The following is a 210,641-nucleotide window of genomic DNA, read 5'->3' as shown; positions in this document are numbered from 1 at the left end:
GGAGGCTGCGGGGGCAGCGGCGCGAGCGGCCGGGCTTGGGGGGGGTGCCGAGCCCGGCCCGGAAGCCCGAGCAGCTGGAGTGCTGGGTACCTAGGCCCCTCACTCTGGACTCCACAGTCTCCGGGCCGCCTGACCTCCGCACGGTTATATGGGATGGAAGCGGGACCCTCGGGAGCAGGTAAGGGCCCCCGGGAGTGGGGGACGGTGCGTGCCCCAAGGACCAGGGGAATTCCCGCGTGAAGAGCAGGATTTCCGAGTGAGGGAAGGTTTCCAGAGTGAGGAGAGGGGGCTCTTATGGGATGGGGGCCCAGTTTGGAGGTAGCTGTGTGCAGTTCCGGGGGAAACCTTGTAAAGGAAGCCCTGAGACTGGGGCCGTTTATCAAAGGAGGCTCTATGCACTCCTAGGGGTGGGAAGTAATCTGGGAGAAAGGCCTGAATGCACGTTAGGACTCTCGGAGATCCCGGGAGGCCTAGGGAGAGGCCCGGCAGGTGGCAGGGGGCGGGCTCCAGGTGTCCAGGAGAGGAGGGGGTCACACAGATGGGCCCAATGCTGCTGCATGCGGGGGCGGGGGCTCAACCAGGCTGGGCTGGGCTACTGTCTCTTGGGAGAAGGCGCCAGAGCTGGGCTATGAGCTCCGCCCCAGCCGGGCCTGACGTGGGGGCGAGGGTCAGGGGGCGGTGGGTGGGGATCCAGTCCCGGGATTCCCCCCCTTGAGTCTGGGGAGCTGAAGCGGAGGCGCCTGAGCATGCGCGGAGGTGGGAGCTTCTAGGGGCTGCCCGAAGTGGTGGGGGCGTGGCTGCCCGAAGCCCCTCCACCCCCCACCCCGCCTGATTTGGCTTGGGAAAAGGAGCCTGCTGAAGGAATGCTTTCTAAGGTTAAGCTGGCAGAGTGCAAATGAAAATTATCCCCTTCCCCATCTTTGGGGCTCTTACACTTGATTCCGGAAACCCTCAGTCACAATTTGCCAAGAACGGGTTGAAGGAAACTGCCAAAGTGCAGCCTTATGCCACTGAGATGAGGAAAGACTAGGACCAAGGGCGAGTCTGGGGCCGAGTCCTCCCTGAAAGAGAAGACTTAGGAAAGGTGTCCCCTTACTGAGAGACCAAGGTAGACCAGGTTTACCTGGAAGGGGTTGTCTGCCTGGTTTCCTTGTTTGCGGTCCAATACTTTGTAGACATGGGCTCTTTTAATCCAAAGATAATGATTTTTCCATTGAAATGTCTCCTCAGGTGATATCCTAATGTTTTTCTATACTTTAATATTTTTGTGACTTCTGTTCCCCACTGGGTATTTTTTCTTTTTCCTCTCTCTGCTCCCCAGAAACTGTAAAGACCATGACATTAGACCCAAGGTTGCCAAGCTTACCTTTTGTTTGGGGGAGGGAGAGTCCCAGGTGGTAGCCTTAACTCCCCTTTATTTACAAGCAATCAGGAGGAAAGATGAAAACAGGAGAAACTGGGGTAAGGTTGCCTCAAGAACACGAGAGTCTCCAGGATGGGCTGTGGGGTAGTGGGACCTCCTGTGTCCTAGGTCTTCTTACCCTTTGATCAGAGGAGCATTCTGGATCTGGGAATCCTTTAGGTCTTATCTCACTACCACCTTCCAATTGCTCTAGGGGTGGAAATAGACTTTCTGTTCAGGACATGAATTTCATTTCTGGTGGAAGAATCATTCTCGCTTATACCAGATCCTAACCTCCTCAAGGAAATCACTCCTACAGACTTATTCAAGTCATCTATTTAGTGATCTGCAAGTATTTCATGACTACTTTCCCCAAAACAAAAACAACCTGGTAAAGCCTGTGTAGGTAGGTCTTCAAGTAGAGTGCAGGGAGCAACTGACTTCAGAAAGCTACTGCCTCCTTCCCTCAGGTTTCTTTCTCCATTCTAGGAACTCTCCTGGTTTTCTAGGCTGGAGACTATTTGTGGCAACCTGTGTACTAGAGTAGGAGTAGGTCACAGAGGTCCAGATGTATTGCTGGGAGCTGGCACTCATATCAGACAGCTAATGATTTCATCCTGATGAATTCCTAATGGACACTGGGGTGATGAAGAAATGGACTTTTTTGTTTGTTACAAGAGATAAGCCTCTTCTAGGGAAGGGACTAGAGCCTGGTATCTGGAGTTGGCTGTAGCTTAGTGGGACAGGCTTTGCCTCATCAAAAGATGTAATTGGAATTCATTCTGGAAGCTGTGAGTGGCAGGAACCTATAACTGCCTGCTTCCTAGGCCCAGACTTTTCTCTTGGAATTTGGAGGACACAATACACAAAACTAAAGGTATTGGTGCTGGTTTCACTGGGCTTATGTCCTGGTGTGTTCCATTCATATATACTGGATTGGAATCTCCAGCAGGGTAGAGGTAATGTCTGATTTATCTGTGGAAGTAGTGAGTGTCTAGGTCCTGAAACAAAGTAACATATTTAGTGATTGAACTGTATTACATTCCAGTGTGAACATAAATGGTTAAGCACATACATGGATATCTAATAATTTGTGTATACTAGTGTGTGGACACCTTCTTTTTTGAGGGATTGGTTTCTTAATTTTTGCTTACTAGACAGCTACCCCAGCGATGAGTTTGTGTTTTGAATAAGCAGCCTGGCTCCTTAGGAGGTATGTGGGCCTCAGAACTACTGGGAAGGAATCTCTTAGCCAGGCCTTTCAGCTCCGTTACTTTTCCTTCTCAGGGCTGCTTGGGATTGGGGGAGGAGGAGTGTCCTTTTCATGGCCCCTCCCTCCTTGCTTTTGTCTGCAAGGAAGGGCCCCGCCCCTTTTCCCCAAGGCCCGAGCTTTGTCCTCCGTGCTGGGGCCCTCATCTGCATCACAAAGTGGCCGTCTGTCCCTGTCTGGGTTTGAAGGGAAGTGTCTCCCTTTCTCAGACTAAAACTGGGAGCAGGGTGGGGTGAGGGGAGGACTTTGTACAGCTCTAAGGCTTGAAGGGGGATGGGATGGGAGAAAGGTTCTCCCTTCTGCTTCTGTAGTTTGGGGATGAAAGGGAAGGTGGGGGTTCTCCTGTTTTCCCAAAGCCTGCTTGGAGTGGAGGGCGCCTAAGGCAGAATTTGGTGTGTAGTCCTATTTCTGGGAAAGAGGCCTTTGAGGCTAGAGTGTTTTTCCCATCCCCCATCATTTCTACCCAGTCCCCAACTCTAGGAGACTTCTTTTTCCCAAGACTTCACGAATGATTATTCAGCCCGGGAGGCTATGGAGGTGAATGGAATGTGAACACTTGAAGAGGGCAAGGGTGTCTCTTACATCCACCAGGATGTTTATGTTATGCAGGGTTTATAATTGTTTTTGAGAAGTTTGCAGGTGTTTTGTGTTTGTGTGCTTTGTATGCTTGTGTATTCTTTGCGGTGTGTCTGAGGATCTGTTTGTTCATTCATTTAATGCCTGTATGTTGAACACCTCCTATATGCTAAGGAGGCAAGATACAGTTCCTGCTCTTGACTCACAATCTAGGGTGGTGAGGGGCATGCCTATAAAGGTAAACTATCTAGGTGTAAGTGTGTAGGTTTGTATGACACGAATGTGCCTTACTATGTATGTGCATCTGTCTATTGCTTGTGTGCAATTTCTGTCTGGCTCCTTCAGGGATAGGCACCCAGGTGCTAGTTAGTAGTTAGGCTTTCATTTCCCCATGTAGCTGAGTCCTTGAAGGCCTTTTCTCCCCCGTCCCCCCACTCCCCCCCACAGGCTGAGCCTCCATTTCTCTGTTTCCCTGTCTGCTGAGTGGGGCTGGGCTTGACAGGTGGTGAGGAGACACAGCAGCTTAGCTCTGGGAATCATGCCCCTCCCGTGAATGGTTCTGACCTCTTCCTGACCCCCAGCTGAGGATATGCCCCATCCCCCCAGCCTGGCCAACTATGAAAGCAGAGCTCTGGTGTTGGGAGGTTCTGGGCTAGTTTATCCCTTTCTCCTCCCACCTGGGCTGGTCCTCTAATGGCAAGGACAATAGTAGCTAAGGACAAAGGCTTCTCTTAGATGGTTTCCCTTTTTACTCCCTTTCCCCTCAAGCTAGAAAATAAAACCAGGGGCAGCAACCTAGCTTGGTGGGAAGAGAGGAAAAGTAGTGGGAGCTGGCCTTGCCCTATCCTTTTCCCAAAGGGCCTTCTCTATTTTGAAATTCATCCCTTCTGCTACTCTCTGGGCCCTCTGTGTGGAGGAGGTATGGCTGTGGAGAGCACCTTGTATTCCCCTTCCTGGAAGAAGTAGTTCATTCTTCTCTAGCATGCTAATGGCCACTTCTCCTTCCCAAGTCCTCTACTCTAGCCTGCTCTTGCCTCATTCTCCTGTGTTCTGCTGGTTTTCATTCCCTAGCTTTTTCTTCTTTTAAACTTCTTTATTCATTGTCTCCCCAATTGCAGCCTTGCTTCTTACTCAAGCTCCCAACTCTAACCTATATGTTGCCCAGGCTCTAACTCCAGCCTTCCTAGATCAAGCATCTTTCTGTTCTGACTTCCAGTTGTGGCCTCTTTGTCAGCTCCTTGTTTCAGCCTCTCTCCTTTCCTTTGTCTCCAAACTCTGTTTTTTTAAAGCCTTTCCTGCTTTTCTGTCTCTCCAACCTCAGCCATTCAGTGGCCTGCCCTCAATCCTTTCTAAAACACTATCTCCCCTCACATCCCTCTAGCCTGAGGGATCTTCCTCCCACCTACATTGCACAGGAGCATTAAGATGTTGCTTTTTCATGTTCAGGAAGGTGATGAGTGAAGAAAGCATCTGACTGGCAGAGAAGACAAGAATTCTTCATCTACTAGATACCTGGTGAAGGCAGATGTCTTCATCTAAAATAAGGAAGAAAGTTTTATTTTGGGGAGCCAGATTTAGCCTCTCTACTTGACATATAATAGGAACATATTAAATATTCACTTGATGAATTTAAGGTAGATGACGAAGATAATTTTCCTAACTGGAAAGGGGTTTAAAAAAAAAATGAACATGGAGAGGCATCTGGTGGTGGCCTAGTTGGTTAAGCGTCCAACTTCAGCTCAGGTCATGATCTAACGCTTTGTGAATTCGAGCCCCCCATTCTAGCAGCGTAGAACTTACTTCAGATCTTCTGTCTCCTTTTCTCTCTGCTCCTCCCCTGTCTCTCTCAAAAATAAAGAAACATTAAAAAAAGAAATGAACGTGGATTGCCTGAGCCACTGGAACCCTTCAGTTGGGTTGGGTAGACCAGAAAGAAGCTTTCCCTATACTTTCCTGTTCCTCTTCTGGGAGGCTCTGGGCCTTCTCTGATCAGAATGGTAAGGAGACTCTACCCAGACTCTACCCTCATCAGCCTCTTTGTCTTGTAGCTGCGGGCGCCTACCTGCCCCCCCTGCAGCAGGTGTTCCAGGCACCTCGCCGGCCTGGCATTGGCACTGTGGGGAAACCAATCAAGCTTCTGGCCAATTACTTTGAGGTGGATATCCCTAAGATTGACGTCTACCACTACGAGGTGGATATCAAGCCGGATAAGTGTCCTCGCAGAGTCAACCGGTAAGTGATACACATATAAGCCACTAAGTCCAGGAGTCTTTACTCTTCTGAGTCTAAGAATCTTGAGAGGATCCAGAAAACTGGTGGAGTATGATATTACCAGATTCAAGGAAGTTTTTGAGGAGGAGATTCCAGGTAAGGAAAACATTGAAAAATATCATTGAATTTGGCTATTCGGAGATAATTGGTGCCTTTTGTAGAGCAGTTTTAGCAGAATAGTTGGGTTAGTAATCTACAGTCAGTTGGGGAATAAGTGGAAAGTAATGTGGTAGGGATAGCAAGAGCAGATCACTTTTTCTAGACAGCTTGACAGTGAAGCATGGGGAGAGAGAATATTTTGGTTAGAGAGGATTTATAGGGGTCAACTGCAATGTGTTGCACATTGCAGTGTTTGTTAAAATGAATGAATAAAAAGTTTTTAAGAATGAGACATGGATATGCTTATAAACTGAGGAAATGAAGTCAGAGAAAGAGGTTAAAAGGTAGAGGACAGAGAGGAGAGGAATAAGTTCCATTCATTGCTAAGTCAGGAAGACATTACAGGATACATAGTTGCCTTAGAAGAAGCAGTATTTCTTTATCAAATTAACTAATTTCATTATTATTTGAAAACTATATATGTACAAAGTAAAAACCAAGTTAAAATATTACAAAAAGAAAGCAGTAAAAAAATCTCTCCTGTTATACCCTGGTCTCTAGTCCCTGAGACCCTTTCCCTAGGGGCATTCATTGTCACCATTCTTGAGTATGTTTCCATATATTTTTTGTATGCGTATGCAAGCATATGTGTATATAGAACATTTTTTTAAATGCACAAAATATAGAATCCTATATGCCTTGTTCTGCACCTTGCTTTTTTCCACCGAACAGTATACATCAGTACATGCATATCTGCCTTTTGCATAGCATCATAGATATTCCATTGAATGGATATATTATAACTTACTTGATAAATCTGTTGAGGAACATTTAGGTTTAGCCTAAACTTTTGCTACAAAAGTGAAATTGTCAAATATTATTAAATAGAGATTTTTTTTTACATTCAAATATGAGTGTATCTATAGGATAAATTTCTAAGAGTAGAATTAGTGGCATAATACTTTGAAAATTTTTGAGGGACACTAGGTGGCTCAGTCAGTTAAGTGTCCAAGTTCAGCTCTGGTCATGAACTGACAGTTTGTGAGTTTGAGCCCCGCTTCGGACTCTGTGCTGACAGCTCAGAGCCTGGAGCCTGCTTCGGATTCTGTGTGTGTGTGTGTGTCTGTGTCTGTGTCTGTGTCTCTCTCTCTCTATCTCTCTCTCTCTCTCTGCCCTTGCCCCACACATGCTGTCTCTCTCTCAAAAATAAACCTTAAAAAAAAAAAAAAGTTGAGGGGCACCTAGGTAGCTCAGTCGGTTAGCATTTGAGACTTGATTTCAACTCAGATGGATTTGAGCCCCACCTTGGGCTGTGTGCTGACAGTGCAGAGCCTGCTTGGGATTCTCTTACTCTCCCTCTCTCTGCCCTCCCCCTCCCCAAATTAAATACATAAACTTAAAAAAGAAAAAAATTTTTGAGATATTACCAATTTTTTTAGTGTAAGTTGTACCAATTTATACTCCCATCATCAAAGTATCAGAGTGCCTCTTCCCATAACAGCACCAATCCAGTATATTGGATTTTTTGACCTTTGGAATTATGATAAGTAGAAAATTATATCTCGGTCTAATTTTATTTTCTAAAAAATTTTTTTAAGTAATCTCCTTGCCCACGTGAGGCTTGAACTCACAACCTTGAGATCAAGAGTCAGTTGCATCTTCTACCGCCTGAGCCAGTAAGGTGCTCCAGTCTTGGTCTAATTTTAAATTGTGTTTCTCTAATGAGTGAAGTTGAACATATTTTCAGATGTTTAAAAATTATATATGGAAGGGACATTTCAAGTGTGAGAGGAAAAATAGGAAAAGAGTTGTGCATATGTAAATATGTTTATTTATATGTCTGGGAACTTGAAGGTAGCCTTGCCTATTTTGTGCTACACTTTTTAGTAATAAGAGTTGCTTTTTTTTTTTTTTAAATGTTTTTGAGAGAGAGAGAGAGCACAAGCTTGGGGGGTGGCAAAGAGAGAGGGAGACATAGGATCTGAGGCAGCCTCTGTGCTGTCAGCACAGAGCCCCATGTGGAGCTTGAACCCACAAACTGTGAAATCATTACCTGAGCCGAAGTCGGATGCTTAACCAACTGAGCCACCCAGGTGCCCTTAGTGTTGCTTTTTGATTGGAGGTAGGAAAGGGTTTTGGGGTTAGAGGGTAGAGGAGAAAGTTTGGCAGTCTGTAAGGGATGGAAGTGATCAGGGACATTAAAGAGATTGCTTGATAGCAGTAAAACCTAATTGGGATTGAAACCATGTGCTTATAGTTGCTTACAATGTATAGTTTGAGTCTTTTTATCAGTAGTATTCAAGAGCTTTGGTTCAGAAAGTGAAGAGGTCAGATAGTTGGATGGATGGTATTTTGAAGGATAGATGGACATTCTGTAATCTTAGTGGCAGAGGACAGGAAGTAAAATCAAGAAAGATGATAATGAGGTGATAGCGGGGTGGTAGGACTAAGGGCTTCAGAGAGATGAAAGTGATGGGTTCTTCTTCCATAGTTTATTCCTTTTTTTTTTTAAATTTTTTTAATGTTTTATTTATTTTTAATACAGAGAGAGAGCATGCGAGGGGGAGGGGCAGAGAGAGAAGGAGACACAGAAGCGGAAGCAGGCTCCAGGCTCTGAGCTAGCTGTTAGCACAGAGCCTGACGTGGGGCTCGAACCCACGAACGTGAGATCTGACCTGAGCCGAAGTCGGAGGCTTAACCGACTGAGCCACCCAGGCGCCCCTTCCATAGTTTATTCCTATTCTGATTCAGATCTCTTCCTCATCTGCCTTTTTTTTTAATGTTTATTTATTTTTTGAGAGACAGAGACAAAACATGAGTGTGGGAGAGGCAGAGAAAGAAGTAGTCATAGAATCTGAAACAGACTCCAGGCTCCGAGCAGTCAGTACAGAGCCCGACATGGGACTTGAACTCAGGAACTGCGAGATCATGACCTGAGCTGAAGTCAGACACTTAACCAACTGAGCCACCCAGGCACCCCTCATCTACCTTTTATATGTGTCAGCTCAGGGATTGGAGCTGTCTGGATTCTGTTCCTGATTCTAGTTAGACCCTGGGAGTAACCCCTTTTCTCCTCTGCCTCCTTCTCTGCTCAGAAGGCACTCATACCTACTCTTTTAGATTCTTTATAGTCTTGGTGATCTGAGAACCAGAAGCATCCCTTGATAGCTTGTTAGAACTGTAGAATTTCAGGCTTTGCTCTAGACCTGAATTAGAATCTGCATTTTACTAAAATCTCCAGGTGATTCATATGAATGTCCATGTTTGAGAAGCACCACTATAGAGTAGATGAGATTAGAGTAGCTGTTAGGATTGGATGGACATTACCTGAATGTTGAATTACTTCCAAGAGCTCGAAGTAGTAGTCTCTCGGCTTCTACATGCTGCTCCTATACCCCACAGGGAAGTGGTGGAATACATGGTCCAGCATTTCAAGCCTCAGATCTTTGGTGATCGCAAGCCTGTGTATGATGGAAAGAAGAACATTTACACCGTCACAGCACTGCCCATTGGCAATGAACGGGTAAGGTGGGAGTCAGGCTAGACCCGTGTCAGGGGTCTGGGGTGGGGCAGAACTCATTTAAGCCTATTATTGTCTGGCAGTCCAGAAATCCTTTTTTTCTTTTATGATGAGAAAGTGTGTATTAGGCTGACAGATGGGTAGATGCTGATGTTTATTTAGCTTACTGTATGTCTGTCCTTGCCCAAACAGACTGAGATTAGACTTAAAATATACCTAAAAGACTTCCTGCTATGTGTGGTTGAGAGGGACCGAAGCACTGAACTAAGGTGGCTAACTAAAGGTAGACACTAAAGGGCTGAATTTCCTCTGAAATCTTCACTGTGAGCCCCTATCGGGTTAAGGAGCAGATTTTTGGCAGACCTTTGTGGCTGAGGACAGTTGGGGCAACACAAGGAATGTTGGATTGTGGGAAAGCATTGGCAATCCTTCATTTCTTTATTTTGAAGGTTGACTTTGAGGTGACAATCCCTGGGGAAGGGAAGGATCGAATCTTCAAGGTCTCCATCAAGTGGCTAGCTATTGTCAGCTGGCGCATGCTGCATGAGGCCCTGGTCAGTGGCCAGATCCCTGTTCCCTTGGAGTCTGTGCAAGCCCTGGATGTGGCCATGAGGCACCTGGCATCCATGAGGTACTGGGTGTAGTTCGTATCTGGGCTAGTTAGTGGTGGCAGAACTGCTATGTGGGGTGGGTGGGTGGGTAATGAGCACTTACTAAGGTCCCACAGTATGCCTTTCAAATAAAACATTCTTTGAAGCCCTACCATATGCCAAGTGGTACGCATATACGTTTAGGTGGTTTAAAGCCTTGGCCCTGTCCCTTTTAGATATCTTTGGACCTCCACCCCATCTGTCCCTGCAGGACAGAGAAAGGATAGAGACTTGCACAAGGTCAGTCATAACAACTAGTAAAGGATCAGAGCTGGAATTAAAGCCCTGGTGTCCTGCCTTCCAGGCCAGGGCTCCTCCGTGCCCAGGATGCCTCACAGGGTGGGGGCCTGTGCCCGAGGGACCAGTTCTCTGCCTGTCCCTGCCAGGTACACCCCCGTGGGCCGCTCCTTCTTCTCACCGCCTGAGGGCTACTACCACCCGCTGGGGGGTGGGCGCGAGGTCTGGTTCGGCTTTCACCAGTCTGTGCGCCCTGCCATGTGGAAGATGATGCTCAACATTGATGGTGAGTGGGGACAGCTATGGAACCAGGGGCACCCTGAGTCCAGTGACCACACTCCCAGCCTCATCCCTCCCAGCTCTGCAACCACACTCCTAGTCTAATCCCTAAAGCCCTGGGACCCCTCCTCCATCCCAATACCCTATAAGGAAGAGGGTGTAAAGAGCAGTACCTCCATTTATACTGAAAGATTGAACCTAAGTTGAGCTGTGCTCACCCTGTCCCCATAGTCTCAGCCACTGCCTTCTATAAGGCACAGCCGGTGATTGAGTTCATGTGTGAGGTGCTGGACATCAGGAACATAGATGAGCAGCCCAAACCCCTCACGGACTCTCAGCGTGTGCGCTTCACCAAGGAGATCAAAGGTGAGGACCTATTATGCAGGGAACGGAAACAGTACAACTTTCTCTTTAGTCCCAAAAAGAAACCCCCTTGGGATATGTTCAGGGGAGAGGCTAAGCCTGGTTGCATGAGCAGCCCTTTCCAACCCTGACCGGCAGTGTGTGTATCCCAGGCCTGAAGGTGGAAGTGACACACTGTGGACAGATGAAGAGGAAATACCGTGTGTGTAATGTTACCCGCCGCCCTGCCAGTCATCAGACGTGAGTTGACCCGCTGCTAAGCCATACCATTGGTGGAAGAGGGCTGATATTTCAGCATGCTCCTTTCACTTCCTATGCCCTCCCCCACTGGCCCTGAGGATGAGCCCTGTTTTTGAAGATATGGGAGTTTGGTATCCCTCCTCCAACCTTCCCAGATCCTTGATATTCTCCTTACCATTTTTACCTTCTTGGTCTCCACCTTTCCTTCTTGGGCTTTTATTATAGAGCAGGAGTCTTCCCCTGACTGCTGCCTCAGTTCTGTAAATGTTAGGATCTCTCTCAACTTATTCTTCTACCTGAAAAAGAAAGCTAGGCTCTTGGGCTCATGCCATCCAACTTCTTGACCTTAGACTACTGGTCTGTGAGTACCTGCTGGGTGGTGGGCTTTATGCTTAGTACTAGAAATGCAAATGATTCAGATATGGTCTTGACTGTTGTGGAACTTGCCTCTCAAATCTTTGACTTCACTCTGGGAGCCCTGTATTGCCTACTATTCCATCAGTGGCAGTGCTTAAAGAGGCTGGATAGGATGATACCAAGTCTGGGACTTCCCGTGGTTGTAAGTCTAAAGAGGTAGGATTAAATGCTGGGCCCTGACAGCTTCTTCCCTTCCCCCAAACAGGTTTCCCTTGCAGCTGGAGAGTGGACAGACTGTGGAGTGCACAGTGGCACAGTATTTCAAGCAGAAATATAACCTTCAGCTCAAGTATCCCCACCTGCCCTGTCTGCAAGTTGGCCAGGAACAAAAGCATACCTACCTGCCCCTAGAGGTGAGGCTGCCAAGTAACGGCTGGGCTGGAGAACAAGCATTACATCTGCACACTAATCATTGGAGCTCTGTTCTTCCATTTGGAGTCTCTCCTCATTTTAAAGTTAGGAAAATTGACATTCGGAGAGGTGTGAGGTCATTCTGTGAAATGTAGGCCTCATTCTTACCTGCTAAGTTCTTTTGTTATGCCCCATCCTGCTCTCATGTTCTTTTAGGTCTGCCAGGGAGAGGTAAAAGCTGTATTTACCATTTAATAAATAATTAGTTCATTCAGGACAGAGATTTCAGATACCCACATTCATGTCCTTTTAATTTATCTTACCCTTTCTGGAGCTGGGGATCCTAAATGACCTAGAGATATAAGTATACCTTATTTTGCAGAAAATGGAGATACACATTACCTATAACACGAATCCTGTTCATGTTATCAATGTGATGATCAGTGCATTCCTTTTGAAAAAGTTTTAGTCCCAAGATTGATCATATTTTTATGCTTCAGCAGACCTTTGAAATCCTGCGATTAAACACTACTAATGCTTTTTAAGTCATGGAATACAAATGCAGGGCCATTGGGCTGTATTTGATTTGGTATATACACACTAGCCAAAATGTCTGTGGAGAAATTACTGCTGACTACTTGATTGTTTAGTACTACTCAAAATCTTGTCTGTAGAGCAACAACATCGGTATTATTTGGGTGGGAGCTTGTTTGAAATGCAGAATCTCAGGTTCCACCTAGAACTATTGAATCAAAATCTGTCTTTTAACAGAACCCAAAGAGGACTCATATGAACATTAAAATTGGAGAAGCACTAACCTAGAATGACATCTTACTCTGTTCCCATAGCAGGAGTCAGATAGCTGGGCCCAAAACTCAAGGCTTCTATGAGCTTCTAGGATTTGAAAAAGAAATTTTTAATGTTTATTCATTTTTGAGAAACAGACAGGGCAAGTGAGGGAGGGGCAGAAAGAGAGAGAGACACAATTGGAAGCAGGCTACAGGGTCTGAGCTGTCAGCAGAGAGCCTGATGCAGGGCTTGAACCCATGAACCGCAAGATCGTGACTACCGAACTGAAGTCAGACGCTTGACTGACTTAGCGACCCAGGTGCCCCTAGGCTTTTAGAACTAACCAGAGGGAATTAGGCTGAGAGGAGATGAGATCCCCAAGCCCAAGAACTTTGACTTTAGTTAATAGCTGATGATGCATGGAAAGTGGGAGGAAAGCAGTATGTTCTTTTGAGGTGTAAATGGGAGTCTTCAGGGACAATCTCAGCTTAGGCTAGCTACTGCAAGCTAAATTATGTTACTTATATTGTTAGCAAATTAACATTACTTTTGTTTAAACATTAGTTTCCAAGGTGAATAATTTATACAATAATGTATATTTTTATTCTTATTGTTGTTTGTTTATTTAACACATATTTATTGAGCTCCTACTATGTGTCATATGCTCTTTTAGGTGCTGGAAATATAGAGATTAACAAGACAGACAAGGTCCCTGCTGTCATGGAGCTTACGTTCTAGAAGGGGGAAATAGACAATAAATTGATAAATAAGATAGTTTCAGATGGTGGTAAGTGGTATAAGAATAATAAAACAGATCAAGGGGATAGAGGTAAGGGAGGAGGGGGTTGGAGAGCCACTTTAGTTATTATGGTCAGGGAGGTCCTCTTTTAGAAGATATTTGAGTCCTAAATTATGAGATAGAAGCAACCTTGTAAAAACCTGAGGGAAGAACCTTTTAGGCAGTAGATAAATAATAAGTACAAAGGATCTAAAGCAGCAGGGAACTTGGATTTTTTGAGAAATAGATAGAAGGCCATAATGGCTGGCATGTGGTATATGAGGGGAAAAGAAGTAAGGGATGATTTCGGAGAGAGATACAGGGTCTACTCCTGTAGGCTTTTATGGCCACATGGGATTTTTTTTTAATTTTTTAAAGACTAACTTTATCAAGATATAATTCATATACCATAAAATTTACCCTCTTCAAGTGTACAATTCAGTGGTTTTTAGTATATTCAGAATTGTATAACCATCACCATTATCTGATTATAAAACAGTTTCATCATCCCCAGAAGAAAACCAATACCCATTAGCAGTCCCTTACATTCCTACTCTCTTATCAACCAGCCCCTAGTAACCACTAATCTATTTCTGTCTTTGTGCATTTGTCTATTATGGACATTTCATATGAAGGGAATTATATGTGGCTTTTTTTGACTGGCATATTCACTTAGCATAATGCCTTCAAGGTTCATTATATTGTAGCACGTGTCAGAATTTTCTTCCTTTTTAAGGCTGAATAATGTTCTGTCGTATGTATATACCACTTTTTTTTCAAATCCGTTCATTCATTGATGGACACTTAGGTTGTTTCCACTTTTTTAGCTATTATGAAAAATGCTGCTGTGAATATTGGTGTACAGTATTTATTCTAGTCCCTGCTTTCACTTCTTTTGCGTATATACTCAGAAGTAGATTTACTGAATCATGGTAATTCTGTGTTTAATTTTTTGAGGAATCACCATCCTGTTTTCTATAGTGACTGTACCATTTTACATCCCACCAGCAATGCACAAGCGTTTCAATTTCTCCACATCTGTTTCATCCACATCTGTTAAGAATGCTACAACCTGGAGGTGCTTTTAAGAGCGTGACCTCACAATTTTTAACAATTCAACAATTCTGGATTTTTATTTAATCGAATTGACTAATTTTGTATTCTTTGGGATATGGAATTTAAAGGCAGGTGATTTTATCCTGGTTTTCTCTACCATTGTTCAACATGAACTTTGGAAATTAGAAGGAAAACCAGTACTTAAATAGTGTTGACCCTTTGGGAACCAGTGATATATTTCATTTTGTCTAAATCCTCACAAAAATCCCCTTAGCTTATGTTTTATCCCATGACTGAAATTAAAGAAGCATAATCTCAGAGTAGTTAAAGAGACCTGCCCAAGGTGGTATCACCTAGAAATGGCAAAGCTGGGCTTCAGATTCAGATCTTCCCAATCTGTTGGCTCTCTCTACTCTCTAAAAAGGCTTCCTGTTCATGGCATCCTGAATATAGTATATTGGGGAATGGAAGTCTTTCACATTACTAGAAAGTCTTTTTTTTTTAATGTTTTATTTAATTTTGAGAGAGAGACAGCATGAGCAGGGGAGGGTCAGAGAGAGAGGGAGACACAGAATCCGAAGCAGGCTCCAGGCTCTGAGCTAGCTGTCAGCACAGAGCTCGACATGGGGCTTGAACCCATGAACCGTGAGATCATGACCTGAGCTGAAGCTGGATGCTTAACCGGCTGAGCCACTTAGGCGCCCCTAGAAAGTCTTTTCTGATCTCCACTGTGTTCTCTTGGGCCCCAAACAGAGGAACCCATGGCAGAATGTTCCTCACACCAACAGAGGATGCTGTCAGCCAACTGAGACAGTGATTTCTGTAATCCAGGAGCTCAGTGATCATCTGTAGGCTGGGGCTCAAGCATTAAGAATCATCCCTCGTTCTTTTGATGAGTTGCAAGGGAGCAGTTGACTGCCTGTCACCATTGGAGACCTGTCTGCTACCTTAGGAATCCAGTTTGTTTATATTGAGTTTTTTAGTATTCAGAAGAGTTCTGTACTGGGTCATTTGGTAAATAATAATTTATGCTAGAGTTTACTGAGTGTTTACTGTGTTCCAGAATTGTACTCAGTCCTCTGCGTGCTTTATTTTATTTAGTCTCCAAACAGCCTGATATCCCCAATTAACATGAGACCTGGGCCCAGATCTGGCTCTGGATCCCAATCTCTTAATGACAGAGTGGCTATATTGCCTTTATATTGCAAGTGAATATTTTCTAACTTACCTGTCTCTGCACGAGGGATTTTGCAGTCCCCTTCTCAGGGCTGACAGCCAAGGTCTCTTCCCTTATTGTGGGGGTCTGGGTACAGGGTGAACTGTACTCAAGCCAGAGCTACCTATCCTTCTCGTTTCCTCAGGTCTGTAACATTGTGGCTGGGCAGCGCTGCATTAAGAAGTTGACCGACAACCAGACTTCGACCATGATAAAGGCTACAGCTAGGTCGGCCCCAGACAGACAGGAGGAAATTAGCCGCCTGGTCAGTAGGGCTGCAGAGAAATGTATGCTTGGTTGCTCAGTCATTGGGGCCCCTGGTAGCATAGATGCTTTTCTGCCTTGGCAGGATCCTTAGGAGAACACAAGTCTGGATTTGTTGCCTGGGATTCCATAGGATTGCTCTTGTTTCTTGACCCTGTAGCTACTTGGCTTCCTATTTCTTTCTCCCTCCTGTATTACTTCCCTGTGTTATCCACTCCCACATACTTCATTTTCCACTTTCCCCCCTTTTTTAGGGCTATTACTTGCCAGCCCCAGCTGCTCTTCAGGGCTTTCTCCTTGGGACCCAGAGGGTGAGCAGTATTGCCCAGCTGCTGCTCTCCTGAGATCCCCTTCTTTTGTCTTACAGATGAAGAATGCCAGCTACAACCTAGATCCCTACATTCAGGAATTTGGGATCAAAGTGAAGGATGACATGACGGAGGTGACAGGGCGAGTGCTGCCGGCGCCCATCTTGCAGTACGGCGGCCGGGTGAGCAGGGTCAGGGCCAGACAACATCTCTGGGGCATATGGTGGGGGGAGTTGGGTTATATTGCCAGGGGCTTTTGCTCCCCTACACACCTGGCTCTACTGAGGCTCACCTGGCCGCCCCCTCTGCCTATCCCCAGAACCGGGCCATTGCCACACCTAATCAGGGTGTCTGGGACATGCGGGGGAAACAGTTCTACAATGGGATTGAGATCAAAGTCTGGGCCATCGCCTGCTTCGCACCCCAAAAACAGTGTCGAGAAGAGGTGCTCAAGTAAGGAGGGTTGGGTATATGGGTGGAAGGGTGGGAAGGACCCTAGAGCTGCCTACCTTCCCCTACCCACAAGGGCCCAAGATTTGATCTGTAGTCCCCTCTTTCTGACTCTTGACCCTGACTCTTGACCCGGCTTCCCTGTGCTTTCTGGTTCAAACTTTAACTGTTCCTTTTCTGTCCATCTGTGGTCAGAAGTCTTCTTGCAGAGCTGTATCTGTGTCAGAGATGATTTCAGGGTGTGAATCTCTTGAGGGGGTCCTGAATTATTTTATTGTTATAATTATTAACATTGGTAGTAAATAATAGTAGTGATGACTATAATGTTGTACCAACATCATACCTAATTTTATGTTTTCTCATTTCATCTTTATAGTGAGTAGGTGGTAGTATTTCCATTTTCAGGAAACTGAGGCTCAAAGGTACAAGGTTTGCATATCAAGAAAGTGTCAGAGTTGGGATCAAATCAGATACGAGGTTTCAAAGCTTGTATTCCTCATTGGAAACAAAAGCTCTGCTGGTTTTCTGAGCTGTTCTCTTCTATACACAGAATTTTTCATTCAGGTCCAAGTAACCTGAATGGAATGAACATGAGTTGTAAGGGCCTCTTAGTTCCTGTGGCTGAGAGGCTAGGAATAGATGACAGCAGTGAAGAAAATGACATAGCCAAATGGTTTAAAGGAACATGTTAGGGGAGTAATGGTCTTGAGTGAATGAATGAATAGTAAAGAAGTAACTGACCCTTCCCCTGCAGTCTTATTATTAATGAGATATTTCAAATACCACAAAATTAACCCATTTAAAGTATACAGTTTATTAGTGCCTGCATTCTTTTGAAGTGGTGGCTTCTTATTCACTCTGGATCCAGTATAGGGTCAGTGCACTCCTGGGCTGAGGAAGAGCTGGTGGAGCTGACCACTTTGGGCATTGACAAGGATAATAGAGCTTTGTGGCCTGGCAGGTTCAGCTGGCTTTGGGATTTTAATAGGAATTAGTTACAGTAGCATGTGATGAATGTGGGGACTTACCTGCCCTGCCTGTCCTTCTCCCCCTCCTCTCACAAATACACAACTACTATCATCACACTTAGTTTCTTTTAAATGAGTTCCTCTTGTCCCCTTTCCAGGGTTTTTGGGACTTTAGTACCATTTAGGTCAGGCCATTCCTAGCCTTGGCCTAGCATTGAAGAGTTGGCCCTTAGCAATATTGGAAAGGCTCCCAGTTCTCTGCCTTTGTGTCACCTTATTGAAAGATATATTCTTTGTGTGCTTCTCACTTATTCCCATGTCCAGTTTTTTTGAGAAACAATCCATTATTTTGGATATTTTGGAGTACAGAACTAATAAACCTAGAATCTCAGAATGGGGAGCCAGTTCATCAGACATCCCATTCTCTGAGTGATCCCCGGATACAAGGGGTAAGCAAGCATATGGCTTATATACCTGGGTCAGTGGTACCTAGTTGGATATTTGATTCTAGGCTAAAGATTAAACCTGGGAGTCGGAAGGTATAGCAGTGGATGAGATTTTCCAGGGAGAATGTAAATAGTGAACAGAGGCTGAAAGTAGAACTCTGAGAATCTAGAAAGGAAACAGAGCAAAGTCCCTAAATGTCTATAAAGGGATGGGATCCAGAGCACAGGAAAAGGTATCCTTTCTACTGAGACAGAGGGAAAAGAGGTGGCTGTGGAGGTGTATAAATTGGTAAATAGGGATGGATGAGGGAGTCCTAGGGTCAACTCTCAGCATTGTACTTCTGGCTAAAGAAGTCTTGTTAACCTTAACTGTATCACATTTAGGACAGGTTTTCAAGACCTTCTCCATTCTCGACTTCTCTAAACATGTGGTCTCCAGCACAGGACACAATATACCAAGTGTGATCTGGTGGTAGATAGAAGATTGGGAATACCACTTTCTGTGACGTAGAGACCCACTTATTAAATTTTACTTATTAAATTTGATGTTCCTTTATATCTTCAGTCCTAGTTCCATTCCTGCCTTCTGATGCAGCTACTGTCATGAACTATCATGACCTTCCTATCGAATTTGTATACCTATACATATATATATATATACATATGATTTTAAATTTTATATAACAGTATTCTACTGTATCTTGTGTGTGTGTGTATGTGTGTTTACGAAATATGTTAAAAAATACTTTCTTACCATATAGACTTTTGAATCTGTCACTTTGGTATTTGTAAGCTGTATAATATCCCTTAAACAGTTGCTTTTATTCTCTACTTGTATATTGCTTTTAACCTAAATGTAGGATTTTCACAAGTTAAATTTCCTGCTACCCATTTTAATCTGTTTTTATGTAGCTTGATTTTTAAAAAAATCTACTACATACGTACCCTGTCTTCCAACTCTGTCTCCCTTACCTAGGGTAAAGCCCGAAAGCCAAAGAAAAGAAGCTTGTTTAATTATTTGCTCTTAGGCCTCAAAGAATCAGTAGGGGAGGAGGGAATTTATTTTTACCAAGCACCTCCTATGCTCTGATCACTGTTGGAGCTTATTTTAATATGAGCAGAAGCCTTTCTCTTGGGCATTTGCCTATTGCTACAGACTTATGGCACAGGAATCAGTTGTTTGGTTGGGACGAGGTGGGGACTCAGAATTCCCACAGATTCCTTCTCTGGACTCCCTTGGCTCTCTGTTTACACCATTAAATAGTTAGCAAGCTAGGATTTGTCCTACTCAACTACAATGTGTTTTTTTACATTGGCTGTGATCATATATCATTTATATCAGAATCTCTCAGTGGTTATCATAGTGCTAGCTACCTAAGATGGAGGCATTTGTTCAGAATTATTAAAGTGGGACTCACTGCCTCCTGTCATGACCATACTTGTGCTGCAGGAACTTCACAGACCAGCTGCGGAAGATTTCCAAGGATGCAGGGATGCCCATCCAGGGCCAGCCTTGCTTCTGCAAATATGCGCAGGGGGCAGACAGCGTGGAGCCCATGTTCCGGCATCTCAAGAACACCTACTCAGGGCTGCAGCTCATTATCGTCATCCTGCCAGGGAAGACGCCAGTGTATGGTACAGTTCTCTGGGGACAGTGATAATGAAGATAGGACTCTTCTCAGGGTAGCTCTAGCTCCCTGGAGACTCCTAGGGAGAACTCAGTGTGGGTTCTTTGATCTAGCCAGAGTTCTTTCTCAATGTCAGTATTCCTTTTGTAGGAGAAAGATCAGCCTATATGAGCCATTGAATCATTCCACATCCTGTTTACCTCCTCACACTCCATCCCAGTAACATTTACTGGGGTCCTCTGAGTGCTGGTCTTTATGCTAGGCAAAGCTGGGCTAGATAGAGAAATGGGTCAGTCAGACTCCTATTCTTAGGAGTGTGTTATCTATCAGGACATTGTACAGCACACCCAAGCAGAATTTTGGTGGCTTTGTAAGTGGTGTGTTGCCTGGGAATGACTTGGACCTCTGAGAAGTTTTCTCTCTCTTTCACTTTTAAGGATAGGGATGACAATATATAACTCGGGCACAGTTCTTTTACTTTGTTTTCTCTCTACCTCTCCTGTTTCAAAGGAAGAGCTGTACCTCCTCTTACCTTGTTCAACCCTTGTGTGCCCTTGTTCCTATCTCATCCTGCTACTTTTGGGACTTCATACCCTTTAACTCTCCAACTTTTTCAGTTTACCTACCCAAGAGTACATTACCACAGTCATGCTATCTCCTTTAGGTTTTGTCTTCCTATTTTCTTGTTTTCCTTCATCATACCTTTTGAATATTCTTTACATTTTCTAGACTACTTCCTCACTAGCTACTTACTCCTTTGCCTCCTTCATCTGTCTTACTTCTAACTTTTTTCTGAGCTTCCCTTGCAGAGAGCCATCTGTGACCTTTCTCACTTCTCTTGACTTCTGATGTTTTCTCCTGTCTCTCTTTAATTATTGTTGTCATTACCAGATATACCTGGTATTTTCCATATTTCTGAACTTACCTTCTCTATCTTTACATTCTATTGAAATTTTCATTTATTTCAGTTGCTTAAATCATCACCTGTTATTATATGCTATGAATTTTTAAAATCTTGATCCAGTCCTTTAGTTCTGTCTCTCATTTGTCACTTTTGACCTTTCTCCCTTCCATAAGAGTTTATTGATCACCTACTATGTGTGAGAAATACTGTGCTAGTTCCCAAATGCATTGGTGAATAAAATGGATGTATTGTCTGCTCTTTTAATGTGTTTTGGTGAACCATCTCTTTAGTATCTTATCTTTTCCTCTCTTTATTAGTAAGCTCTTTTCTTTACTTCTTCTGTGTTTTTCATCATAATTGCTTCTGAGTGCCTTTATCCAAATTCTGGAGGCAGTCTCTCTCTTCTCTTTGCTTCATATCCAGTGTTCTTTTTTACAGTCTTAAGATATATTCTCTGGGGGCACCTGGGTGGCTCAGTCAGTTAAGCTTCTGCCTTCGGCCCAGGTCATGATCTCACATTCGTGGGTTTGAGCCCCGCGTCAGGCTCTGTCCTGACAGCTCAGAGCCTAGACCTGCTTCTGATTCTCTGTTTCCCTCTCTCTCTGCCCCTCCCCACTCATACTCTGTCTCTCTCTGTCTCAAAAATAAATAAAACATTAAAAAAAAAAAAGATATGTTCTCTGGTCTCCACCCACACTTTTCAATTTAATTTTATCATTTCTCCTTAAATCTTTCTTTTTTCATTTAAATGTTTGTTTATTTTTGAGAAAGAGAGAGCACAAGTGGGGGAGGGGCAGAGAGAGAGGGAGACAGAATACAAAGCAGGCTCCAGGTTCCTAGGTGTAAGCACAGAGCCGGACATGGGGCTTGAACCCAGAACCATGAGATTATAACCTGAGCCGAAGTTCGGCATTTAACCAACATAGCCACCCAGGTGTTGTTGTTCTTAAATCTTTCTTGAATAGGTTACTCAATGAGACTTTTTGTGACTCAGCTCCTAAAAAAAAACCTTCATTGGTTCAAATTCACAAAATGAACGTTTTTCAGGGTTCTGATCTAAGTTTAACTTTTCAGCTTTATCTTGTATTGTTCCCTTTGCTGCACATACTGGAATGATCACTTGTTCTGGACTTAGGTAGAAATTGAAATAGATTTTAATCCTGGTGATGCCAGTTTACTGATTGAGGCAAATTACATAACCTTTCTGAGCCTCGTGAATTAATTATATAAAAAGCAATATGTGTGGCTCAATTGGTTAAGCATCCGATTCTTGATTTCAGCTCAGGTCATGATCTCAGTGGTTTGTGGGTTTGAGTCCCTCGTTGGGCTCTGTGCTGACAGCACAGAACCTGCTTAAGATTCTGTGTCTTCCCCTCTTTCTTCTCCTCCCCTGCTTGTGTGTTCTCTCTCTCTCTCTTTGTAAAATAAATAAACATTTAAAAAAAGCAATGTGTAACACAGTGCTTGGCACACTGTAGATACTGTAAATGCTTGTTTCTTGCCTGTAGTTTCTAGTCTCTGATTTTTCTTACTTCATTTGCTTTGTCTAGGATATCTAAGTGCTCTTCTTATCCCCCATATTGCCCTTAAAATTCCCTCTGTCCTTCAATTCCCAGTTTAAATGTATTTATTCCTGGGGCACCTGGGTAGTTCAGTCAGTTAAGCATCTGACCTTGGATCAGGTCATGATCTCACAGTTTGTGAGTTCAAGCTCCAGGTTGGCTCTGCACTGACAGCTCAGAGCCTGGAGTCTGCTTCGGATTCTGTGTCTCCCTCTCTCTCTCTGCCTCTTCCCTGCTGGTGTGCACGCTCTCTCTTTCATTCTTTCTCACAAAAATTAATAAATTAAAAAAATAATACATATGCTTATTCCCAGAAGCCATCTCTCATACTACCCAGAGGATAAATCTTCCTAGATTCCTCTGGAAATTATATCAGGCTGCTGATTAGTTACTACCTACCTTGATATTATTTTGAGCATAGGGTAGATCTTATTTTGTTCTGAAACTTTTTTTCCTCCACATATAAAGTGGAGCCTTCCACTGACCTGATGCTTAATAATTGCTTATGTAGGGAAGTTGGTTTACCTCCAATCCATGTCTCTCTTGGACCATAAATTGATGGCAAGAATACTTCTTAGGATAACTGCCTTGAGTAATTATTCATATTTCTGGTTCTCTCCATCAAAGGGGAGAATCCATGATTGGGCCTGCTTGTGAAGTAGTATAGTATAGTGTAGCAAGCTTGGAGAAGTCAGTGCTTACTCAGAGAATTTTTCCCACTCTGGGCTCAGTAATGTTATACCTCTGTCCAGTCTCAGTCTTGGTTAGGATTTGGGTTTCTTCTACTTACATTCTCTTCCTTGATTATTCCACTTGGACAATTTAGCCAATTGCCTAGGAATTAGGCCAGCAGATGAGAGGAGCAGTTAGATTCTTCTAAAGATCTTTATCTTCCTTCCTTGGAGGCCAAAGCAAGGTCAGTTGCATTGTGCCTGCCCTAAGAATAAGAAGGACAGTGTGACATTTGCCCCGTTCCAATCTGGTACCGTATGTCAACATGTCCTTAGCATTTTTATCTCCATATGTTCCACTAGATTGATACTACTGTCCTTTTTTTAAATGTAAAGTTTTTATTGTAGTATACATATAGAAATCCTAAGAGTTCAGTCCAGTAAATATTTACAAAATGTCACACCAGGGTAACCAGTACTCAGTTTGGAGAACAAAACATTACTGCAACCTCAGGCTGCCAGTCACTACAACTCCCAATCAGTGGTAATCATTTTTCTGGCTTCTAACACCATGGATTAGTTTTGGCAGTCTTTGAACTTTGTTAAATGAATCATTTATTATGTACTTTTGTTGTGTATGGCTTTCACTCACCATTATGTTTGTGCGATTCATTATGTTTGTTTAGTTGTAGTTTGTTACTTACAGTTTTTCCATCTTGGGAATAAAATACAATTTACATGTATTTATCCTTTCTCCTGTCATTGGACATATTTGCGTTGTTTTTAGTTTTTACTATTACAAATAATGCCTCAGTGGACATTCTTGTACATATGCTTTGAACATATATACCTATTTCCATTGGGTGTGTATCTAGGAGGGATTTAAAAAAATTGTTTTTGAGAGAGCATGAGTAGAGGAGGGGCAGGGAGAGAGAGAGAATCCTAAGCAGACTCTGCCCAGTGCAGAAAGACGTGGGGCATGATTGCTCAACCATGAGATCATGACCTGAGCCAAAATCAAGAGTCAGTCGCTTAGCCAACTGAGCCACCCAAGCACCTAAAGCGGGAACTATATGCTTTATACTTCCACCAGCAGCGTATGAGAGTTCTAGATATTTTATATCCTTACCAAAATTGGTATTGTCTCTCTCATTTTAGCTGTTTTTGTGGTATTCAGTAATAATTGTATTGTGCTTTTAATTTGATTTCTCTGATGATTGATAAAGTTGGGTATCTTTTTATATATTTATTAACTATTTCAGTAGCCTGTTTTGTAAAGTACCTGCTCATGTCTTCCCCTTTTTTTCTTTGCCTAAATTACCTTTTTCTTACTGATTAATAGGTGTTCTTTATAATTCTTTTATTTAATATGTATGTGTATTATACATTTCTTCTGTGCTTTGTGGCTTGCCTTTTTGCTTTCTTAACGGAGTCTTTTGTTGAACAGAATTTTAAAATTTTAATGTAGTCCAATTTGTGTAGTAATTTTTTTTTTTTTATGGCTAGTACTTTCTGCATCCTGTTTAGGAAATCCCAAGGTCATAAGATACTGGTCTATGTTTTCTTTAAAATATATAATATATTTTAACCTTTCACATTTAGGACTAGTCTATCTCCTTCAGAAACTTGCTTTCTCCCTTCCTTGGCAGTGGTTCCTCTGCTGGTGCAAAGCCTAGACTCTTAGCCTCCTCTCCACACCTAGAATCAGCAAATGTTCCCAGGGTAAAAGCAGCTGCAGAAGATAGCTCACCTTGTTGAGATTCTCTTCCTCTCTGGAGTTTTTGCCCTTCAGTTCTTGTCTCAGCACCTCTCTTTTCCCTTCAAATGATTATTTCTGTATTTTGTCTGGCTTCTCTGAATGTTCTCTAGAGAAGCACTGGTTTGCCACTAACTACTCTTATCTTTCTTGAAAGTGGAAAGGAGGGGTGCCTGGGTGGCTCAGTCGGTTAAGCGTCCGGCTTCGGCTCAGGTCATGATCTCACAGTTCGTGGATTCGAGCCCCGCGTTGATCTCTGTGCTGACAGCTAGCTCAGAGCCTGGAGCCTGCTTCGGTTTCTGTGTCTCCCTCTTTCTCTGACCCTTCCCTGCTCGTGCTGTCTCTGTCTCTCAAAAATAAATTTAAAAAAACATTTTAAAGTAATTAAAAAAAAAAGAAAGTGGAAAGGATTCCTTTAGCTTTTTAAACATGCTCAAGTCTCTTCCATTGAAAACATGCTCAATCCTTCACTGATTCCAAATCTCCTCCTTGGTACTTTGTATCACCAAAATAGTTTTTGCCTTTATACATTACCAATGTCAATCCAAAGGACATTTCTGGTCCTTACTTTGCTTGATATTTTAGTAGCATTTGACTTTGTTGAACACTTGCTTCTTGAAATACTCTCTTCCCTTGACACTCAGACAACACTGTCTTCCTCCTAGTTCTCTGCATGCTTCTCCTTTGCAGACTCATCTTCTTAAATGTTTTGCAAATATTTAGAGTTCCTCTAGTTTCTAGTTTCTTTTGCCTGTTCTCTTAATGATCTCATCAATGTCATGCTTTCAGTTACTACCTGTACCTGAATAGCTGACAAATTTGCATCTCCTTTCAGACTATTGAGCTTTCAGTTGCTATTCTCATTTGCCTACTTGACACCACTGGGATGACCAAAAAGCACTTCAATCTCAAACTATCTCAAAATTATTACAAAAGCTAAAAACTTGAAGTTATCCATAAAAATTCTTTTCCCTTACTCACATATATCATCTGAGTCCATTAAATATCTCTTGAGCCTGTTTCCATCTAAGCAACTGTCTTCTTAGTACACATTATCCTCATTTCTTGCTAGATCAGTCTAATGACCACATTCTTTGTCTTATACGATGGTTCCTTTGCTCTTCTTTTTAGTTACATTGGCCTTTCAATTTCTCAAACATACCTCCTATCAGAGTGAATTTTTGCATGGTGTTCCCTCTGCCTGGAATGCTCTCTCTCAACTCCGCCTCTCTTTTTTCTTCTTAATTAAAAAAATTTTTTAATGTTTATTTTAAGGAGAAAAGGGTGAGGGGGAGCCCCGTGGGGAAGGGGCAGACAGCGAGGGAGACACAGAATCCAAAGCAGGCTCCGGGCTCCAAGCTGTCAGCACAGAGCCTGATGCAGAGCTTGAACCATGAGATCATGACCTGAGCCAAAGTTTGACACTTAACCAACTAAACCACCCAGGTGTCCTATTCCGTCTCTCTTCTAAGTCCTTTTCTACCTTTAGGTTTCATTTTAATCATTACTTAACTTAGTCCTTTCCCAGTTGGGTTATTGCCTGCTATTATATGCTCTCATAGCTTCATGAAGTTTTCTGTTGTAGCATTGATCATTGTACTTTTCATGACTTTAAAGATTAGTCACTAGAAAGTAATCTCTGATTAGGGACCCTGTGTGTTTCTGGTTACCATTGTGTTCCTACCACCTCATATACTGCCTGACATCTAATCAGATTCAGTAAGTATTTGTTGAATGCACTAATCACTTCTCTCCCTGCTCGTAGCTGAAGTGAAACGTGTTGGAGATACACTCTTGGGAATGGCTACACAGTGTGTGCAAGTGAAGAATGTGGTCAAGACCTCGCCTCAGACTCTGTCCAACCTCTGCCTGAAGATCAATGTCAAACTTGGTGGCATTAACAACATCCTAGTCCCACACCAGCGGTATGAACTCTGTTGCCCACTTACCTTGCCAAGCAAGATACCATGCTGGGTACTGACAAAAAGATAGGACCTTGGCGTGGGAGAATTAATCAGACACAAGGGAGAGCTGACCAAAATGGGTGCTAGATGCCAGGAAGAGAAGACCCAATTCCTCACCATTTGTTTTCTCTTCTTTGTTTAGCTCTGCCGTCTTTCAACAGCCAGTGATATTCCTGGGAGCAGATGTTACACACCCCCCAGCAGGGGATGGGAAAAAACCTTCTATCACAGCAGTGAGTGATACTCTCCAGCTTCTTCTTAAGGTTCTCATCTTAGCTCTTAGCTCTGAAGACTACAAATAATCTCTTTCCCTCAGCTCTGATGCTTGACCCTTCAGAAGAACTTTTTTTCAGCTGATCATCCCATTAACCACTCCCTTGGTATCTTCATAAAACTAACTCTGTATGGTTTCTGTTTTTCAGAGAAAGCAGTGGGAGTGTAGGCAGTAGCCAGAGACTTTGTCTAGTCTCCATCACTCTTACTCTATGTTCAAATTTCTTTCTCTCTCCACACCCACTTTTGGGATATGGCAAAGACCATGTCTCTTCTCTGAAATCCTTTTTAAGGTGGCTACTTAGTTGCTGGGATTGTCCTTTCCTCTGTCCCATCCTTACCCCTGATCCATCTAATAGATTAGATGGTTTTCTAGTCCCTTTCCTAACTTCTTTGCTCCCTGTCCCTGGGGCAGGGAATTATGAATTGCTAGAGGAATCAGACTTACCTTCCCACTTCTCTTTCCTCTACCCTCACTTTTCTCTAGGCAGACTCAACTAATCTCAGTAAATGCAGGGACGAGCTATACTATGCTTATCCTTGTTTTCCTTGTGGCCATCCATTCTAGGCTCTGGTCACTGCCTCCTTTGAAAATGATATTACTTGTACCTCCTACAAGAACACTCTTCACCACAGTTCCTGGGTAGATGAGCACTTGAATTGAGAAAAGGACAAACTTATGGCTCAATAGGGCCATTCTTTAAGCTAGTAGTGCCAAACTGTCACACTTCTCTGCAAGGGGTAAGAATTGAATTTATCAAGTACTTACTGTGGGTCCTATGCAAGGTGTTTTATATGTACCATAGTAACACTGTAAGCAGGTAGCATTCTTATCTCCATTTGAGAGGAGGAAGAAGAAGATCACATGGATTAAATAACATCTTTATGCATGATTGCGATTGAAATCAGGACTCATTGAATCCAAAACCCTACTAATTCCATTGCATAGTTTTTTTGATAAGACACTTTCTCCAAATCTATGTCCTCAATGTTGGGAGAATGGAGGTTCTGGGAGCTGATTCTGCATCTTTGATTATTAGGTGGTAGGCAGTATGGATGCCCACCCCAGCCGTTATTGTGCTACCGTGAGGGTGCAGAGACCCCGGCAAGAGATCATTGAGGACTTATCCTACATGGTGCGTGAGTTGCTCATCCAGTTCTACAAGTCCACCCGTTTCAAGCCTACCCGCATTATCTTCTACCGAGATGGGGTTCCTGAAGGCCAGCTCCCCCAGGTAGGGCTCAAAGTCGGTGGAGAAAACCTTCACATTGGGGCCAGAGGGCCTAATGGGTGCAGAGAGTACTGCTCCCTTTTTTAGGCTATTGGCATTGGGAGGGGCTGCTTCTTTGAGAGCATTGCTTATTGGCAGTAGGCTTAAGAGCAGAGATCACAACTGAGAGGTGGTGTGTACAAGCATCTATAGACCTTTCTTGTAACAGAAGACCCTCAGTGCCTATTTACTAGTTGGTTCCTGTTGAAGTCTGATTCTTTAGACTGGTAGTTCTCAAAACTTCAGCATGCATGAAGATCACCTTGAAGGACTTGTTACAATAGTTTGCAGGGCTCTAAGAATTTCCTATTCAGTGAGTCTAGTATTGTTCCTAGAATTTGTAGTTCTGACAAGTTCCCAGGTAGGTGATGCTGCTGGTCTAGAAGCCACACTTTGACAACCACTGCTGTTGACCTTCCTTCTTAATGTTCCTCCTATTCTTTTTCCCTGCCAAGCTTTCATATTCTGTTGTTTAGAGTAGTATAATGAACTGGCCTCCTTGACTACCATTTAATAGTAATATAACTGTCATTTGTTGGGTACCACTTACATACTATGAATTGTGGTAAGCACTCCGTATGTGTTCTGTTTAATGCCCAGAATAACCCTATAAAATAATAATAATAGCCCATTTAACAGATGAAACTTGAGGCTTGGAAATGTTAAATAATTTCTTCAATATCAGCCAAGCTAAGCAGTGATAGAACTGGAATTCAGATAAATTGGCCCCTGATTCCAGTGTCTGTGCTCTTAACCATTATGCTCAATTTTCTCTATGTCATTCAACGTTCCATAAAATAGCAGACAATTATTTCCTATCATTTCTCTGTGCAAGAATGTCTAGTGGCTTCACTATCCTTGGGTTAAAATTTGAACTGCTTAGCAAAGCAATCATCAGTTATGAAGCCCCTACTAGGTTTTCTTTTTTTTTAAAGCTTCCCCCCCCCCAAGTTTATTTACTTATTTTGAGAGGAGAGAGAGAGAGAGAGGGAGAGCGAGAGCGCATGTAAGTCGGAGAGGGGCAGAAAGAGGGAGAATCCCAAGCAGGCTCTGTGCTGTCTGCATGGAGACCAATGTGGGGCTTGAACTCATGAACCACAGGATCATGACCTGAGCTAGCTGAAGTCGGGTGCTTAACTGACTGAACCACCCAGGTGACCCCCTACTAGGTTTTCTATGCTTTTACTTAATTAATCTGTTTTACTCTTAGCAACGGTTTTATGAGGCTGGTCTTCTTAGTAACCTTAGTAACTTTTAGAAACTTAGGAAATGAAACTTAGCTTGCTCACAGGAATACAACCAGATAAAGCTTGGGTTTAAACCTAATTCTAATGGATTTCCATTCTATCCATTTCTACCATACAGTTTTGATCCCCTGTATCTGACATATAAGGCCACAAGGCAACTATTGCATATGGTTATTTACCGTCTTTACCTAGTCCACTCTCTTCTTTGTAGGACCAAATTCATTTACTCCTTCTGTATCTAAAGTACAATTCCTGAACTGTGTGTCTGTTCTTCTCTGGTGGTCTCAACTTTGTCTGTTCTTGGAGCTCACAGGGGAATTCTAAACCTGAAATTTACCTTATTTTGAGCATTGTGATTATAGTGATATTTGTGTACTTTGTTTCTGTGTCTTGACATTAGGTCTCTTTGTGCATAGGATCCAGGTGAGTATTCTCTGGTGATGCTAGGCCTCCCACTAAAAGTTTTATAGCAACATAACAGGTGAACTGAGGATAAGGCTGATTTTGACAAGAAGGGCCTTTCATTGTTAATGGTTGGGTGTTAGCTTATAAAGGGAGACTAAGCAAAAAGCCATATTACAAATGGCAGCCACTTAGTTCAGAAAGATGTGACTCAAGAGGAGCTATATGTCTCTTTGTCTCCCTCCTTACCCTGTACTTAGATCCTCCACTATGAGCTACTGGCCATTCGTGATGCCTGCATCAAACTGGAAAAGGACTACCAGCCTGGGATCACTTACATTGTGGTGCAGAAACGCCATCACACCCGCCTTTTTTGTGCTGACAAGAATGAGCGAGTGAGTGAGAAATTGAGGAAGCTTCCCATACCTTCATCCTGTCTCCCTTCTCTTAATATGGAAGAAGCCCTTCAGATAAATCTGGGTAGTCCTTGGTCTGTTTATCCTCTGTGGCCCTTTTCCCCTTCCTCTTGTCCTTCCTCTGCCACTTTCATCCCTTTTTTTCTTTCTCCCCTCCTTCCCTTATACTTCCTCTCCCTCCTCCTAGCTCCGTGGCCTGTAGACCCTATACAGACCAGCTCCCAGAGAAAAGAAAGGGAACTACCATTGATTGAACTTGTCCTATATGCCAGACACCTCACAAAGGTGTCTTCCTCAAAGCAGCCCTGTGAGTTAGGTACTATTATTAGCTGGAGTTTAACCTCAGAAAGCTTAAATGACTTGCTAAGATCACACAGCTAATAAATGGTGAAACCAGCACTTTACTACAGATCTGTGTGACAGTTTAAGTTCATTATTTCAAGATTTAGTACCCTCTGGGAACAGAGATTTTGGTGGATTCCGAGTAGAATTGAGTCAGAACCCTTCTTACGGCCAAGCAGATCTTGGGATCTTGGTTGTCTTTTCTCTGTACAGATTGGGAAGAGTGGTAACATCCCAGCTGGGACAACTGTGGACACCAACATCACCCACCCATTTGAGTTTGACTTCTATCTTTGCAGCCACGCAGGCATTCAGGTAGTCGGGCTATGTCCTGGGGTTTCTAATGGGTCAAAGATGAGTTGATTATTCTCACTGCCTCTAGAACGTATCAGTCATCACTGAGTGGCATTCAGAACAGGATTATTTTCTGAATAAGCCCTTAGCCTACTTGAATAGAAGTACATTTTGAATATCTTAGGCAGGTTGCCCATAACAAGGGTATTTTATGTCATAGTGGCTTTGTGTCTGTCTGTTTCTGGGTGGGTCTTCCAACCCAACCACACTTGTAACAGTGATCCTGTTCCGTAGCATTGGCTATCCCCTCTGCCCAGTCTGGGGCCCCTCACCTTCCTATCTTCTCAGGGCACCAGCCGACCATCCCATTACTATGTCCTTTGGGATGACAACCGTTTCACAGCGGACGAGCTCCAGATCTTGACATACCAGCTGTGCCACACTTACGTACGATGCACACGCTCCGTCTCTATCCCAGCACCTGCCTACTATGCCCGCCTGGTGGCTTTCCGGGCACGATACCACCTAGTGGACAAGGAGCATGACAGGTGAGGCCTGGGATCAAGCTGGCTTCCCTTTTGCTTTAGCCTCTGGTACCAGATCCTCTTAACATTCCTTGGGCAGAAGGAAATGAATATTGAACAATTTGATGTCCTTGAGCTCTTCTGCCCAGATCTGGGTTGGGGTTTTCTCTTAAGTTGGTATGGGAATTAGTACCCTGGATGGGGGAATGGATTAGTAGCAGCTCAGTGCACCAGGAAGGACTTGTTTCATTTTTGCTTTTCAGTGGAGAGGGGAGCCACATATCGGGGCAGAGCAATGGGCGGGACCCCCAGGCCCTGGCCAAAGCCGTGCAGGTTCACCAGGATACTCTGCGCACCATGTACTTCGCTTGAAGGCAGAACGCTGTTACCTCACTGGATAGAAGAAAGCTTTCCAAGCCCCAAGAGCTGTGCCACCCAAATCCAGAGGAAGCAAGGAGGAGGAGGAGGGAGGGTAGGGAGGAGCTCAGAAGGCCTTGTTTCCTTCTACAAAGGGGGGCAAAGGGGTGGGGGACAGGGCCAGTAAGCCAGACCACCAGCCAGAAATTTCTGATGTCCACCTCATGACCCCCACCCCTCACCCCATCTTGTCACATCTGGCCCTGACCCCACTGGACCAAGAGGGGCAGCACTGGTGCCCACCATACACACAGGTGTCTCTTGTGACTCACAGTGCTAAAGACTCATGCCTGACAGCTTGGTAAGGTCGGCTCTGCAGCCCCGCGGACAAAAGCTGGTAGGTTTGGGTTTGATACTTTAGATGGGAGAGTGAGGGGCTTAAAAAAGTGGGTGGGAGGAGGGAAGGATTTTTTAGGAGCCTTAATTAGAAAAGGTCTAGATTTGTTTAAGAGGAAAAACGAAACCAGACCCAGGTCAATATTTTAGAATACTAGATGTTTTAATGGGTTGAAAATCCAGTTTGTAGGAAGATTTTTAATGCTAATGGTTTTGGTTGCTCCTCCCCCAGCTGCCACCCCCCTTTCCCTTATTCCTTTCTCCTCTTTTTCTACCCCACCTTACACCTCCTCCCTGACAGACATCCAGCCCCTAGTAAGACTTAAGGCACTATGGCACTTAGCTCTGAAGTGACACGACCCTGTCTTCCTTCCGCCTACTGGTGGGTAACCAGTGCCTTCCCTGTAACGGTAATGCTGCAGAACTGCAACCTTTTGTACCTTTCTTTTGGGGGGATAGGGTGGGGGTGGGAGAGGAGGTAGGTGGGGAAGAAATCCCTAACCCAACAAGCCTCCAACCAGAGCGCCAGCTATTTTGCATTCTAAGGAATTGACTTCCATATTCATTAAGCTTTTAAAAGACCACAACCTCAAGATGGTTAAAATCCATTGACATTTGCACTTTCAGATATGACAAGTCTTGGAGCTGCTGAGATGACTGGCCCTTGGCCTTTCCATTTACACTTCCTGTTCTTCCTGTTCCCCCAATTTCCCCACCTGCCTGGATCTGGAGTTACTTTCATAGCATTTCTCACCTTTGCTTCTTTTTTCCCCTGATGGTCAAGTCGCTTATGTTTCAATATTTCCTAACTGGGGTGTCTTAATAACAAATGATCTTTAGGTCTAAAATAAGAAGGAAAAAAAAAAAAAAGCAAAAACTAAATGTTATTTTTATACCATAACATGAGTCTATTGCCAAAATCTGAAAATCTCTCCCATGCCCAATAAGTTTACATCCCAGAAACATGGAGCCATCAGAAGGAACTATGTACCTGACTTGTTCTTTGGCCTGGCTAGGTAGGGGATGGTTATTTCCCTAAGGTGGGGGTCAGGCTCCATCCTTCCCCTGTGCAGATAATACCTTTTTCTTGCTATAGGCTCCCTCCTCTGCAATGCCCTGCACTCTTTCTGCAAGTTGAATCTTCCCTTTCTCTGGACTGTCCTCTGACACTTTGGCTCATCCCAGATTCCAGTGTGTCCTGTGGACAGGCTGGGGGATTTTGCTGCTCCCTATTGCTTCTGTTTACACAAATGAATTTTTCCCAGTTTCCCACTAGGGCATGTGAGTGGGTGGCATGGGCCTTTGTTTTGTTTTGTTTATTGTTTTTTGTCTCCCTGGATAGAGATTGGGTTTGGCTGTCTTGCAGAAGTGGAAAAGTAGGGGGTTTCTAGCTTGGTGCCTACTGCCATTGAGATAAGGCCCCCTTTTTCCTTAACTGTTCAGTTTTTTCTGTCCCACTGCCTGGGATGAGGTGTTGCAGCTTCAGTGTGGAAGTTCCTCTTTTTGAGGAGCCTGAGTTGGGTTTACCCCAATCTGGTGATGAAGCCATGACACTTTAGACCTAGCTCAGGCTGGTCTGAATCTGGGCCTGTGCACTTAGAGCTACCATTTCCCCTTCCCAGCAGCCCTTGTACAGACCCAGGTTTGCTATGCAAAACAGTCTATTCCAGGTTCTGTTCTGGTTGGCTACTTTGTTCAGCAACTTCACAAAACGTAGCACAAACATTGACTATGGAGAAGGCATCAGGACTGTTGAGTAACTCCTCCTTTACTTCTTTCCTACTGGCTACAGTATGGGATGCCCCATGGGCACAGCCCAGCTGAAGAACAGAATGGAGGGCTCTGGGAGGAGGCAGCTCACTGGAGAGCCTACATTCCTTACACAAGTGCCTAAAGAGAGTGATGCCAACACTCCATCTGCCCTGTCCATCGCCTTCATATGCTGTCTACTTCGTGTTCAGTCACCCTTTGGGAAGGGGAGCTCTCTTGGGACAATGGGCTCTGCATGTTCTCTTCTTGGGTGCATTTTGGGGCTGGGATCAGGGCACTGTTCCTGGAAGGTCCAGTCATTCACCAGCATTTGCAAATATCCATAGGGAGCTGGTGGTAGCCACCTACTCTCAGCAACAAGTTTATGTTCTCTCCTTGTTCTCTCTTTGCCTCACTCTCTCTATTTGGGTTTTGAGCTGGGGCTTGCAATGCATTTTTTAGCTCTTTGGCATTGCACATGCCATTCAAGAAATAAAAAAGCAAGAAAAGCAGTTGGGCAATGGCAAGAAAATGACCTCTTGCTCTGATTTTTTTTTTAATATCTTGGAGACTTGAAAAATACCTTTGACCTTGAGGACTATTCTTATTTGAAAGATGGTGCATGCAGATTGAAAAGTGGTGTTAGCAACAAGCTTTGGCTTTCTTGGATTTGGTTTAAGTGGTGCTTCTTACTTGTGCTCTGAGGAAGTGTTGGGGGGACCCCAGCCCATCCTCTTGGACAGGTCTCTTGCTCCATTTGTTTTACTCTTTTGCCTCTCTTTTCTATTTCTCTTTCCCTGGGATCTTTTTCCTTTTTTCAATTCACTAAGCTTGTTTGCTGGCCTGCCTCCCTATGTGATGATGAATTCTCTGCATGGCTACAATAATCCCACTGTTAGCTAGCAAGGTCAGGCTTAGCTTCTTGGCTACAGAAGACCAAGAATCTGTTTCCCTAGCCCAGTAATGTTCTCTCTGGGCTGGGCTGCCATCAAAGTTACTCAGCAGGCATGCCTACCTGGCATGAATTCAGGGGGCTTCTGACAACTTCCACACGTGTCTACTCCTTGGAGCTGGTTTCTCTCATTGCTTTTTCTAGATCTGGTTCCATTTCTCTCTACATGGGTGGGGACCTCCTTTTTCTGAAGACATGCTGGAGTTGAGCTACTTGGTTTCCAGGGTTGGAGGGTTATGCGGATGGACATAGAGGAAGAAGAGAGTGATGGGAAGAGAATGGAGAGAATTTGGAAATAAGATGGGAAAGAGCACTGTTCATTGATCATTTTTTCCAGTCCAGTCTGACCCATTTGGGGTTGAGGTGCTACTGCTGAACTCGGGATAAACCTGGGGCTATTGTTGTTCATGGGAACATAGGCTTAAAATGTTGAAGAAGAAGGTATCTAAAAGTGTGAAACCTCCCTAAATTAGTTCCTGGTTCCCATGTACTAGATAGTTTCTCTGTGGCCTCCTCTTTGGCTAAACAACAATGTTCTTGGATAGTTTAGATGTCTTTTTTTTTTTTTTTGGTCCATAATTCAGTAAATGAGGCTGGCACTCAGGACGGGCAGCCAAGGGGACATTTTGACTTCTTAGCTGGCCCATGGGTTATCTATCTACAAGGCTGGTGAAGCAGTGTTTTAAACTTGGTATCATGTGTAACAAAGAAGAATGAAGTTTCTTCCCCTTCAGGATGGAAAATCCTCTCAAACTAGCCAAAATGCAGTTTTGGAAACTACATAGGGGGAAGTTATTTTTTATATTTACTGGGCCTAGGCTAATCTAGGATGGTAGCTGGGATGCCTTCCTTCTTAAAGTCTGATCATGGCAGGGATATGCAGGGCACTCTTTCCTATTTAGCCTTCTAAGCAGATTGGGGAGAAGGGATTCTCTGGTTTTCTCTCCCACCCCCACCCCCTTTTATTAGGACTTGCCTTCTCCCTGGGCAGGGAGAGAGGCTAGGTTGGTGCTCTCCCCTTACTCTATTCCTACTGACTTAGAACCTCGGGCTGCTGTTTGGGAGCCTAAGAGATGGAGTGGAGGTAATGGTCTCAAAACAAAAGAGAATAAGGTAGGGAAGGCAAAGTTCCTTCTTTAAAAAGGAAAATAGGAAACTCTCCAAGGATTGTGCAAGTAAAGACAATGTGTCGAATGCACTGAGTCCCCTGGTGTAGTAGCAATAAGGAATAATGAAATGACTTTCCTGTGCACAGTCCAACCTGATTGGTGTGTGATGTTGCACTTAGCAGCCATCTGGTGGGCATGTGTGACTACTCTGGGTTTCACTTTAGTTTCTAAACTTTTTATCCCTCTCAAGTCCAGCATGGATGGGGAAATGTCCCTGAAGCCCCACAGCTGTGTACTTGTTTGCATTTGTTTCCCTTTGAGACTTGTGTTTGTGTCCTGCTTTGAGCTGTACCTTGTCTAGTCCATTGTAAAATTATCCCAGCAGCTGTAATGTACAGTTCCTTCTAAAGCAAGCAACAGCAGCAGCACAATTCTGTGTTTTATAAAGACAACAGTGGCTTCTATTTCTAAAGTGCGGTCTCTCTCTCTCTTTTCTCCCACCCCCATTAGCAAAGCAAACTGTTGGGATTAACTGTATGTGATAGGTTTTAGGTTAGAGCAATAGATTGTTATAAGAGCAGAACCATTACTTCTAGAGGGAAATGGATAAACAGTACCAGAGTTGAAACTGCAGATTGTATGTAATCATACTTCACAAGGCCTTCATTTATTCTTCGTTCAACAAACCATGAAAAGTTCTGTGACCAGCAGTGTTGGTGGGGGAGAAGGCAAACATAATTTAAAAAGGAGGAAAACCATGTCTCTCACCTTAAGGAGCCTAAGTTTGGTGTGGGGAGGGGGGGGAGTATGAGTGGCCAAATGGTTCCCTGGTATAGGAGAGAAATGATGAGGGACTGAAACAAGGCTATAAGTCCATACACCAGTGAAGAGAGGAAAGGGAAGATTTTTGAGAGACAGAAGAAAGAATTAATAGCACTTAGTAGATGGTGGAAGGAAAAGAGAGGAGTAGACACTAATGCTCAGGTTTCTGCTTGAGCAATGAGTATATTGGGACATTCTAACCAAGACTAGGGGAGAAGGAGACTATAGAAGGAAGGTGGTGAATTTTTTTAAGACAGTTAGCCTTGTATAGACGGAGTTTGGAGGTTCCCATGAGGCAACAATTTTAAGGTTTCCAGTAAACACTTATATTTTGGCTCAGGGAAGACTACAAAACTGTAGTTGTAGATAATGGGATTCATACTCCTGTATATGGTAGGTAAAGCCATAGGAATAAACAAAATAGCTTAGAAGAAGAATAGAGTGAGAAAAACATAGTATCCAGTTCTGGGAAACACAATTTAAAGGATGAGGACAGGAATCTAAACCTAACACAGTCAAATCACTAGTAGATACCTTGTGTATTTTTTACTTAATGAGGTAGAAGAAAAGTCAAGAGAATGGAATAGGATCCAAGAAGGGCGTAATGAACAACATGAACTGCTGCAGTGAGGAGGAGGTATTTTTTTTCTACTCAGTTTACCATCCTCCACCCCATCTTCTTTGGGACTTACAACTATATGGTCATTTTTCAGTATTTCTTGAAAATGAGCATTGGGAAAAACCTAATTTAAATAAAGCTAAGCCTAGAACTTCTGAGTTGTTCATCACAACCACCACCTCCACCTCCAGCTTCCTCCTGTCCTCAGGAGTTACTTGTAAAAGAATAAAATAAACAAACCTAATTTTGTTCCTAACCAGTGTCATAGATGGTGTTCCAGTGCACTTGATAGCACTTAGTGGCTTCCTCTTTTTTCATGACTTGCTTTCTCCAGAGCCTGTGAACTCTTAGGAGCAGAAACTATATTCTATTCATTTTCTGTCTTCTCAAGCCCATAGCATATATCTAGGGATCAATATTTGTAAATAGAATTGAAACGATCTAGAACTTTTTGGGTTCATTAATACAGTGGGGGGAGTCAAGAAGTGATATTGAGTGCACAGGATGGACTCAGCATTCCTGACTCTTCAGGTAAGCAGAAACTTAACCAGATTACCATCACCTTTCTTCCTCTTGCCCCAACTTGGGGATTCTGTGGTTTTGTACCTCAAGCTGATGGTACAATTGTCAAGCATGTAAGTTCTGGCATTCCTCCTTGGTAGTGCTAGAACATTGTTATTTCTGTGTAATAGAGGAAGATGGCTCAGAGATGAATTCTGGCACAGGGCCCAGTGAGAAATTTTCAATTGCACCTTGTGTGTACATTAATGGGCCTAGCATTCCTCTGGAGGCCAAGTGTTGTGACTTTTCCAATTGCAAAGCTAACCTATCTACCACCTGTGAGATTCCCTTGAGAGCAAGCTGGCTATACCCAGCTCCTTTTCAGCAACAAGGGTTAGTAAGGTTGATCAAACTTGAGCAAATTGGAACATGGAGATTTTTCCCAGTTGAAATAAAACTTATGAATCTATGACCCTCAATGAAGCAGAAATAAAGTATTGAGCAGAGTAAGTGGGAGGATGACCATTATGACACATTTTTGTTGTAAATTTCAGTTTTGGAAATGGATGTTCAAAGGTGTTAGAATTTGGCTCCTGGTGCTACTCAAGAGAAAAAGATAGTGGGATCCTAAGGCCTAATTTGATCCTAGAGCTGAAGGTTTTTTTTTGTTTTGTTTTGTTTTTTTAAGCCTGTCCTAATCCCCTGGACATCCCTCTTTAGAATTGGTTGAGCAACCTTTCCTTTGCCCTGTCAATTAGCAACATATACTGTAGCACATTCTTGTCAAGGAAGTGTCTTGGAGCAAAATGAGGCTGGGTATTTGTTGGGTATTTCTTGGCTTAGCAAAACTCAAAATCTCCTGGCACTTAGGGTTTGGTAGCTAAATGAAAGGGTTATGTAGTCAAAGAGAGGACTGGTTTCAAGTTTGAGCCTGGACCATCACCAGATTGCTGCCTGTACTGCTTGAATGGAAAGTAGCATCAAATTGTAGCAAATAGCTCTCCCTATTTGTTTCTAGCTCTCAAGCCAGTTTATTTCTCTGGCTATAGGGAGGAAATGTGGCAAGCTTAGAAGCTGCAGAGCATGACAGAAGCATTCCTTTAAACTATCAAGAAGGAGGAACTGGGAAAGTGGACTTTCTCGGGATGAGGTACATTTAAAAGTTCTTCACCTATGCACCACAACTCCCTTCCTGGGTTACCATAATCAAGGTTTTTTAGACCAGTGTTTTACCCTGTAGGAAAAGACTGTCCCTTTGTTCTAGATTGCAGCACTATCCTCTTGGCAATGTCTTTGGGACAAAGAAGCCTTGAGGGACCTCTCTAGCCCCCGCCCAGTCCCTCTTCCTCACCTTCTAAAGGCAAGGAACTTTCCTTTTAGAAGAGAATGGGAGTTCCCAGCCATGTTTTTGGAAAAGGCGTATGGCTTGTTAATGGATGTGATCTGAAAAGGAGGAGGTGCTTGGGTACTCTGAAGTATCTGACTAGGTGTTTTGTATAGTATGTTATCGCATCTTCACAGTATTCATGTGAACTAGTTTATCACATAACATTATCATATTCAGTTGCATATAACCCCCAACTAAATTGGCTTAAAAAAGAAACTTACAACATGACAAAGAAGATTTAATATGGCTCCAAGATTGGTTAATTCATTGGCTTGGTGATAACCAGATTCTTGCAATCACTTTCTCTGCTATTCTTTGTTTATTTTCATGCTAGTTCACCTCAGGGTCTCAAGGTGGCTACTGTAATTCCAGGAAGAAAGTGCAAATGAGGAAATCCTTGGAAGCCCCATCAGATATGGCCTGTCTCATTCACTAGAAATGGGTCATCTTCCCACTTCTGCCATTGGCAAAGCAAATGAGCTCATCTATCATGAGTGGCTTAGATTCAGAGTTACTCTCTGAGTCATGTGGATTAGAAAGACAAGTTTTGTCTGCTAGGCCAGAAAGAAGAGGATAAGGGCTCCTGGTAGGCATCCAGTGATGTCTGCTCTGCATAGGTGCTCTGGCTTTTAGAGATAAGTAAATGAAGGTCAGAGAGAGTGACTTTCTTGGAATCACATATAGGAGCAGCAGACCTTCAGTCTCAGTTCTGTTCCTAAGGACAATATGTTTTATACTGTGTTCTCCTGCAGTAGCTTTCTTTCTGCTGTGTAAGAATTGATGGTCTCAAAACAAAACCCACCAAAACTGATGGTCTAGGAGAAGAGATTTGAACTTGAGTCAAGTTGAGGATTCTATCCAGTTGCTCTCCTCATCTAGTTTATCTAGCACAGGAAGCCTAGGAATGCATCTTTAGGAGGGCATGGATTTCCTTGTCCCTCAGATGTCTGTAGTATTTTATAGTTCTCTCTTCTGAAAGCAAGCAGTGCCACAAGGGATAAGGACAGAATTTTAGCCTGAGCCCCATTCTTGAAGTCTACTTATCCATCCATCCCACAAATATTTATGGGATGTAGCTATCTGCGAGGCGCTGGGACACATAGGCTAGGCATTAGGCACTGAGGGTAATGACAGCTAACAAGATACACAAGGACCCTGCTCTATGGCCTTAAGGGCCAACTTATTTGGGAATGAGGTTATCCAAAAATAGGGTATGCATATCGTCAGGGAGAGGCTCATACAATTTGCTTTTGGGAGAATTATTACACCTCTTGCTTTCCTACTTCTTGATACGATAATTCATGAACCTTTTACATGGGCTCACTCTTAAGAGGTTGGTGAGGTCCTTGAATAGCAGAAGTAAATGGGAAGGTATCATTGACATTAAATTGGACTGAGTTACGAAGTCCAAATTCTGCCTCATTGATGTTAACAAAGAAGACCCTGGCTTACCTCAAGGGCTCATTATCATCATGTCTATTCTGGGAGATGACAATGAAGCGTGCAATCACTTGGAATCAGTTCCAGAATGGGAAGTTGAGGGTGTGATAGAACTTTACACAAGAGTTGGTATTTACCCTGTTGGGGTGCTGTTACTGACTTCTATATAGTCAGGTATTGAAAACTTAGGATACAGTGTTTCATCTGGTGATGTTTAATTTGATATTTTGAAATTGAAATTTTCTGTGAAAGGGTTAATGGTTTGAAGAAAGTGAGGCAGAATTGAAGTCAGATGTAGGTTTGAATACCCTCCATTTATGAAATGTTTACTGTAATAGGCACATGTAATAAGTGCTTTACAATGTTAGCTATAGTAAACTTTTTATTCACTAGCATGTAGTTAGGGAGGACTTTCTCTGCTTTATATACATTCTCTAACTTCATAACCATTGTATAAGATACGTTTTTCTCTCCATTTCTCAGATAAGAAAACAAGCCCAGAGGCTTTAAGAGACTGATTCAAACTGATTGGGGGGAACTGAAGACAGGACATATTTTTCTACTTTTCCTCTTCTTCCCAAGCTTTAAGAAACAAAAGTACTTTGATTTTTAAAACTCTAAATGATGTCCCTACTGATGTTTAGGGATATAGGCAAAAATCAGGAATCATTCTTCAGCCTTAAATAGTATCACCTCTCATAAAGGCAACATATGAAGGACTTCCTATTTCTTAGCGAATATGCTGGCCATCCTAATCCTATAAAGCTCACAAGCTTGTGCGGGAGGGGGTACACAAACTAGTAAGCAGAACAAATTACAGATTAGGAAGATTATTAAGGAAATGCTGTTATAGAAAAACGGGCCCCTACCATAGCTCAGTGATCCGGAAAAGATCTCTCTGAAATAACAAGTTGAGGTATAAAAAGAAGCATCGCAGGGCTGGAGAGAAAAAAGGTGAGTGTGGAGAGGAGAGGCTCTGTTCCTGGGCAAGGGAACCAAAAGTAGGGGGGGCGCCAAGTCGGAAAGGGTCGCGCTTTGCCTGTTGTGGTAATTAGCACATCAGTATAGCTGTAGCATTGTGATAAGAAAAAGTCTTGCTTGAGGAGAAAGGAAGGGCCCGTTTACGCGGTGCGTTTTGGCTCCGGTAAAGAGTCATCTCAGCGTGATGAGACGCTATTAAAGCGTTTCTTTCATGTGTTGTGTAGTGTCCTGTCTCAATCCTCTTTTCCCAAGCTAAATTGCACGCGCGCACACACACACCCACACACTCCGTGGTCGTCAAAGCAACCCACAGCCTTGGAGTGATCAATTGTGGTGGTCACTTGACCGCCTGCTGAGGAGGAGGCGCGTGGTGCCGCCCAAGCAGGGCGGGGCGGGAAGGGCTTCTTAAGGAGGGTGGCTCTGTCCCAGACGCGCTCGGCCCCAGTCACTCTCAGCTATAAGTCCAGGCCTTGCACCTCAGACCGTCCACGCTCCAGGTAGGCTCCTCCCCAGGTAAGCTGCCCCGCCCTCAGCGTTGTCGCCTGCAGCGGGCACCGCCCAGCACTAGGGTGGTGCTAGGAGTCCGAGTTGTCTCCGGCCGGTACTGCCGCGCGAGCCCCAAGCTCCGCCCAGACTCGGCCCCGGCTCCCCAACACCTCCCCCGCTTCCTCCGCGCCGGCCGCGCCCGCACGACTATGGGGCGGAGAAGCGAGGCTTGGACGTCGGGCGAGTCCGGGCAGCGGAACTGACGCCAGCGGGCTTCCGGGGGCGGCCCCCGGGGAGGTCGGCGGCGGCGCCGCAGTCGTGGAGGGGCAGTGGGAGCGTAAGCGGCTGCGGGCGACGCAAGTTCCGCACGGGGCTCTCCTCTCCTCGATTCACGCTTCTCGTTCTCTCGCCTAGTCTAATGCTGCCTCCCCACGGCGGCTCTTCCTGACGAGAGCTTTCGGAGTGCGGTAGCTGAGGAGAAGCCGTCGCCACCTCGCCTCGGGGCCGAACGAGGGTGCCTGTAGCGCCGCGTCGCCCCCTTGCGCTGCCTCCTTGCCCCCAGTGGTGGGCGCCCTTCTCGCTCGAAGCACTCCCCGCAGCTCCATGAATGGAAATCGGCTCCGCAGGTGAGCGAGTCCAAGCTGCTGGCCCGGTGGGTAGGGGTGTCCCCAGAGCATCGTCGCTCCCTCCGCCTCAGCCCAGGTGCGAGAAGTGTGCGCGGCCCGGGCGGCTCTCCCCCGCCCCCCCGCGCGGCCCCTCCTCCGCCTCCCCGCAGCTCCGCCGCAGTTCCCCGGGGCCACTGAGTAGGCGAAACTGCGGGGAGGGGGCACTGCTTAAAGGACTGAAGTTTGCGGATCTCCAGGCGATATTACTCTTTTTTTTCCCCCTGGAGTCTAGAAGGGTTCGTCGTCGGTTTTGTTATTCCAGTTGAAGGTGTAACGGCGTGCGCGTCCTTTTACCGGGTTGTGTGTCCCATGGAGGCGCTGGGCGGTCAGCTCTCTTACCTCTTAAGGTAGTTGTGAAGCTATATTGAGATAACGGAGGAGTGCTAAGTTTGAAATAGGTATTAGTACAGCGTCAAATGCGAGATGGCATTTCATCCATCCCCGATTTCTTTTCTGATATTTGCGGCAGCATGGTATGTAGTTACTGAGGATTTCAGAAATGTCATATCGGCCCAGATTACAGCTTACGTGAGGAGGTGGATCTTAAAATTGCTGACAATGTATTTTTTAAATTCCCTATTTCCTAGAGAAGCAGATATTATATTCTTGGAAATTTGGAATTAAAAAAAATCTTTTCTCTCCTTGGGAAAACGGCAGTCTTGAAAAATTGCTACATGGGCAGTACTTACCTTGAAAAAAGAAAAAAACATTCTTTATGGTTCTAAAGTAATTGAGAGACATAAAGTAGGTGTTACATAACGGTTAGCTTTCCAAAGGGTAATACTTAATCTGTTAAATTTGAAAGTATGCTTTATTCAGACGGTAACAGATTTATAAGTTAATTTTCAAAATATTGGTGGGAGGGGGCGTCATGTTACTGATGGGACCACAAGTCCCTGAATTTCACGTCTCATTTTACCAATTTGGGAGGTACTTGAGCATAAAAACTTGAATATAGAGGAGACCAATGACATAATGATAATAAAGGGCTTGTTGGGATTAGGTTAAGAAGTATAATTGTCAATAGATGCAAACAGCACTTAGGATTGGTAGAGATGGGATGAGGAGAGGGGTTTATTACGAGTTTTATTATATGAAATTTTTTATCAGTTTCTCCCATTTCTCTTTTGCATGCTCCCATTTTTTGTGGTCTTCGTATCTTCTTAAAAAGGGAAACTTTGTAGATTGTGAGGAGTTTTAGACTTTTATTTGTTAATTATTGGTTTGTGTATTTCTGAAACTGTGTCCTGCTTTTGTTTTTTAATTTTCTACTGTGCTGTTTAGTGAATATGATGATCTAGGGCTATAGATGACTTTTACATAACTGTCCTTTTGTCAAGCCTGGAAAACAAAACATGCAAGTTAGACACTTCATTAATTATCCTAAGACTTTTAAAGATAGTTCAGTTTTTTAAAGTTTTTTTTTCTCCTTTGGGCTTTTCATATGAAATTATGCCTCAGTGTATGGACAATATCTTAGAAAATATTTCTAAAGTCCAGCCAAGTAGCCAACTGGTCCAGCTAGCCAAGTACGTTTCAGTAAATGCTCCTATGAATTCTTGACCTGTAGATGAGTTTTACATTTTTTTGCATGTGTCATTGCTGAAATTTATACCCATTAAATTGTCTTCACATCTGGGGAGTTAGAGTTAGATAATGTCTGTCTTTTCTTAGATGTCTTGAAACTCAAAAGTTTGTTCTTCAGTGGAGTTTATACATAATTAACTGTAATGAAGATAAAATGTAGTCTGGCTCAAGATTGTCATCATCAGAAACAAAATTTTTATTCTTCCTGAGACTTACACGAGCATTGTTATGCTGCATGTGAAATTGGAAGCATAGTTGGGCAAAATGTGCAACTAAGTTTTAAATCAAGAATTTAACAGGTATAGGGGTTACCTGACTGGTTCAGTCAGTGGAGTGTGCTATTCTTGATCTCAGGGTTATGAAGTAGAGCCCCACTTTGGGTGTGGAGATTACTTTAAAATCATTAAAAAGAAAAAAATAAAAGAATTTAACAGGTACATATTTTGGTTTAAAATTTTTAAATATAGGTGAACCTGGGTGGCTCAGTCTGTAGAGCATGTGACGATTGATCTTTGGGGCATGAGTTTGAGCTCCACCTTGGGTGTAGAGATTACTTAAAAATTATTTTTAGACATAAATGTTCTCCGATAGTCTGTTGAGTCGATTTTGGATCTTTGTACCAATTCTTTTCGAAGTTTGTGTGTGTGTGTGTGAGATTCTTAGGTTTATGACAAGATATTTTAAATGCTAGTTGTTAGGTGGATACATAGAAAACTTAAATTTTATATTGGAGGACTTAGGATACAAATACTATATAATTGTTTCTCACCAAAAGTTAGTATTTGTCTGTTCTTCCTCTTTGCGTGTAATATTTTAAGTGACTTTTAAGGGTATCCTGTACAACGTACGGATTTAGTACTATGTGAACTTTGATTTAACCCGAAAAGGTGGCACGATTGGTTTTTAATTATACAATAGTTTTGTTTTTAATTATACAATAGTTTTGCATCTGTACCTGGGGGTACTTCTGATGAAACCCTGTTTTTTATGGTTTAGTTACATTTGGACTAAAAGTATATGTTTTGTTTTTGTTTACAACTTCTTTTTTAAGTAATCTCTAAATTGAGTTTACAACCCCGAGATCAAGAGTTGCATGCTCTGCGCAGGCACCCCTAAAAGCATAAGTTTTTATTCCAAATAAAGTGTGAATAGAAGAAGCAGAGATGTCCATTGAGATAGGAGTTCTCATGAGTAGCAATTTTTTAGGACCTTACTATTCTAGTCTGTATTTTTAGGTAAGGTCAGACTACTGTTAAGGGCAGACAGAAATGTACTTACCCACAATGGAAGAGAAACATTGTTACTTTAATGATCCAAAGTGATTTAACCTGTTTCATTGTTGTCTTTTACAAGGAGTGAGTAGACCATATTTCTTAATGATGCTCTTAAATTCGTGTTTGGATCTGCATAGTAGTCTTAAACCTCTACATTTCTTTAATAACAAAAATCTAGAAAAACCATTTGAGAACAAGTTCCAAAGGAACATAAGTTGTGTATATGGAAACTAGATTTGAATAAGATGAATTGAAGTTGTGGATTCAAAATACTAAAATGTATAATGCCATTAGGTTCTCAGTTTAGTACTTAAAATAATCTTTTTCAAATCACTTTGGATGTAATTTTTCTCACTCGTAGATTTTTGTCTTGAAGAAAAAAATGTCAAAATGTTGCTCTGTGTGGAGAACATGAATTTTGAACATAGAAAAGGTTTTTCTACTTGGTTGCTACTTAAATTTTACCTTGTGCTACTCTTGAGTGGCCATGGTAATTTTTTTTCTAGTATTTGCTGCTCTTGATTGGCAGTGGGACTTCCAAATATATGCATGATTATTTTCATTTGTTTTAGAATTTAATTTCTCTGATAGTGATGGAGCACTCTGAGGGAAAATTGAAAAGGAGGCAAGAAACAACTTTGTTCTTCTCAACAAAGACTTAAAGGAGAAAAAGAACGTATAGGTAACCCTCAAATATAATATGATTAACATGATAAAGACATTTAAAAATTATCTGTGATTCCATCACCCTGATCACCTTTTAAATTGCTAAGCCAAATTTTAAACTAGTCAATCTATTTTTAAAAAATTAAGGAATTAAGTAATTTAGGAAACTGGCTTGAATGAATGAAATGATTTCAAGCTGCTACTCCTTTTTGCTCTTTTGGAGAATTTTATGTACTAAGTTGTCAATTTAGGTTTAATTTATATTAATTTATGTTTTCCAGTGGGAACATTGTGTTTGCTTGGTTCTATAAGCCTGGCCTGAAAGCATGCAAAGAGGCCTGGGGCCCTGTGAAAGGGATAGATCCTGGAAGAGTTCTCCGTTGTATATGGAAAAACCCTAATTCAGAATAGAGTTCTTGTCAGACTGTCATAAACTATTGTATTCTAGTTGAATACTATGTTGGTTTATATTATAAGCATCTTTTTCACATTGATTTTTATAGTCTTTACTTGAGGGGTTTACTTGAAAGATGAAGTAAGTAAATATTTTGTTAATCTAGCAAAACATGTTCTCTTATAATATGTAAAACTAGAATCTAATTTATAGGGTTTTTTTTAATAGGTGAAGGAATAAGGCAAGTGATAGTTCTTTTTTTGGGAAAGTAGAACTGAAAATATAATTTAAGAATAGTATCTTTCCCAAACCTATTTAGTCTTCATTTGTTGGGATAAATAGTATTTACCAGACATTCCTACTTCTAATTCAGTTGTCTAGGATACCCAATAGACCCCCATTCTTGGCTTGTTAACAAAACAGATGTGAGAAAGAATATTGTGTGGTTTTTCAACCATAATGGTTATGCTGTTAGGACACATGAACAGCCTTTCTGTATTTGGAGTTTCTGTAGTTTTCTGCCATTATCTGTGTTACTATTAACAACTTTCTTTAACTACTCGTTGCTTTAAAAAAAAAAAAAAAGACTATTGAGATTTACCAAAACCATGTTATACAACTGACGTTTTCTCTTATTGTGGGCTTTTTGTGGTTTAGTTACAATAAAAAACTGCTAATTTTATGAAATACATTATTATGAAATAATAGTGAAATAATTTGGGAGAATTCTTTGTTTCATATCGGCCAGTTTTTTCCTACATTATTTCTAAATTGTCAAGTTATTGAGAAATCAGAAGGTATCTATAGAATATAAATGTGAGATAATTTTATATTTTTCATTTGTGGAAGAAATTTTGCAAAAAAATGTTCTCAGTTGTAAGTTTACATAATACTGTTTTTGAGTCATTATCAAAACTTGATATTTTAACTGAAGTTTATAAGTGTGTCTCTGAATTAAAAAAAAAAAAAGGTTAAAGAATAGATTGCAAAATGGGTTAATACCTTAGCAATGAAGTCTTTTTACTTTTTGAAACAGAAAGTTCAGAAAGTTCTGGCTTCTAAATTAGAAGTTGATCTCTCTAGCTATATATTTATTTAACATAAATGTGGCATTACTCTAAAATAACTCAATCATTTTTTATGTAATTTTTGGGGGGGGCGAGAGACAGAGACTGAATGCAAGTCGGGAGGGGCAGAGAGAGAGAGAAAGAGAGAGAGAAGGGGGGGGGAGAATCTGAAGCAGGGTCCAGGCTCTGAGCTGTCAGCACAGAACCCGATGCGAGACTCAGACTCCTGAACCTTGAGATCATGACCTGAGGCACCCAGGCGCCCCAAAATTTTCTAAAATTTTTGCTTGGGTACTCAAAAGTTTTTCAAAAGCTACCCAACCTTTAATTTTGAAATAAATCTCAAGGCATTTCCGTTGCAGGGCTCAATCCCACAACTCTGGGATCATGACCTGAGCCTAATTCAGGAGTCAGACACTGAGCTGACTGAGCTACCTAGGGGCCCTTTAACCTCGTAACTCAGTAATATGTCCTGGGCATTTTTTTATAATAATACTTAATATTTTTATAGTAGTGTGATTGTCTTTACTGAGTGCATATTTCAGTCTCATTGATGATGGTTTAGGTTTCATTCTTTTTATTTTTCATTAGAAATAAAACCTTGGTAAGTATACTGGTATATGTTTGTATACAGTAGTATATGCTGTAGTTGATTTATTCACTGTTTATTTTTCATCATTCACATTTACTATAGGCTGTTATTTAGCTTTGGACTCACAACTAATACATGTTAGATTGTTAGGTCAGTGAACAACATACACAAAGATATGATTTGAACACGTGGTTTTATGTTTGAAGTTTAATGTGGTTAGTTGATATTAGCCAGTTTGTACTGTAACTGTTGGAAGAAACATTTGAAGTGGAGAGAAGTCCAAGATCTTTGTATTTCTGTGTAATTATATTTTCTTTTTTTTAATGTTTATTTATTTTTGAGAGAGAAAGAGACAGAGTGGGAGCAGGAGAGGGGCAGAGAGAGAGGAAGACCCAGAATCTGAAGCAGGCTTCAGGCTCTCAGCTGTCAGCACAGAGCCTGACATGGGGCTCAAACTCACAAACCTTGAGATCATGCATGACCTGAGCCAAAGTCACTCAACTGACTGAGCCATTCAGGCCTGCCTATATTTTCCTAAATTTTTTTTTTAATGTTTATTTAGTTTTAAGAGAGAGAGACAGAGTGCAAGCTTTGGGGAAGGGGCAGAGCGAGAGGGACACACAGAATCTGAAGCAGGCTCCAGACTCTGAACTGGCAGCACGGAGCCTGATGTGGGACTCAAACCCACAAACTGTGAGATCATGACCTGAGCCGAAGTTGGACACCTAAGCGACGGAGCCACCCAGGCACCGCATATATTTTTAAATCTCGTGGGCAGTATATGTATTTGTTAAATAACTGAAATGTGCTTCACTGGAGGTATAATTTATTGTATTGACAGAATTGTTTCTTCATTAGTTTACATTAAAATATATTTTTTGATACTTAAACTTGATAATTTTATAATAACGGTAGTTTGTTACATTGCTTATTCATGAAACAATTTTGGTCTTTTGCCAGTCTGTATAAGTAACACCCAGCAGAATAATGGGAAAAAATTTGGCAGTGTGATATAGTGCACAAAGCATGGGTTTTGAGACAAATCCTGGCTCTCAAATTAACTGACTTGATAATGATGTGTCATTGTAGATTCAGTGATAGTAACAGATGTACCACTGTGGTATGGGGGTGTTCATAGTGAGTGAGGCGCCTGTGACTTTGGGCAGTGCATTTAATCTATCTTAACCTTAACTTCCTTATCTGTATAATGGGTGGTAAAAAAAAAAAAAAAGTTTACGTATGCAAAGGAGATGGCACTTTTTCTCTTCCCATTTTTTAAGACATTTTATTATAGAGAATTATGGGTATATACAAATAGGCAGAATTATATAAATAAGCTACCATGTACCCATCATCTAAACCCAATAATCTTCAACCCACATCCAATGTGTCCCCTCTAATTTCCCATCCCTTGTGCTTTTTTGAAGCATATTCTAGCCATAATGCTATTTATTCATGAATATCTACTAAATACTCATAAAAAATACAGGGTCTTTAAATAAACCATAGTACCATTATCACAGCAAAATAAGAATAATATTCCTTTACATCAAATATCTGGTTAGTATTCAAATTTCTACTTCTTATATGTTATACTTTTGTTTTTAATTTGCATTTGTTTATTTTTTCATTTTTGAGTTCAGGTCCAATAAGTTTCACACATTGTGATTGATTTGTCTTTAAAATTCCAGTATAATTAATGTACAGTGTTATGAGTTTCATTTGTACAATATGGTAATTCAACAATTCTGTATGTTAGTGCTCATCATAAACGTGCTTTTAGTTTCTGTCACTGTTTGACCCATCCCCCACCACTTCTCCTTTGATAATCACTGGTTTGTTCTCTTTATATATATTTAAGAATCTGTTGCGGGGGCACCTGGGTGATGCAGTCAGTTGAGCATCTGACTTGGTGTCCAACTTTGGCTCAGGTCATGATCTCATGGTTCATGAGTTCAAGGCCCATATCAGGCTCTGCACTGACAGTGCAGAGTCAGCTTGGGATTCTCTCTCCCTTTCTGCTTCTACCCCACTTGTGCCCTTTCTCTCTCTCTCTCTCTCTCTCTCTCTCTCTCAAAGTAAATAAACATTTGAAAAATTACAAAGGGGCATCTGGTTGGCTTAGTTAAGTGTCCAACTTCAGTTCACGTCGTGATCCCACGGTCTGTAAGTTCAAGCTCCACATTGGGCTTTGTGCCAACAGCTCAGAGTCTGAAGTCTTTGGATTCTGTGTCTTCCTCTTTCTTTGCCTAACCTGCCTTGCGCGCTCTCTCGCTCTCTCGCTCTCTCTCTCAAGAAATAGACATTAAAAAAATGAAAATTAAAAATAAAAAAACAATGTTGGGGCACCTGGGTGACTCAGCCAGGTAACCATCTGACTTTTGATTTCAGCTCAGGTTGTGCATAGTTGTGAGATTGAGCCTGATGTTGGGCTCTGTGCTGAGTGTGGAGCCTGCTTGGGATTCTCTCTCACAGTCTCTCTCTTTCTCTGTCCTTTGCACATGCATGCTATCACTCTCTCAAAATAAATAAACTTTAAATGAAATGTAAAAAACTAAAATAAAAAATACTTTTAAAGTTTGTTTTTTTGTCTCTCTTTTTTGTTTTGTTTCTTCAATTCCACATATGTGTGAAATCATAAGATATTTGTCTTTCTCTGACTAATTTCACTTAGCATTATACCTCTGGATCCCTCTGTGTTGTTGCAAGTGACAAGATTCATTCTTTTATGTGGCTGAGTAATATTCCATTATATGTATATACTACATCTTTTTTATCCATTCATGATGAATGTCTTTTAAGTGTGTTTTAATCCATAATTCTTCCCTGTTCAGTTTATGGATTGTTTGTCCTTTTAGAGTTTCTCACAGTCTGGATTTTGCTGGTTCCATCTTCATGGTGGAATAACATGTTCCTTTGTTCTTTTTAATTTTTTTTTATGTTTATTTATTTTAAGAGAGAGTTTGAGCATGCCAGTGGGGGAAGGGGCAGAGAGAGGGGAAGAGAGAGAGACTCCCAAGGAGGCTTCATGCTGTCAGCACATAGCCCACCAGAGGACCTGATCTCAAGAACCTCAAGATCATGACCTGAGCCAAAATCAAGAGTTGGTCACTTAACCATCTGAACCACCCAGGCTCCCCTAACATATTCCTTTGAATTATACTGTAAACTACTAGGACCTAAAGTCTTGATTATATTCAGGGCTTTCCTTTTGAACTTGGTCCAGTCAAGGTTTTGTTCCCACCACTTTGTTGAAATTGCTCTTATTAAGGTCAACAGAGTTTGCTACACCTAATAATTCCCAAATCTTCATTTTATTTGACTTTATTTGATTATAAGTTGCTTATGTTTTGAAGGCCTCTTTTTTCCACTTTTTTCTAAATACCACTCTCTCCAAGCCCTCCTCAGCCTTACTGGATATCACTTTTATGCCTCCTTTGTTATGCTCTTTTCATTTCCCTAATCTCTAAACATTGGGAGTATCGCAAGGTTTAGTGTTCTTCTGTATCCCACCACAGATTGGGTAATCACTAATTCAGTGATTTCAAATACCACTAAAATGCAGAGGACCCTCACATTTATGTCTCTAGCTTGGACCTCTTCCTTGAACTTTATACCCATCTAACTGCCTATTAGACACCTAGCTGTATAGACTTCACAAACTTAGCTTGTCCTAAAAATCCTCTTGATTTCCTCTCCAAACTTGCTCCCATCACTGAGGTTTTCGTAATTCAGTACATCACATTTGCATTCTTTCAGTTGCTTAGACCAAAAAACAAAACAAAACAAAACCCTTGAGAGCTCTTTTCTCTCATACCACACACCTAATCCATTAGCAGTTCCCATCAGATCTACCTTGTATTTTCCACATCAGCATCTTTCCCCCAACTGCTACTTCCCCAGCCCTAGCTAACATTATCCTTTGCCTGGACAATCATCTAGCCTACTAACTGGTCTTTCTGCTTCTTCTACCTTTCTTTACAGGTAGTTTTTCATATAGCAGCCTGAGTGATCGTTTTAAAAATATTTAAGTCAGATCATAATGCTTCTTGTACCAGAACCCTTTGTTGGCTTTTCATGTCTCAGAATACAATTCAAAGACATCATGATGGTTTACAAATCCTGTATAATCTAATCTCCTATTATTTCTCTAACCTCATCTCTTACTCTCTTCTTGCTCACTGTGGTCCAGGCATAATGGTCTCTTTGCTGTTATTCACCAAGCAAGCTTCTGCTTTTTCCTTTATATTTGATTTTACCTCAGCCTGGAATGTTCTTCTAGATGTCCACATGACCTGTTTTCTCATTTCCCCTGTTTTCTGCTGACTTGTCACCCTTTCAAAGAAGTCTTCTTTGACAAACCTGTCTAAGATGGTTAACTACCTATTCTGTTCCAACCCTCTGCCCTTCTATCCCCTTAACATTTTTTTTGTAGCACTTATTACTACCTGATTTGCAAAAAAGAAATGCAATATAATCTGCCTCCACCCAACCCTCCCATAAAAGCTTCATGAAGACCAGGTCTTTATTAATATTATTATAATTATTGTTCACCTGAGCCTGAACAATGCTTGACAGTTGGAGGCAATAAATATTTTTTGGACAAATTAATGAGCCCATGAATGAATGATTTAATGAATGATAGCCTTTAACCAGGTGTTAGTTTGTAGTATAGTGTAATGATTAAAAATGCAGTCTCTAAATCAGACTATTTGCAAATCTGAGCTTTATCACTTTCTGTGAATATGTTTTTTAATATCCCTGTGCTTCAGGTTCCTCATTATAATATAGGACCTGCCTCAAAATTATATTGTGAGAAATCACAATGTACTTCAAATATTTCTAACAGGTTAGCTATTGTTGTTAATGTTAACTTTAAATATTAAGATGGAATATCCCCCCCACAATATATTAGGAACTAGTTAAGCAAATAACTGACTTATTATTTAATCTGTGTATCTATGAAAACTTGAATGTAGGGGTCCCTGGGTGGCTTAATCAATTAGTGTCTGGTTTGAGCTCAAGTCATGATCTTGCAGTTTGTGGGCTCAAGCCGCATGTCAGGCTCTGTGCTGACAGCTCAGAGCCTGGAGCCTGATTCAGATTCTGTGTATTCCTCTCTCTCTCTGCCCCTTTCCCAATTGCACTCTTTCTGTTTCTAAAAAATAAACAAACATTAAAAAAAAAAAAAACCTTGACCAGAATGTTCAATAAATATTTAGAGTAGATATGACTTTTTATGTTTTTTATTTTAAAGTTTTATTTATTTAATCTCTACACTTAGCATGAAGCTCAAACTCACGACCCTGAGATCAAGAATCACATGCTCCTTTGACTGAGTCAGCCAGGCACCCCATGTTTTTTTTTTTTAATTTAAGAAAAAGTTTTTTAATGTTTATTTTTGAGAGAGAGACACAGAGACAGAACATGCATGGGGGAGGGGCAAAGAGAGAGGGGGACACAGAATCTGAAGCAGACTCCAGGCTCTGAGCTGTTAGCATAGAGCCTGATGTGGGGCTCGAACTCATGAACTGTGAGATCATGACCCAAGCCAAAGTCTGATGCTTAACCGATTGAGCCACCCAGGCACCCCTGTTTTTTATTTATTTTTTTTTTGAAGATTATCTGGGGGGCGTGGTACCTGCCTGGCTCAGTCAGTAGAGCATGTGTCTTTATCTCCTGGTTGTGAGTTCAAGTCCTATGTTGGGCATGGAGTTTACTTTAAAAAAAATTAAAAGGAAATTATCTGGGGCACCTGGGTGGCTCGATGGATTAAGGGTCTGACTTCGGCTTGGGTCATGGTCTTGTGGTTGGTGAGTTCAAGGCCCCCATTGGGCTCTGTGCTGACAGCTCAGAGCCTGGAGTCTGCTTAGATTCTGTGTCTCCCTCTCTCTCTGCCCCTCCTCTGCTTGCACTCTGTCTCTCTCTGTCTCTCTCTCAAAAATAAACATTAAAAATAAGTTTTAAAGAAATTATGTATAGGAACAGTGAGATTCATAAGAGAATTGGGGATATAGAACAGCAAAATATTTTTAAAACAGTCTTGATAGTAATCACATATAAATCAGCAGAAAGTTAAATTTTTTATATTCTTTTAAAAAATTAAAAATAATTTTTTAAATGTTTTTTATTTATTATTGAGACAGAGAAACAGAGGATGAGCAGGGGGGCGGGTCAGAGAAATTGGGAGAGACACATTCCGAAGCAAGCTCCAGGCTCTGAACTGTCAGCTCAGAGCCTGATGTGGGGCTCGAACCCACGAACTGTGAGATCGTGACCTGAGCCGAAGTCCCCGCTTAACTGACTGAGCCACCCAGTTGCCCCCAGAAAGTTAATTTTTAACACATAGAAGGTATTTTGAAACTAATGCCTAATTCTGCGGAAGGTAAGAACTGGTGTTTAATGATGTGTTCCCATGACAGCTTGGCAGTAAATATCAAGAGTCAGAAAAACAGTTGTCTTCCTACCCTTTGATTTGGTAAGTCTGTCTCTGAAATAGATATGAAGGGGCAAAATTTCTATATACCTCTTTCCCTCTGTACTTCCATCCCAAATAGTGGGTGCTTAATGCAGGCAAGTGCACTTAGTGTATTGTGTGAAATGTGGGAGATGCCTGTTAATATTTGTTGAAGAGCTACAGTTTTTTTTCCTGACTTAGTACCAAGCAAATGTATAGTTTTATCTCATTTTTTAAAGCATTTATTTCTGAGAGAGAGCAAGCAGAGGAGGGGCAGAGAGAGGGGGCAGAGAATCCCAAGCAGGCTCTATTCTAACAGCAAAGAGCCCTATGCAGAGCTTTAACTCATGCACCACGAGATCATGACCTGAGCTGAAGTCAGATACTTAACTGACTGAGCCACCCAGGTACCCCAGGTTTTATCTCATTTTTAAAATAAGGCAACTGAACATACCTCAGCAGCTGAATATACCTCAATGTAATAAAGGCCATATATGATAAGGCCACCCCCAATACCATATTCAAAAGTGAAAAACTAAAAGTTTTTTCTCTAAAGTCAGGAACAAGATAAAGATGCCTACTCTTGCCACTTTTATTCAACGTAGTACTAGAAATACTAGCAGAACAATTAGGCAAACAGAAGCAAAAGACATTTCAGAAAGGAAGCAGTATAGATGTCACTATTTGTGGATGACATGATATTATATATAGAAAACCTGAAAGAACCCACCAAAAAAACAACCTGTTATAGCTAATGAATTCAGTAAAGTTGCAGGATACAAAATCAGTATACAAAAATTTGTTGTATTTTTATGCTAAATAAGGATCTATCAGAAGGAGAAATTAAGAAAGCAATATCATCTACAATTGAATCAAAAAGAGTAAAATACTTAGGACTAAATTTAACCAAGGAGATGAAAGACCTGTATACTGAAAATTGTAAGACATTGATAAAAGAAATTGAAGATAACACAAGTAAATGGAAAATGCTCATGAATTGAAAAAACTTAATATTGTAAAAATGTCCGTACTACCTAAAAGCAGTCTACAGGTTCAATGCAGTGCCTGTCAAGATTCCAATGACATCTTCTACATAAGTAAAACAAACAATCCTAAAATTTGTATCGAACCACAAACCACAGAAGACCACAAATAGCCAAAGCAGTCTTGAGAAAGAATAAAAATGGAGGCATCATGTTCCCTGATGTCACACTATATTACAAAGCTATAGTAATCAAAACAGTATGGTATTGGCACAAAAAGCGTTACGTAAGTCAATGGAACAAAATAGAAAATTCAGGAATAAACCTACATGTATATGGTTACAGAGGAGCCAAGAGCATTACATAGTGGGGAGAGGACAGCCTGTCTCATCAATAAATGGTGTTGGGAAAACTGTACAACCACATAGAGAGAAATGAAACTGCATCCCTATCTTAACGGTGTACACAAAAATGAACTCAGACTAGATTAAAGACTTGAACCTAAGACCTGAAACCATCAAAGTCCTGGAAGAATACATAGGTGGTAAACTCCTTGACAGGAGTCTTGGAGATGATTTTTTAATTTTTATTTGCATGGAATATATTTCTTTCAGCCCTTCACTTAAAATCTTTGTTTTTACATCTGAAGTGAGTCTCTAGTAGGCAGCATATAGATGGGTCTTTTTTTTTTTTTTTTAATTCATTCAGCCTCTCTGTGTCTTAGTCCATTTACAGTTAAAGTAATTATTGATAGGTATGTACTTAATTGCTATTTTGCTAATTGTTTCCAGGCTGTTTTGTATTTCCTCCCGTCCTTTCTTTGTTCTCTTCCGTTGTGCTTTGATGATTTTCTTTAATGGGTACTTAGGTTCCTTTCTTTTTATCTTTTGTATGTCTGCTGTAGGGTTTTGCTTTGTGGTTACCACAAGACTTCATGACTTCTTTTTTTTTTAAAGCACCAGCAGCACAGTCCCTTCTTAGGTACTTAGCAGGTTTTAAAAAACTTGTATGTGGAGCACTTGACTGGGTTAGTTGGTAGAGTGTACAAGTCTCAATCTTGGGGTGTTGGTTCAAGCCCCACATTGGGTGTAGAGATTACTTAAAGAAAAAATCTTGAGGGTGCCTGGGTGACTCAGTAGTTAAATGTCCGACTTCAGCTCAGGTCATGATTTTGCTGTTTGTGAGTTCAAGCCCCATGATGGGCTCTGTGCTGACTGCTCAGAATCTGGAACCTGCTTCAGACTCTATGTCTCCCTCTCTCTCTGCCCTTCCCCTGTTCACACTCTGTCTCCTTATCTGTCTCAAAAGCAAATAAACATTAAATTAAAAGAGAAATCTGTATGTGTGATGACTGATATTCTACCAGTTGCACTGCAGTATAACATGAAACTTTTCTTCACACATTGTCTTGCTTTATTTTTTTTTATTTATTTTTTATTTTTTTTCCTGTTTTTTATTTATTTTTGAGAGACAGAGAGGGAGACACAGAATCTGAAGCAGACTCCAGGCTCTGAGCTAGCTGTCAGCACAGAGCCCGACATGGGGCTCGAACCCACAAACCATGAGATCATGACCTGAGCTGAAGCCAGATGCTCATCCGACTGAGCCACCCAGGCGCCCCCATTGTCTTGCTTTAAAAACAAAAGCTGTATTGAGTTTGGGGGACCTAATATAAACATTTGCGATATAAAAATAATCCGAAAAAATTACATCAAAACATGTTTAAGCATATTCTAAGAAGTTTAGGGTGCGTGGGTGGCTCAGTCAGTTAAGCATCCAACTTTTGATTTAGGCTCAGATTGTGATCTCCTGGTTCATATGATCCAGCCCTGTGTCAGGCTCTGTGCTGACTGCATGGAGCCTGCTTGGGATTCTCACTGTCCCTCTCTCTGTCCCTCCCCCACTTGTGTGCACCTGCTGGCTCGCACTCTGTCTCTCTCAAAATAAATATTTAAAAATAAAAATAAAAACCAATAAGTATTTTATAGGAAAAAATTCAGTTTTGTGGTGTGTGCCTGTAATTACCAGGCCAAAATGGAAGAGAAAAGGAAACCTAGAAAAGTAATGACCTTAAAAGCCACTTTTTCCCTGATAGCATTTACTAGTTTTGGAAACATTAGATTTTGATGCCTTGAAGGTGTGGAGTGAACTGCACGTGAGAATATACAGGATACTTCTGTGCCATAAGCTGGGGCCCTCAAATGCTATGCTCATGGTGAGAATAATCTCGAAGTGAACAACCCTCTCTGGAAGCCTAGACTGTAATCTTGCATTTGTTTTAAGTTGTACTGGACTGCCAGGGACCTGACAGAAACAAATGCAGATCTTTTTTTGAGGAATATATCTTTATCCTAGTTCTGAAATTATTTATACAAACTGCTTTTCAAGTACAATCACCATCTAGACATACATGTTAACAAGATACCATGAGCAAGAAAGACAACAGACAATGAGACAAAATCACAGACTTCAGATATTGAACTGTTGATTGAAAATCGTAAAACATTTATAAACAACTATATTTACAGGGCTGTAGTAACAACTGGGTTGGCCATAGAATCCATGTGTGCAGCCTGCTGAAAGCAAATTTTAGAGGTATTTGGAAAAGATAAAAATGAATAAAGAAATAACAAGAAATTCTTCTGAAATAGTGATCTCAACTGAAAACTGAGCATATTTTATGTTCCAAGCAAACCTAACAGAACCACATAAAGTCATATTTATGGGTTTTCAAGTCTTAAATATAAAGAATGCATCCAGAAAAAGCAATCCATAATGCCAAATTTTAGATGATGTGTCTATGGAAATTTGAAGATCAAATTGTTAAAAGTATGGGTTCAATTCAGGTTGTTTGTATATGAAGGTAACAGACATTTTTTAAATGTGCAAGGGCTTTGAAAATCCATGCCTTTTTGTGTAACACTACTTAATGACATACGTTAGAATAACAAAAGACAAATTTGAAACCTCAAGAAGGGAGACTACTGGGGTAGTAAAGGATGGGTAGTGATCAAAGAAACCATATAAACTTATATTTTTATTACTTTTAAACCTATTTTTTATTTTAGAGAAAGAGCATGCAAGTCAGGGAGAGGGGCGGAGAGAGAATCTTAAGCAGGCTCCATGCTCAATGCGGAGTCCAACACAGGTCTTGATCCCATGACTCTGAGGTCATGACCTGAACTGAAATCAGGAGTGGGATGCTCAACTGACTTAGCCAGTTAGGCACCCTTCCTTCCGTCCGTCCGTCCTTCCTTCCTTCCTTCCTTCCTTCCTTCCTTCCTTTCTTTCATTTTATTTTTAAGTAATCTCCACACCCAATGTGGGGCTCAAATCACAACCTGAGATCAAAAGTTGCATGCTCCTCTACTGACTGTGCCATCCAGGTACCCTGCTATTGCGTGTTTTCTAATTGGACCATGACAAGATTCATAAGAAAAAGGCAAATCAGGTATTCTCATTTTATAGATCAGAAAATAGGAGTTTCAGGGCTACTAATATTTGATAAAGATCAAATGGTTAGATAAATGGCAGAGCCACAACTATGACCTGGTCTAGAATTACTCAATGTTACCTATGATATTGTCAGTATTATCTAGGATAACAGGAAAGATAATATCCTCAGAAGAGGTTTTACAAATATATGAAAACAAAACTAAAAAAAAAACCCCAAAACCTGACATAGACAGCACATTAATGTACTTTCATCCACAGTTAAAAAATGAGTTAACCCAACTTTTAATTCCTGATATAAATTTGTTTTTTGCATGAAGCATTATACTTTTGATATATTGCTAGATTTACTTTGTTAACATTTTGTTTAGGATTTTTGCATGTATATTCATGAGTGATACTGTTTTATGATTTTATTTATTTTTCATAATGTTCTTGTAAGGGTTTTTCTGGGATCATAAGTTGGGGTATATATTTTTTCCTAATCTCCGAGTTTGTATAAGATCAGTATTATTTTTTCTTGAATTTTTGACATAATTCTCTAGCAGAATCATCTGGATTTGGAATCGTTTAGCTTATGTGTGGAAATATATATATATTTTAAAGATTTTACTTTTAAGTAATCTCTACACCCAATGTGGGGCTCAAACTCACCACCCTGAGATCAAGTGTTGAATGCTATACCAACTGAGACAGCCAGGTGCCCTCTGGAATTATTTTTAATTGTAGATTTCATTTTTAAAAATAATTACAGGACTTTTCAGATATTTTAAATGTAAGTTCATTCAGGTAACATTTATTAACTGGATTTGTTTGAATTTCATTTAACAAAGCTGCAGTTTGAGCTTTAAAATCTTAATGCTAGATATTATTTAAGGTGTTCTTATTTTATTTTATTAAAAAAATTAATGTTTACTTATTTTTGAGAGAGAGAGAGAGAGAGGCAGAGTGTGAGCAGGGAAGGAGCAGAGAGAAAGGGAGACACAGAATCCAAAGCAGGCTCCAGGCTCTAAGCTGTCAGCACAGATCCTGACTCGGGGCTCAAACTCACAAACCACGAGATCATGACCTGAGCCGAAGTCGCTGCTTAACTGACTGAGCCACCCAAGTGCCCTTAAGGTGTTTTTAAACTTTAACAAAGTATACATAACATTAAATTTACCATCTTAGCACCTTTGTAGTATACAGTTCAAGGCTATTTAAGTATATTCACATTGTGTGCGACTATTCTCCAGAACTCTTTTCATCTTGCAAAATCGCGTCTATACCCACCAAGCAACAATTCCCCACGCTCCCTTTATCCCAGCTCCTGGCAACCACCCTTGTATTTTTTGTCTCTGAATTTGACTACTATAGGTATTAATAAGTGGAATCCTACAGTGTCCTTTTGTGATTGGTTTATTTCATGTAGCATAACATCTGCAAGGTTCATCTATGTTGTAGCATGTGTCAGAATTCCATTCATCCATCAGTGGACCCTTAAGTTGCTTCTACCTCTTCAGTGTTGTGAATCATGGTGTTGTGAACAAAGGTATACAGTTATCATTTCAATACTCTGAGTTCTTCTGGGAATATACCCTAAAGTAGAGTTACTGATCATATAGTAATTCTATTTTTCATGTTTTAAGGAACCACCATATTGTTTTCTATTTTACAGTTATACAACAGAGGACTTTTCAAATTTTATATCCTTTGTGCATCAGTAACCTATATTTCTTTAGTAATTTGCTTGTTTCACCAAACATGAAAATTTATTGATTTTTTTTTTTTCAGTTAAATTGGTCACTTAAACCTTTTTTCTCCTCTTTTAAAAATCAGTGTTACCTGGGGGTACTTGGGTGGCTCAGTTGGTTGAGCATCCAGCTCTTGATTTTGGCTCAGATCATGATTCCAGGGTCTTGGGATTGAGCCCTGCCTGCAGCAGGCTCTGCACTGAGTATGGAGTCTGCTTAAGATTCAGTCTCTTCATCACTCCCTCCCTCCCTCCCTTTTTTCCTTTCTTCTCCCTCCCTTCCTCCCTTCTCCATACTCATCTCTGCTTCACTCCTCCACTTGCTCTTTCACTAAAATAAGAAAAAAAATCAGTGTTTATCAGTTTTGTTTATCTTTTCAAATAATTTTCAAAATACTGACTTTGTTGATTCTTATTATTGTATTGATCCTTTATTGTAGTGTATCCTATTTTATGGTATTTTGCTCATTTGTTCATGTCGTTATTATAACATACTTTGAGTTTAGTACTTTGATTTTGGTCTCACACTCTTTTGGTCTGATTTGTATTTGCTCATGCTCGCCTGAGTTTGTATGGTTGTCCTTCCCTTCTTTCTACCCCTTTGAAAACAACCTTTCACAGGTACCATTTTTTGTTTGTGTGTCTGTTGAAATGAGGACAGTATGTTGGGGAGAAAAAAGTTGAAGTGTTAGAAATGCTATCATCTTTTACCACTAGGCTTCAACCATTATCAGCTATACTTGAACTTCTAATATACTCATATTGACAAGATTATCAAATGCAGTTTATAACAGTGTTACTCTATTTTTACCCTTTCTTTGGCAGGACCCGTTGGGGCCCAGCCCCTACTCATGGTGCCCAGAAGACCTGGCTATGGCACCATGGGCAAACCCATTAAATTGCTGGCTAACTGTTTTCAAGTTGAAATCCCAAAGATTGATGTCTACCTCTATGAGGTAGATATTAAACCAGACAAGTGTCCTAGGAGAGTAAACAGGTAAGAATCATGAAGTCATGGAGATTATTTTGCTGTTGGTAATTACATTTATTTTCATATATAATAAAAATGGTAAATGGTATAAAAATTATTTTCTTTGCTTTGGTAATTACATATATGTTTCATATATAATAAAAATGGTAAAATTTAATGGTTTGACCAAGCACACGTGGTAATATGTTTTGAAATTGTACTTCAGAGGTATGACATTGGGGAAAATCTAAAAATAGCCTTGAAAATTTCTCATTATAACATGAACTCACGTGTTTTCTCTATGATAATAGAGAAGGTCTAACTCCTTTTTAAGTACTCTTGAGATCAGACTAAGCATCTTTTCCACTGCTATTGGTTAACATATCTGTGCTTTCTTTTTTCTTCCCTTTCCACCCCCACCTTATTTATCCCTGTAAGATGGTGGAATGGTAGTAGTAGTGGGTAGAGATGGTGGTTGTCATGTTTCATGCTTTCTGTTCTGGTCCTCAACTTCTGCCTTTCCTTCCTCTTATGTAAGAACAAGTACATATGATATAGAAACATTTATCCATCTGCTTTCAGTAAGCCACTTCTCTCACCTCCCCCAAATGTATGTTCATATGTACGTGTGTGTGTGTGTGTGTGTGTGTGTGTGTGTATGGTTGTGGATTAGGTAATAAGGGAATATAAATGGCACTTATGACATGACTCGCAGTTTGCGAGTTCAAGCCCAAAGTTGGGCTTCATGCTGGCAATGTGGAGACTGCTTGGGATTCTCTGCCCCTCCCCCACTTACTGTCTCTCTCCCTCTCAAAATATATAAATAAATTTTTTTAAAAAGCAAAACAAAACAAGACATATGATCAAAACACTTAGAAAACAGTGATACTCACCTTAGTATTTTGGTTTATACCAGTTTTTTTCTTATTCAATAAGTATTATTAAGAGTCTTCATTTAAGACACAGGTAGTTCTTGCTATGAAGAAATTCATCATTTAGGAGTGCCTTGGTGACTCAGTCATTTGAGTTTCTGACTTTGGCTCAGATTATCTCTCAGTTCATGGTTTCGAGCCCCATTTCGGACTCTGCGCTGACAGCTCAGAGCCTGGACTCTGCTTCAGTTTCTTTGTCTCTCTCTCTCTCTGTCTCTATGATAAATTAACATTAAGAAAAGGGGCACCTGAGTAGCTTAGTTGGTTAAGAGTCCCAACTTGAGCTCAGGTCATGATCTCGCAGTCTATGGGTTTGAGCCCTACATCGGGCTCTGTGCTGACAGCTCAGAGCCTAGAGCCTGATTCACATTCTGTGTCTCCCCTACTCCCCCTGTCTCTCTCTATCCCTCTCCTACTCATGCTCTGTCTCTCTCCATCTCTCAAAAATGAATAAACATTTTTTAAAAACTTAAAAAAAATTTGTTATTTAGATAAGACACATGAGAAATACAACATGAATGAGCACTAAGAAACTTTGCTATAACATGGGAAAAAAAAAAAACCCCAAACCACCATATGAATGTAATAATGTGGAATGCAGAGTTCTTTCTGAAGTCATTCCCCTATTATAAAGTTTAAACTCCCTGTGGCCTACAGAATGACATCTCAAATTTAATATAACATACCCTTCTTACTTTGGCTCTAATCTATATCCTTTACCATATTCTGCAGTCTTACCTGGAATGTCCTCTCTGCCCTTACCTATCTGGCAAACTTCTGTTGTTTTAAGATACCTCTTTTGAACTCTGTAGTCAGAGGTAGGTCATTCTTCTGTGGCCTCACAGTAGTTGGTGTACAATCCTGTTATAGTATTTTTAGTGTTTTGTGGTTACTTGTTGCTTTCCTCTTCTCACAGTATAACATCTTCATAAAAAGGAATACTCTTTTTTCATTATCTTTGTAGCACTGATAACTAGCTTGATGATTGGTACATAATAAATAGAGTGAATGAAAAGCTTATAAAAGTAAAATGAGATGAGCATGATGGTGGGGGGCAGGAAAGAGAACTGGACATTTTAAAGGGCTATGTTTGTCTAGATAGAGATTTTCAGTGCCCTACCCTTTTCTCCTAAGGTCTTTAGGCTGGTCCTTGTCTTAGAGTCCTTCCTCTCACTCTTTTCTGTCTTTCTGTTAGCCACCTGCTTATGGGGACCTAACTATCTTCATGCCATACTCTCAAATTTCCTTTTTCTTGGTTTTCAAAACTGGGATGTTAATCTGTAAATTTGAAGGATAATCCTGGCCCATTTGGTTGATGTCTAACATTTTATTTTTCTATTATTTTGTTTAATGTTTATTTATTTTGAGAGAGAGAGCAAACACGCACTTGGGAGAGACAGAAAGAGGGAGAGAGATAATCCCAGGGAGGCTCCACGCTAATAAAACAGAACCTGACTAGGGGCTTGATCCCTGGAAGTATGAGATCATGACCTGAGCCAAGATCATGAGTCGGATGCTTAACAGACCAAGTCACCCAAGTGCCCCATATTTTATTTTATTTTTTAATATTTTTATTATTTTTGAGAGAGAGAGAGTCCCAAGCAGGCTCCATGCTCCACATTGAGCCCAGTGCAAGACTCAGTCTCATGAACCATGTGATGATGACATGAACCCAAATCAAGGCACTTAACCAACTGTGCCACCCAGGTCCCCCTGATGTTTATATTTTAAAAAGGCACTTATTAGTCTAAGTAAATCTTTTAACTGGTCTAGGGCAGATATTTATTTTTATTATCAATAAATAATATTACTTATATATTAATATAAATATATTAACTAGTATATTAATATCTAATATTAAATAATATTCTTATTATTATTAAATAATATTTCTTCTTTAGTTTGAGAGAGACTGCAGGTGGGGGAGAGAGGGAGAGAGAGAATCCCGAGCAGGCTGTGTACTGTCAGCACAGAACCTGACATGGGTCCTGATCCCACAATCCTGAGATCATTACCTGAGCCAAAATCAAGAGTCAGATGCTCAACCGACTGAGCATTGGTAAATATTTCTCCTAAGGCAGATATTTCTGAACTGAATTCCTTACTATTGTCTTTCCCCCTTGCCCTATCCAAAAGAACAACCCCTAATTTTAGCAGTATATAATAAAGAATGAAGTTGTTTATTTATTAAGTAGGAGAATCATATGAAAATGTTAGGAAAACAAAATTGCTTTAAAGACAATATGGGTTATAATTGAGAGAATAATGGGAAATAGAGGCTTGGAGCTTAGAGACATGTCAGCTGAGAGTTTTAGTTTTTCAGAGGAATCTAAGGGACTAGTGTAATACTAGGTTTAAAAAAACAAAATTATTTATTAAGTTTGTTCCTTCTCTGATCTAACTTTTTATTTTTGATAGGAATGACGGGGTTATTTGTATATTGTGTAAGTGTGTAAGAAACTGGGGTGCCTGGCTGACTCAGTAGAGCATCTGACTCTTGATCTTGGGGTTGTGAGTTCAACTCCATATTGGGCATGGAGCCTACTTTAAAAAAAAAAAGAAATTAAATAGTATAGAATTTCACATGTTGGTTAAGTTTGGGGGGGAAAATATATGTAATAATTTGGTGTGTACATTCTGGTTTAAATTTACTTCCCTAATTGTATTTTGTCTTTTTATGTTGTTTGCCAGTAGGAGTAAAGCATCTGTAATCTAGACATTTCCAAGTGGAAGTTTTTTATCCTTTATCTTTAATTTGAGTTTTCATGGGAGCTACAGGATTTCTTTGAGATTCTTAAAATGATACAAATCAACTTTATTCTTTGTTTCTTTGTTAATAATAATGACTTGATTTTATTTTAGCATCTGTAAAACTTACTGCCTTTAGTCCTTCAAAAGACTAGCCTTTATCCTTTCTGCAGTATTACTACATAACTAGTCAGTTAAAATCATTGGTAGACTTCTGAAATTCGTTCAGTTCCTACTCTTCAACAGCTAGAGTTCAAGAAGTTAGAAGGAACTAGATTCAGCTAGATAATTCCTATTCCATATTAGTTAAACAGATACGGGCCAAAATGCCCCAGTATTTAAATCAACACATAGGAGGTTTTTCTTATCCATATGCCACATGCTCAAATATTTGGCACCATGGCATTCATCATAATAGTAGAATGATGGATTGTAGCCAAACAAGTTTCCACTTTAGTCAGAGTTTTCTTGGACAAAATACCCAGGAAATGCTTGTGAGTCACTTTGTGAGTCAACTTCTCTACTTCAGATTTTCTTTCTGTTGCTTGTTTTTGTCCTTTCCTCACCCCTTTAGGCTATGTGTGTGTGTGTGTTGCTTTTTTGCCAGTTTAATGATTTTGATTGAAAATGATCATTTGGTAAAAGCATGTTTGTTAAGAAGATTTTAAATATTTCCAGTGTTTTTAAGTGAATGGTCTTGATAACTAAAAATCAAATATTTTTAGAAACACTGACCTAGAGTATAAATTCTTTAACTTGAGGTTTTATGCTAGTTTATCCAGCTGCTAAATATGTATCAGGATAAGCTTCAAATAGATTGTTATGCACTTACTCAAAATCATTAAGTAGTGAAGTAGATACATGGGAAAAATTGTATAAAAGCATGATTATAATTGCAAGCTCTGTTATTGTTGAACATGAATAGAGTTGAAGGAATTTTAAGATAGTATTAGATTGTGGTTGAATTTTTTTTTTTTTTTTTGGAATGTTTATTTAATTTTGAGAGAGAGAAAGAGAGACAGAATGTGAGTGGAGGAGGGATGGAGAGAGAGGGAGACACAGAATCTGAAGCAGGCTTCAGGCTTCGAACTGTCAACACAGAGCCCGATGCGGGGCTTCAACTCATGGACCTGAGCTGAAATCGGACGCTTAATCGACAGAGCCACCCTGGTGTTCCTGTGGTTGAATATTTTTTGGTTCAGTTTTCTTTTATAAATGAAACATTATCTTATCGTCATTGTACTATTATGATCACTGTTACTCTTGTTGTAATTTGTGATATAGTGCCAAATATTTGTGCATATTGCATATGGTGTGGTGTAAGATTGATGATTGAATTTTAGAAGGAAAAAATAAATCTATATATTGATTCCATTTTGGCTTTTAAATGGAAATCTCAGATCCGAGTGTTGGAAAGAACTCCCTTTCTGCTGTTATTAGGAATGTCATTGACACAGTGTTGTAAATAGGTAATATGCCAGGAGAGGAGCATAACTTTTTAAAAATGATAACTTCAGGGGCGCCTGGGTGGCTCAGTCGGTTAAGCCTCCGACTTCGGCTCAGGTCAGATCTCACGTTCTTGGGTTTGAGCCCTGCATCGAGCTCTGTGCTGACAGCTAGCTCGGAGCCTGGAGCCTGCTTCCAGTTCTGTGTCTCCTTCTCTCTCTGCTGCTCCCCGTCTCATGCTCTATCTCTCTCTATCAAAAATAAATAAATGAAACATTAAAAAAATAAAAAAAAATTTAAATAAAATAAAATAACTTCATTTATATGAAATTCACGTACTATACAGTTCACTTACAAAGTGTATAATTCAGTAGTTTTTAGTATGTTTAGAGTATAACCATCACCACAGTTACCTTGATAATTTTTTAAGTGTTTATTTAAATTCTAGTTACTTAACATATACCACAGTTAAGTTTTAGAACATTTTATCCTCCCAAAAAGAAACCCTTTTACTCCTTAGTAGTCACTTACCATTGCCTTCCCACTCCTACCCCACAGCCCCTGCCAACCACTAACCTACTTTCTGTCTCTAGAGATTTGCTTTTCCTGGGTATTTCACATAAATGGAACCATATAATATGTGGCCTTTTGTGTGACTGACCTCTTTAACTTCACATGTTTTTAAGGTTCGTCCATGTTGTAGCATGTATCAGTACTTCATCCCTTTTTATTACTGAATAATATTCCGTTGTATGGATATCTTGTTTATTGATTCATCAGTTGATGGACATATGAGTTGTTAGCATGTATGAATAATGCTATGAACATTTCTATACAAGATTGTGTGGACATATGTTTCCATTTCTTTTGGGTGTATTGCTAAGAGTGGAATGATTTGGTAACCGTTTAACCTTTTGAGGAACTGCCAGACTCTTTTCCAAACTGGCTGCATCATTTTACATTCCCACTAGCAGTGTATGATGATTAAAGTTTCTCTGTATCATTGCTACCATTTGTTATCTGTCATCTTATTATAAACATCCTAGGAGTTTTAGGTAGTGTCTCACTGTTACTTTGATTTGCATTTCCCTGATGGTTGATGATGTTGGGCATATTTTCTTGTACTTGTCATTTGTATATGTTTGGAGAGATGTCTGTTCAGGTTCTTTGCCTACTTTTAAGTTGGATGTTTTGTCTTTTTGTTACTGAGTTATAGGAATTCTTTACAAGTATAATTAAAAGTCCCTTATTAGATAAAAGATGTGTAAAAATGTTCTCCTTTTCTTCATGTCTTTCACTTTCTTGATGGTGTCCTTTGAAGCACATTTTTTATTTCGATGAAGAACAATTTTTTCTTTGGCCCATTGCCCTTTTGGTGTCATATCTGAGGAGCAGTATACTTCTGATTAAAATGATTTAGAGAACATACACCAGAAAACACTGCTGGTGAAAATCAAACAATTGTCATTTTGAGTATTTAGCTATCTGGAGGAAACTGTACCATACAGTATATGTCAGTTAATAAGTTTTATTTGCCTTGTTAGTTAATCACTTGGAAGATAGGAAAGCTAACAAGTGGTGATTATTTCAAGTCTCAAGAATTTTTTCTTTTGGTAAGTTTATTTTTTATCTTGAGAGAGAGAAAGGGATAGAGGAAAGGGCCAAAAAGAGAGATTCCCAAACAGGCTCTGCACTGCTGTACTCAAACTCACCAACTGTGAGATCATGACTTGAGCTGAAACCAAGAGTCAGCCATTTAACCAACTGAGCCAGCCAGGTGCTCCTCAGATCTCAAAAATTCTTTTAAGTAACATCTAGATAAGTTACTCAGGGGGTGCCTGGGTGGCTCAGTCGGTTAAGTGTCCGACTTCGGTTCAGGTCATGAGTTCACAATCTCTGGGTTTAGCCCAGGAACCTGCTTCAGATTCTGTGTCTCTCTCTCTCTGCCCCTCCCCTGCTCACACTCTGTGTCTCTCTCTCTCTCTCTCTCTCTCTCTCTCTGTCTCAAAAATAAACATTGAAAAAAATTTAGATAAATTACTCAGTAGTATTTAGTCATCTAGCTAATATTTCTACAATATATTTGAAGTTCAAAGATGCTTTTATAAGTAAATATATTTCTAAACATCAGGGACTAGTAGGTAGGGTTTATTTCTAACATCTATTTATTTGTGTAGATTTCATTTATAGTAACAGCTGTTTAGTATTCTGTAATGGATGTGACCTGATTTTTTAAAATTTTTAGTCTGCTGCATTTTTTTAAATTGAATTAAATCAATTTAAACCAATTATTTGAGAGTTGCCTGGGTGGCATAGTCAGTTAAATTTCCAACTTGAGCTCAGGTCATGATCTCATGGTTCATGAATTCGAACCCTGCATCAGGCTCTATGCTGACAGCTCAGAGCCTGGAGCCTGCTTCCAATTCTGTGTCTCTTTCTCTCTGCCCCTCCTCCACTTGCACTTTGTCTCAGTCTCTCAAAAATAAATAAATATTAAAAAAAATTTTAAGCAGTAAACCAATTATCTGAATTTACTATATAGTTGTACCAAGGTAGAATGCTGTTTGGTACTAGATTTAAAGAATATATGGACTCTGACTGGAATTGTAATTCTAAATTCTTCAGTAACTTTTAAAACTTAAAGATCATTTTAAAATCATCTCTGTTGTCATTAACTGTTTAATTTACTGTGCTCCTTTTTTGTAAGATACAAAAATGCAGGATACAATAAGATACAAGATAAAAAAAGATGATCCCTGCTACAGATTCCATAATCTGTATGTGGTAAGAAATCCTGTGAGTTATGCATTATGTGTTGTGATGAAAGAGTAATGATTCCTGCTTTTAGTTAGGGAGGAAGATGGGATATACGACATGGTATCTGAACTAAATGGTGGAGCAGGAGAAACAATAATCCATATAGAGTGAACATAGCAAAAACATGACATATTATGTAACAGAAATAAGCCAATATAAACAGAGTTGTTCAAGTCTAAAAATTTAGCCAAAGGGGAAGGTATGAAGGGTCTTAAATCCATGCATGCTAAGGCTTATGAATTCAGAAACAATGAATAGCCACTGGAGGCTTTGAGCAAATGAGGAACATCTATAGTTAAAAGCATAACTAATGGCAGTGTGGCGAATGAATTAGAGAAGAGAAAGATCAGAGTTCTGGAGAACATTGGGGAGGCTGTTGCAGTAGTCTAGATCCATAGTCTTCAAATCTTTGACTGCTGATCCCTATTACTTATGTTTGACCATGGACTGAAGAATAAGTAAATAAATGCATGTGCACATATGTTGAAAGATTTAAAATTTATGGAAATGTACTACTCCTAATATACGTAACTGTAGAAGAATTAAAGTTGGAAACAATATTTTGAAGAAACTATTTAAAAATATGTTTACTAATTTGAAATTTTCAGATTAATACACCAAAACTCTGAATATATACCATATGCTTGAACTGAAATAAGTTGCAACATGCTGAAGTGAATGAATGAGAATACCAATGTTGATTCTTTTTTTTTTAATTGAAGTGTAGTTGACATATAATGTTATATTAGTTTTAGGTATACAGCATGTGATTTGACAACTCTGTACATTATGCTTTGCTTATCAAGATAAAAGTGTGGTTATCATCTGCTACCATACAGCATTATCACACTGTTAACTCTTATATATTGCATAAGTCCTATTATTCTCATAGGGTTCCTGGTGTACCATATGTTATTTCCAATCATATGACATGGGTAAGGGACAATACTAGTGTTGATTCATATTCATGAATGTTAATAAATCTTCATTTCTAATTAATAAATGAAAATTAAATACTTCTTTTAAATTTTTAAAAATGTTTTATTTTTGAGAGAGAGAGAGAGAGAGACAGTGTGAGCAGGGGAAGGTGAGAGAGAGAGGGAGACACAGAATCTGAAGACAGGCTCCAGGCTTTGAGAGCCCTGGCTGCACAGATCTGGCTGCACAGAGCCTGATGTGGGGCTCGAGCCCACAAACCGGGAAATCATGACCTGAGCTGAAGTCGGACGCTTAACTGACTGAGCCACCCAGGTGCCCTGAAAATTAAATACTTATTTTTTCCTCCATACTCCAACAAACCCACCAGCACCTCTGGTACCTAACTTTTCTAGATTAGAGGTAGTGTTTTCTAAGACTTAACTACCAGCAGTGACAATGGTGATGAAGGGGAGGGCTTAGATGTAACATTTGGAAGAAGAATGAATGAATAATTTAGTGTTGAGGGGAAGGGAGGAGAGATTTAGGTGTAGAGGGAAAGGCTTCATAGTTCCTAGCTAGTACAATAATGATAACCTTCACAGAAATACATATGGTAAAAGGACCAAGTTTTTAATTTTCTGTTTGAATATTTGGAGGTTGACTTGCATAAGAAAGATGAAAATAGAGAAGTTCAATAGATTATTGGAAATAAGTGTGTAGAGCTCAGGAAATCAAGATAGAGATTGAGATTTGAGATGTGTCAGCATATAGGTGATAGTTAAAAGCTAGAGGGGGGAAACAAGCTAGGGAAAGTGTGCAGAATCAAGATTGAGGATGGATTTCTGGGAATTCTATTGTTTAAGGTTTACCAGTGTAGACACTTGGATTGGGAAGGTAGGAGAACCAGGACAAGTATAAGCTGTTTCGGAGGAGCCAGGACTGTAATAACTGCAAAGACACCGTGTTTTTTAAGAAGTCCTTGGTGGCCTGAGGGGAGAAGTATTCTAGAATAGAGTTGTTAGTGTAAGCCAGCTTGAGTTAAAAAAATGATTTTTCAATCTAAAGTAATCTAGCAGTTATCTGTGAAGACTAGAAATTTACTCCACTGGATTAGCTAGTGTGGTTACATAAGCTTATGAAAGAATTCACACCCATGTGAAATTATTATGAAGATAGTTTATAGTAAAATGCTCTGGTGTACTATAGATTTTATATTATAAAATAATAAAAATTTGACCTAAAGTATAACCCCTTCTCTACTCTGTATCTTTTAAACTTTATCTTGATGCAAAAGTATTCATTTGGCTGGCCTTCTGACTTACTTAGGAGTTATGAAGATAAACTCAAGTGTGGAAGGCTATAAGGAGAGACTACCAGCTGTTTTAGTTGTGTTTTATGAGCAAGCCTCTGGGTGATTTCATCTTCTTGTTAGACCTTAGCAATCTTCCTTCTTTCTGTCTATACTATAGTGACAGATTAATTTATTGTAGGTGTGAATACTAAACTAATGTGAATAGTCACTTTTGGGGGAAAATATTATTTTGTGGCTTCTCCTATAGACTAGAATAATATTTCTCATTCTATTTTTTGGGAGCAGAGAATAAGAGGTACCTAGAAATGAGATGAAGGTGGGTCTCTATGAGCATATAGTAACAATTAACAAAAATAATTTATTCTTTTTTTACATTAAAATTTCCCTCTCCTACCATTTTTCTGCTGTATGAGTCAGGTGGTAAAGTGGAACTTACTGAAACCAATATTAAATTTTACTTTACAGTCTGTGCACCAGAGCATGATGGAGTCAAAAGACTTGGTACCAGAATGTAGGAAGTGGTGGTTGAGGTAAGAGTGGGAAAGGTAGGCTGTAGCCCTTTGTAAGACCTAATATACTCAGGTAGTTTCCATTTTTGTAGTAATCACCAGATATTAAGGATTTTTAAATTCTATCCTGAGGTTCTACAAAAATGTATCATTCTTTCCTTCTCAGACAAAGGATACTAGTAAAAGAGAATCACTAAAGATTGATTAGAAGTTCTTCTTTCTCTTTACTCAGATTTTCTTTCCCAAATCACCTTCCTAAATACTGCTTTAGATGTTAAAATCTTTTCTGGATCTTGGTTATTATAAACTTACTATGATTTACTCTCTTAAAAAATATTTTCTTTGTGTTTATTTTTGAGAGACAGACAGAGACAGAGTGTGAGTAGGGGAGGGGCAGAGAGAGAGAGGGAGACACAGAATCCGCAGCACGCTCTAGACTTTGAGCTGTTAGCACATAGCCCGACATGGGGCTCAAACTCACATACTGCGAGATCATGAACTAATGTTTAACTGGCTGAGCCACCCAGGTGGATCCCCCTTTTTTAATTTAAAAGTTTTTAAATTTATTTTTATTTTTATACTACAATTTATTCTTATGTTGTGCTAGAATTTCTGTATTTGAACAAAAGATCAAAGGATTCTTCCCATTGTTAAAATAAAAGACAACCTTACATAAGACAAAAACAGCTCCACAACTATGATATAGAGAAAATTCAGTTCACAGTTTATATTAATTAACAGAATTTATTCTTTGTATTAATGCATTGTGTTGTGTCTATTTGTTGTTTGGAAGACTTAAGTATTTCTGTATAGTTTTGAAGTATATTTATTAGATAATTATGGTTAAATTTTTAATTAAAAATAGTATGTATATTTGCTTTCTCCCCCCAAAAGTGCTTTCACTAATATCCCATACAGTCCTGCAGCAGCCTCTAGACTGTTAGCCCATTTTTACTGATGAAGGAACTAAAGTCAGAGAGGCCAGGTAACTTTCATAACAATGTAGTGGCAAAATGGGACTAAAAACCTGAGTCTGCTTATATCTTCTCCAGTGCTTATGTTAACCATATGTTGCAAAGGTTTCTCAGATTGGCAGTTTCCCAGTTCAAACTTTCTTTACAGTACAGTAAGCAACTTTCTGCTATAGCCTAATAGATGACTAGATAAAGTACTATTTTAGAGTTTTTTCTTTAGTTCCACATGCCTGTCTGATGAACATTCTTTTTTTTCTTAAGGTTTATTATTTTTGGGAGAGAGAGAGAGAGCGTGCGTACTTATGAGCAGGGAAGGGGCACAGAGAGAGAGACAGAGGATCCAAAGTGGACTCTGCACGGACAGCAGAGTCCAATGCAGGGCTTGAACTCATGAACCATGAGATCATGACCTGAGTTGAAGTTGGACACTTAACTGACTGGGCCACCCAGGCGCCCCTGCCTGATGAACAGTCTAATACATTGTCCTTTGCCACAGTATCTTTGAGATGAGTGAAAATTTGCAGTTCCTTGATTTGTCATTTTGTTAGCTCGCATACTAAAGTTTAAGTAAAACTCTAAAATGGTGCCTTCATGGCTCAGTCAGTTAAGCCTCTGACTCTTGATTTTGGCTCAGGTCATGCATGATCTTATGGTTTGTGGGTTCGAGCCCTGTATTGGGCTCTGTGCTGACAGTGCAGAGCCTGCTTGAGATTCTGTCTCTCCATATGCCCCCTCTCAAAGTAAACCCAATCTCTCAGTTATTTCTTGTTAGTGAGAGATTAATGAGACGTAATAATAAATGACGGTCTTTATAAAAGCTGATTTCCTTTGAAACATAAGTACATAGGTTTTAGTAATTATGAACTGCAAGGTAGTTTAATGTCAGAATTGTCCAGTGTATATGGAATCCTAACACCATTCTTTTAAGGCTTTGAGAGATTAAGTCAAATTAATGTTTAATGTAATTATTCATAAAGGAGTTTTTATATCTGATGCCATGGTAAAATCTGCAGTGTTTCATTATTTGGTATTCCCCTAATTAAATTTTACTGTGAGAGGAGATAGCAGACATAATTCATTTCAGTCTTCTGGTTGGTGTGTTCTAGTTGGTATCTTCCATGACATAACTGCTCCTCAAACTGTTCTAGCAAAGATGAACTCAGGTACTTTATAAGATAGTGTAGTCTACTTCTGAATAATTCTGGGGGTTAGGAAATAAGGGAAATTTTTGTTCCAAAGTCTAGCTTTTTATGTCTTTCCAACTGTTTGTCCTAGTTTTATCCTTTCACAGAAGATAGATTTTCTGCTTAGTTTATCACATGACAGTCCATCAAAATAGCCAGAGGTTTCTGTACTTTCCTATGAGCCTTTCCTATTCTGGACTTGAAGTCCTTAGTTTGATTTACGTATACTCATGTTACATGAGTGTCTATCGGGATTACCTTCTGGTTATATTTCATTTTTGTAGGGTCTTAAATTTTTCCAAATTGAACAGAGTACTTAGGATGTGAAATGACGTATATAATATGTGATGGAATTGCTACCTGCTTTATACTGGGATACTTAAATATATGCAATCTAATTTCCTTAATTTTGAAGAAGCTACATCCCACTATTAGCTCATTCTGGACATAGAGTCACCTTAAAGCCCCTTTCCACAAAAGCAGTGAGTAAGTAAGGTCACATCCTCTGATCTGTTCTTATTGCAGTTGAGCTTTTAAACATAAATGTTTAGATTTTACAATTGCCCCTATGTTTCATTTTCATTGAGTTCATTCTTTTCGTTTTTTTAGTAACTTTTAATATGCGAATTGGTTTTTAGCATACTAGTTGTGTCTCCCAAGTGAGGGAGGCTTAACTAAGAAATGCCAAATGAGGGGCAGGTTTTGAGTTCGGTAAATGGGAAGATGGAGGCACCAATAATTAAAGAGTAGTGAATGGGAAGATAACCTGATAGCTTGAGGGTTTCTTAACTAAGAAATATTTTATTACTACTGTATATAGGGCACTAGATATATTTCTTTTGTTATGGTATTGATAGTTTTTTTTGAAGGGGGTGCACTTTAGAGGTTTATTCTGTTTAAAAGTTTCCATGAATGTCCTAGTTAACTTAGAAAAAGAAAAGAAACTTGCCTTGCCTCATGTTACAGTATAATAAAACACTTTAGTGATTGTGAAAACATAGGACACTGGTTTAAGAACAAATAGACTACTGGGGCAATATTCATTGCCAGATTCATTTATATGTTGAGAACTTACTAAGATAAAAAATGGCATTTATTTAAAGTTTATTTATTTTTGAGAAAAAGAGAGGCAGACTGCAAGTGGGGGATGGGCAGAGGGAGAGGGAAACAGAATCTGAAGCAGACTCCAGGCTCTGAGCTGTCAGCAGTGAGCCTGATGTGGGGCTCGAACTCATGAACCATGAGATCATGACCTGAGCCAAAGTCAGACGCTTAACCGAATGAGCCACTCAGGCGCCCTTGCATTTATTTTTTTTAAGTTTATTAATTTATTTTGAGACAGTGCGCCAGTGCACAAGCCGGGGAGGGACAGAGAGAAAGAGAGAATCCCATGCTGGTGCGGATTCGACTCACAACTATGAGATCATGATCAGAGCTGAGATCAAGAGTCAGATCCTTAACCAACTGCACCACCCAGGTGCCTCCCAAAATGGCATTTTTAGTTAATTGATTATGTATAGACTGTTTAATAGATGGTATTAAGAGTCGTTATATAACACTGTTTATAAAGAAGAAACTCAGATGGATCAATGACCAAAATGTACATAAAACTATAAAGTTAATAAAACATAATACATCTTTGTGTCTTAGTATTAGGACAGTATTTCTTAAAAGATCAAAAGCATGAAACCATAAGGTGAAAAATGATTCATTTGTTGATACAACATTACAGATTTCAGTTCAACAGATAAATAGACATTATCAACTGGCATACAACATTTGGAAGAAGATATTTGCAATGACTAAACCTGTCAATGAATCAATGTCTGAAAACTCAAAGAAACTCCTTCAATTCAATAAGAAGACTGGGGCCATAATAGAAAAGTGAGCAAATTCACAAAATGAAGGAAATCTGAGGGAATTCACAAAAAAAGAATCACAAGCACATGAAGGGATGCTCATTCATTAGTAATAGGAGAAATCTCAATTAAAACCTTTAGTTTGGGGTACCTGGGTGGCTCAGTCAGTGAAGTGTCGGCCTCGGTCCAGGTCATGATCTCATGGTTTGTGAGTTCAAGCCCATATTGGGAGCTCTGCTTCGGATCCTCTGTCTCCCTCACTCTCTGCCCCTTGCCCGTTTGTGTATGCTTTCACTCTCTCAAAAATAAACATTAAAAAATAAATAAATAAAGCCTTTTAGTTTCACCTGCTAGACTAGGAAAAATTAGAAAATATAACTAGATAATGCCAAATCTTGTCTGGGATATAGGGAAATAGGAACCACCAGGAATATAGATTGTGTAGCCACTCTGGAGAGCAATTTGGCAGTTCATTTAGTTGATAAAATTCACTTGGACCTAACAATTTTGTTTCTGAGTATATAACCAGTGATTAATTTTCATTCAAGTCCATAAAGGGACAGAGTAAGAGATACTGTGTTGCTTATATTGTATTTGGTGGCTGGCAGTTAAACTCTGAATTGTTGGGTGAATAGGTAGACAACACATGAAGGACTTTGCATCAAACAGAAACAATGAACTAAGTATCCCACAGCAATATAAATACATTTTATTATTTTTTTTTATTCTTACTAAAAAAATTTTTTTTATGTTTTTTAATTTATTTTTGAGAGACAGAGAGAGACAGCGTAAGCAGGGGAGGGTCAGGGAGAGAGGGAGATACAGAATCTGAAGCAGGCTCCAGGCTCTGAGCTAGCTGTCAGCACAGAGCCCGACATGGGGCTCAAACCCATTAACTGTGAGATCATGACCTGAACCGAAGCCGGGCGCTTAACTGAGCCACCCAGGCGCCCCTATTATTTTTAATATTTGTTTTTGAGAGAGAGAGAGAACATGAGCAGGAGAGGGGCAGTGAGAGAGGGAGACACAGAATCTGAACTAGGCTTCAGGCCCTGAGCTCTCAGCACAGAGCCTGACATGGGGCTCAAAGTCATGAACTGTGACATCATGACCTGAGCCAAAGTTGGACACTTAACCAACGGAGCCACCCAGGCATTCCAATATAAATACATTTTAAAAACCTAGTGCCAGAGAATTAAGATGGGAATATATACAAATAGAAGGATGTTCAAAGATTAGGAAAAAATAATTTATGGAAGGTACAGGGGCTTAGGAAATGGAGGTAGAAGGAAAGAAGAGAGGTCTTACACAGATGAATGATGATAATAAGCCATGAATTGAGGAGTGTGATTAACTTAACCTTTTGTGCCTGGGAAATAAAAGTAGAGTTTAGGGGCTCATTTGGCAATGATATGTAAGTTGTGTTTGAGAAGAAAAAAATAAAAGGCATAAAAACCAAGACACTTAAAATAATCCAGGTACTGGGACATGAGGTTATAATTTAGGATGGTGATAATTGGGAATGAAAAAGCAAAGGACTAATGTAAGAAATACTGCAGAGAGGTGAGGTCAGCAACTAATTGGATGAAGAAATGAGCCAGGTTTGAGTTCAGTAAATGGGAAGATGGAGGCACCAATAATTAAAGAGTAGTGAATGGGAGGATAACCGGATAGCTTGGCGGAGATATGTTGAATTCACCTTTAAATTCCATTGGAAGTTCTAGCAATTTATTGAGGTAGATTGTTCACTGTTAGAACATTGATGAAGAATATACTGTGCTAGACATCAGAACACTTTTTATCCTTAAGATGTTTTGTCACAGCTACTTTAATCTCCATCATTTTGATCCTGAGTGATTGGGTTGCCAGGATTTGGTAAGCTTAACCGTTTAGTAAAAAGTGACAAAATAGTCAAAGCATTCTTAGAAATTAGATCTGTGTAGTTTCACCTAAGAAACTGGACTTGATGATAATGCCTGCAAAAGAAAATCTTAAATGGCAGAAAATCTTTGAAATTTGTTTTCTATGTAAAAACTGAACAGTGAAGTGAATCGTTTTTGTAAAATTTAGAAGAGGCTTCATCTTGATTTAAGTAGTTTCAGCAAGATGAATTTGAAGAAGGGAAAAATAGAAATTTTGTGCATGCGGAAAATTGCTCAAGGTATCAGGTCAGGTTAATCTTGTACCAGAAAATGCCTTTTTTTCCTCTTTCTCTCCTACCTATCCATAGGCTAGAATTCAATATTTTTCTTTCCCATTTATTACATTTTTAAATGTATTATAAATTATACCAGTAATATGTGAGTATACTCCCATCATAATATACTTACATTATTTAAGCAAAATAAAAAAAATCATTCTTCTCTCTCCAGAGGAAACCACTGTATGTATTTGGTACATATTTTTCTAGATATCTTTCCACTGCTTTTACAAATAATGTGTGTACAAAAATAAGTGTTAATTTGTGGATATTTAGTATTATTCTCAGTAAAATCCATTTTTTTTTTAAATGTAAAAGTCTTGAATATCTTTCCATGTTAGTATATATAGGATAAAAATGTTTGCTAGATGAAAACAGTCTTCAGAATATTCTTGCTGGTTAGATAATGTTGTAAGGATGATTTGGGGAGTTGAAAGGAATGAGGGGGTCCAGGTGTGTTCTTAAAAATCTCACAATCTAGTAGAAGTGAAGCATATAATAATTATAATACATTGGAATAAATGTTCTGATAGATCTATGTATTAAGATGGTATTTCAGCACAGAGGGAAGAGCATTAGACTCTTGATGGAGAAATGAATGTGTCAGGTAGTGCTCAGAAATGGTAAAGGGGTTTAGGATCATTTTCTAGGGATAATATTTTATAGGTCTACTGTGGCCCAGAATGATTTAAGTATAATTTACTAGGTTCATTCTTCTCTCATTCTTGTGAAATTCATATCACTTGCCAGAAATTATTCTTTCTGGTGTTCTAAGGTATGGTCCTTAAAGTAATGTCTTTATCATGTATTACTTTTAGAATTTTGGCAGCTTTAAATAGTGCAGGAATTACTTAGTTAAATGTTTGTATTTCATCATGCAGAGGATTATGTGAATGTATTTTTTTCCTTTTTTAGGGAGGTGGTTGACTCAATGGTTCAGCATTTTAAAGTGACTATATTTGGGGATCGTAGACCGGTTTATGATGGAAAACGAAGCCTTTACACAGCCAATCCACTTCCTGTGGCAACCACTGGGGTAAGATGCAGTCCTTTATTGGAATATACTTTTGCAATGTCTCCTTTTAAATGCACTTAACTACATTTTATTTTATTATAGTCCATAGATACATAAGAGTGTGTCATTTATTTTTTTAACTTTTTATTTTCAAATTATTTTAATCATATAGAAAAGTTGCAAGAATCATTCAAAGAAATCATGTAGACCCTTTACCCAGATTCACCAATGTTCCTTTCTCTCCCCCCCGCCCCCCCGATTATCTCTTTAGGCACATTATTTTTCTTTTATTTATTTATTTTGAGTGAGAGAGCATAAGTGAGTGGGACAGGGGCAGAGAGAGAGCAAGCCCCATGCAGGGCCCAAACCCATGAACTGTGAAATCATGACCTGAGATGAAACCAAGAGATGGATGCTCAGTTGACCGAACCTCTCGGGCACCACTCGCCAGTGTTCTTTAACATTTGGCACATTTGTCTTACCATTATCTTTCTTTTTTACTCTCTTTATGTCTGTAGATATTTAGAGAGAGAGAGACACATACATACTTTTGTCCTGACCATTTCAGAGTAGGTTGCATATAATCACACCCTTTAATATATATTTCCTGTAAGAACAAGGATAAAAATCAAGTACAGTTATCTTCTTCACTAAATTTTTCGTCTGCATGATACTTTGGTCTAATCACCAACCCATATTTCTCCAGGGATGACTTAGCAATTTTTTCCCTCTGGTACAGAATTCAGTCCAGATTTGTGAATGTATTTAGATACCATGTCTTTTTAGTCTTCATTATTCTAGGACAGTTCTCCAGCATTTTTGTTTTCCTTTCATGAAATTAACATGGTGGAAGATTATAGGCAAGTTATTTTGTAGAATGTCCCTCAGTCTGGGTTTGTTTGGTGCTTCTTCTTGATTAGATTCTAATTTAGCATTTTTGGCAAGAATAATTACACAAGTGTTCTTATTAGTGGATCATATCAGGATACATTTATATGCGTTCCATTAATGATGGTACTGAGTTGATCACTTGGTTAAGTTGGTATCTGCCAGGTTTCTCTTGTCAAGGTTTTCTTTTTTCTCTTTAACTCTTGTCGGGAGATTTTATTTTTAATTGTGGTAAAATACACATAACATAAAATTTACCATCAAAGGGCTCCTGGGTGGCTTGGTTGAGTGTCTGACTTTGTTCAGCTCAGGTCATGATCTCACAGTTCACAAATTCAAGGCCCATATTGAGCTTGCTGCTGTCAGTGCAGAGCCTGCTTTGGATCCTCTATCTTGTCTCCCTCTCTCTCTGCCTTTCCCTTGCTCACTCAATCTCTCTCAAAAAAAAAATATTTTTTTTTTCCATCTGAGCCATTTTTGAGGTAGAAGTTAGTGGCATGAAGAATGTTCTCAACCATCACCACCATCTAGATGGTGACTAGACACCTAGGCACCTCTCTCATTAGATTTTTAAATAATTAATGATTTTTGCTTGGAAAGATTATTACTGTGTAGTAATGGTGATTTTCTAATTCTGTCATTCCTTCTACATTTATTAGATGATATTCGACTTTAAGTGAGAGAATTTTCTTCTCTCTAATTTATTTATCCTTATTTATTTTACTGTCCTAGTTTTTCTGGATTTGGCCATTTGGGAGCCCCTTTAAGCTGGTTCCTGTACCCTTTTGACATTACACACTTTTTTTGAGTACTTTCTTACTTTCTGGCACATGATGTTCCAGGCTAATCTTACGTTTTCCCTGCTGCAGCTGTGCAACTGGCCCTTTGTCAAAGGAACAATGAATGGTTTCTTTTAGTTGGGGGATGCAACGTAGAAACCGAAATCTAGGTACTCAATGTATTCATTGCTACTGGGGTATAGGTATTTATAAAATGGACAGAAGTAGGATGTAAATATATATAAGTAAATAAAGAGACAATATGTCATAAATATTATTTGTCATGTAACGAATTTAACATATGTATCCTACAAGTACTACTTACTGTACATTGTACAGTATATATATTGGAAATAATGAGTTCAAAGTGATTCTTCCAAGTTTCAGTCTATTTCCCCCAGGATTCTTTCTTTATTTACATGTTGCGTATTTGTATCTTTCTTCTTTTTTGAACCTCAAAACATCACCACTTTTACTCATTTGTTCAATCCTACTCTATATATATATATATATATATATATATATATATATATATATATTGCTATACTGTGCCACTACAGAGAATAAACCTCCTCATAAGAGTTTAAGGTTTTATTTTGTATGCAGTTCTTTCCCATGTGTACAGCCCGCAGTGTGTTCTGTTTTCAAGAGTTCGTTGTATTGTTTTCTTTTTTTCCCCCTTTCTTTCAGCGTGGTTATGTTATCCATTTGAAACATACTTGGTTCCATTTGATTTTGTTTATATTTAGTTTTAAGTTTTTCACATCATCCTTCTTGATTTTGTTTTTAATTTTTAACTTATAAAACTTGGTTTAAAAAAAAAAACACAGAAAGGGAGACCTGGGCGGCTCAGTCAGTGACGCATCTGGCTTCAGCTCAGGTCATGATCTTGACATTTGTGAGTTTGAGCCCCCCATTGGGCTCTGTGTTGACAGCTCAGAGCTTGGAGCCTGCTGTGGATTCTGTGTCTGCCTCTTCTCCCTGCCCCTCACCCACTTGAGAGAGCGTGCATGTGCGCTCTCTCTCAAAAATAAAAACATTAAAATAAATAAAAACCAACACACACACACACATACGCACAACACCTCTATTTAATATGTTTCCATAAGTCGAAACTGTACTGAGAAGTATACTCAGAATTGTTCATTCCTCCTTTATTTTTTCTAGTCTGTTTCTTCCCATCCTTTGAAAGTAACCAATTTCTTTGTTTCTGGTTGAAGCTTCTTGTGTTTGTTTTTGCTGAAATAAGAGATATGAGTATTTTCCCATCTTCCCCTTCTTTCTCACACAAAAGATGGTACACTGTTTGTAATCTTCTCTACTTTGCTTTTTTACTTAACACCATAGCTTAGAAATTATCTATTGATTTAACATTGAGGTTGATTTTTTTAATATTTTCCCTGTTTTTTCTTGAATATTTTTATAACTTAAACCTAAAAAAATTTATTTATCTTTTTCAATTTATCAATTGACTTTTTCCCCATCAACAGGTAGATTTAGATGTTACTTTACCTGGGGAAGGTGGAAAAGATCGACCTTTCAAGGTGTCGATTAAGTTTGTCTCTCGGGTGAGTTGGCACCTACTACATGAAGTACTGACAGGACGGACCTTGCCTGAGCCGCTGGAATTAGACAAGCCAATCAGTACTAATCCTGTCCATGCTGTTGATGTGGTGCTACGACATCTGCCCTCCATGAAGTGGGTGCTTCCGCTTTTCTTCCTTTTTAGATTATAAGCGTGTAGACTTTCCTCCTGAGAGTGAGTTGTGCAGACCTCCTCCTTTGATCAACCTTCACATGTTGTATATTTTGATTGCTTCATTTAAAGAATAGCATACATACAAGTTCATTGATATAAGAAGTAAGTTACAGAAAAAACTCTGATTTTTCAAAGTGGACATTGTTAACTTCACAATTCTAGTGGATACCTTTTAAAAAAATGCCTAACCCTTTGTCTTAGAAGCTATAAATCTTGAATAACTGATACGTTTTCAGATATATTCCTATAGTTAAATCCCCTTGTTCTAAAGGTAATTTTGTTGTTTTTACAATAATATCAAATTGAAATTTTATTGAAATTTCTGTACTCTTAATCAACACTGCCACCTCACGAGTGTGTGTCTGTATTTGTGTGCCTAAATATATAGGATCAATGTGTCCTTTTAAAGAAAAATATGTCTTGCAAACACATTTATAGAAATAGCATTTTCTAAGATTGGAACTGGTTTTTCTTTTCATCTGTTTCTAATATTTGAAATAAAATTTTTTCTTCCCCAAAATAACAGTTGTAGGAATAGGGAATTTCAGTTAAGGATGCTGATGGGTTTTGGGTTTTGGTTTTTTTTTTTTTTTTTTTTTTTTTTAGAATGGCTGCATTTTGCCTTCACAAATTTGGGAAATATTTATTTTTATATATTCCTAATGATAGGCATCATTATGACAAATTCAGTTTAGGTGCTCTAGTCTTACCTCTTCTGCAAATGTAAATACCTATATGGGAAGGAAGGACTGAACATGACATTTTAATTTTTGTAGATATACGCCTGTGGGGCGTTCCTTTTTCTCAGCTCCCGAAGGATATGACCACCCCCTGGGAGGGGGCAGGGAAGTATGGTTTGGATTCCATCAATCTGTTCGACCTGCCATGTGGAAAATGATGCTTAATATTGACGGTAAGGGAACTAAAACCATATTATATATTGGGTAGTTGATTCCTGTATTGTGCACATGTGTGCATGTGGGCGCGCGTGCAGTTGATAGATAATTATATGTACTGGTGTCTTTGGTGTGTTGAAGTAATGTTTGGACATATATTAAGACAAAGTGGGAAAACTTTTGTATTACATTTCATTTAGAAAGGCATTACACAGAAGTTGTCCTGGAATGCTACTAAGCATCAAATAAGCACATGAAAGCAAATATAAAGCCCTTGATATGATTATCTGAACAATCTCACTTTTGTCTTTTTAACTCTTAAGTCAATATTTCATTATGAAATACATGTTTTAAAAGAAGAGAAGTCTGTTGGTCATTTTACCCTAGGCATTATACATATAGTGTTTACAAATTGCATTCTTATTTTTAGATGTTTTCCTATTAATATATTTGAGCATAGGGAGAATAGTATGATAAATTACCACCTATATGCAGGCTGTCAATTTTCTACCTTTTTCCTCAATTATAGTATTTTTAAATCAAATCCTGGATAACAAGTTTTTGGCTCTACTAATTAAGTATACACCTCTAAAAACATAGGTGTTTCTCTATACAGTGATAATGATGTTATCGTATGTAAGAAAAATTTAAGTAATCATTTATTTGTAACCCCTTATATTCTCTCCATAATCAGATTTCCTTGATTGTCTCAAACATGTCTTTTTTAGTTAATCTGATATAATTCTATTTAGGATCCAAACAAGATCCACATATCATGTTTAGTTGATCTGCCTTTTTAATATAATAGTCCCATTTTCTTCCTCTTGTTTTATTTATTTACTTATTTATTGATGTCATTGAATTGTTAGAGAAACTCACTTGTCCTGAAGAATATTAAAATCTCCGCATTTGTCTTCTGTTCTTACGGTGTCATTACCTTGTTTTCTCCGCCCCCTATGTTTCCTGAAAGTGAACGTTGGCCCTAGAAGTTTGATTCAATTCTGATTTAGAATACTTCATACATGCTTCATGTTATATCATATTAGGAGGCACACAGTATCTAGTGGTTCCAATTTTAGTGATGCTAACTAAGATTGACCAGTAGGTTCAGAAATCAGTAGTCCTCATCTCTCCATAGTAAATTTCCCAATCAGCTTTTCAGTGACTAATATTCTGTTATCTATTGGGTGATCATTGTCACCCAAATCATTTCTTTCACTAAGGATTACCAACTGGTATTTTTTCTAAATCTGTTATTCCTTTTGAATTAGATGGAATTCTTATGTGAAAAATCATTATGTCCTGTTGGTAGTTTATTAGTCATTGATAGTTTTTTTGCTTTCTAGAACAGCAGGATATTTCAGGCTTATCTTATATTTCCTACTCTGTACATGGAATCGGCCATTCCTTCAAGGATCCCTTTGTCTTTCCAGATCACTGTGTAGTTCCTGCATTATTTTCAGCTGCATCTACCATTGAGGAGCTATATCTCAGAAGTCCTCTTTATATTAGATCTGTATTTATTTGCCATTTCAGAACATCATTTTCTTTTTTTTTAATTTATTTTTTAATGTTTTCTTTATTTTTGATACAGAGAGGGACAGAGCATGAGGGGGGGAGGGGCAGAGAGAGAAGGCGACACAGAATCTGAAGCAGGCTCCAGGCTCTGAGCTAGCTGTCAGCACAGAGCCTGATGCGGGGCTCAAACCCACGAACATGAGATCTGACCTTAGCCAAAGTCGGAGGCCTAACCGACTGAGCCACCCAGGTGCCCCAGAATATCATTTTCTATATATTTAGATCTTTAGGATAGATTTCAGGATGTAATGGGTCAAGGGCAAATACATTTGTAATTTTGGTCATTATTGCCAGATTGACCTTTGTAAAGGTTCTAAATATTGTGCATTTGTGAATGAGACTACCTGTTTTGTGATGCCTTTGCCACTAGAGGTGTCAAACTCTAAATTGTATTAATTGCATTTGCAAGAAATAGTTTCCTTATGTACTTTTATTTTGCATTTAGCCATCTTTTCATATGTGTAAGGGCCACCTTCTTTTTTTTATAAGCTTTTTATACTTTTTGCCTTTTTTCTTTCTGTTGGATTTTTGGTTTTCTCGTTTACTGAGAGCTTTCTAAATCGAGGAGATTAAACTTCTTGTGTCACAAATTGTAGCTATTATCTCTAATTATTTGTCTTTTAACCTTTGGTACAGTCTTGTTTTTATTTTTTGCCATCTAGAAATTTGAGTCTTTGGGATATAGTAAATACATACACACAAACACTTAAATGTATTAGTCATATCTTTTTATGACTTTTTAAATCCTATAGGACTAGGCTTATTTTTTTCTTCAGGCTTTTCTAGGCTGTTCTTGTTTATTTTTCCATGTAAAGTTTAGAAACATCTTACCTAGATTCAGTGGGTGTGGGAGGATAGGCTGTAATTTTTTTTAATGTTTTATTTTTATTTATTTTGTGAAGAGAGCAGAAGCACAAGTGGAAGAGAGGGAGAGAGAATCCCAAGCAGGCTCTACACTGTCAGTGTGGAACCAGAGCGGGGTTCAATCCCATAAACTGTGAGATCATGACCTGGGCCAAAATCAAGAGTCAGTCTCTCAACCAACTGAGCCATCCAGGCACCCCAAGAGAGGCTGTAATTTTTACTGAAATCTCACTACAGTTAGAAATTGTTAGGACAAATTGGCATCTTTAAGATACTGAGTCTTTTCTGTCCAAGAAAATGCTATACCTTTCTATTGGTACAACATTACTTTTGTTTTCCTCAGGAATGTTTTAAAGTTTTCCTTACATGAAAGTTGCACATATCTTCTTGTTATTCCTAGATATTCCAGCCCCCTCCCCCCCCCGGGTTTGTTTGTTTGGTTTGGTTTGGTTTTTTTGCTATCAAGTATGTTTATAGATTCTAACTGCTTATTGTTTACATACATGAAGACTTTTGATTTCTGCATACTTTTTTTCTGTCTGCTTTATTCCACTAGTGTTTATAGTATTTTAAGTGATTTTTTTGGGCATTTCTAGTTATAATCATTTCATCTACAAATAGTGATAGGTTTGACTCTTCCTTTGGATTTTTATACTTTTGATTTTTGTCTTATCAAATTATATTGACTAATTAGACAGTGTTAAGGAGTAGGGACTAGCAGACATCCTCTTTTTATTCCTTACCTTAGAAAGATGCTTGCAGTGTTTCTGCATTAAGTATGATACATATAAATGTATATGAGCATCTCATGATTCCTATTTTATTAAGTACTTTTTTTTTTAATGTTTTATTCATTTTTTGAGAGACAGAGACAGACCATGAGCAGGGGAAGGACAGAAAGAGAGGGAGATACAGAATCAGTAGCAGGCTCCAGGCTCTGAGCTGTCAACACAGAGCCTGATGCAGGGCTCAAACCCATGAATTGTGAGATCATGACCTGAGCCGAAGTCAGATACTTAACTGACTCCTTATTAAGTACTTTTACTCAAGAATGGATGTTGAATTTTGTCACATTCCTTTTCAGCATCTTTGGAGCTGATGATATGATATTTCTTGTCTTTTTAACAAACATTGAACCAAACGTGTGTTTCTGGATTCTTTTAATGAGACAATATAGTCTGTTTGCTAATATTTTACCTTTTTAATCAGAATGCAAAAGTAAGTTTGACCTGATCTGTAATCTGTAATCTACTTTTTTGTGTGTGATCTTTTTTCAAGTTTTGGTATTAATCTTACATCTCAAAAAGAATTTATAAGTTTTCAATTTTCTAAAATGTACAAGAGTTTTTAAATAGTACTAAACTTGTTAACTCTTTCAAGGTTTGGTAGAATTCGCTTGTGAAATCTTTAAACAAATTTTTTTTTTTAATGTTTTATTTATTTTTGATACAGAGAGAGACAGAGCATAAGAGGGGGAGGGTCAGAGAGAGAAGGAGACACAGAACCAGAAGCAGGCTCCAGGCTCTGAGCTAGCTGTCAGCACAGAGCCTGACGTGGGGCTCGAACCCACAAACGTGAGATCTGACCTGAGCCGAAGTCGGAGGCTTAGCCAACTGAGCCACCCAGACGCCCCCGCTTGTGAAATCTTGTGGCATGTTGTGTTTTGTTTTCTCGATGGGTAGTATCTCTTTAAAAACTTCTTCCATTTATTTTGTGAAAATTAGTTTGTTTAGGCTCAGTTTGGGGTTCAGTTTTGGTAGGTCATATCTTACCAGAAAATTATTTTACCTGTGTTTCATATTTTATACAGAGTTTTACAAGGTTATTTCTTATTTTTTTGAAAGTGTATCTACTTCTGTGGCTTCCCCCGACTTCTTATTTTGCATATTTGTGTTTTGTTCATTTTACTCTTGATTAGGAGAGAGAGCGAGAGAGAGTAGTTTAAACAATTAGTTTCAGTGCCTTCCCAAGCCCCCCAGCAAAAGTGCTTTTGAAACTTTTTTTTTTTAAGCTCTCTGGCTTTCTGTTTTCTAACTTCTTCATTTCTGCTTTTAGCTTTATACATGTTTTCCTCTGCTTTTTTTTTCCAGTTACATTAGTTGTTTTTCTGTTTGAGCTGTATTAGTAATTCATTACTTTCATTTGTTCTTAATGATGAAAGTGTTTAAAGTAGTAAATTTTCTTCTGATCACTGTTTTAGCTACATCCCAAAGCCTTTCATATATAGGATTTTTATTGTCTAGAAACACCACAAATTGCATTTGTATTTTTCTTATTATCCAAATATTCCTTGAGAGACTTTAAAACTTTTCAGATTGAAGATCTTTTTATTTTCTGATTTTGCTATTTACTTTCTGTTATTTACGTTTTGATTTTCTGAATTTCTTGGGGTGTTAATCCAAGAATATGGCGTGTATTTCCCCTTTGAGAATTTGTTGAGGTATGTTTTGTAGTCTAATACATAGTCAATTTTTGCCAGTGCTTAATGGCTATTTGAAAATAGGTATATCAATTATTAAAGTAGAGTTAAATGAATATTCATCTGTGCTTACCATTTTTGATTACGTGTTTAGATTGGGAAAAACAATTGTAAAATTTCTGTTGTTTTTTTCCTCATATGTCCTGTGATTTCTGCTTTCTTAATGTTACTGCTGTATGTTTAAGAGCATACATATACCTGTTTTCTTCATTGTGAATTGTATGCTTTACATGATAAAGTGAACTTCTTTTTATACTTTGGGCCAAAAGTCAGCAGTATCTAATGAAAGGATTACAATTTATGTGTGTGTGAACCTTATTCTATATGTTAACTTCTCCTTTCCTTTACCTTTTTTAATACTTTATGAGTCAGAGATACATCTTGGTGATAGCATAGAATGGTTTTGCTTTATGGGTCAGTCTAAAGCTTTTTTTTTCCCCTTTTAATAGATGAGTTGCCTGATAGGAAGCACATACATGCTTGGTCTCAGTTGTGTTGGATTATCTTATATTATATTATATGATTATATTTTTTTGATACTTTAAGTTGTCTCTTTTCTTTGCTTTTTAAATGATAGTTTTGATATTAAGAAGGGTTTTTTTCCTGCTAATGGTAAACCTTTATAGTTATACTTTCATGTAATATTCATGTTTCTTTTAACTAATTTTTTTTTTTGTAGTATGGTTGAACACAACGTTACATTACTTTCAGGTGTACAACATAGTGATTTGTCAAGTTTATTATGCTGTGCTCACCACTCATCTTTTCTTAAAAAAAAATTTTTTTAATTTAACTTTAGAGAGAGAGGGAGAGGGGCAGAGAAGGAGAGAGAATTTTAAGCAGGCTTCATGCTCAGGGCAGAGCCTGATGTGGGACTCCATTCCACAACCCTGGGATCATGACCTGAACTGAAATCAAGAGTCAGACGCTCAACCGGCTGAGCCACCGGGTGTCCTCATCTTTTTATTCTTTAAAACTGTGTCTTTTTTCATTTTCTTTAAAGTTTTACTACTTAACTTTCAACAGTGACTCCTATCTATTATTATAAGGTACAGTGAGTTTATTCTACTTTATATTTTTCTACTCCTGTCAATGATTTATTTGTGTATATTATTCCTACATTCTTAGAGCAGCATGTAACAGTTGCATTCTGTTCTGTCACCTGTATTTCTATTTGTTTTAACCTTCAATCTGCATTTAAATGTATTTTTGCTGTCAATGCTTCTGCTGACATTTTTCCTGTCATCTACTGGTTGCAGTTTGTCCTCAAGTTGTTTCTTCAAGAAAGTCTCATGAATAAGAGCTAAGTATTTACATACTGAAAACTATTTACTTATAGCCTTATTCCCAAAGGATTGTTTGTCTAAGACATAAAACTATTGACTTATACTTTCTGGAGTATCTTCTAAGTATTTGTCTACTGTCTTCTGACATTGAATGTTCAAGACAGAAGTATGATATCAGCTTGATTTTCTTCCCCCTTGAAGGGACCTGCTTTTTTTGTCTGGTTGCTAAAAGTATTTCTAAAACTTACTTCACTATGTTTTTTGTTGGTGTTTGACTATTTTGAGTCAGTTTTCAAGGGATTCCCTTTGAAAATGCAAGTTTGAGTCTTTTTTTATTTTTTAAATTTAAGTTTAATTTATAAGTTTATTTTCAGAGACAGCATGAGCAGGGGAGGGGCAGAGAGCATGGGAGAGAAAGAATCCCAAGCAGGTTCTGCGCTCAGCAGAGAGCCCAACTCAGGGCTCCATCTCACAGCTGTGAGATTATGACATGGGCCAAAATCAGGAGTTGGACACTTCAACCTACTGAGCCACCCAGACGCCCCAGTTTTTCTTTGTTTATTTTTAAATTAATTTTCTTTTTTAAACTTACTCTTCTGTTTGCTCCTTACCGTACCTTTTGTGGTATAATTTTTAACTTGTGCTTACATTTGTCAACTTTAAAATATTTTTTTTCTTCCATTTCTTTCATGAATTTTATAGTACTTTTGTTTTTACCTCTTCCTGTTGACTGGCTGTCTCTTCCCTGAGTTCTTAAATTTCTACTCCGATATTTTACTTTTACTTCTTTCTTTTAATGTTTATTTATTTAAGTAACTTCTACACCCAGCATAGGGCTCAAAATCACGACCCCAAGATCAAGAGTCCCAGGCTCTTTTGACTGAGACAGCCAAGGACCCCTCTGAGATTTCCTTAATAGCTACATTAAGAATTTTTGAATTCATGTTACAAAGTAGTGTTACAGTTTTCATCTACATTGTGATAATTTTTTGTTGTCAACAAAAAATTTTCTTTGTCAAGAGTGTTATACTGTCTTACATTTTTTATGGTGTCTTTGTATGGATACTTATCACCTTTTTTTATTCATATTTAATGAGATGAGCTTTCCTAAACCACCTATTTGAAGAGACTAGTCAGGAAGAGGAGATGTGGAACAGGACCTTTGGAGCAAGGTGTTTTTCTAGGTTTCTTTGTTCAAGGCCTCTGTCCTCAGATGTTCTGAGGATTCTTTCTTCAAAATATAGATACATCTCCTTTGCCTCTTAGTAATTTACAAATGTCAGAGATGTGAACTACCAGTCACCAGGTCCTTACTAGTTTCTGCTGCCAAGGGATACAACTCCTGCCTTTTCAAGTGCCTGCTTGAAATGTTAACAGAGAATTTGTGAATGGTATACAGGAGTTCTTTGTGGTATTCTTTGGACTTTTCCACAAGTTTGAAATTACAGATGAAAAGTAAGTGCTCTTGGTTTTAGAAGAGAGTAGTATCTGAGTTCTGTCCCTTCTAGACCACCCTCCACTCATACTCACGGCACTTTCTACACCTCCCTTTTCTACTTCCTTCTGAGATTCCCCCATTCAGCCTCAGTTCTAAACATTGCAGTTCCCACTTATGATAGGACCCTCTATTTCTGGAAATGAAAAATTGCTGTTCCCCACCTAGGCTCTTTTCATACTTCACGTCTTCTCCCTTGGCTGGGTTCTACGAGTCCCAAGTACTTTGGGCCATATTTACTTATAACTGGGCATTTCAGGTTTTTATTGTCTCTTAGGTTCACCAAATACAAAGAGAAGGTTTTCTTTTTGAAAACCTTCTCTTTGTTGTTCTGTATTGGGTTCTAGGAGAAAAGTGGGAAAATTTGGAAGTAAATTGTTTTTTCCCTACTGGAACTTAAAGTCTAGCTTTGGATATTATTAAGTAATTTCTAAATAATACATTGGTCAAATGAATCACAAAGAAAATTTTAAATATTTGAAATGAAGGATAATGAAAATACATATCAGAATGGTATGGTTAGCTAAAGCAATGCTTAGAGAGAATTTAAAACCTTAAATGCCTATTAGCAAAAAAGAAAAGCATCAGTACCTAAGTATTCATCTCAACAAGTTATAAACATAAAGAAAAATTAAATGCAAAGCAAATAGAAGAAAATAAGAGTTAAAAACAGAAGTTAATGAAATACAAAACAAACTTATTTCTGTAGGTAGGGAGACTTGAAAAGTTTTTAAGAAGGATAGTGACATGATCATATTTGTTTTCCAGAAAGAGACCTCTGGCAGCAGTGTGGAGAATAGATAGAGGAGAAAAAACTAATCTCAGAAGCCAGTTAGGAGGCTTTTTCAATCACTAGTTCAGGTAAGAGATGGTGATGGTCTAATGCGGGGTGGAGAGAAAGGAACATATTACAAGGAATAAGTTGAAAAAATAGGTTTAAGAACCATGTCCAGAAAAAAAAAACTTTGAGTACAGTTACTGGTACATGGAACTGATTGGAAATGAATAGACCAGAAGGCTTATAGGTTACTGAAGGAATTGTTTTTGGAAACAAACTACAAACCTGGTGTATCTGTCAGGTTCAACCAGAGAAGCAGAACCGGTGGAAGGTCTATATATATAGAGAGAGAGATTTGGCTTACAAAGTTGCAAGCAAGTCTGAAATCCCTAGAATAGGCGGTCAGGAAGGGCAGGGATCGTCGGGCATGGGCTGAAGCTGCTCTTCGTATGTGGAAGTCCTTCTGTCTCTTAGGGAAGCCTCAGCCCTGCTTTAAGGCCTTTCAGCTAACTAAAATGAGATCCATCCAGATTATCTAGGATAATTTCCTTTACTTAGTCAACTGATTATGGGTTTTAATTACATCTATAAAACACCTTCACAGCTACTTAGATTGATGTTTGAATAGCTGACAACTAGTGGCCCAGCCAAGTTGACACATTAAAACAAAAACATACCTGGCCTGCAAAGTTCTGTGATTATTCAATCTTTGAAACAATCTTTATGTTTCCAACCCTTCAAGCTCAGTGATTGTGCTGTATTATAAGCTAGCTTCCAAGAAGGGCATACTCCCCAACATACACTCTGAATAGTGACTCATTCATGCAAATGGTGCAAATGGTGATGCTGTCAGTGAATTCAGAGATAGACCTGCTCTTGCTAGCTTGTTGGCAGTATACCCCATATATAAATAGACCAAATGTTAATATGTCCAAAACTTGAAGATCCTATGGAACATATGGATAGAGACTCTCGTGTGTTATTGGAAATGCAGATAGGAAAATCTGTAATGGTGGAATCTAAAAGTAAAAGTTTGGGGACTCTTCAGTATATAAATCCATATATGAAACTGTAGAAATGGAAAAACTGCTTTTTTTTAATTTCTTATTTATTTTTGAGAGAGAAAGAGTACAAGTGGGGATGGGGCAGATAGAGAGACAGGATCTGAAGCAGGCTCTGTGCTGACAGCAGAGCACCCGATGCAGGGCTCGAACTTAACCATGAGATCATGACCTAAGCCAAAGTCAGACACTTAACCAGGTGAGCCGTCCAGGCACTACAAAGTGGAAAAACTCCTTTAAGAATAATATTTAGAGTAAAAACAGGAATGAGGAGGATAAACCCATGGCAACGACCAGTATTTAAGGGAGGAAAAAAACCCAATGAGCAAATTACTGATTATCACAGCAGTATAGAGCCAAAACATGATGTCAATGAAGCCAAGGGAGGAAACATATTCAAAGAATGGATGATTTCATGTTAAGCAGTAGGAGCTTTTCCAGTAAAATTGAGAGTAAAACAAGGATGTCAGGACTATGATATTTAGATATATGGGGTTTGCCAACTTCTGTTGTTCTTACAGGTTTCAATCTACATGCTACTTCCTTGAGAACCAATATTTAATACCCATCTCTCCTCCACTACATCCAGCCATCCTCCAAGTCTGAATTAGTATTTATTTCATTCATGTATTCCCATAGCAGAGTGTACCTCCCCTATAATATAGCATGTGTCAGTCTGAATTATAAGTGTTTTATTTTTTATTGTTCTGTCTCCTATTAGAATGAAAGCTCTGCAAAGCTAGGGATTATCTATCTTACCAGTGTACGTATCCTCCATGCTTAGCACAATTCTGGGTCATACTAAGCAAAGGATGAACAGATAGAACTAAGAGTCTAGAGGGGGAGCATCCCAAATGAGCCTAGGAAGTTAGATATTTGGAGAGGAATAAGTGATGCCTTAGCTGAGCTTTAACAAATATGAGATCAAGAGTTTGGATTGAAAAAGAGGTACACAGGAATAAAAGATTTTTGAGAAGTCTCTAAAAACTTGATTGAAAGACATAAGAGAAAATCTAAGTGAAATAAAATACAATAGGCTTATTGAGAAGGCTCAATTTAATAAGATGTCAGTTTTCCCAAAATTAATCTGTAAATGTAATTTTTAAAAAAAATTTTTTGAGAGAGAGAGAGGAACATGAATGGAGGAGGGGCAGAGAGAATAGAAGGGAGAGACTGCCAAGTAGACTCCGCATTATCAGTGCAGAGCCAGACACAGGGCTCATTCCCACAAACTGTGAGATCATGACCTGGCCTGAAATCAAGAATTGAACACTTAACCAACTGAAGCCCCTGTAAATGCAAATTTAAATAAAATCCCAATAGGGTATATCATGAACCTTGGTAAGTGAATATTAAGGTTTATATAGAAAAATAAATGAGCAAGAGAAGCCAATATAATTTTAAAGAAGAATAAAGAAGTAGGAATTGCCTTCTTTGTTTTAAAATTACAACAATTACTATTCCATACTGTTTTAAGTGCAGGGACAGGAAAATTAATGGAGCAGAATACAGAGCCTAGAAATAAGCCATGTGTATATAGAAACTTTGTAAATATTATGTGGCATTTCATATCATTGAAGAAAGAGTAGAATATTTATCAAATGGTGTTGATACAGTTAACTACATGAAAAAATTTAATCAGACCCATCTCATATCACACACAAAATCTATTTCTGGGTTGATTTTAATCCTAAGTATGTAATGCAAAACTTTGAAATTCTTTTAGAAAAAATTAAGAGAATATCCCCAATGTTGAACAAAATATAAAGTGTATAAATTATAAAAGAAAATACAAAAACTTGTATGTTATAAAGATAATCATAAATAGTTAAAGTGCTAGGAGAAATAACCAAGACCTTTACAAAATATAAGGACAGATCAATAGTAAAACAAGTAGTTCAGAAAAGAGGAAACCCAAATGGCCAATAAACATATGAAAATCAGATTCATTTATAATCAGGAAAATGCAAATAAAATTTAAAAGGTTCCATTTCACACCCTTCAGGTTTGTAAAAATTAAAGCCTTATGTTACTTGTTGTTGAGGATATAAAGTTAAGCTTAGCCGCTTAGCACAATTATGGGTCATACTAAGTGTTGGTTAGGAGTATGATTTGGTATAGCTGCTTTGGAGAACAGTTTTCAATCTCTAGAAAAGTTGAAATAAAGATGAAATCGCACATATTTTAAAACCCACAATATACCATAGAGATATATATGTGCTTGAGGCATTATTTGTTAATAGAAAATTGGAAATAGCCTAATTTCTTGTCTGTGTTTCTTTGGGAAACATTCTGAATGAGTACATAAATTGTTATAGAATATTGTGGTGTAGTATATGACCGTAAAATGAGTGAACCAAATATATATGTATTAACATAGATTATTATCAAAAACAATGTAGAGGGGGTAATAGATATTGAAAGGATATGTTATTATTTATATAAATATTTTTTTTAAAAACCCAGAAGTTTATACTGAGTGCATACAAATGCAGTAAAATTACCAAAACAAAGATGGTACAAATACACACCAATTTCAGGATGGTAGTTCCCTTTACGAATAAAGAACAAAGAGGAATGGAATGGGTTGGTTGGCATAGAGAGAATAGATAGACCTAAAAAGCAGCATGTTACAAGGAAAAGGTGAGAGTATGTTTATTTGTGTGAACAAAGTGTGTAGATAACTTACGGTGCCACTGTGAAGCAAAGAAGTCAGAAGGCTGAGAGCTTTTTTTAAAAAAAAAGATCTGTGGCATATTAATGAAAGGAAAATACAGCCTAAATGTTTAGGTGGGTTTATTTTTTAATTGACAGTAAAATATAGTGCTGCTATGAAAAATGAGTGAAAATATTGCTCTGACCACCTCACTTATGTTTCCTTTTTTGTTTCTGTGTGATTTGATTTTGCATTGCTTCTGCTCAGTATATTGCACTGAACAAAACAGCCCTTACTGATCTTGAAATCTACTATTGAGCAACATAAGCATTATGGAGAAGTGCTGAGGGAGCATGTAACAGGGATCCGTTCTAGTCTTCAGGCTTGAGGAACATTTCTCTAAGGAAGTGCCAGATTCCGCCTAGGTGAGATTTGTGGTAGAAATAAGAATGGAAGAGTGAAGAGTACTTTAAGAAGAGAGCAATTTAATTTGAATTATGTGACTTAATCTTGTCTTCAAAATGCTTGTGCTATATAATAGACTTACTGTGTTTTACCAATCTAAAACTCAAAAATATTTTTTCTTCACATTTCATCATCTCTGAAACTGGAAGATGTTTACAGTTGATGGTTTGTCACAGTTTAATTGGCAGATTTCTTTTGAAGATACATAAAATATTGATATACCTTACCATCATTGGTGTCTTGGACTCAATGATATGTGGGATGAATATATGTTTAGTTTAGCCTCCATTTAAGCCAAACTCATTTGCAACTTATATTTTATTATAATTCCTGCATTTCCAAGACTGTCATAGTGAATGTGGTATTAGTTGTATTTCCCTTAAGATACCTTTATCTACCACTCATTATGTACCAGATAGAATGCTAAGCAATTTACATTAATCATCTGATGTAAACTCTGCCAAAGTTGTATGAGTTCAGTTTAGAGAGAGAAAATCTTAATAAACTCTTTCTCTAAATTGACTCTTCCTAAGGGTCATATAGTTTATATTTAACATTTATATTAAATAATTTATATGATTGTCAAAAGTTCAGAAGTAACAGAAGCAAAATCAATGATTTACCAAAGTAGTGATTAGTATTAAGTTTATTGTACACACACCATAAACAATTGCAAACTGGGAGCATTCAAGCCAAAACATGGAATGAGGCTCAGGGGCATATTGTTATAAAGCAGTTTATACAGAGAGAGAAAACACTGATTGTTTATTCTTCAGTGATTGGTTATAATATTAGAATTTTCTTGAATGATAGAGAGTTGGTCAGTGGTTATGTTATATCAGCCTTGGGAAACAGTTTAAGTTTTGCTTGTGATTTTCAGAGACATGAGCAAGAAATGACCCAGGTCAAGTTAGTCTTGTAAGATAATCTAAATTAAGCTTTGTTTGTGTGACTAAACTGGTTTTGTCTGCTTAGGGAATTTTCAAGGCTGGTGTCCATTTGCTTTTGATTTTAACAATGTAATGTAACCTGTTAAACCTATATTTAATTATAGCCAGAGCTTATATTTAAGGCTCAAGGTCACATACTTTACTTTTAAATTATAGAGGTCAACTTCTGACTCCAAAATTATGTGTGTATTATTCCTGACTTTGTACTGTATCCCTTAAAAAGCAAGATTCCTGGCAAATTTCAGACCCAAGACATCTAAACTGAGAAAGGTTATATTATTTTTATTTACTTCCTGTGCTTTTTAGTAAAAGCAGCTTTTGGTAAAACATTCAATATCTATTTTGCTCATAGAAGAAAATAGAACATATGAATTGTAGAATTTAGTAGTTATAATTTATGCTGTTTAAGAGTCAAAAGTTCACAATGAATATGCTTTCCTTTGCAAGGAAAACAGATTAGATTAGTTATTTATTTATCTAATAAGTTATTTATTAATCACAGTATTAGTGTTGCATCCTTTATATGTTTGTCTTGAGTTGTGGTATAAGATCTGTAAGATTAAGAAATTTATGATACTCAAATTAGTCTTCTCAGCAGTAGATGAAAGCAGAACATTTTTTTGGAGTATAACGACAGTCTCATTTCAGGCAGCAGGCCAGGACCTTTACCAACATATGGTTTAGCCAGGCAAAGTAAATATATGTGTGTCAAGCTCACCCGACCACCCTGACATTACAAAAGCAGAATGATGGCAACAGAAACCTGAGGGACAGTCTTCATCCAATTTGTTCCTTAATTCATACTCTGTCTCCTTGAGGATGCCCTTCATATTTGGCACACAGCTGTCCTCTTGGAATTGCACATCACTACCTCCTTGGAGAATTTTTGGCTTTTTCCTTTATTGATCTTCTGCTTCCTATATCCTTTTTTTTTTTTAAGTTCAGTTTCCTGAGGAAAGGGTACATCAGAGGCAAATATTTTGTGGCATCTTTCATATTGGAAAACAAACTTAAGTGATAGTTTAGCTGGGTTTCTATGTTGGAAATAATTTCCCTTCACAAATTCAAAAGCAGTGCTTCAATTTTTAAATAGCTTTAGTGAGGTTTTCTTTGTATATACCATAAAATCTACCCATTTTAAGTGTATATCTAGTGTCTTTGTTTCACATATTTTGCTTTACCTTCTGGACCATTTCCTCAGCTTCATCCCTTAGCCCTTTACTCACTTTTTCATTTCTGCTCTTACATTCTTTTCTAGTAGTTCTTATTTACTTCCTGAGTGTTGTAGCATACTACTCTTGTTTCACAGTTGTAGTATCTCACAGCTCACTGAGAGTACAGTAAAATCTTAGTTTGAGAGCATTATTCATTCCAGAAATGTGCTTGTAATCCAAAGCATTTGGTTTTTTTTTAATAAAGAGAAACCTTTTTTTAATGTTTGTTTATTTTTGAGAGAGAGAGAGAGAGAGAGAGAGAGAGAGAGAATTTGAGTGGGGGAGGGGCAAAGAGAAACTGAGACACAGAATCCAAAGCAGGCTCTAGGCTCCAAGCTGTCAGCACAGAGCCCAACACAGGGCTTGAACTCTGAGATCATGACCTGGGCTGAAGTCAGACCATTAACCAACTGAGCCACCCAGGCATCCCTAATCCAAAGCACTTTGTATATCAAAGTGAATTTTCCCATAAGAAATCATGGAAACTGAGGTGATTCGTTCTACAACCCAAAAATATTCACATAAAAATGATTACAATACTGTAATATATAAAATAACAGAGAAAATATAAAACATAAAGAAAAATAAATTAACCTGCACTTTTCTTTGAAAACCTTTGTGGCTGGTGTGAGGGAGACAAGAGGAGGGTTATTATGTAGGACAACTTTCACCATCATTAACAGAATCATTGCTATCTATTTGCTCAATGGAATCTTTTTCTTTTTGTACACCTTTAATGACACTTGGTTTTGCCTCCTTTTGAGGATTTCACAGAAATGCGACATTGCATTTTCATTAATCATGTTAATACTCACACTGCTACAGCCTTATTCGGGTGATGCTTTTCTACAAAATTTTGCATTGATATCCACATTTTACACATCTCCCCAATCTCATTTGAAGTGAGGGGTTCCGCCTTTTTCTCCTCCTTGTCTGCAGACAAGATGCAGATGTAGATTTCTTATAAAATCTTGCAGTTTTGGCCATTCTCATACCTCGTTTGTACTTCTGAATGATTTCCTTTGTAACTTCCACCATAATCATCTCCTTCTTACTGCCTTTCTTTTCAACCTTTTCCTGCCTGGGAGCCATTGTATATGCTCGCACGGATGTTGACTACAGTACAATATTAGTAAACTCTTGTCATCTACTGTATTTAATGTAACTGGCAATAAGGCAGGAGAGGAAAGGGTCTATATCTGCAGGCCACCTGCCTAGAATAAAGCAAAGCATTCCTAAGCTTACTCTTGTATGGAAAAGCAAAGAACTGTCCATAGGTTCTTTGAAGTAACAAAAATACACTAGTGCTAGTTGTGGGCACCTTCCAGCATTCTGAAAAATCACTGATTTCTGCCAAACAGCAAGGTCTCAAGCCTGAGACCAAGTAGCCAAGCATGGGAGACAGTCATCCACAGTCACACAGTGTGCATGAGAGAGACAAACCACTGACTCAGTTGTGATCATGTGACGTGCAGTGTCACATACTGCTCATCTTGCGGAACATTCACAGAACAAGTTACTTGCAATCCAAGGTTTTACTGTAATTTATTTTGGAGTTTTCTTTTTCTTGCACATGTTTGTGCTTCTTAACTCCTTTATGTATTGATCTCTGTCTTCCATGTAAAGGCTTTTCTTCCTCAGATACATAGTATCCTTGGTTATCTACTCATGACTCATTGGACATCTAAAACACTGACTAGACGCTCTGAATGCCTCAGTGGGGCCAGGTAAATTTCAACTTCATTATAGGGTGGTTTCAGTAGACTGATGTTAGAAGACCTGCATATATATCCTCAAGTCTCTTTGCTTGGCTTGTCAGATAACTCAAAGATGAGTCTTTTCACCTCCTGGCTGAAGGATATCATTCTGATTCTCTATATTCTAGAAGCCAAGGTGGACATTCTGATTGGGAGAATTTCTGCATTTAGCATTTAATGTTTGTATTCATTTAATACGTTGTTTTGGGTACAGTCCTGTCCCCTCAACTGTGCCTGCCATGCTCCCTCTAGAGAGCCTTTCCTTTATTTTATCCAGAAAGTAAACCTCTGGATTTATGTAGGGATGACAAAAGGGCAGTTGTTCAGCAATGTGGGGTTTAGACAAGGGTCTAGGACTCCACCTGCTTCTCAAACAGCTTTCCTCTTTACTTTCCCACACCTTCCCATTCTGTCACTAGTTTCAGAGGTACTTAGTGCTGCCACTTCTCATTCTTTTTGAAGATTTTACAGTGTAAATGCAGTTGGTAATTATCTTTCCCAACCTAGCTGGCTTGGGATTTCATTTCTTGGGTCTAACTACTATGTCAGTTACAACCTGTCTCCTTGCTTTTCATTTATTTAAAAAATTTTTTTAATGTTTCTTTCTTTCTTTCTTTTTCTTTCTTTCTTTTCTTTCTTTTTTACTTTCTTTATTTCTTTCCTTCTTTCCTTCTTTCTTTCGCGAGTGCCAGCAGAGCAGGAGAGGGACAGAGAGGGGAATAGAAGATCTGAAGCAGGCTCTGCACTGACAGCAGCAACCCAGTGTAGGGCTGGAACTCACAAACTGTGAGGTCATGACCTGATCTGATGTCGGAGGCTCAACCAACTCAGCCACCCAAGTGCCTCTTGCTTTTCGTCTTCTGAAGAGTCAATGGATTTCCCGTTTTCTGTTCTCCCCTCCTTCTAAGATTATATTTTTGTTTTTGTTTTTTTAGAGAGAGAGCATAAGTCTGGGAGAGGGAGATAATCTTAAGCCCCTCCATGCTGAGCATGGAGCCCGACACAGGGCTGGATCCCACGACCCTGTGATCATGACCTGAGCCAAAATCAAGAGTCAGATGCTCAACAGAGTGAACCACCCAGGCACACACAACACCCCTTTTTTTAATTCCTTACCATAGTTACAATGGAGTTTGGGGATTGAAGAAGGAATGAAATGAGCTGCTTGTTGTAAATCTGTTATCATGACCCAGAATTTGTTCATAAGAGACAGAGGCTTTGTTTAGATCATCTCTAAATTTCAACCCATAAGAGAGTCCTTGATATAGTAGGTACTTAATAAAGGTTTACATGGATGATTAAGTCTTGTTTTACCGATACAAAACTCAATAACAAGTTGTGATGAAGGCCTAGTTTCTTTCCACATGGACCTCTCAATAAGTCTGGTTAAGTGTCCTCACAGTATTGTGGCTGACTTTATCTAATCCATGATAGAGCAAGGCAGAAGCTGTAATGACTTTGAGGCTTAGCATTGAAAGTTACATTCTGCCATTTTCATAACATACTGTTAGTTATACAGGTAGTTATATTCAGTGTAGGAAAGACTTAAACTTGTGAATCCCACAAGGCAAGACTTATTAGGGACATCTTGGAGGCTGGGTATCACACAGAGTTTCTGTCATAAGCTAAAGAACAAATCCAAATTAGAAGAAGGTAAGAACTAATTAATAAAGAGCAGAGCAAAAATTAATTAAATAGAAAACAATGTAGAAAATGAACCCAAAAGTTGGTTCTTTTAATAACATAAATAAACTCCTAGCAAGACTAAACAGATTAAGAAAAATAGAAAGAAAAAAAAAAAAGATTACCAGTATCAGGAATGAAAGAGGTCTCACTAAAGATCCTTCACAATTAAGAGATTAATAAGGAAATGTTACAAACTTCATACCAGTTAATTTGATAATTTATTTTTTTAATAGTTTATTGTCAAATTGGTTTCCATATAACACCCAGTGCTCATCCCCACAAGTGTCCTTCTCGATTACCACCACCTCTTTTCCCCCTCCCCCTTCTCCTTCAACCCTCAATTAGTTTTCAGTATTCAATAGTCTCTCAGGTTTTGCATCCCTCTCTCTCCCCAACTCTCTTTCCCCCTTCCCCTCCCCATGGTCCTCCATTAGGTTTCTCCTGTTCTCCTATTAGACCTAAGAGTGCAAACATATGGTATCTGTCCTTCGCCGCCTGACTTATTTCGCTTAGCATGACCCCTCAAGGTCCATCCACTTTGCTACAAATGACCGTATTTCATTTTTTCTCATTGCCATGTAATACTCCATTGTATATATATATATATACCACATCTTCTTGATCCATTCATTCATCAGGTGATGGACATTTAGGCTCTTTCCATGATTTGGCTATTGTTGACAGTCCTGCTATGAACATTGGGGTACATGTGCCCCTATGCATCAGCACTTCTGTATCCCTTGGGTAAATCCCTAGCAGTGCTATTGCTGGGTCATAGGGGAGTTCTATGGATAGTTTTTTGAGGAGCCTCCACTCTGTTTCCCAGAGTGGCTGCACCAGTTTACATCCCCACCAACAGTGTAGGAGGGTGCCTGTCTCTCCACACCCTCGCCAGCATCTGTGGTCTCTTGATTTGTTCATTTTAGCCACTCTGACCAGTGTGAGGTGGTACCTCGGTGTGGTTTTGATTTGTATTTCCCTGATGATGAATGATGCTGAGCATCATTTTATGTGCCTGTTGGCCATCTGGATATCCTCTTTGGAGAAGTGTCTGTTTATGTCTTTTGCCCATTTCTTCACTGGGTTGTTTGTTTTTCGGGTCTGGGGTTTGGTGAGTTTCTTGTAGATTTTGGATACTAGCTTTTTATCTGATATATCATTTGCAACTATCTTTTCCCATTCTGTAGGTTGCCTGTTAGTTTTGTTGATTGTTTCCTTTGCCATAAAGAAGCTTTTTATCTTGATGAGGTCCCAATAGTTCATTTTTGCTCTTGATTCCCTTGCCTTTGGGGATGTGTCGAGTAAGAAATTGCTGTGGTCGAGGTCAAGGAGATTGTTTCCTGCTTTCTCCTCTAGGGTTTTGATGGTTTCCTGTCTCACATTCAGGTCCTTCAGCCATTTTTAGTTTATTTTTGTGTATGGTGTAAGAAAGTGGTCTAGCTTCATTTTTTGCATGTTGCTGTCCAGTTCTCCCGCACCACCTGCTGAAGAGGTAGTCTTTTTTCCATTGGATACTCTTTCCTACTTTGTCAAAAATTAATTGGTCGTACATTTGTGGGCTCAGTTCTGGGTTCTCTATTCTATTCCATTGGTCTGTGTGTCTGTTTTTGTGCCAATTTTGATAATTTAAACATAAACTTTACTGAAGTGCACTCTAAAGAATAATCTGAAATGCTCTGTATTTATTAAATTCATTATCCCCTGAAAACTCCAGTGATTCCACTGATGAATTTTATCTAACATTTAAGGAAGAAATAGTACCAGTCTTTCACAAATTCAGAAAATAAAGGAGGAAAGACTTTCCAACTTTATGAGGCTGGTGTACCTGTGATAACTGACGCTTGACGAAAAACAGTTAATCTTCCCAACAGACAGAAACATCATTTGACACATCTTAACATTTTCATGATAAAAATTTACAATTTAAAGAAGCAATAAAAGGAAACTTCTTCAGCTTGATAAAAGCATCTAGAAAACATAAGAAGCATCGTCTTCATACTAAAGGATAAAAAGATTGAAAACTTTTACTCCAAGATCAAGAACAAGGCAAGGATACTTGCTTTTCACTACTTGATTCAGCATGGTGCTGGCAGTGCAAACCAGTGCACTGAGACAAGAAAAATAAAGACACAATGTTGTAAAGGAAGAATTAAAAACTCTTCCTGTTTGTAAAAGACATAATTCTATATATATAAAATCCTAAAGAATCTACAATAAAACCACACACACACACAAACCTACTAGAAGTAATAGATGACTTTAGCAAGGACACAGGATACTAGGAGCATATACAAAAATCAATACAATTAGTATAACAAGAAATAGTCCTAGCATTTGACAATTAAAAAAATTAAAATACCATTAATAGTTTAAAAAATAGATTTAAAGAGAGATGTGCAAGGCCTCTATAATGAAAGCTACCAAGACTTCCTGAGAAAGGTAAGGAAGATATAAATAGAGAAAGATACCATGTTCTTGGACCAGAACACTCAAATTGTTAAGTTGTCCATTCTCCCCAAATTGATCTATAGACTCAACACAATCCCAATGAAAATCTCATCAGGATTTTTAAAAATATAAGTTGACAAGCTGTCTTAAGATTTGGATGGGAATACAAAGAACCTAGAATAGCCAAAAACATTTCAAAGAAAAACAAAGTAGGAAGACTTACACTACCTAGCTTTAGGGCTTTTAAATTTTTATTTTTATATTTTTTAAAGTTTGTAGTTATTTTGAGAGAAAGAGCGCACAAGTGGGAGAGAGAGAGAAAAAAGAGAGAATCCCAAGTAGGCTCCACCACTGCCAGCACAGAGTCCAACTCAGAGCTCAATCTCACGAAATGAGATCATGATTTGAGCCAAAATCAAGAGTTGGACGCTTAACCAACTGAGCCACCCAGGCGTTTTTAAAAGTAGGCTACAAAACTACAGTAATCAATATAATGTGATATTGGGGTAAAGGTAAACTTGTAAATCAAGTTATAGAAAACCTACAGGTACTAAGATACTGGATCTTTATTTTTTTTTCTTAAGATCCGTGATCTTAATCACAGGCTGTAAAGCAATTAGAATAGCTACAGAAAGAGACCCACTAATGTGCTTGACCTATATTTGACATAGGAGCCAATATAACTCAGTGAGGAAAGGATAGTCTTTTATTTTTTTTAATATTTTATTTTATTTTAGAGAGAGAGTGAGCATGAGACAAGGAGTGAGAATCTTGACTCGATCTCACAACCCTGGAATCATGACCTGAGCCAAAATCAAGAGTTGGTTACTCAGCTGAGTCACCCAGGTGCCCCAAAAGGATAGTCTTAATGAGTGATGCCAGAACAACTGGATATGTATATGAAAAAAATAAACATAATCCCTATTTCACACTAACTCAAAAATTAATCCTAAATATATATATCACAGGTTAAAATATAAAGCTAAAACTGGGAAACTTCTAAGAAAACAGGACAAATATTTATGTCTTTGGAGTGAAAGATCTATTTTTTCAGTTTATTTATTTTGAGAGAGAGATCATGAGCAGGGGAGGGGCAGAGAAAGGGAGGCAGGCTCCATGTTGTCAGCATATAGCCTGACATGGGACTCTATCCCACGAACCATGAGATCATGACCTGAGCTGAAATCAAGAATTGGACACTTAACCAACTGAGCCACCCAGGTGCCTGAAAACATTTCTTAATATACTGGTATATGTACTGCTGAAGCGAGCACCATTTCTTAAAAGCTGGAAACGTCATCTGAATGAAAACTCTCTTTTCAAAACAGTTAAGATGAAAAAGCGGGCTACTGCTGGGAGAAACTATGTGCAAAATATCTATCTAAACAAAAAACTTGTGTCCAGAACATTAAAAACCTGTACTAGACTATTTTTAAAATGTGGTCAAAAGCAGATGCTTGAAAAGATGCTAAACATCATTGCTCATCTGAGAAAGGCAAATAACCACAATGAGATAATCACTTTATACCTACTACATGGGCTAAATTAAAATGTCAATACCAGGGCACTTGGGTAGCTCAGTCAGTTAAGCATCCGACTCTTGATTTCGGCTAAGTTCATGATCTCACTGTTTGTGAGTTTTAGCTCCGTGTTAGGCTCTGATAGCACAAAACCTGCTTGGGATTCTCTCTCTGCCTCTCTGTCTTTTAAAATAAATAAAAATTGGGGCGCCTGGGTGGTTCAGTCGGTTAAGCATCTGGCTTCTGCTCAGGTCAGATCTCACATTCGTGGGTTTGAGCCCTGCATCAGGCTCTGTGCAGACAGCTAGCTCAGAGCCTGGAGCCTGCTTCCGGTTCTGTGTCTTCTTCTCTCTCTGCCCCTCCCCCTCTCATGCTCTGTCTCTTTCTGTATCAAAAATAAATAAAACATTAAAAAAATTTAAAAAATAAAATAAAAATTTTAAAGTTCCACCATTGGAAAAAAAAAAAAAAGACTGGCAATACTAATGTGAAGCAACTGGAAATGGTAGGTGTAAATTGTACAAACTCTTTGAAAAATATTTGTATTATTCTTTTCTTTTTTTTTTAATGTTTTATTTATTTTTAATACAGAGAGAGACAGAGCATGAGAGGGGGAGGGGCAGAGAGAGAAGGAGACACAGAACTGGAAGCAGGCTCCAGGCTCTGAGCTAGCTGTCAGCACAGAGCCTGACACGGGGCTCGAACCCACAAACGTGAGATCTGACCTGAGCCGAAGCCGGAGGCTTAACCAACTGAGCCATCCAGGGACCCCTGTTTTATTCTTTTCAAGTTAAACATTCTCTGGCTTTATGGCTCACCAATTTTATTCCTAGGCCTTTCCCCAAGGTAAATGAAAAAAGAGGTCATACAGAGATTTATGCATGTATGTTTGCTTATTCATAATAACTAGAAACAGGAAATAACCTAAATATCCAAGAACAGGCGAATGGAGAAACAAGGAAATACTATTTAGCAATTAAAAAGAACTATTAATTTATACAACAGTATGAATGAATATCAATTAAAATGTGTGAAAGAAGACAAAATGGTATATACAGTATAATTACATTTATATGAAATTTTGGAACCAGTTAATCTATTGTGAAAGAATATTTAAGTGTTTGCCTCAGGCAGATGCAGGAGAAATTGATTACCTAGAGGCAGGAAACTACTTTCTGGAGTGATGAAATGTTCTTCCTTAATTGGGATTGTATACATCTGTCAAAATCATTAAACTTTACATTTATGCATTTTGTTATATATAAGGATGAAAACCTTTTTCTAAAAGTAAGGTATCCCTACATAACCTACCAGAAAGGCTAAAATTCAAGTGTGACAGTACTAACAGTGAGAAATTAGCACCAAAATGACTTATACATTGCTTATGAGAGGGTCAGTTGTTAAAACCTTTTTAGAAGAGGTTAGTATTATATAGGAACATTAGAGATACATACCCTTCATGACTCAGCAATGCTGCTTTTAGATAGAGCCTTTCTACCAGAGAAATTTATGTGTATGTGTATCAGAAAGACCAGCTGTAGGAATTTTCATAATGTTACAGTAACCAAAGGAAAACACCAACACAAATGTCCAACATTGGAGTAGATAACATATTTCTTTACCCCAGAGTATTAGCACAGTGAAGATAAAGAAACTGTTTGCATTTAATATAGATGAGCTAGAGACAGTCCTTAGCAACATTCTCAAAAGGATTACATGCTTTATGTTTCCAGTTACATAAAGTTCAAGAACCAGGAAAACTAAACTATTTTGGAATCAGTACTTAAGTTGTATATTTAAAGAAAAGGAAGTGATTACCGTGAAACCCAGCACTTTGCTTACCTTTGAAGGAGAGAGTAAGTTATTAGGATTGGGAAGAGGCTAATGAAGAGGTTTCTAAGATACTGGCAATATTTAGTTGATCCAGTGCTGGTTCTGTATATATTTACTGTATAATACTTTCAGTGATACATTCATGTTTTATATACTTTACTAAATATGTGATATTTTATATTAAAAATAGAAAAAATAAAACAGTTCTTTAATCTGTCAATATCTCCTGAGTGCAATGTTAATATCTTGCCTGGTGATAATAGAAATGCAAGGATATTTAACATGGCCTCTACAGTGCTAATTATAACCATAAAAAGACATTTGTTGTGGAATAAGTAGTCTGAATCTCTGTTCTCATGCTTTCAGAGTCATGGGAGTAAGCCTATAAAATTGAAGCAGATAACATCCATACCATGTAACCTCTCAGGAGGTAGTATGTGTACATTAAAGTATAACTGTGCTTATGTTTTTTACCAGGCTCCATTGTTATTTTCTTTACTGCTTTATTTTATACTATTCATTTGGACCTGGACTCATTTCATAGTTGTGGTTATTTTAAATATCGCAAATATTTATTATTTTCTTCATATCTATTATTTTCTACCATGTCTTTTGACATAGTGAAAAGCAAACTTAAGAATCTAACCCCTTCTTGGGGCAGCTGAGTGGCTTAGTCCATTAAGAGTCCAACTTTGTCTCAGGTCATAATCTTGCAGTTCCTGAGTTCAAGCCCTCCATGGGGCTCTCTACTGACAGTGCAGAGCCCACTTTGGGTCCTCTGTCTCCCTCTCTCTCTCTGCCCCTCCCCTTCCTGCTCATGTGAGCGCGCTCTCTCTCTCCCCCTCCCTCCTTCCTTCTTTCTCAAAAAAAAAATTTTTTTTTCTGGAGGCACCTGGGTGGGTTAGTCGGTTAAGCATCCAATTTTAGTTCAGCTCATGATCTCCCAGTTGGTGAGTTTGAGCACTTGTGGGGCTCTGTGCTAATAGCTCAGAGCCTGGAGCCTGCTTCAGATTCTGTGTCTCCCCCTCTCTCTGCCCCTCCCCTGCTTGCTGGCTCTCTCTGTCTCTCTCTCAAAAAAAAAATTCGAATCCCTTCTTCATGGAACATTTTCTTAGGAAACTTTTTTTTTTTAATATTTATTTTTTCCAATTTTTTTAATGTCTTTTATTTATTTTTGAGAGACAGAGAGAGACAGCACGAGCAGGGGAGGATCAGAGAGAGAGGGAGTCACAGAATCTGAAGCAGGCTCCAGGCTCTGAGCTAGCTGTCAGCACAGAGCCCGACGCAGGGCTTGAACCCACGAACTGTGAGATCATGACCTGAGCCGAAGCCAGCTGCTTAACCGACTGAGCCACCCAGGCGCCCCCTCAGGAAACTTCTTTAGGGAGTTAGTTTTAGTGATTTTGCCTAGAAATACGACCTCGGTAGATCAGTGAACAAATGACATGAGTAGACAGTTCTTTAGAAATGAAAAAAGAGGGGTGCCTGGGTGGCTCAGTTGGTTGAGTGATGGACTTTGGCTCAGGTCTTGATCTCACAGCTTGTGGGTTCAAGCCCCACATTGGGCTCTGTGCTGACAGCTCAGAGCCTGAAGCCTGCTTTGGATTTCGTGTCTCACTGTCTTTGTGTCCCTCCCCTACGTACACTCTTTCTCTCTCTCTTGCTCGCTCTCTCAAAAAATGAATAAACATTTAAAATTAAAAAAGAAATGAAACAAGAAGCCCTGTTGAGGTCCTGTTATGTTCTGGGTACAAGTATATACTTTGCATTGAATCTCCACACTAATTCTATGAGTAGTAGGTATTCTTCTATTTTACAGGTGAACAAATAGAAATTCAGAGAAATCATAATCAATAGATGTTGGACCTAGGATCAACATCTATGTCTTTAATTTTAAAGCTTGCCCTTTTTTTTTTAATCAAACACCATTATTCATGAAAAGAAGAAAATAAACATAGCTGAAAACAATGTGCAACAAACAATAAATGACAGAAATTAAAAGATGTATTTCCAACAGCAAATAATTTTATCCTTTATTAATCTATAAAAAGATAACAGAGAGTTGTAGAGTGTATTACAAAACCTTAATGAAATTTAAATGACCTTAATGAATTCAGAGATGAATGTTGATGAATCGAAAGACTATCATACTGGTATTCTGGACATAGTCTCTTTTGGTAATTTTTTCCCTTAGTTGTAGATTATACATAACTAGATAACTGGCAGTCTAAGTAGTAGATAATATCTCATTTTCCACCATATCTCAATAATATCTGTACTGTATTTCTTATTTTATTTTATTTTTTAAATGTTTATTTATTTTTGAGAGAGAGAGAGAGAGCGTAAGCAGAGGAAGGGCAGAGAGAGAAGGAGTCACAGAATCCAAAGCAGGCTCCAGGCTCTGATCTGTCAGCACAGAGCACAGTCCAGAGCTCGAACTCATGAGCCTTGAGATCGTGACCTGAGCCGAAGTTGGAAGCTTAACTGAATGAGCCACCCAGGTGCCTCTGTTTCTAACTTTATTTATCTGAATTATAACACCTGCCTAGTCCATTTTAATTGTATGCATACACTCCAGATTTATCCATTCTGTTGATGGATATTTTGGTTGTTTCCATTCTTTTTATTATTAAAAACAATGCTACAATAAGCATTCTTACTCATGCCTCCTTTGGCAGATAGGGAATTTCTCCAGAGTATGTATTTCAACATAGTAGAACTGCTAGATGGGAAAGTAAGCATATCTTCAAATTTACTATACATTACTATTTGCTCTCCTAATTGTTATCAGTTTGTTCTCCAATCTGTACAAGAGCATTCATTCTTCTATTGGCTTATTGTCAGTTTGTATTACAGGTCTCAAAATTTTTTGCCCATCTTGATTGGTATTAAATGATAGCTAAATATGTATTTCCTTAATTACACATAATTCATGAAAATATGGGTTTTGATATTTAGATTTCTCTTTTATGAAATGCCAGCTTGTGTCATTTACCACTTTTATTGTTTTATCTTGATTACTAGGAACTCATTACATATTCTCGATACTAATTATTTGTTATAGGTGTTACACATGTCCTCTACCAATCTATAGCTTCATGTTGTTGTTGTTTTGGGTGTTTTTGTTTTTCCTTATAGTTTTAATGATTTACAGTTTATTGATTTTAATAAATTCTTAGGGGTGTGTTGGTTGAGCATCTGACTCTTGATTTCAGCTCAGATCATGATGCCAGGGTTATGGGATTGAGCCCCATGTTGGACTCCACACTGAGCATGGAGCCTGCTTAAGATTCTCTCTCCCTCAGCCACTCTGGCCTTCTTGTACTCTCTCGCTCTGAAAAGAAAAAAGAAATTCTTATAATTTCAAGTTTGGATTTTTTGTATCTTGTTAAGAAATTCTTCCGTACTGCCAACGTCATAAAGATATTCTAGGGTTGCCTCGGGGGCTCACTCAGTAAAGCATTCATCTCTGGATTTCGGCTCAGATAACGATCTTAGGGTTCGTGAGAGCAGCCCCTTGTTGGGCTCCACACTGACAGTGCAGAGCCTATTTGGGATTCTTTTTCTCCCTCTTTCTCTACACCCCCCCCCCCCGCAAATAAAACATTTTTTTAAAAAAGATATTCTGTGTTTTCTTCTAAATGTTTTTTTTTCATAGATAGTTCTCTGAATAGGAATTTGTTTTTGTATATTGTGTAAGGTAGGCTTCCAAGTCTGTTCTGCTGGTCTGTGTTTCTTCCCATAGTCTCTTGACTTGAATAGGATTGTAACAAATCTTGATGAATGATAGGGCATATCTTAAACTTAAAAATTGTCTTGGCTCAGGGCACCTGGGTGACTCAGTCTGTTAAGTGTCTGACTTGATTTCAGGTGGGTCATGATCCCAGGGTGGTGGAATTGAGACCCTCATTGGGCTACACACGGACCATGGAGGCTGCTTTATATTCTCTCTCTCCCTCTGCCCCTCACCCCTGCTTGCATACTCTCTCTCTGAAAAAGAAAAATATTTTTTAAAGAAATTGTCTTGGCTATTCTTGTTTTGTTGCTCTTTCATGTTAGTTCTAGTGTCTTCATTTCCAGAGGCCCAGGTGATAAATATTTTGATTGAAATTACTCTCAATTTGTGAAGTTGGGAATAATTTACATGAATAGGATATATCATTCCGTTTATTTAGATCTTCTGTAGTATCTTTCAGTAGTAAAGATACGTTTTACTTCTCTAGATCTTATACATATTCTATTTGGATTTCATCCCAAGCCCTACTGCTTTTTGTTGTAATTTTAACATGCATTTTGTTAAATTCCATTTTAATTTGGTTGCCAATGTATAAGAATGCAGTTTATTTTATATTGCTCTTAAGTCTAGTAACCTTGCTGAACTTTCATTAATTCCATAATTTATCTATAGATTTTATCAGTTTTTTGGGGTAGATAGTCATATTTGAAAAAGAATAATTTTCCCTTTCTGGTCTTTTTACCTTCTATTTCTCTAACTTGCATTACTATGCTAGCTAGAACTTCTAATAAATGAAGTTGAATTTACTATGGATTTTTTAATACGATTTTTTTATTTTTAGTTTTTTATTTTATAGAAAGTGAGCACAAGCAGGGGAGCAGAGCAGAGAGAGGGGGGAAGAGAGGAGAGTGAGAAAGAAAGGAAAGAAAAGAAAAGAATCCTGAGCAGACTCCATGTTCAGTGAGGAACCTGATGTAGGGCTCAGTCCCAGGACCCTGGGATCATGATCTGAGCCAAAATCAAGAGTCAGATACTTAACTGACTGGGTGCCCTTGAATTTACCGTGGATTTTTGGTAGATAACTTTTATCAAATTAAGGAAATTCTTTTCCAGTCCTGGCACAGTCTGAGTATTACCTGTGGTGTTGAATTTTACCTAACGCTTTTTGGGGGGCCATCATCGATTGAAATGATTGTATGATTATTTCCTTTAATACGTTAATGTATGTTTTGTTATCAGATTTTTTTAAATGTTAAACATAAACTTTTCAATTAAAATTAGCTTATTTTTCAAAGGGGAAGAATAAAATGCATATATATGTAGGTTTATAAAATTCATCTGAGGGGTGCCTGGGTGGCTCAATCAGTTAAGTGTCCAGCTTCGGCTCAGGTCATGATCTCACGGTTCGTGGGTTTGAGCCCCTTGTCCGGCTCTGTACTGACAGCTCAGAGCCTGGAGCCTGCTTTGGATTCTGTGTCTCCCTTCTCTCTGACGCTTCCCTGCTCTCTCTGTCGCTTCCCTGCTCTCTCTGTCTCTCAAAAATAAGTAAAAAACATTAAAAAAATTTTTTTTACTTCATCTGAGAGTAGCAGATATTTGCTTATTGAAATTCACTTCTAATTCAGGTATATTCACTGATTTCAACCCGTCTTAATTAGAGGGGTTTATTTTTTGTAACAACTTTAACTTTCATCTCAAATGCCCACAATCGTATAGAGAAGATGATAAACAGTAAAATCATTAGAAGCACAGTGATACAAATAGTAGGGAAAAAGAACTGAAGAATGTTAAAAAGGATAAGTAATGTTTGTTTAGTAGGTGCAATTCAATGACGTAAGACATTATTTATGAATGCTAGTATTATGGTAATCTAGTGAAGAAAATTTAACTGTAAGATTAAAGGAAAGGCAAATAGCATGTTACGTGCCATATATTTATTTTCCTTTATTTACTTTAAAAATACTTTTTAAAAATTAACCCAGAAACAATATGAAAGCAAATACACTTATTTGAAATGTATCGTGCCAACCTTTTTTAATACAGAAAAGTATTCTCACATTTTTAATAGAATAATATAATGTATGTATTTTGAAACTGCTATGGATTTGGATAAGAGATCTAGAATGCTAATACAATCTTACCAGTCTCTCATTTTTTAGTTAAAAATTGCAGAGGTGATTCTAAAGTTTATTTGGATGAAAGTTTAGCAGTGAGTAAGTACTGTTTTATTTTAACTCTTCCCTACAGAAGTACTCATGGATGTGCACACTTGCAGACACACACAGGCAAATAAAATGTATATAAGGGGATTCACTGGAAAAATTTTTGTACTATTAAAAACCAGTTTAAGGGACACCAGGGTGGCTCAGTCGGGTAAGCGTCCGGCTTCGGCTCTAGTCAGATCTCATGTTCGTGGGTTCGAGCCCCGCGTCAGGCTCTGTGCTGCCAGCTAGCTCGAAGCCTGGAGCCTGCTTCCGGTTCTGTGTCTCCTTCTCTCTCTGCCCCTCCCCCTCTCATGCTCTGTCTCTCTCTGTATCAAAAATAAATAAAAACATTTTTTAAAAATGATAAAAAAAAAACAGTTTAATGATCCATCACTAGGGACATGAAGTGTGGCCATGTAATGAGATATCCTGCAGATGTGAAAAAGAATGATACAGTTCCATATTAATATACATAGATCTGTCGATAAGATATGTCATGAGAAACAAAGATCAAAGCCCAGAATGTTTCTAATGTTTTACCATTTGTACTCTTTTTTATTAAGAGGGCAAGGAAGTGTGCGTGTGTGTGAGTGTGTGTGTGTGTGTGTGCGCGCACGCGCGTGCATAATTACCATGCACCCATACTGTGGAATAATATAAAGCCATTAAAAGGAATGTAGTAACATAGAAAGATCCTTGAGACATTCTGTTAATTTAAATAATAATAAAACTGGGGCACCTGAATGGCTTAGCCAGTTAAGCATCTGAGCCATTTAAGCATCTTACATTTGGTTTCGGCTCAAGTCATGATCTTAAGGTTTGTGAGTTCAAGGCCTGCATCAGGCTCCTCGCTGGTAGTGCAGAGCCTGCTTGGGATTCTCTCTCTTCGTCTCTCTTTGCCCTTCCACTGCTTGTTCTCTCTCACTCTCTCCCAAAAGAAAGAAACTTTAAAAATGTTTTTAATAAATAATAAAACAAGTCATGGAATATGTATTATCTGATCTCATATAAAAAGAAAGTTGCATGGGGGCTCTCGGCTGATGTGTTTAGTCAGTAGACCATGCAACTCTTCATCTTACAGTTATGAGTTCAAGGCCCACATTGGGTGTAGTTTATTTAATTAAAAAAAATGTTATATATGCATTTTCATCTTTGGAAGTGCATATCAGAAGGTCAGGATATAAACATACCTAATTACTAACAATGGTTATTTCTTTTTTTTTTTAATGTTTATATTTGTGTGAGAGAGAGAGACAGTGTGAGCAGAGGAGGGGCAGAGAGAGAGGGAGACACAGAATCTGAAGTGGACTCCAAGCTCCAGCTGTCAACACAGAGCCTGATGTGGCCCTTAAACTCACAAATTGTGAAATCATGACCTGAGCTGAAGTCAGAGGCTTAACGAATGAGCCACCCAGGTCCCCCTAATAATGGTTAGTTCTTAAAGATACTTGGAGAGGGGGGAAGCTGAGTTGGGAGACAGTCTTTATTCTATAGATCTATATTTGAATTTTTTATGATGAGATGTCATTCACGTATTACTTCTGTAATAAAGGAAAAAGTAAAGTGTGCTTACTATAATAAATGAAGACTTAAAGATAAAATAAAAAGAAAACAAAAAATATCCACAGTAGCCTAAATACCCACACATACCTTGAGATAACTACTGTAAAGGCTTGATAAACATCCTTCCAGAGGTGAGGGACATTTTGTAGAAGACATTTAATCTTTTAGCCAAGGAGAAGGAGAGAAAGAGCACCACTTAAAATATTTACACTTAGCCCAGCAGACAATAGCCACATTTTTTAAGTAGAAAAATAACATGATAGCATGTACCTTATTGTCTGTTTTGGTTTTACTTTTCATTGTATCCTCAGTGCCGTGATAGCATGTAATAGTTCTTAGTAAATATTGTTTAAGAAATGAGTGGTGGTTAGGGCGCCTGGGTGGCTCAGTTAGTGTCTGACTTTGGCTCAAATAATGATCTCATGGTTCATGAGTTCAAGGCCCATATTGGGCTCTGTGCTGACAGCTCAGAGCCTGGAGCCTGCTTCAGATTCTGTGTCTCCCACTCTCTCTGCCTCTGCCCCACTTGCACTCTGTCTTGTCTCTCAAAAATAAACAAAACATTTTAAACAAAATTTTTAAAAAGAAAAGAAATGAGTATTTGTCATCTACTGACCATTGGTGAAGCTCTTCCAGTTTTGAAGCCCAAGATTAAGAAGTCAGGCTGGTTGACTTTTAGAAAACTACCAACTGTAACTAGATCACATTGGGCAGATACTCTTTACTTATTACTTCCTGTACTTTGGATTAGTACTAATATCATTTAATAACACTGTCTTCTCAAATCTGTGCATGACAGGTGCGGCTGGGTGGCTCAGTTGGTTAGGTATCCGACTTCGGCTCAGGTCATGATCTCACCGTCCATGGGTTCAAGCCCTGTGTCAGGCTCTGTGCTGACAGCTCAGAGCCTAGAGCCTGCTTCAGATCCTGGGTCTCCCCCTCTCTCTGCCCCTCCCCCGCTCACTCTCTGTCTCTCTCAAAATAAAGTAAAGACATAAAAAAAATTTTTTTTAATCTGTACAAGACAGGGAAAGCTTTCACTAAAATAAACAGGCCAGGGTAGCATAGAAAGCTTTGTTTAAGGGGCACCTGTATGGCTCAGTCAGTTAAGTGTCCAGTTTCAGCTCAAGTCATAATCTCATGATTCATGGGTCCAAGTGTCCCGCATTAGGCTGTGTGGTAACAGCTCAGAGCATAGAGCTTGCTTCAGATTCTGGGTCTCCCTCTCCCTTTTCTCTCCCCTTCCCCCAGTCATGTTCTCTTTCTTAAAAATAAACATTAAAAAAAATAATAACCTGATAAAAGTTTGAAAGAAAGAATACCTAACCTTTTCATCTGCTAAGGGCTCTGGCATTTTTCCCTTTACAGGCCTTGTCTCATACCCAGAATATTTCTGTACATGTAGCAGAGAAAGGTTTTATTCAGTTACCCAAGAAGAAAGATAGATAATAAAAACTGTAGAACTTAACTTTTCTGTTCTTACGCCTGTCTTCTAGTCAGACAGCCATCAAATTGAAACTGATTCAGAAATGCTTTTTTATATACATAAGTATACATAAAGGATAATTATAACTTTATAATTTGTTAATTGTGGAAACTGAGAACAAGTTTCTGAATTTTTTTACAGAAACATTAATTTGTACTATTTGTGTTTTTTTTCTTAGTTTCTGCCACTGCCTTCTACAAAGCACAACCTGTAATTCAATTCATGTGTGAAGTTCTTGACATTCATAATATTGACGAGCAACCAAGACCTCTGACTGATTCTCATCGGGTAAAATTCACCAAAGAGATAAAAGGTGAATTAATTCGCATTTGGAACAACTTAACTAAAAAAATGCATGAATATAACAAACTTTTATTGAAAAAATGTTTAAAGTCTCTTCATGTAACATCATCTGTAAAAATATCGATTAATTATAAAATGTTACATTAAATTCATTACCATTACATCTTAGATAACTAAATGAAAGAAATGCCAAGTAATGAAATTAATATTGATACTAGCTAATATTTTATTGATGCTTTGTGTTACTAACTAAAAGTATAACAGTATCTCCTGGGAAAATGCTTCTATAATACTGTTAAAAGTAGAAACTTACTCCAAATACGTTATTAGGTCAGAACTGGAGTCATTATTTTTACATATTCTAATATAATGACATCCTTATTTTTCTGAAATGATAGAATATTTTATTCCTTTGGAACGTTATGGATATGGGGTTAGCTAGCCTGTTTCATGTGTTATTTTAGAATTGGAACTTCATTATTTCATGTACATTATATAGTTGATCATTGATCTTGCCTATTTTATTTAGAGCTAAAATCTATACAGTGGTGTTGCATCCTATGTATTTTACTCGTATAAATTCATCTCTGTAAGGTCTTCTAGAGAGAAAAAGAAAAAATTTTAATAGTGTTCTAAAATTGGTATTGTATATAATTCATCTTTATCTAAATGTACATCTTTATGTACATTTAAATTTCCATTTATAGTTTTATATGCAAACCTATTAACACTATTAATAATTGAAGGAATTTTTTAAGAATAATTTTGATTGTGTAAAATTCTTGCCTTCTTCATAACTTGGAACTTAATCCTCATGTAAAGTGTGACTCCACTGGGGGCACCCAGCTGGCTTAGTTGAACTTGGAACTCTTGATCTTGAGGCTGTGAGTTCAAGTCCTATGTTGGGTGTCGAGATTATTTAAAAAATTTATTTTTAATTTAAAAAGATGTGACTCCACTGTATTTAGTTTTTATTATTTAGGCAAGAAGAAAAATTAGATGTCCTCTAATTAGAATGAGTAGTATAAATTCTATTTATATTAAGTATTAAATCTTAGAAGTGGTATTTTTTAATTTTAAGATTTTGTTGCAGAAAATTTTCAGCTTCTGGTTTGAGTAAAACATTGAATTTTGTTCACTGAACATCTTTAAGTTCCCTGAATAAGTTAGAATAGCTTAGTGCATTCTGCTTGCTCCAGGAATCATTCCTTCTTTGCCATTCAGTACCCAGGGGAGAGAAAGAGAGTCAGTGTAATAAAATGTTAAAAGGAAAGTCCTTCCTGCTTTGAAAATGAGCATCCATTTGTCTCAAGTTATTTAAATACCAAAGTAACAAAGTGTTATATATTAGTGTATTTCAACTATATCATTGTCCTTTCGCAATCTGTATTAGCTGCACAGTTAGCATTGTTGAGAGGTTAGTGCATTACCCACCATTAATGTGTGATCATCAAAATGCCATGGTTTCCAGTGGAGTTGCTGCTTAGTTACCACCTCTGATATCATGAAGTCACTTACATTATTTTGCGGTAACTATGCAATCAACTCATATCACCACTCTATCACAGAAAATACAAGATGTACAGAACAAGGATTCAACTGCTGCCCGAAGAGCATGGACTCGATCTTAACCTCAGCTGCTCAGGGGCCCAAAGAAATGACTGAAAAAATGACTAGAAAGCATTATAAAGTTGATGTTAGAGTGAAGGTAAAGCCAAGTTTATAGGTTAAATATTTGATTTATTAAAGCCAAATTTTTATTTTTTTTATTTTTTATTTTTGGTTGGATGGAGGGTTTTGGGAGGGACCTGGGCAGAGAATTATCTAGTTCATTTTTTTAAATTTCAACTTTTTGCTAAGCCCTGGGTTGGGTCTAATCCTTAGGCAACTTTGACCCTAGATTTGGGGTAGAAAAATCTCAGTTGGATCTAATTGATCAACTGATGATTTTTTTTCCTCCATTCAAATTCAAAAAGGCTTTTTTTTTTTTTTTTTTTTTTAAAGAAAGTTTTTAACATACATCATGTAATCCTACCATGGAAACTCAGGAGACTCAAGGTTATATGTTCTGTGCTATATATTGGGGCTTAATTTTTTAGCCAGCATTAAGGAATTTGATGGTAACTGTTAAATAGTGATACAAACTGTACTGTAATGAATAGATTTACTTAGTATATTCATTTAGTTCCAGTTGAACTTTTTCCTAAATATTCAAATAGTAACTTTAGGGTTATTCCTTTGTATAATTTTTCATAATGGTTAAACAAATATTAGAGCAAATGTATATAGTAAAAGTACCATATGTTTATAAAAGAATTATTTTTGGTAAAAACTTAATTTAGTAGGCTATTAGAATATTACTAATAACTTCTTTAATTCAGGGGGAAGACTTGAAAACAAATGGCTAGGTGGTATAGATAACAAAACAATTTATAATTTTTCTATTGTGTTATCTCCCTAAACAATATTTTTATATCCTGCTTATTACTTAATATTGTTACTTCATATTGCTTCTTTCACATTTCCTTCTTATGAAGCCTTCTCATGGTAGTATTTTATTTTCTAGTTTCCTTCATAATATAGAGGCATGGTTTACACTCCAGTTGATCTGAAATTTGTTTTCCGATAGTAATTACCAATAATAACTATAACACTGATTCAGTTAGGAGTACTTCTCAAGAAAAATCCATACCAATCTGATACAGTGACACTATGTGCATTTAACATCTTAATTTCTGCTGATATATCAGAAGAAAATATTATTATGAACTTTGTGTTTGGTACTACCAAACTTTGGTATACAGGAAAATAAATTACCCTGTTACAGGGTTTCTCAACCTTGACACTGTTGATATTTGGGGCTGGATAATTCTTTGTTGTAGTCTGGGGTGGGAGATAGTGCTGTCCCATGCATTGTAGGATATTTAGTATCATCCCTGGATCCAAGAATCCCTAAATCTAGGCATGCAGTAAATGCCCATAACGCCACCCCTTCCTGCATCATGACAATTAAAAATGTCTCCAGATATTACCAAATGTTCTCTGGAGGGCAAAATTGCCTGTGGTTGAGAACCACTGCATAATAGGAATCACAAATACAACAGGGGAGCAGTGCAAAAGTAATAACCATAAATACTATCAGGAAACTAAAAGTTGTCCTTCATCTGCCCCTTTTTAGATTTTCTGCCTTTGGAGTCTAGGCTATAATAATGGAATTGCTTATCTCTAAGCAGGTAGTAACTGTATCAGTTTATTGACTCTTCTCTATTTAGATAGCTCCAAGATTGCATTAAATTAATGAAATTAAAGTAAATTTTCACTTCCGTAACACACATTGCTAGTGATTACATATTAGCACAAATGTAGAACATTCTATCATTTCAGAAAGTTCTGTTGGACAGTACTGCTTAAGAAAATTAATCCCAAAGATTTCACCACTGGTTTAAAAGATGATTGATTTACTTCCTTTTTATTTTAAATTTTTTAAAAATGTTTATTCATTTTTGAGAGACAGAACACAAGCAGGGGAGGGGCAGAGAGAGAGAATTCAAACAGGCTTCAGGCTCTGAGCTGTCAGCCCAGAGCCTGACATGGGACTTGCATGATGAGATCGTGAACTGAGCAGAAGTCGGATGCTTAGCCGAGTGAGCCACCCAGGCACCCTGCATTACTTCACTTTCTAAAGCAGGCCTGGGATCTTCAAACTCTTATGGTCCATAGATGGACTGCAAGGATCCAGGAACATCTATGTGTATATGCAGTTTTCTGAGAGTTTACTGCTTTCATCAGATTCTCAAAGGGGCCAGTGACTCCATAAGAAGGCAGGGTCACCTACTCTAAGAATTGTTATGGTTGCATTTAATTTCTAATAGTAGTAAGAGTTGTGTCACTATATTATACTTCAATCTAATTGTCACTCTGCCTCTCTTAAAAGGGCCTGGAATTTTCTGTGTCCTACTTTAAAAATCTTCAAAGGACTTCCTTCTGAGATTTATTAAATTCTAAACTTCAGTCACTGTGTGATGACTGGACTATTCACATATCACATACTTGAAAAATTGTGGAGTATGTTGAGAATTGTTTTAACTCTTCTTTCATTCCTTATTCCTTCTCCCAGGATAAATACCTAAATTTATTATAAATAGGTTGTTGTTTTTTTAATTAATGGAGAACTTTGTTCCTTGCTCTATAGGCTTTGCAAATTTTATTAATCTGTCTTTTAATATGTAGATATTGATAGGATAGGGAAGATATTTGGAGATCTATCATGATTTTTAATCATTACTAGCAATGTTATTTATAAAATTCTTTGTTAATATCACATTGCCTATATTACAAATTTTCTGTCTGTTTAGAATGTGAGTTTTTATGGTAGTGAACAGGCTTTATAAATATTTGACATGTGGGGCACCTGGGTGGCTTAGTCGGTTAAGCCTCCGACTTCGGCTCAGGTCAGATCTCACGTTCGTGGGTTCGAGCCCCGAGTCGGGCTCTGCACTGACAGCTAGGTCAGAGCCTGGAGCCTGCTTCCGGAGCTGTGTCTCCTACTCTCTCTCCCCCTCCCCCTCTCATGCTCTGTCTCTCTCTGTATCAAAAATAAATTTAAAAAAAAGTAAAAAAAAAAAAAGTAAAAAAAAAATTTGACATGTGACAGTTCTTTAACCTCAGTTTTTCTTGTTGGGAACAGGTCTGAAGGTTGAAGTGACTCATTGTGGAACAATGAGGCGGAAATACCGTGTTTGTAATGTAACAAGGAGGCCTGCCAGTCATCAAACGTAAGAAAAGCTGGTGTTTGTCAGAGCAGAGATGATTTGAGGCAGCTTGCTATAGTTAGTGGATTGGGAGTTTTGCTCATCATAATGAGATGAGAGTTATTAATTTGTACTTTTTTTTCTCAGCTTTCCTTTACAGTTAGAAAATGGCCAAACTGTGGAGAGAACAGTGGCACAGTATTTCAGAGAAAAGTATACTCTTCAGCTGAAGTATCCACACCTTCCTTGTCTGCAAGTGGGGCAGGAACAGAAACATACCTACCTGCCACTAGAAGTAATGTGTTTAGGCTGTTTCTTAATATCCTCTTGTTCATCATTCTGTTGAGGGCTTTATGGCAGATAACTTACTTTCTACAGTCAACATTTATTTTGGAGATTGAACTGTTTAAAATGTTATTTTAAATTTTTAGTAATGAAATAATAAAATTTTATTCACAATCCTACCACTCTAAAGTAACCACTGTTAACATTTTGGTACACTTCTTTTCAGCCTTTTATCCAATGTACGTTTTACCCTGTTATAATCATACTATCAAACAGTATTGTTTATTACTTTTTTACTTAACATATTTAAAAGAAGCAGTTTATGGGTGCCTGGGTGGCTCAGTCAGTTAAGTGTCTGACTCTTGATTTCTGCTCAGGTCATGATCTCATAGTTCTTGAGTTTGAGACCCATATTGGGCTCTCTGCTGTTAGCACAGATTGGGATCCTCTGTCTCCCTCCGTCCCTCTGTCTGTCTGTCTGTCTCTCTCTCTGCCCCTCCCACACTTATGCTCTCTTTCTCAAAAATAAGAAATAGACATTTAAAAAATTTTTAATTTCACATGTAATTGGCATTGAGAGTTAAAAAAGATATATGCATCTAGTACAAACTTTTTTCCATTTGTAGGTCTGTAATATCGTGGCAGGGCAACGATGTATCAAGAAGCTAACGGACAATCAGACATCCACTATGATCAAAGCAACAGCAAGATCTGCGCCAGATAGACAAGAGGAAATTAGCAGATTGGTTAGTACTTGACCCTAGAAATGTGAATTAAAAACATGATAGGATGAGCTAATACTAGAGTCATGTCCTTATCAGCTCATACCTTATTACCATTTCATGGACTATCAGAATTAAAAGGGATCATGGAAGTCATCCAGTGGTGTTCTGGGGTAAACCTTAATGGGTTCTATGAAAAGGGTTAGATCCTTTTCATTTAACCCCAAGCTCTTTAATTTTAGATTTAGAGCAGATTCTCTCAGGACCAGTGTTTCAGTTTAGTGAATTGGAACTTACTACCTCCCGCATAGGAAAGGAAGAGGAAGAAAAATCAAGTTATAGTGAGTCTTAACCAGTAGAATTGCTTAGTCCTCAGTATCAGACTGGCAGCTGTATAAGATGAATAAAGAAATAGAAGACTGGGATGTCTGGGTGGCTTAAAAAAAAAAAAAAAAAGGACTCCAAGACTGCTCCAACCATGTAAGGTCTCTAAGCCGTGTCACTGTTGTGAGTGGAAGAGCAGGAAGAGTAGCAATACCACTTTATGAAACTGATGGAATAAGGCAAAATGAAAAATAAAAGGCACCTGGGCCTTATCTTACTCTCTTCTTGAATACCATTTAAATTATATAAGTGAAGAGAAAAAAGTCTGGAAATAGAAATATTACTTTGGGTAATAGTGAAGATTGTTATTTAAAAAGTTACAGAACTGGCATTTTCATTTTATAAGCCAATTATGGGAAATTCCCATACAGTTTTATAAAGAGCAAATAAAAGTTACTACATGATACTTAATTAGAAAATACAGATTTGTTTTATCATGGATTTTTTTTCTAATTTTTTAAAACCTTTGAGGCTAGAACCTCTCACTGTCTCTGTGAAATCTCGGTAAATACTTTTAACTCATTTATTTCAGCTTTTCTATCCAAAGAGAGAATATCATACAGTGGTTAAAATTATAAGTTTTGGAATCTGACAGCTTTGGGTTCAAAGTGTATCTTCTGTGCTTACTTACTGTTTCCCTTATTGTAGTATTATAATTATACCATCTACGGGGCACCTGGGTGGCTCAGCCGGTTAAGCATATGACCAGCTCAGGTCATGATCTCAGGGTTCATGAGTTCAAGCCCCACATCAGGCTCTGTGCTGACAGCTCAGAGCCTGGAGCCTGCTTTTGACTCTGTGTCTCCCTCTTCTCTCTGCCCTTCCCCTGCTCATGCTCTCTCTCTCGCTCACTCGCTCACTCTCTCTCATAAATAAACATCGAAAAAAATTATTATACCATCTGGAAGACTAGTGCACTGACTGAGAGTAGGAACTCTAGAATCAGAACATACATGGTTTCAGATTCTAGGTCACTTGCTTAGCTATATGGTTCTAGGTCAGTCATTTAACCTGTCATAAAGCTTTAGGTTTTTCCTCCGTAAAGATTATAAAAGTTATAAAAGACCTACTTTTATAGCTTTAAGTTTATTGTGAAAATTAATTATAAAACTTAACACCAAGCATATCATGCAGCAAGTTTTTATTTATAGTAGTTATTACTCTTTGCAACCTTACTATGAAAGTATACTGAAACATACCATAAATGAATGACATTTAAGCTTGAAGGATTAGTGCCTAATTTAGAAAAACTCTTCCTGTTTATTGTGGGAAGATTTGTTTTACATATTTAGATGATACAGTTTTTTTTAATGGATTGTTACTCAAACATTTGAATACCGCCTTCATTTTATAACCTTATTTGAGTTTTACCCTGAGACCAAGTTAAATGAATATGTTTTGAAAAACATAGTTACTATAGCATACTATAAATATAAATTATATTATGAGATCTAAGTCTATATTGAATTAAAGTAAATTCTTGGCACCTCAGTGGTCAATTGGTTAAGCGTCTGACTTAAGCTCAGGTCACGGTCTCAGGGTTTGAGCCCTGTATCAGGCTCTCTGCTGGTAGTGCAGAACTCATTTCAGATCATCTGTCTCCCTCTCTTTCTGTCCCTACCCCATTATCTCTCTCAAAAAATGAACATTAAAACAATTTTTAAATACTTTGTCTTCATATCTACAGATATATTTTGTAAAAATTATCTTCTATACTGTTTTTTTATATCTCAAGTGTATCCCATTAAGTAAATTTTATAATATAGCACTTTTTATCAGAAAATATTCAAGTAATTTTATATAAATTGTAAATCGAGTAATTACAGGGGGAAAGCCTTAAAATCATCAATAGCTGCTGTCAAACCCTACATAAAGTTAATTTTAATAATACATGTCTGGGGGCACCTGGGTGGCTCAGTCGGTTGGGCATCGGGCTTCTGCTCAAGTCATGACTTCTCGATTAGTGGGTTTGAGCCCCACGTCGGGCTCTGTGCTGACAGCTAGCTCAGGGCCAGGAGCCTGCTTCAGATTCTGTATCTCCCTCTCTTTCTGACCCTCCCCTGCTCGCACTGTCTCTCTGTCTCTCAAAAATGAATAAAAAAATTTTTTTAATTTTTTAAATAAAAATACATGTCTGAATTTTCTAATTAGACGTTTTTTAGGTCAGAAGTTTCTTCCTCTTGTAATCCCCAGATCACCCTCCCCAAAATGTATTAGGTTTAATCATATAAAATTGCCATTTTCATGGATTGTAAATAGTTGAAATTTCTTAATATTCTACCTAATACATTTAAATTTCTGTATATTACCAGGAGGTTCACAGACTTCCTACAATCTATTCATGATCTGTGGTTCCAGGTTAAGACTCTCCGTCCTATAGTTAAGGCACCATTAACTAAAACACCATGGAGGGTTCTAATGAATAAAGCAGACGTTTGGGGAAATTTTTTTAAATAACTACCAACTTTTTCTGTTGTTAGGTAAGAAGTGCAAATTATGAAACAGATCCATTTGTTCAGGAGTTTCAATTTAAAGTTCGGGATGAAATGGCCCATGTAACCGGACGCGTACTCCCAGCACCTATGCTGCAGTATGGAGGACGGGTAAAGCCTGTTGATGGTTTTTAAATTAGAAACAGTCAGTTTCTGTTTATAAAGAGAAGGGCATCCTAACCAAGTCTGAGATTTAGAAAGTGTTGTTTTGCTCCAACAATACTTTTTCGTTTTAGGGTATCTTTGCTTCAGTAGATGTTTTGGTTTTGTAGGATAAAAAATATAAATAATATTGATGTAGAGCAGCCTATTACATGTAGAATGTCATATATATCAATTCAGCAATTTGAAATGTTTTTCTTTTCAGCTCATTAAAATAAATTGTATATTAACAATTTCTTCTTTTTTGTCTTCTTTCTGTTTTTTACTTTTTTTGTAGAATCGGACAGTTGCAACACCAAGCCACGGAGTATGGGACATGCGAGGGAAACAGTTCCACACAGGAGTTGAAATAAAAATGTGGGCTATAGCTTGTTTCGCCACACAGAGGCAGTGCAGAGAAGAAATATTAAAGTAAGGCATGTCATTACTTTGGGTTGGGGAAATTTTATGTTTCAGTTTTAAACTACTTCAGCTAATGTTTTAACCTGTGTTGTCTCAATATGGAGTAATCATTGAGCCTTTGAAAATGTTTCTTCTTAATACTTTGGTGAAGATTACTAAATTTGTTAGTAAAGTCATTGATTTCATTCTTGTAGGCATCTTATCAGTCCACCTTATGTGGTGTGGAAGGAACATCATTGGCTTTTGATGGCAAATACATTATGTTTAATTCCTAGCCTTGCAGCTTCCTAGCTTTATTATCATGAACAATTTCATTTCATTTTGCTTCTGTTTTCACCTTTTTAGAGATAATAATACATATCTCTTGGTTGAGGATGAAATAAGATCTTTATTTCTCAATTAAGCTCCTTGAAAGAATGAACTAACTCTTCATTTTCACTTTCTTACTTTAGAAAATTTGACCTCCATCTCCACCACTTTCTTTTCTTCTCTTATTCCTCAAATTCTTTGCCTCAGCATGTAAGTGCTCAGTAATCTTCTGTTTAAGTTGCAAACAAAAAATTGTCGATTTTCAATTTACATAACTTATTCTAGCCTTCCGAGGCTTCCATTTTCTCACCTTCTTTGAAAGAAAATGATTATTGTCTAAGTTCAGTATCCACTAATAGATCTTATAAAGTACGCTCATAATGCTTATAAAGTATGCTAATAATAAGTTCTTGAAGTATACAGAGGCCAGTTTACCAACCAGGTCAATTCAGAATTTGCTTTGCCTTCTTCAAAATATGAGAAGTAAAAATATTTTTTCTACTTAATTCTGTTTACTTTTTATTAGCTCCAAATTTCTAAACATATGTCTTAAGGTTCACTTAATGTACATTTTTCTCCAGAGTTTTTATCACCCTGTTTGCAAGTAAAATGTCATAAGGATAGTTTACTAAATGCTATGATTATCTTGACCTTGAGACTGAAGAAAATACCTCCAATTGTTTTTCAGGCTTAGATTTATCCTTTTGTTTTACATTTGTTTTTCATGGCTTGATAGAAATCTCATAATCTTTCAGCTTGTCGTTCTTGTTCAGGCTGACTGAAAATATCCAACTTCATACTTCTCGAATTAAATACTAATAAGGAAAAGGAGAAGGGAATATCTACAAACTTTGTCTCTAAGGGAATTAGAGTGTTTTTGAGCAAAGATGACTCAGATTCTTGACTTAGGATCTTATTTGTTTTCAAAACATGTAAAGTGATTGTTAAATCACAACATCATTACTTGTTTATCCTAGATCAAATGCAGAATTTTGTTTTAATATGGAATTAATCATCCCCTGGGGTTTTTTTTTAGTGTGGATAAAAATACATCGAAGTGCTTCCTGCCTCATTTGTTCTTAAATGTTTGTTTTGGTTTTTTTTTTTTTTTAATCTTTTCTGAAGACACAGTCTTCCCTCCTATCCTCATTTCAGATATATATTGTGGAAGGAAATTTTGAAGTAGGTCATACTTCTGACTCTACCATTTATCTAGCCATTTGACATCGGTCTAATACTTAATGTCTCTGAAACTGTTGCCTGATCCCTAAAATGGGAATAATACCTCACCTACCACTTTTTTTATGAATGGTGTCACAATCAAATTAGACAATGGACAGTGGGGCAACTGGGTGGCTCAGTTGGCTAAGCGTCCAACTCTTGATTTTAGCTCAGGTCATGGTCTCTCGGTTTGTGAGTTTGAGCCCTGCATCAGGCTCTGCAGAGCCTCCTTGGGATCTTCTGTCTCCCTTTCTCTCTGCCCCTCTCCTGCTCACTTACATGTCCACTTGCTCTCTCTCAAATATAAATAAATAACACTTTAAAAAAAAAAAGAAAGAAAGAAATTGGGTGCCTGGGTGGTTCAGTCCGTTAAGCATCTAACTTCAGCTCAGGTCATGATCTTACGGTTTGTGGGTTCAAGCCCCACCTTGGGCTCTGTGCTGATCGCTCAGAGCCTGGAGCCTGCTTCAGATTCTGTGTATCCCTCTCTGCACCTCCCTCATTTGCACTCTCTCACTCTCTCTCTCTCAAAAATAAATAAAAATGTTAAAAATAAAATAAACACTACTCTTTAAGAAAATGTACAATAGCTTAAATTTATTAAGTTCTTACCATGTCTTGGTCAGTGTGCTAAACTCAATCTCAATCTCAATATCCACACCAACTCTCTAATGGAAGTAATCATAGATGAGAGAAACTAGAAAAAATGTGCCTAAGATTTCATAGCTAGCAATTAACAGAATTAGGATTGAAACCTGTCATGCTAACTCTAGAAATGGACTCTTAACCAGCACACTGTATTACTAACACCTTTGTAAACTACAGAATCCCACATAATTCTAAATTAGTGTTCTTAATTTGCAAAATAGATTACTGACTCACCATTGCCTTTAATATCCATAATCTTGGTGACCTCTTCGTATATGGAGCACAAAGATCTTTGCTTCATTTTCCATTCACTTCTCAAACTTTCCATTCTACTTTGTAGATGTGAATGACTAGACAAAGGATTTAGCTTTAGTGATTTCTCCTTCTAGGGGTTTCACGGACCAGCTGCGGAAGATTTCCAAGGATGCAGGGATGCCCATCCAAGGCCAGCCTTGCTTCTGCAAATATGCGCAGGGGGCAGACAGCGTGGAGCCCATGTTCCGGCATCTCAAGAACACCTACTCAGGGCTGCAGCTCATTATCGTCATCCTGCCAGGGAAGACGCCAGTGTATGGTAAGGATATCTTAAGATTGTATTTTTCTTCAAGTACTTGATGTTTTTGGAAAAGACAAATCAATAGAACAAACTAAATAGGCCAAGAAGAGGGCCACCTGGGTGGCTTAGTTGGTTAAGTGTCCGACTTCAGCTCAGGTCATGATCTCACAGTTCATGTGGTCAAGCCCCATGTCAGGCTCACTGCTGACAGTGCAGAGACTGCTTTAGATCCTCCATCCCCTTCTCTGCCCCTTCACTGTTCATGCTCTTTCTCAAAAATAAACTTAAAAAAAATAAAAGAAAGAAAACTGGTTCTGCCAGCTATACTATCTATGTGATATAGCTGAATTACTGAACTACGCTTTAGTGTCCTCATCTTTGAAATTGGGATACTAAAAATAACTAACCCATAGAGAATAGTTGTAAGGATTAAATAAATTTATATATATAAACAGGGCCTAGAGTAGTACCTATTATTATATAGTGAATACTCAGTAAATGAGAGCTGTTATTGTAAACAAAAAGTTGAGTGATATTAATAATTTAAACATAAATCATTGAATCTCAGAAAAACACAAAGAAAGTATAATTTTCAAACTACTGAATGGAGTATATGATTTAAGCTTAGAAATGATAGAACAGGTGGAAACAATTTGCAAAACTAAAAGGCAGCCTACAGAATGGCAGAATATATTTGCAAACAACATTTCTAATAGTTACTATCCAATATCTATAAAGAACTTATCAAATTCCTCACCCAAAAAACAAATAACCCAGTTAAGAAACGGGCAGAGGGCGCTCGAGTGGCTCAAGTCAGTTAAGTGTGTGACTCTTGGTCTCGGCTTGAGTCATGATCTCGCAGTTTGCACATTCAAGCCCCACATTGGGCTCTGCGCTGACGGCTGGAGCTACTTGAGATTCTCTCTCTCCCTCTGTCTCTGCCCCTACCCTACTTGTACTCTCTCACGCACACACGCTTTCTCTGTCTCTGTCTCTCTCTCAAAATTAAATAAATATATTTTTTAAAACAACGGGTGTTGGTAAGGATGTGGATAAAAGAGAACTCTCTTGCACTGTTGGTGGGAACGCAAAATGGTGTGGCCACTCTGGAGGATAGTGTGGAGGTAGCTCAAGAAACTAAAAATAGAACTACCCTATGATTCAGCAATTGCATTATTAGGTATTTACCCAAAGGATATGAAAATACAGATTTGAAGGTATACATGCTTCACCCCATAGTTCATAGCAGCATTGTCAACAATAGCTAAACTATGGAAAGAGTCCAAATATTCATCAACTGATGAATGGATAAGGAAGATATGGTATTTATATATGATGAAATATTAGTCACCAAGAAGAATGAAATCTTGCCATTTTGTAATGATGTGGATGGAGCTAGAATGTATTATGCTATGCAAAATAAGTCAGTCAAAGAAAGACAAATGACATATGATTTTACTCATATGTGGATTTTAAGGAACAAAACACATAAACACATGGGAAGGGAGAAGAGAGGGCAAAAAACCACAACAGGCTCTATTTTTAAATGTTTATTTATTTTGAGAGAGTGGGTGGAGGGAGGGGGGTGGGTGGAAGGAGAGAATCCAAAGCATGCCCCTCACTGTTAGCATGGAACCCAACACAGGGCTCATCTCCATGAACCATGAGATTATAACCTATGCTGAAATCAAGAGTTGGATGCGCTTTTTTAAATGTTTTATTTATTTTTGAGAGAGAGAGAGAGAGAGACAGCCTGAGCAGGGGAGGGTCAGAGAGCAAGCAAGATACAGAATTTGAAGACAGGCTCCAGGCTCTGAGCTAGCTGCCAGCACAGAGCCCGACACGGGGTTCGAACCCACAAACCGTGAGATTATGACCTGAGCTGAAGTCAGACACTTAACCGACTGAGCCACCCATGCGCCCCAACCACAAGAGACTTCTAATGATAGAGAATAAACTGGGGGGTGATGGAGGGAGGTGGGTAGAAGGTGAGCTAGATGAGTGATGGGTACTAAGGAAGGCACTCATGATAAGCACTGGGTGTTGTATATAAGTGGTGAATGACTAAATTCTACTACTGAAACCAATATTGCATTGTATGTTAATGAACTTAAATTTAAATTAAAAAATTTTTTTAATGAATGAACAGTATAGTAACAGATCTATATGGATATTTCAATAAACTAGCCTTTTGTTGTCTCCATGTGCTACAAATATGTTTTAGATTTCATTGGTTTCATTTATTTTTTGTTATATATTTGTGAGATACAGAAAATTGAATTTTTATATAGTAAATCTAACAATTTTCCTTTGTAACCTGTTTTTTTTTTTTTTAGAGACAGAGAGTGAGTGTGAGTTGGGGAGGATGGCAGAGGGAGAGAGAATCTTAAGTAGGCTCTAGGGCATCTCAGTGGCTCAGTCTGTTAAACATCCAGTTCTTGATTTTGGTTCAGGTCATGATCTCAAGGTTGGGGAGATTGAGCTTCACGTCAGACTCTGCACTGACAGCGTACAGCCTGCTTGAGATTCTCTCTCTCTTTCCCCCTCTTCTCCCTATCTTGTGCATGTTGAGTGCACACTGAGTGCATGCTTAGTCTCTCTCAAAATAAACCTGAAAAAGAAAAAGAAAAAAAATGATCCTAAGCAGGCTCCATGTTCAGGGTGGAGTCTGACACAGGGGTCAGTCCCATGACCCTGGGAACTTGACCTAAGCCAAAATCAAGAGTCAGACGCTCAACCAACTGAGCCACTCAGTACTCTATACTGTATATACAGTATCATGAAAAACAGTTTCATGGCTTTAAAAATCCCCTGTACTCCCACTTATTCATCCCTCCGTGTCTTTCCTCAAAAGCCTGACAACCACTGGCCTTTTTATGTTTCTACAGTTTTGGCTTTTCTAAGATGTTGTCACATAGTATGTACCTTTTCTAATTGGCTTCTTTGACTTAGCAGTATGCATTTAAGGTTCCTCCATGTCTTTTTGTAGCATAAGTCGTTTTTTTTCTTACTGCTGAATAATATTCCATCATATAGATGTATTAGTTTGTTATCCATTTACCTATTTTTACCTCATAATCAAGAAGAATGTTTTAATTGCTTCCAGTTTTTTGACAATTGTGTATACTGCTGCAATAAACATTCATTCATGTGTAGGTGTTTCCATAGACATGTTTCCAACTGACTTGGGCAAATATCTAAGAGTACAATTGCTTTATCACACGGTGAGACTGCCAAATGGCTGTACTAGGGCACCAGACTGGCTCAGTCAGAAGAGCATGTGACTCTCTGACTTTGGCTCAGGTCATGATCTCACAGTCTGTGGGTTCGAGCCTGTTTGATCCCCACGTCAGGCTCTGTGCTGACAGCTCAGAGCCTGGGGCCTGCTTCAGATTATGTGTCTTCCTCTCTCTCTGCCCCTCCCCTGGTCACACCTACCTCTCTCAAAATAAAGACATAAAAAAAATAATAATAAATAAAAAAGAAGAGCATGTGACTCTTGATCTATGGGTTATAAGTTTGAGACCCACATTAGGTGCAGAGATTGCTTAAACAAATAAACTTTAGAAAAATGGCTGTACCATTTTGTATTCCCACAGCAATGAATAAAAGTTCCTATTGTACTGCATCCTCTTTAGCATTTAGTATTATCAGTTTTTAAATATTTTAGCCATTCTAATAAGTGTGTTTTGTATCTTATTTTAATTTTTAATTCCTTAGTGACACATAATGTTGAGAATCTTTTCATATGCTTACTTGCTAACTGTATTTTCTTTAGTGACATGTCTATTCCAGACTTTCGCCTGCTCTTTTTTTTTTAATGTCTTATTTATTTTTGAGACAGAGAGAGATAGAGCATGAGTGGGAAGGGGCAGAGAGAGAGGGAGACACAGAATCGGAAGCAGGCTCCAGGCTCTGAGCTGTTAGCACAGAGCCCGACGCAGGGCTCAAACCCACGAATGTGAGATCATGACCCGAGCCAAAGTCGGAGGCTTAACCAACTGACCCACCCAAGCACCCTTTCGCCCACTCTTAAGTTGGGGAATTTGCTTTCTTATTTTTCAGTTCTAAGAGGTTTGTTGTTTTTTTTTTTAATATTTTGGTTTCAAGTTCTTTCTCCTATATTTATTTTGCATTTATTTTCTTCCAGTCTCTGGTCTGTCTTTTCATCCTCTTAACAGTTTCTAGGGGTGCCTTGATGGCTCAGTTGATTAAGGGTCTAACTTTGGCTCCAGTCATGATCTCGCAGTTCGTGAGTTCAAGCCCCAATTGGGCTCTCTGCTGTCAGCATGAAGCCCACCTCAAATCTTCTGTCTCCTTTTCTCTGCCCCTTCCCTGTTCATACTCATGCACATGCTCGCTCGCTCTCTCTCTCTCTCTCTCTCTCTCTCTCTCAAAAATATACATTTAAAAAAAGTTTCTAATGTTAATAAAGACCAAAAACCTCTAATGTCAATAAAATCCAACTCCTTATTTTTTTCTTTAACCGATCATGTTTTCAGGGTTATAATTAGAACCTTGTTGCCAAGCCCAAGGTCACTTGAGATTTCTTATAATTTACTTTCTAGTAGTTTTATAGATTTGTTTATATATATATATATATATATATATATATATATATATATATAGGTTTATAACTCATTTTGAGCTAATTTTTGTGAAAGATATAAGGTCTGTGACTAGATTCATTTTTTTGCATGTCACTATCCAGTTGTTCCAGTTCTATTTCTTGGAAAGACTATTTTTCTCCATTAAATTGCCTTTGATGCTTTGTCAAAGATTGATTAACTGTATTTGTGTGAATCTATTTATAGGCTCTTTATTTTGTTTCATTGGTTTATATGTCTATTCATTTGCTAATAGCACACTATCTTGATTATTGTAGCTTAATTAATGTAAATCTTAATGTCAGGTAGTGTCAATTCTCTGACTTTGTTTTTTTTCACTATTGTGTTAGCTATCTAAATGTTTTGCCTCTCTATATAAGCTTTAGAAACAATTTGCAATATCCGCAAAATGACTTGCTGAATTTTTTATTAGGATTACACTGAATCTATTAATCAGGCTGGGAGAATTGACATCTTAACAATGTTAAGAATTCCCATCCTTAAACATGTACTGTCTCTCTATTTAGAGCTTCTTTGACTTTTATCAGAATTTTATAGTTTTGTATAGATCCTATACATATTTTGTTAGATTTATACCCAAGTATATCTTTCTTTTTCTTTTGATACTAATGTAAATGGTATTGTGTTTTTCATTTTCAATTCCAGTTCATTTTTTGGTATTTAGGAAAGCAGTTGACATTAGTATATTTACTCTATATCATGCAACCCTACTGTAATCACTTATTCCAGGAGGCGTTTATTTTCATTCTCTGGGATTTTCTACCTAGACAGTCATGTACTCTGCAAACAAACGGTTTTATCTCTTCCTTCCTTCTGTCTACTTTTAATGTTAATATACACATATTTTGGGATTTCCCAGCTATCTTTCTATTAGTGATTTCTAGTTTAATTCCACTGTGGTCTGAGACCATACTTAGTATGATTTCTATTCTTTAAATGTGCTGTTACGTTTTTTTACCAGAATGAGATCTGTCTTACTGAATGTTCTATGTAAGTTTAAGAAGAATGTGTATTCTTACTGTTATTTAAATGAAGTCTTTTAGATGCAGTTATTTGATGATGCTGTTCAAGTCAACTGTATCTGCTTTTTTTCAGCAGCTGCACCATTTTGCATTCCTACCAGTAACGCACAAGAGTTCCGGTTTCTCCACATCCTAGCAATACTTGTTATTTTCTTTTCTTTTTTTCCTTCTTTTTGATAATAACCCTCCTAATGGGTGTGAAATGTATCTTGTTGTGGTTTTGATTTGCATTTCCCTAATAATTAGTGATATGGAGCATCTTTTCATGTGCCTATTAGCCATTTGTACATCTCCATTAGAGACATTGTATATTTAGAGCCTCACAGAATACTAGCATGTATTAGGTGCACATTAAATATTTGTTGAATGAATGAATAAAGCTTTGTGGAGAGCAGTTTGTCAGTATCTACGAAAATGTTAAATATATATACTTCTGGCCCTCAATTCTCCTTGTAGAAATGTATCCTGAAGCTCTAGTTATATAACCAAATAAAAATAAATGTACAAGGATATATTATTTGTAGCATTGTTTGAAATAATGAAAACCTGGGAACAAGCTAAAAATATATCTGTGTATAACTGGTTAGATTCTTTATGGTATTCAAAAACAGACCATTATTGTTACAAATAATAAATTATTATTACAAATGATAAAGGTAATTTATATATTAAGATTCAGAACATACTATATTATTAAATGAAAATGACAGTTTGCAAAGTAGAATGCAGGTTTGCTTTTTTGTTGTTTTCCATGGGTGGGGCACCTGAGCAGCTCAGTTAAGCATCTGGCCCTTGATTTCAGCTCTGGTCATGATCTCACAGTTGGTCATGATCTCACAGTTGGTAAGTTCGAGCTCCACATCGGGCTCTGCGCTGACAGCTCGGAGCCCGCTTTGGATTCTCTCTCCTTCTCTGGTCCTGTCCTGTTCATTCTCTCTCTCTCTCTCTCTCTCTCTCTCTCTCTCTCTCTCTCTCTCAAAATAAATAAACATTAAGAATAAATGTTTTCCATGTGTTTTATAAAAAAGGTAAGGTATGTGCACTGAACTCTATGCGGTTGTCATAATAGCAGAGAGAGGGAAAGTTACAGGGACCTTTTATTCTTAACACTGTAGACTTTTTTTTTTAATGTTTATTTATTTATTTTGAGAGAAGGAGCACACTTGAGAGAGTTGGGGGTGGGAGGGACATAGAGAGAGAGAATCCTAAGGGGCTCCAGCAGCGCAGAGCCTGACTCAGGGCTTGAACTCACGAAACATAAGATCATAACCTGAGCCGAAACCAAGATTAATTATCCAACTGGGCCACCAAGGTGCCCCATACACTATAAAGACTAATTTTAAATTAAAAGTTGTAAAATAAGATTGAAAGCTATCAGTAAACTGTGAGTATAACTGCATTAAAACAATATAAATGAGAAAATCACTGGAAGAAAGTACAGTAAAATGCTAACAAAGAATTATGTGTGATAGTTTTCTTTCTGATTTTTCTGTTATTATGCTTATACTATTTTTATGATGACAAAAATATACTTTCTTACATAAAGAAGAAAACAACTGGAACAATTATGACTAAATATTTAAGCTAATCTTCAAGGCAGTATACTTTAAATTATAACAGCATTGTATTAATACGTATTGTTATAATTTTTAGAGTCCTGTAATTCAGTGATGTATTTCAAGGGGGGAAATATACTAGCTTAGTTTTCAATGAAGTTTGACCTTTTTTCTAATTGGATGTATTTGTATTTGTTCCATAGCGGAAGTAAAACGTGTAGGAGATACACTTTTGGGTATGGCAACACAGTGTGTCCAAGTCAAGAATGTAATAAAAACATCCCCTCAAACTCTCTCAAACTTGTGCCTAAAGATAAATGTTAAACTCGGAGGGATCAATAATATTCTTGTACCTCATCAAAGGTAAGATCAGCTAATCACTTAATTAAATATTAATTACTTTTTGAGTTAATTTTTCTATATATTGCCATATCTAAGATCAGTGTAAGAGACCATTTTGGTGATTCCTGCCATGGGAGATAAGTAGACATTTTAGCAAAAAATTTAAGAGATTCCCTTGTGAAAATCCCCTTTCAACTCTGTTTTTATTTAGTATTACAAATAACCTCTTGCCCAGCTACACAGTATTGAGAGCTTTATGTATTTCTCACTGGAGAGCACAGCTTGAAAATTTTTCTCTTTATTTGATAGTCCCCTTTCATATGGTGTTATGAGGCTGCTCACTCACCTAGAAAGGAAGGAAAGACTGAAGGATCTTGGGTGGGGCATGTCAGTTAAGTGAATCATTTAAGTAAGCCATATCAACTCCCTGATACCTATGTTACTGTCAGATCATCATCATGTTTAAGAGCTCTTAGGAAGTATGACATAATGACCTAGAAACAGGTGTTGGGCAAGAGACTGAGAATTGAACAACAGGTTTTAACAGTTGAAGCAACTAGGGCTTTAAAAAGCTAAATATCTTGACCAGTATGCACCACAAATAAGCATTAGAATAAAAAAAGACCCATGTGTGTTTGACACAAAAGCCCCCCCTTTTTTCTGTTTTTCCATGCTGCCTGTTAAATAGATGAGAATCATAGATGGGTATAGAATTTTATCAAGTCCACCAACTAAGAAACAGTTATTTGAATCTTAAAGAATATAGTTTTGGGTTTTGGGGGTTTTTTTCATCTTCTTTGAGAGAGAGCACAAGCAAGAGAGGGCAGAAAGAGAGAGAGAATTCCAACCAGGCTCTGCGATATCAGCAGAACGCAATGAGGAGCTCTATCTCATGAATCAGGAGATCATGACCTGAGCCGAGATAAAGAGTTGGATGCTTAGCTGATTGAGCCACCTAGGCTCCCCATAAAGGGTGTTGGGGTTTTTGAGAGAGAGAGAGAGAGAGACAGCATGAGCAGGGGAGGAACAGAGAGAAAGAGAGGGAGACACAGAATCTGAAGACAGTCTCCAGGCTCTGAGCTAGCTATAAGCACAGAGCCTGACCCGGGGTTCAAACCCACAAACGTGAGATCATGACCTGAACTGAAGCCGGACGCCCAACCGACTGAGCCACCCAAGTGCCCCAAGAATGTCGTTTTTTAAATAAAATGACTGACCCAACTACTTTATGACTGTTAGGTATTTATACTTTTGGCCACAAGAGGGGGGGGTAGTAGATTCCCATAATCCTTTTCAGTGAAAAGTTTAATGGTTCTTTTTCTCAATGAGAGATTACATAGTTTAAATGTAAGTAGATTACAGAAAGACTGATACAACCTGGGATTAATATGAGGAAGTGTATCACTTTATGCCTCTTAGGAAGAATGCCCACTCTTTGCAACCACCAGCACCAATGCTTAAGGGAGAAAATTGCTCTGAATAAGTCACTGGGTAGACCTATTGTAATACCTTTTACTTCATTGAGTCAAGGATTCATGAATGCAGAGAATAAAACAGTATCAGGCCTTTGAAGCTGTCTGTGTAAGACCTCTTCTGTGCTGTGTCAGCAACTTATATTTGTGGCAGTAGTATGAATAGATAAATGCATAATGAAAAAATGAGTTATCTAACTCTTTTTAAAAATGTGTTTAAGACCTTCTGTGTTCCAGCAACCCGTGATCTTTTTGGGAGCAGATGTCACTCATCCACCAGCTGGTGATGGGAAGAAGCCTTCTATTGCTGCTGTGAGTGTCATTAGGCAGGTTTATCTTGTCTAAAGTTTAGATCAACATTTTGTTTACAGCTTTTTGAATTTTAATGACATTTTTTTCCTTGAAACCAATTTTTACAAATATATATATGTATATCTAACAGAACCAATTTTCAAATATTCTTTGGATTTTTTTTAAAAGAATGATCATTCTCTTGGGGCACCTGAGTGGCACAGTCGGCTAAGCTTCCAACTTCACCTCAGGTCATGATCTTGCTGTTTGTGGGTTTGAGCCCCACATTGGACTGTGTGCTGACAGCTCTGAGCCTGGAGATGCTTCAAATTCTGTGTCTCCCTCTCTCTGCCCTCCCCCTTCTGACACTCTACCTCTCTCTCAAAAAATGAATAAACATTTAAAAAATTAAAAAAAAAAAAAAAGAATGGTCGTTCTCTGGTTTGGAGGCTAAAAGTTACATATATATTTATTAAATCAAGCTTATTAATTGTATTACTCACATATTTTGTTTCCATCTTTAATTTACCTATTTGACCTCTCTGTGATCATATATTTTCAGTTAGTTTTTGTTTAAAGAGTTAATGTATTTCCATAGTGTCTTTGTCACAGAAAGATACATTGAATTTTTTCAATATAAAATATCTTCTACCTTTGTCCAATCTAATACTTATACCTGAATTCTGTTTTGTGTGTTTTGGGAGACAGAGAGACATCATGAGCAGGGGAGGGTCAGAGAGAGGGAGATACAGAATCTGAAGCAGGCTCCAGGCTCTGAGCTAGCTGTCAACACAGAGCCCGAAGCAAGGCTCGAACCCATGAACCATAAGATCATGACCTGAGCCGAAGCCCGACCCTCAACCGACTGAGCCACCCAGGCGCTTCATGAATTCTCTAATTTAGTACTACCGTTCCTACTTTAAACATTTGCTGGGTTTTTTTTTATGTTTATGTATATATATATTTTTTTTGAGAGACAGAGAGAGACAGTGCAACCAGAAGAGGGTCAGAGAGAGAGGAAGATACAGAATCTGAAGCAGGCTCCAGGCTCTGAGCTAGCTGTCAGCACAGAGCCCGATGCGGGGCTTGAACCCAGGATCTGTGAGATCATGACCTGAGCTGAAGCCGGACGCTTAACCGACTGAGCCACCCAGGCATCTCTTGATGTTTATTTTAGAGAGACAGAGCACAAGAAGGGAAGGGGTATAGAGACAGGGAGACATAGAATCTGAAGCAGGCTCCAGGCTCCTAGCTGTCAGCACAGGGCCCAACACAGGGCTTGAACTCACAGACTGTGTGTGAGATCATGACCTGAGCCAAAGTCGGATGCTTAACCAACTGAGCCACCCCAGCAACCCAACGTTGCCTTTTATGTCTTTGCCCACCTCTGTGTTTGTAAAGTTTCTTTGTCAGTTCTTTTAAGTGTAGTTCTTATAAACTTTAGAAAGCCAGATAATGTTTTACCCATCTTGAAATTCCTTGCTTTTTAACAAATGGCAGCATTTTGAAAATGTCAACATACTTTAGCCATACTTGATAAATTTCAGAAATTAAACTGTAAGATGTTTTAAATATTTTTGTTACCTTTTATAATAATCTTTACATAAATTCTATGCTTCAACAACCTGGTACATTTTATTCATGAAAATGATAGTAATGTTAAAGTTCTTACTAAGATTCCAAAGCTATTTTCGTTAGTGGAGGAAATTTGCTTTTATCTATGAAAAAATTTTATTGCTTTTTATTCTTATAGTTATGCATGAATTGTCATTTCATATGTCTTAGACCTGGTGTTGAGCCACTTCTGATATTCATAAAAATATTCTTAGAGAAGATGAAATTAGTTTTTCAAAAAAAATTCAGAAATTTACTTTGGATTTGCGATTTTGGGGTAATTTTCCAACAAAGTTTAAGCTTAGTTGAATTCTTTTGGACTCTGGGTAGTCATTATCTTTTTCTACTAAATCCATTTCTACCAAATATCCATTTTTTTATTATTATTAGCAGAGGTCTTGTAAATAGAATTTATTAATTATTTTTGCTATATGGCTTCTATTCCCAAGAACTTAAAGACCAGTGTGAAAAACAAATGTTAAGTAATAATTGCCACATAGTATAGTAGATATTACTTTAATAGCAATATAAATTAAAATGTAGATCACAAAAACCTGGTGTTTTGAGAACCTCGAGAAATGCAGGGAATTGAAATGTAGTATAACAGATTGTGAGGCCAGTAAGCTTTTGTGTGGCTTTTGGTGCCACACATAAAGGAATATAGATTTACTTGTTAGTAATGAGATACGATTCAGAGGAGAGAAATGACTAGAGGGTTTTTTTTAACCTATAGAAGAAAAGTAGATACAATCCTATGTATATAGTAGACAAGTTCTAGTTCATTTTTTTTTTTAACTTGATTCTTTTCTAGTCTGACCTAACACAGAAGAGAAATGTAAGAACTTTCCATATTTTGGTTTCAAGTAATAAGACATTAAATTACTGACAGGAAGTTGGGTACTCTTTTGAAGTACTATTTTTATTATTTTTAACTGAGGCATAATTGACCATAACTTATTAGTTTTCGGTTTGCAACATAATGATTTGATATACTTATATATTATAAAAAGATCTACACAGTAAGTCTAACGAATATCTGTCACCATACATAGTTGTAAAATTTTTTTCTTGTAAAGAGAACCTTTAAGATTTACTCTCTTAACTTTCAAATATTCAATACAGTATTATTATTGATAGTCATCATCATACTGCATGCTTTACAGTACCTCTCAATGACAGAACTTATTTTATAACTGGAAATTTTTATCTTTAGACCACTCTTCCCCATTTCATCCATCACCTGCCCCCTGCCTCTGGCAACTACCAGTCTGGTCACTGCATCTATGAGCTTGGTTGCCTTTGTTTTATTTTGTAATGTTTTCTTTTATTTGTTTTATTTATTTTATATAAGTGAGATCATATGGTATTTGTCTTTCTGACTTTGTTCACTTAGTGTAATGCCTTCAAGGTCCATCCTTATTTGCACAAATAGCAAGATTTCATTCTTATTATTTATGGCTGAGTAATATTCCATTGTTTATATATGCTACTTTTTTTCTTTTTATTCCATCATCCATTGATGGACATTTCAGTTGTTTCCACATCTTGGCTACTGTAAAAGATACTACAGTGAACATGGGGTTACAGAATTCAATTTTTGAAACATGGCTTTGGTATAAATACTATACTGGAAGTAAGAAAAGCTGGAAGCAGAGCGACCAGCTGGTTCTCAGCCTCATCTCTGATTAGAATGATACGTAGACATTTTAAAAATATTTGGGTTGCAGGGGCACCTGGATGGCTCAGTCAGTTAAGTGTGTGGCTCTTGATTTCTGCTTAGGTCACAATCTCATGGTTCATGGGTTTGAGCCCTGCATTGGGCTCTGCACTAGCAGCATAGAGCCTGCTTATAATTCTCTCTCTCTGTCTCTCTTTCTGCCCCTCCCCTATTCATGCATGCTCATTCTTTCTCAAAGTAAATAAACATTTTTTTAAATATTTGAGTTCCAGAGATTATGCTTCAGTAGGTCTTTCAAAGAGAAATCAAGTGTTTGAATGGATCCTTTTTATTATTATTTATCTTCTTTCTCTTACTCTCTTTAAAAATGCCTTTTTGTTTCCTTATTAATCTCTAGATACACCAACAGCATCTGCAAATTAGAATCTTGTTAAATGTAAAGTGCAGGGGTGTCTGGTTGGCTCAGAGCATGCAACTCTTTTTTTTTTTTAAGTTTATTTATTTTGAGAGAGAGAAAAAGAGCAGGTGAACTAGTGCACAAGCAAGTGGGGAAAGGACAGGGGGGTGGGAAAGGGGCAGGTGGTAAGCCAACCAGGGACGCTGAGCATGTGACTCTTGATCTCAGTGTTGTGAATTGAAGCCCCACTTTCAGCGTAGAGTTTAAAACTAAAAACAGATTTTTTTTAATGTAAAGTTTAACCAACTCAGGGAAATAGATTTGTTTGTTTTTAAAGATTTTATTTTTAAGTAATCTCTACACCCAGTGTGGGATTTCAGACTCACAACCTTGAGATCAAGAGTCACATATTTGAAGTATGTTTGCTGCTTTTCAGTTTTTTTATTGTAAAATTCATATTCATGGAGTTTTTGATTGTCCTAATTTCTATTTTTCTTTACTTTTACCATCCTAGGTTGTAGGTAGTATGGATGCCCACCCAAGCAGATACTGTGCCACAGTAAGAGTTCAGAGACCTCGACAGGAGATCATCCAGGACTTGGCTTCCATGGTTCGAGAACTTCTCATACAATTTTATAAGTCAACTCGGTTCAAACCTACTCGTATCATCTTTTATCGGGATGGTGTTTCAGAGGGACAGTTTAGGCAGGTTGGTTTTCTGGGATCTCATAATTCTGTGGTTAACTCAGATACTGTGTTTATAATATGGTATCTAGTTCTAAAGTTAGAAGCCTTAATTAGGTTGAAAATTCTCAGAGTCAAAATTTGATGCTTCTTTAGATTTTTCCCTTCTAAAAAGTTTACTATGGATATGTAAGCCTTGATTGCTAAGATCATGCTCTGATAATAGTTAAGATGTAATAAAAAAGTATATTTAACTGTAAGGTGATAAGATTAAGAAATCCTGAAACTAAATTATGATCTTACTTTGAAGTATGTATAAGAGAACACTTGACTATATCAAATCTTTCCATTTCATCTCCTCTAGGTATTATATTATGAACTACTAGCAATTCGAGAAGCCTGCATCAGTTTGGAAAAAGACTATCAACCTGGAATAACCTACATTGTAGTTCAGAAGAGACATCACACTCGATTGTTTTGTGCTGATAGGACAGAAAGGGTAATTTTATATCTGTTGTAATGCTATTAAAAGACAAGCTGACCTCATATAGTTCATAGAGCACTTAACAGAGGCTCTCTGCCAAGCAGTGGTTCCGATATATAGAGTATCTGATTTCAACATAGCGGATTATGAGTATAAAAGCATCCAAATAGGTTGTTACTTTTTAATTTTCTAGAATTTCTGTTCAAGTGTCAAGAATTCAAAATCCTGTTAATGCATTTTGTTATTGTGAAGGAACTTTTTTTTTAAGGATGGGAGAATCATTTTTTAAATTTTATTAATTTTGTTTTTGAGAGAAAGCTGGGGAGGGACAGAAAGAGAGGGAGAGAGAGAATCTTAAGCAGGGCTCAGTCTCAGTGACCAGAGATCATGACTTGAGCCAAAATCAAGAGTCAGACTCTTAACTGGCTGAGCCACCCAAGTGCCTTGAAGCTCATAGTTTTACAGTTGTTCTTTCTATTCCTGTATGTTTTAAATGTTCAGAGAGAATAAGGTACATTCATTTTTTAAATATCTTGTAAAAATTAGTTTTTTTAAAAAACTAGGGACTTGGGGCACCTGGGTGGCTCAGGTCATGATCTCACAGTTCATGGGTTTGAGCCCCATGTTGGGCTCTGCACAGACAGCTCAGAGCCTGGAGCCTGCTTTGGATTCTGTGTCTCTCCCTCTCTGCCCATCCCCTGCTTGTGCTCTTTCTCTCTCTTGAAATAAACATTTAAAAAAAAATTTTTTTTAATCTAGGGATGTTCTAGAGTGATTAGTAGAAATTCACGCAAATCAACTTTTAAATAATGCTTCCTTTAAAATTCACAGAATTTTTTTTAAGATTTTGTTTTTTTGGATGGCTTAGTCAGTTAAGCCTCTGACTTTGGCTAAGGTCATGATCTCACGGTTCATGAGTTTGAGCCCCACATCAGGCTCTGTGCTGACAGCTCAGAGCCTGGAGTCTGCTTCAGATTCTTTTGTCTCCCTCTCTGTCTCTGACCCTTCCATGTTCACACTCTGTCTCTTTCTCACTCAAAAATAAATAAACATTATGAATTTTTTTAAATAAAAGATTTTATTTTTTTAATGTCTCTTTTTTGTAATGTTTATTTGTTTTGAGACAGAGAGAGTGTGCACTAGCTGGGGAGGAGCAGAGAGAGAGAGAGAGAAAAAGAGAGAGAGAACCTCAGGCAGGCTCTATGCTGTACGCACCGAGCTAGACAGGGGCTTGATCTCACAACCTGGGAGATTATGACCTGAGCCAAAACCAAGAGTCAGACACTTAACCAATTGAGCTTCCCAGGCATCTCAGAATCAATCAATCTCTCTCTCTCTCTCTCTCTCTCTCTCTCTCTCTTAAATGTTTCTTTATAAATTTTGAGAGAGAGAGAACACATGCAAGTAGGGGAGAAGCAAGGAGAGGAGAAAGAGAATCCCAAGCAGGCTCTGCAGAGCTTAACACAGGGCTTGATCTCAGGAACCATGAGATCATGACCTGAGCCAAAATCAAGAATAGGATGCTTTAATGATTGAACCACCAGGCACACTAAGATTTTATTTATTTTTAAGTAATTTCTGTACCCAGTGTGGATCTTGAACCCACTACCCCGAGATTAAGAGTTGCATGGTCTACCAACTGAGCCAGCCAGGTGCCCCCTCACAGAATTCTTTTTTATATTTTTATAGTATGACTATATATTTTTATAATTAGAAAGAGGAGGACATGTAAATACCTAGGGAATCTGTATTCTTGTCTCCATACAGCCTAGGGAAGTAGCAGTCTTGCTGTCATTTCCAGTGCTCTGTTACCATCCTTCAACCCGTGGAGCAGAGAAATCTGAGCACTGCAAGTGTTAGTGTCTCCTTGGGGAAAGGGTTCAACAGAGAAGTGTATGTTGGGTTTGGGATATATTCTGTCTTTGGTTATACTCTGTGTATAACTTTGGGCAAGTGACTTAACATCTCTGTTCCTGTTTCCATCCCATTAAGGTTTGGGTGATATTAATTTTTTCCTTATTTGGGTTGTTAAAAGGATTAAATAAATAAGAATGTGTAATATACCTAAGACATTGCTTGGCACAGATATACGAAGCACACAGTAAAGGTTGGCTAGAATGGTTGTGATGGTGGTAATAATAGAGGAAAAGAAAAAAGAAAAAGAATAGAGGAAAAGAAATAACCATAGCAGACATTGTTCTAGGTATTTCTTATAAATTTAACTAATTTAATCCTCACAGCACTATGAGGTATTTATTATTATTATCATCATTTTCCATAGGAGGAAACTGGAGTATATGAGGTTAAAGAACAAAGTTACAAAGCTAGTCATTGGTAGAGCTAGGACTCAAATCAGGCACTCTGGCTCCAGAATGCTCATAATCACTGTTAACCTCTTAGAGAGCATTGTTAGTTTTTTATTGTGGCCTCTGGTTGTTAAAGGCCTTTGACCCCAAATTTCTACATACACTTTCGTACCTGAAAAACCAAATTTCTTTTTCTTTCTTCAAAAGCAGGACTAGGAAAACCTAAGTTAGATTTAATGATTATTAGCATCTGGTGTTTAGTCATATTAGTCCTTCATTTGTCTGCTTCTCTTTCACCTTTGCTCTAAATACTATTACTAATAATAGATGAGAGGTAACTTTAAATGAGGAAACAAGCACAGAGAGGTAAAATACCATGCCCTAGTTAGCACAGCTAGAAACCAGTGAAGCTATGATGGGAACCCATTCTGCTGCCTCTGTAAGTAAAGTAAAACTTTATATCCATTCGTTTGATTTGTGTGTTAAGAATAGGCATAATTTAGTTGATTATTAGTTTTCTTTGTTTTGTGCTTAGTGAAAGCTAACTATTACATAACTACACAGCTATAACTCATGCCACTACCTGATCATAGTCCCTCACATACAGAAAGAATGTCTGAGTCAATAAAATAGTTTCTAATTTGCTAACATATAAACCTAGACTTAGAATTACTGATTTTAAATGTGTTAGAGATACAGAGGTAGAGGTGAGTATACATATGCATTTTAAAGTGTTGTATTACAAACTTTTTGGGGCTCCTGGGTGGCTCAGTTGGCTGAGCCTTTGTCTACAGCTCAGGTAATGATCTCACAGTTTATGGGTTCAAGCCCCACATTGGGCTCTGTGCTGGCAGCTCAGAGCCTGGAGCCTGCTTCAGATTGTCTCCCTCTCTCTGCCCCTCCCAACTTGTGCTCACTCAATCTCTCAAAAATAAACTTTTAAAAAGCCTTTCATTATCAGAAATTTTGAACCATTTCAGTCATATTTGCATCATCTCCATGCATAGTGTTGGTTTCCTTACAAGATGTTGAAACTGCTAGTATGAAATAAAAGGAATAGGACCTTTGCAGTCAGTTCCATATTTCACTACCAGTTCTGCCCTGTATTGTGTGCTGTTCAGCAAATTTTTTCATATTCCTGAGCCCAGGTTTCCCAAACAGGTGGTAAGAATACCTGACTCACAGGACTATTAGGATTAGAAATAATGTATGGTAAGTGCCTGGCACATGGTTACTAATGTTGATGTTATCAGCATTCTTGCTTTCTAAAAATATAGTGTTCCCCAAGGAAAATGCTAGTTTTCATAAATTACACATTCAGAGGTGCCTGCTGTTCACAGGTACAATAAATTGGAGCAGTTAAAGTAGATTTGGGTTTTTTGGTTTTTATTTTTATTTCTTTTGGGGGAGAGGGAGAAAAGGAGAGAATCCCAAGGCCCCACAAGGTTGGCATAGAGCCTGTTGGGGCTCGATCTCCCAGACCGTGAGATCATGAGTCGAGCTAAAACCAAGACTTGGAGATTTACGTGACTGAGCCACCCAGGTACCCCTAAAGTCGTTTTTTAAAAAATTTTTATGTGTTCCACCCATATGGGATCATCTTGCTAGCAAAGCACCAACAGACACTAGTAACTCTTCGTTTATCAGCTTTCACTTTCAGTACCATGTAAGACTAGGAACCAGGACTAGAATAAGGACTGCTGTTATTGCCTGCCCAAGTAATATTTTAAGCTAAAAGTAGTGAAACACAGGATCAGCCTATTATATTTATACATATTTAAAAGTGCTTTTAGATACATTCTTTACCTTTGTCTTGTTTGTTTGAACTTTGACCAAACAAATCTAGGTTGGACGAAGTGGCAATATTCCGGCTGGAACGACAGTTGATACGGACATTACACACCCATATGAGTTTGATTTTTACCTCTGTAGCCATGCTGGAATACAGGTAAGCCTACACTTTCGGTGAAATGTTCTAATTCAAGAACTTCCATTCTTGTGTATATTTTTTTAATTGAGAGAAACACTGTTCTCTGCAACCTAAATTGTTCCTATATGAAATTAGATGAAAATTTCAGTAAATAAATTTCTTCTCCTTTCTTACCTTGGAGGGGGGGACTTATTTCTATTAAAATACCAACATATGAGTAGTTTAATAGAATGAATCTCTCCAAACTGGGTCCTCAATTTAACCTAAAACTTCAAAAATTTTAAAGTACTTGATTCTTCCTTTGACATTTCCTTCTTTTTGATAATAATACTTCATAGAGAACTCAGGTATTTATTGGCAGATATTGAGCATGTGAAAGTTTAATTATAGATTTAGAGCTTTAAGTTTCAGTGAAATAATTTTCAGAGCCTTACTCTTTTCATAAAATCATGTTATTAATTTGTTACCTTTATTACTTAGTAGAACATAAGCTTTATTTATTTTAAATGAATCCTCTTTCATTAATTTATTTAGTTATTTTGAGGGAGAGAGCGTGAGCTTGAGTGGGGAAGGGTAGAGAGAAAGAATCCTAAGCAGGTTCCAAGTTGTAAGCGTGGAGCCCTATGCAGGGCTCGAACTCATGAACTGTGAGTTCGTGGCCTGAGCCAAAGTTTGACACTTAACCAACCGAGCCACCCAGGTGCCCCGAACATAAGCTTAATTCAGTGCTTCTCAAACTTTTCAACAACAGAGTGAACCCAACGTTCCTAGGATGCCTGACAGAATGTAGTGCCAAACTGTTTTAGATTACTTGCCATTGATTAAAATAAATTTCAAGGAAGATGTACTATACTGAACAGCTGTGTGTTAAAGCTTTGTATGTCTCTCATGCACTAACCCCTGTTCTACTCTTACAGCTTTAAATTTATTATCCCACTCATTCATTTGTGTTCTTACATCTTCTCCTCTTTCACAGTCAGTGTTAAACATTTTACTGTCGGTGGTAACAGGTATTTAGCAAAACAAAGTTAAAAGTAGCTCCCAGAGACAAAATCTCTGGAAATCGGAGCACATGTTTTTAAACCTAGTGTTTCTGTCCATGTATCCCACAGAATACGACTGCTATGACTTCTCAATAAATATTACAGGAAAGAAAAAAAGATTCTCTGTTCAGATGAATTCTGGAAATGCTGGTTAAACAGAATTTTTTACTGTAGAAGTTTTGTATACCACTGATAGGCACATAAACGGTCATTATGAATCTTAAAGACAGAAGTATTTCCATAGTGTATTTAACCAGCAGTTTTAGGGACCAGTCTTCCTTTAGGACACTAAACTGAAACTTTGCTCTTGTCAACAAACCACCAGGAACATTTCACAAGGACGGAAGATGGTTTTTGACACATCTTCGCACATTTATTAGAATTTTCAAACTTCTCAGAGAAAAAAAACGGAGTCTTTTGTTTTGTTGTTGGAGTCTTGTTTTTTAGCAGCCAAAATTAAAAACCCAATCATTTTTTTAACACTTATTTATCATTGAGTGACAGAGACAGAGAGTGAGCAGGAGAAGGGCAGAGAGAGAGGGAGACACAGAATCTGAAGCAGGCTCCAGGCTCTGAGCTGTCAGCACAGAGCCCGACGTGGGGCTCGAACCCACAAACCGCTAGATCATGACCTGAGCCGAAGTCAGATGCTCAACTGACCAGAGCCACCCAGGTGCCCCAAAAACCCAATCATTTCTAACCAGTATAAGAGATTATTTTTTCATGTCATATTTTTATCAGTGATTAACAGACCCTTCAGCAATATTTTTTGACACTTTTGACACTTTTATTGGTCTTATTGGTACTATTTCCTCCCTTCTGCGTTTTATTTTGAGGTAATATTCCCACTCATTTTTAAAACTTAAATTTACAAATCAAGTCAAAGCTTGCTGCTCCCTTTCACCCTTTACCTGTCCAGATCAGGCTAGAGCTTTGGTTCTGGTAACGTTGAGTAGAGGAGGGGGACCATGGCCTGATTCTGAAATACCTCTTTCCCCTCCTCCTTCAGGTACTCTAACTCATCTGGTATTGCTGCCAGTCTGCTAGTATTTAGGAGTGCCTGCCCTTCTGCTCACTCTCATTTCCAGTAATTTTCACCATTCCAGCCCTATGGAATTGGCGGAGTGGGCCTGTGGGCTCCGAGCTAAGGAAGTGTCCAGCCGGGGCATGAAATAAAAGTCTCCCTTTCCAGCAGGTTCTTATCTTTATAATGGATTCTCCTGGAATTCCCATTATCGTGTCTTCATGGGAGTGAGTGTACCTTTCCTCACAACTGCAATTCCATGTCTTCACAAAACCCATAATCATTTTCCTCTACTGGAAGGTTGGAGATTAGGTGAGAAGAGGCCAAAGCCAGAGAATTGATGGTAAGAGCTGCCTGACCTGGCTCTTCTCAGTGAGCCCTTGAGAGGTGGCTGGCTCCAAAGATTGGTAATTCTTTAGACTGTGAGATGCCTAGCACCTTTAATCCTCTCCTTTGGACCCTAGTTGAAATTCTAGGACAGCAGGGGGGAAAATAAACCTACCTGACATACTGTTAGAAACATGTTAACTGAAGGGAGCCTGGGACCCCTCTGAGCCTCTACAGGGAGTCCCCCTAGAGAGATAAATGCTCCCTGTTGAGGAATCGCAGGCAGTGTCCTAAATTACAATTTCCTGATACAAATCACCCCAACTTCAAAGATATCCTTCACTACTATTTAACAATCCTTTGACTCCTCTTTTGTTAGCTCTTAATGCCATTTTCCATGGGTCTCTATCTAACCTTGGTCTCTTGCCTAACACTCAGAACATGACCCCTTCCTTTTACCTCAGTGAGAAATAATACTGTCAGTCATGGCTGGGTTCTTCTCTCCTTTCTCACAGGAGGAAATGTTCAGTGTGCAGTGTTGTTCGCATTCACTCTCCTCTGACTCGAGTTGGTCTCGGTTCACCAGTTATCCTTCTTCCTGCACCTTCAGTGTGTTCCAAGCTTCCGATCCCATTCCCTTAGCTGACACTTTTCCCATCCTAAAATACAGTCCATTGAGCCTGTATTTCCCTTCAAGTTATTCTCCCATATATTTCTTCCATTTGTAACTAAACTGTTCTTAAAACGATAGCCTAAAGACACTCACTTGAAATTTAAAGAGACAAACGATATTAAAGCTGTAAGAACAACTGAAACTTTACATTTTGCCAGTGTGAGTGTAAATTAACATGAACATTTTTGAAAACTGTCTGTCGTTATCTACTAAAGTTAAATATATGCATACTCTGACACAGGATCTCCAGTCCAAGATAGCCAACAGAAATGCATATCTATGTTCACCAAAAGATAGTATGTTTATGCTTATAGAAGCACTGGTGATAGCCAAAACTTACAAACAACTCATATGCCCACAGTCAGTAGATTGGAGAAATATTGTATATTCATACCACAGAATATTCTTTTTTTTTTAATGTCTTTTATTTATTTTTGAGAGACAGCACGAGCAGGGGAGGGTCAGAGAGAGAGGGAGACACAGAATCCGAAGCAGGCTGCAGGCTCCGAGCTAGCCCTCAGCACAGAGCCTGATGGGGGCTCGAACCCACAACTGTGAGATCATGAGCTGAGCCGAAGCCGGACGCTCAACCAACTGAGCCACCCAGGCGCCCCCATACCACAAAATATTCTACAACAAAGAGAGTGCTGCAACAGTATGGTTGGATTTCACAAACACAGTGTCAAACCAAGGAAGTCCCACCCGAAAGGCACAAATCTGTGATCTGATGATGTGATTTGTTATAAAGTTCAAAAGCAAATATGATCTTTTTTTGTTTGGTTTTTTTTGGTTTTTTTTTAAATATTTTTTAATGTTTTTTATTTATTTTTGAGACAGAGACAGAGCATGAGAGGGGGAGGGGCAGAGAGAGGGAGACACAGAATCTGAAGCAGGAGATTTTTTATTTATTTTTGAGACAGAGACAGAGCATGAGAGGGGGAGGGGCAGTGAGAGGGAGACACAGAATCTGAGCTAGATGTCAGCACAGAGCCCAACGTGGGGCTCAAACCCACGAACGTGAGATCTGACCTGAGCCGAAGTCGGAGGCTTAACCGACTGAGCCACCCAGGCGCCCCGCAAATATGATCTTTAATGTCACCTATTGTTAAAAGTTCCGTTACCGAGATAGGATGGTGACCACAAAAAGATTTCTTGGTTGCAGTTAATGTTCAACTTCTTGATTTGGGTGCTGGCTTCATGGGTATTTGTGAACATTCCTCATTCGGTACACTTAAGGTCCATGTGCTTTTCTCTATGTATTTATATTTTTTTATTTTAATGTTTATTTATTTTTGAGAGAGAGAGCATGAGCAGGGGAGGGGCAGACAGAGAAAGGGGGAAAGAAAATCCGATGCAGGCTCTAGGCTCTGAGCTGTCAACACAGAGCCCAACGTGGGGCTCAAACCCACGGGCTATGAGATCACGACCTGAGCCGAAGTCAGACACTCAACCGACTGAGCCACGCAGGTGCCCCTCTATGTATTTATATTTCTGTAAAATGTTTACATTAAGAACAGAAGAAACTACAGTTGGCAGTGTCCTCTTCCTCTTCAATTTATCCCAGCCTCCGACTGCTGCTCCTTGAACACTGCAACATCTGATCCTGTTCTCACTCACTCGTTGAAACCATCCACCATTTGCCTTCCATATACATTTTTCTCTTTTCATCTTGCCTTTCTGTTTGTTCTTGGTTTAGTTTAAATTTTTAAGTTTAAATATTTATGACTTTGACATCTTTTTACAGACATAATTTTTCTCCTAATTTCCAGACCTTGAGGTTGTTTTTGACTATACCCTCTCACCTGCCACCCTTCTCTAATCTCCCTTCAGCCCTGTTGAATTTACCATCTCACTCTCAGACCCTTCTCACCCTCACTTCCCTGCTTTGTTCCAGCTCTCATTATTACTTTTCCAGTACAATTGCAGAATGATCCTAAGTGCCCTCATGTAATCTGTTCTCCCTCAGATTAATTAAAACATAAGATCCTATCATTCATCTACTTGTGCTACATATCCATTGAAGTTAAAGTCATTTTCTTAGGACACCTACATATCAATTCCTGATATCTACATCCTGTTCCCTTCATTTCTGCTACACCCTCAGTTTGTCTGGCATTTTTCTCCTATTCTTCCTTCCTCCTTTCCTCTCTTTTCCTCCTCCTCTCTCTATCTCCTTCCTTTTACATACACAAACACATATAAACACAACAAGACTGCAGCAATTCTAAACTGTCTTTAGGTAGTTCTCATAACTCTGTCCTGCTCATGTCGCTCCCTTACCTTAATTATTCCTTCCCCAACTTACTCCTGTTCATCCTTTAAGACTCATTTTGAGCATCAGCTCCTCCCAGAGCCTTTCTTATATCCTTCCGCAAGACAAATACCCCTCCTCTGCACTGCCTGAGCACCCTATGCACAACTCTTGTGGCATTCATTCGATAGCGTTGTAACCATACTTCTGTTTCTCTCCCCCCCCCTCCACTAGTCTATAAGGTCCCGAAAGACAGAGGCTACTCATTCATTCAATCAACAGATATTTATTGTGTTTACCTCCTAGAAGATAGGTGTTGGATGTTAGGTACACAGAGTGAACAAATAAATCCAATCCCTTATTTTTATAGTTTATTGTGGGGGGGAGACCTACTAAGTAAGTAATCTCATAAATACATATTTATAAATTGTAATAAGCATTATAAAGGAAAAAGTAAAGCTAGAAAGAGATTTTAGTGGGGTCCTGATTTAGATTGGGAAATCACATTTGAGAAATGACATTGAAGGTAAAATCAAGAGGAATAAGTAGGAATTAATCAAGCCAAGAAGGGGGAAGAAAATTCCTTCCAGAGGCACATACAGGCTCTTTGGTGGGGAAAAAAAAACCATTATTCACTGACGGAATCAAATGGAGGCTGTGACTGCAGCAGGAGAGTAAGATAGAGAGACTAGCCTGAGCTGAATTATACAGGCCTTGTCGGGCAGAGATGAGCACCTGGATTTTAGTAAAGTGCATTGCAAAGCCATTAAGAGACTTTAAGCTGGATATCAACATTATTAGGTATATGGTGTGTGTGTGTGTGTGTAACTTTTTTTTAATATTTATTATCTTTTGAGAGAGAGAGAGAGAGAGAGAGAGCAGGCAAGGGAGGGGCAGAGAATCGGAAGCAGGCTTCAAGCTCTGAGCTGTCAGCACAGAGCCTGACACGGGGAGCGAACTCATGAACCAGGAGTTCATGACCAGATCTGAAGTTGGATGCTTAACTGACTGAGCCACCCAGGTGCCCAAGTCTCTTCCTTTTCCTTGTCCAACCTCCATGTTATTGCTATTACTTTAATAAAACCCCAGTCTCATCCCACTAAAGTCTCTCTTGTTTAAAAAAGACAACCAAAAAAGCCAATATGCAGTGCTTTCCCTGCAGACGTAGAAGTCCAAATTCTAAGGCATATCATTCAATCTGATTCCAAACTTTATTTTCAGACTTCATCTTTTTTCCCTTGTGCACCATACTGTGTATATGTACACCACATTTTATCCATTCTCCCATCATTGGATCTTTGAATTGCTTCCACCTGTGGGCTATTTTGAATAATATTACTTTGAACAAGGGTGTGCAGATACCGGTTTGAGTCCCTGCTTTCACTTCTTTTGGATGTATACCCATAATCAATTAAATAGAGTATGTTTTATTTTACTAATGTACAAAGCTTACTTATAACTTAGTCTGTGATGAGTATTATTTAAATGTTTAAAAATCAACAGAATACGCCATTGCCTTCTCTACAGGGTACCAGCCGTCCTTCACACTATCATGTTTTATGGGATGATAACTGCTTTACTGCAGATGAACTTCAGCTGCTGACGTACCAGCTCTGCCACACTTACGTGCGCTGTACACGATCTGTTTCTATACCTGCACCAGCGTATTATGCTCACCTGGTAGCGTTCAGAGCCAGATATCATCTTGTGGACAAAGAACATGACAGGTAATATAAAAAGCACAACAAATACAAATTCTTACCCAAAACCAAGTATGGGTGAGCATGTTAGGATTTTCTTGCAGAGTTTCTTTTAAGTGTTTCCATGTCTGTGTCACTCTGCCACAAGCTGTTAGAGGACTCAGCGGTCCATATGAAAAGCAACGATAGGCAGAACTGACTGCCCAAAATAAGCGTTCCATTAAAATGTGCACTTTAGGCTTATTAGTACTAGAATAGTATGGTGATTCAGTTGCTCACCAGATTAATTCAAGAGAGAGATCATTGCTGATAGACAAAATGATGTTATGTCTGAGATCTGCTTCTAAACAGTCCGGGGGAGGTACGAGAAGTAAAACAGAACTGGCCTTGGGTTAATAATTACTGAAGCTGGGCGACAGAAATGTTCATTAGGCCAGCCTCTATATTTTTTAATAGTTTTCAATAGTTTTAAATTTTTCTACAAGTAATATTTTTCAAAATTACTACATCAGAATAGGGTTTGTTTTTGTGTTCATTGCCACTTCTCTTACAGTGCTGAAGGAAGTCATGTTTCAGGACAGAGCAATGGGCGAGATCCACAAGCTCTTGCCAAGGCTGTACAGATTCACCAAGATACCTTACGCACAATGTACTTTGCTTAAAAAGTCCAAGAATATTCTCTGAGAGGAAGAATTGAGAGATGCATCGACATACAGCATATGTTTCCAGTGGAGTCAGTTGAGTGGGAATGCCTCCAGCCATACAGCAGCCAACACTGTGTGGGGACCAGGGTCTGATTTTTATGTTAATACAAGGAAGATTGTTTACTTCATCAAGGAACACAGCACCATTATGCAATATGAAACCAGCCAACTGCTTTTTTGTGCGGTCTCCTTAGGAAGTATCGCCATTGTTTTGTTTTCACTTTCTTGTAGTCTAACCCTTTTAATGCCTTTACCTCAAGTTGCTTGGCAGCACAACTATCTTTGCAAAAAAAAGTAAAGAAAAAGTAAATGATGGTTTAAAAAAAAACACACCTTACATGAATAATCAAAGTGATTGTTCACAATTATGTGTGCAAAAAAATTAATGTGCATTCGTGTATTCTTGTGGAAGGTATCTGTATATTTTAAATATATACATGTATACTTCATATGCATATATATCTGGATCTACATTGACAGTAGATATATATGTGTCTGTGTATTTTATAGTTTATTCCATCGGGGAGCTTTCTTTTCCCTTCTGTCGTCCTCCCGCCACCACTTTCCATTTCTCTCCACTTCCCTCACCTTCATCGTCTACATTTTTCTCCTGATGCCACCAGTGACATTCAGATGTTCGTGTATCCGGTTCATTTGGATACGAAGCATGGCAAACTAGATTTTTATTTTTATTTTGCACACCCTACTCCTGTCTCTTGTCTCATACACAATTCTAAGTCCTCAACTCTTGATATTGCTTTCTTAAACAAAATTGTTATTTATATATACATACATACATGTATATGTATATGTATGTATGTATATATGTGTGTGTGTGTGTGTACACACATATATATGAAGTTTCTATGCGAGTGTCCGCCCCCTCCTGTTCTGAACTTACATTTGCCATTTGTGCAATGTGTACATAAGCAGTAGCAATCTTAAACTATTCTCTTAAACTATTCTTTTTCTTTAGTTTGTTAAAGCTGCTATAAATATAAAACCTTGTCAGAAATTGTAACTCAGAAATTTCTCTAAGTGATATGTATTCTAAAGCCTTCTCTTTCTATGGGTTATACATGAAAATCCCTTACAGCTTTCATAAAGGGCAAATAATTTAAATGATTGAAACTCTTTAGGGTTGAGGCCTCTGAAATTGGGTGGAGAGAGAGAAGGGGTTGCTGAGGGTTTTTTAATTTTAATTTTTTTTTGCTAGTTTACTTGCTGCCTCTCATACCTTAATGTGATTTTCATATATATATATTTTTATATATATGTGTGTGTATATATAAACATATATGTATGTGTTTTGAAGTACAGCTTCCTTTTCTTTTATATTTATTAGACTAGTGCTCTCATAATTAGAGAACTGTATTGGCAACATCTTTTATAGAAATGTAATCGTGTTTATTTTAAGAACTGACAACTTGTTTTGCTGTCTTTTAGTGCAATAAGCAGTTTTAAAGGAAAGGTGTGTCTGTTTGATTTCTTTACCACAGACAGGTGGAAAAACAGGCACCTCCACAATTTTTAAAAGGCAAAGTAATACAGCCTTAATTTCAGAAGGAAAGTTTTGTAATTTTTCAAGTTTAAAGCATGTCTTTTAAAAATCCTAATGAAAATGAGGAAGTTAAATTTCCTAAATGAGTCTGATCTTAAATATTAGAGATGGAGTTGAACTTCGATTTAAGAAATGACAGTGAAAAGGGGCTCAGTCGGTGGAGCATGTGACTTTTGATCTTGGGGTCATGAGTTCAAGCCCCACGTTGGGTGTGGAGCCTACTTTTAAAAAAAATGACAGTGAATAACTTAAGATTTAGAAGACATTTAATTTGTTGAAAATAGATCATGTTTATTGAACAATCATACTGGTTAGGTGCCCATTTTTATTTACTAAAATGAATTAGGAAAATGTAAAATGATATTTTTAAAACATTTTTTTGCCAATTTATCACCAGTATAACTTTCCTTTTAAAATTAGGGTTATGGTTGGCAAAGGAGGTTAGGACTATGATCATTTTAAATGAGTTAAATCGCTGAAATATGGAAAAGGTTTTATAAAACTTTATTGATTTCATTTTAAGGTATTAGAAAGTATTATAGAGCTGACAAAATCAAGTTCATCAGTAACCTTGGATTCAGGGGAGCTTTGCACTTTGTAACTCATGAAAATTGCATTTTAATTTTTTATTTTTATTTTTTTGCACTGGTTCAGAGTATAGATACTACAGAGTGTTTCCAGTGGGCATTGTTAACCCTTTTAGAATTCCATCTGCACATGGTATCGAATGGATTAGCTCTTTAGTTTCTCTCTTACCTGTAATCCACTCTTATTGCCAATTTACTGTATTTTGAGCCTAAAATCTGAGCCCATGTCCTCCAACAGGTATGGAATCTTTTGTTCCTCTGCCAGAAAACTAAGAAAGTACTGTATTTTGTATGTTTATTATTATTGAAGTGTCTGAAATGCAATTTACAACACTGTTTCAAAGCTCTTTACATGAAGTAATTTTTGTATAGTATATACATTTTTTCTCCCAACCCTGCCCCTCTCCTCCAAAAATGTCCTATAAAGCATGTATTTTTTTTTAAACATTGAAATTTCACTGAGTATAGTCAGGAACATGAACAGGAGAAGAAAGTAGTTTATCCTAGATGGTCAGAACTTGATTGTTACATGCTTGCTCAGTATGAGTAAAACACCTTCCAATGGGAGCATATGGGAAACCATTGGCCCAGGGAAGAACTGTAGATACCATTTTCCTATTTAGTGCTTCACCTCGTTTTCAGTTAGTCTTCCATGTGTTAGAATGAAACCCATAATTTAAATCTGTTTGGAAGGACTTTTACTAAAGGAAAAAAAAAACTTTTTCTAATATAAAGCTTTACCTTTGAAGTGAGTTCTTTTTTAGGGTTTCTTTCTTACGGTTTCAACATTGCTAGTTTAAGGTTGGTTAACTTGAAAGAATATGTATAGTATATTTCTATTTTGCTTACTAACAAATTGGTATATCAAAATGAAAGGGAACTTTGTGCTTAGAATTTTAAGATAAAAGACTAAGTGGCAAATACTTTTTGAAATTTGTTTTAATGATTATTGCACTTCTGGTGTAGAATTCCTGATTTTTTTAATTAAAAAAAAAAAGATTGTTTTGAATTTAAAGGTCATGAAACTCAACAATGACCTTTCTGTTCCTGCCTTTGCTCACTAAACTACATAATGAATGCTAAATTTTGGTCTACTGTGTTCTATGATGCATAAGAGTTACTTTAAAATGTCCGTCCCAACCACTGGTATAATTGATTTTCATGTGAAGAAGAGTTGGTAGTTTAATGTATATTCTGGATGGGAAATGTGTCTGGGTAAAGTGCTGATACATGTTATTACAGTATCAAGTTACTGGCATTGAGGACCTTACATTTATAATACTGTAGCTGCTATATTTATTTAATTAAGTAGACTCTGACATTTACTGCACTAAACAATAAGGAGATGAGCAGGATTGGAAGCTAGTGTTAAGACACACACCCCCTTTTTTCCTAAATAAGATTAAGAACATGAAATAACAAGATAACAAAGGGTGCTACCATTTTAGTTTCAATTTAATATCAGGATACTCTTTGTTTTAGAAAAGTAGATTATTACTTTAGCTGTTTTGCAAAAGGGTACCTCAACCTCCTCAGTACTGGTTTTTGGCATATTTTCACAGAAGTACAGCTTCCCCTTTATTTTTTCTTAATATTTTACCTTTTAACAAGTTTCTCAGAAAAACAAAGTTCTTATATGGAAATCTACCTGTTTGTAATCCGTTAATTTATTTCTCTTTCTAGAAGAGTCTAGAAGGGATTCTAGTAGGAATGTATTGGGTGTTTTGGAAGGCACTAGATAAGGATTCATCTCTACCTTCTAGCATAGGGACTTGTAGCCTTCTGAAGACCTATACTATTTTTCCAAACTAGGTTCTTTGATGACCCACCACTGCCTAATGTTTACTTGTATATTCTGTAATGGATTTTAGCATGACATACTGCATGGCAGGCTTAAAGGAAATAAATTCTGAGTTGCCGTTCAGTAGAAAAGGCTGGCAGAGGATTTCAGTGTTTAAGTGCCAGTAATAGATCTGAAGTAATTTAGATGGATTATATAGGTGAGGAATTAGAGACTGATGGTAAAGGAATTTGCCAAGGGTGGTGATTTTTATGAAATCCATGAATCTAGCTACTTGGATTCAGCTTAGAATATTTTGTAGTCTTGGCTGTTTCAAATTTGATAGAAATATTTTGCCAAAAAGCTTAACTGATAACTCTGTATATTTTTATTCAGGATCATTAAACCTGAGTTAAATATTTGGTTAAATACTCTCTTAGATGTTCTCCTATTGAGTATTTTTAAAACACAGGTTGTTCCTATCAGTAACTTGATACTTAAATTACCTTTTAGGAGTTATTAGTAAAGCTGCAAAAGACATCATTGGCTTGGCATCTTTATTTTGCCTTTTTTATCCATACAAAGTTTTAATCCTTTGCATTCTTCTTGAGAATTCCTGGATGTCTTAAAGCTTCAATAATAATAGTTGGGAGGCTTTATATGTGTATCAAGTGAGGCCTCCCTGAGTGGTGGTATAACCCTGACTCTAGAGTCTGTCTTTATTTTCCTATTCCCCTCCCATTTGATCATATAAAGCACTTTCATGATTCTGTAGAGTCAAAAAATAAGCCAAGAATTGATGTGTAAAATCAGAAAGTAAGGGTTTTCTCCAAAAACTCTTTTTAAGAAATTCCTGCTTAAACTAAGAACATTATTGGTCAGTGACCATTAGAAATGATACCATGATTAGTAAAATGTAAGCTGACTCCCAGGAGGAAAAAAATTAATCTCTCTCTCCTTCCCCCTCCCCACCATATATATCTCAAAGGGAAAAAATATTTTTTTACTTTTTCCTACTTTTAAAAATGGTACTGGATCAGTTTATAATTTTCCATGTCAGTCAAAATAATTTTTTTAAACTAACATATAACGGTCAAGGCTTGTGCTAATGTTACCTACTGTTAGTTGAATTTTATTTTTCTTTACCCAGCAAAGAGACTACTCTAGATTTTTACATTGTTCATTAAACCTCAAGAATCTAATGCTCTTAAAGTATGGAAGCTAAAGATTTTAATTTGAATTAAAGATAGATAATAAATTTAATATAGAAGGTTGAGATTTACCAATAGGAAACTCTGTTGAACTATCAGGTAACAAAGAGTGCAACAAAATTAAGATCCTGTTAATTAATCTGTCCAGCCATTGGTCTCCCTTCCTTTTTGAAATCAATGTCTGAAGCAACCAAAACCCAATGTTGTATCTATGTTAGTGTCTCAGTAAAGCAAAGATGTTCTTCAGGGTAGATGCTGAGTTAAATTGTTAAATCCTTTTTTAAAGCAAGGCGGTTATTAGAAAGTGCCTTTTCAGAAGATGGTGCTGTAGATTTTTATTTTTCAAATAGCACGAGACTAAAAATTTAAAAGGTAAATTATTTTAGAACTCCAAGAGTGTGGCAGTTTCATAAATAATGTTATTTGTTGTCCTGAATCTGGTCCAAGGAACCAAGTAAAGGTTTCATTCAGTAAATTATCTAGGTAAATGCTCACCAAATGTATTTTGCAAGTTCGAAAAATAAATTTTTAATGAATTAACCCTTTCAGTTCTTAGCTGTGTTGAAGGTAATCTATAAGACACATAAAACAGCAAATCTACTAAACTTTTTAACAAGAGTATAGGTATAGTAACAAGTGCCCTAAGGGAAAGGTAACTCGCCAGGGAGTTATATGTCATAGCTACTTTTTTGTTTTTTGTTTTTTTCCAGTATAGATTGACCCTTCTGTAAATATCTATTGGCATCCTTTTCTAATTAATATTTATTAAAGAAGACTGCTTGTATATACAAGGAGAGCCAAGTCATCATGTAAATTAGTTTTAACAGAAAACATAAAGTGACTATAACTCTATCTTTGGGGATATTTTCTTTTTTAGGCACTAAGAAACATATGACTCCCTCTTTTTTTCTACCATGGGGGCAACTATGAAATATGATGACAGTGCATCTAAAAGGGTATGATCAGTTAATTAGAAATACAACATGCAAAATTGGTCTTTGGAGGAAATAAGCAAAATGAACCATTCATACTTACTAGAAATGTAGTAATCTACCAGAAAGCAGTTTTCCCCTAGGCTGTTTACTCTCCTAGTAGACAACAGTAAATGATCATCTAACCAGATCTTGTGAATTTGGTGAGCATTTCTCCAGAAAAGAATTGACAAAAGAACAAAAAACACCACACCTCAGTAACCTTGTATGCTGCATTATGTAATAATGATAGATTATATCGATTGTTTGGAGTGTACTGTGTCTGTTTGCAAATATACATGCACATTAAACATTTTCATTTTTATAATGTCTTCATAGCAATTATGAGTTTATTTTTTTAATATTTTTTCTATTGTGATGTTTATATTTATTGGCAATTTGTGTGCAACTTTTATATTTTGCTTAGATGTTGGTTTTAAGGTATTTTATTTTTATAGATATTTCTAGCTTTTCCTCTTTCTTTGTGATATTAGCAAAGATTAAGATGGAATGTTAATATACCAACCAAACTACTAATTCCATAAAGTCTAGAGTTTGAATTTTTACCAGTAAACCATTAATACTATTTTCTAACTTAGAACATTTAATGTTGTTTATATAGTGGGCATTAAAGGCAGACAGTTTTTAGACAGATTTCTAAATGTGGAGGGGGAGGTGGGGTGAGTTAGATTTCTTTCCCTTAAGTAGCAAACTAACACTAACAGATTGTATTTATTTTACCTGATCTGCCATTTGGGGGCAACTTGCAAATAAATGATTGTTACATTTCTTTTTTACCTTTAACTACATTGAAACTAATTCTAATGGCCACATCACCCAGCATTAGGATTATAATACTTGTATAGGCCTGGGAAAGAAATAACAAATGATCCAGAAGTCATTGATAATTGACTTTGAAATGAGATTTCCTCCCCAACCCCATAATTATATGAAAGATTTGCTACCTTTATCTTTTCCCTAGCATACTTTCAAAGCTGATTCAACCCTGATGATCAGTGAAGAAACCATTTAAGTGGCTAGGTAGAAAAGAGATAGCAACACAGTAATATAGAATTTCAGTTAATTAAAAATCCAAGTAATAAGAATTTATGAATGCAGATTAATTGGAAGGCAGTGAAATGTATTGATTATAGAATATTAATTTTTAAGCCGTTATGGTCACTTCAGTTTTCTAGTAAATAGATCAAGGTTATTTGTATTGGCACACTAACATCTTACAAAACCGTGTGAAAAGAGTGAATTCTTTTAAGCAAGTAAATACTTCCATAGTATTTATACACTGTAAATTTGTGTAGTAAGCCATTTTTTCTGTAGGAAATTAAAAAGTAAACTTCATCTCATCCTCTTGAGTTTTAAATTCTAAATTATCAGGGCTCAGTGTATGACATATTGGTGTACTGTAGTCCATTCTTTCCACTAGGGGATACATGAGAAAGTTTCAAGTAATTATAATTGGGGAAATGTTTTTATATTATGTAAAATTTACAATTTAAAGTGAATCAGCATGTAATTTCATATAGACATTAGTCGTATCACTTTTTTGCATTTTTTGCCAGTTACAGAAGGTTTTTTTTTTTTTAATTACATACTGTTTTAAGCTACTTCCTTCACCCCCACATCAGGTATTAATTGAAGACTGGTACTCTGATTATAGGAATTTGTTGCTACTAAATAAAAACTAAATATGTTTCAAGCAGCTAAAATATGTATTTGCTGCAAGTATATGCCACCTCTTAAGATTATTTATTGTGCTTATAACATTAATAGTTTTATTCACTATGTTTCAACATTGTCCTAGATTGACAGGCATGTAGTTCTTATAGACCCAACATTTTTAAGGCACCTCAAGTAGAAATAGCCCTTTATTTCTTTTTTTTTTTTCCTTCTGAAAACTCACAAGAACCTGACAGCTTATTTTGCTCTTATAACTATTGGCTCCACAAATCAGGGCACCTCGCATCAGTACTGCATTGCCACGGTGGAGTACTCAATGACTTGTTCCTGGTTTATAGGCCACCTTCGAAGAAAGAAATACTTATGTAGTAAGTAATAGTTAATCCCCAAAAAGAACTGTCACAACCAGTCTTACATGAGTAGAAAACAGATGGGAGTGTTGGTCTTCAGAACTTTTGCTGGTTTTGGTTTTATTATTAACCAAAATTCACTGTAACTATAATTTTGTGTTTGAAGTTAAACAGGCTGTGGCCAGAGACTAGAGAGGGAGATTACTCTGGTATTTAATACTTAAAACTTTCCATCTTTATTTACTCCATGCTTTAATTGGAAGGACAAACAAAATTCCTTAATTTGGCCCTTTAATAATATTTTTAGAACCAAACAAGGAAAGACTTTCTACTAAATGTTGCAGATGTGACTGTATTCGGAGAACCTGTGGAAACAGGAGATCTTTGTAAAGAGAGGCTCTGGTGGGATTGTGAGGTGTGTGTAGTGAGGAGATGTGGAAAAGGCATCTTTGCTGGGATCCTTGGAATCCTTAGAACCTTACAGCTCTTGTCATCTCTGCCTTAGTTTTCACAGCCACGTTGTAAAAGAGGGACTTGCTATATAAACCCACAGAAGAGACCTGAGAAGAATTCTCTGTAACCTAAATTTATTTTCTGCTCTTGTCCCTGACCTAAACCCATATCTCTTGTTAAATTAGAGAAATCTTGGAAGTTGCTTCTGAATTATAACAAAGAAATTACGTGGAGTATTTATACTTAAATGGAGCCATGGCATGCCTGCCAATAATGGCTTTTCCCTTTACATAGAAAACACCAAGAAGACAAGGTATCCTTTCCAAGGTAAAGAAAATGTTTTTGGTAGAAGCTTTGGGAAAACGTGGATACATTGTGATGAAGGGAAAGTCTCCCCTCACGAAGTTCAGCTAGGTTAGTAAATACAATTTAGGCCCAGGTTGCATAACAAAAGGAAGCTTTGGTTTTGGTAGCTACAGACTTGGATCTCCAATGGTAATTAACTGCAGATATCTCCCTGGTTCGCAGCAAGGGAACGCTCTCATATTATTGACGACAACCTTCCAAATGTGCGTGTGCTCTTTCTCTAATTCAGAAACCAGGAATAGTAAGCACTAAGAGAAATTTTCTAATTTCCCTAAATGATTCTTAAAATGCTTTCCAGGGGCTTTCTCATTTCTTAGCCTGGGGTACAACCCCTTTCTCTTCTTTAAAAAGAAAATGTTTTAATGTTTATTCATTTTTGAGAGAATGAGACAGAGTGTGAGTGGGGGAGGGGCAGAGAGGAAGTAAATAATAGAGTCTTTAAAATACTTGGGGAAGGAAGATCACACACAAGTTACAGCTTGATTGAGAGACTGAGACTTTTTTTCATGTTTGGGTTCCTAGGTTTTTCCTTTGAACATACCATCCTTTGATTTGCTTGAGTTCTGTCATTCTGTTTTGTGATATAATTGATTGATGTTTTATGCTATTTACAAATTAGCAGTTCTTCTCTTCCCAACCTCTCCCATACTCTCTCTCTTTCTCTCTCTTAAAAATAAAGGGGAGGGATAAAGCAAAAAGATAATGAGAATCATTAGAACGTAACTTGAGTTTACAGATGGAAAGAAACCCTGACTCTGTTCAGTGAGAATTAAGATTGAAAGTGTTAGCTAATGCTGCAGGTGTTATATCTAGCCATAGGGGTTTTTTGCCAACTAGAGAGTGATAAAATGAACAGATGTGTATCTGAAATATGTTACAGTGATAAGAGAAAAGGATCCTCGAAAGTAATATTTCAACTTTCTGTAACAGAGGACCCCATATCCTTAAGACAAATTAATGTAGCTTCTGGTTTTAATGAATCAGACAGACTGATTTAAACTTTAAAATGCTTGTGATTTTTATTCTGACATGTCTTCTTACATATATAAAAATTATATTGGATGAACACTGAACTTTTTTCCCTTAGTGTACATATCATTTATGTAGATATCGCTCATATGCCTCTTAATGTGTGCAGGATTCTATATATAAAAAAACAAAACCCCTTTTTTAGCCCAATTTCTAGTCAAGCCTGAGCTATAAAGGAGAAAGTATAAGGTGTTTTCAAATGCAGGAACTTTTTAGAAGATCACAAATAGAAAACGACTGTTGGAAAATGTGTTGCCTTTTAGAGCAGAAAGGGCTCTAAACATGAGCTAGAGACTTGGAGTTTGGTCAGAGCTCTACCACTAACTTGCTCTGTCCTTAGGCAATTTCCTCCATCTCTCCAGGTCTCCTTTCTTCTTGTAACATAGTAGTGATAATACCTGCCCTCACCTACCTCACAAAGTTGTAAGAATAGGATAAAGTTTGTGACAGTGCTGGAATTCTCCGAAAGAAGAGATACTCAGGAGTCCAAGATTGTAGAATATTGTTGTATGAAGGGTTCATTTCATTTGCTTCTATGAAAGTATCTTTAATAACCATGGATCATTTTATCAAACAGGCATAAGAGAAGAGAAATTTAGGACTTAATCCTGGTATGATATTCACTTACACACGTATCCTGTTTGTTTCTCCCTCATCAGATATCCAGGCTGAATTTTTCTTTATAATAATCCTGGCAAAAGCGTAACTTCAAAAACCAAACTCCTTTTAGTGGTGCTATGGCAGCTGTGATTGTATTTTGAATTAGATTGATGTGGTGAAACTATCAGATAATCAGAAATTAACTTTGCCTTTACTTTCAGGATTTTTGCTACATGTTGGCATCAGAGGCTGATGTACAACCATATAGTTATTTTCTGTCAGATTTTTGGCAACTTTTTTTGGAGTAGGGGCTTAGGTTTTAAGAAGGAAAGTGCTTATTTCATTCATCACTTTGCAGGGTTGAACCTTGCTTTCCAATCACCGTGTATCTGTAAAAGCTAAAATATAGTAAAAGTTTTCTTCATTTTAATTCAGTTCTGAGCATCTGCAGGTGACATCAGGTAGCCTGTAATTGGTGTCTGACCCAGGTATCTTTATAGATCACTGGTAGAACCTTCATATTTGACAGGCTTACCCATTTTTCCGGAGGAAAGGGGCTCCAGTTTCTAGGAAGTAGCAAAATGCACATCATCACAGGTTGTGTGAGCAGTTCCTTTTTTGCAACAGACAAGCTTGATTTTTGCTTGTTTGTTTGTTTGAAGGGGGAAAAGGCTGCATTTTAGGTACACAGGGTATGGGTGCATTCAACACTTATTTTCAATCAACAAATGCTGACCTCTCCTGTTGCGGCAGTTGGACTTTTCCAACTCATCACTAACATGGGTGGTATCTGTCTTAGTGTTACAGGATAGTGAGCATTACAGGTACTGAAAGTGGAAAGGTGGGGAGATTCAGGCTTGGAAAATGAACAACAAAAGTCCACCTTGCTGAGTGAGCTAGCTAAGAACAGTGATACATCAGGAATACTTTATTAAGCAGTTTTTGCTGTAATGTGTCGCTTTAATGTTTCTCTTCAGTTATGGACCCAAAAGTATTACTGTATCTTGTGAGTAAAGATCATTCTTGTGGACTAGTATATGGTTGCATTCATAGGCTGTGGGAAGCAGTGGTGTGTGTGTGTGTGTGTGTGTGTATAAATATTCTAGGTTTATAACACTGTGTGTTACATAAATTTATATAGAAAAAAATAATGTGTTTCTTTAGTGTTTTGGGGACTAAAATTGTAATGTAACCATTCCAGTGTAATCTGACGACTCACTCTAGAGAACATTTATATTACACACAAACACACACCTCTGAAGCATTGCTAACTGCTCCCACTTTAGGTTATTGCTGCTTATTTTAAACCCTAAGTAATGGAGGAGGAAATAGCACTCTTTTTAAAGGGGCTTTTCTGAAAAGTCAGATGTAAATATAGGACATGTGGGGAGGGTGGGACCACCTGCAAATGTCCTGCAGATGGACAAGTAGCCTTTTAAATTTTACTTTTTAACCATTTTGACCGTGTGTGCCTATTTGTATTGCAGATGTGAACTATTTTTGGGGGTTGATATCAGTATGTTTTGAAACTGAATTATTACATAAAATCAGAGTAACCTCTTTCTCCGTCCTCCTTTTCCACACTAACTATTCTTGCCAAATATTTCTGCTGATACCAAGGTTCAGCATGGTAAAATGATGGACTCTAAAACCTCCTTCCTCATCTTCCCCCGTCCTGTCTTACACCTGGTCTGGCCTTCTATTTTTTTGTTGGCTTTTCATAAGTAAGAACAATTTACTGTAGTGATACAAAGACTGCAGATTTTCAAAATATTTATCTATAAGCCTTTCTTTGTTAATGTTGGTTACACAGTAACATCAGTTAAAACCGTGGAGTCTGAGTTTGTACCATATTTTAGGACCAGATAAGATCTTGAATGATAATGAAACTTGACTGCCACGTTTTACTAAGAGGAAAGTGGAGGTGGGAGCAAACTACGATTCGTATGTGATCAGTGTACAATTAGAAATACCAAATGCCGAATCCTATCACTGTGTACTGGGGGGGGGGGGGCAAGTCCTTTGGATTTGGTTGTCATTTTAATTCCTTGAAGACTGTATGTAATTATGCTGAGCAGAAGGCAAATAAAGTTTTTAAACAAAAGTGCTTCTTTTGGTATTTAAAGTTTGGTAACAAATTTTCTACTTTAAGTTACCTTCCCCCAAAAAATTACTACAAAAACTTTAAGGTTGAGATTGAGAAGCTTAAAGAAGAAGCTTTTTAAGCAATTGTCACTTATATAATATTTTATGTTAAAGAAATTGTCATAATTCTTCCTGAGCCACACTGTCACTAAAATGTCCCATGACAGAACCACTCCCCTTTTTTCCTGCCATTCTGCATATCGGAAGGGTTCTGTGTTGTATTTGTTTTTTAATCCTTAATTTAAGAAAAAAAGTTAATGGTTTTAGTGTTGCTTAGCTTCAGTTTGAAGTGTAAATTTCACTAATAATTGCAATAAAAAAGAAAAGCTTTGCTCCAACCTTTCTATTGTGTGGTTGTCATTACGGCTCTCCTAGCTTAGGTAAAGGGAGCCGTTGGCGATGCAGTGAAAACGATTGAGACTCTGAGAGTCTTATGAAGTCCTGGGTTCAAACCGTGATTGTGTAACACTCTGAGCAAGTTGCTTGATGCTTTTTTAAGTCTCCATTTCCTCCATTAGAAGAAGATAATAGGGCTGTTGGGACATTAAATGAGATGATCCCTCTGACGATGTGTTCCTTCCATGGGGCTCTCCCTACTTTGGAACAGTCAGGCTTAAATATGAAAACTTGGGGCACCTGACTGACTTAGTTGTTGGAGTGTGGGATTCTTGATCTTGGGGTCATGAGTTTGAGCCCCATGTTGGGCATAGAACTAAAAAAAAAAAAAAAAGGGAGGGAGAGAGGAAGGAATCATAATCTCCACTAAACCAGTTTATGCTTTCCAGAACATCCCTTCTTGCTCTTATGTATTCCCCATCCCCAGACTCTTACAACCCTAACAGTACAGTGTGTTCTTAAAGGATCTTGTTACCAACACTAAAACTAGCTAACTTACTAACAAATGCTAATAAGTGACACTGTATGTGTCAGTTGATAAGTTTGACAGTTGAAGAGAATCACTCTACTGTCAATTTTTGCCCAGTAACTACACTGGTATAGGAAAATATTTTCAAAAATCAGTAGTTATACCCAAAGGCATACAGCTAAGCAGAAATACGTGTAGCAATGACACTGAGACCATGTTCTGAAAAATCACAGAGGCTGTAATGTAGCACAGGTGAAGTGTGGAAAAGCAGCATATTCTTGAGGCACACCTCGGCCAGCCTACTGCTCTGATTGCTTAGGGAGACATGAACTGGACAGGACAGCTCACCGATTGTGTTAGAGCTCAGCTGCCTGAACTTTCTTCAAGAAAAGGGGTGCTCAGAGCAGTACACTTAAGCATGGGCGGAAACGAGGTGGCAGACCAAGGTAAAATTCCAAGGTGGTTTTGATTTTTTGGAGGGGGCCATGCCTTTTGAACTCTAAGTTCTTATGGTCTCCGTGTTTCTGTTGTCCGATCACTTGACAGATTCTTCATGGTTGCTGAGACTTGCATACCTTGGAGATGCTTCTAGAAAATTAATTAGGTTAATTTGTTAATGCCAGGAAAGGGCATTAACATTTTTACAATATTTGATAAGATGTTTTTATCATAAGGGGGGACTGAAACCTTTAGTCTTACCTGTAGGAGGAAAATGATTGTTTTCCTATCTTCCATCATTTTTGTTACATCTACAGTGTCCACGGTCCACAGAGATCACTGCAACACCTTTACCCAGCAGCCCTTTTCTCATACTGGTGTCTATTAAAAGGTCTTCCTCCAAGAATAATGCTTGAGTTCAAAATGTGTCTATAATTATAAACAAAACAAACATATTAGAGGCTTTAATATGACATCTGATTCTCAGCTAAAACAAAATGTAACAGACTTTTTTGCTAAGTCATTTAGAAGTAGCCCAAAAGTATTTGAAACTGCTAAATGTACAGTATTACTCTTTACTATAACATATCTTGCTAAATGAAATTTGCACATTATCTTGCAAACACCAAGACTGAAAACAACATAGCAGTAGTTTTTTGGTTTTGTTTTTTGGAGGTTTGGTTGGGACCATAGGAATAGTTTTGACGCTGTACCATTCAGGCATCATTCTAAATGTCCTTTGTACTTTATACAAATGTAACATTAAAGTTGTTAATTTTTTTAAAGATTTTTCTTATTTTTAAGTAATCTCTGTACCCAACACAGAGCTTGAACTCACAACCCCGAGATCAAGAATCACATGCTCCACTGACCAAGCCAGCCAGGCTCCCAACAAGGTTGTTTAACCATATTTATATATTTTGTTTTGTGACTTTAATTTTTCTAATTTATTTTTGTACTTTCATAAAGATCTTATATTATGAAAGTTGGCCATCTGTGGTATCCTTCTGAATTGTATTTTTAAAAATCTAATAAGAGGTGCTATCTAACCCTTTAATTAAAAAAAAGTATGACTATTGTTTACATTAAGGCCCTTTAGACACTAATTTGAAAATCTGGGGGTGCCTGGGTGGCTCAGTTGAGCGTCCAACTCTTAATTTCTCAGGTCACGACCCCAGGGTCGTGGAAGTAGATGCCACGCTGGGCTCTACACTGAGTGTGGAACCTGCTTGGGATTCTCTCTTCTCTGTCCCTCTCCCCCACTAGCGCTTATTTTCTCTCTCTCTCTCTCTCTCTCTCTCTCTCTCTCTCTCTCTCTCTCTCTCAAATAAAAAATAAAAGAAAACCTGCACAAAAGTATAACATTGTACTTTAAATATGGTAAACTACTTTCCATTCATTTTAACTGAGAGATTTTTCTTTCTTATGCATGAAGAGTGGGCTCTGAGGATAAGAAGAGAAAATCAAGTGGAGGAAAAAAAAAAAACTGTTTCAACCTCTGAGGCAAATCAGCATCAGCTCTATAGTGAAGCAGTAGTCATTTTTGACTAATGTGCTATGTGGAACTATTAACCTTCCTTAAGTCTCTGCCCTGAGGGTCTCAAGACAAGTGGCAGACCAGCAGAAAAGCAAACTGGATAAAAGGCCAGAGTCAAACAGATCCCTCTGGAGTAAGTAATTAATGTACAAGCATAGAAATACTTAAGGTGAAAGAGGTCACCTCTTTCCACCCACTCCGTGTTTAAAATTTTTAAAAAAGGTAGGGGGCCCCTGGCTGGCTCAGTTGTTAGAGCATGTGACTCCTGATTCAAGCCCCATGTTGGCCATAGAGCTTACATTAAAATAAATAAAATAATTTCCTCTGGGACAATGATACCCAATTCTGATGGCAAATAACTTATATGAAACCTCAAGATCTTCCACCAGACCTTGGAGGAGGGTTACTTAACTGTACATAGCCAGACCCAATCCCAATTTAAAGCAAAACTCTTCTAATGTAACACCAAGTTGTTGGTGCTTGAAAAACATTCTCACGACCACAGTTGTCACATTCTAAAACAGGGATTTCCAGAGGGAATGCCAAAGTTTAATTCACTAGTAAACTTCACCTTCAGTCTGCTATCATCTGCCAGCATGTTGGTAAGCTGCTCAGGACTTCACTTTGATTACTTCACATATGACAGCAAAGAAGATGAAAAAAAAAAGGTCTTCAAATTTATTCTTTGCTTTTTCTTCTTAAGAGGGGAAGAAAGGCTGAAACAACAGCTTTTAAGATGTTCAGTTTGGTTTTCTGCATATTGGAAATAACTGATATTTTAGCATGCTACTAAACAGGAAAAGATGAATGAAATTATCACTCATCCTGTGAATTGTCTTTACATTTACTTTCTAGGTTTAAATTAAATAGAAAACAACTTTAAGTCAATACCAAAATAGGAACTGCTGTTTTGTTAGAGATACAGCCACTTAAAAGAAAAAATAAGGCAAGATAATGTATGTGAAATCTTCTCCAGAGAAAAGGAAGTTAATGATCATGGAGAAATTGTAGTCCAGCATTCAGTTAGTTTATAATGTCTTCAGAGATCAAGCAGCATAGTAGGGAATGGCTCATACCTTGGTAGGAATAGTTTGGGCAAGGGCACGAAGTCATACCGTGTTCGCCTCTAGGTAACGGAAGGACACGCCACGGAAGGACACTTAGGCTTTGGGAGACAACACACAAAGTTGGCTGTGCAGGCTATACCTCCAGGAGAGGCAATATCATTACCTTCAGTAGCTAGATGTAGGGGTACCTTATCAAGATTTTTTGTTAAGTTTATGTATTTATTTTGAGAGAGCATGAGCAGGAGAGGGGCAAAGAGAGAGAGAACCCCAAGCTGACAGCACAGAGCATGATGTGGGGCTTGATCCCACAAACTGTGAGATCATGACCTGAGCTGAAACCAGAAATCAGATGCTTAACTGACTGAGCCACCCAGGTGCCCCGAGATACTATTTTTCAGGATAAGATCAGCCAGGGCCACTGGGTGGCTCAGTCGGTTGAGTCCAACTCTTGATTTCGGCTCAGCTCATGATCTCACAGTTTGTGAGATCAAGCTCCATGGCAGGCTCTATGCTGACAGCACAGAGCCTGCTTAGAATTCTCTGTCTCTCTCTGTCTCTCTCTCTCTCTCTCTCTGACCCTCACCCACTCATGCTCTCTCTCAAGTAAGTTAACATTTTTTACAAAGCTCTGCTGACCATTCTTTTATTTAATATTTATTTATTTTTGAGAGAGCGTGCGTGCTTGCAAGAGTAGCGGTGGGGGCAGGGGGTGGGCAAAAAAGATGGGGCCAGAGGATCCAAAGCAGATTCTGTGCTGACAGCAGAGAGCCAGATGAGGGGCTCAAAATCATGACCTGAGCCAAGTTGGATGCTTAAGCAACTGAGCCACCCAGGCACCCCAGTTAGAGTACTTTTGCACGCTGTTCTGATTCGATAGAAGTTGTGCTCTCTGAGGATTTGAATCACTGGAATTCACTAAATTAGGTAATCTCTGATATTTACTGGAAGGAGAAAATTGAGTACAGAGAAGATACATATTACAGTACTTCACGGATTTTAAGAGAAAATGGTGTGTTGTTGCCAAGGCACTTCATGTCTCCTGTAGCTAAATCTCAAGCACTTTTTAAAAAAAGTGACAAGGTAACAGTCTTCTATTTCATGCCTTTTTTCACATTTTAAAAAACGTCTTCCTTCATTGTCTATATCTCTAGCATCCTTTAAAACTCACGAGAATGCTGAACGGATACTTAGGTTCTTTAACTCTGAAGAGAAGGAAGAGCCAACTGAGGAACACCACAGCCAGACATGTGCCAGTCAGGCTCATATGCCTCCTCTTTCTAATATTCATACAGGATGTGGCTGCTTTATCTAAGAGCTTCATTCCCAGGGGAATGCACATATTAAATAGGGAAATGATGCATATTTCTGCCGTAAACTGAGAGTAACCCACTGCAGGGATATAATGTATAAAACCTGTACGAGGATACCTTTGAGCAAACGGGGCTCTATTCATATATGTCCACCTGAGACCAGATACCATCATGATCACAAAACACAGAGCATAAAGCTGCCCACAAGGTTTTGTTTAAAATAAATTTCCTATCTCATTTCAAAAAAATCCACAAGTCCCCCTAAAAGAGCCAAAAATATCCCCTGCTTGGAGGGGTCGTGATAATTTGTGGGCTGCCTGATCCCGATGTTGGCCTTTCTTAGTTCTTTCACCAACCCAGGCAGCCATTTGCTCAGCTAGGATACCCCTTCCCTCCAAATGGTAAATGTCTTCTGACATAAGTTTTCTCTTAGCAGAAAAGTGGACACTTAGAGCTGACATCAGCTGAAGCATCCAGAAGGCCTCAGGGCTTTCATCAGAATCCATCTTCGCCAAAAAAATGCCTTACTGTTGAATGCACTGGAGTGCTGCCAGGAATGTGCCAAGGTCTGAAATTCGTCAGCGCTTTTGATTATTAAACATGATCTAAACTGCAGAGAGGTAAACATCACAATAACAGAGTGGTTTCTTGGTGTTTCTAGTACAAAGTGATAGAACATGGCATCACTCATTCTTATCACTCCATTTTTCTTGGTCCAATCCATCAGCTGCCTGGCCTTCTCTGCTAATATCTTCTTCCTTTGGCCAGGATGTGCAGGAACCTCATGAGTCATGAATACCAAGGCCACCACCATAGTTAGAGATACATGCCAAAGCCACCACCATTCTGCCATATATGTTTACTTCTTTCCATTATAAAATGTTTCAAAACATAAACTAAAATTTCTTAATTTCTTCCAGTAATTAATTCGTCCAATACCTAGTTTGTGAGACATATATTAGAGCTTAGAAAATATTCTGCCTTAAGGAAAAAGAAAAGAAAAGAAAAGAAAATATTCGGTGGGGGGAAAATACATTCCACGGTCAGAAAGTTTGGGAAATGTTCTAGCCTCAGTCTTCCTCAAGCACTCCAGACTCACATCTCTAACTGCCAGCCAGACAGTGCCTGGATCTGCCACACCCCAGACTTCTGAAAAGCCAAAGTCATCTTCCCCTGGCCTACCAAGCTCCCTTGGTTCTCCCCTCTTTCCTCTGTAGAGGATCACACCATCCCACCAATCACTGGGGTGTTAAAACTAAGGACTCTTCAGGGACCTCTTTCCCTCATCTATCAAACCTGAGCTTGGTGCCCCAGTTCAGGTTTGATAGATGAGCGTGGCTCAGTGGTTGAGCATCTGACTTTGGCTTAGGTCGTGACCTCACAGTACCTGACCTTGAGCCCTGGATCAGGCTTGCTGCTGTCAGCATGGAGCCTGCTTTGGATCCTCTGTGCCCCGCCCCCCTTCTCTCTCTCTGCACCTCCCCTGCTCACACATAGTCTCTCTCTCAAAAATAAAATAAAAACATCAAACCTGAACTTGGCCTCTGGAGTAGACTGCCTGGGTTTGAATCCAGGCTCTACCATGAAGTTATGTGACCTTAGACACGTTCCTCACTTCTCTGTGCCTCAGTTTTCTCGCCTGTAAGACGAACATGGTAATAGCACCCACCTCCTAGGATCATTCAGCCTGTGGGGGAGAGTATCCTTGCCTCCCTGTCGATTTCCAGAGCCACCACTAGAGGCAGTGTAGTGTTCTCACAGGGAGAAGGTGAACCGGGGTTTCCTCCACTCCGGTCTTTTGCAGTGCCAGTCTCCAGTTGCGTGTGAAAACGGGGATAGTGCCTACCTCCCCTATTAGTTATCGATATTAAATGTCAACATTTCCCAAGGCCTAGAACAGTACTGGCATGGTTGAATTTTTTTCCTCCTCTTAAAAAAACGGTTTGATTTTGGAGGTACCTGGGTGGCTCAGTCGATTAAGCCACAGACTTTGGCTCAGGTCATGGTTTTATGGTGAATTCAAACCTTGCATGAGGCTCTCTGCTGTCAGCATGGAGCCTGCTTCAGATCTTCTGTTCCTGTCTCCTTCTGCCCACCCCCACCTCACACACACATGATCCCTCTCTCTCCCAAAAATAAAAATAAACATTTAAAAAAAGGTTGGATTTTTGTAATATGTAGAATTTTTTGCTTTTATTGACAGAGAGTGTGGAGGGGAGGGACAAAGAGAGGGAGAAAGAATTCCAAAGGGGCTCTGCACTGTCAGTGCAGAACCTGATGTAGGACTCGAACCCTGGACCAAACTGGGAGATCATGGCCTGAGCTGAAATCAAGAGTCAGAGCTTAACCTACTGACCCAACCAGGCACCCCTCTCGAATTGTTGAATCACTATATTGTACACCTGAAACTAATAGAACACTGTATGTTAACTATCCTGGAACTAAAAGACCTAAAACAACAAAAAAAATGGCTGGATTTTAAACTTTGCTTCTAACACTCCCGTTACCTGCCCCCGGGGATGCGGCCTCTCCAAATACAAGCATCATTCCATCTCTGCCGTCAGGCAGATGGAGACACTTCTTGGGCAATCCAGGACCGAAGGAATGTGTGTCAGTAATGTTGAATAAATAAACATATAATTTCTGGATACTACCTGTTGGGGATTGAGCCCGAGCTGGAGATTACTTTTTTAATGTACTGTGTTTATGTGTGTATATGTAAAGTACTGTGTGTGTGTGTATATATATATATATACATACATACATATATATATAATATATTATAAAATACGTATATATATTTACCATGTCGATGCATAACTTTTATCAAAATATAAATGTTTAACGTGTAAATGGAGTAAACGGGATATCCGATGCCGTCCTCTCGGCATCCGGCCCTCACGCCCCCACGCCCGCCGGCCGCCCCAGCCCTGCGGCCCCCACTGCCCTACCCGTCGAGCCTCCCGCCTCGCGGAGCGGCCCCGCGCAGACCAACCAAACAGCCGGCGGAGGTAAGGCGAGCGCGGAGGGCGGGTGCCTAGCAACCGGGGGCGCGGAACAGAGGCGCTTGGCGAGGCGGAAGAGCCAGCGGGCTGGAGGTGAGAGGGCGAGCCGAGCGGGGCGGGTGGTGGGCTCTCCCTAAGCCGGGCGCCCTCCCTCTCCCCCCCTCCTCCTCCTTTCTCGGCGCCTGCGCCGGGATATTAATTCAAACCAAGGATGAACATCGGGTGGAGGGTCGGGGTCGGGGGGAGCCGGGGCCAGAGACGGACCCCAGTTCCTCCCAATGGGAGCCCTCACACAGCCCCCCTTCCTCCTCCCACAAAAGGTGGAGGGAGGAAGTGGGACGACCTTATGGGGAGGGAGCCACCCTCCCTCACCACAACCCCCTAGTGCCAACCTGTGTCCCTTGCAAAACTAGTTCGTCCTCTCCTTGCATGGAGAACAGGGCTTCTCCTCTTAGAGCCCAGGGTCCTGGCCCAAAGCTGGCGTGAAAGAAGAAAAGAAAGTTCCACAGACTTGGCTGCTGGAAGCAGGGGTGAAACCTGGATTAAGGGCTATTTTCTCTGCTAACCACCCTCCCTCCACCAGCCTCACTAAGGACTTGGCAACACACACACACACACACACACACACACACACACACACACACACGGATTCCATTGTCCCCTTTCACCATTTCCAGGACCTGCAGGGTCCAGGAGTTTATGCCCGTGGATGCATGGATGGGAGGAAACTTGGCGAATGCCTCCCACAAAGCTAGTTGAGGCAGGGCTGTCCCCAAGTAGGCTTCCCACAGGAAGTAGTCTGGCACCATATGGACAGAAGCATGTTCTTTGGATCCAGAACAGGATTTCTTGAGCGGTCTCCCGCAGCCTCGTTTTTTTTTCCCTCTCCAGCAGAGGTGGGTGATTGGAACAGGCCTAGCACCATGGCCGCGCTGAGCGTCAAGCCCAGTCACCGATTCCAGTTGCCGGACTGGCACACCAACAACCACCTGCTGTCCACCAATGCCGAGCGGCAGCGAGATGCTTCGCACCAGATCCGCCAGGAGGCCCGCGTCCTCCGCAATGAGACAAACAACCAGGTTGGAGGCCAGAGCCTAGTTGGGTGGGCAAAGGGAGAGCCCCAACCCTACACCCTCTTTATCTGTCTGTGTCTCTTCCAGACCATTTGGGATGAACAGGACAATAGGACTCGACTGACCGAGAGGATTGATACTGTCAACCGTTGGAAGGAGATGCTGGACAAGTGTCTGACAGATTTAGATGCTGAGATCGACGCTCTAACACAGGCAGGGAGCCAGGGCAGGGTGCCCGGAGACCCTGCCACAAGGACCTCCCCACCCTCCCCACAAGTGCACCCTTGATGAGGGTACTGGGCAGCATGTCTGTCTGAGTTACCCACTGGCCCCTCTGCTAAAGTGGGGATGAGAGCTGCTTTGCCCTGAAAGGCCCACTAGCATCCTGTGCCCTCCCCCTTCTAGATGAAAGAGTCAACAGAGCAAAACCTGCAGGCCAAGAACCTGCCTCTGGATGTGGCCATCGAGTGCCTGACCCTGCGGGAGAGTCGGCGCGACATTGATGTGGTGAAGGATCCTGTGGAGGAAGAGCTGCACAAAGAGGTGGAGGTCATTGATGCCACCAAGAAGGCTTTGCAACAAAAGATTAGCCAGGCCTTCGAGAAGCTCTGGTGAGGGCGCTGTATCATTCCCACGTTCACCTGCACTTGAAGGCTGTGTGTATTGCGTGTGAAACGTGTATCGCGGCTAATGAGCAGCTGGCTCTCAGGCTGCCTCCTGCCCCTGCTGTGCCCCTGGCAGAAGCCACTCGCTGGTTTTAGCGCTTCTCCCACCACCTGGACACGGTCTCAGAATGCTTCCCACGACTCTGCTTTAGGCCGCCGTCACCAACAGATGGGAAGCATGAGAGAGGAAGCCTATTTACCACCCCCAAGGACCTTCTTGTGAGCGTGTGTGTGTGTGCACCTCCGTGGCTGTAGCTACACACGTGCCCCTGTGAGTGTGCGCAAGCATGTGGCTGTCACTGTTTTGTCCGTAGGGACCTCCCGGAGCTGTGCTGGCCTTGGTCTGCACTGTCAGCCCTGCTGGCCCAGCCCTCATGTCCCTTCAGTATGATGGGGGCTATGTCCTGGGACCTTGGGGGGACGGTTCCTGATGGAATCTGGCCCTTCCCCAGCCTCCTGCAGGAAGTCCGACAGCAGCTGAACTCTGACCATAGGGACAAAATGGAGACATTGGACATTGACAGAACCTGCCTGTCTCTCAACCTCAAGTCCCCCAACATCTCTCTGAAGGTTAATCCCACACGTGTCCCCAATGGGTAAGAAGTGTTTCACCCAGTTTCTCCTCCCCACCTCACAGGCCATACTCTTATGACCCCAGTGTCTCCTACCACCCGCAGCTCCTCCACCCTCCAGCAGTGGGATGACTTCAGCCAGTTCAACAAAGACCGGGCAGAGGCTGAGATGAAAGGAGCGGTAGAGCTGAGGGAGGCCATCGCCCTAACTATTGCCGAGGTGACCTGCCACTCCCTACACCCTGCTCTCCCATGGCTAGTTGGTGGCCCAGCTGTTCCCTGTTGGCCAAGTGGCATGCCATCCCCTCACCTGAGCAATTTCCTCAATGGCCATGAGCTTACACCCTCCCTGTGACCTGCCTCTCTGTCCTTTAGACCAACAACGAACTTGAAGCCCAGAGGGTCGCAACAGAATTTGCCTTCAGGAAGCGACTGAGGGAGATGGAGAGAGTGTACAGTGAGCTCCGGTGGCAGGAGAAGAATGTGAGCCTCCTCTGAAACCCTGGGGCTGGATGTCCTGCTGTGGGATGAGAGCCCACAGGAAGCCCTGGGCGAGGTGCACCACGGTGGGTTCAGTGGGTGGAGACCAGTCATCCTGTCTCTGCAGACCTTGGAAGAGATCACCGAGCTGCAGGAGGACATCCGGCACCTGGAGGAGGATCTGCGCAGGAAGTTGCAGAACCTGAAGCTATGCCATACCCGACTGGAGTCCAGAACTTACCGGCCCAGTGTGGAGCTCTGCCGGGACCAGGTGCGCGGGCTCCCCTGCTAAGACTTCCTCAGGACCCCCTGCCCCAGCGCATGTGCCTGGCAGAGCAGGGGTGCTGGTGGAGGGCAGCACCCAAACTCAAGGAGAGTACACTGACCTGGGCCTCCCAACCCACTCCCCCACCCCTAGGCACAGTACGGCCTCACCGACGAGGTTCACCAATTAGAGGCAACCATCACTGCCCTGAAGCAGAAGCTGGCACAAGCACAGTAAGTTTGGGGAGTGGGCAGCAGGGAAGGGAGACCCCTCCAACCCACGGGGCCTTTGCTGCCTTCTGGCTTCCTCGATGTCTTCCTGACTGAAGGCCAGAGAGCTTTGCCCCAAGCTCCCAGCGTCACACAGGGGTGATGGGTTGATCATGCGTCCTCCCTAGAGATGCACTGGATGCTCTCTACAAGCACCTGGCCAGGCTGCAGGCTGACATCGCCTGCAAAGCCAACTCCATGCTATTGGACACCAAGTGCATGGACACCCGTCGGAAGCTGACTGTGCCTGCTGAGAAGTTTGTGCCTGAGGTGGACACCTTCAGCCGGACCACAAACCGCACCCTGAGTCCACTCAAAAGCTGCCAGCTGGAGCTGGTCTAGTGTTGGGGGGCTGAGGGATGAAGGGAAGGTCAGATGGGAGATAGAAGGTTGGGGGAGGGATGGAGAGAATGAATCTAATAAATGTGGTTCTCAGTCCAGATGGTTTTCTGGTGCTACTGCACGTGGCCAGCAGGGAGCGAGAAGCCTCCTGGCCGTCCTGTGTGTGGAAGAGCAAAGCTGAGGAACGTCATCCCTGCAAGCTCCTTGTTCTCCCTCTCATTTCCTTCCCCCCTCCCTCCTCAGGGAAGCCATCTCTGGACTAGGCCAGCATCCCCTGGGCTCTAGCGGTGTGACCGCTCACCATCTTTGCTCCAGCTGGACCCTTGCCTCCCCTCCTGATGCCTAGGAGAGCCCAGAGTGGGGAGCGGTGGGGGGTGGGGATAGGACAGGCCTAAGGGAGCCAAGAGCTGGGACAGCCCAGGGGAGGGCTGGGATTGCTGGGGCCCAGAGCGAGGCTTCCTAAAAGCAGGTCACGGGAGCAGGGGGATGGAGATAGTGGCCTGAAGGGCTGCCATGGTCCGCTGCTCTGGCTCAGGGCCCTCCTCTCAGCGACCCTTTAGTGGCCAGCCCGCCCATCTGTGACATTTACAGGAGAATGGGGCTGAACACCGAAGCCAGGCCTAAACCAGTGATGCCTACCCCCGCATTTGCGTCTCCGGGCCGCTGGGCGGCACTGTGGGCGCGGAGAGGCGCCGAGGCTCCGGGCCGCTGGGTGGCGCTGTGGGGCTGGCGGGAAGCGTTGCCCTGGGGCGCGCCGGTAGTACCGGAAGTGGCGACTGTCCCGCGTGGATGGCGGTGGCGGCGGCGATGACGGCGGCGGGCTGCGCAGGGGCTGGGGCGGCCCGCTCCCTCTCTCGCTTCCGAGGCTGCCTGGCCGGCGCGCTGCTCGGGGACTGCGTGGGCTCTGTCTACGAGGCGCACGACACCGTCACCCTGACGTCAGTCCTCCGTCACGTCCAGAGCCTGGAGCCGGACCCGGGCTCGCAGGGGAGCGCGCGGACAGGTGGGCGGGGCCGGGTGCACGTGAGGCCGCGGAGGCCCGAGTTCGGCGGGGGCCTCGGGGCGGGAGGGACAGGCATCGGAGATAAGGCCGCCCGGGGCTGCAGGGGCCGGGTCTGGACGAGCCACAGGCGGCTCGGACTCAGCACGTTGGCATTCGAGGCCCAGCTTCGCACGTCTCGCCCCAGCTCGCGGCCTGGCAACACCGTTCTTTCAGCCTCGCAAGCCGAAAACCCGGGTGTCATTCTCCTGCATTGCGCCTGGTCCAGTGTATACACCGCTGCCGATTTTGCCTGTTCTACCCAGTTCTCCCGAATCACATTCTCCACACATCAGGGAGCACCGGAAGCTCAGCAGTGATCTTCCCTTACCCTCAGAATAGAACCAGATTCCTTAGCCTGTCCTGCCTGTCCGGCCCTCGCTTGACTCTCCAGCGTCACCTTCTACCCGCTTTGGCCTTGCTTTCTGCACTCAGCTCCTCTCACCCCAGTTCGCTGTAGCCCAGCTTCGTCGGTGCTGTGCCACGTGTATCAACCCTGTCTCCCCTCCACTGCTCTCCTTGTGCACCTGGGGCCTGCCTCAGGCCTCTGACCAGTGTCAGGTCTGAGGTCAAGGGGAGGATGATTCTTGGAGAGCATGTAGAATAGTAAGCAAAAGGGGTCATACTCGGAACCCTGAAGGAGCAAACGGAACTAGGGAGGGAAATGGTTTGATAGGAGTTGAAGGGGAAGGGCATGGGTGTCGGCAGTACCCCAGAGAATTGCAAGATGGGGACACTCCTTAGTGGTGTCATGCTACAGAGAGGTTCAGTAGAACGAAGTCTGGTTCCGAAAAGCATTTTCAGTACAAGGGGAGCCTGAGTGGCTCAGTCGGTTAAGCGTCTGACTTTGGGGTTTGTGTGTTCGAGCCACCGGCATCAGGCTCTGTGCTGGCAGCTCAGAGCCTGGAGCCTGCTTTGGATTCTGTGTCTGCCTCTCTCTCTCTCTCTCTGCCCCTCCCCTGCTTATTCTCTCTCTCTCTCTCTCTCTGAAAAATAAAAAATAAACATTTTTTAAAGGCATTTTCAGTAGAACATTGAAACCTGGAAGTTAGATTTCAGTGGGTTTAGGAAGAAGTAGAAGGAGGAAATAGAGTATGGTTTGGAATGATGGGAGACAGAGCCAGGAGCCTTGGTTGAGGCAAAGATAAGATGGAGGGATGGTTTCTAATTTCATCTTCAGTTTGATGTTAAGATGAAGGGAAAAACATTTTAGGTTGGCAGGTGTTCCAGGACCTTTTGGGTGCAAGTAGCAGAAAACTCAGAATGACCTAAGCAAAAAGAGAATTTATTGGGTGACATAGCTGAGAAGTCCAGAGGTAGGTCTGGCTTTGTGCAGAGCTGAAATCCAGGGGCTCAAGTCACGTCCTCAAGACCCAGCTCCTCTCGGTCAGATCCAAGATCCATGTTATTCCAGGTTGGCTTCCCTCGCTCTAGAGGCAGAGGAAGAGTATGCAGCAGCCCCAGCAGAAGTCCCAGATTGTGTCTCCCCAGCCTGGCTTGGCCATCTGTCCATCCCTGAACAAAGGCATAGGGGATGCTATTTGAGGAGGCTACTGGTGGGCTGAACCTTAAGCCCTAATCACACGGGCTGAGGATGGTAATGAAGTGGGTCCCTGGGGAAGGCAGGGCACAGGAAACACAAAGGGAGAATGGGTGTTGCTCCGTCACATAGGGAGGGGTTGAGGGGACAGGAGAGAAGAGGAAGAACAAGTCCCCTGAGGGGCTGGGCTGGGTGGACAGGAACAGAGACTCACTTGGTCAAGGGTGTGGCTGTGGGGAAGAGGCCTGTTGATGCCTCTTCCTAGAGAGTGAAGAAGAAAAAGTGAAGGGGGGGGTTGCCATACACAGGAGTGGGGATGAGGGCTCACGAGGGAGTGTGCTTCCTTCTCTGTAGCCCTCTCTTCCTGCAGTACAACCACGTCCCAGTCCCTTGCTGGCTCACAGCCTGCTTGGGACGACTTCATATAACCAGTGTTGCCAAGTCAGGTGTGCCAGAGCAGTGCTCCCAGCACCGAGGAGGAGGAGGAGGACGGGGGGGAGGGAGGGTCGGCCCAGGCCCCAGGGTTGGCTCTGAGGCTGTGGAGGGGAGCAGTGGGATGTAAGAGAGACGCGGAGGGAAGGGGGCTACGGGGAAGGGATGCCAAGGCAGTGAATTTGGCCTAATCCTGAAAGCAACAGACAGCCATTTTGAGCAGGAGAGTGAGTTGAGGAAAGTGATAGTCTTCTTTGAGGAAGAATTTTCTGGCTGCACATATAGGCTGGGTTGGAGGGTGGGGGTGGTGCAGGAGAGCTGGTCAGGGGGCGGAAGGGAGCAGATTTTCCTTGGGAAGTCAGCAGGTCATAACGGACTCAGAATAAGGAATTGCTGAAAATCCCAGAACCTGCAGCCTGGGAAACTGGGCCGGAGTGAGAGACTGACTTCAGGCATTCTAGAACTGGCAAAAGTGGGAGACCAGGGGTGCTTGGTTCAATCAGTGCAGCTCTTGATCTTTAAGCCCCACATTGGATGTAGAGCTTACCTTAAAAAGGGGGAGAGGGGTGGGCAGGAGGCCAAAGCCACCACCTTCAAGCCCTGCAGTGTGGTCTCACCCCCACCCTGTCCCTGCAGAAGCACTGTACTACACAGATGACACGGCCATGGCCAGGGCCCTGGTGCAGTCCCTGCTGGCCAAGGAGGCCTTCGACGAGGTGGACATGGCTCACAGGTGAGGGGGATGAACCCAGGGTGAGGCAAAGCAGGTGGGCAGAATAACTGCGCTGCTTGACCAGAGGGATGGTGTTGGGGCATGCTGGGACACCCCGCTGCCCTCAGTAGGACGCTGTAATGCTGCCGTGGCTTCCCAAGCCAGAGGTGCCAGCCCTGCTGGGACAGGTGCCTGAAGTCCCTAATGCATCCTCTTTTCCCAGCAGCCGGAGTTCTCTCCCACCCCTGACAGGCATCGTTTCAACCCTAATCCTGTCTCCATCCTGTCCCCTAGATTTGCTCAGGAGTACAAGAAAGACCCTGACCGGGGTTATGGCGCTGGAGTAGTCACTGTCTTCAAGAAGCTCCTGAGCCCCAAGTGCCGTGACGTCTTCGAGCCTGCCCGGGCCCAGTTTAACGGGAAAGGCTCCTACGGCAACGGGGGTGCCATGCGGGTGGCCGGCATCTCGCTGGCCTACAGCAGAGTCCAGGACGTGCAGAAGGTAATCCAGGCGGGCTGGCTGCGGGGCTCCCCACCCCCCTTCTCTGCAGGTCGGGTTCTGTGACAGCAAGTCTTTTGCCTCCGCTGCCTCTGCCCTAGTTTGCCCGGCTCTCAGCCCAGCTGACACACGCCTCCTCCCTGGGCTACAATGGCGCCATCCTGCAGGCCCTGGCCGTGCACCTGGCTTTGCGGGGGGAGTCATCCAGGGAGCACTTCCTCCAACAACTCCTGGGCCACATGGAAGAGCTGGAGAGTGACACCCAGTCTGTCTCAGATGCCAGGGAGTGAGTATGTGGGGTGGAGGCAGGCTGGAAGGCTGTTTATGGGTGTGGGTGCATGGCAGCATCCTGTGGCATGGCCACGGTTTTAAGTTCATTTATTTATTTTGAGAGAGAGAGAGTTCACACTCGTGTGTGCGAGCAGGAGAGAGGGGGAGAGAGAGAATCCCAAGCAGGTGCTGAGCTGTCAGCACAGAGCCTGACATAGGGCTTGATCTCATGAATCGTGAAATCATGACCTGAGCCAAAATCAAGAGTCAGATGCTGGGGCGCCTGGGTGGCTCAGTCAGTTAAACATCCAGCTCTTGATTTCGGCTTAGGTCATGATCTCATGGTTTGTGAGATCGAGCCCCACATTGGGCTCGGTGCTGATATCGTTGGGCCTCCTTGGGATTCTCTTTCTCCTCTCTCTGTGCCTCCCCTGCTCATGCTCTCTCACTCACTCATGCGTGCACTCTCTCTCTCAAAATAAATAAATATTTTTTCTAAATCCTCACATATTAAAAAAAAAAAAAGAGGGGCGCCTGGGTGGTTCATTCGGTTAAGCATCCCCCTTCACCTCAGGTCATGATCTCAAGGTTCATGAGTTTGAGGCCCACATTGGGCTCACTGCTGTTAGCACAGAGTCCACTTCGATCCCTGTCTCCCTCTCTCTCTGCCCCTCCACCACCTCTTCCCTCTCAATTTTTCTAAATAAACATTAAAAAAAAAGAATTGGATGCTTAACCAGCTGAGCCACCAAGGCGCCCCTGAAACCTCCCTTCTTTAATTGCAGACTCTTAGGAGCGGTGGGAAGAGCCCCTTTGCCTTGACTCTGCTTCCAGGCTCTTAAGGTCCCAGGGAATAAAAAAGGCAGCTCACACCTAGCCCTCTCCCACTTCTCAGAGTGTCAGCCTGATCATATCCCACCTCACCCTCCCACACCCCTTCCCCTGCCTTCCATCTCCACACTGCAGGCTTCAGCCTCCCTGACATCCCACCCCTGACCCACAGGTTGGGCATGGAGGAGCGTCCCTACTCCAGCCGACTGAAGAAGATTGGAGCCCTTCTAGAGCAAGACTCCGTGACCAGAGAGGAGGTGGTTTCTGAGCTAGGTTGGTAGATGCCCCGCCCCCGTCACTTGTCGTCCTCACAGCTGGGCCTGGGCGTGGGGCAGGACAGGACCCTGGAGGCATGCCCACTCTCCTGTTTTTGCCTGGGGCTGCCAGCTCTGTGCAGGCCTTGTGCAGGGCTTTAAGCACAACAGCTTCTTGCTCTGGTGCTCCTCTAGGGCTGCAGCACCTTCAGCCTTACAGAGAAATGTCCCCAGAAATGGCAGGTGGCTACTGGTTTGGATGGTTGGTGTTGATAACCGTTGCTTTACAGGGCACTTGTCCTGTGTTCTGGGCACCGTGCAGAACACTCCACCTGTGGCCTGCTTCACCCCCGCACCATCCCTGTGCAAGTCTCTGACTTCAGTCGTTCTCTGCCCGAGGTGTTGAATCCCAGAAACAGGAATCTTCGCCATTAGGGAACTTTCCTGATCCCAGGGCTAGCAGTGGAGGAGAGCCAGGATTTGAGCCTGGGTAGTCTAATTCTGGAGCCCGTGGTCTGAATCATGGCCCAGCTTGAAGCTGAGATTATTGGCTTGGAGTGAATGGCCAGAAGAAGCTTAGGGACATAGAGAGTGGGTGAGTGTCATGTCCCCATACGTTGGCTTCCCTACAGGGAATGGCATTGCTGCCTTCGAATCTGTGCCCACTGCCATCTACTGCTTCCTGCGCTGCATGGAGCCTGACCCCGAGATTCCCTCTGCCTTCAACAGTCTCCAGAGGACTCTTATCTACTCCATCTCCCTGGGGGGGGACACAGACACCATTGCCACCATGGCTGGAGCCATCGCCGGGGCCTATTATGGGATGGAACAGGTGCCAGAGAGCTGGCAGCAAAGCTGTGAGGGCTATGAGGAGACAGACGTCCTGGCCCAGAATCTGCACCGGCTCTTCCAGAAGAGTCTGTGAGGGCCATGCTGCTGGGGCTCCGCTGTGTCCAGCAGGGCCAACTACAGCTCAGATTGGAAACCCAGAGGCCCCCCCGGGGGCACAGGTGGCTGCCTCCATCATCCTGCTGTGTGGGCGGAGCACAGTGCTGGGGCGGGGCCCCTGGGGGAGGTCACGGGACATGAGCATGGAGGGCTGGTGCCTCCACGATGCCCGGTTTCCGGCTCACTGCAGAGCCTGGGGCAAGCCTGGCTCCTCGGGCACAAGGGAGGGACCTGGGCAGCTTTGATCATGGAAGGGTATTTGTGGCATTTTCCTTTATGATCTAAGACATGGGGTTGGGTGGGGGGCAGAAATGATGGGCAGTAGCATCATTTCTCCTTGTTGGGATTTAGTCAGTTTGCCAGAAAGCACGTCTGTGGGCAGAGCCTCAGGCAGTAAGTTGACAGGGTCGGAAGCCAGCACTTGGCACCCAGCTGCTGTAGATGGGTGGCCCTTGCTGTCATGGGTACTAAGAGCTTCCAGCAGAACTCCCAGCAATAAACAGTTGTCCGTAAATCCTACCACTGGTTCCTAAATCTCTCCTGTGCCCTGAATGGATTCTCTCCACCCCGAGCCACCCTTGACCTTCTCAAGCCTGGCGCCTCTTTATCGGCTCTGCCAGGAGTTAGGAACACAAGGCTGCTGAGGTGTCCGGCAGATCCCCCAGTTCTCCTGTGGTTGCACAGTCATTCGGCCAGGAAGGGCAGAGGGGGCATGGTTTGGTCCTTTGGTCACTCAGATTGGCCCAGGCGGTGGGTAAGACAAGCCAGCTGTCCCTGGTCTCAGAGCCTGACTTCTTCATAGGTTGCTTCCCAAGCAGGACCCAAGAACAGGACTCCTGTAAGAGAATGCAGAGGGCACCCTCTCTCACCGGGTTGCCAGCAATGGGGTGAGGAGGGTGCCCTGCGTGGATGGAAGGCTGTGTGCCTCATTCTGTATGTCGGGCCCCAGTCAAAGGCCTTGGCTTGAGGAAAAGAAAATTAAAAGGGAGAAGACCTCCCCGCTTAAACTTTCAGGGATATCCTCAGAGTATCTTTCTAGCCTCAGTGGAGATAGAAGCATGCCCAGCTTTGCAGCTAGCCTGAGGTTTGAGGCCTGGTGGGTGTCCTGCCAGGCCAGGACAAACCACAGGACTTTCCAGGGCTTGGGTGGTTTCCAGTTTGCTGCCCCCATCCCTCGAGCCAGGGACAGATGCCTAGTGCTGAGCGTGGGAAGCTGTAGGCAGGTGCTTCCAGTCCAGGACAGCACCTCCAGTCGTGCCTTCAGCGTTGGGCCTGGCACTGGCCCCACCCTCGGGATCAGAGATTCATGCGTTCATTCATAATTTGCATCAAATATTGCAAGTTGGTCCTTGGGATCCTGAGCCTGCTCTCATGCTCCACCATTCCTGAGAGCTCACAGGAATGTTCCAGGGAAGCTAGAACCATCTCCCCCAGCTCCAGTCCCAATCATTGCCTTGCTTTGGTTGCTTCACATGCCTCTTGGCCTTTACTTGGTGCGGAGTCTTGGCAGCACGGGAGCATCGAGCAACAGAGCCCAGGGCCGGGGGGGCCTAGGGAGGAGCGTGTGCGCCTTAAGGGAAGGCATAGAGCAGGAGCCCCAGAGAGCTCCCTGGATGCCTTGTGAAATCCAGAGGCTCAAGAGGCCTCCGTGCCAATGCCAGTTCCTGCACAGCGCTGTTTTACACAACAGGTTTTATTGAGGTGTGTCAGTACAGTCAAGTCTGCTGTTTTCAAAGAGAAGGCCCATGGTTTGGGGCTTTTTGTTTTTTGTGTTTTTTTTTATTCCCAAGTGCATTTTTCCCGAATCTTCTGTGACACAGGGCACATAATAGGTATGTAGAGAACTAAGCTTCCTATACCAAGTTAGAAATGAAGTCACTAATGAAAACACTTAAACCTTAATCTTAAAAAACAGAAAACCAAAACCTAGAAATCAGAATATAAAAATGCACCAAGGTACTGTAGTTTCCAAAGTTAAAACTTGGCATCATTTATCAAAGCTGGTCAGTTAAGTGGACACCTGGAACTAAAGTCCCATTGGTGTTTCAGAAATACCAGCCACCCCTCCCCAGAGGCTTCAGGAATGACATTTAGTGAAGCTCAGTTCTATGAAATAGCTTTTTCTGGCTCCCCCAGTGCCCCTGAGCTCCCCCTGAGAGCTGGTGAATTTCTGCCTGTGAGAACCCATCCCTGACTCGTCAGGTGGTGGTGGCTTCAGCCCAGGAAGGAGGCTGAGCAACGGACCCCGCCAAGCTTGGTTTGAGACTCCTTTCTTCTCTTGGGCATCGGGGATCAGGAAATCCACCATTAGCCCCAGCCAAAACCTGTTTAGGTATCACTTGGCAGCTTTGGGTTCTGCTTCTTTTGAAAGACAAAGCAAGTGGTCAAATGGCCTACTTTGTTGGGAGAAATGGGTCAGGGAAGGAGGCCTGGCGAGGGGCCCAGGGGACCGCAGCTCAGTGAGCCAGAAGTCAGCCACCACCCTCCCGTTTTCAGCATGGACAGTCTGGTGTTGGCCAGAATTGGAGCAGTGTGAGACCACACTGGGTGACCCAGGCTCACTTGGTACAGAGAAATGGGCTGGGCTGACGGAGAGGCCCGGGGCCACCGGGGAAAGTGGCCAGCTTTGGCCCAGCACTAATCTCTACTTTATCTACTAAGCTTGAACTAGGAGATGGGAGAGGGATCCTGCCTGTTTGCTGCAGGTGGGGGCTCTGCTTGGGGAAAATGGCAGAAACATCCAGAGTCAACTCATTCCAAAGGGGCCTACTGGCACCCTTTTCCTCAATGCCTCAGCCTTCTGGGCCCTAGTCCTGCTTAGAACAGGAAATTGGAGCCAGAGGGTAGGAGGAGAGGAAGCCCCCTCAGATTAACCCGCCTGGTAGACACACATACCCTCCACACAGTTCTTGTTAAGGAGAAGCAGGTGGGGGCCGCCTTCATCCCCGAGCGTGTGTGTATCCTGTCCTGAGGGCCAAAAAAGAGGCTCTCTGCCTTGGGGACACTTGGGTTGGGAGCGGCAAGGACACCTTATAATTTTGTATGAGAACATCCGCCCACCCCCAGCAGGTGAAAGGAGAGAAAGGGAGGACACTCGTGGTCACCGACGGTTGCTCCTGCCTCATGCCTGCTATGGCAGTCCCTAAGGGCCTGTGTGGTGGCCCTTACGCTGAGCAGAGCCAGTTGGCGGGAGCAGGCTGGGAGCTGGAGATGAATGTGAGGAGCTGCCATCCTGCCCCAGGTCCAGGCCCCTCCTCACACAAACCACTGCTCCTGTGGCTGCAGCTGGAGCAGAGAGGGGGCTGGCGCTTCCCAGGAGCCTGCAGGAGGGGCACGCACCTTGGACAGGCCTGATGCCACAGCATCACCCTGGGGTTGCAGTCCTGGCTCCTGGCAGGGTGTCCACCCTGGCCACCTCAATGCCCCAAATCCTTTGCTTTCCCCTGGAAGCAAAAACTCTTCAGGGGACCCACCATCATCTGCCGGGGGTCCCAGGAGAGCTGGAAGAGCCCCAGCCAAGATCCAAGGGTGGCCATGCCTCATTCCTGAAGCGGATGCCATCCAGAGGCCAGCAGGAAGGGCAGGGCTTGGCCTGTGTCTCCCTGGGAAAATGGCATGGGGGGCAGGCCCCTCTCAGCTCTGACTCCGAGAAGCAGCATCCTTCACTGCCCAGCAGAGCCCAGGACTCCCAACGGGGCAGGGGTCTCTGACAGCTGGACTGAGCATCCTGGGGCCCTGCCTGCAATGGGAGCGCAACCCCAGCACTGCACAGACACTTGGGGGAGAGGAACGCAGGCCAGCCTCTTCCAGGAACCACCTCAGCCTGCATGGAGGGAGAAACCGAATCCATCTCTTCAGGGCAAGGCCACGGTCGCCTCTGTTTCCGTGTCTGTTCAGCCTTTGGTTTTTTCTTTAAATGGAGGTTCTTGTAACTGAGAAGGTCTACCACTAAAGAGGAGGAGGCCAAGGCGGCAGGGCCCCCGTGGTGTTATGTGGGGCAGAGCAAGAACCCTGAAAAGGAGGAGTGAATGTACTCGGTGGAGTAGAGGCCGTTGGCCTGGTCCGATGGCATCTGCACCCAGACCTGGTCGTTGGGCCGCAGCTGGAGCACAGCCCCGCCGGATGCCTGGTCCAGGTAGCCCTTCTTGTATTCATCGTAGGTGTATGTGGCTGGCACGTTGTTCTTGTACAGGGCCACCCACACGTTGGTGCCCTTGACGTGCACGTGGTAAGCAAAGTAGTAGACCCCGCCCACAGGGCAGGTGAAGATGCCAGTGGCTGGGTTGTAGCCACTGTGGCCGTTGTAGAGAGTCCGGTCAAACTTAACAGGCATGCCCGAGGCGGGAAAGGGCGACGTGAGCACAGCAGTGAAGGCGGGCGTGGCGTGGGCTGACAGCTCGCCCAGCCCAAACTGTGGCTTGCCCCCCTTGCCCAGCACAGCGCCCTCCACACCACCATTGGGCAGGTGCAGGCCAGCGATGCCAGTCTCATCAAAGGCCCCGGGGGCCCCAGGGGGACCAGGTGGCCCAGGAGGCCCGGGAGGGCCAGTGAGTCCTGGGGAACCAGGGACCCCAGGGGGCCCTGTAGGCCCAGCCACTCCGGGTTCCCCCACTTTCCCCTCTCCAGGGGGTCCTGGCAAGCCCGGTTCACCCTTCAGGCCTGGCAGTCCCTGGGGCCCGATAGGACCAGCTGGGCCCTGGAGACCTGGGATTCCTGAGGGGCCCCTCAGGCCGGGCTGCCCAGGAAGCCCCAAATCACCCTTCTGCCCCAGGGCTCCTGCCACCCCTGGTCCCCCAGGGCGGCCCGTGAAACCCGGCTCACCTTTGGGCCCAGTTGGTCCAGGGGGTCCATGGGCCCCAGGAAGTCCCCTCTCTCCTGGGAGCCCAGGCTTCCCAGCCAGGCCACTAGGCCCCTGGTCACCCCGAATACCAGGCAATCCTGGGGGTCCTCCAGGCCCTGCCTCCCCCTTGGGCCCAGGGGGCCCACGTCTGCCAGGGAGCCCTGCAGACCCTGGAAGTCCTGGGGGGCCACCAAGGCCTTGTGGGCCCGGCTCCCCTGGCTCCCCATCCTCACCTGGCTCACCCCTGTCCCCCAAGAGTCCTGGGACCCCAGCTGGGCCCCTGTCCCCCTTGGGGCCTGGCAGTCCTGGCACCCCATAGCCAGTAGGGCCTATCAGGCCAGGCAGGCCCCGGGTTCCTGGTTCCCCTTTGGCACCTGCTGGGCCCTGTGGCCCTGGTACCCCTGCCACCCCTGGGATCCCCACACCATCCAACCCTGGGGGCCCTTTTGGGCCCAGAGGCCCTGGCTCCCCCCTGGGCCCTGGCACTCCCGGAGGCCCTGACTCACCCTTCTCTCCAGGGGCCCCAGGAAGCCCATCCAAACCCGGTTTGCCCAAGCCAGCTGGACCAGGGAGGCCAGGTGGTCCAGGGGCACCTCCCTGCCCTGGGGCCCCAGGTAGCCCTGGCTGGCCCACTCCATTATCCCCCTTGAGGCCTCGATCACCTGGGGGCCCAGGCTCCCCCTGGGGCCCTGGCTCGCCTCCGAATCCTGGGGGCCCTGGCACCCCTTGGGGGCCTGGCTTCCCAGGGACGGCAATGCCTGAGGGCCCAGGAAGGCCAGGAGGTCCTGGCGGGCCCCGGAGGCCCTGGTCCCCTCGTATCCCTGGCTCTCCCCGAAGCCCTGGTTGCCCTGGTGGTCCGGCCTTGCCTGGGAGCCCTGGGGGACCAGCCTTGCCCATCCGCGAGAAGCCAGGGGGACCAGCAGGGCCAGGCTGTCCATGTAGCCCTGGCTTTCCGGTGCCTGGTTTTCCTGGGAAGCCAGGAGGGCCAGGAGGGCCCCGAGGCCCAGGCTTCCCAGGCGGACCGGGCTCGCCTTTCAGGTCCATTGGCAGCAACGGTAGTGGCATTTCTGAGAGAGAGAGAGAGAGAAGGGGCGGTCAGGGGCCTGGCCAGTGGAGAGGGTGGACCCATCTACCCACACCCCCATGGGGTACACTGCATCTGGTCATGAAGACCACACCGTCTCCCCTTCCGCGTGTACATGGATGATGGGGTTTAGGGGTAGTCCAGTGGCCATCCTGAGGGCTCCTAGCACCCAACCCACCCAGGCCTGGCCTTCCCAAGAGCTTGGGGTGATCTCATCCCCGCCAGACCTGGTTGGGGAGGAAATGCCGCCAGGTGGCGCCAGGAGCCCTCCTTAGAAGCAGTCGCAGTGGGGCTCCCCTACTTCCGTCCCTCCCCTTACCCACCCCACCTGAAGACCACCTCTGCCAGCCGCCCACTTCCAGCGCTCAGAGGTTGGAGATTCCCCAGACCGGCGTCAGGAAAAAAAGGGAAGAGGGGAAGGTCTCTGGTGCAGATGGAGAGGCCGTGGTTGGGGCCAGGGAGGAGCCGGTGGTGGGTCAGGAGCTGTCTGAGGCCCTGCGGGGCAGGGAGAGGCTCACCCAGGTACTGGCCCTTGCCCTCGCGGAAGGGCGGCCCCACGGGTCCTTTGTGCATGGGCTGCACGTACTTCACCGGCGCGTAGCCCGCTGCCCCGCCAGCCCCGCCTCCGGTGGCCACCTGCGGTCCGCACCCCAACAGCAGCAGCAGCAGCAGCAGCAGCAGTGAAGACAGGGGCGTCAGGGCCCCCCACATGGCGTCCAACAGCGAGCTGCAGGGAGGAACCAAGAGGGGCCATCGAGCCAGCCCCTGGGTGGTGTAGCACCAACCCCAGGGGCTCACAAAAAGATCAGAATGTACATGTTACTCCAGGCAATGCCCAAAGTGCCAGCGTCTGCCAAGTTACCTGCTGAAACTCACAACTCTGCCCAGGGCTCTCCATCCGCACCGGGCCAATGGGCCTCTGTCCTGGATGACACTCTCCCCCAGACCAGCCACTCTGCAGCCAGACACCCTTCCAGAGCACCCATGTGACCTTGGCACACCCCTGCTAAAAACCCTTTATGATAACACCCACTACCATGTGCTGGGCTGGCTCTCTGCCAGGTACCGGGCTGAGTTCTCTTGAGCAGGAACTCACTCAATGCTCTCAATACTTTAACAAGTTGTTATCACTGTCATCCCCATTTTCCAGAAGACAGAACTAAAGCAAAGGTCAGCAGAACTGGGGGCTTACTAGGGTCTGTCTGACTTGACATTATGTTGATGGTGCCCTTCTGGGTCTCCCCTCTGCCTTCAGGATCGTCTACGGTGCCTGGCATGGCATTGAAGGCCTTCTTAAATCTAGTCTGTGCCTCTGGCTCCCACCCTATCACCTACCACCCCTTACTCTGCTTCTCCCCTCTACCTTTGCCCTAGACACTGGGCAGCCTCACATTTCTGGGCTCTTGCCCCTATTTCTCTACCTGCAATGTTCTTTCAATTTCCTACTCATCCTTGGGAAGCCATCGCCCCTTCCTCTATAAAGCTAACCCATCACCGCTTTGCGTCCTGACCTAGCCCTGTCACAGCATCGAGCTCAGCTCTGAGAACAAGGCCCCGGTGAAGAAGCAGCACAGATGAGGACACCCGGCCTGCGTTTTCCGCTCGCCAGCCGGAGTTTCCGCTCTGTGAACCTCACCCTCCTCATGGGGCAAGATGTCCGCACAGGAACGCGCACCCAAACATTCATGGCGACATTGTTCAAAGCAGCCATGAAGCAGAAACAGCAAGGATGTGCATCAGCGGATGGACGGACAGCCCTTGGCCGGCCATACAATGGAATATTATTCAGTAATAAAAACAAGGACGTACTGCCAGTCAGCAAAGTCTTGACGGCATCGTGCTGAGGAAGCCAGTCACAAAATCGCGTATGATTCCATTTATATGAAGTGTCCAGAATAGGTAAATTTGAAGAGACAGAAAGTGGGCTAGAGTTGCCAGGGCCGCTAGGAAGGGGGAAAGGGAGTGACCGCAACGGTGGGTACAGAGTTTCCGTTGGGGGTGATGAAAATATTCTAAAATGGACTCTGGTAAGGGCTGCCAACCCTGAGTACATTTTAAAAAACCATTGACTCGGACACTTTAAATGGGCCAACCATATGATATGTGAATTGTATCTCAATAAATATGTGATTTTTATTTTATTATTTCAGAGACAGCGTGTGCATGAGCAGTGGGGGAGGGGCCGAGGAAGAGAGAGAGTCTCAAGCAGGCATCACGCTCAGTGTGGAGTCCGACGGGAGGCTCGACCCCCCTGGGATCATGACCTGAGCAGAAATCAAGAGTTGGACGCTCAACCAACTGAACCAGGCAGGTGCGCCAAAGATGTTATTTCAAAATGCTAACAAACCCGCTTCTCAGGGCTGCTGGGATGAGAAGCAATACTGTACCTGCCTCACAGTGGGCACCGTCAATACTGGAAGGAGAGACTACCCAGCACTTTGCACATCCAAGCGCAGCCCCACCTCCCTGTTCTGGGCTCCCCTCACCCCCAGGGGCCTCTCCACACATGTGCCTGAGTGCACGGGGGGTTTGGTGCTGGATCATGAACATCCGGGGATGCGTGTGGGAGCAAGGCCCTCCCTGGTGCTGGGCTGAGTCTAGAGGTGCTTGCAGAGCTTCACAAGAATGAATGCAGGGCTCGGGAGCAGGCGGGTGAAGCTGCCAGCCCAGCTCTGCCATCTACCGGCTTTGTAACCTCAAGCAGGTGGGTCCCTCACGCTCCCCCGAGCCCCAGTCCACCACTTGCGGGGCTCCCAAACCTAGGGCTCTGCAGGCCCCAGCTCACAGAGTCCTCTCAGTGACCCCTGGGGCTCACACAGTTATTATCCCCATTTTATAGCTATAGAAACAGAAGCCCAGACTGTAAGAATCTTGCCCAGGATACAGCCCTCTGCACAGGCCGCGTGTTCTGTCTGCACCACGACTGATGCCAGGACTGAGGCTGCAGCTCCAGGCCCTCAGGTAGGTCCTGCTGATGGAGGCTCTGGCCAGGCCCTGCCCTAGCGTTCCAGCCCTGAGAGGCTTGCTCGTCCTGTTTTCCACATGAGGAAACATGTGGGGTCCGAACCTAAACCCAGGCGTCTCCCTGGAGCCCCAGCCCCTAGCCACCATATCGTCCCACCTCTCTGGCACGGGATAAGGGCCCCCTGTGCCGGGCTGGCACACTGGAGTGGGGGTGCTCACCCATGCACATAGCCAGAATGTTTTGCCTGGTGGGTGGGCAGGGGTGTGGGGGAGCAGGCAGAGGAAGCAGAGTTTGTAGCAAAAAGTAGGGGGAGGCAAGGGCGGCCATTCTGGCCCGGGTAAGCCAGAGGCCATGGTCATGGCACTGCCACGGGAGGAGTCAGCACAGCCCTGGGCCTGGGTACCCTGCCCCTCTTCCCATGCTGAGCTGAGGCCTCCCTGGGGTGGGAGTAGGGGGTGGTGACAGAGGGTGAGGCTGCCTCGGGCTCAGCAGGAAAGATGCTTAAGACAAAGGAGTGTGCAGGAGCACAGGCAGGCAGGACATCAAGGCCAAAGCCCAGCCAGGAGCCCAGGCAGGACCCCCGCAGCCAGCTTCCCATCTTAACCTCCTTGACAATGCGGATCTCTGGGAAGCATCCCTGCCTCACCCCCTGTAGCTCCCTAAACTTGCCCTATCCCAGCACCTCCTGCACTGTGCTCCCTCCACTGAGGGTGACAGGCCTGCTGCGGGACCCCAGAGCAGATGTCTCCTCCAGAGTGAGCAGCGCCTGAGTGAGAATGACAGCTCACACTCGCTGCTAGCTGACCTCCAGGCTAGTGCTCTGTTTGATAAATGATTTCATTTCCAGGGCGGCTGGATGGCTCAGTCCGCTAAGCATCCGACTTAATTTCGCCTCAGGTCATGATCTCAGGGTTTGTGGGATCGAGCCCTAGGTCAGGCTCTTCACTGACAGCACGGAGCCTGCTTGGGATTCTCTCTCCCTTTCTCTCTGCTCCTGCCCACTTGCACTCTAAATAAATAAATATTTAAAGATAAATAAATAAATAAATGATTTCATTCCCACAGGGCCCCTGGAAAGGAGGACCCCTCCTCCACTCTTCTTTCTGGAGATGAGGAGCCTGGGGATTGGGGAGGTGCAGGGGTGCACACCAGGGCACGAGCTAGCAACCAGGATATAAGCAGAGATCTGTGAGAGCCGCCAAGGGGAGGCAGACAGGAAAGTGCAGCCCCCAGACAGACAGACAGGCTCCAGACTCCTGTGGGTTTGGGGAGAGAACATCACTCCAGCTTCTGGAGGGGAGGCTGGCTTCTGCCAGTCCGGCGGTGGCTGGGGCCTGGAAGCAAGCCCATGACCTTGAGAGGGGTGTGCTAAGCCTGCTCACGGGGCTGCCGAGAGAAATGATGTCCCTGGAGTGGCACATCATGGCAGCCTCGTGCGACAGACTGCCACCAACCCAGCCACCATCAGACCCAAGGGGGCCTGGGTGCCTCTGAGCCCCTTGCCTCCTTTCCTGCACTGGCACCCCTTTCCTGCCCCTTGCCCCCTCACACGCTGCAGGTTCCCTGAAGCTCTGTGGCTTCTGAACACTCGAGCCTCCTGGCTCTTACTTACCCTGGGACAGCCCGGTCCCAGCCGTGTGTCCCTCTCTGGCTTTTCCACTCTCTGTCCCTACCACATGCTTCCCACTCCATGCCCAGCACAGGATGTGGCTGGTGCACAGTGACTCTCCATAAAAGTTGGATGAGTTCAAGTCACCATCAAGTTTAGAGACCATGCCAATAACTCACTCAGTCCTTTCCCCCGACTTTGTACACGCATTGCCTCAGTCAAAGACCTTCAGCTAAGAGCAGCCTGCACAGGGAACAGAGGTGCCGAGAAAAGAACAATTCATTCGCCAAGAGTATCAGGGCTCAGGGGAGGGCCCTGAGGCTTAAGGCCAGCTCTGCTGTGTGACCTTGGGCAAGCCATCACCCTCTCTGGAGGAAGACAGGAGACAGGGCAGATGGGGAGAGGCCGGGCTGGCAGGGGCGTGAGGTGGGGTGCATAGGGAGACGCTGATTCAGGGGATTGAGCAGTGGCGGCAGCAGGGTAGACGCGGTGTTTGGACAGCTGCAAATCCTTAGTGGGGATTTCCCCCTTTTCAACAAATCCCCGTAAAACAGCGTTTTGTCCAAGTCAGCGTTTTGTGGCGGCCTGGGCCTCCTCGTGGGGCGGCCAAGGCAGCTGGCTGGGAGTGCTCAGTGCTCCAGGGTCTTTGAGATCAATGCAGGCTGGCTGGGGGGGGGGGGGGGGGGGGGGGGGGGGGGGGGGGTCAGTACTGGGTGCGGGCAGGACGAAGTAACACAAATATAGACCCCGCTCCCCTGGAGGAGGCTGCAAGATGGGAAGAGACATCAGCTGACAGGGCCCCTCCCCACCAGTCCCCTCTCTCAGAGGGTCCGGTGCCTAGGGCTGACCAGCAGAGGGGACCCATGGGACCCTGTACAGCGTAAAGGCCCACACACTCCCCATCCCATTTCACAGATGAGCTACCAGAGGTTCAGATAAAGGGGGGGCGAGGGAAAAGGGAGACGGTGCAGAGGTTGGCTGGTGTGGCCCTGGCAGCCCCCTCCCGGGGCTGGGGATGTGGATGGAGCTCAGCCCCGCCCCCACCCCACGGGCTGCAGCAGCAGGCGCTGCAGCTGAAGGAGTGTGGGGAGCGCAGGCAGCCCCGGGCCGGGCCAAACCACAGGCATGTTATGAGACGCTTCCTGTTGTGGAGACATTTCTGCAGATCGGCTGCCCCTCTTGCTCCCCTAGTACCTCCTGTCTCCTCACTCACCCAGCCTCCCTCTCTGCTCTCTTCCTGGGTCTCTGGCCCTGACTTATCTCTCTCTGTCTCTGTCTCTCTCTCCAGCCCTGTCTCTGCCACCTCAGCAGGTGAGCAGCATTTCTTGTTCAGGAGTTCTCTCTCAGGGGTCCAGCCCTGGGGACCCCTAAAGTCCTCCTAGGTCCCGGCAGCCTCCCGACTCCCATTCCAGCACGGCCACTTATGAGCTGTGTGATCTTGAGCAAGTGACTTAACCTCTCTGAGCCTCAGTGTCCTCACATGTGAAAGGATTAACTGAGGTGATCTGAACTACTGGCCCCTCCAGGTGTGCTCTTCTGCCCTGATGGCCAGAAAGTTGTCTCTCTAGTCTAACCTCAGTTTCTCTTGCTGCAAAGCAACATCTCCTCCAAAAAAAACTCCGGTGACTTGCTGCCAAAGGCCAGGACCTTGTGAAAGTTCCAAAGTCAATTTTCTGGCCTTCCAGCCCTTTTCCCTGACTGCTCCGGAGAGGAGACTGACCAGGAGTCCCGCAGCCTGCTCAGGGCTAGGATGGGGTCGCGGATCTCAGACAGGAGCCGAGGGGCTGCCCTCCTCACCCACGGGGCACTGCCCACTCCCCAGTGCCCAGCAGGGCTCCCTGGCTCCTCCCCCTGCCCCACCCCGCCTCTTTCCCAGCATGTGAAAACTGGGGAGCTCTTCCACGTCCTCCTTTCCTGAGTCTCACTTGGAAAGAGGTGCATGCCTGCTCCAGGCCCAGCACCTCCATACCCCTTCCCCGGGCCTCTGTCTGGGTCTGCCCCCCACCCTCACCCCGTCTCCAGCCTCTCCCTCGCCTGTCCCCACAGGCCTAACTGCCCTCCCCCAGACACCCTCACCTCTACCCAGCCTTCTCAGCCAAGCTCCTTGAAAGGACTGTCTCTACCCTTAGCCCTGCGCCCCCTGCCTGGTGCCTCCTCCCCCAGCACCGAATCCGCCTGTGGCCCTGCTCTCCTGCCTCCTCGAGGGCTCCTCCTCATGTTCTTCTCGGCTCCCTTCCCCTGCCCACTCTGCAGACCCAGGCTTGCCCCAGGGAGCTGGCTCGGGCCTCACCTCTTGTCTCTGGATCTTCTGCCTGCAGTTTCCAGCTCTTGCCAGCCTCACAGCCCCAGCCCCATTCCCGAGGGCTCCCACCCCTGCCTCCAGTTACAACCTCACCCTGACCTGACCCTCGTGTTCAACTCCTCAACTCCGAGCTGAGCTTCTTCACCTGGCTGACCCTCAGATACCGCCACCCAGGCTGCTGTCATTACCTTCTCCCCATTGCTTGCTTCCTTCCTCTCCCAAGGGCCCAGGCCAGATATCCGGACACCACTTCTGACCCTTCCTTCCTTACTGGGCACTGAGGAATCTAGCCTGTACAATGCCTTCACACAATCAGAAAAGGCTGGCCCTCCTTCCAGCAGACTCATATACTCTCATTGTCTTTCGTGGGTCCCCTTGTATAGTAACCAACATGCACAACTGTACATGACAGCCCTATTCCTTTACCCTTACACCCCCAGTCCAGTCCTGTAGACTGTCTCCTCTACTTCTCTCACTTCTATTTCTTCCCCTTCTTCCCCATAGTCTCTGGCCTAATACAGACCTTGTATTCTCCCAACACAGCCCTAGCGCATTCCAGCCACTCAGGAAAGGCTTGTTATATAAAGTTGCCAGATCCTCGCCTGCATTATCATCACAGCCTCTCCCCCACCCTCACTCATATCTTCTCTGTTTTCCCACAGACACTCCAACCGCACTTCTCAAACATTAGTGTGCATCAGATGGTTTGTTAGAACACAGGTTCCTGGGCCCCACCCCCCAGGGATCCTGATTCAGTAGGTGTGGAGTAGGACCCACCAGCTGCATTTCTACCCAGCTCCCAGGTGAGGCGATGCTGATTGTGTGTGGACCACACTTTGGCACAGCTCTGCCCACAGCCCTCCCCTGCTCTGGATTCTCCAGTGGCTCCCTAGTACCACTTGATAAATTATTCTGCAATTCACATGGTTTCCTGGAGGAGGAGGCATACTTCAAACTCAGTAGGATGTGGACCAATTTAGATGGAGATTGATGGTGAGCCTGGAAAACTCCAAGATCACACTGGGGCACGCACTCTAAGAGTCAGATGGGGGGGGAGGCCGGGACAGTCTCGCTGTGGGGGCCATGTCGGTGTGTGCCTTCCTCCGTGTCTCAGTGTCACTCAACCCAGATCCTCAATCGCCTGTCCACTTCAGGCATCTCCTAGGTGTCTCTCTCATCCCACCTCTGTGTCACTGTCCTATTTCTGCCTGTCTCTGTGACCCCGTTTGTCTCTGTCCTCTCCCATGTCCTTGTACCTTGAGTCCTGAGTCCCAGCCTCTATAATATAATCTCTAGCTGTTGGTCACTTGATGGGACTCTCTGAAAGGCCAGCATTTATGGCCTTCATTCTCATGCTGATGTTAGGTCTGTGTCTGACCTCCCAGGCGGAGACTTGGGGAGCCCAGTGCCCCTGAGCTGAGAGCTCTGTCCTTCTGGGTCAATAGGAGACTCTAAACCCCTTACATCTTAATGCACAGGCATCAGGATTGCTCCGAAACCAAAGAACTGCCTGGAATCTGGAACTTGGGGTGTGAAGGGAGGTAGCCAGGCGGGGGCAGCCAGGGGGCCACCTCATCATCCAGGTTGAAGGCAGGAGGGGAGCACTGCCCCCTGCCCACCTTGTCCCCACTACCAGGTTTCAAGTTTGCCAAGAGTCCCAATATCCCTCACCTCTGCAGGCGGGTCTCCCACAGGGGCCTCAGTCTGAGAAGCAGCACTGTAAGGATGTTGGAGGGACAGGCCAAAGCTCTAGGGCCCACAGGAGTAATACTGGAATATTTCCAACTGAGCGCAGAGCGAGCATCTGGGCAGGAAGGACAGGGGACCTCTGGGCTGGGGCACCCCAGCGGCAGAGAACTGCACGTTTGGAAATGGACAGAGTGAGACACAGACTGGAGATAAAAATAGGGCTTCACCAGCCAGGTTGCTATAGCCTGGACGAGGGCTGCGCACTCCCCCTTGGGGAAAACATACTTAGGAGTGGGAGGAGCCCGCTGCAGCCCTGGGTCCCAGGCACCCACACGAAGTGTTTCCCTCTACCCGACTGCCTACCTTTGCCACACAGCCCTCTCCGCCCAGAGCTCCTTTTCTTTCTCCTTTAAGCAAATATGCTATTCCTCATTTAAGACAGCTCAAATGTCACCTCCTCCAAGCAGCCTTCCCTGCCTCCCTCAGGCAAAACAGCTGCTCCTGTGTCCCTCTTCCTCCACCCCTACCTGATTGGGGCTTGGCACACAGTAGGTGCTCAGTACGGTCTGCAACCAGGGTGCTCCAGCTCCAGGCCGTTCTCTGTGGCTCTTCCAGAGTCCTTTTCATCTCTGGGGTGTAGAGGGCTTGGATTGACTCTCCCTCCCCACAAGGCCCCCAGCCTCTACCCATCTCTGAGAGAAGTCACACTCCTACCCTGGGCAGGACCATCTTGGGGCAAAAAACGTGTTGTCCAGGGAGGTAGGAACAGCCATCTGGGGGCAGAAGAACCAGAAGAGGCCTGCAGTGGGCAGGACTCGGGACAATATGTGTCCTTAGGCAGTCGGCCAGGGGACTGGCCCTGCCCTGCCAAGGGGCTCAGGCCTCAGCTGGTGACATCGCTCACTTCCCAGCAGAGGCCTTGAACTTCTGACCAGGACTGAACATGGAAACGTCCCCCCCCAGACCCAGCCATGCCCAAGCCCCAGACTGGGCCAGGCAGGGCCTTCGCAGCAGCCAATCCCTCGCCTTGTGGTTCACATTTGCAGCCTTTTCCGGAGCGCCACCCGCCGCCCGCTGCCTCCGCACGCCTGCCAAGATTCCTGAGCCTTCTCGGCTTCCCCGCTCGGTGGCGGTGGCGGCGGCGGTGGCGGCGGCGGCGGCGGCGGCGGCAGGAGGAGTTGGGCTGGGCTGGGAGGGGGCCGGGCAGGAGCACAGCCAGGCCACTGCACCCGGGCAGGCCAAGCAAACATAGGCCGCGCCAAGGAGCCGGGGCGAAATAGTTCACAAATGAGAAAAAGCTGCTTCCGAGTTGGGCTGGGGTTTTAAAAGCCCAGGCCACAGGGAGCTGAGGTCACCTGCAACAGGGGCTGCCCGCTAGGACACTCGGAGCCCGGGAGGGGCCCCGCAGCAGCAGGAGGGGGTGAGGTCAGCAGGCACAGGCCTCTACCGGTTGGGGATATCGGAGAGCCCTGCCCCCCAACTCTAGCTTACCTCTCAGGTCCGAGGGGCCTCTGAAGGTCCCAGCAAAGGCAAGGCCTGAGGATGAAAGAGAAACAGTGAGGAAGACGCCAGGGGCCCTCCTGCCCTGGCTCAGCCACTCCGGGCCTGCCGCCTGCCGCAGGCCTCTTACCAGGAGCCCCTGCTGGAAATTGGCCCTAGTCTCAGCCCCTCATCTCAGGGAGCCTGGATGAGTGTGGCCCGCACTCACTGTCTTCCTTAATTTGTTCCCAGCACGCTTAGCAATGGACATGATGCGGTTCCTCCTGCCCTAAGGCCCAGGCTGAGGAAGCTCCTTCTGTGTGGGAAACCGAGGCCGGGCCTCGGGGGCACAGAAATGGCTCAGCCCCCTGCCCTTCCCTGCCCTGAATTATCTGGAGGCATCAGACAAGGGACCATCAGACAATCGGCTAAGATCTCTGGGTGGTAGGAGCACGAAGCAGGGAGCACTGCCTCCACCTGGAGTTTCCCCAGAGCCTTCGTGTAGGAAGGCTCACCAGAACTGGATCCTGAAGGGACGGTAGGAGTCTGAAAGGCAGACAAAGTAAGAAAAGGAACTGCAGGCAGTAGGAAGCTGCTTGGCAGATACAGGGAAGGTTCAGATGTGCTGTGGGCTTGAGAGGACAAGCAGGAGCTGAGAAGGTGGGGGCTACAGACTGAGGAGCCTTGAAGGCCATGCTTGTATTTCTCTGGAAGGCAGTGGGGAGCCACAGGAGGCTGATGAGTGGGAAGGTCACAGCCCTGGATGGCCAGGCCCCCATTTCTGCCCTCATCAATCATGCCTAGTCCATGTCACGCAGCTGGACACAGGGAGCTGAGGCTGTAGTCCAGGCCCAGCTGTGACTCCTGGGCGGGCGGGGAGGGTGGGGGGAGGGGACACCTAGCCAGCCCACCTGGCAGGGAGGCCCGCAGCAGCGTCACTTTCTCCTCCAGCTGCTTGTGCGCCTCTGCCTGCGCCCATGGAAACTCTGACATCCCAACTCCATCTCTTGCTGCCCAGGCAGCTCCTTCCCTCTGACTCAGCTAAGACCTGCCTCTGTCCCCACCACTGAACGCCATGGCCCTTGATGTGGGGCATGAGGCTACTCTCCCAGGGCCCAGCCTGGCCCATGGAGGTCGAGTGGGAGGTCCTCACGGCCCAGCTCAGCCCCAGCCTCCCTGGCCACAGCCCCCAGCCCCACCATGAGGCTCAGGAAGAAGGAGCGATTTATATCAGATCTGGGCTTTGAAGGATGAACATGCCTGTAACAGGGTGGTAGCAGGGACAGGCGATAAAGCCAGGCTGAGGGAACAGCACGTGTGAGGGTGTGGAGGTGTGAAAGCCCTAGGCATATCCAGAGGATGGAAAAAATGAAAAGAAAATAAACCAAAGAACTAACCAATCATATGTACCTTCCATGTGCCTGGCTCTGGGTTCCTGTCGTGGATGATCTCACTTAACGAAGCAGGTACTTTGTCTTCCCTTCTTACAGATGGGGAAACCAGGGACAGAAAGGTTAAATAACTGGTTTAAGGTCACACAGCTCATGAGGGACAGAGACTGAATTCAAACCGAGGCTGTTAGCTCCACAGGGGCTCTTTTTTTTTTAATTTTTATTTTTTTTAATTTTTTTAAAAATTTATTTTTGAGAGACAGAGAGACAGCACAAGCAGGGGAGGGTTAGAGAAAGAGGGAGACACAGAATCTGAAGCAGGCTCCAGGCTCTGAGCTGTCAGCACAGAGCCCAAAGTGGGGTTTAAACCCAGGAACCATGAGATCATGACCTGAGCTGAAGCCGATGCTTAACCGACTGAGCCACCCAGGCGCCCCTCCACACGGGCTCTTGACCTCTGCACTATACAGATGACTTGAAATGAGAAGGGCTAGCCAGTGTCAGCCTGCCAAATGTCTTGAACATCAGAATCAGACACCCTGAGCCCCGGCCTAAAGCTGGCTCCCCATCCCCTCCCATGTTAGCCCTCACTAACAATGGTCTCTAAATCCCAAGTCCATTTTATGCATCAGACATAGCACGAGGCACGCTCCTGGCACTAGTTCATCAAACTTTCACCTAACCCTGTAAGGTGGGAGTTGCTGTCCCATTTTCCTGAGGAGGAGCCCTAAGATCCAGAGAGGTGACACCCATTCTGCAAGGTCACATAAGGGCTGGGAAACACAGGGGCCAGATCTGAACTTTGGGGCTTGCCCACCCCCCAAATGGCCAAACCTCTATATAGTTGGGGTCTCTGGAGACCTCAGCCATGCGTCCTTCTCCCCACTTCTCCACCCCACCTGTGCTGCCTCAACCCAGATAAAAACGGGGACAGGCAAGGCTGGGAACAGGAGGGGCAGCTACTGTCAAGGGCTTCAGGAACCTTCTCCAGTGGATCAAGGCTCCCTCAGTCCTACAAAATAGGAAGCTGGGGGTGGGTGTGCCAGGGCAGTGCCCGGGCCTCCTTCAATGGGACTCTGTTCTTAACCTCCACCCACAGCTGCCTTTCCTAATCTCCTCCTTGAGCCCCTCCCCTGGCGACATCTCCTCTTTGCACGGAGTCTGCCGCCAGCTAAATCCCAGGCCAGATGTGGGTGGGATAATCTGCACCCCACCCCACCCCCTACCAGCTTCTCAGCAAAGGGCTCCCGAGGAGGCTGGCCAGGGTCCCATGCCCACATTCCCATCCTAACTTTCCAAACTGAGGTGCTGATCGGCAAAGGATCCGCCTATCCTGGAGATGGGCTCATGGAAGAAGTCCCCATTTTCCAAGCAGGCCCAGACTGAGAGTGTTGCTTGAAAAATCATGATGGGTGGGGCGCCTAGGCAGCTCAGTCAGTTAAGCGGCCGACTTCGGTTCACGTCATGATCTTACAGTTCTGAGTTTGAGCCTTGCATCAGGGTCTGTGCTGAGAGCTCAGAGCCTGGAGCCTGCTTTGGATTCTGTGTCTTCCTCCCTTTTGCCCCTCCCCCGCTCATCCTCTGTCTCTCTCTCTCAAAATAAAATAAGAGCCCAGCTGCATGGACTCCTCTCCCAGCCCTACCTCTTACTAGCATGTGCCCTCACTCGTCTGTGCCTCGGCGGCTCCACCAGTGACATGGGATCAATTCCTATTCATGGAACACGAGTGAGGATTAAAGGAGTTAATTTCATATGACAAACTTCTGGTGGCATCTGGAAGATAGGAACATTCGATAAATGTCTGCTACTATTATTATAATTATCATCACCATGGCCTCTTCCCAAAGCCCTGTGAGGTTAGTATTATAAACCCTATTTTACAGATGAAGAAGCCGAGGCTCAGGAAGAAGTCATTTGCCCCAGTGACCCAGCTAGTTAGTGGTAGATAGCCCCAGAGTCTGCATCTAAGATGAGGGAGCCCACAAATGATGAGGACAGCCTCGCAGCCCCCAGGAGCAGATGCACAGTGGGGGCGCGAGGGGGGGTGAGGAGGGGGTCCCCTGGGGGTCTCCTGCCTGACCCCCAGGGGCTCCCCCCTGCCCAAGTCTCTGCTGCCGCTGCAGGAGGGGACTCTGCATTCCTGGCTAAGCAGCCGGATTTGCTGTGCTCCCGGAACTATGAAAAGAATGTTTGCCACGAGCTGAGCCTCAGAGCTGAGCCGTGGTCGCCTGTCAGAGGAGCGTGGCCTGAAGGGCCCACGCAGGGCTGCATGGCGGCCAGCGCAGCCGGTGGGACGGAACAGGGCTAGACAGAGAGAGAGCTTCCGGGGAGGGAGCGCCGCGGCCGAGGGCCAGGGGTGCACACCACAGAGTGAGCCTCCAGGGACCTTTCGGAAGAGGAGAAATGACCCCTCCCCGCCCCCCAGTCTACACTGCTCCTCGGCACAGGCTCTAAGGAGAGCCAGGGTGACATTACTGGCCCATTTAGTAAAGGGGATATGGGGACCCAGAGGAGTAGTCACCTGAGGTCACACAGCAGCCAGCGGCAGAACTGAGATGGGAAACCAGGACCCCTTCTTGCCAGAGGCTGCCCTCCCTCGCAGGGCCCACCTGGATCACAGTGGGCTCTTAGATACTCGAAAACACCATCCTAGGCCCCTCTCTTCTAGGCTCTCTGGGCCTGACCTCATGCCTGCTACTCCCCATGATCCCCACCCCACAAAAAGCACCTTGTGCTGTGAAAATGCCTGGGGGCATTGTGGGTGTTCAACAATTAAGTTTCCATCCCTTTCTCCACCAAAGGCCCAGAGAGGGCAGTAACCGGGGAGGCCGGTGGGAAGCGCATGAACCGGGCATCCTCACAGACCTGGTAGCGAATCTCGGCTCAGCACTCAACAAGTTGACCCTTGACCGGATTATTGACTTCTCTGAACCTCCACTTTCCCCTCTATTAAATGGGCTGCTGATTCCTGCCTTGCAGCATTGTTACAAAGACTAAATGAGACATGTGAGCATAGGAACGGGTACACAGTAGGTGCCCAATAAACTCTTGCTGTTACCCTCCCTCAAGGGGACAGAAAGAAGAGTTGACGTTAGAGAGACTCAGGTGATAAAGTTCCTTCCGCCCCAGGTCCTTGATGGGCCCTGCTAGCTGAGCAGCCTCTGGAAGGAAGGGAGGCCTGAGGACAGGATCCTGGCCTCTGGTCTCAATTCTGCTACTGGCTGCTGTGTGACCTCAAGACTCAAGTTCCTTGTCGAGTCTCTCTAAGCCCACCCCTGAGATGAGCCTACGATGCTACCATGGCTCTCCCCACGAGACACTAACCCTCTGCTACTCCCTTCTGTCCTCGAAGAGCCAGCAGCCAATCCAGCGCCGCAGGGACATCGCCTCCCAATTCAGACCTTTCCAAGAGTCAGAATGGAAGCAGGGCCAAGTCCTCCCCTGTCCCTTCCCAGGATCTGCCCAGAGAGGTGCAACCAACACTGATCAGAAGTCGAGGGGAAGTCCCAGGTGCTACATCCTGGTGACACGTGTGACTTGGGACCACTCCTTACCTCCCCGCAGGTAAAATGGCCCCGGAGACAAGTATTAGCATTCTCATTTTAGAGATGACAAAACTGAGGAAGCCGCTTACTCAGGGTCCCATGGGAGGAACCCAGGTCTGTCTGACTCCCAGGGCCAGCTCTTCTGCTCACTCCACACCCTGCCTTCACTCAGGGCCCACAGCCCACACCCCAGCACCCCGGAAATGCCCACAGAACAGAGTGGGTCCAGAATTCCCTTTCTGAGAGTGTGACTTCCCTGGCTGCTGTCTGGGCACCTGTGTGCACACAGATGACCTCACACACTTAGGCTTCTGTGCACACCCCCGGCCACCCAGACACTACTCCCCCAAACTTGTGAACCACACTCCACACCCAGCCCCTCACCATCTCAGCACACCGGACTCCGGGGTCCAAACCTGTATCTCCTCTTCACCTGCCTCCACTAAAGACAGGCCGCAGTCACCCAGTGCAAGGGGCCTGGCCCACCCTGTCCTCACCCCCACAGCCAATCCGTCCCTGAGGCCTGACCAGTCTCTCCCCTTACCCCTTTCCATCTATTTCTTCCTCTCATCCCCATGCCAACTGCCCACCTCAGCTGCCATTGCCTCCCCCTCAAACGGGCCAGCCTCCTCAGCGATTTCCTTGCCTATAAGATGACCTTTCATCCTCACCCCAGGAGCGAATCCCAGACTGCACCGCTCCGTGTCTCCCACCCCTTCTCCAGTCGGCCCCCAAAGTAGTGCTCAGTCCCTCCCACTCATTCCCTCACCGTGGGACCTACCAATTACTCACTGTCCCCTAAGAGAACCTTCCCACCTCCATACCTTTGCACCTGCTGTTCCCTCTCACTTGGAATGGCCTCCCTTCCCCCCTTTCCACCACCTGCATCTGTCAAAGTTCCCATTCTCCTTGAAAGCTCTGGCCGGAGGCACCTGTTTGGTGTTGCCTCCCTGATAGGCCCTCACTCCGGCACTTTGGCTTGCATGGTGCCTCCCTCTCACATACCTCGACGGACACCCTGACACACAGCTGCACCCCATGTGACAGGCCCCTGTGCCCCTCAGGTTCTTCCACTCCAACTCTAAGTGCTTTGGGCCACAGATGGGGCCCGCTTATCTGAGGCCCCAAGGTCCCATAAGGGGAGACCCATGCCTGCCACTGGAGGGTCTGGAGTGGCTGGGGGGCCAGCAGGGCTGGGAAGCTGGGGCTCTGCCAACCTTCGGTCTGGCTCAGACCAGGAGCAGGGGAAAGAGTGGGGGGTGGTTAGGCTGACAGCCCTGTTTGGTGTCTTTCCCTTCCCTCTTGCTAGCAGACAAATTCACTTCCATTTTTTCTTTCCCCTTCCACTGAGCCAAAGAGCAGATATGCTCATTTTCACTCTGGTGGACAAAGGGAAACTGGAGGGAGAGACCGTGGTGAGTGTGTCTGAGTGTGTGAGTGTGTGTTGTCCTGTCTATGTCTGGCTGGGCCACACAGGGCCTGCCTTGTATCTGTAGGAGTTTGGGGGCGTGTGTCTGTGCACATACATGCCCCATCCTTTCAGCATCTGTGGCGGTGTGTGTTCAGTAGAACACGTTCACGTGTGTGGTTGTGTGTGACTGTCAGTCGGAGGGAGGGTAGCTGTGTGTGCCTGTGAGTGTGTCTGTGGTGTGCCCTCATTGTTTTGGGATGACTGTCCAAGGATCTGTTGGTGGTCACCAGCCCAGTGGGAGCCCAGTGGAGGCATCTATGCCCTGAACAAGATTGCCAACTCCCCCGAAGAATGGGTGCCCACCAGACCCGCCCCCCCCCTCCTGGGCTCTAGAATGGGCTCCCTGAGGGCATCCGTCTGCTCAGAGCAGTAAGGGTCAGTGTCCAAAGAGGAACCCCAGTGACCCCAGCTCCACGCCCTTCCAAATGCCCGTGGCAGCTCCCGGGAGATGGTCTTTGTCAAGGGCACTCCGAGGAGGGGATGGACCCTTGCCACCAGACAAGGACACAGGTCTTAGCAAGAGGCACTGAAGGCAGACAAGGGGAAGCACTTCTGGGTTGCCAGGGTGCCCTGAGGGAGGCCTGTCTGGAATCCAGAATGTTCTTACACACCTGGAGGCTCTCACCCAACCACACACTGACGCACATTAATAAATTGGCACTTAACTGTCACATACATAAACTGGCAGACACTCCCTGTCCCCCTACATCCCACAAAGACATCCACTGCCAGGCTCACGCGCAAGTACACACATACACACATCCAGCAAACTCAGAGGGTTTGCCCTTCCCCACTGGCCGCTCCTGGGGAACAGGGGGTTTCCACACCCAGGGGCTCCTGGGGCTACCACGTCTCCAGCCTCTGGACCCACGCAGTGGGGAGGCTGTCCTGGGGCCCTCAGACCCCAGTCCCTGGGACAAGCAATAGCCCTCTCATCCTGCAAGTGTGGGCTCTAGGCTGGGGCAGGCGGAGGCTGAGCCTCAGTCTCCAGTTTGGGGGTGCTGCCAGAACACCTTAATAGGAGGCGCTTGGGGGCAGAAGCAGAAAAACAGAGGAACTGGAAGTTGGCCAGGAGCCAGGAATGGCCGAGAGAAGGGGAGAGGGGGAAGGGAGAAGCTGAGGGGTTTCCCCTGCCCGGGTTGGAGGGGGGCTCTAAGACCCCTCACCTCTCCTGTCTCCTCCACCGACCTGGGAAGGAAGCTCTGACGCTCCCACTTTGCAGGTGGGAAGGGCGCCTCCCAGAGGTGAAGTGATGTGCCCAGAGCCCCATCATCGGGGATTCCACCCGGCAGTCTGATGCTCGAGCCCCCACTTCTGGGAGAGGAAGGGAGGAGAAAGCTTTATCCGGGAACCTGCCTGGGGGAAACGGGGCACAGGGAACGGGATGGGCTCCCTCATCCTAGCGCCGACGCCCCGGCCCGAGGTCCCATCCCGTCCCCACCCCGAGGCCCGAGTCGCTGGCCCCGCTGGCCCAGACAGTCTTAGGGGCAGCCTAGGCCGGGTCCTGCCCTCGGGAGCCCCCAACCCGGGCGTCGGCGCCAGCCTCCCCATCTTTACCTGCAAGGGCGGCCGCCGGGCGCCGCTCCCTGCCCTCGAGGGCCGCCC

General features: G+C 41.5%; 5 protein-coding genes and 2 long non-coding RNA genes across 20 annotated transcripts in view; 5 read left to right on the top strand and 2 right to left on the bottom strand.

Annotated features, from left to right (window-relative positions):
- LOC115299756 (protein argonaute-1) overlaps positions 1-37,464 on the top strand; it is a 37,709-nt gene extending 245 nt beyond the window's left edge. Inside the window, exons 2-20 of one of the 3 annotated variants that reach the window (XM_029949243.1) lie at positions 5-178; positions 5,297-5,480; positions 9,021-9,141; positions 9,588-9,769; positions 10,175-10,311; positions 10,536-10,670; positions 10,820-10,907; positions 11,530-11,677; positions 15,660-15,779; positions 16,146-16,277; positions 16,406-16,539; positions 19,401-19,585; positions 26,237-26,396; positions 26,578-26,668; positions 27,749-27,943; positions 29,889-30,023; positions 30,600-30,701; positions 31,029-31,228; positions 31,468-37,464. In XM_029949243.1, coding sequence (XP_029805103.1) covers positions 154-178; positions 5,297-5,480; positions 9,021-9,141; positions 9,588-9,769; positions 10,175-10,311; positions 10,536-10,670; positions 10,820-10,907; positions 11,530-11,677; positions 15,660-15,779; positions 16,146-16,277; positions 16,406-16,539; positions 19,401-19,585; positions 26,237-26,396; positions 26,578-26,668; positions 27,749-27,943; positions 29,889-30,023; positions 30,600-30,701; positions 31,029-31,228; positions 31,468-31,576 — 2,583 coding nt within the window. In that variant the 5' untranslated portion in view covers positions 5-153 and the 3' untranslated portion in view covers positions 31,577-37,464. Of the gene's footprint in view, positions 1-4; positions 179-5,296; positions 5,481-9,020; positions 9,142-9,587; positions 9,770-10,092; positions 10,312-10,535; positions 10,671-10,819; positions 10,908-11,529; positions 11,678-15,659; positions 15,780-16,145; positions 16,278-16,405; positions 16,540-19,400; positions 19,586-26,236; positions 26,397-26,577; positions 26,669-27,748; positions 27,944-29,888; positions 30,024-30,599; positions 30,702-31,028; positions 31,229-31,467 lie in introns of those variants that run through there. The other 2 variants (XM_029949242.1, XM_029949244.1) reach the window with 2 other exon arrangements.
- Positions 37,465-42,306: 4,842 nt separating this feature from the next.
- Positions 42,307-161,951, top strand: AGO3 (argonaute RISC catalytic component 3). 5 transcript variants are annotated; one of them, XM_029949239.1, is made up of 19 exons: positions 42,307-42,629; positions 61,699-61,870; positions 79,658-79,778; positions 82,915-83,123; positions 83,960-84,096; positions 117,317-117,451; positions 122,129-122,216; positions 122,340-122,487; positions 123,104-123,223; positions 126,064-126,186; positions 126,515-126,648; positions 129,207-129,391; positions 136,783-136,942; positions 138,615-138,705; positions 142,888-142,983; positions 143,422-143,556; positions 147,694-147,795; positions 154,623-154,822; positions 155,313-161,951. In XM_029949239.1, the coding sequence occupies exons 1-19, from the start codon at positions 42,611-42,613 to the stop codon at positions 155,455-155,457; spliced, it is 2,520 nt and encodes an 839-aa protein (XP_029805099.1). In that variant the 5' UTR covers positions 42,307-42,610; the 3' UTR covers positions 155,458-161,951. The 5 variants fall into 5 exon arrangements, with proteins under 5 accessions (XP_029805099.1, XP_029805098.1, XP_029805097.1 ...); XM_029949238.1 differs by having other exon boundaries at positions 142,888-143,082; positions 155,349-161,951; XM_029949237.1 differs by having other exon boundaries at positions 142,888-143,082.
- A 7,378-nt stretch (positions 161,952-169,329) lies between these two features.
- On the bottom strand, positions 169,330-180,917 carry LOC115298187. 6 transcript variants are annotated; one of them, XR_003911644.1, is made up of 6 exons: positions 176,270-176,357; positions 174,996-175,103; positions 172,164-172,252; positions 171,659-171,718; positions 169,812-169,979; positions 169,330-169,700 (listed from the first exon to the last, which is right to left on the bottom strand). It is a non-coding gene; the product is annotated as an uncharacterized LOC115298187 (long non-coding RNA). The 6 variants fall into 6 exon arrangements; XR_003911642.1 differs by lacking the exons at positions 172,164-172,252; positions 176,270-176,357 and adding an exon at positions 176,416-176,455; XR_003911641.1 differs by lacking the exon at positions 172,164-172,252.
- On the top strand, positions 176,470-180,233 carry TEKT2 (tektin 2). Of its 2 annotated transcripts, none has more exons than XM_029946630.1 (10): positions 176,470-176,562; positions 177,364-177,548; positions 177,630-177,755; positions 177,948-178,153; positions 178,660-178,803; positions 178,885-178,999; positions 179,155-179,262; positions 179,387-179,530; positions 179,678-179,757; positions 179,922-180,233. In XM_029946630.1, the coding sequence occupies exons 2-10, from the start codon at positions 177,393-177,395 to the stop codon at positions 180,133-180,135; spliced, it is 1,293 nt and encodes a 430-aa protein (XP_029802490.1). In that variant the 5' UTR covers positions 176,470-176,562; positions 177,364-177,392; the 3' UTR covers positions 180,136-180,233. The 2 variants fall into 2 exon arrangements, with proteins under 2 accessions (XP_029802490.1, XP_029802491.1); XM_029946631.1 differs by having other exon boundaries at positions 176,505-176,562; positions 177,361-177,548.
- On the top strand, positions 180,894-187,179 carry ADPRHL2 (ADP-ribosylhydrolase like 2). The gene is made up of 6 exons (XM_029946632.1): positions 180,894-181,138; positions 183,783-183,879; positions 184,153-184,360; positions 184,459-184,643; positions 185,631-185,731; positions 186,345-187,179. Exons 1-6 carry the CDS (start codon positions 180,925-180,927, stop codon positions 186,635-186,637), a joined length of 1,098 nt encoding a protein of 365 aa, XP_029802492.1. The 5' UTR covers positions 180,894-180,924; the 3' UTR covers positions 186,638-187,179.
- Positions 187,180-188,335: 1,156 nt separating this feature from the next.
- Positions 188,336-210,634, bottom strand: COL8A2 (collagen type VIII alpha 2 chain). Of its 2 annotated transcripts, XM_029946629.1 has the most exons (4): positions 210,594-210,634; positions 202,641-202,685; positions 193,103-193,311; positions 188,336-192,567 (listed from the first exon to the last, which is right to left on the bottom strand). In XM_029946629.1, exons 3-4 carry the CDS (start codon positions 193,293-193,295, stop codon positions 190,649-190,651), a joined length of 2,112 nt encoding a protein of 703 aa, XP_029802489.1. In that variant the 5' UTR covers positions 193,296-193,311; positions 202,641-202,685; positions 210,594-210,634; the 3' UTR covers positions 188,336-190,648. The 2 variants fall into 2 exon arrangements, with proteins under 2 accessions (XP_029802489.1, XP_029802488.1); XM_029946628.1 differs by lacking the exons at positions 202,641-202,685; positions 210,594-210,634 and adding an exon at positions 201,677-201,763.
- On the top strand, positions 194,854-196,434 carry LOC115298188. Its single transcript, XR_003911647.1, has 3 exons — positions 194,854-194,895; positions 195,424-195,545; positions 196,397-196,434. It is a non-coding gene; the product is annotated as an uncharacterized LOC115298188 (long non-coding RNA).
- Positions 210,635-210,641: the final 7 nt, after the last annotated feature.

Source organism: Suricata suricatta, chromosome 8 (assembly GCF_006229205.1).
Source record: "Suricata suricatta isolate VVHF042 chromosome 8, meerkat_22Aug2017_6uvM2_HiC, whole genome shotgun sequence".
Taxonomy (NCBI): domain Eukaryota; kingdom Metazoa; phylum Chordata; class Mammalia; order Carnivora; family Herpestidae; genus Suricata; species Suricata suricatta.
The sequence above is the reverse complement of the archived record's forward strand: the minus strand, read 5'-3'. Positions and strand labels throughout refer to the sequence as shown.

What these genes read in the sequence shown, in the direction of transcription:
- AGO3 (XM_029949237.1), top strand. An exon ending in TTCCTGTGGCAACCACTGGG is followed by an intron (nt 79,779 to 82,914) that starts GTAAGATGCAGT and finishes CCCCATCAACAG; the next exon opens with GTAGATTTAGATGTTACTTT. An exon ending in AGGGAAGACGCCAGTGTATG is followed by an intron (nt 129,392 to 136,782) that starts GTAAGGATATCT and finishes TTTGTTCCATAG; the next exon opens with CGGAAGTAAAACGTGTAGGA.
- ADPRHL2 (XM_029946632.1), top strand. Translation starts at nt 180,925, where the DNA reads ATGGCGGTGGCGGCGGCGATGACGGCGGCGGGCTGCGCAGGGGCTGGG. An exon ending in GAGGTGGACATGGCTCACAG is followed by an intron (nt 183,880 to 184,152) that starts GTGAGGGGGATG and finishes CCTGTCCCCTAG; the next exon opens with ATTTGCTCAGGAGTACAAGA. An exon ending in TCTGTCTCAGATGCCAGGGA is followed by an intron (nt 184,644 to 185,630) that starts GTGAGTATGTGG and finishes CCTGACCCACAG; the next exon opens with GTTGGGCATGGAGGAGCGTC.
- COL8A2 (XM_029946629.1), bottom strand. Translation starts at nt 193,295, where the DNA reads ATGTGGGGGGCCCTGACGCCCCTGTCTTCACTGCTGCTGCTGCTGCTG. An exon ending in GGGCAAGGGCCAGTACCTGG is followed by an intron (nt 192,568 to 193,102) that starts GTGAGCCTCTCC and finishes TCTCTCTCTCAG; the next exon opens with AAATGCCACTACCGTTGCTG.
- TEKT2 (XM_029946630.1), top strand. Translation starts at nt 177,393, where the DNA reads ATGGCCGCGCTGAGCGTCAAGCCCAGTCACCGATTCCAGTTGCCGGAC. An exon ending in CCCACACGTGTCCCCAATGG is followed by an intron (nt 178,804 to 178,884) that starts GTAAGAAGTGTT and finishes TACCACCCGCAG; the next exon opens with CTCCTCCACCCTCCAGCAGT. An exon ending in TGGAGCTCTGCCGGGACCAG is followed by an intron (nt 179,531 to 179,677) that starts GTGCGCGGGCTC and finishes CCCCACCCCTAG; the next exon opens with GCACAGTACGGCCTCACCGA.